The following is a 288,358-nucleotide window of genomic DNA, read 5'->3' on the forward strand; positions in this document are numbered from 1 at the left end:
TTTTTTTCATCAAGTGAAACAACTAAACAACTAAATTTACATTTCAGTTTACCATTTCAGCGATGCTAGAAGCCTGGTGTCAGAAAAAAACCTGCTTAACCTGATGAATACAAATAATTCAGATTATTTACCATCCATCCATCGTTTTTTTCTGCTTATCCCATTCAGATTTGCAGGCAACGTTGGAACCAGCTGTCACAGGGTAAAGGGATACATCAGGACGTCATGCTATTGCAGGCTGAGCGTCCGAGTTGGTGTAAATGTTCAGACAGAAAAATGTCCAGCAGCACTTACACGCTACCTTTAAGATTTACTTTTAATATGGAAACCTTCAAACACCTGTACTGCTGGGTTCACTCTTCTTGCCATTCATTTCATCATATTTCTCGCTGGGACAGCCTGGTAATGAGGTACTTTTTTTCTTCACAGCAAGAAGGTTCTGGGTTCCCTACTTCCTACTTGGCGGGACCTTTTTCTGGTTTGACGGGAAATGTCTTGCGTGGGTTTTCTCGAGGTGTCCAGGTTTCCCTCGTGGGTTGGCTGTGTTACTCCTGTAATTTGCAGACTGCCTCACCACTGGCCACCTACCCGTAAACCTGTGAACTACATAAAATGTTAACAAATTATGTTTCCAGCCTTCACGGTTTCCTGGAGTACATGACTGTGGTAAAAAGTTAAAACAACATAAGTCTACAAAAGTACGAGGTGTTCCCAATATTTGAAAAGTTTATCTCAAGTCAAAATTGGTCCTTTATACATATGCCTGAAGCTGCTTATTCACAGTATATTTATGGTCAGGATGTTAGTTGCCAAAAAGTTAGACAGAAATATTATAGCTCCAATATTATAATTTCAACCCATAATTACTGCTGATCATGCAAAGCATGACTGTTGCCAAGATGCCATTTAGACACCGGTTCTGAGTGTTCTGTCTGTTTCTACTCTGTTATCTGTGGCGGTTTCTGATTGCACAAGACCACACACACTTACACAGCAATCAGGTCATCGAAGAGACAATAAAACTGACCTGAGATTCTGCAATCACTGCTAAATAACCACGTGAACCATGCTTCCAAGTAAGGGTGACAGCAGTAATTAGTAATCACTCCTCACATTACACAGCTAGCCTGACTGTACTAAGCCTCTTTAGTTTGGGTTATAGATGTTTGTATTTAAAGGTTTTCCCTGTTTTTAGGAAAAATTGGGAATTGAGGAAAAATAGAAACATACAATTTCCTCTTTAGATTTTTACCTGAACAGTCATTGTATTGTTAATTGTCAGTTAGAATATTAGCCCTGAAATTCCCTGCCAGTGCATCCCCACCTAAACACATATGTTTGCATTTTCCTGTGTGTGTAATTACTGCCCTCTCCAACAAACCAGCAACTGTGAATTGTTGTCATGTGTTTACGTTCACAACAAAAGCAGAAGTGCCATGACAGTGGTCTACCACCACAAAACTCATGGGAAGGATGGTCAGGTTTGATGCTTTTGTCAACAGTGCATGTGAATATGATTAGACTGTGCTTCCCATCTCATTTCCTCCAAAACAGTCAACAATTGGTATTTCTAAGCATGCAGATATTTCCCTAACTTTAACCTCAAGGCTTTATGAATCACCAAAATATTTGTCCAAACATCATCTAAACAAAGTCATCAAGTTAGCAAATCCACAACCACTGTTTCCAGTGAGCCAAGTTTGAAATATATGTCTACTCTGGGTCTTTATTTTTTTTGGATACCAATTATCAGCCTACTTTAAATTTAAAAGACAAAAAATTGAAAACATTCAGTCGCACAGCCACCGGAGCAGGAAAGAAAAGCAGATCTAATCCCTGGCTTAAAAAAAAAAAGACTTAACTCCACGACAGGCCCAATGTGACTGTTTTCCTATTACGGCCACATTATATGCCATTAACCACACAACACTCTGCTCTCACAGCAGACAGTAACCATAACAATTGCTTGGGGCCATCTCCAATCAGAGATGATGGTTTCATCAGAGAGACTTTAGCATGCTACTCCCCTCCCTTTCTTCTTCGGCCTGATCTTCACACCACACAAATTCTCCGGCCACACTTGGCACAGTTGAGAGAGATGATTATTAAAATGTGTGAGATGTCTTTGGTTTATTCTACCTGCCTTTGTCCTTGAGGTTTTTTCACAGACTTTAACACCAGCCCACACAGAGAGACACTCCGGAGCCCGAATCCATAAGAATTTACATGGCAGGCTCAGGCAGTGGTAGAGACACTGATGAAAAAGGACTGAAGGTCGAATGAGAATTGTGCTGCAGAGAATCTGATTTAAGGGCTGAGTTCCCAGATAGTTCCAAGCACACAGGGCAGTGATAAGACTTACACTTTGCAACAGTGCATGTTACTACAGTTAGTTGAGTAAGACTGTTCTAATATAATAAACAAATAATATTGATGATCATAATATATAATTGAAGAGAAAGGACTTCGGTGTCACTGAGACTATCATAACACCAGGTCCACTCACTTAAAATTAGCATGTGATTGAAGCAGTTAACCTTGTTGTTTATCAAAGCCTTCTTGAGAGTTTACCACCATCTTCTGCACGAGCGTGATTCCCTACAACATTCTTTCTTTTCAAAACAAAAGCTTAGGAAATTGGCAGAGAGATCAAAGAATGAAGTCTGTGATTTGGAGAGTGGTGTGTATGCTTGAGAGATTTCCGCACAAGTCTCTTCATTTCCCTGGAAGCAACATTAAATCCTATTCAGCTAGGCCAGCCATATTTTTTGGATTTTCGTCCAAACAAGAACTTGGAAAGAGACCAGTTGTTACCCTCATCGGGATTTATTGGCTCACTACTAGACAGTTTTAAGGTGCAAGATGATAATGTTCTCATCAAAATTAGATTCAGCTTTCCAACCACCACAGATGGCACCAAATACATACAGTGCTAGTTTTTTACACTATAATCGCAAAGTATTTTTCCTACTGCCTGGGTTGCCTTTTGGGTTTGTTTTCTTTTGGGCTCTGTTAGGGTAAGGATTAGTTCATGAGATATTCGTGCTTAATTGGCACTCTGCTCATATCAACTTTATTGTTAAGTTTCTGCAACTACAGAGCAGGAATGCTGTGTGATAGCAACCGCTCTAATTAATTAACTTGTGGAGTTTAAAATGATGTTTGCAGAGAAAAGGGATCCTGTGGGTACGTTGAGTGATAGAAGAATTTTGTATTCTTAAGAATGTGTTCAGCATGCCTGCTTTACAGCTTCTAGCGACTTGAACATCTTCTGAAAGCGGCATGTATTCATCAGAGTTTTATGGGCCTCAGGTAGAAATCTACAGGCCTGACACAGCACAATTTGTTTCAGAAAATATTTGACACATGGATAAATTTTGTATCTCTCAGACCTCAGTTGGCTTAGCTATAAATTGCTTTTTGTGAGACAAGCCCCAAGCTCCATTACCCTCGGTGGAAAACCATCTCATGGAAGGAGTTGTCACCTTGGGGGCGTTTTTTTTTTTTCCCTTTCTCGTGACTGACTGACAGCACTCCCTCTCTCTATCTCCCTGCCTTTCTCTGTTTGTCTCTGTTCCTCTATCTCTTTCTGTACCTCCAACCCCTCATTCTGCAGTCTGCTTAGATCAAACCGCTCCTGCAAGCATCTCTGATTTTCAATCAATTTCAGCAACGGCACTTCTGTTGTCTGCTTGTCTGTCAGTCTTCTGAGCATCCACTGGTGGAGGGAGTAGAAGCTGAATCCCTCAGGGTGACAACGTGATAGCGTTCACCATTTACTTATAAGTTTGAATAACACTTTGTGACCACTGCGATGCTTCTCTACCCTTCAGTTCTATTTTGAGCGTGCTAAATATCAATCTTGGTTAAAAGCTGGAAAATCCAACTCAAGGCTAATGCAAGTAATTACTTGTGATGCCAAGTGAATAGCAGCGTGACAGACCTATTCATTATGACCAATTACACAAGAACCTGAAGTATTCACAAAACCTTCTAAAAATATATACATATAATCGTTTATGAGGCGTAACATCAATTGAAAAATTGAAATAAGAAGTAATGAGCAGGTTAATAAATTTTGTGTCAGTGAAATAAACCGGTAGCCTTATTAAACAAAAGCCATGAAGGGAGTAGTACGCACATTACTGTAAGTAATCTTATTTATTTATTGGCTTCACATGACAGTTTTTATTTCTTACAACATTAAAAAATAATATCATGCCCCACGCACTCTAAACATACTGCTTCTTTAATCAACAGAGCAGTTAGCATTGCTAGCATAATGAAACCGAATTGAATCAAGATAAATTTACATTAGGTAACAATACCACTGGGACACTGTGATATTTGCAGAAAACACACATCCTCGTGGCTTCAAAGATGTTTGGAAAAAATTCTAATGGATACTTTTTGATTAATGATTACATTATTTGTTGTCTTTTGAAGCATTTCTTATCAATTTCATGCTACATTAGACCAAAGCAGATGTGCTTTCTTTCAATAACAAAGACATTTCTACATGCTACAATCACACAATGGAAAAGAGTGCTTGGAGACCGCAGTACGAACAAAATGACTGCAAATGTGTGCAATGAAATTGTGATTTTGCTGGCTTTGACATGGTTGCTTCAAAGACAGTCGGTTGCTGTCTTCAAAGCAACTTTGGTGGGAAAAGACAAAGGTAAGCTGGAAACATGATGCTATCACTTTGCCTTTAAATGAGATCAAGTTGGCAATTACGTGCAATTTGTTCGTGATAATATGGTTATTAACTGTAATAAATCAGTCAAACATCGCAAATTCACATGCATGACAGCCATTTGTGTGCAGAATGATATAAATGCCCGGCAACTTTACTTTTAAATGTTAATATAATCAACCAGTTGAGTTGTGTCCCTATTGCAAAGAGACATTTTGCAGATGAGTTGCATTTATCAGTGCAGACTGACATAGATTGATTGCAACATGTTGGCAGGAATCTTGCATTTATATATCAGACAGTGATGATTTGCAAACATTTACTAGTCTGTGCAATAGGGATTGCAGTCTGACCAAGTTAGACTGTGATTGTTTGGATATAAGTTGGCTCCCACCAGGAGAAAGTAGTACGCCAAATTTGGAAAAAAAAAAAAAAATCAACACAACCATAAGTTTTTCCTAGTTGCAAGAACGTTCTTGTCCGATTTTATGCTACAGTGTGACTGTGCCTCAAACTTTTGAGATGTGGTGTGTTTTAAGCTTCTATACATAAAAATCTTTACCTCATAATAAATATGAATGCTATAACAACACAGACAGGCAGTTATATATCAGGTATTATATGTTTATGTTAACGTGCTCCTGTTAGCATGCTAACACTTTTAAGTAGTAGTAAATACAAAGCGCCTGAGGGAGATTCAGTTCACCATGTGATTGATCCTAAACCAGACTACAGGGGGAAAGCAGCATAGCAACATAAGTCATTAAATTCAACACTGTATCAAACATTTACTAAATATCACTGTGTTTATGTAAAGGGGCCAGTTTTATGTGTTTTTGGGGTAATGTCAGAATGGTTAGCTACTTAGTCAGCCAGATTTTGTGTCACATTAATAAAGCCCCAGAGAAGTAAACAAATGCGTTTTCCAGTCTCATTAGTAATGTTTCTGCACTGGTAGACCGCAAGGAAGCTGCTGGGTAATGACGTGTAGATCACAAGATAATAAATTAGACACAACCTAGATTTAACAAACCCTGACAGTTCATGGACAGAATATTATAGCTACATGAGCAAAACCTCCTTATATGGTGTCAGGAATGAATAAGAATATTGGTAATAGGGGCTGAAGGTAATACCTGAGTGATCACTAGTAAAAGCTTTCCGAGGTTAGGGAAAACAAAGTAGAAAACGGGGCAAATAAAAGATGTTTTGTGGTCCGTAAGCATCTGATAAAAGCAGAGGGAAGCACTGTAAAATCACTGGGAAAATGATTGTATATCATGTCCCATCCATTTTTCAAGTTGGTGCACAGCAGCTAAAGTTCCAGTTTTCCTGGAGGATTATAACTTGAGGAAAGGGATTATGAACTGAATCCCATATAATTAGGTCCACTGGGTGAATGTCTTAGAAACAATACATTTCAGAGGAAGCAAAAGTCAAGGTGATTGGGTGCAGAAGTAAGGCAAAGGAAGAAAACATGTTTACATGATTAGGACATGAGTCTGCATTTCACGTGTGGCATTATCTATATTTCTGTCCTTATTAAAAATCCCCCAGGGTATTGCAAGCATATTTATATTATCGTCTGATGGGAGGAAAATTAGCCTTTCACATCTGCTTTTGCTCACACAATCATCTCCTTTTACCTGCCATGAATGAAACGTCTTCTTCACTGTGTGCCATCTCTGTCTACCTAAACCTTTGTGCTTCCTCTAAGGTTCTGCTTCTGGTACCTGCCTTTGGCTTGAATATCTTTATTTTGGTCTCCATTGTGTCCTGTCTGCTCAGCCGGCGAGGCAAGATAAGGAGCAACGTGGTGATGTTCATCCTCGGAAGTCTAGAAAGTAAAAGGACAGATCCCCCCCCCAACAGAGCCCTGCAAAGGCATGTCAGGCTGAAAATTTATAACACTGGAATATTCTTTAAACTTCAATAACTTTTCAAATGTACTTTGCACCAATTCTGTTCAGTCTTCCCTCATTGTGGAAGCTGTAAAATAAATAACATATATAAATAATATGTAAATAACACACATATTCTTTATATTTACTTAGTGTTTCCTTAATGTACTTAATTTATTTAATGTACATGTGGTTTCTGCTGTCTCTCTGTTGCAAAACAATTACAAAAGAAAAGCGTAATTATTCATTTCATTTAAGTCGGACCAGTAGGAAGTGTTTTTGAGTATGAGCTCAGTTCCAAAGTATAACAGATACACTCTCACAGCTACATGTATAGACTCTAAACTTAAAAAAGATGACCCTATTTCATTTATGAAAGCTGTATAAATGGATAAAATAAAAATGGCGCCCGTCGCACTTGTTTTCTCTTTAATATTCATAAACACAGTTTCAAACAGAATAATCATCAGGACAGCATATATTAATTAATTTAAATAAATAAATTAAACATTTTGCCTAATTTTACCAGCTGGAAAAATCTTTTTGTGTTTGTTTTTTCTTTCTTACCATCTGTTATAGGATTAAAAATGAAAGCAATTTTAAAGGTTGTATTTGCCATTGTCTGCGTATTTCTTTTGTGCTATAGGTGCTGTGTTTGCACTAATGGATCACCCCTCTGTGTGTCATGAGATGGTTAGAGACTTGTTGCTCGACCTGCCTCTTCTCCTCAGCCCCATAATACTGCTCTGCATGAACAAAGAGCTGAGGAACCAGAGCCTGTTACTGCTGCAGCGCAACCCCACCGACCTCTACATGAAAGAGAGCTCCATCAGTAAGACAGATGAGCATCACAAGAGCTTTAACACTGAAGAAGCAGACACAATTCATCTCTAATTTCTAAGAGTCTGATTTATAGATCGATAAAAGTTAAACATTTCGTGTTGTGCTTAGACTGCATGTGTCAACTTGAAGAACATATAGTGCAGCAGATTAAAAATATTTGGGAGAATTTGTTGTTTTTCAGTGAATCTAAGTAGAAAATACAAACAGGAATTAAACATATTAATGAACAAGAAAGCACAAACGCTTTGTTTTTACTTATTTTAATTATATTAACTGCTTGTGTGTTTGTGGCATGTGAGCCGCAAACACACAAGGTCTGACTGTAAATTAACGTGCTTCAAAGTTTCAGTGACAATAACATTACTTCCCACAGCTTGTATGAGATCGGTATCTGAGAATTACTGTATTATGCAACCTTTTTTTTTATTTGCATTCACTGCACTAGTCAGCTTTTGCTTCACTACTGGTCATGCAGTGCCATCTAGTGATAATTTACTAGACTGCATCTGCATCAGTGCAACAAATCTTTGATTATGAAGTTAAATATTAGTTAAATATTTGACTAAATCCACATTTTTACCTATCCTTTGGCTCATTTGCATCGAATGTGATTGCATTTGTGCATACCTTTACTGGCATCAACTTTGCAAAACTCCTTTCAGTCTGAGATGAGACTTTATAGTTTTTTTATTGACTTATTTCATTTATTTATTTGTTTTCTACATTTTACTGCATCATTGTTTTACATTTTACTTCTTTTAGTGGCATTTTACATTGTTAAGCACTTTTTCCGGCATGAACTGTTTGGAAATGTGCTATATAAATAAACTTGACCTTGACCCTTGAACTTATAGCATTTGTAGTATTAATAAAAAATTAAAACAGCAGCTAAAGTAAATGTAAAGCAACAATACAGGTGGTTAAAAAAATTAAGAAAACATCCCTAAAGCTAATTGTGAGACTGTTACAATGAAGCAGTGTCTCACTTAAAGTCAGTTGGTGGTGCTGTCTGCCCACATTTGAAACGCTAACTTACAGTAAATCATGAATGACTGAATAATATCCATTAATCTTCATGATAGATTCTGTGAGAAGGATGCAGCACTGGATGATGAATATGCATATTTATGAGCTTCTTCACTCATGACTTAGATAATCCAGGCACATATAACGCTTCATATTTCCCTGCAGCCAGTTTGCCTTCATTTACTGGAAGCTTCTTTGGGTCACCCACAGCATGGAGCTCTCACCGCTGGACCTTTAACCCTGGTAATTTCCCATGGGTCTCTGTAGCACCGAGAAGCATATAGAAAATGGTAATTACCGGTGTCTGAGACTACCCACATATTATATCAACTCGATGGACCACAATTAACATATTACTGAAACAGTCTAGTGTTTTGCAGCTAGTGGATAGCTGGTGCAGTGCAGTATTAGAGCATTTGTTAACACTGGCAAACAAATATGACCAGAAGTGATGGTGCGTGCACCAAATAAATGTAGCAGGATGTAAATGAATGGAAATAAAGGGCTAATTAAAAATACCACAATTAATTGCAGCACTTGGGTCATGCGCTCTAATTGCTTAGATTTATAAATTACCCTATACAAAAACACAATTAACACATATGAACTGAACACAATGTATATATTTTTTGTTTTTTGTATTAACATGTCAATCAGTGATGATCCATACATTAATGGCTATACTAGCCAGCTAGCACAGCATTCAGTCAGCTATTATCATGAAGTGAATGTGTGTATTTTACTCTCCACATTCATGAGAGCAAAGCTACTTTATGCAAAGTAAGTAGCTTAAAGGGAAATATATTTCAGTGATTTCGCCGTTTCATGTTGAGTGAGCTTGCGCTCTTATTCGCCGTGTTGTGTCAACTGACATAACATTACACTCTTTCTAATTACAAAGACAATTTTTATGCAATTATATAAAATTTCTCCCCTGTAAGGCATTATATAAGATCTTTCCTTGAATCAAAGAATCATTTCAGTCTGCAGCAAGTGTCTTCAGTTGCCTAGCAACTCCAGCCCTAGTGCGGACTAATGCTGTCTGGTGTGTGGAGGTAAATCGGGGGGCAATCTGATTTCAAAATAGGTTGAATGTAGGCGGGGGTCAAACTTTGCTGTTGCTCTAGGATAGTTCTCCCAATCAGTGCTGTGCATTGAATTGTGCTGTCTGTCTTTAAAAAATAAATAAGTGGAGAATGGAAAACTGTGCTGCAATTAGAATAAGATTAAGAGACTATCGTCCAAGGACAACAAATAAGATCTATCTATTGTCTAGTGATGGGAAAGTGGCGTTTTGCTGCTGACCATGTAGGCTAAAGCTTACAACTTCTCATACAGTGAAATTAACCATGCTTGCCACCTGAGCTGCCAAGTCCCCAGGCAAGCTGTGGCTCTGTTCAGAGCATGGAAATTTGCTTTGTGGATTGCAGCCATGTCCTTACTTAGTGGTATGTATAATTGCAGTATTATGCTCACATGTGAAATACAAATGCCTATAGCAGTTGTTCTTTTCCCAGGTTTCCTCCTTCGTGTCCGTTACGCTTCACTAAAACAGTTCCACATTGCCTTAAGCAAATCAGCTTCTCTTTTGCACTGCTCCCTCTATTTCTACGTTCATTAAAGTTTCATGGCAGATTTTTTTCTTTGATAACATATGCATATTGTATGTCATGCTGCTGGATGCAGGTTGGGATCACAGGGGCTGAAAGAAGTCTGCGTCCTTTTTAGGGAGGCTCTCCAGCTAACCGTGTGCCTGTGCTTTTTTACTTCTCTTTACATCTTTGCAGCTGTGTCACTACGACTTAAGACCACTTTGACGGCAAGATGAGCCATTTTATTGTGTTTAAAATCATCCGTCCATTTCACCATTATGAAAGAGGCTGTATTATTGGATATGCTATTTGAATTTCCATAGGTTGTCATGCTTCCTATCCTATGCGCTGGTGACAGGCTGCATTTCCAACGCACATGCAATCTGTGATGTGCCATCTCAGTTTTGATGAAGAGAATAAAGTATGAGGAATTCTTCATTCAGACAGATGCGAAATGAAATTTCCACACTCGGCAACCATATGGTCAGCATTTTCCGTATTGATTTCTAATCAAAGACTGAATTTCACAAGTAAAAGGCTATATCTTGTAGATGCGGTTGCACTTATATATATAAAGAGTAACAATTTTCAGGGTTGTATTTGATGTTGTGGCCACCTATCACAACAATTCACATTTATCTCTTGGAAAACCAAAGTTATAGGAGATTTATATAAATGACACAAAACAGATCAAGGGAAAAATAGGAAAAGTGTGGACATGTGCACAATCTGAGGGCTCTATCGAGGTGTTCGAATGAATTTCAGCTCTAGTTTAGTAGAGCAGTATTTAAATAATTTATATCACCCCAAACTTTTGACAGTTACATCAGATGTGTTGGTGTTTCTGTTTAACCCTGACAAACAATTTGATGCTGTCTGACTCGGAGGATGCCCCACCCCTCTATCATTCCTTTTTCCTTCCCTCAATCTCGCTTTTCTTTTTCTTTTAAAGCTTTCTGATGCATTTGCGCTACTCTCTTCTTGGCCCGAAAAATCACTTTGTCACATAGCGATGCATCATTTCACATGCTAAATTTTTAAAAAGTGGAACTGGAAATCCTTTCTCAGCATGCAATATCCATTAGGGAGAAAATTATTCATATGATTCCCCTGCATTATTTATCTCCTAATGAAGAGAAATATATATATATATATATATATATATATATATATATATATATATATATATATATATATATATACTTCTCAGGAGTTCAGGTTTGTCTTTACAGGATCGCACTGTGGCTGGAGGATCTATAGTGGAAAATGACTTTTGATCACATAGTAACAGGATTTAAAGTGGCCTCATTCCTCTATCACTGTTGGAAGATTCACTTCATGGAGGTCCCATAAATCTCCACTCCAGAGGCTGTTCATATCTACTATATGTTGCTACGTTTTTACTTCACTTTTTGGGGGGTAGTTGGGCATTTTTTTTTTTTTGCTCTTTAGAGCAGATACACATGAATAACTAATGCTGGACCAAAAACCTACACTCACTATCTTTCCTCTTTAGGTCTGTGGGCCGCACCATCTCTTATACCAGCTTAAAGAGTTGAGATATAATGTGAAAACACGTTCTGAATGTAATTCGGAAAGACAGAAAATGCATTTATTCTGGAGACAACTGTAGCCGCTGCAAAGCATCATGAGGATACGCCTGTGTCAAATACAAACTGTCAGCGAGTATTACAATCAAGGTTGGTTTGATTGTGTGTTGGGTTATGGAGCTTTTGTGTCTTTTGTGCTGTGCAGGGAGAGCAGATGGAGACTTTGCAGGTGGGAGAATCAGGCTTCTGTTCTCCATAGAAGCAGGGAGAGGAGGAGCGGTATGTCTGCCTCTTATATCCCAGCCTCTCTGGGGTTTCTAATATCACAGCATTGAGGGTGATAAATGGACCTGCAAAAGCGACACTAACCAAGTTCATGGTTCAATGATTTGGTCACTCAGCTCCTCTTGTACACATTTAAACAGAATAGATAGTAATTCTTCAAGGGATCCTTATCACACTGGGGCTTACAAATTTCAGTGCATGTGTTCATATATATATATATATATATATATATATATATATATATATATATATATATATATATATATATATACATACACACATGACCTTAGTGCCTGTGGCAGCATGCGGCATATCTAGATTAAATTTTACGGATGCAAACACAGAGCTGCATAATGTTTTGAATATTTCTGCATTTACATACAGTACAGTAAATGCAATCAAGTTTGACTGCTTGTGTGCACATGCTTACATGTTTGCAAATTGAGGTAAATACCAAAGACACTGGAAATGTGCGCACACTGACCTTTACCACAAATAAACACTGGCGACGGAGGCTTCTGGTTCTCTGTGCCCTGCAGCTCTTATGGGTCACAAAGAACACTTAAATCTGTACGCATGTAGAGACACTAATGCTTTTGGCAGCAGTGTGTAAACGAAAGGCCAATGATTAATTTTAACTTGGATACAAAAATGCTCAAAGTTTGATTTCATGTCAGAATCTTTATGATATTCGAGGTATTTCGGAGCATTTTGTGGCATTTGTCCATCTCCTTCTCTGTCCAGCACCATCCTGATGACCCCTTACCTTTATTCACACATCTGCCCTTGTGGTTTTTCCTCACTTTGATAAATAATTGACATGCTCTTCTCCTTTGATATGTACTTTAATGCTTTTTTCACCAACCTTGTAAAAATCTGCTCTCATAGCACTCTATTCCTGCTGTGTTCAGAGTGCACCTCAACACAGCCACTGATTTCATGGTGACAGTCTCTTTAATTTAATATTTATATACAGTTTGATTCTTCTTTATATTACCAGAAAGAAAAGCAGGCATGAAAACACAAATTTTGCACCTCGCGCGACGTGACTGTCGCTAATTTCCAAAAACAACAGCCGATGAGTGTCTTTGTCTTCAATTCCTTTTGTACCAGGTACGATCCATTAGGCTTTTAATGCGGTTGTTCTGTAGGATGTAGTTAAACTCCATGCTGCACATCTATAGTTCACAACATTTAGTGCATTGTTGACAAAAGTTACTGCCTGCTCACCGGAGCCTCATTTATTGTATGCTCCAGGCAAGAAGCCTTTCAAAGTGAGAAACTGTCTCTGAGAAACTTTTTTTTTTCTGGCAAGTGCTGTATTTTTAACAGAACTGCTTGACGTACAGCCTGCATATGCTCAAAACTATTTCAAAATGACATTAGTGCAGCCTTAGAAATGTTTAAATATTTCTCATTTTAAAATCAGGCTAAGGTCTCAAAGAATATCTTGCTGCAAAATTATTCACTATGGATCCATCTGTTATCGATGGAGACATTAGTATGTTTGTACTACTGTACTGGGCATTTTAGAGAGCAGGTCATTATATTTTCCGTTATAAAAAATAGATTTTCTTTTGCCTTCTTCTCCCTGTTGCTTAAGCTCATAGCAGCCCTGACAGGAGAAAACCTGCTACTTAGTTCCTTCTGTGACAGGGCAGTGCGCCAGCAGTCCCCAGCTGTCATTACTACCAATAATAAAGGCAGGAAATGTTGTGTGGCGCTCAGGAGACGGGGCTGAGATATGCAGTAATTTTTTTTGTGTGTCATCATGCATGTTTCAATCCGGGCATCAGTGGATGCCACTTATTAGTCGTTGTTATCTTGTGTTTAATCAGGAATATTAATGCTTTTTTATTTAAAAAAAAAAAAAAAAAGCCAACTTCACACACTTGAGGAAATCCCCACAAGAAAGATGAACGCCGATTCTCAGCAAAATTCTAGGAAGGAAGGAAGAAAAAAAGAAAAGAAAACTGTTCTCCACTGGCATCTTTTTCTGCTTATTACAACTCAATGAAGACAATTTGACACAAAAGTGATTATGCATCCAGGCTAGGAAATGGGAAATAGAAGCGCCGACGGGACGCAGATTCATAAACAGCCAGTGAAAAGTGATATTCTGTTGAAATGCAAATTCTTTGAGGGCTTTTTTCCAGAGGCATGCAGGGTGAAATTGGCCTTTAAACACATTGGCATACTAATGTCTTGAGGTGCCTCCACCCTCGGTCCTTTCAGAATAACCGCGGCATTATAATTGACTTGTAGTTTATAATGACACTGCATACATTTGCATTAGATAGACACTTCTGTACCCTAAGGTGTGTCTGAGAGTATGTTGCCGAGCGAGAATGCATATGTCTGTGCCTGCAGGTATGGAGACAAAAGAGTGACTTGATTCATCCTATGAGGTGCTCTGGGTGGAACTAAGTTTGCTTTGAGATCTGAGTGTGATGGCACTGCTAACCTTGGAAGGCTCAGCAGGTCTGTTGGTTGGCTTTGTAGTGCAGCTGTTTGATTTGCTAAGCATGCAGGTCTATTCTTCTTTTTGGTCTGTTCCTTTGAATTTCGAGATAAAGAGCTGCACAGTAAATGAAATCAAATACAGAAAAAGAAGCAGGTCATATGTATGTATACACCCACACACACAGACACACACATGCACAATTGACACAGAACAAAACCATTAAAAAGCAGCAACAGTGAGAGGGAATAAAAAGAGGCTTCAGCTTCACTTGGTGAAGGGCATTGAGTATAATGTTTTAAACTGACCATCCTGGTTTTACTTAAAACATTTATTTATATCTATTTTAATGAAATCTATTAATTGTATAAAGCATATTGCTTTTAATCTGCTGCCCTCTTTTAATCTTTTTAGCACTGTTTTTCAAAAGTGCTCTGCAAATTGTAATTTTTATAATATATTCATTACTCTTGTTGTATTGTTGTTAGAATACTGAAAACAACAACAATCCATCAGCCGTTTAACAGTTTCCCTTGTTATACAGTGAGCTGCTTAAGCTACAATATTTAGCTTGAAGAGGTAGATTTACATCAATCAGGTGTCATACAGTATAGGGTGTGTTGAATGGCGCAGGCTGCAGATGCATGTTTGTCTCAGTGAGTCAGCATCCAATAAATATGGAAATCTGTGCATGAGAGCCAAGCTCTTGTCTAGCTGCTTTTTGCCTATTGCACAGTTTAGTCAAGTATCACTTCAGCATAAACAGACTAATAGCAAACAGTGAGATTGGCGTTTTCACAACTGGCAACTATTTACTTCAACATGATCGCCCTTTTAAAACATTTTAGACAGCGAAACTGAAACATGTCTGCTTACCCCACTTTGTCCGTAATTATACATGGCAGGTATGATAATTGTTATAGTGAAATCATGTGTGCACATTAGATTTTGCATGTTACATTTAGCTTTCTAAAGACTTGGGTAAGAAAAAGCTCAGCTGAGCCCTGGGCACTTGGCACAAAAATATCCCTAAATCCCCTCTCCAACCCTGGCCAGTGACACATGCTGTGACTAACCCTTTTGCGTGATAATGCTGTTAAGATTATTGTACAGAAAATAAAAGCTTGCCCTAATAAAAATAGTATGGCGGTACCTATTAAACCCAACAAAAAAGTACGTCTGCTAAAAACATCAGTATTAAGAGCATGCTTCAACGGCTTGATTAAAACTCTTTATTCCCTCGACTATTGGAATCCCAGGGAGATCTTCTGATTTTTGAGACTACCTGGGAAAGTGCTTGATGTGGAAGCCATAATCAGCCACTGCCTGAGACCCCATCAGCACAAGAGGAAAGTGTCTTGAAATACTATAAATGTGTCCTGAAACCACAAAAAGCAGTTCAGCCAAGCTGAAAATGGATGTTTATAATGAGAAACGGTGAAAGGGTCTGTACAATTTACAGAGGGATTAACGTGAGTTGACTGTAGGCATAAACTGTGAGTAAACCGTGAAAGTCTTACAACGCTATCAAGATTCCCTGAAAGTCTGAACACTGAAAAGCAGAATTATCTGGCTTCAAAAAAAATTGGAAAAGGTAAAAAGCATCTCTGCATGAGTTTATTCAATCAGCCAATGTTCGTTCCGTTCTCCTTATTTGACTTTGCTGTTTTTAAGATAACCTGTGATTTCGTCATCTTGTGAGCACAGTATTTTGAATAACGGACTCGTCCTGATGGATCCTGACAAAATGTGGGGTTCTGTGTGTCTGAGTGCCTGCACTTTGGGCTGGTTGGTGTCTGTTGAGATAAATAAACGGGCAAACAACACACTAAATAGAGGCGCGGTAAAGCGCTGGGTTATCATCCCTTTCATGTTTTCAGGCTTAAGCATATAATAGTGGAAGTCTTACATTTTTATCGTTATGTTTATATGCAGCGAGCATCATTTCACTGCGAGATCAAGATGCCGTATGACCTCAGTTTTTCTGGGTTCAAATTTGTGCCACGGCTGCATTCTGTTTTTTTGTTTCATTCTTCCATCTGCAACCCAAAGGTAAAGAGTGTGAAAGGTCCTGAAGACGGTCCTGCTTTTGCAGAATTTGCCAAAGTCTCTGGGGTGATGCTACAATAAGAGAAATAAGCAGACTTTAAATTACTCAAAATACAGCAGGAATTATTTTATGGTGTCCATATGAGAAGCATGTAGTGCTCTGCCGTGGACATCTGTTACAGATAGAACTGACAGAAGCACTCAATTTATCCATCCGTAAACAACAGAGGAGAACAGAAGATCCTGATTAATCTGTAAAAGGTTCAACTGAAATACATGATGTCAGCTTTAAACTGTCAACATGATTCAGATCTCTCTGGAGAGAGAATTTGTGCAATGTTTTCCATCCTTTAACCCTTTTGGCATTGTCCTGCAGCAGTTAAATAACTGTAGACACTCTGGTATCACTGCATGCAGGTGCTAACGAATGAAAATAAGCCTGCATTGTATTTACACTGCAGTTATTGTTCAGTATTTTAGTATTTATTTATTTATTGTCATTGTCAAGAACAATGAAATTGCGTTTGGGGCTTCCATACAACCCAAAAAAGAAGAAGAAAATAATAAATACCCCTTAAAACCCAAGTGTACATATTTAACCCAGTGTGACTCCAATGCAATAAGACAATCCTTAGCAATAATGTTCGTAGAAATTCAGACAAAGACCTGAGAAACATGACAAAATACAACAATGCAACCCATTCAATATTATTGTACTGTGAGATATGATATCAGATATGATAGTTATCTATTTAAGAAAGGGGGGGGGGGGGGGGGCAGGAGGGGGAAGAGAATAAAGATATGATGCACCAATGCAGACCAGTTCATTGCTATTAAGAAGTTGGATATGGTTATTGTCCGTGAGAGGGGGGCAGAGAGTTCAGGAGCCTCACAGCCTGTGGATACAGGCTGTTGGCCAGTCTGGATGTTCTGGCCTGTATAGACCTGTACCTTCTCCCTGAGGGCAGCAGATGGAAAAGGTGGCGCGCAGGGTGATGTTGGTCCCGCAGGATACTGTGCACCCTCCTCAGACAGCGAGTGGGGAAGATATTACTGATCTCTGGCAGACTTGTTCCAATAATTCTGCCAGCTTCTTTCACCACCCGCTGGAGTGCTTGCTGATCGGCCTTGGTGCAGCTGGGGAACCACACTAGAAATCCATACGTCAGAACGCTGCTGATGGCACAGTTGTAGAAGTTCAACATCAGAGATCTGGGAATGTGTGCGCTCCGCAGTCTCCTCAGGTAGTAGAGGCGCTGTTGGGCCTTCCGTACAACTGAGGTGATATGGTTGCCCCAGGACAGGTCCTCGGTCACAGTTACCCCCAAGAATTTAAAACTGCTCACCCTCTCCACCGCCTCACTGCCAATGAAGAGAGGCAGATGGTTGTTATGGCCCCTCTTCCGGAAATCTACAATGATCTCCTTGGTCTTTTTGGTGTTTAAGACCAAGTTATTGTCATGGCACCATGACTCTAGTTGTTGCACCTCTGTCCTATAGTTTGTCTCATCATTGTTGGATATAAGTCCGAGCACTGTAGTGTCATCTGCAAACTTAACAATGAGATTGGACGCGCAGGAGGAAATACAGTCATGGGTGAAGAGAGTGTATAGCAGAGGGCTCAGAACACACCCCTGAGGGGCACCGGTGTTGACCACAAGGGTGGAAGAGGTGTTCTTACCCACTCTGACACTCTGTCTACGGTTAGTGAGGAAGTCCACAATCCAGTAAAAAGACATCTGACTGTGTGGCTGGCAAAGAGCAGGATATAGAGATGATATACTAATTGGCCTAGATGCCAGGAGCACATGCTTGGAAGATATTTACATAGTCAGAAAAATGGGTACGTTGAAGGTATAAATACAGGTGACATATTATAGGAAAAATCTACATAAAGTGTGCTGTGTTACAGTCACTCTGGGGAAAACAGTGACCAAAATTATTGTATCTCTGTGCAGTGAACTTTGTTCCCTGTGAAATGGTTGCTTCAAACATGGGAACTAGATCTGCGAGCACTTCAAAGCGGCTTTGAAGTGCATCAGTACAACAATAAAATGGCATTAAGAGGGGATGTGACCCCATTTGTTGTCAAGTTGGCATTACCATAATATTTATTTGTGATAGATGCCATGGACAGTTCACTGTGATCAATCTGCTGTTGTCTGTTGCAAATCTGTAGCCAGCTACGTAACCAGGAATTAAAATTAACACCTGATATTCAGAGTCCGGACAAAACTTCATACATCTAAAAAAATAAATTCCGTGATTCCTTCACAAATAGTGAATGTAGGATGAGACGCATCAAGAGACTCATCATAGATGAGTTGCACTCATCAGACATTGATGAGTGAATAATTGCTACATGTTGACAATCTGTCTGTGTTTATAAATTAGACAGTGATGATTTTCAAACCTTTACCTTTACCAGAGTTGGACCACTATTGTCTGGAGACTGCAACCTGTGAAACTGCCTGGTGATGAAAAGTGACAGAGACACAAGTGCTTGGAAATGTCAAAGAATGTAAAAAGATTCAATGTCATCATGAGGGAAAATAATAAATCTATGGTATTTTTTTAATAATATATGCAAAGACTATCAACAGATTTCCATCCAGTTAAAAGACCTGACTATGGATCACTGTGTATGATTGCACTTTCCACCGTTATCATCAAAACTACAGGCAGACTGGCTTATCAGCAGGCCGATATTATCTGCTGACATTAGCTATTTGTGAGTCAATCAGTATTAGCATTTATAATGGACACAAAACCAATGATCTTTTTCTTAGTCGCAAGAAGGTTATCCTATTTATCCTTTTGTGTGACTAAGCCTTTACCAAGCTGTTGGCCACTCATGTCTTGGAAATCTCCTGGACAGACACAATACCATTCAAAATCATTTAAAATAATCACTCATTTAGCATTTTGATTAGTGTCTGACCAGTACAGAATTATTAAGGCATATATCTGGTGATATAACAATGTGATATTCCAATATATTACCCATTTTTTTTAAACAAATTGATTTACTTGCTCTCCCCAACTGTGCTCAGATGAGCTTCTTCTTGTTGTTGTAGCATTCTAAACACATGTGATGCAAAAAGGAGCATAGCAAAGTGCCATCCTAGTGGACAAACTATGCAATGTCAACATTCATAACATTCCTGAAGGGTGTTTTTCTTTTCTTTTTTATGTTACACTGCAGAAAATGATGGGCCAACTCATCTCCCATGCAACATGTTTAGTTTTACACAAACTGCAAAAACAGAGAAAGGGTGTATGCTGCCTCATCATGTACTGATTACACTTCTTCTAGCCAGGTGTCAGCGACTGATGCGTAAGACACCAAGCGCCCTCTGCTGGCGAAACTTATATTAACTTATATTATAGCACAATAGACAACTAATTTTTCTTTCATCAGCCATTATAAATGCAGATACTGATAGATTGGTACTGACAAATATTTTTGTCATGGCTGTGTGCAGGCAGGCAAGGAGAAAGGAGCCAAAATGCAGGACTCACGGAGGCAAAGGTGAACTCTAAATAAATCACTTTCTTGCAGGTTGCAGACTGAACAGAAGACTAACTATACTGGGGGACCATAAACTAACACGCATGTAACCAGAACACACAGAGTAGTAGTAGGGTACGACATGACAGAGAACAAAGGAAAACACAGGGCTTATATGCACAGGGGAGTAATCAGGGAATGGGAAATAGGAGGGAGAGACAGCTGGGAGAAATTAGGCTAAGGAGACAGGGGAAGTAAAACTGAATACACTGACATAAGACATGAACCTTCAAAGTAAAACAGGGCACAAGAAACAAAACACAAAGACGTAAACTTGACACTGAACTAAACCCAGAATAATAAATATCCAAACAGCACAACTAAAGAATCAGAACATAAATCCTAATACAGAAAAATAACCCACCAAAATATAAGAAACAGAAAATGCTGGGTCGAAATGACCCAGAACTGTGACAATTTTAAGGTAAACAGATTGCCATGGTCCTGGGTCATGCAAGCCAGTGTTTCTGAGTTTCATGATATTTTGTTATTCATCTGTATTCTAGTTTCTTTTCAGCTTGTCTGGTTACATTCTGTCAGACCTAGCTTGCAGTTATATGTCATAGTTTATCGGGTTCCCCTTGTGTCTCATCCCTGTGTTAATTCGCCCTTAGAGGTTAGTGAGTCTTATCTGTTATGTCTCCTGTCTCCATAGTTTACATTGGCTAGCTCATGTCACGTATGGGTCCTATTTAGGGTTCCTGTTTTACTTTGAAGGGATCTTGTGTTCAATGTTCTTTGCTTTACTTTCACTTCCCCTGTGGTGTCATTATAATTCATTTGTATCAGGTGTTCCCCGGGTGTCTCCACTTCCCCTGATAACCTCATGTGTGTATTTAAGTCCTCTGTCTCCCTTTGTTCATTGTTGCATTGTCTGTGTTCCACCCCTCATGTCAGGATTTAGGACTCTGTGGACGTCATAGTCATATGGCTTGTTCATGTATGAGTTCATAGTTCCTTTATGTTCCTGCACAAAGCCCTGTTCATAGTCGTCACAGTCCCCTTGTCACTGTCTTCCTAATCTTTATATTTAAGTCTCAGTTTTCTTAGTTTTCATTTTTCCCCAGTTTAGGTTTCAGTTTAGTTTTGCCTCTGTGCTTACTGCCTTGTTTTGTTGAACTGATTATCAGCTGTAATAAAACTCACTTTTTGTTCAAGTTAATTGTGGTCTCCTCGCTTGTGTAGCGAGGAGCAGACACAGGTGTATTTGCACATATTCCACATCATTTATAGAAATATATTATTCCCATGGTAATAAAATACCAAAAGCCACTGGATCCCAGGAAAAATGGTTCAAAGTTTTTCTTTAATTTCTCACCTATATATACAGGGTGGGCCATTTATATGGATACACCGTAATAAAATGGGAATGGTTGGTGATATTAAAGTCCTGTTTGTGGCACATTAGTATATGTGAGGGGGCAAACTCCTCAAGATGGGTGGTGACCATGGTGGCCATTTAGAAGTCGGCCATCTTGGATACAACTTTTGTTTTTTCAATAGGAAGAGGGCCATGTGACACATCAAACTTATTGGTAATGTCACAAGAAAAACAATGGTGTGCTTGGTTTCAATGTAACTTTATTCTTTCATGAGTTATTTACAAGTTTCTCACCACTTATAAAATGTGTTCAATGTGCTGCCCATTGTGTTGGATTGTCAATGCAACCCTCTTCTCCCACTCTTCACACACTGATAGCAACACCGCAGGAGAAATGCCAGCACAGGCATCCAGTATCCGTAGTTTCAGGTGCTGCACATCTCGTATCTTCACACCATAGACAATTGGCTTCAGATGACCCCAAAGATAAAAGTCTAAGGGGGTCAGATTGGGAGACCTCGGGGGCCATTCAACTGGCCCACGACGACTAATCCACTTTCCAGGAAACTGTTCATCTAGGAATGCTTGGACCTGGCACCCATCTTGAGGAGTTTGCCCCCTCACATATACTAATGTGCCACAAACAGGACTTTAATATCACCAACCATTCCCATTTTATTACGGTGTATCCATATAAATGGCCCACCCTGTATTCTGCAGGTTTCTGTCACGTACAAAAGTCCCAGTCACAAGACATATTTTCTCAAGTGCTCCTTTTCTTTGGCACAAGATTAAATTGTTCTTGTATGTGAAAGCACGGGCCTAAGAGTTCTGTCTCTGACAATGTGCCCCACAGAGTCCAAACAGACTGTCTGAACCAGACTTGACTTTCTTCAGGTTTTAACAGTGATCAGACTATTTGTGGTTCTGCCATCAAGGAGCTGATATTTGTGGATAAGATGATTCAGTGTGACCTTCTAAAGAAGTACTGGAGTGGGACCAATTTTACCTGCAGACTGCACACTACAAATGACAATCTGTCAACATAACACAGTCACAAAGCACTGTCATTAGGTTGTAATCACTTATTTTATCATTTGAACTGTGTATGAAGCTCTAAATGTGTTTTCATCTCAATGCTTTGATTCACACATAAACCCTCCCTATTTCTAGAGATCCCAAATATAAAACTGTAATTGAGAGAAGTCATTAGTCCCAATCCTTGGAAAAAGCACCTGACCACACAATTGCCTGAGCCACTGCCTTTATCTGTGATCACTTGCAAGTGTAAGCTGCATTATCTTACTCATTATGTAGCCACTTATCAAACATACTAATCATTTCACACAAGACTCTGATTTTAATGATTTTTATTACTAGCTTAAGTACATTACAAGCTTCTGGGGAAAATGAATTGAATCCCCAGAAACGCTGAGCCCTACCCTCAATTTTAAACTGATTTATCAAATAGCTTTTTTTCTACTATGTTATTATGCATGAAAATTTTGCCATTTACTAGTCAAACCCAGTATGTCATTATTAACAATTCAGATAAAAGTCAGCAATGTGGAGTGAGGATGGCAATGTACAGGCCACAGGCATCACAAGACCCAGCCACGAGGCAGTTTCAAACAATAAACTCTATTGCTAGGTTAGTAGGTTAAACATAGACTCAATTCTCTTAAGGTCAACACAGTGTGGTTGTTAAGCGATGATATAACAACCCTGCTTCTAGGTCCAAGTGTTGGATGAGGGTACAGTTTTATAGTGCTGTGTCACTAGTTTTTTGTATAGACACAGCCTGAAAAACTACTCAGTTATCATCCAAGGCCTGTTCTCATTGTTCCTGTGTAGCATGTCTGCGCTGGCCACACCCCTAAATTTGCTGGCCCCTATATAAACGTGTGCACGAGAGAGGAAAACACCCTACATTTGAAACAGCACAATAAAACTGGAAATTCTGTTTTTGGTGTGCCATGCCAATATTTTTAGTGGGCCCCTTAAAGCCACCCCTATGAAAAAATTCTGGAGGTGCCCCTGTATCACACGCAGCAAGACGCAAAAAAGGGATCCAGAACTGCATTGTTGGTGCAGATGTCCACAAGGTGTGGTCAGCGTCTTTCTAGCTGCTACAGAAGAGCTGCAAGGTGTCTGCTATCCAAAGGTGCAGCTGCAGTATTTTCCAGGCAGAGAAAAAAAGAATGTGAGATAACTTCACTCAGAGATGGAGAAAGATCTGAAAAAATAAAATAATAAATGAATTAAAAGGTTAGGGGAGGAAGAAGAGATATTATTTTTTAAAGGTAAGGACTGCTCAGTGACATTTGATAAACTGGAAATCTAAAGCTTTTATGTATACTGAAGCATACTCACTTTGTGTTATTCAAAGGTTGCATGATCGCTACAGGGGCTACAGAGCTAGTTTGGGGTTTTTTGTTTTCTTATTCTCTTTGCTTCTCTGTTCGTGTTCTACATAACAGATGTTCAAGCTGCATACACTGATTAGAATTAGAATTTAACTTGAAATAAATGTTTTATTCCCATGCATTAACATTATTTTATTATTATAAATAATATGACACAGGGTTCAATTTCCCTTGCATAAAAATAGCTGGTAGGAATATTCTCCAACAAGCTGCAGTTCTGTTTACATTTGACACTTTGGTACTTTTTAGGGCCTTGACTTTTTCACTTTTAATTGAGTAAAAAAGTTTAAGCAGTATTTCCTATTCAACAGTAATTTTTTTTTAAACCCAGGAATCTAACTTTTGCCTAAGTGAGCAATGTATCTCTGAAGACTACGCTCTTATTGCGGATGCGATGGTATCAAATGTCCTGTTGGCTGAGGTTTTATCCATTCCCATCTCTTGTTCCTTCTTTGTCCTCATTATTTTCTTTTATTGGAAACAATTTGACCCTTATTGTGCATCTTCACCACATTTATGTGTTTATATTAGCCTATCCACAGCTCTGTAGTTAGCTACAGAGTAGCAGCAACCAAACCGATCGTTAACTGGAGTTGAAAGAATTCGGAACATGTTTTAACTCTCAGTTGTGCTTTGGAATTGAAGGAATGCTTAGATCTGGAAATGGCTAATTGCATCAGACTTAATAAGTAACAAGTTCAGCCTTACCCTAATACTGTCTTTGTTGCACAATTAACAATAAAAGGAAGAAAGTTTTAAAAACAGGTAGAGAACTAGAGAAAATCTTTGTATTTTATCATACCAGCAACACCAGCATCAGACATCATATGAGGAATTACAAAACACTGCAAAAAAAAAAAAAAAAGGGATGTAGACAGAAACCTAAAGTAGAGAGCTGGCAGTCCTTTGGCTCCCAGTCTAGAGTGTTCAGTATTCATAAGTCAGCAGACCACAATCATTTTCATGCCTGACCTTGTGTAATGCCAGCTAACCTATACACACCTGTCAAAATACTCAAAACTGCCTTGATGGTAGCTCTAACTAGCATTTTAACACAACACATACGACACACACACAAACATAAGGGATCTTGAAGGAAAGTTCTCAGTGGTAGCCTGTGTTGTCTTCCTAATGTCACAGATCATCAAAACAGCACTGCCTGCAACCGTTCAGTCAAAACGATAGAAATTCTGCAGGAAGTGCATTCCAGTATAAAATCAGCACTGAGATCGCTTTGCTTTCGATGATAATCCATCAGGGATGTCATAAATGTCAGCTGAACAGCCCTGCTCTTTCTGTAAACATGCTTATAGCAGATCACTGACCAAAGCCGGATGAAGTTATTCTTTAATTTCCTTACTATTGATTGTTTCTCTGTTTCTATTGTCCCCATTTTCCATTACTGTGCAATATGAAGTTTTTTGTTGTTTGTTTTCATGTGATGGTGATTTTGTAATGCCCACTGGTTTGAATTTTGAACGAAGAGCGGCAATAATAATCTGCTGACAGAAAATTGAAAACACTGTGGTTTTGTCATGTGGATGAACAAAATAAGTGGCTTAGAAGTATAAAAAATATGTTGAACATGTTTTCATGTTTTGCACATCTGTTTTTTCCCCTCCCTTAGTAGATGTCTTCTGCAAAGTTTTTCTATTTCTAGTTCATATCAGTCAGGTTTTCTTGAACTTATCTTGCTTCATTAAGCCCAGCAGTGTAATTCTGAAGCTGTTTAATAGCTATGTATGCTAATCACTTTCAGCAACTCAGGATGGAATGAAATAAGAGAAACTATTAATCTTCTTGAGAAAATGATGTTCCCGCAGACAAAGAACTGAGATGCTAAACTTGGGTTTATAGATGAAAACATTGTCGTACAGTATTCAAACTGCAAAGTTGCTGCAGAAGCAAATAATAAAAGTCTGTAAATAAAAAGGCTTGAAATCATAGCGTTCTTTGCCATGACTTGTATTACATTTAGATATTTCTGTGCAAATAGAGGATAACTTCCACTAATCTGACACAAGCATTTAAGACCGCTGCAGTGATTAAAACGGTCTTTAAAATATATAACAAAAGAACTAGGTCAGTGTAGGAAAACTTGTTGAGTATTGTTGGATATTGGATCCTCTGCATTTCTGTCTTTACCTTTTCTGTTTTATCTTGATTTGCGAGAAAGTGACGGAGGTGGGCCCCTTTTATGCACATTATCTGTGTGACAAAAAAAAGAAAAGAAATGAAACCGTCAGTTGTGTGAAAAAAAGAATGCAATAATTTACAAATAGTTACAGTCATCACTAGAATAAAGGGTAACATATTAGAAAATACATCAAATACTGAGAAATCTAGTGGGTTAAACGATATTGTAAATCTCTTCTCTTTAAAAGCTTTTGGCAAATGTTTGGGAATATATGAAACTAGTCCCTGTAATTGGAAAAAGAACTGTTTTTGGCTGCTCAGCACATTGTGGTATTTTTCTATTTATTATGTATCAAATGTTTACCACCGCAGAGCCACACGGTTGTAATTTTCTTGCTGCAATTGACTGGATGATTTACTAATTTACGAATAAATTCTTTACAAATCCTACCATGTGAATTCATGGATTTTTTTTTCACATTCTGTCTCTCACAGTTGAAGTGTACCTCTGGTGCAAATTACTGACCTCTGTCATCATTTTAAGTGGGGGAACTTGCACAATCGGTGGCTGACTAAATACTTTTTTGCCCCACTGTAATTGTGTTTGTGCTGCCTCTACGCCGTATTTAACTTTTGTTTTTTGGCCTTTTACACTGAGTACAGAGATTTCTCTGGACTTTTTCAAATCTTAGGGTGTGCTTCTTAAATTTTTTGAACCAATAATCCTTCCACAGGTAGCTCTCTGTGATGATTTTTTGATACCCAGTTGTGTTACTCTATTACTTCCAGTTAATCTAATTAGCTGTAAAATATTCTGTGAGGGGATATTCTACATTTATTCCAGACTTGGTTTATTAGAACAAAGTATCAGTTTCTACATTGACCATATTGCCTTTGCACATTTTAAACAAAATATTGTTTTTAAATAATAATAATAATGGATTGCATTTATGTAGCGCTTTTCGGGGCCCTCAAAGCACTTTACAATGCCACTATTCATTCACTCTTACATTCACACACTGGTGAAGGCAAGCTACAGTTGTAGCCACAGCTGCCCTGGGGCAGACTGACAGAGGCGAGGCTGCCATATCGTGCCATCGGCCCCTCTGACCATCACCAGTAGGCGGTAGGTGAAGTGTCTTGCCCAAGGACACAAGAGACTGTCCGAGCCGGGGCTCGAACTGGCAACCTTCCGGTTACAAAATGAACTGCCAACTCCTTGAGCCACGATCGCCCCCGATAGTAATCAATAATTTGCAAATCATTTTGTTTAGGTTTTTGTTTTTTACATTTGGGTTTCAATTCTTTGTTAATATACAGCAGTGGTCATCAGAATTTTGTTCTGCTGACTCTCGTCCTGCTCGCCTGTCTCATTTACTTGTCTTTTCCTTCTTGTATTTCCTGCTAGACATATAAGATAACCTTTATTAGTCCCACACGTGGGAAATTTGTTTTGTCACAGCAGGAAGTGGACAGTGCAAAAGTTATGAGGCAAAAATTAGAATACAATAAGAATAAATACAGTACACAACTGTACAGAATAGAATAAAATAAAATACTATATACAGTAGAATAAAATAAAATAAATATACAATAAGATAAAAATAGAATACAAATACAAATACTATATACAACTGAGTAAAAATACAACGATGACAGAAAGGATTATTGCACTTAGTATTATTGCATATGTATGGATGTGTGTGCTTGATCAGTTAAAGTCTTTATTATGGAGTCTGACAGCAGTGGGGAGGAAAGACCTGCGAAATCTCTCCGTCCCACACCGTGGGTGCCGCAGTCTCCCACTGAAGGAGCTGCTCAGTGCTGTCATATTTTTCTAAAGAAGGGCCCAATCACATTTGACAGACATGAACTCTATTTTTATCTATTTTTATATGTATGTGGGTTTTTCTTTATTTGCTCTACTCCGTGAACTATTTCCCTTTATGTTTTTTGACTAATGTCATCATTTTCAAAACATGTGGTCAAGACAACTGAGAAAAAAAAGAAAAGCTCTGATTTACTTTTTAGACAACCCCAGCTGTTTGCATTCCTGTTTTGTCCACAAAGAGCTGTTTTACTTCATTCAGCCGAAGACTAAATGATATTTGAACATAGTCAGTATTGCACTCCCATAAGAAGCTTTTATGTGTACATCTAAAATCCCATCCCACTCACACTCAATTCCACCTGTTTCCCTCTCATGTGGGTGCTGCGTGTATTGTTATTGATGTAGACAGTGCTCTAAAACTTAATATTTTTGAAAACAGTGTTGCAAAAAATGTCAGAAAACAGTCTCGGGACAGTGAATTGTTGATATTCCTGCATTTCTGTAATGTTCACATGACTCACTTCTAAGGCATAAATAGTTTTTCTGAGTGTGCGTTTGATGTAACCCATCCGGTTGCCTCAGGCAACATTCATCTGTTTGCATGGAGCTGACTTTCTCCTTTGGAAAGAAAAAAATGTCCTTGTGAATGAATGACTTTACTCTGCCCACCTTTAAAACTTGGAACTGAGCACACGCAAAGTTATCCCTCAACATTAGACGGTAAAGGGTTACAACGCTTTAGAGTACCCTTTGAATTTTTGCTCTTCTTTTTTTCAGCTGACTGGTTCATAAAAGTAACAGTGCGTCATGATTGAGCGTCTTGCTCAAAAACAATATGTCTTGTGGATGCATTGCACTCCGGTTTGTTTGTGTCAGTACCCCCCCTTTCCTTTTCTTTCCCTTTTTTTGTATTTTACACTGTGAGTGTTGAACATCAGTGGGGGGAAAAGCAGCAGCAGCAGCATCAACCCCTTGCTGTTCTATAATTAAAAGGTCTATGCTCACAAGAGTCATGTGTATGCTGGTTTCTGTTCCAAACACCAAATTAGATTTCAGTGATTTCCAGCTTTCTCTTAAAATGTACAAGTGACTATTATACCTCTAATTAGACCTGCACTTAGTATTACCTGTTTTATGTGGTACACTTATGTGGAATAGTGTTTCTTTTATTTGCATTTAAACTGTCCTAAAACGCAGTCAACGCTATTTTTTTTAGTGTTTCATAGATAGGTTAATTCTGCCAGATCGTTATAGAGGACTCTTTGTAATGCTGCGGCGAATTTGGAAGGACTGCTTTTTATGGTTCATCTCAGAACTAATGTTTGTATTACTTTTTTGACAACTGAAATAATTACTATTGGCCATATTACAACTTCAGTAAGCTGAGAAGAGGAAACGGGTAACAAAATAAAATGTAAACAGCAGAACACAAGGAAAAAAGAGGAACAACAGATGATACAGTATCGATCTCAGTGAGGTGGCCAATGAGAAGCGATGGGAGATTTTAAAATATCAATAGAGAGAGCAGATGTGTTGAGATAAACTGTTCCATATTATTATATAGCGACTACAGACCCAAAATGACTTAGACTTAAATCATAGAATTGTTTTTCACTGCAGTCTCGCATTAATATTTCAACGGTGCACTATGGTTTCAGGAAAATACAGTAAATGTTTGCAAATACTCGAGAGCTCGTTTCATTAAAATTATATGAAAGTTACTTAAATGTTTTACTCAAAAGCATTCATTTGACAGTTACTGCATGCCTGTCTGTTCCAGAGAAGGAACTCTTTCTTTTGCTCTTTGTCAGAGTTTTCTATCTTTCTCCTAATCAATGTAATCTTATTTTGCATATCTGAAACGCGGACCCAAATTCTCTGCTTTTCCCACACCAACACTGGCCAATTCATCTCCAGTTATATGTACTTCAATGCAGCTAACATAAAGCATATTCTACATAAACTACTCAGGCACTGTTACGGTGATATATAGAGGTGGTAATGTAATGACTTGTAATGAAAACAAAATGTTTGAAACCACAAATTATCCATTTGTCTGCTCTGTAATCCTTTTATCACAAACACTTTTTAAAATCAGCGTTGGAAAGAAAAAAAAAAGATGATTTCCTTTTAATGAGTATTTGTTTGAAAACAATTATATAATGAGTTCTGTAGCTCTGGAGGAGGTATGTCAAGCCTGAGAGAATTAACCTGATGATGTCATAATGGCGTAAAGTATGATTTATAATAGAAAGCTTGCACTGGAAACTGACAGCAGGAATAAATGGGGGCTTTTATGATGCTTAGAGACCAATCAAAAGCTGCCTTAGCTCAATACGGCATCCAGTGTTGGTGGATCTGAAGGATTCCAGGCCTAATCTTTACTCACCTGTGCTGCATTGTGTTATATTATTATCTCACTGACTCGTGTAAAGATGGGAGCTAAATAAATGTCACATAAATCTTAAGAAAAGCTATAATAGCTAGTTCATTTATAAAGTGAGAAATGCTGGAGCCATCTGAAAATATGCTGTGATAATTTAATTATTTCTAACCAGCCAGTTCAGCATTTATAGATCTCACCTCTACTTCATTTATTTTTTCTTTGACTTCATCCAAGTGCTTGGATGCCTTTAACGTTTTATCCTCTTTATAAATTGCTAATCTGCCATAGAAATACAATCTTCATTTAAAACGAAGCTCTCAGAGGCCTCAGTAACTCTACAGTCATTATTAAATAGGCTACGTGTCTGACTTGCCTTATAGATTTTGTTCTGGTGAGAAACGTTAGTCCGGGGAAAAAGGGTTGTGTTTGATGAGCTGTCAGAGAAGGTAGAGAATAGTTGGAAGGCATAAACCGTCTGCTCCTTTTCATGTATGATGCGTGTGCCCTTGGTTACCTAGTAACTCTCTTCTCCATCTCAAATCGGCGCTCCCGAATATTCATACGGGATAGCGCCGCGCGTCCCCGCGAAGCTCGTGTTGAGCTCAAGAGTCAAGGCAAAAGCAGCAAAACGCACCAGGACTAGGAGGAGACTTCCCGCAGGAAAAAAAGGAAAGAAAGAAAGAAAGAAAGAAAGAAAGAAAGAAAGAAAGAAAGAAAGAAAGAAAGAAAGAAAATTAATCACTAAAATAAAACGTGGGAGAAATCCATTAAAATGACAGCGGAGTGAGGATAATGAGAGTCGTTATCGCTTCACAGGAAGGTCATTCCCGAAAAACATATAAGCGGTGCGCAGACTATACGGATATTTGGAGTACAGAGACTCGACTGCGAGTGAAGACCCCGAAACAGTGAAACATTATCCCGGCTTTTTATTTCCAGAAAGGCATGGGGGGATTTAGATCTCGACAAGGCAGGTGAGTCATTTCATGAGACTTGATGAGCAACTAGAGAAGGGGCAGAAAATCTAAGGCTGTCTGCGTTCTGAGTGACTTGGGGAGATGTGCAGGGGGGAAAGAGGGTATATCAGGATACTTGGATTTATTTTATACGACTTAAGCTTCTATTTTATTTGTGTGCGTGTGTGGAAAAGATTAAGAGTGGGAGCTATTTTGTAACGCAACATCGACGCAGCGCTGTACCCCGGCACGGAGGCACGTATACTTCCAAAACGCATTCGGATTTTGTGAGTTGGACGGACTACCCGGAGTCTTATTAGACGCAGGGGTTTTGGATGCTGCTAACTGTCTGTATCTTTTCCTCGCACTGTCATATGTAGCGTGTTGCGATACCAGCGCACGGCAAACGTCAATGCAGAAAATAAATGCTTGCGATAGACGTCCAGAGCACTTGTTACTTGGGCATAAAGACATCTTGTGCGCGTGATGGGCGCAAGCTCTGTGTCATTGTTCATCCTGTAGCAAGGAAAAACCCCGAAAACGCCAAATGAGTTGCGTTTATTGCAAAAACAAGAAATAAAAGGGCGGAAACTGCGAGCTCTGAACTTTAAGGTACATTTAACAAAGAATTGATGGCTTAAATAGATCAGGTTAGAAGCAGATCTAAGGTCCCTTTTTTTTTCTTTTTCTTTTTTTTTTTTATAAAATATGATTGGGACCAGTTTGCACCAGGCTACCGACCTCCATCAGGATGAGCAGGATAATCTGCCACGGGGATACATGGGTATCCCCCGATTCCTATTCCCTTTTTTAATAACATTTTCTCCTAATTGGTTTGTGGATGATTAGATGAGTGGCTCAGTATAGAAGCTTCAGTGTGAGCTTAACTGGTTATTAAAGGGCATTTTTCATCTTAGAGTGACAGAGTGTGTGTGTATATATATATATATATATATATATATATATATATATATATATATAGGTTATTCTACTTGCTGCTTGACACTTATTCATTCTTTTTAACCTTTTGGCTTAATCACATTAAAAGAGATTTTTAAAGAAGCAGGAAAAAGTTATGTTTTTTCCATCTTTAATACCTATAAAAGCTGCAGAACTGAACATATTGCTTGCAAAGCAAAGAGTTTATTGTGCATAAAACAGTGTAATGATCTTGTAGGCCACACACGTCTACTTTCCCATACAGTCTGAAATTCCTGGACACATGGCTTCAGAAATATACTATAAATAAATAGTCTGGTTGTTATCAGTGGCAGTAAGAATAATTAAGAGAGAGAGAGTTGAATTCCAAAGAGAGAGGAGGAAGTGGAAATGTCAAGCAGGAGTTGTCATGGTGATTAGTTGAATAACCAATGTGTCCCTGAAACCTAAACATTTAGGAAGTGATTCAGCCTGTTATTTGGCATGCAAACCACACTGCTGATAAAAGAAGACCCTAATAGATGATAATCACACAGACACGTAGAATTTCTAGTTTCTGTTGCGTACATATTTTTTCAAACAAAAAAGGGGGAAAAAAGGCCTTGTGAAATTCTGAGAAGGGCTCCTCGAATTCAGTTTTGATTTGCAGGAGAATGGTGTGTGTCTGTATTGTAAGTGGCGCTTCAATATCATGTGAAGAATTATGCATGCTGGTGCTGGTGCTGCTGTTTGTGAATTCTCTTTCTGACCCTTCAGTGTTTGCATTCCAGTCGAGCAAAGTGCTATTTTTTCAAGCTCCCTGCTGTTTTAATATCCATTCTTCACCCCTTTCTCAGATTTTTTTCTTTTCTTTCTGGGATGTACTTGAGCTGTGTAACAATCGTGGCAGCTTAATTTACGACAAAAACTGAGCTTTCGGGTTTCAGCCGTTGGAGAGTAATTACAGAGAACGGCGCTCTCCCAGTGTGTTCATTTGCTAGACAGATTACACTGGAAGGGGTTGGGCCATCGAGAAGCGGTCAACATGTGATCACTGATAGGCACACATGCTGACACACTCCCGTAGACACACACGTGCACACATATGCGCGTGCACACACACAAACACACAAGTGCAGCATTGAGTCCGTTGTTTACCCTGTGAGTCTCAGGGCTGCTCAAGAAAAGCTCCATGAGACTCTCTGTCTACTGCAAAGGTCAGCGAGGCTTCGTGCTGACCTAACGTGAATACACCTGAGTGTGTCTTGGCCTGACTTAACATGGATGAGCCGCTCATTGGTCTCTGGCCCGAGAGTCCTCTTGTTCCTTAGCCTTCAGTTTCTCTTTAAGCATCGCGCTCCTTATTGCTTTCTCGTCCAGACACATGGGCAGAGGTGTGCAAGCACATGTGCTCCTCTGTGTATACACGGCGGTGTGTCGTCGCACATATAAGGAAGGCTGTGGAAGGTTATTTGTGTTTTCTAATATTCTTCATTGCGTTTGACGTGTTGTCTCGAAGCAGGCAGGAGCTGAATAATTTCCCAAATGGATACCTCTGACCTGCTGAAAATATGTCCTATCACTATTTATCCCGCAGCCAAGGAAAGGCCTGTCATTGTTCTAGCGCTGTTCTCACAACGTTGCAACATCGCTCAAACAAAAGGAAGAGGGGAGGTGTGATGTTTGTGAATCTAAAACAGATTAGCTTATTACCACGTTACCAAGCAAGCGGGATAATTGCCTTGGCTTGACTGCTGCTCTTGAAAATCCACAGGTAACAAATGCCTGCCCAAACAGACATAAAGTTTACAGACTTATTTTACTTCTTGAGACTCATCTAGAGAGCAGATTTAGCTTTTAGGTTATTGCTGCTTAAAATGTAAATGATTCTGAGTCGTGTGAGGTCTTAATGGTCTCTCACAATGGCTGTTTCGCAGAGACCTCTGAGAAAGAGCCCAAATCTTCAAAAACCAAGTAAAAATGTGCCTCATGATGTGTCACCCGAGCCCTTTCCCCCTGCCTTTCGCAGACATGGATGTACAGTGACTAATGCAGGAGGATCAACTTGTCTCTTCGTGTTTGCTCAGGAGGATGCGCCTTCATCATCATTAAATCACACTCGATATGACTGAATCGCTGCAAAACACCCTGATAGTTTCTCTATTAAACATTAGTCGAAACAAGCGGCGGTGCTCCGTACACTTGTGTCACACTCGTTTCAATAATGAATAAGACGTATTTGTTAAATCAGTAAAAAGATGAAAGAGTGTTTGTTAGACTAACAAAGCGGTTTTGGCCCGAGGCACAAAGATATGCCTCAAGTCTTTTGCACATAACATATTTAACTGAGATATTACATTGTTCATGACCCAAAAAACATCTCCCCTGACTAACAGGTTTCCCTGCCAAAGACCAATGTCTGCTTAGTAAACAAGATTCTTTTGGACATCGCCATTCTAACTACAAAGCAGATGTCACACAGTATGTCTCCACTTACTGTCTGCCAGAAGTTATCTACTTATTAATTATTTATTAATTAGTCAATTTACTCTCAATAACACACAGACCAAGGACGAAGCCGACTGAGCTATAATCAGGGACAGCCGAACGTGCAGTAGAAGCAGCAGCAGCGGCAGCAGCAGCAGCAAGGAGCTGTTTTTGATTGTATCCCCCTTTTAACTGAGACTTTTTAAAAATGCATCACATGGAGGGAGAGACAGCAGGAGCGGGGTGCGGGAGACCATCATGATATGGAAAAGCAAAGTTGTACTTTAAGCTTACGTAAGCTTATGTAAAGTTCACTTCTTTTCATTCATGTGTAACATGCAAACATAAATGACCTTTTTTTTTTTTTTTTTTTGCTATGGCATACAAGAATCAATCCACTGAAGCAGTGCGTATTTCACATTCCACTGACTTTATTTTGCAAATCCGTTGCATTTATTTGTTGACTCTGACTGCGATTTGCATGCTTGCCGCATGTGCGGTACATATAGATTTCTGGACCTTTGACTACCGAGTCATGCACGGCTTTTAAAGACTTGCCAGCTCACTTGAAATGTAAAAAATCCGTCAGCCATCGTAATATGTAAGGCCGGCCGGAAACAAACAAAGAAGTTAATCGTTCTTTCTGTGTGTCGTGAGCGACAGGGGTGAAACCCTGCCTGTTTGTTTTCGAAAAGTCACCTTAATCCTTATGATTTAAATCGCATTTTATTTTACCTAATCCGCCCTGCAAATACAGAGACAAGTGACAGGGAGTCAACACGTTTTAATCCCAGGGGATGAACGTTACTGTCCAGGTAAAGTTTAAGTGGCAGAGTGTGCCTTTCCTCTGTCAATTCCTCAGCTTCTTATCCAACTAAGCAATCACTAAGCCCCTTTCTCTCCTCATTTTCTTAACATGGAGTGAGTATTGTGTGGGTCTGGCAGTACACAGAAAGACGGGGCTGTCTAATTCATGGGGTAAATTAGTGGAGATAAGGCCTGAGTCAGTACCTCCAGCCTACCATAGATCCCCCGGGGCAGGCTCTTAAGGAGCTTAGTAAAAGCCTGTCGTATGAAGACATGACATGGAGCTGGCTAAATGGGCTACGTTGGAGTGTCTTCCATCAACCTAATATTCATATATGGGTCACTGTCGTTCAGGCTTAATCCCATTCAATTTATTCACTCTTGGTTATTAATTCAGAGTTTTTAGGAAAATATAGCAATGTGCGCAAGCTAGGTGGGGAATAAGGTGTATTAGCATTTCTTTAATGTAGTTGTGCACCAGAGTGACAGAACACTTAAGTCCACTCATAAGACCGCGTTGTGTGAGACTATGAGTTTGTGCCACCAAATCAATAATGAATGCTGGGTTGCCCGTAGTAAAAGAACAAGAAAGAGCTCCTCCAGAGTCACTGGGTCACATACACTGGGGAAACAATTAGAGGCTTCTTTGCACTTCACAGTGCTGCAGCTTGTTTTTCTCTCTCTCTCTGTCTCTCTTTTTTTTTCATCTGCACACGTTTCCCGTAATTTTTCTCTAGGGTCCGACAGCATGTCTGTTCCGCTGTTGAGAAATTACAGACATCGGGTGCAAAGTCTTTTCCAGCCAGAACTACAAAAGGCCATGTCAGGTCCTTGTGATATATGTGGGGGCCATGTGAGGTGGAAAGCATAGTGACGGATAGGACACCAGTCTCGCGGGCATGCGTTAACCTCATAATGCTGACAGATTACAGATTTAAATATTTTAAATCTCAAAGAGCACATGCTCTGGTGATGAAGAGAGTGGAAATGACTGCAGTAATGCAAGAGATTAATAGAGATCCGTCCTCCCTCTCCTCCCACGCACACACTCCAACACGCACAAACTTTCCGTCGCAACTGTTCAGCCGTCATAAAATTGCAGATCTCTGCTCTACAAGTTGGTTTTCAATTACAGTTGCTGTATGTTCTTTAGGATAATCTTTCCTTTATTATCTCCCTTCCTTTTGCCTTTCACCTGGACAAAAACACATACATCTGCTACTCTGGAGAACAAATATTGAAGTTTTACTTTTTTGAAATTATATTTGAGATTTAGTGAAATGTTGACATTGAGTTCAGCACCAGTGTCATGCTAATTCATCTCCTGTTAGTCCTTCCTCTCTGAAGACAATGTGGAAATCATGTAAACACATTTATTTGTGTGTGTTTTTATCTAGACACCAGACCTTTCACCTGTATTAGGATTTATTTGTATTTGTTTTGTTTTTTTGGATATTTGTTTTTTTGTTGGTTTTTAGTATTTTGGATGGCATGTACATTAGGTTAGCCACAGCTCCGAGTTGTTTGAAGCTGCTGCTGACTGAGGCGCTATCTATTTCACTTTTATTATCCATTTCACTATGCTAGCCACTGAGGAGTCTTGAGGCCAGTAGAATATTATGTGTGGGCTTTTGTTTTGTCCCTGTGCAGTTTGTAGAAATACAGCAACTGATTTTTATCAAGGAAAACCCCTAAAAGTAAATACTGAACTACATTGTCTTCATTAATATGTTTCAGTAAACATTGAAATTCAAATTTAGCGCTTCTTTAACTTTAGTGTTTTCGCCCTAATCGTTTATTTTACAGACCAGAAGATCAGAGCAGGCTATAAAATTTCACGTGTAAAGTGTGTGTAATTGCAGAATGTAAACTCTTCCTCAGGTTATTAAAACCCCTCAAATCCCCCCAAAACAGTACTGAGCGCGGGTCCTTTGTGTCTTCGGTGGTAGCGGTGTCTCTGCCTGTGCTTGTGCTCGCATTTCCTCCCCATCAAGCTGACTGGAGACTGAATTGCCTGTAGGTGTGAATGTGAGTAAGTGAGTGGTTGTTTCTGTACTATCTTTTTGATGGAGGGAGTCCACTGTGTTTTGGCCTAGTTGTAGTGCAATGCAGTGTAACAGTTCAGCGAATAAATGAATAAATAACATTTATATGTAAATGAAATATCATATAAATGTAATATATAAGCATAGCTTTGAGTAAAGCCATAAAAATGCACTATAAATGCTATTGTAGTGGTACAAGCACAAGCCATTATATAAAACAGTAAGTAGTAATAAGCAAATCTAATCAGATTCTCTTAATAATGCAGTGTTATGCAGCTTTGGATAATGTTTTGTAAATTTACCTTAACGACATTGTAAACCCTCTGCCTTAATAGGATGCTACCTACTTTGGGACTGGTTTATTTTGGTGCTTACATGTAGACCTGCTCCTCGCTGTCGTCTATTTATATCTCTTGCCAGCTTGGCAATGCTTTCCGATAGCCTTTCCCTTTCAGAGAAATTCCTCTATCAAGCTCAGGGCCCATCTGTGCCCATATTTCTCCCAAAAGGAGCCATCCTCCACAATTATAGCTTTCTTCCAATGATACCATCAACATGCCATCACTCTGTGTAAGAACAGGCTCCAGGAAATTGACTTGATATTAATCTGACAAAATTACCAAGAAAGGAAATTAGACTGGGGAATTTTCTCTGGCATCGATTGTGTTTTCAATACAGGATGCACACTTTTCATGAGTCTTAAAGTTTAAATAACACAACGTTTAGCCATAAAGTAAATGAGCATAAATAAGAAAATCGTTTCTTTGACCTAATATGCTCTCCTTTGATTTGCCGCTGCTCATTACAATAATATGGATCCAGATTTACCTGAGAATCTGGGTCATTACAGAAATAGCCTCGCGACTTACTCCCCTAAGATGGCAGCTGTGATGAATTGGTGGCTGTAGGTCACTATGACAATAGTTTGAGTGAAAAAGTGAGGCTGAGGGGAGGAGCCTCATTTTGATGAGCTTCTTGGTTTGAGGTTTTTAATCTAGAAAAAAAAAGACAAGTTTTGTTTCTGGGGAGTATGGTGATGTGGGCGAGCACATAAGACCAGGGAGGAATCCTCGAGGCGCTCTTCTGAGCCTTTAAGTAGCACAGATTTGAGGGCTTTGCTAAAACGCCCCAAATTATATGCTCCAAAAGCCCATAATCGCATATTATTTGCAGAAAGCTGTAAATATGTGGGTTGCTGTTTGAACCTTGACTATTAACATACTGTACTTTTCATAAGCTAAAAGTAAATAGAGCCTCATGGGCTTGTTGTCCAGTGCGAACCTGAAGAGTCGCACTTGCATTTTGTCTTTACGAGTCATTACAGCAGAGGAAGGTAGATTTGGGACAAGAGACTCCAGAGCTGTAGTTTCTCTCGTAGTTCCATTGCCCTGGGCTCACCGTGAATTTCAACCCGGTTTAAGTACAGGTGTTGAATGACATAATAGTGGTGGGCAGTTCAGTCCTGAAGCTGAAGAGTGAAATGATACCGTTGGATAGAAATGGTTCTCTGAGAGTAGCAGGAATGGAGAGGGGATCAGAGAGGATAAGAACGAGGACAGAAGGAAGAGGTGAGATTGAAAAGAAACAAGAGGAAAATAGCTAGGGTGGAGAAAGATAAGCCTGGATAAGCCTTTTGACAAGTGAGCTCTGGGCTGGAGAAAGCCAGTCAAACAAAAATCCACGTTTGTTTTATTCATGCTGCGGACAACTACAGCTTTACTATCTTTTTTTTTTAAAAAACAAAACGAAAACCCCACACTAGTACACAAACAAGCAGAATACAAATCCTAGTCAACTGTATCCTGAAGTTTTTCTTCATTACGTCTTTTTATTTGAAGATTTTTTTTTTGATTGAGGCAGATCTCCATACCATATTATTAAATCATTCAGTGTTTTCTGACACCCCAGAATTTACTGGCATTCTCATCTCATATGCTCTTTAATCACATCCTCTTTGAATCCAAACCTGCTTCACTCAAATTTTTTGCACATTTAAAATTCTACAGAAGCCTTAACTCCAAAGCAAATGATGACAATACGGATTTATTGTTGAAGTTTTTTGTTTTTTTGGGAGGGGGGGGGGGAGCCTGGCACCCACTAATACGTTAAATATTGCGATGTCCAATAGAGTTAGGGTTAAGGTTAGCTTATGCTAAAGGATAACAATCGGGCAGGGTAACGAGTTTGCATTCTCTGAGCCTCCTCTTGATTTGTATGACCGAGCTGTCTCCTAAGTCTGCTTCTGAAATAAATTATTTAAATGAAGAAGTGTGTGTGTTTTACAGTGCAAAAAGGCATCAGAGCTCTGCAAGAGTACAGATGCATTTCAGTAGGACTGCTACACATCGCTTTACTTGATTGGATGTTGAAAAAACACCAGAAAGTCATGAGCCATCCTAAACACACACGAACACGCTGCAGCTGGAGACTCCTCGGGGTTGATTCTAATGATACCCATGTGATTTATCCAGCAGATCCAAGATCAGTTTGTATATATATTTACAAAAAAATAATAATAAACTGACCTAATAAGCCATATCTTTGCCTTTGTTTCCCCACTGTGCTTTTTGAAAGAAGAATGAATAAAGGAACCTTATCACAAAGGACGTTGGAAAAGTGACATATTTCCTCAGGGATAATTGTGCTTTGTGTCTCCGTGGCCCACTTTTCTTTTATATTGATGCTTAGCTGCACACAAATGACAAACAGCTGCATCACATGTAAAGGTCTTTCAAAATGTTCGACGCAGTGTGAGAGGAATCGTCAAATTGGGTTAAATGAGGATCCTCTGCTTCCTCTGCTTTTTAATCTGAAACTTGCACCCCGTACTCGTGCAAAAACAACAAAATGCTGCCGGAGATAAAAAAAGCAACCAAAACAGTAGCGCGCGGATATAGTAGTGAATGGCTTATAGAGGATATTTATGTAATCTGGGGGCACCAGGGCTGACTCAAACCCGACTCAGAGCTGCTGTTGCAGAGAGAGGCCCAAGGACAGTAGCACATTTTCTAAATCCCTGGTAGACACAGAAAGTTAAGACAAGCAGCGCTGCAATAAAACAAAGCCCAACCCATTTATCTGAGCATCCCACACAACCCCTGGCCCAGATTTACAGCCCTGGGCATCGAGTGCTACCAAATCTTCTGGCAGCCACCGCCTCAGATATTGATAGGAAGCGCGAGAATCCCACCAAGGAATTCTGAACTTCCCAAAACATGAGCAGTCCCTTAATGGTCTGGGATCACAGAGCAAAAGAGTATGATATAAAACCTTTTGCACTATAATGACATTGTAAATTGGTATAACTTGTCATTGATTTTTTTTCTCCCTTGCTCTGAACCTGTCTAGCAACTATCTATTGCCGTGTGGCATTAAGAGTTTATGGATTGTTTGACAAAGCCAGGTCTTTGATGAGCATTCGTATCCTCCGGAGACGGAAAGCAGACGCTATTCCATTAAGAGCAAAATGCCTTTTGAAAACAAATAAAAACAGGGCCTCTCTCATCATTACATCTAAAGCGCTTAATCCTACACAGAGGAGACTCTCCCCTCTTCTGAAAACCTTTTCTTTGTATCCATCACACGTCGATTTCTTTCTTGGAGCTTGTCTGCATACCAAGTTGGCGATGCTAACCTCTGGATGTAAAAGGCAATCATGCAGCTCTTAGGTTCTGCAAGAGGTGCATCGTTTCTCTCTTTTTTTTTTAGTTCTAGAAAAGTATAGTATTGAGTTTGAAAGGTGCATTAATTGCAACAACGGGCGCTTTTGTTCCTGCAAAATTAAAGCGTTCCCTTTTTGTGCTGACAATACAAAGAAACTCTGAATAAAAGCTAGAGTAAAAGTTTCCTTATTATTTTTCACACAATTTTTGCAAAACATATATTTAAAAAAAACAACAACCCCAAAAACAAATCACCTGGCACACAAACCCACACTGAGATTTACCTACATAGAGTTTCCATTCACCAAAAGGGTAGCAGTTGTATTGGTAACAGTTGACATGCCATTTTTGGTCCTAAGGGCTCTGCTTTTAGTGTCTGTGAAAATTGCGGGAAGGCCTTGTAGTCACATGAAATTTTACAGCAGGCATGGAGGCACTCTCATTGTTGTGTTTGCTCCTCGCAGAAGCTCCAAGGCTCTTAAGCTAGAAAACAACAATGGCCCCGTTGTTCTGTCTCCTCTACATTCATCCCTGGTAAAAGGAACATAAAACTCCCTTCCCTCTGCGAGCCCCCGCTAGTTGCACTCGTATCAGCGCAGTTCAGGCACAGAGGAATAGTTTTCAAAGTGTCACCGTTTAGGGCATGGTTTGGATGTCAGCAGTGAAATGAATAAATAATGTACCCTCCAGTTTCATTTGATGTAGCGGGATCTGATCTGATATGACTTTTCATTCGAGCTAGCTAACATCCAGATGTTAGTGGATGTTAGTTTTTACCCCCCCTTAGGTTGCTAATGAAACACGGAACAGGAAAGGATGTTTAGAAAAACAGGCGAAAAATAATAATAAGAAAAAGGGTAAAAGAGAGGCAGATCAAGGCGAGTTTATTTTAGAAGAATTTGGAAATCAGTGTAGATGTGTGATCAAAGTTATGCATGGGTTCCCATACAGTATCTACAGTATGTGCTGTCATTGCTCTGGGCTTCGTTGGTGCAGAGTAGGCACAGAATAGGAAGGGAGATTCAGCATCCAGTGTGTGTTTGGTGCAGTTTTTGAGGAAGTGCAGACAACCCGAGGCCAAATTTGCCTGCAGTGTTTGGACATGGCCTACTTCTAAGCGTGCAGTCATTAATGTGGTCTTCTACTCTGCTTAAAGTGCACAAATGGGATTTTAATTCATGCCATATGCATAGTGTCTATGCTGTAGCTTCCCGTTCTGTTGAATTCAAAGATTTTATCTTAGAGTACATATGGTGAGGTCAAAATATCACTGGTTTCACTTCCTATCTTATAATACAACCTTGAGTACCCTCAGCGAGCTGCCGCATCTGAGGACGTATGTGTTCAGCCTACTCTTGTCTTATGGACTTTGTAGCGCCTGTGTGTGTGTTTGAATAATGTCCTGCAGGAGACACTCTAAGTACAATGTCTAGGACTTAGGCGTCAGCAGTAACATCAGGGCAACCTCTCCTCTCCTCTGTGTGCAATGGCATGGGGATATTACAGCATTAGAAAGCATGAATTATAGCCGTGTTGTTTAGCTCAGTGTCAGGGGACAGAGACGTGTTTCCGCTATCACCATGGCATCAGTCAAAAGTTAGAAAAAAAGGAATGGAAAGATTATGAAATGCTTTTTAGGTATATCCCTCAGCATGCTGGTTTTGGAAACTCCTGATAAATTTAGGCCAATTTCACTGAATAATGGTATATTGAATTAGGATGCCACATTTGTCAGAAACTATTTTGAGCTTAAGGCAGTTCTCCTGTTTGATCTGAAGGCTGCTGTACAACCATAGAGCCAGGTACGACTGGGTATTCTGCATCACAGTGAATGGATCTGAGCATTTCCCAAAGACGGGCAGGCGGTGAGACCAACAAGTAAAATAACAAAGGATGCATTACCTAATAGAGTTGGCAGAAATGCAGAGTTCAGGGTAGTCTGATAAAGCTGGGTTACAGTACTTTTAATCAATCACTAAGAACACGAGCCAATTTAGGAAGGAGCCTGACATTCAAGCTAGGCTTTCAGACAGGATTAGAAATAGTGAATAGAGAGTAAACATATCTGCCAGGGCTAGCTGAAAGGACTGCTGTCAGGGGACAGTGTTCCCTCCTCCACGTGTGATATTGAGGCATGTCTCCTTCATCCGCACCCACCCCCAACTCCTCCAGCCAACCCTAACCTCCCTGTTTCTAAATAATAGTAACAGTAGCAGTCTCATTTACCAGCTTTGCTCCAGAGATATTTTTTTCCAGTGAATTCAGATCAGTGTTAGCAACAAGACAAAGATGGTTGCCTCCGTTGTTTATGCTATCCCTTCAAGAAAAGGCACTGTCATTTAAAATGTCCCTCTGAGCTCATCATCACGTGGAGTCTCCAGACAGACTAATAATATCAAGAATATCAGGGTGAGCATGCAATGAACAGAGAAATACAGCTGCTTTTCTAAAAGACAACTGGGAGAGACACTGGTGGGAAAACAATAATAATCCAGAGCGCCTTTTAAATGTTTACCATACATTTTTGGATGCTGGAGGTTTCTGTTGACTTTTAAGTTTTATGAATTAAAATTTGATATAAAATGATTTTGATGTTGAGTTTTATGGAAGAGAAATTAGAACACTTACTGTACCTTAAAGTCCAGCATTGGCCTGTGGGCGTCAATGGGAGAAGCAGCCAGCGGCTGTGACGGTGCTGGATAAAGGGGATGCTTTAGCTATGGCAGCTGTCTGTCCACATCTCCTCTAAACTCACCCGGCTTTAGCTATAATTAAACCTATAATGCGAGGAATGACGATGTAAATGCCCAAACCATATTTACATGTAAAAAAGCAGATTATTACTGGATTTAAGATAATGCCATCAGGAATTTTTGTTTCTGATGTTTTGTGGGTTTTCGTCTTCATTCATCTGTATTCAGGCTGTCTCGACGCTAAGTACATCACACCTTCTTTTGATCTTTTTTAGATTGGAAAGCATTGAAGGGAATACCAGCTTCTGAAATGTCAAAGATTTTATGTTAAATAGTTCTTCTTAATATTAAAGTACTATTAATTTCTTAAACGCCTCCTATTAATGGCTGATAGAGGCCATGTAGAGCAGTATTAGTCAGTTTGGTCTTTGTTTATGCTGAAGATGAAGGTCACCCCCTCATTAGAGCAGCAGCATCTTTTTTGATGTTGTGATATACATAGTAATCAAGTGTGGCTCACCTTGCTGTTTACTGTTGACCTTTAGTTAAAAGCACATCACTGTCGGGTTGTTTCAAAACTTAATTATGCTCCCATAAAACTCCTGGCATCATGTGCAGACCTCATTTAATCTTCTGTCATTAGGCTAAAGTAACCCTGCGGTCCCTCTGTAAATAGGACCCCCCCTCCACCACCATGTTCTCAGATCCATTATTTTTTTAGTAGTGTGGGTATATGTGCTTTGGGTTTTGCCATATCAAACACACTCGTGTACATCTCTGCTTCCAGCTTTGTATTCAGAAATTCTGCTTGTCACACAACAATACACTCTGGCGCCTCTCACTTCTCTGCAACTACCAGACATTTGCATGTCAATAACATCATTCTACCACTGTGCTTTTGGCATCTGTGAAATACTCTGCAAGGAAGCCAAGTAATCGCAGTGTTTGAAAGGAAACATCACAATAATGTGTCGTGTGTTGCCGCTTTCATTAACATGTTATTTTCTCAAAATTCACCTTGGTTTAATTGTTCATCAATCACAATTAAGGACTCTCAGGCGTATGATTTAGGGCCGCTTAAGAAGAACAGCTAACATTTAAGTACATGTCTCCAGGGAGAAGGTGAAGCTATTTCTAAGCTGCTCTATATGCTGCAGTGGAGTCCCGTTCCAGCAACAGCACGCTTGTAGAGACTCTGATGCTTTCAGATCAAAACATTTAAATTGCCGTAATTTATGTTCTCGAAGTAAGTCTTGAGTCGGACATCATATTTTACCTGAATGTGGAATATTGCTGTTTCCAAATTACCGCTGCAAATGTTAAGGTACTTAAGGCATTATTAGCTCATTAATTTAACAAGTAGCATCTGGGTCATGTCTCTGCTTCCTATATGTATAATTCTGTAAGTCGTTCGTACCGAATGATAAAGCTGATCTTTGGATTCTCAGTCAGAGCCGCGGCCTACTTACCTTAAATTACTGCTCTTATTTAGCTCATTAGGCCACGGAGAGATTCATTTTCCCAGCATACTTACAGTATATGTTCATGCAGATGCACAAAGCCACAGTGGTGCCCCAGAGGCCTTCTTCATCTTCGTCTTTTTTTGCAAAAAAAATTAATGAATTTCACATTCTTTTGGACAAGATGATCTGAATTTTTAATCTCCGTCTTGAGAAAACATAATTCAAAATGCAGTGGATGAAAGTGGTGAATTACATGCACTCAGCACAGGACTCCACTGCTTTTCTGAAAATTGTTTTTATTTTTTTTGGGGGGGGGATCAGCTCTTCAAAGCACTGTGGCATTATATGGTTTGCAATGTTCCTGTGTTCTTTTGTTTTTTGCTTGTTATTATTTTTTATTGGAAGATGGTGGGTGTTTGGGGCATTTGGAAGAATTTCTTTTGTCTGCTCCTACTGGGAGATATCTACTAATGATTCCTATGTCAAATGTGTATTTTATGCAGTTTGTTACTTTGTTATTAAAACTGTTCTTCTTCTTTAGCCAGTCTTTTGGGTTTTTTTTTAAAGCACTCCTCAGTCTGAGTTCATTTTAATGCGTATTAGTATTTGATACTGGCACTGCAAATGGTTTTTTGTAGGGCAACGAATGAATGGTTGCTTTAACCCAGAGTAGAAGAGTCAATACTGGCCATAGGAGCTGATCCATCTAAGATTTTATAATGTGGTGCCAATGAACTAGGAACCTTGATTGCGAGAGATCAACTCTCTGTTGTAATTACCAGCCAGACCTCAATTAACTCAAAGCAAACCCTCAGTTCAAGTCTATATGTTTGTTAAGTGTTAATAGCTGCTTTAAGAAAAATGTTTCCCCACTCCCATCCACTTAGGCCAGTCTGATAAATGTGCAGAGTACTGCATATTGTTAGATGCATTACTTAAAATGACATACTTTAAGTATTCAATACAGAGTTTAAATTGGAAATAAGCCATTTATCCCCACCAATATCCCCATTAATCTCTATAACTATAATCAATCAGTGCAAATTTAAGCGTTTTCTTCTCAGGCACTAACTGCCAGGGAACTCCAGGACAAGCAGCATTTAGCCAAAAGAGTGCAGCAAAAGTAATACACAGCAGTTCACATTTGAAGCAATGGTCATAAATTTACACTTGCTTTATATACGTAGTGCCATGCCGGTACTGTTCAGGTTCCTTGCTCTTGCCTGAATTTTATTAGGAAAGAATCCCAGAAGGCTAAAAATCCATCCTCTTTTCCACTGTAAGTCAGAAATTGATGTTTGTGCTGCCATGTTATACGTGCTGTCCTCACAGTGGAGGAGATGAAGGAAGCTGTTTGAAATATCTGCTGAATTCTCCTTGGTATGCTCGAGTGGTTCCTCATGCGTTAAAGCAAGCCCAATCAAATGAGTTTTCCACTTCACAGATGTAAGATGATTTGACCAACTACAGAAAACAAAACATTCAGAAAAATGTTCGTTGTAGTAAATTGGACATCCCATGGTTGCATTTCTAATGCACTGATTTACTTAGTCAAGTAGCTAAATGACTACCCACCAACCACCTAAATGAGTGATTACATTGTTTTCTACACCAAAATTATAAACACTCAACAGGCATTTTGCGATGTTCCCCTTTTCAGGTGCTCAGTGAAACAAAATCAGCCAATCAGAGGCAACTCAGTGCATTTAGGCGTATAGATATGATCAAGACAAAATCCTAAAGTTCAAACTGAGCATCAGAGTCAGGAAGAAAGGTGATTAAAGTTACTTTGAATGTGACTGTTCGTGCCAGCAGTAGATCAGCAGCTGCTAATGAGAATATGTTATGTTGTGTGATCAGCAGATCTACTGGGATTTTCCCACACAACTATCTCTAGGATTTACAGAGATTAGTAAAAAAAAGAAAGAAAAGAATATCCTGTTTTCAGAGCGAAAATGTCTTCTTGATGCCAGAGGTCAGAGGAGAATGGCCAGAGTGCATCAAGCTAGGAAGCTTGGTCTCAAAGCAGTTGGACTACAGCAGCAGAAGAGCACATTAGGTACTACACCAGTAAGCTAAGAACAGGAAACCGAGGCTACCATTGCCACAGGCCTCATAAAAGTTGGGCAAAAGAAAACTGGAAAGCATCCCCCAATAAGTCACGATTTCTGCTGCAACATTTGGATGGTAGTGTGAGAATTTGGCATCCATCCTTGTATCAACAGCTTAGGCTGTGATATGATGGTATGGTGGTGGTGGTATAACGGTATTGGGATATTTTCTTGGTAACACTTTTGACCAATTAATACCAAGTGAATATCATTTAAACACCACAGCATACCTGAGTATTTTTGCTAATGATGTCCATCCCTTCATGTCCCCTGTGATCACATCTTCTAATGACTGCTTTTGGAAGCATAAAGCTCCATGTCACAAACCCCCAAACAACCGCAGACTGGCTTCCTGAAGATGACAATGAATTAGTTGTACTCAGCTGTTATCAGATCTTAAAACCTTTGCGAGGTGGTGGAATGGGAGACTGGTATCATGAATGTGCACCCAGCAAATCTGCAGCAAGTCTGTGACTCGTTCATATCAATAGGGTCTAAAAATTCTGAGAAATGTTTCCAGAACTTAGGTTAAATCTATGTTATAATGAATTAAGGTTGTTCTGAAGGCAAAAGGAGATCTGAATGAGTGAGATGTGCCTTGCTAGTAAAAGGGATAGTGACGAGTATAATATGTGTTTTTAGAATAATGATAAGCATTTAAGTGTATGTTGCATATTGCTAATGAGAATATGTTATGGTGTGTGACTTTGCCTGCAACAAAGGCATCTTCAACTTATAAGATCAACCTTAATACGTAATTACACAGTTATGCAGTGAAGAGTGAAAAGCATTATATAAACAAAATCACAGGATTTTAATTATTATTGTTACAGTCATTACTTAACTGAGGCCACCTTCATCTTCTGCTCTTTGGTAAACAATGCTATGAAACTGTGTTGGCAGGGTGATGGAAACTGCACACAAAAGACTTTGTCAAGAGAACAGATCTCTCCCTGCAATCGGCATCTGTGGGAGCTTGGATAATGAGTATGCCATGTGTAAAGTCTTAATGTGTTTACATACAGCTAGATTAGAGACGGACCCAATACTTGCCCCTGTGGTTTCTCAACGAATCCCTGTGGGCTTCTTGAGTGATTAGCTACTTTAAGATTTTTCAGTAGGAGTGTCTTGTGGGACTCTGTAGGGGATCAATAGGAGTTGGGATGATGAACTGTTTGGGAAAGTTACGTATATATCATTTTTTTTAAATGTAAACTCCTCCGTCCTTTCCCATCTAATTGAGATGGTTAGCTCTGATTAATATTCCTGTATCCCCACATATTGTTTCCCACATCATATTACTTACTAAACTGTATCTGACACTCAGAGGCATACACACACACACACACACACACACACACACACATTCAAGTGAAAGAGAGAGAGGGAATATAGATGTAAGAATGGGCTCTCTGCCTCGACTCGCAGCTTTAAAACTTCTAGATCAAATCTGTCCCTATCATTTAAGTCTCGAAGAGCAAACAGTTGTTTCAAGCACCGTCAGCAGTTAACAGAATGGCCATTATTTATTTGCTGTGCAGCCGCAGAATTCATCTCAACACATGCTCACCTGGAATCTGTCTTTATTTGGCTTGCCAAGCCGATCTTCCTGCGTTACTTTGGCTGCTCGGCTGGTAATGATAGTCATGGACACCTTTATCCAGCACTTAGGAGAAGGGGTGGAGACGCACAGCTTAGCAGGTGGCCACAGCCGCACCATTGTCGTCTCCCATTTGCTTCTTTAAAAATATGTCAGCATCACCGCGGTGATTAGCAGTCAGTATGTGCCGCATTTTTTGTCCTTGATTTAGTGCCAAATCTCCTAAGTAATAATGACTGCACAACTCTGTGTCTGACGAAAAAAGGAAGAGAAGGGAAGAGTGGCCCCTTATTGCTCACTACACTGGTTCCCAGCAGGAGCCTTATGATGCCGCAGTTTGGTTTTGACATTTTGTGAATGTTGTTTCTGAAACATGCCAATCTCATTGATTTAATATGGCATGCTATTTTTGTCGAGCCCAGGAGCTTATGTAAAGAGTGTGTCTGTGAGCTAACACATGCACAGTGCATACATTCATCACTGATTTTGGTGTGTAAAGATCCCTTGCATATTTGAAACAAACATGTGTAAGCAGACCATTTAGAGAGATATGTATTTTCCACAGTATTGAAAACAAAGAGACCAGAGAGTAATCCTGTCATAAAAAGAGCTTGTCTGAAAAAGTGGCCTTAGCATCTTTTAGTAGCACAAATCAAAGGTGAAGACAATTTTAACAAGTTCAAGCTAAAGTTACCACCTGGATACTTTGGTCTGCTTTCCATTATATTGACTGTTCCTTAAAAGAACAAGAGTTTTGTCTATAAAATAGGATTAGCTCATTCAGTATAATGATTTAAATGTCCGCTCATTATTTATTTACTTATTTTGCCCATCCTTTCGTGACAATGCCAAGGTATTACAATGATTTGTATAATTATCCAGGTAGCACACAACATTGTTGTTCGTTGATAGACAAGCTCTGCCTGAGTTTTTGAAAGTTTTCCAAATGGCATAGGCTCCAGCCCCCGTGCAACCCTGAATTTGATAAGTGGCAGAGGATGGATGGATGGATGGATGGATGAATGGATGGATGGATGGAAAATAGTAGCACTCTGTCTTAGATTTTTGCTCCACCCACTGGTTGACCATGAGCATGTGATGTCACACGGGTAATCAAATGTGCAACTCAGAGAATCTGAGTTGAATTGGCTATCTTCGATTGATGCTTTAAAACACTGACCTTCAGTGGGCTGCCCTAATCATTTTTTTGCATCGCATTACATTGTCCCTCGGTTTCCATGTAACAGCGCTGCATTTGTAATCACTGATTACACCCTCTGAGGTCGGGATGGCTCACTTCATTTGAAGTTAGATGTTCCAGAAGACTAATGCAGCTTTTGTGAATGCTTTTGTTGCAGACTAGTTACTATAATAACAGAGTGTGGCGAGTCAGATGCCCCATCTACTCAGAACTCTTATTGGTTCCTTTTTTATCAGAGTCCATTCAGCCTCTCTCTAAGGGATGTCGGAGCGTAGGAGTACATTTGGCTCAGACTTTTATTGCGATGCAGAAATCTCTCTGCTGTAGGAGAACAAAGGGTCTTCTACAGTAAGTGTGCGCGGCTCTGGACTCAGACCAATATAAAGAGAAATAAAATGGGTTTTTTTTCTCTTCTATACATGAGATCTGTACTCACATGATGCACCAGTGTGGCCATTTTGAATAATGCTAAATATGATTTGGACTGCCAGAAATTTCGCATGTCCCATTAATCAGTCACTGGAGAATTGGGGAGGAGGGTGTTTAATGGCATGTACTTGGTGGAGTGCCGTCTTGCATTAAGGGCTAATAACCTGACTTAGAGTCAGCACAGCACCCACCTACCCATCCTCCCCCCCTCCTTCCGCCTCCATCACTCCAGCTGTATTTATTACGGGCTGCAAGGCCACAGTGATGAGACGATCAATATTTCTGGGATGATGAGGGAGAACTCATGCAATCGCTCTCTCTCTCTGTTTCTCCCTTGGCAGTGCTTCAGCAGGTAGAGAGATCAAAGCGGAGGACCTCTGAGATGCTGTTGGAGAAGAGACTGATGAAGTCCTCTGTGCTGTGTGTCCTCTAAACACACACACTCCATCACAGTGTCCTATGTCCTTGCTATGTCCTGATTAAAAAGTTTGACCTGATGTATTTTATCTTGACTAGAATTAGTCCCATCACTCCTATTCTCAGACGGTGTGAGAAAATCCAAACAGAAAATACTTCATTTAAAATTGCGATGGAAAATTGACTATCTGTGTCTGCAAATGTGTGAATGGATGGCCTTTATGAAGCCTCCTTTGTCAAGCATTTCTGTTTTTTCAGGGAATCAATATGTGGAGCTTTTTTGTGGCATAACTTGAAATCAAACACAAATCATGTGCAATTGAAGCAGAAACTGTTTTTGAAAAACAACCTGACATATAGGCCTGGTCATTAGCTTTCTGTCATTAGAATTTAATAGTACTTAAATACTTAGCTTTAATGCAATGTATCCTGCCGTTATGAAGATTAGAATACTAGGAAAAATCTGTTTTAGAAGTAGTTTCATTGGTATTTATTTGACCTTGTGGTAATTTAAGAGTATAGTTTGTGGTGCTTTTGTTTTTTTTAAAGGATGTCGACATTTTATTGGTATTAATAGGCTGAATATGAATAAGGTGGAGTGATTGTTAGACATACAGCAAATTTATTTTAGTGTATCTCTAAAATATATATCTATATAGTAGGATTTTGCACAAGGCTGTTGTGTTAAATAGACAACAAATCACTTTTAAAAACAGGAAAAAATATCATCAGCAAGCTGCTGTGCATATTTACGGTATAATGCACTATTTTTTCTTCGGCGAACACAAGAGCAAACGTTAAGCTTAAATAATTTATTTAAGTGCTGTTATTTTGAGTTTAGTTGTGTTTAAGCTTTAATTACTGGAGATGCAGAGCATGGTTTCTTGGTCAAGAAAATAAGCCACAATGACCAAAACACTTAGCAGTTGGTTAGTTCTCGTCTTGAATATGGCAGCATTCCCATAACGGTGCGGTGTAAAGAGCGGAGGGAGTGTAGCGAAGGTGATTTCTTGTCTTAGTTCAAGTACATGTTATTAGATTTTACAGTAATAAACTTTTCTGTATGGTTGCAAGCAAGCTATCAAAACTATAATGTTAGACTTGTATTGTACTGTGATTTTTCTATTCTTTTACAGTTATAAGCTGTTGATATAGAAAACAATAACTGCAAAATAGCAGTTCAAATTTGATCGCTGTAGCTGCTGGTGCTTTGCTGTTAGTTAATGGGGAAATTTCTTACAGTGTAGTTTTTATTTATCATGCTTTTGCAGGTTAGTTCTTATAGTGCTGTGTTTTAACAGTATCTGATTATGTTCAAGTGTTTCACATTAGCTCGGCCTTTGAATGCTGTGGAATTGGTTTATTGCAGGTCCATGTCTTGTGTAAAATTTACATAATAAACAAAATGTTTTATATAAAACACAAACACACACACACATATACATATATATACATGAGTGAAGTGAGATAGGTTTTCTGCTTCTGGTACAGGGATCCTACTGAGCAGTGACCCGACTTTGCCAGATTGGCTTTTTTTTAATTTTGAAGCCTTTTCCACCATCCCCCCCCAGCAATGAATACCTTTTAGTCCCCACACTGGATATGGATGGGTTTTTTTCGTGTATTATCATTTAACAGGGACTCTGTGTGCCACAATCTCTGAGCAGAATTGTCCAGCACACATGTTCCATTTATCCAAGTGTTATTGAAAGTGGCCTGATTTTGAGTATTTACTAAATATGTGCATGCACGTATGCATTATGTTTTTGATCTGAAGTGAGGTTTTGCATATACAACTAAGCATATAGATTTCACCGGCAGACTGTCTGCTGATCCACAGCTGCGGCGGATGGTAATAGCTGCCTAGCGATAACAGCACCTCCAGAAACGTCAGGATTGGTTTCTCTCAGCGGTTAGGTGCCCTCCAACGGCTGCTGATACATTATAAATCATTTACACAGTCATTTTGGAATGCAATATCCTCCTCTAAATGCTGGCTTTTCTTCTCCATTGTTATTAGAGCAAACTCTGCAGTAGGCACACAAGGTTGAGAGGGACCCTAAGCCACAGAAATTGAAAATTGATCAAGCAGCGTGGGAAGGTGTTGTTACTGGTTCACCCTGGGACTGTTGATTAGCATTTGCAGCGCTGTCACTGGAGGGACCTGCTGCCTGTAGCGAACATCCTCCCCTCCCCCCTTTTGTGTTCATCCCAAAAAGTGATCTCTTGAATAAGCAAACAATGAGAATGACATTTAATTTATACCTTGTGCATAACTACTTCAAAGGGCTACGCAGTGAAAAGGCTGCCAACATTAAAAATGACATGAAATTTTTAGCGTGTTATTATGCGTGTGTGACTCCCACTGCTAGTTTTACCACTGCCTTTTGTCTAAATATTAACTGTTAATATAAACGTCAGACTGTAAAGTAGAGAATAATTACCTAATGACAGCTGATGGCTTTCACACTTCAATTGTCCTGTTAGCATTATTTGGTACATCTTGACAAGTTACCCAACACTTAATTGCAATATCCAAGTCAAAGACAGGTTCTTGATTATATGGATTGATGATTGCACTAAGAGCTCTGTCATGTTTATGTGAGCTTTTTTTATGTCATGACTAAAAAATAAAAAAGGACTCAAAAAGTGGATAAAAATGACTGATTGAAAATGGGAGCAAACAGGTGGATTTTCAAGTAACTGTCATTAATTTTTCTGTCCTTTTTTTGTAGCACTGGTTAGAAGATCCGACGAGCAGAGGAAGGACAGTGAATAAGGACCTCGCCACAGACAGGAACTGCGCAACTTTTGACTGTCTCATCTGTAAGCTGGTGGGCTCCAGTATCCCAGCTGATGACTGTCCCTCAGGTGCCTGCACTACTGGGCTGAGTGGGAAGCCTGTGCATTTGCTGAGGGCGGTGCCCTGGCTTGTATGTTGGTCACTTGCACTTGTACTCGCTCACAAGGACCATGTGGTTTTCTCCCGGGAGAAATCGTTTCCCCTCGCAGAACTGGCACGGTGCCTATAATTGCACCAATTTCAGCGTGTCCTTGTGGGTGTTAAGTTTTTGTTGGTGCTTTGCGGCTGTGAGTGGTCAGAACTACCACCCCACTGTGAACACACAGTATGGGAAACTCAGAGGGGTGAGGGTCCCCCTGCCTAGCGAGATTCTCGGGCCGGTCGACCAGTATCTGGGGGTTCCTTACGCTGCCTCCCCCGTGGGAGAAAAACGCTTCATGCCCCCGGAGCCTCCATCTTCCTGGTCAGGAATCAAGAACGCCACCCATTTTGCTCCTGTCTGCCCTCAAAATATACACAATGCCGTGCCAGAGATAATGATGCCGATATGGTTCACTTTCAACCTGGATATAGTTACCACATACATACAAGATCAACATGAGGATTGTCTTTACCTAAACATCTATGTTCCAACAGAGGATGGTGAGTGTGTCGAGTACACAGGAAGAAACCAAACCTCTCCTTCTCTTCTTTCCTGTCTCTGCTTCCCACTTCCTTCTGTCTTCTTCTCTAAGATTTTGTGCCACCTTTGTTTTTTGCGCGAAGCATGAACCGTTGTTTAGCGCATGCTGTGTCCGTGTCCATCATACGACATCCCATCTTGACTAGATCTCTCATTTAGTCTTTTCATCAACTCTCCCCTTCCATGCCACTGTTAGAGGTTCCTCTTTTGATGACTAAATGACTTCTTAAATATGACTTATTGAGAAAAATAAATAAAGAAAAACGAAATCTAATCAGACATGAAACAGATTGGAAATACTCGGTGCACCTTCCTACCCTCACCGTCTTGATTGTTCTGGGGATATTAGCAATTAGTAGCCTGCCTCATAAGTGAATGATCTTCTGTAGGGTTGGTGAAATATTCTGTCTGGTACATGAGAGGCCTGTGGCATCAGCCTGACCTATGTAAGACCCTTTACTCTCCTTTCTACTTCCAGTTTGTCTTTCCACAAAGAGAAATGCAAAAGGAGACTTTGTGCAAAAAGGCAAACACAGATTGGGAATTTGTGAAGACTGACATTGCTAAAAGTGTTTGATTTCTATATATCTCTTTTAAACAGACCCTATTCTTTATCACTTGAAGGAGAGCCACACAGGAAAATGGGCTTGAAATGTTAAGTGCTCTGAGCGTCGCACATACAACGTCAAATATCACTTAACAGATTCGGATGTGAGCTCCAATATCTTCCAAAACCTAGCCTCTCTGCCTTCCGTGTGGTCGTAATGGGTCTTAAATAGAAGTGCATGTGAATATGGGCTTCTTGTGTCCCAGGGTGCAGCAAATTCATTCCACCATTTTGGAATATTTCTGCAGCAACACCCCAGTTACTTTTTCAAAAGGTCCTCTGTTGTTCTTGTTGTTGATGAAGACCGGGAGGGTGGGAGGAGGAGGGAAAGAGGGAGAAGACGGGTTCTAACTCAGTCTGAGTTGTTGCATGTCACATGCGATCTTTTCCAGAGCTCTCTGTTATTTTGTAGTTTTTCCATTCATTTTACAGTCAAAAGAATATCCAAGGAATGTGCCAGGAAACCCAACAAGAAAATGTGTAGAAAAGGAGGTATGTAAAAAAAAAAAAAAAAGAAAAGAAAAAGAAAGAAAAAAGAAAAACATGGAACGAAAGGGAGGAATTGAAAGAGTGAAAGAGAGAGGAGAGTGATGGGTGCATCCTTCCAAAGCCGCCAATATCACCACCTATCAACTCCCAAATCAAAGTGCTAATTGGGATGAACATGGGACTTGTGACTCAGATCAACCTTGACATGAGTGTGAAAGATGAGTGAGTGGCTGTGCTGTGCTGCATGCCTGTGTGAGTAAGTGTGTGTGTGTTTAGGTTGTTGTGTTGTTTAAATGTGCGAGCTAAAGTCAAGGAGTAAAACTGCAGGTCTTCAAATAAGCGGCAGAATTTTTGTTCAGCGATAGATTGTGATGTCTACTGATAACCTGTGTTTTTTTTTTCACAACACTGTGTGGATTGTTCATGTCTAAAGTGCATTTGTTTAAAGGTAAATACAACTGTTGATTAAATCAGAAGCATAAATGCCTTTTTAAATGAATATTATTATTATTTTAAACTATCCCTGAAATGTTAATTTGCTACTACAAGGAACTTGAGTCCCGTTTCAGACAGCACTTAAGCGGCTTATTGAAAGTATTCGTCAAGCACGACACCTGAAAGCACCCCAGCATCAGCGGTTGATTTAATTTTCTACAAAAAAAGTGTAACGCCACCTCTATCTCAAATTGATTATTCCCATTGTTCAAATAAGGGGCGGTGGGGTGTTTTACTGGCACGACAGCTTTGATCTATCCGTGTAGCAAATGGCCTCACGCGCAGCCACGGAAAAGCACATCACAATTTTATTAGCAGCGGCTAAAGCACAACCACTCTTGACAAAAGAGTGTTAATTTTCCCAGCTTTCCCTTAAGGCACCGGGGGCCCTTCCAGGTAGCCTTAAAGTTGTGATCCTGAGCATATCTCGCTGCACAGTAAAGATTCCGTTTCAGCTGGGAGACCTCTGCTGCTGATTTCCACGGAGACAGGAGACAGCTCTTGGCCTCACTCTGTGCCTCGTACATTCAGCTTTGGTAAACCAATTTTGTTCGAGACAGACTAGCCCTTCAGGCAGTTCTGCTTCTGAATTAGTCCCAGTTGTGGAATATACACAGAAATATCTATTTAATATTCCCCTTCCAGTTGGAATTTTTCAATTATCTTCCCCGTGTTTGGTAATGAGAAAATGGTTTATCATAAGTTTTATATGTTGGTTGTTCTGACATATTATTGTGCAGAGAGCTGACTGTTGTATAGTTCCTCTGTTGTTATAAACACAAAGTTCATCATTTTCAGTCTCCATGGAAACACTTTATATGAGATTCACCTTTTTTTAAACTGCTTCCACTAATCATAGCTTTTGCTGACTCACCCAAGAAAATGGAGCATAATTCATTCTTACCAGGCACACTTTGGTTTCGGTCATAATAAAATAAATAAATAAATAAATACTTCCAACAAGGACGTTTTTTTTTTAATTGGAATTCGAAGAGGAAACAGTTCATGAGTCATGTGAATGATAATATATATTTTTAATTGTTGTTTTTTAGTTCCTACTTTTGGTTAAATCCTCTCTGTAAAATTATAAGTAAATACACTATAACCAAGTGTATCTCTGTGCATGTACACAGATATACACACACAGGGTTTTATGTTTTTGCAGTACAGACCGGTATAATGCAGTAGAGTCATACACACTGTTCATATTCAGTACCAATAACGTCTCCACTACCAATTTTCCAATCTGTAACCGTAACTGATTTTCAGAAAGAAAAATGGTGATTCTGGATGAAATGGTTGTGTGATTGTTGCCAAGCAACAGTATGCAGTTGTGACAGGAGCTGAGTAAAAGGCATGAAGCACCTTTGCTGTAGTGGTGATGCTGATCAAGTGAGAAAAGTACAAATCCCTAATCGGATGTGATCATAATAAGATTCCTACGTGCATGAGGTAAAGTCTTCCCATACGATGACTCAGAGAGTGTTTTGCATAGTAAAACCACAGTGAAAAAAAATAATGGTTAAATAAGAGGTTATACAATTCAGTTATAAGGGATTCATTTCCAGCAAACAATAGAGAAAGCCTATCATATGGATTCTGCGCCGTTAGCGTCCTGCAGAGCATTGTGCAAGTAAAACATCTGATGCACTGATATCAAAGCTGCGGCTCATTTTCCTCCATTAGTGCCCTGAACAAAGATCAAAGAAAGACTCCTTAAATAAAAAAATAACATAAAGCTCAATACAGATTGCACTAGCTGTTTATTTTTTCAATACCAGCATGGTTGATTGCTAGAGAGAGCGCAGGTTTTGCAGCTAATTTTGACAGGGCTAATTCACCAGAGCGTTTCTCTTTGTTCATAAACACTCTTATGTTTGCACTGACCACAGTGTTGCTCTAGAAGAGCAAGCGAGAAAGACAGAGATGGTCTCTGCCCTCTACCACAGCACCGCACATCCAAGATGTCCGAGCAGGTAGCGTTTGAGGTCATGTGTAGGTGATCTAATGTGCAACATCAGCACCGTAGCCCACTGCTCACTCGCTCTCTCTGATGTGGCCTTACAGCACGTACCGAGAGCATGGAGCAGCGACGCTGCTGGAGACACTGGAGCCTTGGTTATATCACTCAGTCATTTTCCTGCTCTGAGTCAGAGTGAATGGAGTGAAGAGGAGGGTAATGATGTGCGGGGACACAGCTAAGCAGTATTCAGCCCCAGAGTGCTAGATTGGCTGCAGATGGGTAAATTTTGTGAGGACAAACCCGACGAGGTCAATGTTTATCTGTAAAAGAGCTTTGCATTGAGAAATTGATCGACAAACATGAAAAAAAAAAGACCTGTAAATTCACATGCTTTCAACGAGGTGGAGTTCTGGTTATAATACGCTCCTGCTGCGCCGTGCGCTTCTTGTTTGTATAATGCTCACATTATTTCGTACCAGGTTTTACAGCGTGTCGCTTTCATTGCTTGCAGCCTGCCTGTAAAACTCGTCCTCAGAGTCCTTCATGCTCACGTCTCTGTATAACGCTGATTCTGAGAGACACTCTGAGATCAACCTTTCCGACTCCTAAATTCATCCCTCATCATGAGTCCATTTGAGATAAGTGCAGCAAAATCTGTTGTACTTTTTGGCTTGATTTGGACCACTCAACTATCATTCCTATGTAGCCCTCACAGGCAGCAGGCTGCCATGTGTTACTCAGCTCAGCGCCAGTACTGAACAGTCCGATCGGTTGCCAAACCTGTAGATTAACTACCCCAGAAGAAACATGGTACAGTTTTTTTTCCATCTTACCAGATGACCTCCAGATGCTAGAAAGATGTGAAAACTGTATAAGAGCCCCAGTCCTGGTTAGACTGCAGCAGGGCCGCAGCAAACAGTAACACACCATGGTAATCCTGTTGGTTGGCCGACTGTGCTTGCCTCGAGGAAGGAGGGGCTGCTCCCTGAGTGCTGCCGAGAAGATCTGCACGCCAAGCAGACAGGGCGAAAACTTTCCAAGAAAACAAGAACAAATATTGGCTTGTGTGATTCGAAAACAGAGCAGATGCCCCATGTTTTTGTTTTAGAGAAAATTGCTCCTATGATCTTTTACAATTATCTATCTGGGATGTTTGATGACCCCAGTGAGGGAAGGCTGTTGCCGGCCAGCAGATGCAATCGCGCTGACTTGAGATGCAAAGCATGACCTAAGCAGGAAGTTCCTATTCAGTGGCCTCCTGCTGCTGTGCTGTCCAGCTTCCCCAGTCAATCCAAGGCTCAATATCTCTGTTCTGTTCTTTGTTTATCCCAAATTAAAAAGAAATGGTGGACACAGCCTGTGGAGTCTTAAAGCCCATTTAAAGAGGAAAAAACAATTTGTTGCATCTCCTATCTCTTGTTAAGATAGACCGAGCTTCCACAGCCCCTCGGATTTCCTCTTAAGTGTGATAAATTATTCACACGCATGTCCCTGGCCACACTGTGACATATAATGTTACACGTAAAGAATTCAGTCTTCCAAATTTGGTATCTTAAAAAATTGAGCAATACTTTCACACATATCATGCATTTGTAATTGCGCACCTGTCTGTGTGTTTGGGAGGGATAAAGAGATTAATGGTGCCTTGCGGACTTTACTTGTAAGCAAGCACCACAATGCGTTGCTATTTGTCTCCTTGAGGTGTAAGATAAATATTAAGGGGAATTTATGATTTTTAAACATTTAAAATGATCCATTGTTCACATTTACACTTGCTTGTTAGCTTGCGGTCTTCATCTTTACTGCCTTCGCAGGGCTGGAATTGCAGTGCACACGTACTCGTGTGTAGGGACGTATAGTGATATGAATATATCCAGCGATACCAGTGCCGTTATTGATTTTGCTTACGGGTGTGTTTATTAATTTCCATATTGATTCCCCATTGTGTTAGGTTGCATTTATACTCAGAAACCCGCGGCCTCTGTGAAACTTGTCCCTTTCTATTATGTAGCTGTCGTCGGGCAGAAAGACAGCTTGCTGGCCTTTATTTGTTTTGGGAGTTTTTTATTTATTTATTTATTTATTTTTGTCAAATTTTTTGGAGCAGCTGAATCACAGTGTGAGTTTTGGCTGTCCTTTACAGCAGGATTACAGCCTCCTTAACCTTTTAGCTGCATTCTCCATCATTCTCTCTTATGTGTCCCTCCCAAGCTGTGCCTTCACCTCTATGTAGGAAGACAGATTGAGGGAGATGAAGACAGACAGACAGAGAGGGAAAGAAAAAAACAACAGAAAGAGAAAAAGAGAGAAGAACAAGGGAAAACGGCCACCTGAGGATTACAGACTGAATATAACTGCTCTAAATTGTCAAGGCTGCAACATTTCACATTTCACTAAGTCCCTTTCCACATTCTGACCTTTCTGATATTTAACTCCAAGGCCCATCTATTGTCAGCGAACCTTTTTCCAGCAAAGGAAAGGCAGTTAACATTCAGCCCTTCCACGATGTATTGAGTGAATTGTGGATTCAGTCAAGAAGCCTCCAGAGTGTGAGAGCACTCTGTATCTTAATGTCTGCGTGCAAGTGCGTGGGTGTATGTGTGCATACGTACGCATGCTTGGGTTTATTCATGTAAAACTATATAGCAAACTAGGCTGTCTTTATGAAATGTTTCATTTTGATTTCCTCCGTGTAACGAGTAAGCCCAATCGAGTGCGATTTCGTTTGAACCCGATTTGATAAATGCGACAGGTTTCTATTTTACCTGTCAAGGAACATGAATAATAGCTGTTATTCTACATGCCTGCCTGTTTTGAAGCAATGCAGGTTTAGACACCTGAAGGCCAGCTATTCAAAAAGGAAACTCGGCACTTCATTGTAGTTTTATTTTAATGGCGCACACTTTTCACTGTGGCATTGCTTCAAACATTCAAGGTCAAGTATAGGATCGCCGGCTGAGTCACTGCAGATGTCACGTATTTGCAGTCCCTGGTAAAGATCCAGCGATTGACACACACACGGGCTCACAGACAACAATTCAAAATGACGGAGCTCACTTGTCGACACCTGTGCCCGTCTTGAGGATTATTACTCAGTAACCTAATTGTTTCAGCATGTTGATAGCAAAGGCGTTCTATAATCACTGTGTTTCTATCATTTATAATTCATAGCAAGGCCTGAAGCTTTTTATTTATTATTTATTTTGTAATTAAATCTGTATTTGTTTAAAGACAAGTAGCCCAAACCAAGTGTCCCTAGAGAGGCCTTTAGGTTACATAAACCCCACAGCAAATACAGAACCCACTGCACAGACTCAACAATAAATAAGTATATATATATATGCACGTTAAAAAAAACGCAAAGCCTGAGCAGATTGAAGGGACAATACAAAACACAAAGCATGATGCAATATGAAATGAGAATTTCCATCTTTAGAAGCTACAACAAAACCTATTTGTACAAAAGAGGATTTACGGGGCACCTTACAATTACAGCCAGATGCTCCACACACTACTTAGCCCAGAACTCATTATTTATGGGGCTGATATTAGCAAATGTAATAAAATGATGGAAGCGAAACTTATTTCATTTCTTGAGAAGTCGGCGGCGATGATCTTCAGACTAATTTCAAAGAGAAAAAGCAAGCAGCCTCTGATGAGTCTAAATGTTTTTGTTCGTTTGCAAGTATTCTTGCTATTTTTGGATGCGTCTAAAATCTAACGTTTGAATAATGCAAGGTTGAGATATTTTATGTCTCAAATCTGTTCAATACAGTGCCTATTAATCTTTAGTTTAAACCCATTTATTTTTATTGAGGCCCAAGCCCCGGAAGAATTGTTTTTCATGCTGAGTATAAAACACCAGTTTCCGAACCATGCTGCTGTTAAATGACCGGATTTATGAGCGGATCACCGCCATACATTTAAAAACTTGTTTCAAGACAAGTTTTTGGTAAGTGGGTCATACTGTATATATAAAGGTGACATAATCATCGTCTACTGTTCTAAAGATAAGATTTAAAGATACCAAAAATAAGTTTATATCAGATAAATAAAAACTGGGAGGGTTATGATTAACAATACCACGATTTAATGTGTGAAACGCCTTTTTAAGATCCAGAGAAAACTGCACAGAGTTCTTCACTTTTATCAAATGATGACTTAAGTTGTTCTATAAAAAAAGCAATTAGCAGTCTCTGTGGAATAATTCAGGTGGAATCTAATGGCTGTAGATAATGGTTTGACTCTACTTTCTTCGTGGTGAGCTACAACTTTTACTGAAGATTAGAAAATACAGGTACGATACTAATTGACTATAATTGTATGTCTGATGAGCTGCTCCTGATTTATAAATTAGCATCACTCTGCCTTATTTAAAAAAAAGGTCCTGATGATAATGGAATGGTTGACAAAATCCATAATAGTTTGTTTGTTTTTTTTACTTTTGTAAAGGTAGTGCACTGGTTTTAAAATAAATGAATTGATTAGAAAAGCACTTATAGTTACCAACCAACTGACCCCCAGTTTTATGTTTACTCATTGTTGGCTGTAGCTGTGTAGTATTTATTTCCTTTTATTGCTGGGTTAGGGCTATGATACTGACAATGAGTTACAGTATAAGCAGCATGTGCCTTAAATCTTGTATAACACGGGTCTCTTACACTGTAGACTTTATTAATAGAGCTATGTTCATGAATTCATTGAACTTCGCTGGACCAGGTTAAACATTTTTTATTTGATTGATTGCTATTCATTTTTAGTAATCAGTTTATTTATATAGAACTTAAAGAAAATCTGCCAAAAAATCTGATTAAAAAAATACAATAAGAACATCACCCTTAACAAGTTCCTGCCTAAAATTGTCCCATTTTACAACAATTAATATATTGTGTATAGCTTTAGGTTAACAGTTAACTTCAGTTAATTTGATGTTGTAGACAACACTTCATAAGAATTAATTTGTGCCCTGACAGATTTTGTGATTTGCATGTCATCTTTAATAATTTGATAGGGGTCAAATGTTGTAATTGACATTTGAAGTGTTGACCGATCGTTGTTATAATCACCAAAAAGAGAAAGATTTCAGATTTAAGGTTGATTGATTTGTGTAATCATTAACAACACTGTCAAAAGCAGGAGGATTTTATAAAATCATAATCCAAAAGACCACTTAAGACAAAAAAGTAATAGCTATTAAAAATTAATAGCAAGAATCAGACACTATTACAATTGTTGAATATTTATTGAGTTTCCAGTGGAGATTATTGCTCCCTCTCCTTTCCTAGTTTCCCTGTGCTTCCAGTTTGTACCCAGGGACATACATTAATAACAGCTTTGAATCAATTAGCAATGTCTTATTTAATCATGTTTAGGAAATAAACTGCAAACTCTAAAATGTCTACCAAATATTCCCTTTGGTTTATTATATATAGGTCTCATATGACTTTTACATAATTGATGAAGTTTTTGTTCACTCAGTAATCTTCTCCTGCAAATACTCATTTGAGACTTTGTCCAGATCTCCTATCATGCAGGTCCCTCTTTGCGCCTTATTCTTTAGCATTTTGAGACAGCGAGTGTTCTCCATGTGGCTTCCTTTTCCCTGTTCGACAAAGCCGTTGTCACTCTCACTGTTATGTCCCCCTCATGTGACTGCATCTCCACAGTTGCACCAGCCACTGCCACCTGCCTTCAACCAGAACCAAGCCAGACCAAATTCTGTCATTGTTTTCCAAGGTCTTCAACCGTGTATATGGCTGCTGCCAACCGGGTTGACAGTTGAAAAATCCTGTGCAGCTATTACAGTCACCAGTTCTACAACAGTGAGCCATGCCAGTAATAGCACCCACTGCCTAAAGGCCCCAGCAATGCCAGCCTGCTTACTGGCATCATTACTGTAGCTTGTGTTGTCTGAATTCTTGCAAAACTACTATTTAAATAAACAGTAGCCAGAACAGTATATGAAAAAAGAACTGGAAACAGTTAGCGTTAGCTAGTATTGTCTATGTGTCCCAAGAATCCATAAAACATAGTTGGAGTTGGCTTGTTGTTCCTTCTTTGTCAAGATGGTGTCATTATGTATCTTATTTCTTTGTACGAGTAGCCAGCTAATGTCACTACAGGTTGTGAAAATGCATTTAAAAAGGCAAAAAGAGAATAAAACAACATGATGCATGCCCAACAGGTCATGCTGATTTGTAGCTGCCTGACCTGCCGGTCTCCACCAAAGCTCTATATTCTGTTCAGGCTGTTAATCTTCTTGTAGGTTTCTAGAAAGCCAACATGATAAATGTGACATTTGATAACTTAATGGTAGCTGATTTCTACAAAGGGAAGTTGACATTAGCGCTACTTGAAGCAACACATTTGCTTCAGTAAGATCACTGTGCTGGCATAACTGGGCTGCTGACACAGAGGGCTCCAAAAATATATCCTGGCGCAGAAGTTACAACATATTCAGCAACATATTCACCAAGTAGCTGACTGGAACACCAGATTAATTATTTTGTTATACGAGTCCCACATTTCTGTTATTATTTGGCTGTAGATACAGGGTAGATGGGATTTGAGAACCAATGCATTGGAATACCGTGCCTCCAAGTTTAGAAATTCCCTTTATTAATACTGATATGTTTTTTTTCTGACTGTTGTGCATTGCAAAACAATGACTTCAAACGCATGGCAGCGGCCCCCATGCTGCTCTGTTTCTACTAAGCAAGTTGATGCTCAGTAAGGAAAATGATAAAGAACATACTAGTAGATTGGATATTGGCATTATTATTAATCAAAATCTCATCAATAACAAATCGGTGTTGTTCACCAACAGTCCACTTACCTTCTGCTGTCAACGAGATGACACAAATGTTGGCATTTAAGCTTAAAGTTGGTATATTCATATCATTATCTTTGTTTATCTAAAAGTAATATAGCATGATATACAGTCTGCATTATTCATTCACCCTATAATTGAAAAATGATGGGCAGATTAAACAAAGTCGCTGTACCAACCATGGCTCCAGTTCAGAGCATAAATTTGCTCAGTAAATACCATCACGCTCAGCCTTTTACATTATGCATAACACTGTATTGCATCTATCAATTAACAATGCATGAGGTATTCAAAGAGGACAACGCATTTATTCAAATAGAGCCTGTTTAACCAGTATCGATGAGGTCCACATTGCTTCTGACTTCTGTGAGTTATAGCGTTCAAGTCCGAGTCCACCAGACTGACTGCGTTTTCGGCATGAACGTTAGAAAAAGTTTCCTAATACTGTAAACTCTCCGTTACAGCAAATAGAGGATTGAGAGGTTCACGCTTTAACATTCGCTGAGTCTCGTGGTCTGAGTGCATCCACTTTTGTCTGCTGTGCCATTACTGTTTGCAACCTCTGTGCTTACTGGGATCTTCCCTACTGATCGGGAATCTACAGCACATTTCATGGTCCCCACCTCAATTTCCTCCAAGGTCATGAGAATAAAAAAAAGGATTACATGGGCAGAGACCAAAAATTCCCCGTGAAATCATGTTCATTGCCTGCAAATTGATGTTAGAAGATGTGGCATTTGTTTCACGCAAGGCTCAAGCTTATCACTCCTGCAAAAGCATTATTCAAATAAGTCATCTTCTTCGAATAATGAATGGTTCTGTTAATTCAATGTCAATCAGCCTATTATATTTTGTTATCAATTTGTATTCATTCTGGTCTTTCACTGGAGGAAATGCCCAAGGTCAATAAAAGCATTAGGAGTTGCTGTAGTGAGTACAGAAGAGGAGCGGACCTGAACAGGCATCAAGATAACGGATCAGGGCATCACCAAAGATCTGCAAGGTTTATAAAAGAAATAGAAAAGATTAGAAAACATTTTTCTATTTTATTTATATTCCCAATATGTTTAAAAGCTTGTGAGAGGATGATTGACTACTAAATGGATGGTTTTGATGGATTGCCCTGTTGACTAATCACTGCTGATATCCTTAGACTGTGCTGCTGGTGAGCCACAAAAATGACAAGGATGTCAAATGCTTATGGGAAATGGTAGGTGAAGATATAGCTTGCAGACCCAGGGGAGTACATTTATGTACTACTGCAAAACACTGCACAAGGACAAGATATTAGCGACTCTTTTGGGCAAAGAGACAGACAGACCAATTGCATGCATTGTTAGGATTTATTCAGATCTCAGCAGCTCTGGAGAAATTGCATTTGTAGTTTAAAACGTTTCCTTTCAAAAAGCTTCCTGATTTTCCTGTGCTCAAGTATCATTTTTCTGTTATCAAGTTACAAATTAATACCAAGGAGACTTCCTAGAGTCTCCTACAGTGTTTAAATGCACAAAATCCTCCAAAAATCAACATAAAAAGAAAACAAAAACTGAATGAGTTGGTGTATCTGTTCGCTTCTCCAACAGACTAGAAAAAAGTAACTCACATAAATAGGCTTGGGTTGTTTTTCCTGATAAATTTTAAATGGATTTTCTGAAAATGTCAGTGGTGTATGACTCTGCTACAGATACACGTTATAGTAGCAGTGAAGTTGTGTTCATATATAATTCTGTAAGATAGAAATGTTTGTTTTTTTCCTCATTGTAAGGTTGTTTTTTTTTATGTTTGTAGTCCTGCAATTGTATATGCTCTCTGTGCAAAATGAAAATTGTGTGGGAATGTATTTAAATCAGCACTGTTGTAATTCGTGTGTACTTTTTGAAATGCCTCTCTTCCCATCTCTATTTTTCCAAACATGCTATTTTGAATTTCCCTGTGCCTCTCTATGTCTCTCCCTGCTTCAATAACAGGGACCCATGCAAAAAAACAGGGCGAGGATTTATCGGATAACGACGGTGATGAAGATGAAGGTATTTTCCATGGTGATCAAAGATGGTGCATGATTTTCTTACAAAAATGACACTGTTTTCTGATCATTTATGGATTTTTTGTTTTGTTTTCTTTTTTTTGTTCCAATTCCAAATGCAATCATCAAGCACCCCTGTCACATTTCAATCTGTAGAGCAATGTAGTGAAAAAGAGTGCATGTGTGTGAATGTGAGTGTACGCGAAGGCTCTTGTTCCTAAGCATCTGAATTCAGTCAGTGAAAGGAGTGTTTAGCTTTAGAGGCAGATGGGATCTAGTAACTGTCTAGATAACCAGGCTCGGGTTGAATAATTTTAATATCTCACACAGGGACTGGAGCAACTGTTATTACAAGGGGAGAGTCGGTAGTTAGAGCCCCCTTTTAAGGTGTGGCCAGTAGCTGAATTGGTGGCGATAATGACAGAGGGAAAGTGAAGCAGCAGTGTAATATCAGACTGTTCACCCGGAGTGCCGGCAGATTTAGATGAGGAGCGGCAGTTCAGGAGTGCTGCTGGAGAGGATTAGAGGCGAGAGGTGTAAAAAATGGGAAGTTGCTGCTCAGCAATCGCATTGTTCGCTTTCCATATTTATCTTGGGATATTCCTGGCTCAGGGTGGATCTCTGCTGAGATTAGAATGAGAGACGATTCTTGTGCTGCAACAGAAACGGCTTAAGTGTCTGAATCTAAATCAAACCCTTGATATCGCCCCGCCCTTGTTCTCCTTTGCCATAGTAGGGCAGGTGATGCGAGCATGATGTCGGGTATCAAGGTAAACCCCTTGTTTTATGCTCCATTTGTTTGTTCTGGACAGATTGGATCTTTGCGCATGATGTGTATATTTGGTGAAAACGATTCAACTGAATCTGGAGGGAAGCTTTTTGGGACTTTAGCACATGTTAAGGACTGAACGTCACACCAAAGCGCCATGTCTTATCACTCATTTCTCTTAGATACTGAAAAAATGAGCACTGGATTGATCCTGCTTTGGGTTCTTTCCAGATATAGGGTCTCTTCTCACTCCTTGCTCAGTGGGCTGTTCTCTCAAAAAGGAGCCTCATGCTGGCCTTGATCACAGAACAGGAAGAGTTGCCATAGCACCACTCTGACACACAGGTGTTTCCTCATTCAAGCCCAGGGCGAGCTGTTGCAACCGAAGCCAAATTGCCTTCAGTCTTCAGCTCGACTGAGTGCGTATGTGCGTGCGTGTGGAAGGTTCTTCTTCCTTCAAGCAAACCCACATGTATGCAGCCCTGAGTCCGTTTAAAATTGCTGACAAGTGCCGATCCCTTTGTCTGGCAAGTCTATGCATGCGTACACAGTGGCTTGGTCTCCAAGCTGTTGTGCTAGACTAGCCTCACTGAAAATGTGACAAGTCTATTCTTTACTGAGCGCAACTAATGCTATTTACAGAGCATCACCGTAGAAGTACAAAACAGTCCCAGCAGAGCCTCTGAAACACTACTGTAACTAATGCCTGTGTGACAGAGTTGGCCATCAATCCCTAAACATGATCCAGAAGATTTTTATTGTTCCGCTGAATGTGTGGAACTGTCATGGCCCAACATATGAACACCGCTGTTCAGGGACTCCTCTTTGTTCCTCTGTAATTCCTCCCGCAGAGAGCTGATGCCTCAGGAGGAAAAGACTTTACTCCCTGAAGGAGTAAAGTGCACAAACCACAAAGTCCTTGTAAGTCCAACGCACATTTGCTCTCACAGGTAGCACTGCTATTATTACCAAAAACTGTGCCTACAGTCAAGGGATCACCAGTGAAATTTAAACATTTGCACTCAAGTTAAAGGGCAAGTAGAATCACAACACGAGCATGACTCGCACTCTCACCCGAGCTGAGCTGGTGCACATCTTATCCACACATTCTCATTCAGTTGCGAGAGCTACTGTCTTGCCTGCTTTCCCTGTCTAACCCCCTCCATCTCTCAGTCTGTTCCTCCCAGCATTACCATGTGGTCTCAGTTGGCTGTCTGTCTATCCTGGCCTAATTTGCTTCCTCCCTACAATATATCTGAACTGCCCTCCTCCCTGTTATAGCCCCTCCAGACATGTTCTCAAAGTCAAATCAAAATAAATATTGGAACAATAAAGAATTTATTTTATTGCCAAAGAAATATAACGTATGGAATCGTAATATATAAATTTACAATAAAGAGGGTGGCTAACAGCCAGTAAAAGTATTCAAATGAGACGAAGAGATAAGAGCAATGAAATATGTAGTCTGGAATATATTATACTGCACTACTATTATATTGATGTATTTCTTTCTAAGGCTCCATGTTTTTAACATATCTGCCTGTTTATCCCTTCCTGTGTCTTGCTGTCTGTCCCTTTGTGTGTCCATCTGTCTGTCTGAGTAACATTCAACCCACTGGCACCCCCAAAGTGCATTCAAATTCTGCACAACACTCCCGCCTGCAAAACAAGCATGGAGGCCAAGTTGCTGTGATTTACACCAGCCCACAATCAAGACTCAATTTTACAGACGGTGTTATTGCACTGTAAAGGGGAGTGCAAGCTTTCAATCACGTACCTGCTGTTGTTAGATAAAGGTGGGCATGTAAATAGAGTAAGCGAGTCCATGTAGGGGCTAAATCTTCCAGGTGGAACATAGCAATGGTGCTGAGGTAGAGCGCCTAGTGATAGCCTGTGAGAAGCAGCAGTCTGCTCTCCACCTATGGACTGTCTTGCGCCACTGCTGCCTCAGCCCTATCCCAATGATGAAAAATAGAACTGTGTGTTTCTGTCTTTTGGCGCTTTGAGACTTAGCTCTAATCAGAAGGAATACCTCCACCGAGAGTGTGCTCGCACACACTCAGACATGTACGCTCGCATCCATTAAATCAGTGCACACACAAACTTGCTTGCTGCCCAGCTCTAGAAGCAAACACTTATGAAGACAGCGAGCACATGCAGATACACGCAGACTTACCCCCACCCTTAGAGATGCTCGGGCTGTGCCAGAGAGCAGAGCTGAGCTCCACCTGCCTGGGTATTACCATTAATTCCATCGCACAGGCCTGACTGGATCCCTATCCAGCAAAGCCCTCAGCTCAGCTCAGGCAGCCTGGAGAGTGGCAAATCGACAGTGGGGGCAATTCACACACCATTTTCTCTATTCTGCCACTATCCTATTCTCTCTGATGTGGCAGAGAAGAGGAATCATGCCCCTTGAAGCCCATTTATGCAGAGATCTTTGGAATGCTACTGCTCAGCTTCTTTCCAAGATAAGCATTGCTGCTAATGGCTGATCCACACGGGCATCATTTGAGCCATTTCAAAGGGTAGGAGAGCCAGACTGGTACTGTCATCTTTATTTTTTTCTTTGTCCTTTCCTCTTGAGTGGCACAAAATAATTGGGAAGGCAAAACATGTAAAAACAGACTTCTTTTGAAAAAATTGTCAGGAATGGAGTGGAGAAAGGCTTTGAATTAGTTCACAGAGGCACTTTGACTCTTTCCTCATACAATGCCAGAGCAGGTCTGAAGGGTTTGTGCGCTGCAGTGTGTTTGTTCGTGGGCTGTCATCAAGCTTGCAGTGTGTTTGTACAGTTACCAGCTCTTAAAGTCATGCTAAGGACAGCAGGCTTTATTGAAAGACTAAAGGGTTACGTCTCTTTCATTCTGGCAGCAAACAGCTGTCTGTGAGTCTTAGGGATGACAGCACCTCTACTGCTTTCCTCCTCTAAACTAGATCCTGGCCAGCTGTAGGGGGATTTGGCTAATAGCCTTTGTAGGTTTTTCACACTGTCTTTCTTTTCATTTAACTCAACCACTGGCTATCCCTGTGTTTCATTTCTCTATCCTCATGTATTTACACACTCTATCTACCCTGTTTCCAACATCATATTTAACACACATGCACAGCAGCCAGGAAGCAAGATGTCATCTTCACACAAAGGTCATTCCTCCCATTAAGTTTACTGTAGTCAATGTTCCTAATAGAGGCGCACACACTCACAAGCTTCTCCCTTTTACTCTATCCTATTTTCAGTTTTTTAATTTTATTTTATTTTAGTTACTTAGACATATCAGGTATGGAGAGCAATCACGTAGTCTAGCGCAGAGGTGTTTTAATACATATATGACAATATCATAAATATTTTAATAATTGGAATAATTTGGTTACAGACTGTCTCACTACTGTTCACTCACTGTTAGGTCCATAAATATTTGGACAATGATTCAAAGTTGGCAATTGTTCAATCCACAATGCGATTGAAGGGCAGACTTTCATCTTTAATTCAAGGGGTTTAACAAAAATATTCAATTAATTGTTCGCATTAACTGTGATCTTTCAGGCAAAAAGGTCAAGTGGGATTGTAAGATTGTAGAAATATTTCTACGTTAAGAAATTACACCACATCTAGCCAAGTCAGGAATCCTCTCTAGGAGGTAGGTGTATCATTGTATACAACCAAGAGATGCCTTCCAGAATAAAATACAGAATAAGAGGACCAGATTAGACTTTGCCAGAAAATATCTAAAAAAAAAAAAAAAAGATAAGGTTAACTTGAGAAAGTGCAGAGAAGAAGAGAAACAGCTCATGATCTAAAGCAAAGCACATCATCTTCAAAGACAATATTATGGCAATGACATGTTTGGCTGCCACTGGAACCGGGTCACTAGTGTTTATGATGATGTGACTGCTGATGGAAGTAGCAGGATGAAGTATACAGTTCTGCCCTCTCTGCTCAGATTCAGCCTGAGAAATGCTGCAGAAATGATCAGACAGCCCTTCACAGTGCAAATACATAATGACCCAAAGCACACTGCAAAACCCAAGAGTTTCTCAAGACAACGAAATGTGAAATTCTTCAGTGGCTAAGTCAGTAACTGGATCTCGACCCAGTACAGAGCAGCTTTTAAGTCATTGAATACAAAACTGAATGCAGAGGAACCGACAAACAAGCAGCAGCCGAAGGAGGCTGCAGTAAAGGCCTGGCAGAGCATCTTAAAAGAGGGAACGCAGCACTTGGGAGTCACTGACTACAAAGGCTCTTGATCCAAATATTAAAAACAATCCTCATATTTAAAATTATATTAGTTCATCCAATTAATTTTGAGCCTTTGAAAACAGGCGACTCTGTATAAAAACTGCTGTAATTCCTAAACAGTTAATGCAATACATTTGTTAAATCCCTTAAATTAAAGCTGATAGTCTGCACTTCAGTCACAATCTTGACTGTTTGCTTTAAAACCACAGCGGTGGTGCACAGGGTCAAAAAAGGGAAAAAAGTATCAGTAAAGGACCTGACTGTATATTGTCAGTTTCATTATTCTGCAAAAAAAGACAACAGACAATAAACAAAGTTATTGATGAAGTTGACTGATGACATTATTGATGTGGTGCTGTGATGATATTTAGGTTGCCATGTGTTGTCTTTTTCTTTTTTTTCTCAACCACAATAGTCATGAAGGGAAAAATATGACACCGTGACAGCTCGACTTCAGCCCTTCCCATCCTTGTCTTATAGCAGATTATAAAAGCCCTACTGGCTCAACATTTATTAAATTTTTCAAATTTTATAAATGTTCCTCATTTAGCTGGCTTTTCTTAGCACAAAATAGAAAATTTGTAATTTGTCTCTGTGTGTTCACTCTTTTGAGCCTCTTATCTTTCCCATTGCCTAGCCACCCGCACTAGTTCATTAGCTTCGGTGTAAAGTGAATATTAGGAAACATTCAGTGACTTTCAGAATACCACCAGTGACACTGGCAATGAAACAATCCACTGTATAGTTTCTTGTAGTTGCTTTCCCTGTTTTAAAGATCCTCCCGAAATGTATCCGCGATATCCTGTTCTTAAATGCAAACATGCCAATAATGGGCCTATCACGGGTGGACCGTGAAGCTTGACCTGACAAGAGCACTACAGTAGGCTGCGTGTCATGTCCTGCCACATCAGGACATTGTCACCTGTTTCCCCAAACCTCAGCCCTCACTTATAGCCGCTGACAGCCACCATGTTTCACCAAGTGTTGACACAGTGAATGCCACCGACACTTATCTCCACTTGCCTTTGTCCTGTCCTAGTCCGGAGTGTCAAGGCCAGTTCCGGGGCGCTTAACGTCAGATATATGACTGACTGCTTTCATTGGAGTGAGAAGCAAAAGGACAAAAAGGTGGAGGTACAGGTAGTGAGAGAAAATAAGATTGCAGAAAAAAGGAAGGAGTGCTCCAAACCCTCCTGGTGGGTTTCGCTTGCAGCAGCAATACTAAGGGGCTCAGCTCAGGCCTGAGTTATGCCTCCCACTGACACTCCAATCAGACCAGAGCCACTGTGAGGCAACCTATGAAAGGTTGTGCCCCTCAGTTGCTTTTTAAAGCTCATGCTATATATTTTTAACTCCGGCTGCACCTACCATCCAAACGGAAAACATTTGATTTATTCATTCATTAGGCAATTTTTTTCCCCACAGTGAGACATTTATTTGCTGTTTGTGTAATACGTGCTGGGAGTGTATGAGTGTCACTGTGTAGTAGCTGCTGCATGACACCACATCGTATTAAAATAAATGTGACAAAAATGTACATACATTAGTTTTTTTCTCCCCCCGCTGAGTTCATTCTTCATTGCACATCAGCTTTCATCTACATTGCCATCAATCACGTTTTTTTGCCCATCTCCAAAACACAAGTTTGTTTTTGTCTTTCTGTAATATTCTGAGCTTGTTGTGCATGGAGTTCATATTGCAAATATACCAGCCTGTGCATTAATGAATAAATCTCTGTTTCTTTTCCGCCACAGCGCTGTGCTAAATTTTGATTCTAAGAATATGTGTGTTGATGTAATGATGTGTTTGCCCCCGGAGAAGCAGTGAATCAGGAAGCAGCTTTTTATTTTGAGGTAGCCACTTAGTCACCTGCTTCACTAGATTAGGCAATTAACCGTGACCAAGTAAACTCCGATCTGATTGGTTAAGAAGACTTAGTCATCGGCCCAGATGTATCCGTAAAGGATTATCATTTCTCACTATAAACCAGAATCCGATTGGGATCTGTTGCGTACATATCTTCCTCTGACAACAGATGAGTGAGAGCTGTATATCACATCTATGTGACACCTCCCACATCAGATCAACTCAATGAATAGATTAGAACAAATGGAGCTCGAATGTTTTGTATCGCTCTCCCAAAGGGATTTAACTGTTGTCATGGAGACACGATGTGAATCAACAAAAGAGGTGACTGATAACATTGACATGACTAATCTCTTTTTTTTCTTATTTCTGCCCCCTGTTCCTTCTTCCTTTCTGCCATTCTCTTTGTATCTGTGGCCCATTTGTTTTGAATAGCTTGTGTAGGATATCGTTTTGCCTCTCTGAACCCCTCCTCCTCCTCCTCCTCCCTTCTCTGACTGTACTTTTCATGCCTTCTCACCCCATGCATCCCCTCCTCCTCTTGTCTAAGATAAGTGTGTGTACAGAGAAGTGTCAGCTATAAATCATATTTCACTGTGCAGCCTTCTCAGATACCAGCAAGATAAAGGAATCCATAAATAAGGCCACATCATATATAGTACAACTTATTGCTTTGCTTTAAAATGTAACAGGGCCATGAATAACCAAGGGAATAATGTAAAAAAAAAAAAAAAGAAACAGGCTAAGTTCTCTTATAGAGGTTTACAAAAAAAGGGTGTCTGGACAAAATGCATCTAAGTAGTTGTCTTCTGTGTTGAGCATGCTAATGTGTTGGGGTGCATAACGATGAGGAGCGCCTGCAGATCGATGCAGATTAGCCTGTTCAGGATGTGGTCTGCGATTAGCTGTTCTTGAGGATTTTGAATTTTGGCTCTCAGTCACCATAGCAACCAGAATACAATACCATCCTTTTAAATCCGAGCCCATTGCTTTCTTTCCTTTTTTTATTTCTCCTGCTCTCTTCTTAATATCCTTTCCATTTCTATCTGTATTCCTTTCCTTTCTTTTTTCCTTCCTTCCTTATAGTCTCTGTGTTTTTCTTTCTCCCTCTCTGTTCCGATGTCATCCACACTTTTTGCACTCCTGCTCCTTCTCATTCTCACCATTCTCAGGGCTTGTGGGGGGGACAAAAAGAAAGGCAGGGAGTTGGACAGAGACGGGGAGAAGGCGGGAGAAAAAACAGGGAGAGAGACAGGGGAGAGTCTGTGAGTGAAAGTGATACAAAGCAAGGGAGGGGGAAGGCAAGAAGCTGCACCGAATGCAGGGGGGAGCACGAGTGAAAATGAGAGTTTCTTGTCTTGTCTCCCAGCTCTAGCTAGCCAGTCAGTAATTCAGTCTATTCCTCAGACAGAGGCTTTTTTCATCCCTCTACCTCTGGATGTGCTTTATCTGGCTGGAGTGTCGCTCCAGCTGGGTATCAAAAACTGCTCCAGGAATAAAATAAACAGCATTTTGCCAAAAGTGAAGCAGAAATTTTAATTGCCTGCAATCCCAAGCAGGACTGTGCAAATAAATTGCGGCGGCATGATAGGCCTGTGTAAAAAGGAGGCGTGAGGTAGCATTGTGTAATTAGCCAGTGTGTTTTCCCTATCACTGTCAGGCCAGATTAGGCTTCTCTCTGCTTAGGAGATGTGTCAGAGTACCTCTCTCTTTATTCTCCCTAATGGCTTCCTGCATGTCTATATTAGGAAGTGGGTCTGCCTCCTGGGAGGCAATGCAAAACCAAATACAAGCCTAATAGTTTGGTTTATAGGAAGTAAATGACTCACCACGTTTTTAGATGAGATAGCTGATTGCTATAATAGAGCTGGACAGCAAAAAAAAAGCGTGGACAGTCATTTGTTTCTCGTACAGCTGATATGAAAAGAATAATGCTTCCAGTTCCATTATTAGGCCAGAAGACTGAATGAATACAGCTGGTATCTGGGAGGTGATCGTCAGCTTGTCTGTTTGTGACCACTATGTGCTATAACTTCTTTATCTGAATCTGCGCTGACCCTTGATCAGAGAGGATGGACGGCTTTGTGAATATGTTAATGATGGCCGCTCTTGCAGACATACGAGACACTGGGGCCAAGCCCGTGATGGTCTACATCCATGGAGGGTCCTACATGGAGGGGACAGGCAACATGATCGATGGGAGCGTGCTGGCCAGCTACGGAAATGTCATCGTTATCACTCTCAACTACCGCGTTGGAGTCCTCGGTAAGCATCCTTTCCTCTCTCTGTTTTTTTTTTATTTCCTTCACCTTATTCTTCAAGGACATTTTCTGGGGCAGCTTTGCAGGCCACCTAGCTTAGAAGTAATGAGCTCTGCTGATTGCCACATACACTCTAAATAAGGCTGAAAGAGAGAGAGAGAGAGAGAGAGAGAGAAAAGCAGGACTGTAAATACATGGACTGGCTTGTTGATGTAGTGCTCATGTATCAAAATCACAGTAATTGAGTGTGCTGCATAATGTGGGTTTGTTGTTGTGACTGGGGTTTAGAATAAATTAAGAAATTATTGAAATGAAGTAGAAAAAATGATAAGATGGGCGTGATGCTGGAAGGATAGAGGAGTGCGGAAGAGTGTGCTGGAGAGAAAGAGAGGTTCTCTCTGAGTTGCGGTTGGTTGCATTGACTCATGCAGCTGAATCCCCTTTCAGACACTTGTGCATGTGTGTGTATGTGTAAGCCTGTGTGTGTGTGAGAGAGAGAGAGAGAGAGAGAGTGAGAGAGGGAAGGGAGAAGCTGAGAAAGAAAGTGAGAGAGCAAAAAGGAGAGACAGAGAGCTCCATGGAAACAGCTGCAGCAACACAAAATGGAGTTTGTTAGTGCACTACCCGAGCTTTGTACCTTTTCCATCCATCTCTCTGACACAGTTGATTTCCCTCCTCACTTATTTTTATTTTTTTTACATTTAGAGTGGATGTGGCCTGACTACAAACAATTTGAATATAAAATGAAATTTCCATGTTGCTGAATTTCTTTAGAATATTGCTTCCGATTTTATCGAACTTGTTGGCAGCTGTTAGCATAAAGGATATAGCTGCTTTATTCTGTGTTTCCTATTGTCAGTAAATCCCATGAAAAGACAAAAACCCATACTTCCTCAGTGCTTTCAGACTTCACTGCCCTATCAGCCCAAACCCAGTTGCTTCCAACGTACTCTGAATATTTAAAAACATTTTATTTTCAGGCACAATTTAAAACAAGCCCGAGAAACTTAGTCACCACCAGTAAAAGGGGCAAAAATGGGGTGCTGGAATGAAGTGATTGAGCAATGCAGATAAACACCAAAAGCACAGTAAAACAGCAAAATCTAAAGATCACTAACATTATACAACATTAGCAACCGTTGCCATTACACACTGAGCTGGCCTGTAGCAGAGCACGTGATTGCATTTAGCTGAGCATTTTGTGTATTAGCTTTCGGAGCTGCTGTAGCGTGTGCAGGATTAACTCACAAAAAAACAAAAACTGTCCAATGAATTATCATAATAAATGCATGCAACTCAGGAGGAAATGGCTTGGTGAATGTATTTATAGTTAGAGAATAACAATGTGCAATTATGGATTTATTTATATAAGATGTGGATATAGGCATTATTCTGCTTTATTAGCTTTTTGGCTCCAGAAGAGACTGTTTTCAGATGGTTGGGATGCTAGCCAATGCTAGCAGGCTTGGTTAGTGTTGGGTGTAACACATTCCAAATATTTTTCAGTAAGGCAATAATGTAACATTACTGTACTAAAATAAGTAATTACATTACAGTTACAATTAGGTATTACTTTCAGAAATACTCTATATTTATCTGTACACTGTGAATAGAAGGAAAAAACAAACAAATAAATATCTTTTTCTTTGTCTGCATGTTTGCGCTACAGTCAGCTGATTTCATCTCGTATACTGGGAGGAAGAAAACGGTTTAGCGATCTACAGCCTTTGAAAAATGGAAATATAGACATTACTTTTATTTTTATTACACAAAAGGACAAAAGTGCTGTTGTGAAATGCAAACTGTGTCCGGGACGGAGCCAACTGCTACACTGCTAACACAACTGTGGCTCTCGGCAAGCATCTGCACAGACAGCATGCTAACACAAAGCTAGCAAAGAGCCCAGAGTAAATGGTGAATAGACTGGGTTTTGTACAGCACTTTTCTACTCTGCTCAACCACTCTAAGGACTTTGTACAACCTCTCATTCACTCAGTCACACAAACATTCATACATTGAATATGTGTGTGACTTTTTTCTTCATCTAAGTGCTTTCTATCTAAAATTCACATTTAAACTGAGTGTAGCTTTAGCAACACCTGAGCTCATCGGCCAGACCCTGAATTTGAACCAATACCAAAGCCAGTGATGAGCAGTGAGGCTTGCAGCTTTTTCACCTCCATTTCCACCTGTATGTGTTTCTACAGTAGCATCACAGTGCCTTAAAAGCCTTTTTTTTTTTTACTTTGTAAGTGTTGTGTTCATATGTAAAAACTAAAAGTGAGATCATCTGTGTCCTCATTAGGATAGACATTTGCAGGATAGACTTTTAATTATGTGACAATGCCTTTCAGGTTAGTTTATGGAGTAACACCAAAGTACAGTAACAATAACATAAAGTAACAAAGTTGAGTGCAGTATTACTTTTATGAAAAGTAATAAGTAATGTGTAATAAATTACTTTTTTGAGTAACAACCCCAATTGCACAATGTAAAAAGTCATCCTTCATACATATTTGATATATAAATTGCTGGGTGGTCCAGATAGAGGCTAATCATGTAGATTAATGTATTTCTACTTTGGTAAACAATTTGCATCACACTGGTCTCTCCAATCCACTGTGATTCTCTCCTAAAGTGATGGACAACTGGAAATGAAGGGAGATACTACTGAGTCTGTTTGAGGGCAGCTGGAGCTGTACAATTCAACTAGTGTTGACTTTTTTCTCTTGTTTAAACAACTAGCAAATAAATCACCAGAAACGTCCCTAGTTCATGGTAAGTTGTGAGAATATGTTACTGTAACTTGTTTATTGGTTGCACTAGTCCTTATACCCATGACTGCTAGGGCTGAATATTCACAGGTTGACACTGAATTAATGTGGTAAGGCGAGGTGAAATGAAACTTTGCTTCACTTTTGGTGTGAACGTACATTAAACTGTACGAGTGCATATGTACATATATGGTTACAGCCATAGATACCTTTGATTAGTGCTAAGAAACATTGTCTTTCATTCTCCAAACTGAAGCACGGATCTCTTGAACACACTGTTAACATTTAAAAAGTCACATCAAGACATGCTATCAGTCAGTATATTAAAATTTTAAAAATTCCATAGCCACCTGTGTAATGGTCAGAGAATCTGATCAAGTCTCTAATAGTGATACTTTCATTCAGACTGCATAATTTAAACTGTGGAAAGAAAAAACATCTCCATCAGCAGCTCATGAGGTTGTAGCTTGGGAATGCCTATAACAGTTAACAGTCGTTGAAAAATAAACTCCTCCCAGCTCTACAACCTGTGATGAGCTGTCACATGTGATTTATTTTTCAAAAGGGCAACAGACATGTGGGATGAAAACGACTGAGCTACAGTACATCATGATTTGGGTTGTCAGGCAAATAAATTGTTAGCAGGATCAATTCATGATTGCTCGTAGTAGCCTTCATGACACTTGTTTTCAACAGTAAAAATATAGGATGTCACCGGTTTTATATATTAAAAAAACTGTCTGCCTCACCTTGGTGCTCAAAGAATCCAACACATTAAGAGCAGGAGGGTGACTGCTTTATCCTCCAGGACATTCAGATGCTGAATCACAGAAACTGCATTCATCTTAGACTCTCTTTTTGATGGAGATCACAGAGCCACGGCCTATCGATTTTATCATCAGGATTGCTCACCTTGAATACTGTGTGTTTTCCTCTGTCATTTTTTCCCCCAAGTATCATTTTGAGCATTGTAATCAGCCTTCGGGGTGGTAAGATAGTCAGAGGACTGGCTTAGCATGCTGCCTCATGCTCCTGCCCCTGGTTAAACCTGAGCACGTAAGCCCAATACAGATTCTTGTTCATATTTCTTTCATGGCACTTCAATTATGAGTCAGATGTTTCTTCTCTCACTGCCACATTTCAGTAAATGTCATTCTACATGCGTGCACACACACCCTTATACACCACATACAAATACTCGTGAGAACCCATGAGCACATTCACACGCATACTACCGGCCACATTAAAACACACATGCATGCACACACTATGAGTGCAGGCATTGGGACAAAGCAACAGCAACCCCCACACACATATACTGATGTTGTTTGGCAGCTTGCACAAACGCACACACTCCAAAATGCAGTTCACAAAGCAGCTCTCTTGGTGAGCTCCCCAACAGCCATTCTGAGCAATGAGCGGAGAAGAAGCGATGCATGTAGTTGAGCGATAATGTCCATCACTGTAGCATGGCCTGATAATCTCCCTACGGTACGGCTTTAAACTGTTATTACCGACACACTCATATAAACCAAATAAAACCAGGGCCAGAGAGAAATCGCACCATGACAGACCAATTAACACTATGCTGTCTGCATATATTCGGCCATAAAGTACAAATTGTAATACTCAGAGTGTGAGAATTCATAATTACATGATTTTATTTCTATTTGTTTGCATTTTTATATAGAAAATGAGTGTCGTTAACAGTGTCAGCCCTAATCTACCCTAAACTGTATTAAATGGAGGGGATTAACTGCTTGTTTTGAATACAGTGAACTGCAAGCTTTAACAGCTAGATAATATATGGTCATATATGGTCATCTGACATGGGTGGGTGGGGGGAGTCTGTTCGAGCTGTGATAGGGCGAAAAGGCAGGGTACAGGTGGCCAGTGCATTGCAAGGCCAATACGTAGAGACAGGAGACCATCCTACGCCTACAGCCGTGGATTGGAGGTCTCTGAGCTGTGGGAGGAAGCCAGAGTACTCTGATAGAAAACGTGCAAACTCCACACAGAAAGGCTCCAGCCGGGCCTGTGTCTCCTCGTTGTGAGACGACTAAACCACCGCAACACCTATAAATGAAGAATAAATAAATCATTAAAACGGTAAATATTTGCTTTGTTAAAATTAAATAAAAAAAGAAAGCTGTTTTAATTAGGCTGCTTAAAGGGATGAGCGAATTAGACGAGATGATTTTTAAAGTGAAAACAGACAAGGCAACTCAAAGTACAATTTCTGACACTAATACAGCTCTCCCTCCGTCCCTAGGCAGCCTGAATAGTACATTAATAATGCAGTAAACACCTTTGAAATACACACAACAATCTGAATATTTAAATCGTTTTAGAGAGGAAAAAAAATACACTTAAACTATTAGGCAACAACAGACACCACTAATGCGTCTGCTCAGAGGATTTCATTTAGACGCGGAAAAACATTTTAATAGCAAGATTTCAATAAACTGAACAGCACCAAGCAATGTTAAATGTCAGTGATGAATGTTTTATTTATCCGTTCATCGATCCATCCATTTTCTGCTGCTTATCCGGGTCCGGGTGACAGGGGCAGGCGTCTAAGCAGAGATGTCCAGATACCACATCCTGTTCCTCCGCTTGTATACGTGAGGCATTACCAAGCCAGCCAACAGACATAATCTTTCTGGCATGTCATGTGTCTCCCTCCCTCAGGGGTCTCCACCCAGGAGGGCATGCCCGAAACACCTCAACCGGGAGCTCAGAGGAGCATTGGCTCTATTCTGCTTTGAATCACTGAGCGTCTAAGACTGAGCATAGACACCTGGCTGTAAATGTGATCTTGTTGTTTTAATCATTACCGACTGTATAGCTTGTGACCATAGGAGTGACTCGGATTGCCTGGTGTCATTTTCATCTCCACAGTGGGTTCTGTCTTCCACTCAACCTGTCTGACAGTTTCCCCCTCTGCTCTGCCCCCACTTGTGAACAAGACCCGAGATAATTAATACTTTTGTTATGTTTTTTTTTCTTTAATTTCATTTTCTTTAGACCGTTTTTACTCAAATGGAGAAAAATTATTGAGAGATGCTCAGTGTGTATGAAATTTAGATTAATGCATTTGGTGTTTTCCACAAGAGCGACCACAGTGGATTAAATGTGGTTTTATGATATGCAAATAGCTGCTGAAGTGAAACAGAAAAAAAAGAGAGAGAGAAAAAGAAACTGAGACTCAGGTGAAGTACTGGAAGAAGGAAGAGATGAACATGATGGAGGAGAGATGTACAGATTCATTTCAGATACCATGATGTGCTGAATTGCCACCAAGCCCGGTCCAATTAAAGAGGAATCTTCTGAGCTTCCAGTGCTGTTCTCTCATCCCCCTGTAGCTATTAGCCCTACGCTGCTGTAATGGTAATTATTGCTTCAAAGGGTGGACCACAATACTTCTGAGGCCCCATTTTTAAACTTTTACGATTCAACCTTTTGCTGTTAAGATGAACGAGAAATAATTTCAGATTTAATCTTTAATTACACATTGACCCACGCGGTGCGATTATCGCCGGATGAGATAACGAGCGTGGAGTTTTACACCGTCTGTGCTGTCCTGTTAGGGTTCGCTTGGGTCAGAGGCTCAAGGAGCTGTGTTTGTTTACTAAAGAGGACCAGTGTTTGGATTTCTTCTCATTGATCTGTATTTGTGTGTGACAAAGAGAGAGACGTGCGCGCGTGTGCCTCAAAATGCCCACATGTATGTGTAGGTTGGTTTTCGGAGAGGGGGTGGCGCACGTGCACGTGCCTAGTTGCTGCTCCTCTCTAATGATGTGTAATGAGTCCCAGTCAGAGGGGAGTATCTTGTATCACTGCTCTTTACAAATATAATTACTCACTGGCTCTCCAGAGCATGTCAATTTCCCAGTCTGTTCGAGGTGGTGGTGGTGGGTTTGGTGTGGGGGGGCTTAATTACTAGTTTCCAAATGCATTAAAAATTAACAAAGGCCGCCTCTCTTGCCAAAACCCAAGGTGAGATTCATCCTCTCGGCCGTATGCTCTGAAAAGGAGAATGGTCAAGTACGGCGCGTACTTGCAGACGCCTTTCACCTCTGATGGGGTTTATATGCGACCTTTGATTTCTATCTTCCATATCTCTGCCATCACAGTCATTTTACTTCACAATCATCTCTGCTTTGGACTGTCACCTCTAGTGAAGTTATTTAGGCCTTCAAAAGTATAGTTTTAGATCCAATCACAATAACCTCAGCCTACAGCATGAGAGTATGTGAAAGCGCTCTCAGCACTGAGGCGGCAGTGTGGTGATTTAGCATTGATTTGCTGAATTGCCAGGGTTATTCTGTGTTTGGTAAGTGACTCTGTCTTTCTCTGTTATGTCCCTCTCCTAAACTAAAGATAGTGACTGTTGGTATTTCAGCCAGGGATTTGGGGAGCAGAGGATATTTGTGTCTGTGTGTGAACGATATTGCAGAGCAAAATATAGTCCATTGCACGAGTTTGTGTAGTCGTTTTTCATTACAGAATAACTGCTGAGCTCCACTGAGAGTTGTGAAGCACCCAGTGTGCTCATGGCCTTCTGACCCAAACACTGTACTCCGCTGGATGTTGATTCAGTAGTAATACTACACGATGTCATCTGAGCACTTCTTGTCTGTGCTATAAAAGCAGTTGCCCTTTTTTATACTCGCTGAAAGTACTTTGCAGCCACAAATGCTTCTCTAAGTGTTACATCATTTATACATTTATTATTATACTGTATAATATCCATTTGCATATAAGATACATTGCAGCAACAGGCTTTGCTGTGGTTATCACTGTGTGCTCAGAAAAAAGAGGTCCTTGGTTGGCTGGAGCCTTTCTGCATGGAGTTTTCATGCACCAGGCTTAATCTCAAAGTCCAAAAACAGGCTTGTTAGGTTAAATGGTGATTCTAAATTGGCTGTAGATGTGGATGGCTCTCGCCGTTTGACATCCACACCTGCGCCACCAACTCAACACAGCTAAGAAAATTAATAATTGCAGGATAAGATGCATTTTATAGTTTTATTGTATTGGAAAAGAGCTCTGTTTAAAACGTTTATACAATGCCGAGCTGCTGACATTGTCGTGGGGTTTTAACAAGCGCAACGTATAATTAGTAACTGCAACTCCCTAATAAAATGTTGTGAAGTGAAAGTAAAACATACAGACAGATAGACAGCTATATTAAAGACATAAGCATAAAGACTACATTTGCATCTTGCAGAGGCTAAGATTGCATATTAGACCAATGCTGCTTCTGTGCTTCTTGGATGACTTTCCACTCAGTGTGCGGACGTGTAAAGTGATTAAGTGTAAGCAAAATAATCTGTATTTGCTTCAACAATTTTATTTTAGCTCTTTATGATTAAACAGAACCCTTATCATTATTTTTTAAACCTACTAGTTCACGTCGATTATATAATCCGTGTAGCTGCGTCTCATTTGTTACATCCCTCGTCTGGGACCCCGCCCCCTGGAAAAAAAAATCTTTCTGAGTTACTACGGAGTAAAACTCAACATGACAACCTCCTGTGTGGTTTATTGACTTAAAACAAACCCTTCCCATAACACGGGGCTCCCTCAGTACATGTTCCTAGTCTCAGTCATTTTGGTTAGCATCTGATATATGAGCTCAGCACAGAGGAGAGGAATTCTCCAACAGTAGGTGGAAGAAAAAGAGAAGGCAGAGTGAGTCCTCTTTGTCTTTTGTTATCGGGAGGAGAGCTGAGATGGATATTTACTTGTTTTCATAGCCATTTGGATGAATCCATCCAAATTAAGCAGAGAACAAAAACATTTATTCATCCTATTAATGTCAGGGAGTGAGGGATTGAAGTAATGGTTTTCATGCTCCAGTATGCAGCAGCTTGTTGATGCTGCTCTCCTACAAATCACTGCCAGGAAATTAACTCTTAAGCCGCTCTTACTAGACACACTGCTACAAACGTCTGGCTTTTGCAAGAAAGGGCCACGACGGGAGCCTATTGTTTCTCAATGTTTTTCCAGAAGTTGTTTCCTCTGTAGCTTCAAACTTGAAAAATATTGATTAAAACTAAAAGGGGATCATGCTGAGCAGGACTGAAATAATAATAAGCCCATAGAAATAATGGTGCATTTATGTAAAACGGCATTTTCACAGCAGGACCGAGATTCTTCTTTGTGTGTGATGAGTTTGGAAGATACCGCAGCTCTTTTAAATGTGTGATGTTATTAACTTTTTTTTTTAAATAAATTGCTTTTTGGTTGTGAGAAGGAAAAAAACGTAATTGATTTCATTTGAAATATACATCCTAGGTTGAAGCACAGAATTGGGCTTTAATTGGTACATATTGCATGCAGGGTGTGTCATTTCCAAATGCTGCAGGCTTCCCTGATAAAAAAGATTTAGTCCATTGTTGAGGGAGGCAAACCAATCAAGGCTAATTTTGTTTTCACACACTGATGGCAGAGACGAAAAGCCAAAACCTGCAAATGAATTTCCTCACACTTTTGCCTTTGTGAGGTATTTTTTGCAGGAATGTAAAACCAGACAAACATGAAACAGCTTCAACCAGTCAAAATGTCTTTTTTTAATACACAGCAGACCGTTTTGCTCTTCAGCAGGAAAAGTGCGTGTGCAGTAGGTAGAACACAAATGAATTTATTTCATTTGGGATTTTTTTACAGGGCTGCTTTGAAAATGTTTGCATTGGAAGTCTGGCTTCCTATCGTGGCTTCCTGGGAACTATTTACAATACAGCCTTTATTTTGTAGTAGCCATTGAAATGGAAATTAAATCTATTTTCTCTCTGTCTACATTATTGATATCAGCTTCACTGTTAGCTCACCACCTTCCTGTTGTCCTGTTAAGGTGTAATAAGTTTGTAAAAATACAAATCTAAACATATTTGATTTCCTTAAAATCAACTTATTAGCAAAAGCAAAAGATGGCTTTTTTGTCTAGAAGATGTTAAGGTTGACAACAGTCATTTATCAAAAGCATTTTGGGGGAATGGCGACCTCCTGGTGAAGTTGTCAGATTACATTTAGTCATTTTTTTTGCCAAATACAAAAACTACAAAAAAAACGTTGCAAGAAGAACAGAATAATTGTTCAGCGTTACTTTGTATTGTTTTATTTTATTGTTGCTATCGACTGCACCCAGTTGGACAACCCCCATTCCTTTATTTTGTAATGATCCCAAAGGCTGTAAGCACATTCATCAAGCAGCCACTAGCACCCACTGGTGCAGGGCTTGTGGAGATGATTGGCCTTTACTCTCTGTCACCTAACCTTTTAAAAACAAAAGCGTTAATTATGGCTGCTTATTAACAAATATTCACATTGTTACATGCTAGTATAGAAAGTTACCTGGCTAATGTGGTATTTTTCAGGTTCTGAAAAGCAGGTCGAGTGCTGCATAATGAATAAAAAACCAAACCTGACATTCCTACCCTTTCCGATTGATAGTATTAGAATTATTTTGTCGTGTTATTTCTGCATTGAAGTGTGAATAAGGTGGCACTTTGTTTTTTATTTTTTAGCAAAAAACTCTTTGAGTGCTAGTTTTGCAAACATGCGACTTACTCTTTTTTGTCGTACACGTGCACTCAAAAAATTAAAGGAACACTTTTTAATCAGAGTATATCATCAAGTCAATTCAACTTCTGTGATATTGATCTGGTGAGTTAAGTAGCAGAAGGGGTTGTTAATCAGTTTTAGCTGCTTTGGTGTTAATGGAATTAACAAAAACTATGACACAATCCCGAGAACAGCAATGCTTTTACAGGTGGAGTCCACTGACTTTCTCCCCTCCTCATTTTTTTCTGACTGTTTTGCATTTGGCAGGGGTCAGTGCCACTACTGGTAGCATGAGGCAAATCCTGAAGCCTACACAGGTTGTATAGGTAGTCGAACTCCTCTAGGACGGCACATCAATACGTGTCTTTGCTAGAAGGTTTGCTGTGTCTCCCAGTACAGTCTCAAAAGCATGGAGGAGATTCCAGGAGATAGCCATTTATTTTAAAAGAGCTGGACATGGCCTTGACTCATCAGCAGGACAAGTGTAAAATGATGTGGCATCGTTTTGTTTCTAACACATCATCCATCCTTTCTCAGTATCGATATCCAGCAGGATTTCTTTTTCTCCATTGATATCCAATATGTTTCAAGTTGTTCAAGGTGTTCCAATATGCATTATCATTTTCACCTCTTGCATTTTTCTTGTTATGTACTTTATTTAAGTACCAATAGTTAACTACTCATTAACTAGATTTCTAACTTTGGTAGGTCATCCTATTCAGAGATGAAAGAGGTGGTAGTATCAACAACACACATCAAAGGTTCTTCTACACAGTACGGCGTTCGTGTCTAGCATTTCTGACAAGACATCAGTTTTACATGGAGGCACAAAACATGACAGTTTCCATGTTTCACATTGTAAGACTTCTTTTCTTTCACATACAGCTGCTATCCGATAAATCTGACCACAGAAATAGTTTCTTTCTCCTTCTTCTTTTCACCTTTGGTCAGCAAGTGTTTGCCAGAGTTTTATGGGATATGACTCACTTTGAACTTTGCTTCAGAACCTTCGATTTTTGTCATTTTCAAATCAGCACTCTCGTGTTAAAGGGCATTTATTATTATTAGTCTTTTATTTATCCAGGTAAAAAATCTCATTGAGATTAAAAATCTCATTTTCAAGAGAGACCTGGCATCATGGCAGGTCTCTCTGCCATGATGCCAGAGAGACCTTCATCCCAGCACAAATCGAAACAGGAACAACGCTCATTAAAGAGCTTGTGCATGATTAGCCTGCTTTCCAGAGCCTTTTATTTAAGTTGAACCAACAGGTCTGAGTCATTATAGTAGATTTGTATAAAGATGTACTACACTAGATTAACAAATACTGTGCAAACAAATGTTCTCTTTCTAACTTGAAATCAGATTCCTGATGTATTGTTAATGAGAGTTTGTCCTTTTTCTTCATCCCAGCACAAATCGAAGCAGGAACAAAGCTCATTATGTTTCATAAGCATGACATTTCGGAAAACTGTGACATTAAGAAATCAATTTCTATGGTACAGTAATGCGTTTCACTATGCAAAACAACCTTTGCTGTAGCACTTTCCAGAGATGAAAACATGTTTAGATGATTGCAGCACTCTCGCCAAAACAGTAAATATGCATTACAAAGACATCAAAGAGCTAACCCGACAATTGCTTTCATCTGGTCAAGGGGTCCTCTGTAGCATCTCATGTAAAAATGGAGCACTTCACCCAAAGATGGCAATATGAAGTGCACAGATGGAACAACAGTTCACTGGGAGAAAATGTCAACCTTGTGTCAGTCTTTGTGGTTGAGATGCTTTATTGCTGGAGGTTTGACCTTTTCTATTAGTGATGGAGCATGTTCTTCTTGAAGCTTTTATTTGCATCCTGAACACGGGTAAACATTATCCCCATTCTGTCTAGCAGCATTCAAAAATTAGAGTTTCTGCAGGCAGAGATTTGAGTGGTTTCTCAAAGACAGAAGACTAATATTTACCGAGCTGCTATCTCACCCATTCTGATGTGACATGGTAGAGCAACAAGAGATGACATTTCCATTTCCACTTCAGCACAATCTGGCCCAACACAGAATCAGGGCCAGGGCTCCAATTTCCAGGTATCTGGATCTATCACTGCCAATTTTTTTGTTTTAAAATGATCTTTACATTTAGTGCATGTGAGTGTGAGACTCAAATAAAGAGGCAATTTATAATACATTGCACACACAATAGCAGGGGCTGTCCCTGCTTTTTCTTTCATTCTTTTTTGTTTTGTTTTTGTTTTATTTTTGTGGCAAAAGGTCATTAAATCACAAAAAATATGCATGTCAGAATTCCGTGTGAATCCCTAACCTTTCAGCTTTTCTTTCAGAACCACATGACCTTTTAATCGCCATACCTGTGAATCCCAAAATATATCCACACCATCCTGTAGTGCTTGGGGTGGCTGTCAACAAATCAGAAGATTGGTGATTCCATCCCTGGCTGCTCTAGTCTACATGTCAAATACCCTTGGGCAAGATACTAACCAAGTTGCTCTCCAGTGCGTCTACTGGAGTGTGAATGTTACACAGAAAGCACTTAAACATAGAAAAAACATGCTTGTATGAATTGGTGTGAATGACAGAAGTGTATAAAGTGCTTTGTCCTCAGGTACAGTAGAAAGGTCCTTTATAAGAACCAGTCCATTTACAAGCCTTTGACTTTGTGGGAACTGCTGGCATGTAGACTGATATATTGCTCAACAGCTGCAAAATGACCTTGGTTTCTCAAGGATATAAATTAAAGTTTGTCTCACTGAATACCATATCACCTTATATCATCATATCATGAACCATATAGTTTTAACTGATGTGTTACCGTGCTCATTCTGTCAAACTAAACCCCATAAACTCAAAAAAACAGAAGTTTCAAAGCATGTGTGAAAAAAAATGTCTAGAAGCTAATAACCAGTATGTGGATTAGCGTGTACTTCTAAATAATGCAAACCACTTTGCATTTCCACAGCTGGGGTGAATTCAGTGGCAGAAAATAGCACAGTAAAAACAATGCATTCTGTATGGGATCTGCAAATTACTGCTGTGTTTCTCCGCTGAGATATTGACACAGGGTCTAAAAATCAATTAAATGAAAACAGCATATATCGTGGTATGAATTCTTTGAACAAATCTCATTCCATCACAAGATGACACCGCCACCATATATTCAATACCTGAAGGTGAATATTTGTATTTCTCAGACTTTTATAACTTTAGTCTATTCCCAACTTGTATTGGGCTCCTTGTTTATGCTGCCTGAAAGATCTATCTGTGGTGATTCATTGCTTGAATGCTTTGTTTTCCTTTATGCTCTACTCTAGGAGGGAGTATGGGGGCTCCTAATGGCAGCACAGCTTTTCTTCTTAGTGCATTTGTCCTTGAGGGATTTTTAACATCACAACCTAAAACACACAGGCACTTCTTCTTCCTCAGGGCAAAATACGCACAGGTAACTGCCTTATCGAACACAAGCCGGCATGTACACCTTCCAGATGAGCCCAGTGCAGCATGTTTGATCATTCAGAGAAGAAATAAAGTATGTGTGAAGCTAAACCTCCCTTCTCTTTCATTTGTTTCCTCCCTCTTTAGCAGTATTGTGCAATGAGGATTACAGGAATCGAAACGGGTTAACATCTGTCCATCATCTGGTTTGCCCATTGACAGAAATGATGTGTGTAAAAAGATATATATTGGTCGGGCAGGTAGAAGTACTTGCTTCTTGTCTTGTAGACACATTAATCATAGCAGCGGCCAAGTCTAACCACCAAGGTCAGCAGTCCTAGCTCATGTGGGAAATACTCCCCACAGCTTTCATCACAAAGGGCTGCTGCAGAGGGCCTAACAGAGGCAGGAGTTTGAAAAGAGTGAGGAGCAGGATGTTGAACTGACAAGGTTAAAGTAGGTGGTGAAGAACAGGGAGAATACGGCTGAATTAGTGATGACCTTGTGGGTGTGTTAAGCAAAGTGTGGCATTTGATGCTGTAGTGAAAGAGATTGCTAAGCAAAGGTAGGTGGACATTTTGGAATAATGGATTAAAGTGGGCAGTATAGCTGTTGGGAGGGTAGCAAATTAACACTGTGCCACTGGTACAGTGGGTGGAACCACCAATCAGGGGGAGGAAGGTTGAGAGGGACAGCATGTGAGCAAGGTCTAGCAACAATGCTTTTAATCACACCCCTCAAGTTGGAGTTTTCTATGATTAGAATCTGACGGAGGTGAGAATTACATTTCTTTGGGAAAAATCATGGCTGCTTGGACCTTTGAGAGAGATTACAACTGATAAAGCTGCTGTTAATTTAGAGCCAGGTATCCAGTGTAACCCACACACTTAAAAAATCCAGGGAAGGATTATAATAAGTAAATAGGTGACAATATATCCATGACAGGGTTTATTACATCAGTTAAGTTCATTCCTCCTATGAGGCCTGATTTTATAGGGTCTTATCAGGTTTTGAATGTGTGGTAACCCAGAGAGGGTTTATCAAATGTGTGGGAGGGTATTTCTGCAAACTGAAGAGAATACAGTCGTTTTCTCCTGCCATGTGAAACAGAGGTGCAGTATATTCTTAAATTCTGTAGTCAAAGCAGTGCTGGCAACAGTCCACTTCAGTCCAGTTTCTACTCCCTCACTATTTAGGAAACCTGGTTGTTATAAATTTGATCCATGAGGGATTTTCCTATATAACCTTTGCTCATCCATTCTTTTCAAACCCCGTAAAGGTGGAGATACTCTGGAAGTGCTTTCTTATTGTAATCCAGCCTACAATGATTTCTCTATGCCTTACCTGTATGAAGGCCCATTGCTTATGTAATTTGTGCCATGTTTTTATGTAGGGAGTGAGGATATACACTATACACTATTTCTGTGTCTGTAACAATTACATATTACACATAATAAATATCTTTTGCTTTCTGTCTTCTCTATTTTGTTTTCTCTTTCTCTCTTGTTTTTTTTTAATAGGTAGAAAAACAGCATTGTGCTTCTATGTATGGCCTGAATGACCAATGTATGTTTAGGATGTTTTGAAATATGAGCTAATTGTGAATGTGAAAGGGATGATATCTAGTGGAGAAGACTTACTTACAGTATGCAGATCAATACAGTAGCATTAGAAGTCCTCATGTAGGCTATGCAACTAAAATCATTCAAAACACAGACCTCCATGTGCACTCCTACACTCAGTACCTGCAAAATATTACTTAGAATAAAAAGACTAGTGCAGACTTCAATTACGTATTTGCTTTAAATTCATTACATAATTATCATCAATGAAAACATGTACAAGAAGTACGCCGTTTGACTTGTTCTTTATATATTTTTTTAATGACATCAGTACTCAAAAATGGAAAAGGCTTCATAAGTTTGCAACAACCCAGGTAACACCTGATATCCCAGCGTGACTTCACAGTGTTTCAAAGAGATGCCAGAAATGCTGGGCTTTGAAAGTCTTCAAGGGCCACCATAAATGTCCTGTGTGACTGTACAGGAACGTCCACGATAGTCAGCTCTCTGAGGTCGTCTTTGGTCTTAGCTTTGCAAAGCTTTGATGTGTAGTTGGGCTCAATGAACTTCAGCGGCAGAATTCTTTCCCAGTATGCAAAAAAGAAGTTAAATCAAGTCTCTGAAAAATGAAAAGGCACTTTTGCTTTTTCAGGTTAGATTATAGAATTTAGTAGTGATTATGGAGCCACATCCTCTCATATATTCAGCCATATACACAATTATTATAGACAATTTATTAATTACACTTTACTTTTTTTGGTTGGATCCCATTTTGCTTTGAGAACTGTCTAAATTCTTTACGGCATTGATTCAACAAGGTGCTGGAAATATTCCTTAGAGATTTTGATCTGTGTTGACTTGATAGCATCACACAGTTACTGCAGATTTGTTGACTGCACATCCATCATGTCAATGTCCTGTTCCACCACATCCCAAAGGTGCTCTACTGGATTGAGGTCTGGTGACTGCAGAGGCCATTTAAGTACAGAGAGAGTTCAAGAAACCAGTTTGACATGAACTGAACTTTGTGACATGGTGTTATCATGCTGAAAGCAGCCATCAGAGGATGGGTACGCTGTGTTCATAAATGGATGGACTGCAATATTACTTAGGCAGGCTGTGGTGTTTCAAAGATCCTCAAATAAGAATTGCTACACACTGGATATTTTCTCTTTTTCAGACCATTCTCTGTAAAACCTACAGATGGTTGTACGTAACTCTCTACTTGTAATTCAAGTAGAGAAGTCGTTTCTGAAATGCTCATACCAGCCTGCCTGGTCAACAACAAAAGCACAGTAAAAGTCACTTAAATTGCCCCCATTTTGATGTTCAATTTGAACCCCTGCAGTTTGTCTTGAGCAATGTCTACATACTTACATTTATTGAGTTGCTGCAACGCGACTGGTTGAGTAAATATTTGCTCTAACGAACAGTTGAACAGCTGTACCTAACAAAGTGGCCTGTGATTCTTTTTGAGCCTAGTTATTCCCATTATCTACAGAATAAAGCTATATTTCATATTTCTGCTATACCCCCACACTACACTACATTCTGAAGACTAACAGTGGAGAAAAAAGGAGAGGACTAACTAAAGGTTCACATAACACTGAAATAACATATGTAGTGCCAGACATGGAGGAGGAGAGAGTTGATCAGTGCATGAGCTGGTTTCCAGAGCTGGTTGTTCATGTGTCAACCGTTGGCTAAAATGTAGTCTTACATCCCCTTCCCTTTTCCATTTCCTTTTTTTGTTAATGCACAGCTCCTAAAATGATATTTTGCTCATGCAAACGTGGCCACAGTCTTTCTCATGTAAAAAATGTATGTTAGCTAAGCATGTCAGATAGGAATGACTCTTCGGATAGCCAAGGTCATTATAATTTTTTGTCTAGCAGTCAGGTTGCTAATGACTCAAGTTATGAGCTGTATTTCAGTTAAGAAACTAAATATCGACAATAGTTATTTATTCTGTATGCAGCAAGCAAAACAAGTAGAGTAGGCTGGAAACAGGTTCATGTTTGGGGTTTAAGGTTAGGTGCAGCAGATTTACCAGCTCTTACACTTTGGCATATTGCACTATTACACTTTCACACTGACCATATAATCTCATGCCAAATACGAGAAGCCTTGCTGACCCTGTGAAAAAAATGTAGGTCAAATAGTCTTTTCTGTCTTCACAGAACAAAAGGCATTTCCAGGCATTCCACATTTCAGCACCAACACTAGTCAATAAGAGAAGACATACTTTAAATTCCTCGAAGGAGGTTCTTATGCATATGTTTTGAGTTTTGCACCATTTACATGGCTTTACAACTCTATTACTATGTTATCTGTTACATTGAAATGGGTGTAAAATATTGTAACAGGCATAGACTCAACCATAAAATAAATGTAATGTGATTCTGACAAAACTTTAACAAGACCTGCTGCAATTGCGGCCCTTCCCCAACACTCTCTGTGAATGGTATTTATGGCCAATGATCAGTGATCAATAGTCATTGATCAGTGGTTGCTGATCAATGGTCATGACAATTTGCATATTAATGATCAAGAAAACTGACCTCACAGCCCATTGTTCGGCAGTGGTGCTAGTTTGAGTTATTATTACTGTTTAAAAGGCTGGGGTAACCTGCAGTCAGCCGAGATTGAAAAAGTCACTTGGATGAGTGACAAAACATTTCTTCCACTGAAAACGCTACGTCCACATGAACACAATCAACTTTGTGGGTTCTGAAGTTTAGTTTGTTGTTTCCTAAGTTCATTAATTACCTGCAGCGCTGTATCCAAAGGCAAAGACCTGTGTGCATGTACACATGTGGCACAGCAGCGATATCTTGAGTAAATATGTATAGGTCCCATTATAAATCGTCAAATAGGATTGATTCTGATCTCAAGGAAAGTGACATTTTGTACTTTTACACCCTTCAGCTGTGGACACACACAGGGTCTTTCTCATTTACACTTAAGCTCATTTGTTACAGTAGCCATCCTCAGGTGGAGTCTTGAACTCCGTCATAGCTGTCGGGACATTATTTTACTGTAAAGGGCAAAACACAAAGATGTCACGTCAAATCAGCACTCTTCATTCATTTCCATGTAAAGCCTGTCAGTCAGGGCTTGTGATTGCATCATCACATAGCACTTCATGCCACTGTCCTATTGACAGCCTCAGTACCCCTGTTTTTTTTATGATTCAGACTTTGCTTGTACATCCAAACCCCTTTTGCAACTCTTCTCTGATCCTGTGACAGCTCCCTTCTCCTCACTTGCTGTCACTGTCTTTCATGTATGCAGAATAATGGATGAGTAGGGCCTAGCTGCTGAAGTCAAGAAATATCCTAACCAAAGCTATAGTGCTAAAAAAAATATTGTCATTATCATAACAGTAGCAAAAATGATTACCTAAAGGGGAAACTCTGCATATTTGATCTTTAGGTGAGAAATCAATTTTAAGTAGGGTGTGACCATACACACAATAACAATAACAGTGTTGAGCAATAATTCTTGAGGCTTTCTGGAGGTCTTTTTCTTTGGACATTAGCTGCTTTATCATCCATCTTCAGTCAAATTTTTGTTCCTGAAAAAATATTTTTTTTGCTAACACACTCTGACAAGCATAAAATATCTATTTTGGACCAACAAGGTGGTTCCCAAAGAGCAACTAAACAAAAAATTGGCATATCGCAGCATACTACAGTGTGTGTGTGAAAGAAATTGAAGAAACTGGACAAGTGGTGGACAAAAAAAGAAGTGGCAGCCCAGAAAAAAATATATCTACAGCAGATGAACAGTATCTGAAAGTTGTGTTCTTAAGAAATAGTAAAAAACCTAAATATACCTAATATATCTAACACACGACCTGAGAGGTGCATTTGGCCCCATCAGAATGATGTCAGTAGAAGGATGGCTGTCAAGATGCTATGGGAAACGTAGAGAAAAGGCTGAGGTATGCCAAATTACACAAGAGCTAGACTAAAAATTAGTTTGGGTACAACAGTGAGTCTCCACAGCCATCTGTAAAACATGGTGGAAGCTCTGTCATGGTTTGGAGCAGCATTTCAGCCAGCCGGGTTTTGGAGTTCTGTCAACATTGATAGAATTAGTATCATCAGATTTAGTTCCACAATGCAGAACCATCTCAAAAGCATTTGATAGGCAGTGGTGTAAAGGCATATCTGGACAGAAGAACACACAATAGAACATATTAGTCCTGGATTGGCCTCCGCAGACCTCAACATTATTGAAGCAGTGTGGGATCATCTTGACAGATAACAGAACAAAAGGCAGCCAAGAGAAGAAAAGCTCTAAATGTCCCTCAAGAAGCCTGGAGAACTATTCCTAAAGACTACTTAAAGAAATTACAAGAAAGCTGCCTAAGAGTTTTCGAGCTGTATTGAAAATAGTAGTCATACCAATTCTTGACGTTCAAGCTCATTAAATTTGTCCGAATTCAGTTTTTCCATATATTTGCACAATATAACAACATACAACTTACATATAAGTTATAATAAATTTTCCTAGCAAAATATAAAGGAATAAGGGGTTGGTTTTAAACCAGCCATTTTTTTATTGTAGATATTTTTTATTGTGTCTTATTGATTGCTGACATGCTGAAGAATGGTGCTAGGGACTAAACTTGACTTCTCTCACATCTACCAGAATTCAATTGGCTTTATGTACCTTCATATTGAATGTCAAATAGCACCAGGTAACTTTGTAACAGTGAAAACACATTTTATGGTACAATCATTTGGTATTATCAGATATCAGATTATCATTGCAATAGAGTTTTTAACAGTTCGGAAAGGACCTGAGTTACACAGTTTACAGTTTCGGAGTGATTAATTAGATGAAATTATGGGACTTTATGTATATCCCCCCCACCCCCCATCCGCGCGCACACTCCCCTCCTCCCTGTTTTCCTGTTCATATACACTACAGCAGTGATCCTCAAAGTAGGCTGCCACAGAGTGCTGGCCTGCCAACTATGTCATTAATTTACTGGATAAAGTTGATTGAAGAGGTTCCAGCTATGCTTAATGTTGTATAAACGCTTTCAAATATAACTGAAGCATTTTCAAATGAAGCAGGTATTGAGTGCAGTAAGATGTATGATATCTCTGTCATATAGCCTTGGCATCAATCCTCATACCAGGATAGTGTGGTTAAGTCAGGTAATTTGAAAATAAATTGTTTCAAAGGAGGATGAATTATGAGCATTTTAATGTGAATCAATTTTATCTTTACTTATTATTGTTTATTAAATGGCCCATGGCCTTATTCATTTTTAAATAGTGGCCCCTGGACAAAGCAGGTTGAGTATGCACAGTAGCCTCTGCTGGTCTGTTTGAAAGGAGTTTTTACCCAAATTACTGTGAAATTAAATTCCTTTTAAAGCCTAAACTTTGTTGTCAAAACAGCATAATTTTATATCTTGGCAATTAATTGGCTTTATTATCAGGTTTTGCTAATGTCAATGGAAAATTGTATTTAGTAGTCAGTATAATCTTTTAGTGATATAAGTTTGCATATGGTAGAATACTGCATGTAGTTATTTGTATTAGGAAATGTTTAACCATGTATGCTTAGAGGCATATAATCAATTGTGTAGTGACAGGATGTGTGATTTTCAGCAGGCTTGGTTCACCCCCACATCCTGGGAGCATGGGAAAGAGCTCGTACCTTGTTTTATTGTTTTACGGTAGGATTAACGTAGCTATGTCTGTTTTAGTTTAAGTGCTTCTTTACATTTAGATGAACTGCAGGACTTCCTCACTGTGTTATCCAGGGTGAGGGGGGGGTCACCCTTCTCCTGACCAAGGATGTACCTTTTGTGCTTTATGACCCTTTGATCAGCAACACACACACACACACACACACACACACACACACACACATTGGAACTATAAAATAAAGACCGGGGCAGTCTCTGAGCGCGAGTCCCTGAGCCCTCACTCTCGTGCGAGAGCTCAGAGCTGCCCTTGCTAAGCAACAAGTAAAACTGTCTGTGTTTCTCTTCTCTGAAGTCTTTACTGAAGAAGTGTTTTATAATATTTTCCCTAACAGCTAATAATACAACAATTGTTGACAATTTAGCAGTACTTCCAATAAAGAGATGGACTAAGAACATATCGTTATACAGAATATATAGAACATATATAGAATAAGAATATATCTATAGGTCACAGTTTGTAAAGAAAAAACAAACAGTTTATACATCACTGTGGTGACAAGAATTCTTCATTATTATAATTATAATAATTATTATTAATATTATTTGTTTTATTATTATTATTATGTCAGTAAACAGCAAGTAAAGAAAGTTGCGTATCAAGAGCGTTTTAAATGGGGGAAATGAAATTCCAGCATGACAAAGCAGCTTACAGAGGAAGGGAAGCAGCACAGATGGTTGATATCCAACAGTTCAGTTGAATTTTAGAATAAATCTGACATGGTTTGCGTGTAACTAACCAGAAAATAAAGGGAAACAAATGAAAATCACAACATGCAAAGACTCAGGTTAAACTACCAGGAACCTTTTCAGCATGCAGTATTTGTGTGTTTCATTACAGTAGAGTTTACCTGAGTAACCAGTATACAACCCCTTCATTCCCCCCATGCAAAATATTTCCATTGTAATACAGTGCAGATGCTGAACAGTTCTACCTTTTCAGTCTTTATTGTTTAATTTGATTTGTTATGTTTATCAGAGGATTAAATATGTTTTTTCAAGAGTTTGGGTTTCCAGCAAAAGCCCTTACAGGGTAATCACAGCAAACACAGCCAGTGTGATGTAATGATAAAAACTCAGATATTCAACTTTTTTTAAAAAGAAAAGAAAAGGGAAAAGAGAGTAAATCTATTAAAACTGGTGACTTGCAGGAGGATAATTCAATTGAACATTGTACAGAACTAAAAATAAATACATTAGTGCTATTAGACTTGCCTTTTCTTTTTATAGTGTCCAACCTTTACTGACTTTCAAAGACTGCGCAATCAACAGCAGGGCCTAATTGAGATTATTTTGTGGAACAGAAGGCAGCTTTGTTCCTCACAGGCGAAAGAAGTTCAAGGGATTCTTGTAAATATCATGCAGGACTGATGTGAGTGTCAGGTGCTGCCGAATGCCAGTTTTCTCATGAATAATAGCGGTGAAATGTGTTGATAAATCCTGAATGTCTTGTTGAAGTTGCATGGCTTCAGGTGTTGGCTGACATTCTCTCTGTGGAGCTGCCTGTCAAATCAATGCAGGGCTTCTGGAGAGCTGTCTCTGTCTCTTTCCATGAGGTTTTTTCAATAGCACAGCCACTGCACTTCTATATCTTGCTTTCCTTCCACAATGTGAGCGCAATACTGAAAATCCACAACCTCACCATACTGTAGAGACCCCGCCCTCCATATTCTAAGATCTCATCTGTTTCTGTTTTGTTTACACAGAAATGGGCCTTGCTGTGTTTTCCCATATGAAACTGTATTAGTTTCTGTCATCGCTAACCTAACGTAGCAGGCTAATAAAAGCATCAGTGAAGTGTGCAGCACATGGCAGCCGCTCTGGGAACGGTTGCTGCAGAGAAGCAGCTCTCATGTGGATGTGGAGAATTGTGGGTCCTACCATATATTGGCCAGGAGCCCGTGTGAGTTGTGACCCCATGCCACTTGTCCTTTACACTCGCTGGCTGCATGCTGGCAAGTTGACCTTTATCATTAACCCTGCAGCGTGCCTGTCATTTGAAGTCTTTATTATTCTTGCTTCCCTTTTGGTATATTGTATATCAAGGAGCATAAAGGAGGGATGCAGAGCTAGTTAGCACATTTGCACTTGGCAGTTAGAACACTTAGTTTCTGCTGAGTACAAAAAGCACAAACAGTAAACAAGTTACGTTTCTGCTCCGTTAAAGCCATCTTCCAAGCATACTCTTGTTAATTTATGTTACTAATACACATAAGCCTGTTTATCACTGCACACACACAAACACAAATGTATTTGCTTCAGCTGAGATTGTACCAATGTACTTTCAATGCTTTGAAAAGAACAGAAAAATGCAAATCACTTACACATTTTTTATATATTATTGAATCGTCTAACCTCTTTATACTGTTTCTTTTCAGCATCTTTTTCATTTTCCCCCCCCACTTTGAACTTTAGAGCTCAGCCAGACGAGCACATGCTGTGGCTGAGGCACTGTTGATATTCTTTGGAGGCTCATCTTCATCCACAGCAGTTTTAATCAGCTGCAATTCTAATTAAACTCAGTTTGCACTTGTAATGCTTTAAAACATGTTCAAACACTTCTGAACGGCAACTTTTTGATTGGACACATTTCTGGCACCGTCCTGTTCGCAGGTGATAAGAGCACAGTCTGCAAAGGGAGTCGGTGGGGATGTATTTTTAAAGTGCAGATTGTCTGTGTGTAATCACACCGAGTCAATCCACATCATACACCTTTCTTGTGATGCTATTCAGGAATGTTTTTACCCAGATCCCACATCCATTACATCTTTATCAACTATTTTCATTATCATCCAGCTCTGCCACTTGCCTTCACTCAACCTCATTCTGCCGCGTGCCAAGTCAGCAGTCTCCCACAAAAAGTAATCCACTGCCTTCACTGATGGCCTGTGATATCGCTCTCATCGTTTTCAGCGCTGCCGCGTCGGCTGCAGAATGTGGCAAACAGGCAGTTGACACCTCATTTCTCCTATTCCATTTGAACCGAACACTTTCACAATGAATCCTATCAAATTACCTGATTACATTATACACTCAATTACAGCATTTCGGTGCAGCTATCACCAAGGCATTTCCATTTGTGAGGCAGGTGAAATATCAACCCATGTACTTGAAGTCAAACGGTACAGCTCAGTTCTGCATACTCTTTGCATGTGTACTGGTTTGCAGTCCGGTCAAAGCCTGAACAGACCCTGCATACTGCATTACATAAAAGTTAGCCAGAGGACAAATTGCAAAATGCTTTCGCCTCAGAAAATTTTCCATCATTAAAAACAGAGCAGAGGAATGCCATTTGGATTACAAATGAAAAAATTGCAAATGCCTATTTTTTCCTCCCTCCTTTAGCCTGTCTGAATCAATTGAACAAACTGGCATGATATTTGATGGCCTGTGAGCTCCAATTATTAGAACAATATTATGGCTAGGGTAAGTCAGGGGCACTCCAGTGGAATTCCAATAGTGTTTGGGAGCTGTTTGTATTGGTGCTAGTCCTTCAGGGGCTGAAGAAGGGCATACAGCTCAATAACTCAATTCTGAACAATTAGCTCCTGACATGTCTTCCAGAAAACAGATAGAGAGGACTTTAGTGGATAATATTTTCCAAACTATGGGGATTATTATTTCAAAGTCCCAAATAGCATCACAACAAAGTTGCAGCTATGATTTCAAAACATGCTTGCCTGCTGATAAGATTGGGCTTGATAAGTACGTAATTCTCCATCTCTCGACTGTTTAGGTGGCTTTTATTTTGCCGGCATCAGCAAGGATCTCATCACAAGCCCCACCGGCTTCTCGCTGTGCTGTGAAGAAAAGAAGACTGCCTGTTCTCCTGGGTCACTGATTATCAACAGCACACTTGCAACATTTTAAATGGCACCGCTCCTTATCGCTCTCAATTATAAAGTATTATAGTGTAATCGAAAGGGGCTCGTGGATCTGGAATCAGATCTCATCTAACTGGCCGCATGTGCGCCACTCCCCTCCCCTCCTCTGAGCACACCTCCTCAGCTGTGGACCCAGCAGAGTGACCTTGGACCAGGGCAAATCTTGCTGCATCGCTGCGATCTGATGTTATTAGATTGTTCGGGAGGGAGAAAGGTTGAAAAAGCATACGCAGTCCATTTTGTCTTAGTTTGGTCTATAGTGCACTTTCAAGGGGATTGGAAGAACAAATAGAGCTGTCTGTGGGTGTTTGACTTTAGTGTGCGAGAGTGCAAATGTGTATTTGATGTTTGCACGTGTGCAAGCACTTGTGTCTGTTCAGGCACATAAAACATGACTTGCCGACAGACATCGAGGTGGCATTTTGAGTTGTCTGCTCAGGGGAGAGCTCCCATGCCTGAGGGGATCATACTCACTCAGGCTCTCCTTTGGGTCTTGATGGGCCATGCGCTGTGGTCTGATTGTGAAGAGGTTATAGCTTTGTAAAAGAAGCCCTAGAGGCCAGCTAGAACAATTAGAAATATGTGTTTCTGGGTCACTGGAACACAGTTACAAGTCTAGTAATACTATTTTATTTCAACAGCAGCAGAGGGAGAGTAAGTGGCTTTACTCGGGCTTTTGTCTGATTTCTGATGCGAAATCTCTGTGCTCAAAACACCACGCACGCTGCCACGTTTCAACGGGTTTGCACTTGCAACAATGCCATAGATTTTCAGGCTTTTACTTTATACTGTATACTCTAATCTTGCTCTCCCAAACTCAGTAGTCCTTAAATCAACAGCAAGCTGTGCTGCAAACACGGCACTGACAATACAAATGCATGAGCAGTAACCTAGCTACAAGTAATCTAAGCCTGAGGCACACATGGCCATCATCTCACATATGCTCAGTATTCAATGCACTGAACCAATGCAGGTAATATATCCTGGAAAATAGGGCTCATTATTTGATAAATATTTGATGAAATCAAAATATAGGCTCTACGAACTTCACTATACAAGAGCACGTATGTAATTTAATTCAGGGCTCCGGTAACACTACTGTGAGCTTAATACTTTCATTGGAGGTAAATTGCCACAGGCTATACCTCTCTCTCTCTCTCAGACAGCAAATCCGGTGCTTAATACAGCAGTAAACAAGTTAACAATGCTTGACAGGCATTAAAATTCATATGGATTTCTGAGAGTCAGAAATCCAATGACACAGATCATATTAGTTTTACTGTAAAAAGTGTCAGACCATGTAAGTTGCATTCAGATTTTGGGTTGCATGTCACGGATGTTCCTGACTCACGCGGGATCTGTGTAATTCTTTGACTTGAAATGTCAAGATAAACAGAAATGGGTTTACGAGACTCAGCTGACAGCAACAAACAGGAGCATGTTTACCTGTACATTTTTTCATTATTAAATATGAAAAGGAAGAGGCATTGAGTTGCTCCTGCGATCAGTCATTCAAGGCGTTATGTATGAATGAGAAAATTGGACGGTATGAATTATCTTAAGGGCTGCATCAAACAGTTTCTCTCCTGGCTCAATAAATTTGATGGGTTGCATCATACCAGTCTAACATGATCATCCACCCCCATCATTTTAGACTTGAATTATGTATCAATTATCCCCGGTATCTAGCAGGCCGGGTTATGAGTTCAGCCCTGTTTAGATTTGGTGTATCCTGGTTCAGGCATAGGAGGCAATATACGCACCTCCTGAGGTTGCTCCCGTTTTCATGCAGGATTATAAAACGCTGACTGCATGCTTTTGCAGCCTGCATTTGCAGCTTCGCATAAATTCCCATTTACATTTACTAACAATACCACTGTTTCCTAAATTATAATGGTAATACTAGCAATTGGTTGAGAATAAATAGTTTTGAGGGAAGGGTGGGGGAGCCCTTAAGGCTTTAAAGGAAAAAGGAAGGCCCTGTGTTTTTAAGATATAAAGCTAACACATTTTTCTGTGCAAACAAGTCAAGGTCCAATGCCATTTGCTGGTGGCACTAGTGCTCTAATGCCCATTTCCCCCCATGTTTTAGAAGGCTAAATTAGCCTCCTCTGGAGCCAATTTACTTGAATTAAGGCACTTAGAAAGGTCATACTTACATTTCATTTGAAGTTAATAGACATTGCAATAAGAGTGCTTTTCTGTATTTGCCTACATCACCAGCAGACATTTTCAGATTTAATAAGACCGGATATTCTGTCATTATTCTTGATCCCTCATCATGCAGGAGTTTTACAGGTGACTAGTGCCAAAACCTCAGGTATCCGATATCTTAATGGCATTTTCCCCAATTAAACCAGCAATCCACAGTATGTTTGGCCACTGAACTACCTTGTTAAGTTAAATAATGATTGAATTGCATGGGTAATTATGAAAACTGCTCACAAGCGGGACTAATGCTTCTGCTGGTTTAATTAGAACAGGAGCCTGCCACTCAAGGATGTTCCCCGTGCCAGTCCCAAGGACAGTGGCTCAGGCTGGGGGAGATAAGGCTCAGTATGCTACAGACTTACCGCTACAGCACATGCTGCTACAGGTAGCAAGGCTGCAGAATTTCCATCCACAGGTAGGGATGTTACCAGCAGTGAGCAACAACACAAAGCGTGTTCCAGTTTTCCAAGGAAAGAGATAGGAGAAGCCGTTAATCACCTGTTTCCCAACGTGGGAGTAGCTCTCCTGTCAGAGACAAGAGGAGAGTGTTGCCATCAGCATATGTCTTCATAGTACAACACAGAGCATTACCAAATATTACAGTGCATTATCAATGGAATAGCCAGTTTGTCGACCAAAGTAAATGTGGGCTTGTAGAAACAGGATGATTAGATCAACAGAATTGGCTTCATTTCTGTGCAGCTGCTAGCTGTCAAAGAGCCAGAGGGCTACAGGGGCATTGACTGAAACAAGATGTCTTGCTAATAAGATTCAGAATCCTTTCTTCCAGGTGTCTGTTTTCCCTTGCATTAATGGCATTGTTTTTGAGCCTATAATCCACCCTTGTAACCTCTTGGCAAACTGCCCCTCGAGAACGCAAAGTTAACAAGTAAATTAAAGTAAAATTTTATTTATATAGCACCTTTCAAGATAAAATCACAAAGTGCTTTACAAAGGCAGAAAACAGACATTAAAAACTAAAACAAAACAAAAGCAACCAAAAGCAAGTTTAAACAGATACGTTTTTAACTGCTTTTTACAAAACAACAAAGTGTATTAACTCAAAGATAGAGAGTGGGAGCTCCACGACATGCAGCAATGCCCACTCAGGCTAAGGCCAGACTGAGGAGAGGTGTCATTGGTCTTGATGACCCAGAAACACCACAATGCAATCTGTATAATGAGTGGTTTCCCTCCTGAGATGGCTTGTCATTCCATTCATACGTTGTAGCTCGATACATCCTCGCCAGCTCCACTAAGCGCTCTCAAGCGTGAGGAGACAGTGGGGATGACATAAACACAGAAAGGCATAACTAAAGTGTTCACCAGGGAGAAGGGATATATGCAGTGTATATTGAATTAAATGCACAGTGGCATTTATTCCATTTACTTAATAATAATATTACAAATACGTGGTAAAATACAAGATTGTGGCATTTAGTTATATAAAGTGTTTTTTTATGTTAATACAATTTCATCAGCACGTTGTCAGAAAGTGGTTAGACTCATTTATGCCCCTGGTGCACAGCAAATGTCTGAGCTGTTGTTTACATATGTCTGTTTTGAGAAGTATGAGCATGTGCCCTAGATAAGCCCATAGGCTTAGGCAGCATGCAGCCACCACTCAAACATATGAACTCATAAACGTCTGCTATCAAATAACAAAAGAAACTCAATTAAGAGAAGCGATCTGGCAGGGATTTCATCAAATTAGGTGACTGATGAGCTTGGTCATCTGGAGTATATAGCATTTTTCATCTAATATCACTTGCAGACGTCTTGGAATACGGAGTAAGTTTAGCTGATAGAGGGGATGAGAAGAGCAGAGCCGCCACGGAGGAGGTCGTGTTCGAGCACAGTGACAATTTCTTCCGACAACGTCCCATCTGATTTTTGCTTCGTCAGCATCCTCTTTAGAGCAGGGATGTCGTATTTAATCAAATTACCTGCAGGAGCTGCTCCTCCTTTTATTAATTTATTGGCAGGGTGGGTAAAGGAGCTCCTTCTGGATGAGTGTGTTTTTGCTCTTTGAAACGTGAACCAGAGGAGGCTGAGCTAACAGGACCTGACAGTGGCAACCGCCCTAGCACTCGGCTGTGAGAGGACCAGTCGGCTCTTTCACTCAAGCCTCATTAGGGATACAGTGAGAATAGTCATCTGAGGCTCAGAGACAGGAGCTGGGTCTGGTGCTGCTGCCCTTCAGAGAAAAAAAAATGGATCAGGCTCAACTGTAGATGTCAAGAGTTTGAGGCTCAGGAGCTGTTATGTTAAACGATGGTGAGGATAGTGGGCTCTTATCCAATCACATCTCCTTGGAACACAAGATGCTGATTTAGCGCCGTCGATGAACGATCTGTGATATATTTGTAGTTTAATCACATAACTGTAAGGTTAAAAACCCTAATCTAATTCTCCATCAAAGCCGATTCTGCCAATTAAGATAAAAAGCAGACGGTTAACAAAACGCAGCGAAGGCACAGACAGCGAAATTAACAAGACTGGAAGCTGCTCTAGTCTCCATCCTTCCCCCTCTTCCACACCGCTTTTGCTCTGCGCTTTGGCCTTCGGGCTCTCAGGTGTACAGTGCATCTGGCCAGCCTATAGGGTGTATGGAACAAAGCCACAGTGACATTTTATCTGACGGTAGCTCCTGTGGGGCCTGAGCCATGCTGCCAAACTGTCAGGCAGATTTCAGCACGATGAGGAGGGGGAAGAAAGCCAAACAAACAGAGCACTGGCACAATCTCCCATCGCCAAGCAGCGCAGACGAGCACAGAGAGACGTCCCTGGGGATCGCAGGAGGCCGAGATGAAAGCGAAAGCGAGATCTAACCTTTTTGTTGTTGATGGAACCTAGTTCTTTAGTGCTGCTAGATTAAAAGCAAGAACTGCGAAGTGAAATAAAAAAGGAATCACTTCAGCTGTTCGAACACAGAGACCCTTAGTGGAGACAGGACTTCCATATCAATTGAAACGAAGAAAATAGAGTAAATATTGTCGTCCTTTGTGGGACATGGATACAAGTGTGTTTTGTACAGTGCGTGCCCTCTGTGGTACATACAACAGGCACGTAACGACCACACTCCCTCCTGTAGTAGAATTATGGTAATCACACACAGTATTTCAAAAGCTTTTCATCTATTTTTCATTTCTCGCTGTTCTCGGGGTGAAAGAACAGGCATATTTCATCAACAAAGCAGTACATGAAGCCAAGCAAGACTAGCACCCTCACAAGGTGGAAAGTTATAAATTCTGCATATGCACAAAACCAGTGGTTTCAGATTCTATGATACAGAACTGCTAATATGGATATATCTCATTTGCTCAGTGCTGGTGAACATTTTGTTATCAAAACCACATTATCACACATTCAGTAGGTGACAGTCTAGTGCTGGATATTCTTCTTCTGCTGGTCTAATAAAAAAAACGGTGCCCTTGGTTACAGTTCAGAAAAAAGCTGCAGCACTGACCCATATTTGTTTATTAAAGGTGCTTTGCTATCGCTCTACAGCATCCATTTTTGGGGAACCTTGAGGGGGGGATTGGCTTTAATACACTAAATGCTCATGTTGACAGTGCCTAATTAAAAATGTGGCACAATGAAGCCACCGCCCTCACTCTTAGATATAGGGTTGGTATTAACCTCCTGCTGCTTCGTGAGCAGATAAAGAGATATTGATGTTAAGCTGGAACTTGAGCTGAAGCCCCAGGAGTCTGTGATCAAATCCCCAACTTAACGCTCCACTGTGCACTGCGTAGCCTACTTCACCTTCACATGGCCCATCATGCCCCAGCTTATACCAAAGTGATCCTTTCTCACCATTCTCCCGGCATGAAAAGGAGGCTCACAGTAGAAAGAGATGGAGATCAGATGAAGAAGAAGAAAGTAAGAAGGAGAATGATGATTGAGAGGTACTTGGCACTTCCAGGAATGTCCGCGGCATTGTGAATTCCTCCAGTGTCAAAGTTCACGCAAGATGGGCAGGAGCTAATTACAAGGCTTGCTGCTTCTGGGGCTAGCAGCATCAGACCTTTGAAAACAGGGCCCAAAACTTCCCTTTAAAGTGACAGACACTTTAAAATCAGCCTTAGTCCATTACTTAGTGGTGTCAAGCTTTTAAGAACAAGCCAATAAGCAGCTAGTGGGAAGGTTAGACCTTTATACCTGAACTCAGTTTGTCAGCAGTGCTGCTCACTGCACTGGCTGGTACAGATCTTGTACCTTTTTCTACATCAGAGAGTAAGTGCATGCTATTACCATTGGCCAGAGCCGCTGCTCACATTGCCATCATTTCGGCACTTCATCAAATTGATATTGTGGGAAAACACACGGGCAGTGCCCAGTCTTTAGTTCATAAACACACCCAGACTCTCTGCCAGTTTCCACTGGCTAGTGTGCTGGCCATAGACCTAGTCAGTGCTTTTGGCTGATAATATGAATGGTAATGAGTGACTGGCTGTTGGGATTGAAAGCAAAAGCGCTGTCATAATTGAGTTAGATTAATTAAAGGAGCTCCACTGTATTCTTACAGATCAGTGCATCTTGTTAGAGGGCTGTGGGTTGAGGCGCTCGAGGGGGTGTGTTTTTGGCTAAAGTGTATGTGTTTGTGCATGTGTAACCTGCAGATTGTGGGTTAGGAAGGTTGTTGTGTGAGGAACTAATTGAAATGAGAGGCGATGTGCAAGTCTCCGCCAACATGGCCAGTCCATTTGTCAGGGTGACATCACTGCACTCACACCCCATCCATCTCGGTGCAGCACCACAGAACCATGCTTCTCACCGTGATTAATATCCATACCTCCCTCACTGCGCTGCATAACCCCACCACCGTACTCACACAACACCCCACCACAGCTCCACACATGCACATCCACAAGCAAACAAATACTGACACACACACACACACTGTTGGAAGCCCTTCTCTGCACTCACCTGCACTCACTGCCATGGCGCTCCCATTTACTCTGTAATACACACATGGCTGGAGCCCAGAGACAACCCAGATATGCACACATAACCTTCCCAGTTGTCTCAAACAAAAAAATGTCCTTGTAGTTTTCAGTGGGTTTGAGTTGGTTGGTTTGGATGTATATATGTATATATATTAGTTTGGTTTTTTTGTTTTTTTTGTTTTTTTGTGTGTGTGATAAGACCGTTTTCTCCAGTTTGAGATGATTTGAGCTTTGTGACATGGCACATTACCCTGCTAGAAGCACCCACCAGAAGATGGGTGCACTGTTGTCGTAAAGGGATAGGGATTGCAACGCGGCAATGCACAGGTAGGTTGTGGTATGTAAATGATGGTCACTTAGTAAGAGGCCAAGAAAATATCCACCACTGCCAGAACCATAAAATGCAGGATGGATCCATGTTTTCATGCTCCATGTCATCCCAAAACCTGATCCTACAATCATAATGTGGCACCTGACATTAAAATTCAGCCGTCCAGGCAATGTTTTTCCAGTCTTCTGTTGTCCAGTTTTGGTGAGCCTGTGTTAATTGTAGCCACAGTTCCCAGTTCTTAGCTGGCAGGTATCTGGCTTGTTCTTCGGCTGTTGGCAAACAATCAGAGGCATTTTCTGCATACATTTTTTCAGTTACTGTTGCCTTCCTATCAGCTCAAAGTTTTCTGTACATTCTCATCTGATCTCCAGCATCAACAAAGCATTTGTCCCCAAAGAACTATCACTCAGGCGTCTTTTTTCTTTCTAGACAATTGTAGAGATGGTTGCTTACATCAGCAGCTTCTGAAATATTCACAACAGCCTGTCTTTCACCAATCAAATTCAAAGTCACTTAAATCATCTTTCTTCCCAATTTTGATGCTCAGTTTCAGCAGACCATCTCTAAATGCATAAATATATTGATTAGATATTTGCGTTAATGAGTAGTTAAACTAGTAACTAGTGACTGATTGTCTTTAATCAACTCAGTTATTAAGCCACCTATTTATGTGCTTTGTAGTTTTCTTGGATTTCCCACATATGAGCTGTGTGTCTGTTTTTGGATGTCGCCCTTTTGCCTGCTCCTACTGGATTGTTTGTCATGCTGCTTGCCTTCCTGATCGTGTGGTGGTTAGAAGCATCACCTCACAGCAAGAAGATCCTGCATTCAATACCAGTCTGGGGCTTTTCTGTGTGGAGTGTGCATGTTCTCCCCGACTTCTTTCTCGGTACTCCGGCATCCTTCCACAGAAGAAACATGCATGGGGTTAGATTAATTGGTGATTCCAAATTGGCCATGGCTGTGAGCGTGAATGATTGTCTGTCTCTCTGTGTTAGCCCTGCAATAGATTGGCGACCTGTCCAGGGTGTACTCCGTCTCTCACACTATGACAGATGGGGTAGGCTTCACCCCCCCCCCCCCCCCCCCCCCCCCCCCCCCCCCCCAATGACCCTGAATTGTAAGATGGATGAATGGATTTTTGGACCTTATTCTGCCTATGTGCGTCCTGCACTTGGGTCATTCTCCTGTGGTGACTGTGAAAGCATTATTTAAAAAAAAAAGCTGTCATATGTAATACAGTAGGAAATGATTTGTCATCTCAGATTGGCTTTATACTATATGCCATGATTCCATTTCACTTTATCACTGCTGTCTTTGACAAGCTTAAAGGATAAAGCCAGTGATATTCTATATTTCTGCTATTGCCAATAATACCTTACTACATCCCTCAATACTTTTTGACCATCTGTGATTCTTTTCCCAAGCCTGATTTTTACTACTAAAGGTAGTTTTATACCAGAATTTATTGATACAATATATAGAAGAGAAGCGCCTTAAGACAACTGTTGTTGTTTTTTGGCTCTATATAAATAAAGTTGAATTTACTTGAACATGGAAAATCTGTTACCATTTATTTTAATAATAGAACATATTTAGAATCATTTAACCACAGTAAAAAGTTATATGGCACACATGATCTCTGATTCTGCACATTTCTAGATCACCAATTATACTTAATCACTTTTGTGACACTGACCATGTTACGTCCTTGGTGAAAGAGAAAAACACACAAACACATTTCAGTGTGATTTAATCTGCTCATTAGAGGCTTGTCTCAGTAAATGATTTTGTAGCCATTGTAGCATGGAACATGGCATCAGAACCAAGTGGAAGTGTCAGAAGTCAGAGTCATACCTTGTCCAAAGGTTATGAAGGGCGAAAGAAACAGCACAGAAGCTGGATCAGGTGTATCCAAGGTACAAAAGAGAGACTAAAAGTGACCATACATGAAGCTAGAACATCAACGTAAGCAGAGTTAAAGGAAATAAAAGCACATCAATCTCCAATTAGTTGTGTAAAGAAGTCTATGTAGTTTTCTCTGAGGATGAGTACCAGTCTGTCAACCAGCCTTGGAAAGGCAAACTAAGCCAAACACTTGGATGGGCTAAGACCTACCAGCACAGTGGTAACTGTAAAATGGCTTTTTGCTGGAATCAAAAAGTCAGACATGTAGTGACATCATAAAAAAAAAGCACTTTGGAAGATTTTCAAATCATGCTGGGGCAATGTGGGTTGTCAGGTTTTACACGAATTTGTTGAGGCTCTGCCAGCTCGAGTGCATGCTGTCGCTAAAGCACAAGGAAGGCAGGGCAAATATTCAAAGATAGTCTGTAATTAAATTTATGGAGAACATATGTAGATTTATGTAGATTGCATGTTATATGATTTATGTAGATTATATTATATTAATTTAGGGAAATTATGAACCATTTTCATCTGTAAGGGAAAAAATTGTATTCAATTCATAACAAACACAAAAAAAACAAATATATTCTAGAGCGACGTAAGAATTTTGGTCTCCAGTCTGCTTTTTCTTTTCTTTTTTTTTTAAATCCAAATTTTGTTCATAAAATAGCTAGACTCGGAAGATTTAAGCAAATACTAGAGTGTATTTGTTGAGGACAATTTTCATTCTTGGTTTTGTTAGGCTATAGAGTATTCATGGTAGCACAATGAATTCCATCAGTCTCTGAATAAACTACAAGTTTATTGTAATGGAGGAACATATCATCCAATCATGTGGTTCTGACCAACAATAGAGGTTCTAGTAAGTAGGGACGAGCTTTATTAGGCTTTGGCTCCACAGGTAGTGCTTGAGAAGGATAATACATTGTTATATATACTTTTTCTCTTTTCAGGACATTTTTTGAGAACAAGAAAACATATATTATCAGCATTCTTCTGCTTTACAATTCTGATTTGTACAGTCAAACAGGTGTAACATGCAAATTTTCTTACTGCACACAATGAGCACAAACAGCACATTTCTGTAAAATTATTGCTTCTTGTGAGCTTTGAGGCAGTTTCAAATTAGAACACAGCCCCACTGGCAAGAGCGCTGCATTGTGTTGCCAACCATATTGTACCCATCTGAAGACAAACACAAAAAAATCACTCATTCAGCACACACACCACAGTACTAAACCTCTGGAAAACAGATGTTCGTTCAAATTTGCTGCAAATACTTGAAGGCAGGATTTACAGTGTCGCAAATGGAAGCTGTAAAATTGGCCGCTGGGGCTTGTTTCTCAACTTTTTCAGGGGTAGGGTCAACCAAAACTAAGCTCGTTATGGCCAGCTATCAGAGCTACTCCAACCTGAGGAGAAGTGGAGTTAGGCTTTGAAGATGCTCTAAATGATGACCTTTTTCTCCTACCCTGCTCCACTGATGTGCTTTGATAAGCTGGGCTCTGATCTCTTCTGTGGTATCACTGCATCACTGCACACTGCGCCGTCCTCCCCGAGCTGGCTTGCGCTAAACTTTCTCACCACGCCCTCAAATTACATCACCCAGGCTTGATGTCATTTTTCACACCATGCCTTTGAACTTGTTCAGCCACAGGCCAAAAAAGTGAGGCAGAGCACCCTGACGATGTCTTGTTTTGAACAAAGGATTATGATTATACTAAGAGTGCATTTAAAAAAAAACATTAGACATTAGTAAAAGAAAATGATTGTGCAAATGTGAAATATATCCAGACGACGCGTGCTCCTCCAAGTAGAACCAGAGTGCTGCTTAACCTCACAGTTGTGGCTCTCAAACACTACTCTCTCCCTCTCCCCTTGTGGAAGCATACAAGCACGCCTCCGCACCAGCTGTGAGATGCAAAGCTCCCCTTTGTGTAAAAGCCTTTTGCTGTCTTTGAGAAGCCTCTGTCCGTGCTATTATGTGAAAAGAACGACAATAAGAGACACGGCAAAGAGAAAAGGTGATGGGTTGGGGGAGGCAGAATGGAGAAAGACACTGAGAGGAGGGGTGGACAGGAAACTGAGCCAGCGAAAGGGAAGGATGGCGAAGGGGAGATCGGGAGAGAAGCAACGAAACTGACAGCCCCAATAGTCGATGTATGATTGATGGAGTGGTGCTCGGATGCCAGGGGTCATACATATGCAAACTGCTCATTTGTAGTTGCTGCCAGAGCTGCTGTTCACTAGAGCCCTTGAACAGTGTCGTCTGACCACTGGGACACATCGCACAATCAGATTAAGCAGCCCCCGAAATCACATGCAGGACGACCAGCAGCTGCCACGTGCACCACCGACTTTGACTTACAGTATCTGTTTTTCATCCCCCGCCTGCCATAACAGGCCCTCGTCTGTCTGTAAGAGATCTGGGTTTTAGGGGCTCAGATATGTGTCAGATGAGCTCTGGTGTCTGTGCGGCATGGATTTTCCCTCTTGACATTTTGTTGTAGGTTTTTGTTTTGTTTTGTTTTTTTCTTATTGCTTTGTTGCACACAGACCACATTTTCCATGTGAGTGGCTCAGTCTGTATGTAGTAGCACAGTATGCATAATAATCTACCCGGCATCTACTGCGTCCGGGAATCTTTGTGCAGCTGAGACTAATGCTAAGCCAAAGCAATTAGGTTTCTTATAATCATCTGCGTGTTGACGTTTTGGGAAAAGACCTGCAGTATACTGACTGTGTTATGATTTGGTTTGAGCTTGCAAAGTGTCAAGGGCTAGGGCCTCGAACATCAGACGGCTTTGTTGCCATGTGAAGCGTTGTGATTTTTAAAATTAATTATTAATTTGCGATGAGGCCAGGACAGAATCGGGGTGGCATGCAGGGGATGGGGGCTTATGCATAAATTCTTTTAACCATTTTCTGGTTTAATTCTGTGCTCATGTTATATTCATTAATATGGAATAAGTAATTTATTGGAGTGACAATCAGAAAATATGTGATTTTCCCACAAGTTTTTATTTCTGTCCACCGCAGAAGCTGTGATGTGGCGTGGATCACAGAGTCTTCTGTGTTCAGCCATAAAGAGGCTTTCTTGTGCTTTTCCGCATTTCACTCTTTCGCTCGCCCTGTTTCTATAGCTCTCTCGCTCTCCTTTTCTCAGATCAGACTGTGCTCCAGCCACGCTATTGGGCACCGAGCTGTAAACAGGAGCGGCACACTGATCCGAGTCACCTTCATTCAGGCCCATGCCCCAGTCGCCTCACACACCATTTCTTTTTTTTCCTCCCTCTTTTTGAAACTCGTCAGTGTTTTGAATCCACACTCCCAAAAAACTGGTAAAAATGTCATGGGTACAGCTCCCTGTGCGGAGGATGGACCGCTGGGTATGCCCCTTGCTCATCGTGAGCCTGACACATAGGCCCTTTATGTGGCTGTGAGGAGGGTGGCCCCTTCCATCCTCTGCTTCTCATCCACACCCCAGAGGCTCTCATTCAACCCAGGCCTGGCTGGGGGGAAGTTGAAGCTCTTTTGTATTGGGGGGGAGGGGGATTCTTAGTGGGGGCTGTCAAGGCTGTGACTGTGTGCGCCTTTATTTCCCCAGAAAAGAGATGGGGTGGAGGGGGTAGAGATAGAGGGAGAGGGCAAGAGGGAGGCCGGAGAGGGAGGAGTGGTTCCAAAGGAGAGTTTGGACACAGAAGGCCTTGTTAACCGGCTCCCTCAAAGAGAGAGAGGATGAGACATAGAAAAGAAAGACGGAAAAGGCAAAGTAACACCAAGCATGAATTATTTATTTTTTTAAAGCCAAAAAACCGTTTCCCTCTGTTACGTCACTGTGTTATTCCCATTTTACTCTACCCTTCCCTATCTGTTCCCTCCATCTGTCCCCATGTAAGCTCAATCTTCAGCTCAACAAGCTTTTGCCCTCCCCCTCACCTCTTCTCAACCTCGTCCATTAGTTTACGCACATTCTATTATCTGGGAGAGCGGGCTAAAAGAGATGTCTGGGGTCAGAGCGATCATTATCATCACCCCTTGCTGCTACACTTGTGAGTTATAGCCCACCATACTGGAAACAGACATTTAAATCATAATCAATAAAGCAATATCAATGCTGAGAAGCATGGCAAAAGGAAATCAGGCTCCAGGCTCTGGAGGAAACACATACTCTGAGACTGAGACGGTGGCACGCACATATTGATGAAACATGATCAAGCCAAATGAAAAAAAACACACACACAATATGTGACGTCACGCTTTGCACTTTTTTTCTAATGCTCAACTAATGCACATTGTGGCTGGTGTGCAAAAATGTGTGAAAGTGGAGCGAGCGCGTCATCATGAGGGGACGATGACGTGCCGTAGCCGCTATCCGACTCTCTGGTCACGTTAAGGTAACTAGGGAAGCAATGGTACTTGCAGGGGTAGCCGTACAAGACGCACACAGTGTTTCGTCCAGCAGGGACAATGCGAGGAGACAGGTGTGACCTGACCCAGCTGTGACCGGACCACGTTCTCCGTTGCCGTTGCAGCTGAGATCACGACTGAGTCTCTGTCTCTTTGCTGCCACGAGGAGAAAATGCCAGTTGCCCGCGTACAGAAAAAGTGAACCACATCACTGTCAGGGAAGAATAGGTTTGGGACATGATACAAAAACTCATCATGTAATCAGTCAGTATAAATTACAGTTCTAACACACAGAGAAAGGCTACACAATCACTGTTATTAACTTGCACAGTTTGTGGTGAATAAGATACTCTCGTGCAAATATAATGCATAATCCAGCTGAACTGCGCAGACTTGTTGGATTCCATATTTAGAAATCTTTGTTTCACCCACAAAGACCATTTGAAGTTACTATTATTATTATTATTAGATGTGGTTCTTTTATAACTTCTTTTCTCACCAGATGTTATTGAAAACATTATGGATTTGCTTTATATGATTTAAGAATAGCAACTTAAATAACGCTTATTTTGATGATTTCTTTTCTCCGCTCAAGCCAACACGTCCCGCTGAGGCTCTCGAGCTTGACGTAGGAGATGAGTATTGTTTTTGAGGTGGCTTTTTTAATGTTTTAAGAGAAAAACAAAGCATTAAGTAAATCACACATTATCATAGGGATTGGGTTTTGAGCATTGCCTCACTTACTGAGTGAAGTGAAAATACCCCACAGCAAATCTATAGTTTGTTACAGAGCTCGCAGCAGGCAAGAATAAAAATGTAGCAGGGAAAATGTAATGAGTACAAATGATGTGTTTAATAATTAATAATTTATTTGTTTACACAGATCAACTAGAACTATTTAGTATTTAATGATGATTTCACGTTTGCTAAATTAACTGGACTGGGACACTGTAATTGCGTATACAGTTTGGTTGAAAGTTAATCGTTGACATCATTTAAAAGATCATTTGCATATTGATTTGAATTTGGGTAACTAACAAAGATGGATATTGTTTGATACTGTATTACAGTTTAGAATTAAATGCTCTTTGCAAAGCACCTAATGTTTAAATGTTTTTTTTTTTGTTAAAAATCAAATGGAAGTCAGGTTGAGTAGTGCAGTCGAGCACATTGCCAGCTTGATCAAACACTTCAGGAGCATTGAGCTTCAGTCCAGAATCCCAAGGTCCTGTGTAGGTGTGAGCTGTGAAACGAGAGTGCAATGCACATCATGGTTTATGTGCAGCCAAAGCCCACGCAGTGCTGATCAGACAGGGATCATCTGCTATATCTGGAATCTATAACCCTGTCGCTGGTGCTTAAGGGGAAATTTGGAGAGCTCAAACCAGAACCAAAGTGAAGCTATACAGTGTGTTATGTGTCATTGAAGGAAGCTTACTTTTTAGTAATTTTTTTGTAATCATAGAGGAGACTGAGGTGTTTTATAGGTCATCAACTCCAAATATGTACAAAATGGCACATCCATAGTAAAAAGTCTGCAATGTAAAAATAGCAATAGGCATGCATAAAAACAATTACTTTGCTATCTTAATTGCTTTCCAAAGAAAATACTTTCTGTCACCTTTCCAATTAAAACATAACCAGGAGCTATATTAGATGTATTTTTAAATGGTGCCTGCAGCATGTCTTGCTGTCTAAGATATTGGATTCCACCTCTACATTTTAATGACCAGTTTTATTTATGCAGAGGAATCAACACGGCTAAACAAGAAGCCACAAAAGACCATAGCATGAAACTGTGTTTTGTTTTTCTTTTTTAAACTGTGCCAGCTGAGGATTCAGCTCTAATGATTTACATCTTGTTATTTAGCAATGCCGCATATTACAATGCCACATGGATAGTGTTTACAGTATCTTTTCAATTAGCCTAACAGTTGTACAGAGTCCGTTTTCACATGCCAGTCTCCTGACATTTCTTAACCCAACTGACATACACTTGGTGAAGTGTGAACCATTTTGCAAATGAGGGTTATTCTGGGAGAGTCACGTCTCTCCTCCCTCTCTCTCCCTCTCGCTCTCCTCCATGCACCCTCGAGAAGGTTGTAAAAGCTGTTGTCCTTTAGTGATGACGGAAAGCGAGGAGGAGCCGCGAGAGAAAAAGAAAAGGAAAAGCTCTTCAATTGGAGCCCCGATTTCTCCTCTCTCCGTCTGCGTCTGTCTCTTTCACTCTCACTCTGCATGTGGCCTGCTGCTCTGTCATCCTCAGGGATGCATCTGAAGGAGACCATCTGTTGATCCATTTGTCTCCTGCTTTGCTTCCTGTGCCACTGCCTCTCTCCAATCGATGATCAGGCCTGGCCTTTCCCCTGCCCACCCTCTTTGTGTCTGCCAACAGGCCCTCAGGGCGAGGCGGGTTTGCTGTTCGGGTTGAGATAGGAGATTGTGCCCGGATTCAGACAAAGAGAAATGATAAGCAGTGGAGAACATGCTGGGTTTTTGTACACAGACTGCTCACAATGAACAAGCTAATGACCACAGAGAAAGCTACTTTCTAATCAGTGCTCATCTAAAGTGAGCATTGTTATGCTGACCTGAGTCAAAAAAATGTAATTCTTTTTTATGCGTTGCTAATATCAAAACCGTAATCTTCTTTCGCTTTGACAGTTTATCCTTACACGGATAGACGACAGACCACGAAATAGATGTTAGGAACAATGCCGAGATGCCGAAGGACCACCGGAGGCTTCCAAACATTCACCACCAACACATTCATTGCTTGTGAAGTGTTTGGCAGCGTTGCTGCTAAAGAGAGTGGGGTGCTGGTTTCCACACATCACCCATCTGTCACCTCACATGCATGCTCATGGGTTTGACGGACACCGACTCCACCGTGGGGACTTTGGGGATTGCTTGCCTTTGATCTTCTCCCGTGACTCTCCATTAACCATCAGTCGGCAGAGCTCAGGCCCTGGAGAGCAACTGGGAAAGGGTGGCGTGTGAACACAAGCGCTGATGTAGCCAAGAGAAATTCATTGTCCAAATCTAGCAGATTACTGACATGGAGGAAAATGTACATAAATAGTGCTGGATGTAAATGTTTTGACTGTAAGTTCGTTGGACTATGGAGCAGGAGAGAGAATGGTAATGACAGGATAAAACTCAGAACACGTGTGCAGTGTGTGCGTTCCATACTGCTTATTTTTGCAGCATTTGAAGCTTTTTTTTTTCCTCTTTCTCTGTCCGCAGAGTTTTCATAGATTTGCAAGGTTTTCATCACGGCTGCTCAATATTGTTGATGATGGGTGTTTACCCAGGGAGACATGGCATTGATTTCCAATAAAGTGCAGATGGCATGCGGTCACACACACTCCTATTTTACCAAGAGCCATCCAATAAGTCATGATTTCACAACCGCAGTAACCTGGTGTTGTGGTTCTTCTGACAAAACCGGGGTGGGGTGTCCGTCATTGTGGAAAACCTTTAGTGGCTAACAACTTTATGCCTGGGATTCATTTGACTTGCTTTCACTGCATGGCTTTTTAATTTCTTCTTTTTGTGTTGCAGGCTTCCTCAGCACAGGTGACCAGGCAGCTAAAGGGAACTATGGGCTCTTGGACCAAATCCAGGCTTTGAGATGGATCAGTGAGAACATCGGCTTCTTCGGAGGAGATTCCAATCGCATCACAGTGTTTGGTTCTGGGATCGGAGCTTCTTGTGTCAGCCTGCTCACGCTCTCCCATCACTCTGAAGGTACAGTGGGGCAGAGGCGCCGGTGTGGTGGGGCTGTGTGTGATATAGCTGTTCAGCTTGTGCCTGCTGGTGTGCAGGCTTCTTGATATTATCTAGGCATGCAGGTAGTGAGTTACAGCGAGTAATCTAATCGAGTTCACTGTGCAGCATAAGAAATGTTTTAAGATGAAACAAGTTTGCATTCAAATGAATGTGATTTTCAGTCCAGAAATGGAAACTTCACGGTGGATTTCAAACCACATGTGGGCTTTGACATATTCTGCCGGTTTGTTAATATTCTTCCCTGTACCAAAAAATGGGTGTAGTGTGACACTGGAAGCAAGACACTGTATGTTAAGGAGAGCTTTTCAAGGTAGCCACGTCGTGCTAAATGGTGCACACTTGCAAGTTTTCTTTTTTAAAAAAACAAAATCACAATGTTTAGCTGCTACTTTAATGTCACCTCATGATGATTTACTGCTCATGTTGGACTTGTCTTTAATGCAACATGCAAGCTTGACTTGGACATGAAATAAACATCCCTCATACTAATCCTCCTCTAATGCATCACTAAATTCAAATAGAGCATTACAGGTAAGTAATTGCTGGAGGCCCAAATGCATAATACTGAAAGTGAAATTATTACATGTTTTTGTGCAAACATTTAAAAGTCATTACTGTAAGGGACCGCATCCTCAATTAGATTTGACATCATGGATGGATGCATGGATCTGAGGTTGCAGTTTGGGGAAGGCCTTCATAAGGACTGGCTGCAGCTCCCAAGCTGGGCTGGGGGAGGTAGGGTGAGGTACAAAAATGAGAATGAATTGCCGGTGGTGTAGGAAGGGTCATTTAAGGCATTATGGGTAGTTGTGGCTCAGCAAGTAGAGCAGATCGTCTACTAATTGGAAGGTCATTGCACAGTTTTGTGGCTACTCCAGTATGCATGTTGAAGTATCCTTGGGAATGATACTGAACTTTGAGTTTCCCCAGATCCATCCATTGCAATGTGAGTATTAGACAAACTATATATATAAGTACCAGTTCATTTACCATATAGTCAAAGCACTCGAAGGGGAGTGTATGAGGTGCTGTCCAGCTCCTAAAATTCAGATAAATTAACTCTTAATTGACCACAGTTGTGTGAATGCGACAGGCTGCAGTCCGCAAAGCGATGTTATATTTTTTTATATGTTATTTTCCAACTGAGAGATTTTTACATTTAGCCAGGCTCATGTAGCCTCATTGCAAACATGTTAACAAGCCACAAACATGTTGCTTTGGACACAGATGGCTGGAGGTGTAACACTGGGCTGTTACTGTACATTACATGGAAATAAACCACATCAAAGAAACCACTCTTGCAGTAGATAGAGGCCTGGTCCCAGACAGTGTTGTGGCCACAAAGCTATTAAGCGATACACCCCCATCACTACACACACCAGCTCAAACACACACACAGAAGCACACACTATTCAAGAACAGAGTGAAATCTCTCTTCTTGGATTTTTGATTAGTGGACCAACCAGGGTGAGTTTGAAAGAGGTCATTTGATCGTCTCTTCCTTGGAACCCCATTACAGTGCCAAGGATTTGTGATATGTTTTGCATTCTCCAATTTGCATTAAAGTGTTACTAATTGCCTTGATTTCCTCCGATGACTGATGACTGCTTTTGAATTGAATTTTTACCATAAATGCCTTTTTTTTATTCATACTTCATAATGCTACGCTCCATGTAGCATGTTATTATACTGCCAGAGAAACCATCTCCTCCCAGTAAATTGGATATTACCGGCTCTGTTTTTTCCCCTGAATGGAAATGTATGCCCCACTGATGGGATAAGAAAAAAGAAAAAGCCAGTAAAACTTGAGCGATCCTAGCAAATTGAAACAGGAAGCCTTCTATCACGCCAGGACTCTTGCTGTGAATGTTACCAATGGCAATCAGATTTCACACAGACTCTCTGGGAGCACAGATTGTTGTAATTATATAAAGTTTAGGACTGGAGTGGGCTGCTGGATGTGACAGGAAATACAAGTGAAGAAATGTCTTTTTGCACCTGCTTTCACAGCCTCCACTGTACACCACCCCGCCCCTCCTTCGGTCTTAAGCGTCGAAGCGAAAACTGGTAAGATGCTGTTGTTGCCAAGGCAACGTCACAAACAAGAAAGGAATCAAAGTGTCCGGGTCTACAAAGTGTTGAAAATTAAGGATAAAAATATATAATCAACTGAATTACAAACTGTGACACAAGAACACCTGGTTTCAGGTGGCCTCTGGTAATGGACTTGTGTAATGATTTTCTATCCGTGTCAGCAGACTGTTGCATCTCTGATAGAGCCTCTTATATTGAGCTTCCTACTTTGCAGTCTGAATGAAAATTAAGTCAGAAACACCACTCACGGTGCATCACAGCCCCTGAATTTATACTCCAACTTGCTTGCATGTAAACCCTTTTCCACTAGAGAAGTAGTATTTTCATAGTAGTGGTACATGTGGTATTATGGAATAAGATTTGCATCCCTACATACACAAACATTTCCCTTCCTGTTCTGCTCAGATGCACGATAATGAAGCCCAGGTGAAAAACTAAAAAAAGAGGAAATCAATGATGGCACACTGTACTGAAGCTCCCTGGTGTGTTGGTGTATTTAATGACAGTATTCCCACTCTTACGGTACAAAGTCTGTCATCACCGCCTGCAGTGCATAGACTTTCCATCTAACCGAGACTCTTTTCATGCCTGTTGGTGGCAGAGTGACAACTTATTTTAGATGCTCCATGCTCCTCCTGAAGCTTATTTAATAAGCTGAATTCTCCTATATCATCCTGGCCCTCTGGCCTCTCTCTTTGATTGCCTGCTCCGCTGGCCTGGCCTTGGTGGCGTTTTCGTGTGGGCGTGCCGAGGGCTCCAGTCACAGGGTACATCCATCACGGAGTTTTCCCCTCCTGGCCCGTGTGGAGGCTGGTCTGGATGCCTTCTCGCGAGGGCTAGCTTTTTTAGACCATGGTGCCTGCCCTGCCTCATCCTACATCCAATCTCATCCTTACTTCACCCATCTGTCTCCTTGCCTACACAGTCAGTAAAAGCATGCACGGGACATGCTCTTTTTCACCATGTGCCAGTGCGTCTCTCTCCCTTGTCTCCCTCTCTAGGTTTCTGCTCCCTAGTCTGCAGCATGTGTGGTGTGTTGCTATTAATAAGATGGCTGCCTTGTCTGGTATGTGGCAAGCAATCTTGCTGCACATCTGAGACTTTGGAAGCAGAATGGTCATTAAAAGCGCAGTCTCTCTCGGCAGGAGAGTGTTTTTGACCAGCTTATTAAATGTAGCTCCACAGTTGTGTTCCCACTGAGGAAAATCTCTGTCCCCATCTTCTTTTTTTCTCCATCTTCAAAAAGAAAATGGCTAAAGAAGTTCAAAAGAAAGGACATTAGCAAGTCCCATGTATTATCTATCTGGCATCGCACAGGCGCTAATTAAACATGCAGATTTGGCTTTTTCCCCTATCTCCTAATAATCGTTATGATTTCAAAATTGAGATGGCTTTTCTGTGCATGAGCAGAATACCAAGTGCCCAGTGACTCAGACATGTGCATTTGTACATATATCTCTAGAGATTCAAAGAAGTGTTGCTCAATTCAAAACCCAAAGGAAATATACTATGCCATTCACACTCAGTGTCAGTGTGCATCTCATCCCCGCACATATGTCAGCACAGGCGTGTCCATTCACAGCTCACACATGAGGGAAGGGCTAGGTGTAGAGGCGCTGAAGGTCGTTTGGTTTCTTTTTTCTTTTTTTTCCTTCCTCCCTCTCTTCCAGTAAGCAATCAGGATAAAAGCTCCACTTCTAAGGAAGTGCTCCCGTTTTAATGGAATGTTCTGGACATTAAAGACAGCTAGTGAGGAGGATCCTTCATGCCAATGTCAGCTTTCATTTTTATTAAGACTTCTGGGTTATTGAGAACCATAAATACACATGTTAAATGCCTGGGTTTTATTACAGAAGTGCAAGGAGTACAAATGCATTTTAATGCAAGACGCCTCCTCGCAAATACTTAAACCCCATGAACCATGAGGGCAAGGGAGCAGGTACTTTGTTTTCAGGAGAGGGCATAGGTTTGAATCTATTTAGTGGGAAGAACAGGAGAGGATTTGATTAAGTGATAGAATGTGTGATTGGATCTGGAGAAACTGAAGATCAGAGCGACAGATTGTTTTTGCTTTTTTTAAAAAAAAATCTTAAATATGAACTTTATTACAGGCCACTGATGTTGTTTTAAATTTGCGAGTGTCTAGTGTTTCTAGTGTCATTCTTTCAAAATGTGTTTTGGAAGACACTTACAGAGCATGTTTAGCCAGGTAGGTAAGATACAGCCACAAAGCTTCAAGAGTATAACTGAGATTCAAGCAAAGGTTGATTTTGAACATGGATTTAGCCCTTCTCGTTTCATGGGATTTGATAGATCCACAAGGTATTTTATGGCATTTACTACCATCGGGGACTGTGGCCCTGAAATCATCGCACAAACAAAACCTTTATCAATTATTTATTAATGCTGTTAAGGGGGATTCTTTAACCCAAATCCTAACAAACTAAATATGAAAGGAAAGATTAAAAGAGAGTCCAAAGGATTAAAATCAACAAGTGAAAACCAAGTAAAACAAATAGCAGGCTTGTTAGAGCCATGAGTCATACAGTGATGGATATTACAACATAAGTATGCACTTACACAGAAGGCTAACTAAAGCATTCAGTCTTTGTTTATAGTAAGATGTTGTACAAAAATAGCTGATTGTAGTGTTAACCTGCTGGCGTTAGCTTGCCAATGATTGTAATTTAAAGAAATATTAGGCTTAGCGTTCTTACACCACGACAGTGGCCCCTGCTCATTCTAAAATGGGCGAGCATTGCTCAATCTGCAGCTTAAAGAAAATATCAGCACACCAGAACGAAGACAAGATGGAAGGAAGCTCATTAGCATGCACGAAATACCAGACCTAGTGTCGAAGAATGGCAGTTTCTACATGCACGGTACAGAAATAAACACTCAAAAAGTACAAGCAGGAACCTGCAATAGGTCAAAAATACACAGCCTGACATGTACTTGTTCTTTAAAGCAGCCACACTCCAACTTCTGCGCCACTTTACTCCCCTTTGCCTATGAGAGTATTAATTTAGCCTTCCAGTGGGCGGCTCATTGGTGTCACAACATAATAATGCGGAGGTGATAATCAGGTAACACTTATTATTCTTCAGCAAGAAGAAATCATAAAAAAACAGTAAAAACTCAGAGATGATTAACAAAAGATGATTTTTTTTTTCATGTTCAGCTCTGGCTAACATATAAGATAAGATAAGAAAGATAACTCTTTATTGTCATTGCACAGTCATCCATAGTACAATAGTACAATGAAATTGGAAAGCTGTACGTCAGCACTTCATATAACACAACACGACATGATACGACACATCACAACGCAACACAAACAACACAACACAGTATATTAACTTAGTAATAAAAAAGAAGAAGTGTATTTGAATTCCACACTGTTATTATTGCACATTAATTGTTATTGCATCTTGTTATAAATATAAATATTATTATTGTTACTGTTTTTACCGTTGTTACCTCCCCCCCAAAAAAGTCCAGGTAGGTAGCCAGTCAGGTCAGCTATTTGCATTGATTAGGACTATTGCCCTGTTGTAAAAGCTGTCCTTGAGTCTATTTGTTCGGGACCTCAGCAGCCTGAACCTCCTGCCAGATGGCAGCAGCTTAAACACCCGCTGTCCTGGGTGTGTACCGTCCCGTAGGATGCTGCGTGCCCTCTTGAGACAGCAAGTGCTGTACAGGTCCTTCAGGGAGGGAAGAGGATGTCCAAGGATTTTTTGGGCCATAATGATGACTCCCTGGAGTGCCTTTCTGTGTGCTGTGGTGCAGCTGGAGAACCACACACCGATGCAATGTGTCAGCACACTTTCAATGGAGCAGCGGTAGAAGACGGTCAGCAGCTAGTGGTGTGGAGCTTTGGGGAGCGGGGCGATTGTGGCCTATGAGTTGGGTGTTCGTCTTGTAATTGGAAGGTTGCCGGTTCGAGCCCCGGCTCGGACAGTGTCGGTCATTATGTCCATGGGCAAGACACTTCAACTACCGCCTACTGGTGATGCCCAGAGGGGCCGATGGCGCGATATGGCAGCCTCGCCTCTGTCAGTCTGCCCCAGGGCAGCTGTGGCTACAACTGTAGCTTGCCTTCACCAGTGTATGAATGTGAGAGTGAATGAATAGTGGTATTGTAAAGCGCTTTGAGGGGTCCCGAAAAGCGCTATATAAATGCAATCCATTATTATTATTATTATTATTGTAGCAATGGCATCTTCAGTTGATCTGTTAGCTCTGTATGCAAACTGGAGCGGGTCGAGTGTGGGTGGCAGGCAGGACACGATGTGACGTCGGACCAGTTTCTCGAAGCACTTCATTATAACAGGTGTTAGAGCAACTGGTCGGTAGTCGTTGAGGCTGCTAATGTTAGTACGCTTTGGCAGTGGGACAATTGTGGCTGACTTTAGGCACGGCAGGATGCAGGACTGGGACAGTGAAGTGTTGAAGATCTTAGTGAAGACCCCAGCCAGCTGGTCTGCACACTCTTTTAGGACCTTTGCGGTTACCCCATCTGGTCCGGCGGCCTTCCTGGGGTTCACTGCCCTCAGTGTGCGCCTCACCTCATATTCCTGCACCATGAGGCTTGGGCTGCTGCTGCTGTCCGATGTTTTTGCTGCTGCCGCCTCTGGTCCCTTCACCTCAAAGCATGCGAAGAAGTGGTTCAGCTCCTCCTCAAGCGCCGCGTTACCCTCAGTCAACGTGGTATTGCAAGGTTTGTAGTTGGTTAAGTGCTGAACTCCCTGCCATACCTGTCATGAGTTGTTGTTGCTGAAGTGGTCTTCGATCCTTCTCTTGTACGCTGCCTTGGCTTCTCTGATGCCTCTTTTCAACTCAGATTCTGGTTGGAATACACCAGGAGACGTTTGTCCACAGTGACACTGTTGACACAGAAGTTAATATATGAGAGCACTGATGTTGTGTGCTCTTCAAGGTCCTGATGTTCGAACACGCTCCAGTCCGTGTTTTCAGGGGTTGCTCTGTAGCCTTTTTGGATGTTGCTGTAGGCTTTATCCAGTGTGTGTTTTCCCCCTCATTGCACATTTAATATGCTGTTCAAATACTGACCTTAAATCAGCATGGTTGAAGTCCCCAGCTATAATGTGCACTGCACATTAACATATGTGATGTGTTACAGTTTCAAGCCTAGTGGGTGTGTACGGGCAAGGCTGTGTGTGTGTGATCCAAGAGCTCACTGGTGTCATGGCTTGTGCGATCCTGTTAATTTATGTATTCCATACATTATAACTTTGTAGATTTTCATTCTGTTTTACACTGGACTTTGAATCTCTCTCAGCTTGAGAAGATTCAAATTTTGAAGGTCAATGTAGGGACTGATTCTGACTGATTCCAAAGCAAAAACAGGGGAGAAAATAAAGATGCCATCTATTTGAACTCAAATAAATTTGCCTGTTTTAACTCAGTGCTTGTGTTGGCATGTGCACCCAACCTCTGCTCTGATAAGCATTTATGATGCACACGCAGGCTTGTAGTTGTCCTTAGAGTAAAGAACACAAACACTGTTGTTCTATGCATGCTTGGAATTGCAAGGGTGTGTTGAGCCTTGAAAACTTGTGCTCTTATTCACTGGTGCATCTTGAGATACAACACGTAATTTAAGGCTAATATATATGCTGCTTTAAATTACCCTGTCTTAGAGAGTGAAGAAGGAGGCCAACAGGCTGCATGAAGTGTTGCAGTGAATCACTTCTTTAACTGTAATGTTGGTCTACGTCTGGCTATGACCTTTGAAAAATAACACGTGTGGGTTTTCTTTCTGAAACAAGACTCATGGGACGTTCTCCTTGCGGAATGGCCTACAGGCCTGCTAATGTCCCTGCACTGAGCTCTTGCTGTACAGATCTAGAGGTGCAATCCATCTACGTTCTTGGCCCACTTCATTTGTGTGGGTTCACCCATCCTTTCCCTGTCTGGTTTAAGCGACAAATAAAGGTACCTCGCAAGAGCTGGAATTTTCCTCAGAGTCGCCAGGAAAGATAGCAGCATAACCGCATCCCTGGGATGTTATTCATACACCATGCAGCTGCCATTGTTGTGCAAATGCATCCAGCTTGAGAAAATTCAGGGACAATTGTCAAACTTGAATAGACCCCATTTCTAAGGTGTCAAAAGCATTCAGCGACTCGGCACTGTAAAGTTACCTGGGTGTTTGGGGCAACAGAATGCCTCTATCTCGAGGTTTGATTTGGCTGTTTGCTGAAGGGTGTCTGTGCATTTCAGGGTGTGAAAAAGACCTATGCGAGATGAGAGAATGGGGACGCGCCTTGTCAGGTGCTGTATTCTTCCACCTCGATTGACAAGAGCGATAATTAAACCAGGGGGATGCCATCTCTGCGGAGCAAGAATGCTTGTATTTATTTACGCTGACTACTCAGCTTTGTTGTCTGCCACATACCGTCGCCTTCATTGTGTGGAAAAAGCAAACTGCTTTTAACAAGTGGTCTTTGTGACATTTTTCAGTCACTCTTTGAAGGACGGTGTCTTCGACTTTGTATAGTGAAGCAAAATTGCCTAATTTTTTCCTAAACAAAGACTGAGGATTACCCACCAAATAAAAGGTATTACACTCTTTTTGAAACTGAAAGAAATTGTAAATAGCCTAATTCAAGCAGCAAATTGGCTTTTTTTTTCTTCCAAAGCTCCGCAGAAGGAAATTGAAATCAAAGTTGTGCTTAGCAGAAGGGGAAAAAAAGGAAAAGCGCCCCACTAGAGTAATGTGAGGTGGGAGGGGTGTTATGAGGGGAAAGAAGCCTTTGAGGTCAGATAGCCAGTTTGAGGTGAACACTCTAGAAAATAATATCCAGTCGGACTGTCCATCAGAGTGTGGCAGCTTTACCTATCCCTCACCAGGAGAGAGCCGAGGAATGAAGAATTGACAAATGGTCCTAAAATGGAGAAAGCAGTTTATTCAAGTGCTCCAGACATTAGTCTGTCTCAGCTTGCAGCAGTTCTTTGAGCCTATAAAGCATGGAGTTATAGGTGTTAAAGAGACAAGCAGCAGGTCAGAGTAAGAAGCAGTGGATAATTGAGTACTTTAGTAAATCCATGCCTCCATCAACCAAGGTAATACCTCAGAGCATTGCATATACCTGCAGCCCAGGACCCACAACTGGTACGATAGACCTCAGCAGCTTGAGAGACTCGTGGCACACACGGGCTGTCTGAGCAGCATTCTTCAAGATAATACAAGGAGACCCATCTGGTGATGTATTGCCGAGATTACTTTTGGGATCTAATCGCAGCTGATGAACGAGGTCACTACAGAATATGTCATCTGTTTATGACCTGCAGTCCCCGGTGAAGACGCTGCCGAGTCATTAGTTCAGGTAGATGTAATCTATGAATCATTCTTGATAAATCATTGTCAAGGGCGCATTCAAACAGCTCCTAATAGACAGTGACAGCAGTGGTGAGGGGAATGGTGGCACAGCTCCTCGCTGTGCCCTTACTGTTCTTTGATCCTCTTAGGCTTTGGATCAATCATACCAATAGCTGCATCATATTGCTCCCAGACTGTCTGGTCTGCTTCCTCTCTTTATTGGTCTAATGACTTGATGGAGGTTTCTTTCCGTCTGTCTGTCTGTCTATTTCCTCGCTGCACTCATCCCCACTCTAGCACCTTCATCTCCGAGGCATTTTCTCGAGCTCCTTTTCCTTGTTCTCAAAGCAGTTTCTTTCTTTCTCTGTTGCGCGCCCTCCCCCGTGTCTCTTCTCGTCTTCTCACCATGTCTCCCTCTCTCTGCCTCAGTCTTTCTCTGGCACCAGTGTAAAGCATCCATTATAGAGCGATGCATGGGTGTCTGTGTGAGTGGGAGAGAGGGACTTGGCACTCCTCCTGCCCCACCTGCAGAGGAAGCACTGACAGCTGAGCACTGGGGGCTCATCGTTCCCCCTCCTCCTCCGCCCATCTCCACATCTCCACTGACCTCCCTCCTCCTCTCACACCTTCTCCCTCGCTTTCTCTCTCTATCTCTCTTTGGTCGCTGTTGTTCAACACAAACCGGCCCAATTTCTGACGCTCACTATCTTCCCTTTACGCCATTTTCACATTTCATTATGTCCATCTAGTTTATTTCTTTCCTCTCCTTATGTCTTCCTATTTTGTTGCCCTCTTTCCTGCTTGTTAAAATTAGTTTTTTGCTCTTTCTTTCTTTTCTTTTTTTTTGTTATACCCATGATTGTTTGTACTCATTCATTAGGCATTCTGCACCAGGCAAAAAAGGCCGGTGAAACGTGTTAATAAATACATGGTTGTTTCTGTGTTTGTCTGCCAGATGAACAACTACAGTGTAATTAGCTGAACTTTCCCCTTTAGCGATGACCCCGAGCACTCCGTGTTTGCTTGTTGTAGCTGACAGCTCACCTCCACGGCTAGCTGGGTCAGTCCTTCGGTGGCTGTGCATCTGTTTTCTCGGCTGAGGGAAAGAAAAAGCGCTCAGTGTCTCTGCATGAATAACAGATGGATACTGTGGAGCTGCTTTTAAAGCACGCCATGCTTGAAAGCGCCATCGTGTTTCTCGTCAATTTCACAGGTTTTCATACCATGTGATTTATGTGTGTACATCCTCCGCTGACGGAAAAAGGGAGCCTTACCAGGTGTTTCCGAGTGCTTTTCGGTGATGTTTTTCAAACTCCTACATTATTTTCAAGTAGGAAATGTATGATTTTACTCTCACTCCATTCTCCTCTAACTACTCCATCCATACAAAGAGAAAAATACTTGCCTGCTTCATGATTATAGGCATCCAGAAACATATGCATCGTTCTGTTTACATTTACCCTACTTGGTACAGTTTGTGCTTACAGACAAGATGGTTTGAAGGGAAATTTGTTTTTTCAGTGTGCGATAAGAAATGTCGCATAGGAAAAAACATCAGTCCAATTACTTTGCAGTTGGGCCGAGCTCGTGGGATTTTCTCGCTGAGAGCCCATCACAGTGTGATGCAGACAATGATATTCGTGTATACCATCTGGATTCCTACCAGTGACATAATGTGCTGTAATTTACACCTCAGCTCTTCACTGTGCGTGTGTGAGGCTGTGACGTGCAGTCGCAAGCTGTAGCTCCGCGTTTGAGTCGTTCAGTTCCGGGCAGTGCAAATGTATTAGCTGTAAAAATTTGCATAGTCTGAGCACAATAAAATCCCCAATGAGACGAACTTCAGCAATCATGCTGACAAGCAGAAACCCCTACTGTAAAGGGCCAACATTGTGCAAACTGACAAAAAGACTAAATCTTTAGCTCTCAGGCCCACAAGGCTGTAATAGATTTTTTGCTTAGAGAGGTAACATAAGCTATAGATCCTTTTCAGTGGTAAAAGAGAGTGACTCACCAAATCGAATGCAACTGTTACAGAACAACATTGCCAATTTGCTATTTCACAACTTGAAGACAGTTTCTCTCTCCTGAACAGGAACTTCTATCTCAGTTTACAGTGATCACCTTTGGTTTGTATTTGAACCGAGAGATTACCTGTTACAGGTTTTAGAGACAAATGCTTTGAGAAGAAAAGTTCACTTTTTACCTTTATACCATCCACATGCTACAAATAAAGTATTATCTTAACAACAGGTAATGGCTTCTGCATGCTTTTAACAAAGATGTGGAGCCCACCCACCAGCTGACCTCCTATACCATAATGATTGAGCAATCATAAGAGTATAATTCGATGCACTCTACAAATTGCTCCCTTCGTGCCACAGATATAGGACTTCAAAACGGAGGAGAACCCGATTTATTTTTTTGCCCTTTGCCACAACTGCCTCAAATAAAATAGTATGCTGAAGTTCACTGCAGTATCTTTGCGCTCATGTAATTCACTGGTGTGTGATGTAAAGTTATCGATGTGCATGTTGCCCTGTATCTATATGTGTCTACACTGCTCCTGGCTCCTCTAGCTCATCTTTCTGGGAGACAGAACATGCACAGGTTGTCAATACAAATGTCTCATCCTGGGACAATGGGTCTATCTTTTTACTAAATCTCTGGCTGTGTGAAAAGGAAGAAAAATAAGAATCAGCTCTGGGTTTACCCCTGGAAATTTGTGTACTGATACATAGAAATCTCACAATCTTTGCACATGATTTATCAATACACAACATTTGCAGCATTGACAGTATAACCAGGTTAGAACGCTGCAGCTACAATTCAATGGTTAGAAGGAAAAGGCTCTCCTGAGCCACGTTAAACTGCTCATGTGTAGAATTTGAAAACTTCTGACTTTAGCAACCATCAAACGCGTAACTGTTTTTATATTTGGGGGGATATATTGGGGTTTTAGGACCTGTGTGAAAAGTTTCACAGTATTTAAGTAGTCTTTAGCTCTGCAAGCTTCATGAAGGATATTCCAAAGCTCTTCTTTGGATGATGCCGTTTGTTACATTCTCTGTAAAGATGATCCCACACACCGCTTCAATATTTTTTTTCTTATTTTCTTAAGGCCTTGACTTTCAGAAGTTGTACATGGTTTTTCAGACCTACAACTTCTCCTGTTACCCTCTATTTGTCTGGTTTCCTCACATTTTTAAGGACATGCTGCACACCATGCTGAGATATGCCAGGTTTTTGGATACTAGCTCTTTGGAAATCACCTTGTTGGTTCAAAAGTACAATTTTATACCTGTCAAACTGTGTTATCTTTGACATTTTTTAGAGATTCGGCTAAAGAAATGGGAACAAATTATGTGTCTTAGCAACAAGGTGGTAAGAAATTGCCTTAGGGTTCTTGTTGTGTGTAGACAAAACACTGGTTCATGCCTTGAGTTAAAAGGGGTCTTTTTATGCTTGACTGATTCATAGGTCAGTGTTAAGTGTGTTGTAAGGGAATTCCCAGTGAAAAAACACTCCTCACCTGAGTATTGCTTTTGAACGCAGCATTAACCCTGACTCATCTTCTAGCTCTCTGATCAGAGCTTGATTACAAGTGGCATCTTAACCACTGTTAAGTCTCTCTTTGCTTTTTGGTCTCATTCTGCTTGTAGGTATTTAGAAAATGCATTCAATGTGTTAAACTAACTGTCAAAACATGTGTAGTAACTCTCTTTCTGTTATAGTCTTCCTGATCCTAATGTTTGTGGACTAGCTTTGTTATCTCCTTTGGTGGCTTTTTGGCTGCCCAGAGCCTGACAGTGGTGAAAAGGATCACAGCATTAAATCTCTAGTTTGGACTACAGTAAGGCAGATAACAGCCAATTTTCTCCTTTGTAGTGATCTCCCCTGCTACTCTGTTGTCTTTTGTATGTTAGCTTGATTGCATATTTCAATATATTAACCACAGAAGTGTTTTGTATTTGAACTGAGTTGCCTCATTTGGTATTGGGTTTCTGTAGAGTTCATCTGTTTTTGTTTAGTTTTAACTTTCAGTCAGCCTTCACAGTTAGCCTTTGGTGAGGTCCCCTCCCAAGACTTGTGCCTGTGAGTAAAAGCACTGCGGCACAAATACAAAGAATACGATTTCAGTTTGCAGTGAAGCACATCTGTTCAGTAGTAAGTTGCACCCCTGGGCACTCCTTAGTGTAAATTGTCTCCCCAAGGTAGCTGTATTAATTTGCTTGTTTTGCTGGGCTGATATTTTAACTATTTTAGTATTGTGATTGTAGCTCTTGTGTTTTTGAAATGGTTAAGATAATACTTTATTATCCATCTATTTTCTTCCACTTGTCCAATTTAGGCTGCGCTTGCACAAATCCCAGCTACTATCAGGTGAAAGGCAGGTACACCCTGGACAGGTTGTCAGTGTATTGCAGGGCTAGTAAAGAGAGACAAAACCAATTGCACCTATGGGCAATATGGAATCTCCAGTTAACCTAACCCCACTACTTGCATGTCTTTAGACACAAATAGAACACACAAACACAGAAAACACATAGAAATCGATTGGCTAGATGAAGGATTGCAACCCAGAATCTTTGTGCTGTAAGGCAAAGGTGCTAACCACCGCACCATCGTACTACCCACTTATACTTCTAATTCTATGGGTTTTATTAAACTTTTGTTTGCTGCAGATCCAGTCTTATTTTTGATTACTTGACTTAATTATCAAATAAACGATTGAAATGAACCTGTTACATCGAGGCCTTGCCACTACCAAGTGATATGATCAGATTAAGATTTCCAAGGTGGCTGGTCTACTTCCTCTTGTAACTACCTCCTGCCATAAGTGGCTTCACAAGCAAACAAAAAAAACAAACAAACACAAAAACATTCACCTAAAAATAGTCGGATACAAGGGCTGGACTGAAAATCAGTAACAAGTGAAAAAGCATTCAGTGTCCAAAAGAAAAATCTGAAAGACATCCAGAAAGCCTGGAGCACTATAGCTCAAGACCACTTTGAAAGCACAAAAATTAAATGAGCCATGACTCAAGACTTTTGCACAGTAATGTGTACTGATGTCAAAATTTTCCACACATAAAGTTTTTATATTTCATATCATTGCACCGGTTCATGGATTTGTTTTGATCCAATAGTTTTGGGTTTAAAAAAAAAGAACTGTTTATACAATAACAAGAAAACAGGTGTTGCCTCAACTTGATTATGCCTCCTCGAGTGTTTTTCAAAGCTCGAGGTTGTGGTGGATCAGGAACCAGTGAGCCTCCAGTTCATTAAATTAAAAACAAGAACAGCGATGTACGAGTCAAAGAAAACTCGCGCGAAATCCAGCTAAGGTAACAAAGTCAGATTAAATAAAACACTAAAAGGAACCCTTACGCCTCAGAGCTGTTCGTGATGTGGTGTTTAATATTCAACAGAGTGGCAGAAGTAACCGTGTGAACAACGACCAGAAAAGAAATTGCACTGAACTCCTATTTTCTCACCCACAGTAAGCGCACCTGGCTAATTGCTTCAAAATCTAAGCAGACTTTTAGAATCCTGACACTTCCTGCCCAAGCTTTGATGCAGTTGCACATTCAAAACAGCACTTCATTTAAGCATGCCAGCAGGCTTTGACAGCTAAAGTGACTGCTCAACAAAGCAAACAAGAATACCTGCAAAGTAAATCTTAACTGTGTATCATTTTGAAGGTGACCCAGGCTTTCAGTACATAATCAAGCCTTTGACAGACTGAACATTTAAGTAAAACAAATAGTGTTTCTTTTGTTAGCCAGACATAATGCTGCATCATATTTTATAATATGAAAAATAGTCAGCACCCCTGAATCATTTCTCCTTGTTTAAGTGAAGGCTGTTTGGAGAGCGCGCATCCTCTGCAGTGGTTCGGATGTTGACAAACCCATATGGCGTGCCACTAATCTTGATCGATGCCCACCACTGTGAACACTGCTCACACTGTAGAGGATAATGAAATGTAACAGTGCAACATTTCACAAAAATCATCCCTGTGATTGGTTTATTATCTGATATGAAATGCTTCATAGCTTCGGACATTTTCCAGCCAGAAAAACACAAAGTCGGTGTTTGGTTACCAAATACAGAGCAGGACGGAGTGCTCATAAAATTGTCTGAGCTTGCTCGCCCAATGTGCTATTCTTAGGGTTCCCCTTAGAGCCACTATCTAATTGGAGCCCGAGTTGTCCTATCGGTGAAGCTATCCTCGACATAGACTTTATAGGAGGATTGTGAGTGACTGAGAGTCCCTGACTGAATGTCTGTGGCTGTTCTCCTGCATGTCACGGGACTCCTGTTCATCGGTGAGGGCTTCATTAGCCGAAGATGGGAGATGGCAGCAGAGATAGAACAGCTGTTTAGCTAACCGCTTGCATTGTTAGCCAGCCTTCTCCGTATGCCTAACTGCCTAAATCCGTCCCCTAGCTGCTAATAGAATGCTCATTAGGAGGAGGAGAGGGAGACTCTATATGAAACAGAGTCACTTTACTACAGTCCTACCAGCTTTTGCTACTCCTCCTCTCCCTCTGGTCTCTATTAAAGAGATGTACAAAATAATCCTTCCCGGCATAGATCAACTATTATTCCAACTTGCTTTGCCCCCCTCTCTCTCTCCGACCCAAGCCCACAGGGAAAATGTTTGGAGCACGGGCACCTGCGCTTTCTCTGGAGACAGCCACCAGCATCTACGATGCCAGGAAAATGCTCCTCACTTGTAGATAAAGAAAGATACAAGATTTCAAAATCTCAGAGGACGTGCAGATGATACCTTCTGCAGAGAAAAGTGGGCAGTTTGGTGTGTCTGTGTTTTTTGTTTTTTCCAATTCCCCCCCCCCCCCCTCAAAAAAAAGTAGTACGGTGTTAAATTATTCAAGGACTGTAGATTGTATTGCTGTAATTTGTCAGAGACCCAAACGCACAAGTCTATTTCTCTGTGTCAAAACTGATGAAGCTGGCAAGGAGGATGGAAAGCTGTGACATCAGAGATGGCACTGTGAATATCTGATGGCATTCACTGGAACAGCTACAGATCAGAGCCAAAAACACTGCACCCACTCTTACAGCCAAAACACATCCCTGGCTAAAAAAGACTGGCTCATGTTTGATTAAAATTCAAACAGGAAAACATGTTACCATGGAAGTACTTCATTGAATTAACACAAGCCAGTCAGTAACAGTTTCCATGCAGAAATGCAGACAAACAAAGTGCACAGCTTCATGGTGAGAAGCTGACAGGAATCAGTGTGTGGTAGAACAGATATGCTCCCAGCTATTTACAGTAAATGACAGCAAGTGCAGACTCTGTTGTCACTTTGAAATCTCAGGAAGTGTACACAGAATAAGTAATTCTTTCCCTGGCAAGTAATAAAACCATGTTGGACAAACATAAGACAATTGCTGACATGAGACAATTAAAGTGCAAAAAGTTGAGAATAAAACAATGTATGTGCACTTATGAATCTTAAGTATTTTAAAGTTTGAGAACACAGCATTTTTCATTAATTCACTTAAGTACATTCATCTGTCAGATTTGCTAAATGCAAATATATCTGTGTAGCCCTTTAGTCTTAAACCGAGCACATCTATCAAAGTGATAAACATTCAGTATGTGCGATATTCTACAAATACACACTGTGATCAGGAGTTTTATTCATACTGCCTTTATGGCACTTAAAAATGAAGTAATTTAAATCTAATTTAGTAAACATGAAACACTACTGCTTGCTGTTTCGACCAAAAAACAAAACAAAAAAACTCTAGCTCCAATTAATACATTTTAACAGTCAGCAGATGGTGTTTGCTCAGTGGCCGTTGTCACTTTATCCAAGGATCCATGGATAGACCATGTAATTTGCTGAGGAGTGTCAAACAAATAGTTGGTGGGCCTTAAATAAATTATTGTGAAAATCAAACATATTTTGATAAATATAGTAATACAATATAGAGACTTATATACATATACATTTCTGGTCAAAAGAACACACCTTCATATATGTATTGTATTCATACAGATATATATACACATGTTCATTTGGACACTGACCAACCTCTGCATTAGCTATACCTGTTTAATTGCTCATTAACATGAATACGTCTAATCAGCCAATCACGAGGCAGCAACTCAATGCTTTTAGGCATGTCGATATGGTCGAGATGACCTGCTGAAGTTCAAACCGGGCATGAGAATGATGAAGAAAAGTGTTTCCTGTTCCTGTTGGAATAACATGTTATTACTATATAATCCATATTCTTATTATCTAGCAAGGGAATCCTCAGGGAATCCATGTTTGTAAGCCTTTAGCTAGTTAAACCTCATCGATTCTGACCAATCAGCACAAGTGTTAGGTAGTGTGAGAGTTGTTGTTCAAAACCAACAATGGTGGCTCCTCAAGCGATAGCATAGATGCTACTGTGGCATCTGTTATATCAAACAGTTTTTAGTGAAAAAATAAAATTAAGGCTTTTTTTGCCCAATAAAAAAGTTGTTTTCCTTGTTGTATATCTAGCTGGATAATATTGATTATTTGGGGAAGGTATGAAGAAATAACCATGCTGACACTCGTGCATAAAGCTGCATGATGGATGTGCAAGGATTCACACTGCTAGAGAACCACGTAACCTGTTGATGAGCGACATCACTCGATGCACATTCATTTGCACTGACCATATATAGTTGAATGTGGGTGTTTAGATGATGGGATATGAAGCTCATCCACCCTATTTCCAGGTGGACTGCGATTTATAACGGGTACACTGACTGCAGGTGTGCGTACATATTCCTTTGTGTGCATGCACAATTTTAGCATCAAGCCTACGCACTGATTTATAAACGAGGCCCCCAGACCCGCTTGTCATTTCTTTAGGTGGTGTAGAAAGCTGACAATGACACATTCTATAGTAATGGCAATAGGCTTACCGATGCCACTCTGAATGTGCGCTGGAAAAGAATGTCTGTGGGTGCGATATGTGTCAAGTGTTGTGACGTTAGTTGCTGTTGAATATGTGTTTGCTTGACATTGAGAAAGTGAAGCATGCCAGTATGCGGCCTAACTGATAGACTAGCACACTCTGTCTCATTCACACACACCCGTGCGCACTCATAACTCATCTCTGCAGACTCGCATCAGTACTGCACAAACATGCACAAAAAGTGGGGTGGACATTTTTAGCACACAGCTCATACACACAATCTGGTTTTGGCAGGTCCAAACCCGTGGGACTGACTGTCATTAAAGGTTGTCCTGTGTAAATACTGCACCCCCCTCCCCCGATCTCTGTGCTCACCTCACCACAGCTACACACACAGACACACACACATACACACACTCCATGTGTTCATGTAAGACCACATACTTTCCCTCTCCGGGCGGATTCATGTGGCTACAGCTGTGTGCCTGATGGCACTGGCAGCACGAGGCACAACAGAGAGAAGAGAATACAGGCGAGGATATGAAAACTGAAAAGCATTTTAGCACCAAGAAAGAGGACAGAAACACGACAAAGATAACCACGCATGCTCTCACATGACCATTATATTTTCTTTTTCTTTTTTGTTTGTTATCTTCTCTCGTCTCCTCTTGCCTCTTGACTGTGAAAGACTGATAATCTGAAGCTGATCGCTGAGGTGGAACCGCAACTATTGAATGGGCACACAGCACACAGCGGCATGACAAAAGTTAACCAGAATGCAGATGTATGTATATGCTATATATGCATACAACATAAGTGAAGAGAGTGATGCCTCTGTGTACGGGCTTTCTCACACACGCACACACACATACAAAAGAGGAGTGAATGAAGTGACCAGGGAAGAGACTCACAGCTTTTTGCCCTTGTGCCGAGACCTCGGCCTGTCACTCTGTGTTTTACTCCCTGCAGCCCGACTCCACTGTAAACAGCCACCACAATATTTGGTATTGAGGTGGTGAAGAAACTGCCCACCACTTCCCATTTGGCCTTTTCAGAGTTTGACAGAGAAGACTGGAGGTAAAAATACTCTACTTTCTCCCCTGCCAAAATTGAAAATGGTTGGAGTGCTGCTCTGAAAGGGGAATGTATATAGTCCTTGTTATTAGACCGTCCCGGATTGAAATGAGGTTGACTCCATGCCAGACATTGAGATGTTTTCTGTCATTCGTTCCCCCCCCCCCCCATCTGAAATTCAATATGATACATTAGTGTTCCAAATGGAGGCAGCGCAATAGATATTAATTACTTGTCCATTACAGTTTGTGACACTATCAATCTGTTATCAGCTGGCTCCACCAATGACTGAAATTAACTGTCACATTTCAATATCAGGAAAGTCATCTCCATGCTTTATTGCCTCCATTACAATCTTCAGTTCTTAAATGGTATCCTTAAGAGATCAGAAAGTAACCAGGATTTTTTGGCAAGCACCGACACAGAAGGTGTGTGTGTGAGTGTGTCGCTGTGTTTGTCTTTTGCAAACTTTGTAAATATCAAAGTAAATGTCGGCAGCAGTATCGAACAAGGAATACAATGAGCACGAATGTGCTGCGGTCGTGGGGAAATAATGGGAGCGCTGCCATATCATGATCTCCACAAGTTCATGTATATTTGATAGGGTCTACCAGATGTGGCCTTGGATATGTATCAGCAAGCAATCTCTCTCACTCAGCTCGCAGAAATTAGATTTCATCTCAGGCTCCAAAATCTAATACACAGGCTTATATTTACTCACAGTTGCAGAGCATCATAACCGAATATGACCTCACAAAGAGGTGGCAGAGCTGCACAAAATACGGTTAAATGGAAATACTTACAGTAAATTATTTCAAGTGCCAGCGATGCTGCTTAGCTGTCAACTAGCTGAGAAAATAAAACTGCCCAAATGAAGAAACAAACTTATTTAAGGTTTTTTATGGCTTCAGTAAAATAAAAAATCAAATAGTTCAAGCACTGGTTTGACAAATCTGCATTAGTAGCAAAGCCGTTTCAGTTGGAAATCTCAGGTATGTTGCGATCTCAAACTGCTGAGAAATTACATTTTCCAAATCACAAATCACACTGCAATCATTTCAAAGCCTTCTTATCCGAGCTTTTGGAGCAAGCGCGTATTCGAGATGAAATGGTTGCATGAGTCACCCGATACATTAAGATGCTTGTGTCTTCCTCACAATGAATGCAAAGTCACAGTTAGCATGCTGAGTGCTATTTCCTATGCAGAGAGTCTCTGCCTTGCCTTGAATACTCTCCGGGGACAGTAGCACACACTGAGGAACTTTAAGAGTCTTATCACCCCCCACACACACTCACACACACCCCTATCCTCCTGTTATCCTCCCATGACCTCCCTCTTCTTCCCCGTCCTCTGTTCTTTGTCTGTGACACAATGAGAATAGATGTCGGCGGCTCGGTTCATCCATACGTCGGCCTGTTTGTCTTGCTGCGATATGTTTTTCAGTTTGGACGGCAGAGAGAAGGGGTGAAAAAAAACAAGGCATTTCAGATTGATGAACACTTTGGTCAACACATTTTTAATCTCTATTACTAAAGTCAACATCTCAGCAACTCTGTGTATTTTTCTAATCAAAATAAAAACATTTGAATGGATTGATCGAGATTAGTTTTGAGGAGGATCGATGCTCACTCGCTGGTTGCTGAGTTCAGATAGGCTGCACAAATAGCTCTTAATTGTTCGGATTTCCAGTTGACTTGATTTGTTTGAGTAGATTTTTCTGGGAGCCTCTGCTGCCGATGGAACTTTTCCAAACCATTTTTACAGCAGAACATGTCATAACCCAATTGTCTCAACGTCCACTTACAGTAAGTGGCCGTGGTGGCTAAAGAGTCTGCCACGGTAATTGACTCAATGGGAATTTACAGTATGAAGCATGAGGCAGGGAAGGCAGGCATAGTGCTCTCCAGGGATAGGCTGTTGTCACACTGTTGCTATCTCTTCACTGCACACAGTAGGCAGGCTACTGATGGGCACACATGGTAGTGTGTGTTTATGTGTGTGTGTGAACAAACCCAGCTGCCCTCTTCAGAGCAGGTAATTCCACATTCAGGTGCTGAGATCAGGTCCCATCCCAGACTCAGCGTCGCTCTCTATCTTTAATGTGTGCACAAGAATGAGGTTGAGGAGAAGGAGACGCATATCCCTCCCATATTTGGCCGCTGTTTGCATGGAGTGCCGCCTTGAATTAAACAAAGCTTTTGTGGCTTCTGGCTGCAGGGCTGCTGGCACGACGGGCAGAGCAGGGAACAGTGGTGTCAGACGTTGCGAGAGAGGAACACAGAGTGACACAGGCACAGCTAGAAGAATATGTTTACCCTGTTGGAACCCGTGCCCGCCCTGGCACGTTCATGCATGGTACAATAGTTAATCAGCTCAGATTCTGCTGCTGGTGTGAGCACTGACCCTTAAAGGCATCTGTAATGGAGGGAGTCTTTCTAATAGGAAGAGCACTGTAATTTCGAGAGTGGAGCAGGAATTACAACACGTCCAGGGGAGGTTTTTTTTTCCAGTGTGTCCTCTGGTTCTGGTTCATTTATGCTGTTTTAGATTAAAAGAGTTGTTGATGTTCTTGGTCAGAGAAAAAAGGTTGCTGCCTACGAGGTGGTCCGCGTGCAGTTTTTAATGAGTTTCCTGAATTGTTGAATGTGCCCGTGTATGTGTGTGTGTGTGTGTGTGTGTGTGTGCATTAGTATTTATGTGGGTGTTTTGCATAGTGTATATATAATAAACATCGCCTTTAGGTATTTTCTACGTAAGCCGGAGTAGGATTGGACTTCCCTGGAGAGACAAATGATGCTTTGAGGACGCACATGTGCATGCTTGGCCATCAGCTCTGTGCGCATGAACATTGTTTGCCTTTGTTTGTAAGCTACAATCAGATCAGGGACGTCGTCTATTCGAAACAAGACTCAAAGGCTTGCAAGCAAGCAATCTGCTGTTTTGGAAGTCTGTGAAAAGGCACAGTAAGCTTCCACCCACCAACTGCTTTTAGCTGGGTTGTGCGTATCCATCTCAGTTTCACCTCCCATACCCCTACAGCTCACAGCTAATTTTTTTTTTTTTTCCATAAGACTTTGACCGGGGCTCTCTTTCTCTCTCCCTGTCACTCTTCCTTTACTTCTCTGCCTCCCCCAGGGGGGTTGTACGCCCCTTGTGATAATTTGTCTGTCACAAATGCAACTGCGCCCTCTCCGTGGCTTTCCTTGGCCCAAAAATGAGTTTCAGCCGTCCCATCTGGCTGTCATTGGCAAGATGTCGCCAAGAATAGAAGCTTCCCATCCTTTCACATTTCATGGCTGAATTGTCGTATTTGTGTGTGACTTATATCTTTGACCCACCCATGCTAGACATATTTTACATCTGATTTGTACTAGCTTCCTTGAAGTCAGTGCTCTCTTTGTTTCCAGCTGTCACTGCTGGCTGCATATATAAAAATGAACCAAGCTTTGGGGCTGCTATACAATGCAGATGGGGTGTAAAATATGGTGCATATATTTAGAAACAACAGGAGTCAGATGTTTTTTACTGGCGCTACGCAGCAGCCACTTGCACAATTCTCTCGTGAAAAACCGGTTTCCGTGGGAGCTAAAAGCACTAATCATTTCCTCTCAGCACACTGATCTGAAATCTATTTGTGGAAGCAGTAAGAGAGAAGAGAGAGGAAATCAGAAAACATCTTTAACAACTTGTCTCATCTAATGAGATTAGCAGAGCCGCTTACACAGTCATGACATGGAGATACACACAGATAACCCTGTAATAACTCATTATTCTTCACATTTCCACATCGACGCCTTGTCAAGGCTCGCTGACAGTGCACGTTGTTGTGTGTACACAGCTATCAGGCCAATCTTAGCACTGCAGCAGTGAGGAGTGAGCGTGGCGAAAAATCGCCTAAAAAAAGCAACTGCACAAAGCGAGCTAGCATTAGAAGGACAGAGAGATAGCTTTCTCTGCTTTTCAGAGGCTGCAGCATTAGTGACACATGCATGAGTGCAAATGGAGAAAAAAAATCACAGCGCCGGCTCTCTGTCTCTCTTGGTGTAGCAGAGTGTCTGAGAGGGGAAAGAAGTAATGAAATCAGTTCGATGTGTGTGCATGCATACTGTAGGTGAGCAGTGCTGGGAATGCACTGGTAGCATCCAAACAGGAAGCAGCTGAACGAGCAAGTGCATGAAAAGGGCAGATTGTTTAAGTATGCATAAAGTCAATAATAAAAACTGTGGAATGATTGCCTCCTTTCTAAACTGAAACTCTCTGTGTCGCATAGAAAGATCTCCATTCATGTTTTATACATATTCTATTTCTTGCATAGTGAATCCCAAAACGAAAAAAAAACAAGCCTGCATGCACCCTTTGATTTTTTTTTTTCATCCATCAAACACGTTTCCACGTGCTTTTCTGGCTTCTAGCCACCACGGTAGAGAGCTTTAAAGCTCTTCTAACCTTCGTTTAAGTGTTACAAATGCTATTATCATCCAGTAGTAAGTGTAGTAAGTGTTGCGGGTACCTTTATATTTGTATTTCTCTCTCTGTGAGTGGACGTCATAACTGGATCACGTATGATGCTCGAATAAATGGCAGCGTCATCCTGCTGAAAATGTCAGATCCAATTTGTCACATCGGGCACTGCAGCGCAGAAGCAACAAAAAGTTCAGACAATCACAAAGATGTATGCAGAGTAATCTGCTTTATTCTGAATGACAACGCACACTAATCTGGAATGTCCTGGTGTAGTAAACTCCGCCCACACCGATCCTCGGCTAAATTAAATTCTGAGAATTAGTCCACAAATACTGTTTGACTCAGGTGTGGCGTGCACGCCATGTGATTAGCAGCCAGATTGATGAGTTCAAGGAGGAGTCGTGGCCCTGTTGTGCTGTCCGTGCAGACAGGGGGGAGGTCAGCGTGTGTGATGATGAGGCCTGGAGTGTGAGGTATTGACCAGTGGATGTCGTGTCGTGATTAGTAGGAGATATCACACTCACTGGGCTCAGATACACATCGATCCTTAAACCTAGGTACAGCCTGTCAGCGGGGTCATTTTTACCCTCCTTTCCTCTCCTCCTTTCGCCTCCTCCCCCTTTGCCTCACGCTGTTTCACATTTTCTCGCCTCTCCTTCACTAATACCTTCATCTTTGCCCAGCCTTCCTCTTCTCTCTGCCCCCCCCCTCCCCCTCCTCTGTTCTGCTTCCCCATTCCCTCCCTCTTCCATCCATCCACCCTCATGGATCAAACTCTTTATCTGGCCTAAGCCACAGCCTGCAGGCAAGCAGGCAGTCTCTACAGAGGCTGGAGGAGAAGACCAACAGCTTCAAACAACATTATATAGGGCTGGCATGAAGCATGTCTCACACTGATAGATGAAAACGCTGGCCCCTCAGCCACTGTCTCTTTATGGGCATGATGAAACATGGACATAGGGCAGTCCTCCTGTGTTAAAGCCTGCTCTTCACTTAAGTGTTGCTACAAGGCCACCTGGGATTTAAGCCAGGCTAAAGTTTGCTACAAATTAGGAAACAGTGTACGTCTGTATTATGATCGGTAACAAAAAAGAAAAAAACTGTCAGTTTCTGGGAGGACGATACATTTTCTTTGGCAGCTATCCTGTTGGATCATCTGTTATGAAACAGGTCCAGAGTAAATCTAGTTTAGAGGGAAAAAGAATTGAAGCTACTGTAGGTACTAGTAACAGTTGTAGCTCTGACGCTAAATAAATTGTGCATGCAATCAATCATAAGTGGGCTATTTTATGTCTTTTTTCATTTTTAATGTTTAAGCAAGCAGGTACTACAAATAACAAATCACCTAGATAAAAAATAATAATAATAATAATAAAAAAAATGCATGTTTCTTTCTGATCTGTAATACTATTTACATATCTAGATTGTCTTTGGTGTTAGTTGCCCAGTTTTGGGTCTATAGATTTCTCTTAAAAATAAAGTAGCTAGATAGAACTTGCCTTGTTGTCCATCCATTCTCTTCTGCTTACCCTTACCCAGGTCACAAGGGGGCTGTAGCCAGCTACCATAGTGTGAGAGGTGGAGTACTCCCTAAACAGATCTCCAGTCTGTCGCAGGGCTAACACAGAGAGACAGAAAACCATTCGCTCTCACATCCACACCTATAAGCAAATTAGAATCACCAATTCACCTAACGCTACTAACTGCATGTCTTTGGATTGTGGGAGGAAGCCAGAATACACGGAGAGGACCCACGCAAACACCGGGAGAGCATGCAAACTCCTTATCGCCTTATTATGTTAGTGGAAAAACACAGCGCCAAACACATGTTTTTTTGAAGATTCCTTTACATAAATGATGACACAATTATTTGTTTTAAATTCCAAAAATCTTGGTGCATTTTTTGTTTATGCAAGAGGTATGTTCTTTACACCGGTCTCCATCCAAGAGTCAAAGGATGTGTGCACCTACTGCAGCTCAGCCTGGACTTGTGCTCACTGTCATGAGCACAAGTCTCTCATTGATGGTAGTTCCTTGCCTCCCTTTCCACAGTAAATGGGTGAGGAGCTGTGTCTTGGTAGGAAATAGGAAAGGAATGATTCATGGATACATGCTCACATAAGGCTTGTGGAATTTTTTGACTGACCTCATCATGACATCTGGAAAGAGAAGCTTTCAAATGAATTTGTTGGTGGTCTAAGACTAAGGCCACCTCACCCCAAACAATCTAGATGGATAAATCCACCTTGTCCGTAACAGCTTTTAAAGTCATGTAAATGTTTCGTATATGCCACTTTTCTACTCTAGCACTCAACGTGCCTCATTCACAAACACGTTTTTCCAAGTCTGAGTGCTTTAAATTCACTCCTGTTGCACTTAGAGCAACAGTTCAATATCTTCAGAGATACTTTGGCATGCAGACTGGAGCAGCTAGGGATTGAACCACCAACCTCCCAAAGCCCTACCGTACCTCCTGAGACTCAGCCACCCAAAGTAGAGCACTGGAAGAAAAAATGAATCACTGACCTATACTGTAAAATGCAAGTTAGCCAGTCCAAACTTTCAAAGTTGTTCCCTGCTTTTTTTGTCACGCCAAACAATCTAAAGCAGCACTACATGCCAGAGAAAAAATATGGACATTCATTTTGGGCTGAACTGTCCCTTTAAAAAATGTCCTTGCAGCCTAAGGGAATGCAGAAAGTATTTTCAAAGACGCTGCTGTCCTAAAAGTCATTTTGCTCGGATGTTGATTCTGTCAGTGTCATTTTGAAGTTGACAAGTTTAGTGTTGGGTGGAAATTTTAATGGAACAGAAAAAACAATGTAGGTGTTGTTTCGGGGCTGCCATACCGATGTGAAATTACCCATGGACTAATGCATGATCAGACCAGAGGCACTTGTGTTTAAGTGGATGCTGCCTGTAAGCTGTAGCCATGGAGACAACAGCTTTAACTGCAACCGGCCAAGGATAGATAATTTGACAGATTTTATGGTCTCCCACCTGGCTTTAAATATTTCACATGCGATTATTTGCATTAAGTTCACTTCATTTATTCCCGTAGTTAATTTAAAAAAAAAAAAAAAAGGAAAAAAAAAGACACTAACACTGTGGATTCCTGGAAGAAGATAACAACACTACCGACTGAGTGAAATGCAGCAAGAGAGGCAGAACAACACTTACTGTGTCCAACTACTGTGCTAGCCTAGTTTGGCTGTAGACGGAGAGAAATGCTTTCAACAGAGGGGGGGCTCTGCAAAGTCCACGGGTCTGTGGAGATTTGCTTACAGTGATGAGATGGTGGAGGTAAGATGGCTCAGAGGATTCAAGCTCCGCTGAACGCAAGCTTATGTCTAATAATCAGCAGGGAAGGACTCAGCGTGGTCCCTCAGAAAAGGAGACTGCGTGAATGCAACAGAGAGGGAGGAAAATCAGAGCAGGGGATGGATTGAAGCAAGCAAAAAAAAAAACAAGTTGTTAGCGAGGAGAAAAAGGAGCGAGAAATACATGTCCCCATGGCTACGTTATTTCTCCCCTGCGATGGCTTTTATGTGTTGGAGAAGAGTTTTGATAACATTTTGCTACCTTGCATATTTTTGTCCATAATAGCTTTGAAAGTCGTGTAGGAATATTGGAAGGAAAAATGAATCGCTGACCTATGAAATGAGACCTAGCTGGTCCAAACTTACGAAGGTGTTCTTTGTTTTTTTCTTTTCCTTGTTGTTTGTGCGGATGGCATTTGGAGCGGTTCTGTGGGATGGATTTTGCCGTTAAAAACATCACGGCACCGCAGACTGATGAAACTCACCACTGACGCTTGAGTGCATTTTGCCAGCTGTTCCAGATTACAGAGTACAGTCATTTATCGCACTAACTGGCACCAGCATAGCATCCTTGTCCATTAACACAGACTGAACTCTCACACATGCCCGTAGCTGCCGCATAATACATCACAGTGATCCAAAGTACAACCACGTCATGCTACTCTCTCCACTGATGCAGGATTTGCTCATTAGTATCAGCACGTTATCCATATTGTTATTGTCAAAACAATGTTTAAACTTGTCTGAGCCTGTGGGTGTGTTTTAGTGTGTGTGGCTCTCCAACCGATGCGATGGTCATCATTGGCCCCAAGGTCAAGCTCTTTCTTTCTTATCATCAGTGAATTATCTCCACAAGGCACTCCACCAATACGGGGCCTGAACTACACGCCTGTTTAACGGGAGTCTAGCGAGGATGAAGTGTAGGGGGGGGGGGGGGGGCAACGCGGTCGAGGTCAGAAAACCACAGCACAGAGGCGGCTGCGGGGTGACACAACAGCATTTTAGCAGGGGCCCAATGAGTGATTACCTTGCAGCTCCAGTCATAATTCAGCGTGACCTCAATCTGCCAGCAATGCTATAGTTTGATGGATCTGCTCACAGTTTGGGTGTCGGGTCCTCGCATGTCAAACACAGGCAGATAATAATCAGGCTATCTGTTGCTTTTACAAAATAAAACTTGGTGGATATTAATGCTGCGCGTGCGTTCGTGCACTTTCTGTTTAATTCACCCGGATGGCGCGTAAGGAATCACTGCCTCCGCAGGTGTCAGAGTAGATACTAGAGACAAAACGGTGTCACAAATGGTTAATTCCCATCATGATGATGCCTGTCAACGGTTGCTCTATCCATCGACAGGCCCATCTCTTTGCTTTATCAATCAAAGTCAGCAAAAACATGCGTGGATGCACGTACACACACATGCAAACGCACAAGTGTGCTCTCACATATGCAGACATCCTCGTCCCAGTGTGGATAATTAGTGGATTCCCTCAGTGGGTGATAAAGCCTGTGCACTTCTCTCCTCTCTCTTTGACCTTCCCCAGTGAGCTTCCGACCACAGTGGGGCTCATCACACACAGCTCTAATACATATTTATCGGCCCAGTGACAGCTCTTGAGTGCTGGATTTATATGTTTCCTGACAAAACAATAGTAAAACCTTATTCATTCGTCCTTCTTTTCATCAACCAAAGCAGGAGATAAATCCAGGAGTGTCAACCTGGCTGTAGCTTCCTCAGCAGCTGGCCATCTGTTGGTTGGTTGGGGTGTATCTGGACATGGGACCCAGCCAAGGTACACTCAAGCAGCTCTCTCCAATTACTGCAAACGGATTTGATATACGTATGTCTGTCAAATCGCCTTGGCAATCACAGGAACCTGTGCACTGGCAAACGTTTTCCTACAGCAACTTCTGATCAAAGACATTCAAAAAGTGGCTGTGGTATGGCTGGCGGCATTGGGATTCAGGACAGACTTCCTGCACCATGACTGGCTCTATTTGAACAGCGCAATCAGAGTTGAGATGTGAAGAGAGGCAATACCACTAAAGAGTGAGGGGAGGGGAAGGCGAGTGGAGAGGAGAGGAGGAGGAAGAAGAGGAGGGAGGGATGGCAGGATTAAGCCCCAGCCCACCCCCTACCCTCTCTCAGCCTCCAAGCGGCCATCTTTCATCTTGCGACTGCCCCTCTAATGCTTTCAAGTGGGCGAAGCCCTCGACATCTGCTTCCGCTCCGTGGGACACAGCACAGGCCACCGTCCTGCGGAGATGCACAACCACAGCTCAGTTCAAGGGGCACTGTGAGGCCAGCGCCACTGAAGGCGGAAGGTCTTATCCACGTAGACAGAAAAACAAAGACATCAAAAATGACAGTGTGGCACGGGGGATTAAGTCAAAAACTTATATTCAGACAAGTAGAAAAATAGAATAGATCAGCTCTTGAAATAAACATTAAAATGCATCATATACTAGTGAACAGACGCACAACAGAAACGCTTTACAGTTCACTCACCCAGACACATTAATTCTACTTACTACTTGAGAACAAATAAATGTAAATAGCTCTGTAAATAAACACTCCGTCTTCGCCAAGAAGAAATAAACCCCCTGCCGCCTCTGATTAAGACTACCAAAGTGATATATCTGGCACTTAAGTCTGCTGTTTACCTCATAAACACAAAGATTTCAGCACAGCCACCCACACTGACGCTGAAAAATCACAAACTGAGTCTGCGTGCCTGTATGTTTCTCTGCTAGTCTTTTTGGCTTCAGTGTGGGATGTCTAATGACATTTTTTTTAATGCATGCCATTTCAGGAGTATTTCTTCCGCTGTGGCTTTCAATATCATGAGTTCACTGGAATTCCTTGACTCCGGCAATGATAGCGCCGTGAGCAATAAAGCGGCATGGTCAAGTGGTAGGAGCTTTGCCTCTGATTTTCTCTGAGATCAGTAAAATAGCACTTGTGATTTTCGAAAACCATATCTGGAGTGCAGATGAGTGGTGCTGTCGAGGACAGGGCGCTGCCGGTGATATGAGGGAGGCCTAACTGACACTAGGTGTGTGGAGGGGGGTGCATGTCGTTTTACCTTCACTCTTCTCAAATTTTCCAATTATTTCTAAGGAAATTATGTTTGTTGTTTGGGATTTGTTCCTTGATGAACAGTCATTTCAGATTTCCTTCATACATCAGTGCAGCTAAAATGTAATTTAATTTGCAAGAGCTCCCCGTGAGACTGTAAATGCGTTCGCCTTGATTTCTGAACCACCTCCACCCCCTTTTCAAAACCCACACACAAGAAACAAACTTCCATGTAGATTCGTATAATGCGTGATCTGTTGACTCTTGTTTCAACATGTGTCTATTTCTGCAGCGCACAAGCAGGTGAGACCTTTTCTGTGCAGTCTGGTCTTCTTTCATTGCTTGCCACCGCAGTGTGTTCTAGTGCCAGTTTAAAAATTTGCAGCTACTTCTGCAAATGCAGTGAGCGGGAGTCAGGGTTTTTTTTATTATTATTATTTATAGAAATCCACCCACCCACTATGTTGAATTTAGTGGTCTTCCACATGGAAAAAATGTGAAAGACTTCAATTTTGCTATGTGAAAAAAACTGACATATAACTGATGCAGGGGTGCTATGCATATATAATGAGCGCAAAAAGTCTGTGTGTAATTGCTTCACCCAGTTTAAGCTACCTTGAAAAGAACGTTATCACCAGGAGGGGATGGGAAACAGGGTTCATATATTCTTAAATCAAACTGTGGTGCATGTGCATGAGGGAAGGCGTTAATATATTTTACGGTATAGACTTGTTTGGCAGCTTTGATTCATTTTCCGAGAGGGCACGTAGAGATGGATAGGGGAAGAGAGGATGACAGACAGAGCGCTGATTCTTTCCCATGTCTGCGAGCTGTCGGCGAGACCAGGCCATCTGCACATTCATTATCACGGCAGTGATTCCATTATTGTTCTGCATGGCAACAAGGACTTTTTCTGTCCGGCCTTTGTTATTCTTATCAACTGTGTAGCAGACAGCCCCCTTTTGATCATGGCAGCAACGAAATTAACTGCTATCATGTAGTATAGTGCATAACTGAATTATCCTTCAGAATAACAACAGTAAACATCATCTTGTCTCTTCTTGTGTCCTTGTGCAGGTCTGTTCCACAGAGCCATCATTCAGAGCGGATCAGCCCTCTCCAGCTGGGCAGTGAACTATCAGCCGGTCAAGTATACGCGTCTCCTGGCAGAGAAGGTGGGCTGTAATGTGCTGGACACATCAGACATGGTGGACTGTCTGAGGAAGAAGAGCTCCAGGGAGCTGGTGGAGCAGGACATACAGCCTGCAAGGTACCACGTGGCCTTTGGACCTGTAATTGATGGTGATGTTATTCCCGACGACCCTGAGATCCTAATGGAGCAAGGAGAGTTTCTCAACTATGATATTATGCTGGGGGTCAACCAGGGTGAAGGGCTCCGGTTTGTGGAGAACGTGGTGGATTCAGAGGACGGCGTATCTGGAAATGACTTTGATTTTTCTGTGTCCGATTTTGTGGACAGTCTTTACGGGTACCCGGAAGGCAAGGACACACTTAGGGAAACCATTAAGTTCATGTATACAGACTGGGCAGACAGGGACAATCCTGAGACCAGACGAAAAACGCTGGTGGCTTTATTTACTGACCACCAGTGGGTCGAGCCGTCGGTGGTTACGGCTGATCTCCACGCTCGCTATGGCTCGCCCACCTACTTCTACGCCTTTTACCATCACTGCCAGAGCTTGATGAAGCCCGCCTGGTCTGATGCCGCCCATGGCGATGAGGTGCCCTATGTTTTTGGAATTCCTATGATTGGTCCCACTGACCTTTTTCCCTGCAACTTCTCCAAGAACGATGTCATGCTGAGTGCTGTGGTCATGACCTACTGGACCAACTTTGCCAAGACTGGGTGAGCACTTTTTAGTTTTCCATCAGAGGGAAGCTACCATTGCCATTTAAATTACAAACGTATTCATAATGGTAGCAGCTTGATATTGATGTATGCCTATGTGCTCAAGTAGTCAATTTCCTGTTTGCTCATTTTCTACTCAGCAAAAGCACACTGTAAAGATAAAAGGATCAGTCATTTAATCAATTAGCTGTTATTTAAGTTATTTTCAGTTATTTTAATTGTTAAGCCTTTTTTTGTAAGAAAACAATGCAAAACACTTGTTGGATCAAGACGTGAATATGTTTTCTTTTGTATTGCTGTGACTGTTTGCTGGATAAAGCAGGACATTTAAATCGTACAAATATATTAGTAATTGATCAAAAATATGTTGCAGTCCTAGTATACAGTAACTTACATTTTTACCTGAAGCTTTACTCTCTAAAATTGATGACTGAGGTTTTACCCCGAGGGTTACAGAGTGTTATCTTAACTTAAGGCCAGCTCAGTAAGATGTTCTGGGCGAATCGATGGAGCGATGGATGCATGTTGATAGTTTATGTGTGGGTTTTCTTGTGCTCGCTCTTCCTCCGGTAGCTTATTTCTACCACTCCATAGACCGTCTTAAGAGCATAAACTCACCAGCACAATCTGTAGTAGTTGTGCAGTGGTAAGAAACCATAAGGAACATGAACAGATAGCTACAAATGCAGAAGCTCATTTAACAGTGGGTAGACTGGATATATTAATCTCTGATCTCAGATCAGGCAGGTGTTTGTGTTGTGTTTCCTCCTGCAGAAACACAGTGCTTCTCCACATTCCCCCTGGTTTGTGTTTTCTAACAACTGTACTTTTACATTTGTTAAACTAGTGCGCATGCAATTATGAACTTGCTAAGTTATTAATAGAAGGTTACAGATTTTTAAAAAAAAATCCTATTTCAGTTCTATTAATAGCACTTCTGTGCCGCAAAAAATGAGCTGCAGGAGAAAGGAAGCTCTACAATAGATTGTATAGGGCAGAAAAGGCATTTTTCAAGAGAGACATTTTTTCTGAGGTATTTTTTGCCCCGACTTCCTGGGTCTCAGTCTGAAAACCTGAGACATATTGAATGTGAGGAAGATTAAATGTTCCTGCAGAATGTGTGCTGTGCTATTCGTGCTTGGCTGCCTGTTTGGGTGCATGGCTGCCTGCCCTTCTGTATACTTGCGTCCATATGTGTGTGTACTATGGCTGCGTGTGTGCGTGTTTGGCTGGAAATACTATCTATGCTCTATTATACCGGGGACCAAAAGACACAAAGACTTATCAGGGAGGCATATCAAACTCTTGCCCTCAGCGGTATTGATTCCCTAAGCCTGGGCCCAGTCAATCACTCGTGCCCTGGGTGTCTCTTGCTCCCCACTATGCTCAATTTCCCCACCACCCATCACAAAACCGGACCATTTTGTATGACTACTAGTAATCATTTCTAACAACTTAAATTTAATTTGACAATCCCTGTTCCTAGAGGGGTATTGATCCCATCCTGAATGGGATGCCATCAGAAATCTTGTTCTGTTTTTTTATCTGTCTCTACATCATCTGCCGTCCAATCAGGTGGCATTTACATCCAATCGTCTGGCTGATAGGACCTTGAGCTGCTAATGGCTGACTAGTGCAGATGGACTGATGTCGGAAAGCACTGAAGTCCATCAGTGATGCCCGGACAGCTGTCTCCTCTGCCTGGCAGCCATTTTGTGTCAACACACACAAAGCTGCATTTGTAGATGTGCGCAGATTGATTTTCGTTTTTCTTTTTCTTTTTTTTTTAACTTGTCATTTCAAGAAAGTGATCTGGTCTCATGAGAGGAGACAATGTGTTTAATCTAAATGACAAACAGAAGTTTGAGGTCTCGAGTTAACAATGCATGGTGCTTATGTCTCTGATCTTGGATCTTGTGATGTCACCAAAATTTATTCTGATGAAGGATGACAGCATGTCTGCCATGCCTATATCCAGTCAGACTCAACACAGCGCCGTGGGCAGTGAGCCTGCTGTAACCCTAACCTAGCCTTCACCCTGGCATGCGCCAAGAGTAGAAAAAGCAAACTGCACTTTACAACTGACCCCATGTCAGTTTTGTAGATTTCCATGTCACTGATTGATTGAGATTAGGGGCAGAGCAGCGAGAGGATAAACCGGTTCTAGATCTGTGTTCACCATGTTATGGGTATCTGTCCTGTGGTGTGTCGCCTTGGCCTGTCTCCAGATAGAAAGATTACAGGCAAACCACAATTAGGCACTCAGATGGTAAAGAGCCCAGGATTAGATGCCAGCAGAATAAAAACTCACCGTGCTGCTTTAAAGGGTAATTTTACCCAGGCCTATGTAAAGGAATCTACCATAAACTCTTAAAGGAGGGGGGGAATTGAGGATTTAAGATATTTCCCACAGACTCTGAAGTTCGTGCCTCTCATTTAGACCACGTGAGGGGATATCACTCTCTTCTAACACCACCCAACGCAATCTGGCTCAGGAGGACGTATTTTTAATTAAGACCCAACTGAATTGGCTTCGCCTTCATGGCTCGTCCAACAGCCATCTCGCCTGTATCTGCAGAGTAGCTCTCGCTCCCCTTCCAGATGTTCATAATGAACTGACCCAGATTGCACTTCCTGCCCCTGTCTCTATATCGGCTGTAAGAACATGTGTGACACGATGTCGAAACACTTGGGCTGCATGTCAACAGTGGGTATCATAGCAGCATTCCCCCCAAAGCTCTTCCTGTCCCTGGCTCTCTTGTGTCATCTTTACAGGGCAAATCCCTTCCCATGCCCTTTTTTTTTTCCTCCATCAGCATCAGTGAAGCATAAAAGCATACAGAGTGCACACTGTCAAATCTTCTTAGTGTGTGTGCGCACATGTGTGCGGGTGTGATTGTGAGAGCGAGAGTGTGCGTTTACACTATGGGGCCGTTCTTTCCCAAGAGTCAGAGATGTTTCCGAAGTGCAGGGATTTGCTCAGCTCTGAGGGTTTTTTTTCTGGCTGCAACATTTGTTTTACTATTGACTAGCAAAAATTGGCCTGGGCTTGCCACAACAACTTCATCTGAACTGTATTGTCAAAACTTTGGTTTTCTTTTTTTTTCGCGCACAAGTCTACTGCGACTGATGTGAGCACAGCAGCGACACAACTTTACACAAAAAAGAAAGAAAGAAAGAAAGAAAGAAAGAAAGAAAGAAAGAAAGAAAGAAAGAAAGAAAGAAAGAAAGAAAGAAAGAAACTTTGGCAGAAGTCTTCAGAAAAAGACAGGATGATGAAAGGCCTGGAAAAGATCAATCATTATATATCATTAGTGCTAGAAATTTGTTGGTCCATCTTTATACTTGTTTTTATCCTGCTGGCTTGTGCTCATTTCCCCAGTTCTGTGTCTGAGCTCTGCCACATGCAGTGCTGGGTATAGCTAGGTAGTTAGAGAGCAGAGCGCTGTCACGTGTTGTTGGTTTTTTTTTTAATTCTCCTCCACAGATCCCCCATTCCTCTCTCACTCTCTCTCTCATTATTCTATACAGTCATGTATTACGATCACAGTGTGAGCTAAAATATGCACCATTGATTGGTTTGGTGACAAAGGCTGCCAACTAAACAAATGTAGACAGAAGTAACTACACTGTGTGTCTGTGGTACAGTGTTACAGCCAGCACTCTGATTTACAACACTGCTGGTTGATTTTTCTTTTGTTTTCCTCCTACTTGTCAATCGAACACTCCTCTTCTGTAGGATTAACAACACACATACATCAGCTGTTTCTCCTGTCTGACCTCATTCACGCAAAGCTTCAGCCTTCTTTTCCTTTTTTTTACCCCAGCTGTCTAGTAGTTACATCATTCAACTCTGATCTCCCTCTTTGTCCTTCGTCTGGATTATCCCTGGTTCTCTTCAGTTTCCTTCGTTAGGCCCAACCGACTAAACCTGCACCGGGAGTACTGAATGCTTGGCATTGTCGAAAAGCTCAGCCCCCAACAGCAACCTACCTACTCCATTAAATAGGCACTCACTTGATAGGAGATTTGTAGCCAATATCCTGATTTGCATTAGAGAAGGTAAGGAAGTGGTGTGGCTTGTTAAGGGGCCGGGATGCCATTGATCGGTGTCCATGCTGTGCAGTGAATGTAATGAGAGGAGGGCCGCAGGGGAGGAGAAGAGGAAGTAGATCTGCATGTATGCGTCTGCGAATAAGTGGTTGTCAGGTTAAAACATGAATAATATTCTTAAACGTATTCATGTAACGTAGCTTAAAGCTCCCGATTGTTCAAAAAAAAAAAGGACAAAGTGAAAGTAGGGAAAGTTTCGTGAGAGCCAGGAGAAGCGTTTTTTTTTTTTCTTCGCTGCCACTCATCTAATCAAACAAATCAATGGCATCTATAACAGGGAGCGGCCCCAGAGCTGTGTCCTCCAACACTTCTGCACACCCCAAAGTCACAGCGCCTCGCCCCGCATCACTTAGCCTGCTGAACCGAAGGCTGCCATTAAATATGAACCTCGCATCACTCAGCCCCATGTCCCACCGTGCAACCACATGAAGGGCAAAAGAGCACAGGCTGATAATTTGCCTGTTCAGCGCTGAGGATGCCCCCCTCCAGCCCATCCCATACACTGAACCAAGACGAAGTCTACAAACAGAATGAGACTGAGTGTATTTCTTCAAAATTTCAAGCACAGTGTCGGGGGAAAAGATCTGGTAACCTTCTCATGGAGTGAAAATTACAATTAGTTCCTTACTTTGCTTCACCTGGTAAGGAGATAAACAACTGCAGGGGATGAATTTGTTACGCAACAATGACAACAATACCAAAGAAAGCTTTTTTTTCTGCAGCCTAGCAAAATGAGCATCAGTGCCGTTAAATTAATGCATGCTTCTTGGTATATATATATATATATATATATATATATATATATATGTATATATATATAAAAATTGAGAAGCTATACTCAGCTCAGGATTCAGAGACCTTGAGTGCAGTGAAAATAGATTCTTGTCTTCCGCCTTAGGGCACGTAAACGTGTCTTTTCAGATTTGGTGATGGCTAGGTCTATGATCATTCAAGCGCTTCAAATTACATCAGGATGAAAAGGGGAAGGAGGTACACCGGGAATGAAAAAAGAAAGAAAATGATATTCATTCTCCCCCCTTATCTACCTTTTACATCAGCGCTTGCAGATAGAGCTCGGAATAAGTAATGAGCTCCGGTCCCATTCTGCCACATGTGTAGGCAGAGCCGAGAGTCGTGTCTGTCATCCAGGTGGCACGGCTTCTTATAGCAGAACTGCTTTTTATATCAGCCGGGAGAGGCCCATTGTCCTCACCACAGAGCGTGAACAGCTTTGTGAAATGTGACATGTCTTGTGTTTAAGTGCTTCACTTGTTCAGTCCAAGAGGTTATTGTACCATAATGTGGCCCAAATCCAGTACAATCACACACACACAGATGTGCACATGCAGGCACGCAGGCTGACAGTCGCGAGATGAAATCCAAATTCTCCATCAATCATAAATAAGAGCACATGGGAACACTTAAATACGCTTGACAGGCCAAGGTTAGCAGGGGTCAGCAGGTCACTGAGATTGGTGGTGGCGGGAGGTTGTGACGAGGAGATGAAGGCGATAGTTTATACTACCACGGCCATATGAACACATCAGAGGAAATCTGAAAGGCCATTAAAACGCCTGCTTTTATGGGTGTAATAATCCCTCTCCTCTGCCTGGGAGTCCAGCCACAGCTTCAGTGGCCATCCCCAGATTAGGTGGGAGGTTTGACAGGAAGCAGGCTATCAGCTAATGCAGGGGAGCTCTGACAGCACCAACAGGACCACAAACATCACATTATGCCAGGGCTCTTCATGCAAGTCACACTAGGCATTCGCCACAGAGCTGAACGCATGCGGTGAGACGGGACAACAGTGCACTTTGCAGAGTTTTGTACCCAGACTGATGTTATGTTTAAAAGTGAAAAGAGCTGGTGATCACAAGATTTGGCTTTAATCTGAGTTTATCCAGACACTTCAAATGAATAGCTACACACCCTCCCATTTAATATCAGCTTGCCAGAAGTGTTTGAACAGGTTAAAATTGTTTTTTAATATATGTTTTAATTTTTTTAACGACAGTGAAAATTCACTGGCGTAACTTCTAATTAGCATCCGAATTAGACACTGGAACTCCTTTAAAGTGTCTTTTTTATTTATTTTTATTAATTGGCCTCTGGGCCTGAGGCCCGGTCCTCTCTGGCACAGCTGGCTGCCGGCAGAACCCGTTGGCACGTTACTGCAACCCCCTCTGGCCTCTGCTCCATGGCTGCTGGGTGACCTCTTGTTTGGGGCTCTCCTCAGCTCTTCCCAGGAGGGTGGCACGGTTGCCCCCCTGGTGGTCCTCCTTGGGTCCTCGTATTCTGGGGCCTCTGGATGTCTGGGGCCTGGATCTCCTCCATACCTGCTTCATGCCCTGGGGGATGGGGCTATGGCTCCCCACACTCCCTAGCAGATTGTTACATGGAGAAACCTTTTGAATACAAGCGTGCTGATGCACACAGGTGTACACACGGGTGTTCACAGACACAAACTACACCTTTCTTGGCTGCTACCTCAAAGCACATTGTGCGCTGTTGATCTTGCGTACTGCTCAATAACATGTAATATTTAGTATCTACTGTTATCTACTGTTAGCTAGTTTATTGTGATGGTGTTGTATTTATTATGTTGCTCTTTTTTGTTTGCTTTCTCTTCTGTTTTTTCTTATCTCCATACGTGATCAAGGTGTTTTGTTTTTTTTCCTTTTTTTTTCTCCCCCCCTTTCTTACCATCTCTTCTCCCCTCTATTTTTCTTTCTCTCCCTCTTTCTTTCATTCTTTCTCCCTGTCCTATCCCCCAATCATGTCTGTCCCATCTGTAACAACCGAAATAAAATAAAATAAATACATAATTATAATAAAGGTCAATCAAATGGACCAATATGGCAAGGCCATGATGATCCAATTGGTAAAGTAAATCCGCTTGGCATCTTTCTTGGCCTTGAGACAACAATTCTGATGGCTAAAGATCCAAACAGGACAGGCAAAAAAAAAAAACCAAAGTGTCTTTATTATCTTTACATGTTAAGCACAGTATCTGCTGAAGCATCATACTATTTTTTCCATGCATACATGCTAAACAAAGATTAAAAAAACACTTCCCAACAAAACCTGGCACCTTCATTCTTGCTGAATATATTAAAGCCTATTGTGTTGGATTTTACAGTAGACCTGTTATAAGATGAGCATGCAGTTCAGACAGGTTGGCACCTGTAGAGACTTTAACAAATGATTACAGCACTATTTTACCACAGATGGAGAGCACAGCAGCACAGCACTCAAGAAACAGTCAATCTGACAACGGCGCACAGCAGCACCCACTGATACAAATCGAACAGGGTAACCTAGTTGCCCTCGCTACACTGACTAGTAAAGCTTGAGTTCAGATCACTCCCTGTGACTCTGCAGCTCAGGGCAGCACTTCAAAGCCACACAGGAGCCCAAAGTTGAGCAGCAGTGGTAGAAATTGTTCAAAGGAATGTAGCCTGTTTACTATTGACTTTGCAACAATTACCCAAGCATATGTGTGTGTAATTAGATAAGGCAGCCAGTTGTTCTCTAATGCGGCAAATCAAATTAACTAAAGATGCCACATTGATTTCTTTGTGTTCCCTAAATTATTCATCTACACTTGCACTGAACCAGCCAGCCAGCCACCAAAGAGCTTTTCTAACTCCTCTGCACCACCACTCCCTTGCACTCCCCACATGCACATGCTGATTGTTTTGTGAGATCTGTCAGAGGACAGTTGCAATATTTGTGCCATCACCATTCAGCAAATTGACCTTCCAGAAAAGAGAGTATTTATGGTGTTATGGAAATAAAGAATTCCCATTAAATGCAGCAGTGTCGATATCCATCGTTCTTGTCGATGCGCATGCACGTGTGTAAGATAGAGGGCGAGAGCCTGTGCTTGCATGGGTGTGTGCACACTGGTGCACTCTTGCAAGAATTCATGCAGCACGCAGGCTGCAGACAGCTACGTCTGAGGCGGCTCCATTGACATCCTGTTCTCTGGCATGTTGCGCACGGGGAGATCAATATGACCTTACCTCCACCACCTACTCCTTTGAAACTTAATTACTGATATTCAGCTACAAAGTCATCATAGTCTGCCTGTCAATATTCATCGGGGATCATTACGGGCCTAATAAAAGAGGTTATTTACGGGCCGCTCTGCTGACACCAGCCGTGGTCGAAGGAATTCAGCTCCAGCCGTCTCAATTTGCTCTACCTCTCTCGGTCTTTTTTTCTCGTTCTCCTTCTCTATCTCTCTCTCTCACTTCTCCCAGAAGCACTGACCTGAAAAAGAAAAATTGACAGCAGAAAAACGAACAGGAGAGAGGATGGAGGTTGAATTCTTCTGGCATGGCTGTTAATTCTCTTAGCCATGTTTGGTGGTTTTTCAGCCAGTGCCAAAAAAAAAAGAAAGAACAGGAAAAAAACACAACACTGTAGCCACTATATCCCTAAATCCCCGGCTAAATTTTAACTTTGCTTGCCACTGACATTGCAGTCAGATCCACAAAGGGATATTTCATGATATTTAGAGAAATGTCACACTGCTCCTTGCCTCCTTGCAACAGCGCAGGTTTTAACATCACCGCTCCAACATCAATTATTGGGTTTTCGTGGCTACAGGACAATTCTTTCATCACTACCAGAAGCAATATTCTGGGTCGCAGAACTCCCACTTCTGACATTGTACGGCAACAAAGAGTTGTGTGATTGTCGGAGATTGCTATATGTTAATTTGTTCAATAAATCAATAGCTTCACTGTAATTGAAATGGCTGGTCATTTGAGGCAGCATGTTGAAAACCGAAAAGTGGAACAGTGAACTCTGTAGATCACAGGAGGTACTGCATCCAGAAGAAGCTCTTTCCTTTTTGTCTGTCATGCTCAGTCTCATAAACATCCATTCGCTCTCATGCATGCAAACATCCTGATATCCATGCATGCACACATATATATGGACACACAGGGCTAAGCAGTTCCTTTAGTATCTTGATTAATATGGTCCACTTTACATCAGCACATTGGATGCCAATGCACACTGTGCCGCCTTCCCTAAGCAATTAGCGAAACGGCTCCACCAGCGTTGGATTATCAACAACAAGATGCCTCCTGACGCGAGCCCTAAAGCCTGCTGACTTATTCATATGTGTTTACTTTAAAAGGCTTTGCCCTGTTTTTTGTAGGTGGGCTGCCTTAGAAATGAAATAAGAACAACATCTGGAGAGAGAAGAGAAGGGGAGGGGGGTTATGCTCAAAGAGGTGTCCAAAAGCAGAAAGACATTTGGGAAAATATAATATGAAATCGTTCTCAACTCATTCATTAAGAAGAAAGCATATATATATACACAACAGCATGCACACGCAAATCCTATATAACCAGGAGGATTTGGCTGGTCGATGCGAGTTTGTGCTTTTGCTGTTGTGGATTTCACTGAGCAAAATCAATGAATTCTCCACTAGCTGAACCCCTTTCACGCCAAAATATGAGCTGTGAATCACATGCTTGTATTTTTTGTTTTTTTGGACGTTTCCTATCCCACATGAATGTCAGAGCTTGAATAATTTAATGTACTCTTAGAATCACATTTAACAGTCTCTCTTTCTTGTCTCCAGGGATCCCAACAAACCAGTTCCCCAAGATACCAAGTTCATCCACACCAAGGCCAATCGCTTCGAAGAGGTGGCCTGGTCCAAATACAACCCCCAGGATCAGCTTTACCTGCATATTGGCCTGAAGCCACGTGTGCGCGATCACTACCGTGCCACCAAAGTGGCCTTCTGGAAACACCTAGTGCCCCATTTGTACAACCTCCACGATATGTTCCACTACACCTCCACCACCACCAAAGTGCCGCCCCCAGAGACCACGCAGAACACACTGTCCACCAAAAAGCCCAATGGGAAAAACTGGCCATTCAACACCAAGAGGCCACCTATGTCCCCGGCCTACAACAGTGAGGACAAAGACTCCTGGGGCGATGATGAGGAGACAGGGCCGCTGGTTGTAGAGAACCCTCGGGATTATTCTACAGAGCTCAGCGTCACTATCGCTGTTGGGGCCTCGCTGCTGTTCCTCAATGTCCTGGCCTTCGCAGCCCTCTACTACCGCAAGGACAAGCGGCGGCAGGACTCCAGCCACGGGCAGCCCAGCCCGCAGCGGCAGACCACATCCAACGACATTGGCCACCACGCGCCGGAGGAGGAGATCATGTCATTGCAGATGAACCAGACGCACCATGAGTGTGAGGCTGGGAACAGCAATGAGGGGGCACTGCGCCTGGCCTCGCTGCCCGACTACACGCTCACACTCCGGCGCTCTCCGGACGACATCCCCCTGATGACCCCCAACACCATCACCATGATCCCCAATTCCTTGGTAGGCATGCCCAACCTGCACCCCTACAACACCTTCACAACTGGCTTCAACTCCACCGGCCTGCCTCACTCTCACTCAACCACCCGCGTATAGCTTTAAGGAGGCATGGGGCAGCCGGCGAAAAACGGGGAGGGGAGGAAGAGGCGGCGGTGCAGGGGTGGAAGAGGAGGAGCAGTCCGGATGAACGAATGGAGGAGAGGATTGTGTTTTATAAATATCACAGGGAGGGGGAGGGCCATGAGGGGGGGTGGGAGAGGAGGGGAAGGGCATCAGTCAGATTAAAACGTGAGGAGATTTAACACGACTTTTACTACGAGGAGAGTTGCTGAGAGCTCTCCGTGGATGTCAAGTTGTGCAGAGCTGCCAAAATCAAACTGCTTCCCTTCTCCCGACCAGGAGAGAAGGGGGGTTGCGGGGTCTTTCTGCAGTGTTTTTTTCTAAAATAATCATTTTAAAAGCCTTTTTAAGCAGACTGAGGAGATATCAACAGTTTTTTTTTCTTGAATTCATAACAAAAAAAACAAAAAACAAAGAGTAGTGCTTTTTATTTCCCATCCCTTTTCCTCCTGCGGGAGACACGTCTAGAACAATGGCCTCTACGTCGATATTCACGAAATGTTTTTAATTGCTTCTTTGTTTTGTTTTACGTTTCAATGCCTTACAAAAAGCTTGTTGTTGTTGGGTTTTTTTGTCATTATTTCTATTCCCCGAGACTATTCCATGTGGGGTGTGTTGCAAACAGTTGAGACTCAAAGATGAGAGACTGAATCCAGGATGGGAATCTAGAGGATATGCAGATGTAGAGATTTTTAAAATCCATTTTGGGCAACTCATTCTTTTTTTTTTTTTCTGTTGCGTATCAACACAACAGCCACCCAAATGGTGTTTTTTCCTTTTCTTTTTTTTCAAGCTCATATAGAAATGATTTGTCTGGGACAGCTCTTGCCGAGAGATGAGAAGGCAGAGATAAACACTATGTTACTGTGATTGTTTCGTTAAGAGAAAAGTGCATCTTTTACAGCCAATTTATCTGTTCAAGCTATCCGATATTATCTCCACGAGGTGTGCACGTGCACATGCTGCTTAGAGCACCTGTGTGTTTGTGTGCATGTGAACATGATTTCTCATTCCTTTGCGTGCAAGCGCGGTCAGGAGCGTGAGATAAAGGAAGAGACACATTGTCGGAACTTGCAAGCTCAAGAGTTGCGAGAGAGCGAGAACGGGTGTGTGCGCGTGTGAGAACGAAAGTGTGCGAGCGAGTGAGTGTGTGTGTGTGTGGGTCCGTGCACCTTTTTTTTTTTTTGTAGGTTATATTGTGTGGTTATGGGTGGGGGGACGGGGTGTTGGGGGCTGAGTACCTTCCCATGTTGTTGATTTCGGTTCATCCACCAGTAGTGTTTCTGCTGCGTCTCTGGGTGTCTGTCTTTGCAAAATAGCACTTTTGTTATTTTTAAAGTTATATATGTCTAATTTTTTGCTTAAAGATTACAAAATAAATCTATTATTTTATGTGTAAGAGAAAAAAAATAGCTAAAGATTCAACTGAACTAACTGACATGATTCCATTGACTTTGTAAGAGTTCCTCTTCGAAAGCAGACAGTGGCCTGTTTGCACTGAATAAACCTACATCAGTGCACACTTGTATTTCTTTGAATATATATATATAAATATGGGCATACATACATGTATGTATAGGGCTTCTATGAAGATATATTTCCCACTTAAAAAAAACAACAACAAATATTTAAAACTCTCTTTAGACTGAAAAGCACCAACGCAATTAGTTTCTTTGTACTGTTGTGATTTGAAACATACCAAGCCAAGACCTCTCCAGGTGTCTTTGTAGGAGCTCTATATGTATATTTATGTATAAAATATTTAATATTTATTTATGTATTCCAGATGCATACATGCTGATTGTGCCATGTGCCAAATTAAAACTTTAAAAAATGAACAATATAAAGTTTCACTAAACTTTTTTTCCCTCTCTTGATCAAAGTTCTTTTCCTTCCTATTATGACTTTTTATTATTTCCATTTTGAATGAGTTAAAAAAGAAATAGTCTTGCAGCAAGTGCAAGGCTCCCCCCCCCCAGGACTTCCTCTCTACCTCCCCTCTTCCTCTTTCCCCTCCTCCCCCTCCTCCTGCCTCTCTCCTTTTCTCTCACTGAAACCTTTGAGAAAAACAGGCTAACAGCTTGGGGCCTATCTGCGTGCATAACCCCAGATTTTACTGTAATTCATGCAAAGTAGTGCTGCAGCAATGGGAGATTGTGAAAAGATTGCCTTGATGTACTCACAGTGCATCCTATTATGTGTTATTCTCGGGGTGAAAACTGGAGTTATTGATTCTATGAGTAAAACTGACAATTTTCATTAAGTATCTTGGCGTCACACAGATTGTCTCCCGAGTTACAGTGAAATGCAGTAATGCGACCCAACTAGTGATCCAAGATCAGCGCTGCAATTTTCAGAGACTTCATGCACACAGACTTCACCATTTTTATGAAGTATTCCATTACAGCGTCCTCTGGTATTTAATGATTGGAGGTGTAGCAGAGCGAGAAGCACAGTCTGGTCAGCTTATCACCGATCCTGCCAGTAGCAGAAAGAGAGAAATGGGTTATTTGAGGGAAATTGCTCTGAGACTGATCTATACGAGTCATCTTGTTTTTTGCTCATCTTGCTTTATTTGGGAATCACCTACTAATCAGCCGCTCGCTTCAACTGAACCACATCTTCTAAGAAAGGAACAAGCAGCTGGTTTCTACCTGGAGCGCTCTTGTGCACACAGAAAACACTTTATAAGGCATCCATAACTATAAACTGGACAATGCAGTCACCAAACATTGTGGCATTGATTTATAGGCTGCATATCAAAAGATGGAAGTGGCTTCCAGACCTAAAAAGTAACAATAATGCAGATCTATCTTAAACCTGTATTCTTTCTACTGACCAGGATTAGGGGGCGATTCCTCTGCTGGCAAAAAAGAAGTGAAATTATAGAAATAGAAATATATAAGAAAAATGACTCTTCTGCTTACTTGAACTTTGACCTAATTAAACAGTCCCTAGGTTCAAGTAATGCTGAATATTAGATGAGGTTGATCTTGTAACTGCCATTATTTAAGAATCAATTAGAAAGCAAGGCACGGTTTAGGTTTTGCCTACTTTGAGATTTCCATGGTGCTACATTATGAGCATGCTGCATTTCTCAATAATATTCGTCAATCCTTTGGAGCACCCAGTTTCAAGAAACTGCCAAAGTCCTCCTCTTAATATAACTTTACTAACAAACTGGTGTGTCCTTTTCAATATACAGTCTTTGCATTGATTACACTTTGTTGAGCGAAGCTGTTTTTCAAATATTTCTGATTGTGAAATATGTGCACTCCTTTATTACTGAAGTCCATAAAGGGTTGATTCATTCAGTCATTTAAAAACATCTTCAAACTTTTATGAGAACTTATATTTCTGCTGCGCACTCAATATAATATATAGTATACTTCAATATAATAAAAGTAAGTTACATTTTGTTTGTGGGGCTCTAGGCAGGAAAATAAGTGTGTTTTGAATATAATAAAAACAAAAATGTGAGATCTAGTTACTGAAACACTGCTTACGAAATCCACAAAAGACACTCTTTGGACTGGAATTTTTAGGGAGCATTTCTTTGACAGAATGTTCACAGTGAGCTCTGTTGAGTATTCCAGCATCACATTTTGTCAGTTTTCCATTGCTGTAGTCATTATCTTTAGATTGCATCAGCTCATGTGTGACCCACACTTACAACTTGGCTAACTATATCACTATATTGGTTATAAATACTATAGATTCTTAGAGGGCAGTAGCTGAACCACTGATTGGGCATAACAATATGAGCATAACAATATATCACTGACACTGAATAACAGTGATTTTCTCTTCATCACAGAACCTGTTTATTTGTGGGACATACTAGGGAGAAAGTGAACATTGCGTCCTCAAAGTTGATGTGTTAGAAGCAGGAAAAATGGGACAAATTATGAAGGCTAGGCAACTGGGTCAGAGCATCTCTAAAACTGCAGTTCTTGTTAGGTGTTCCCAGACTTCAGTGGACAGTGTCGGTCAAAAGTGGTCCAAGAAAGGAACAGTGGCGAACCAGCGACTGGGTCATGATTGGCCAAGGCTCACTGATTACTGCACTTATCTGGGGAACACCTGGCACAAGGACTTATTATGGGAAAAAGGCAACCCAGTAGAGGCGGTGTGATGCCCTGGACAATGTTCTGCTGGGAAACCTTGGGTCCTGCCATTCATCCAGGTGGTATGTTGACACGTACCACCTGCCTGAGCATTGTTGCAGACCATGTACACCCTTTCATGGAAATAGTATTCCCTGATGCCTGTGGCAGGATAATACTCCCTGCCACAAAGCAAAAATGGTGTAGAAATTGTTTTAGTAAAGCAATGTGTTTGAGGTGTTGACTTGGCTTCCAAATTCTCCAATCAAGTATCTGTGGGATGTGCTGCACAAACAAATCTGATCCATATGGAGGCCCCACCTCACTGCTTGCAGGACTTAAGGATCTGTTGCTAACATGTTGGTGCCAGATACCCCAGCACACCTTTAGGCGTCTAGTGGAGTCCATGCCTTGATGGCTCACGGCATTTTGGGAATCAAAAAGGGGGACCAACACAATATTAGGCAGATGGTCATAATCTTATTTCTGATCAGTGTATTTTTTTCTGTTGTATCACATCAATTTTGTCCTGGTTAAACATTCAAAGAGTCTGTGAGCACACAGTGGGGAATAAAAAATCATACAAATAAAAACAAAGGAAACAAAAAAGCCTAATTGTTATGCTAAACATCGGCATCTATTGGAAGATCGTCCCCAGTCATCACATAACTGTGCAGCTCTCCTCCGTGTTTCAGCATATTTCAAGTTTCACAATAATAAGCTATTTTGGATCACTTCCGCTGCACTGATCGCTAAATTTGAAAAGAGGATAACTACTGGACAGGTGGCCAGAAATATCCCTGTAAAGCTCTGCCTCTGCTGAATGCATGAATAAGCAGCTGTTTGCTAACAAGTTTACAACAAGCTCATGAAAATTTTACAGGAAACGTACTTTGAGCCTGGAAGTTATTTTGCCATTTGGGTGAACAGCACCGTTATGAATCAAAGCGGATTCTTCTCTTCTCTGATTCATGTGCAGTGGTGTGAGGTCGGTGTCCACTGGCCCCAACACACACACACACACACACACACACACACACACACACACACACACACACACACACACACACACACACACACACACACATAGAGTGACACAGAATTAAAATTGAGTGGTGGAGCTGAGAGTGAACTATCAAAGGGAAGAAATGTCATGGGAGGGCAACTTGTTTTTTGCCATGTAATTTTCCCATATGCTGTTAAAGCAGAGCAGATGTCACTGAGTATTGGCAGGGGCAGACCTAGTGGCCTCAGGGACACAGTTTGGGATACATGGCCCTGTGAAGAGCCACATAATTAAGTCACGGACCAAAGGGGGAAGACCATGGAAACTGCGGCAGGAGGAAAAACGGGGTCAAACTTCCTCTGCACTCAGTAACCTGAAGGCTTGATGAAATTACTCCAAACTTCCTATGACACGAATCGCACGAGGGGGAAAAAGGGAATGGATGGCTCAGTGGGGGGGGCGGTTATGAGTGAGACGCGTTTCCACGACCGAGATTTGTTTGCAGTTCAGCGAGTGTGCTTCGAAAGTGACATCATTCAAGGAATGGCTAGAATACCCCGATGGGGGTTGTGACTGCCTCGACAGCAGCGAAGACAAACCCAGCCTAGGAAATGGATGTGCCAAATTACACAGTCCCACCCGCTGGGAGAGAGCTGCAGGTGTGTGCAGTTGTGGGTGTCTTTGTGTTTGCGTGAAGATATTGAGAATTTTATTTCTACCACAGAGAGCACATTGTTACCTATATTTCCTCTCACCTTCTTCCTCACCTTCATCTCTCTGCTCTCAAGCCTCGTTCATCTTTTTCCCCATCTCTCTTTTTCTTTTGTGCTCAAATGTTGTTGGGGTTTTTTCTGCTCCCCTCATGTAAAATATATCTGGGCAGCTCTCCCTCTGTCTCGCACATATATGACGCGCCCATTTTCTCTTTCTCCAGCTTTGTAAGTGCCATAATCTGGGCTACTCATTTCCACTCATTTAGAATCTAATTTTCTTGAGTTACCGTGTTTCTCTGCTGACTACGAAGCTAATGAACATTACTTATTGAGAAGCAGACTCGAGTCAGTCAGTGAACCAAAACTCTTGCACTTTGAATTTAAATAGCCTGTTTTTCTCCAAAAGGGATATCATAATGTGTTTTGTCAAAACATCAATAATCTATTATTTCCATGTGAAAAATGCAATCTTGAAAAAAAAATGTTTTGTACCCATACTGCATAGACAAATCTGTGGCATTTTTTTTTCAGGTTCACCTAATGAGGAGTTTCATGCGAAGGCAGATATTATAACACAATGTATCACTGGAAACGAGGACTGTAATCAACAAAAGCGATGGGCTTTGAGCCCAGATACATCTCTGATAAATCTATGTTATCTCAGTGTTATTGTACAGATTACTAAAGATGCCCTGTTACTTCTATGTTTATGTCCATAGAATGTATTTATAATCATGGAAACTGGAGTAATCAAAAATAAAATATCTATTCTTTATGTATCTTATTGTGATTCTCGTGAATATAGAACATCACATTCATTTTCAGAAGACTTGAAGTCAAGAGGTTTGGGTGTTTTGTGTGTGTTTGTACATACCCGCCAGACACTTTGATTATGTACACTTTGCTAATACTAAATTGGACCCCCTTTTTTCTTCTTCAATATTTGTGGCACAGATTCAACAAGGTGCTGGAAACTTTCCTCAGAGATTTTGGTCCATATTGATGTGATAGAATCACAGAGTTGCTGCAGCTCTGTCATCTGCACAGCCGTGAAATGAGAATCTGACATTCCCCCACATCCCAAAGGTGCTCTATTGGATTGAGATCGGATGACCCTCGAGGCTATTTGAGTACAGATGATCTGAGCTTTGTGACACAGTGGGTTATCTTCCTGCAAGCAGGCATCAGAAGATGGGTACACTGTGGTCATAACCGAAACAGTACTCTGATCATCTCTGTAGGTGTTTAAATTACTAAGGGACCAAGAAAATATGCCCCACACCATTACACCACCAGCAGGGCCCTGAAATGTTAATAAAAGGCAGGATGGGCCCATGCTTTTCTGTGGTTTATACAGCAAATTCTGACTATTCCATCCCAAGTTGTAGCAGAAATCAAGATACATCAGACGACTGTTGCGCAATTGTTGTGAATTTACATGAATTGCAACCTCAGTTTTCTGGTCTTAATCAGAGTGGCACCCAGTGTGGTCTTCTGCTGGTTTAGTCCATCTGCTTCTAGGTCTGACATGTTGTGCATTTAGAGGTGATCCTCTACATGCCAAGTTTTGTGTCAGCTTGAAGCAGTCTGGCCATTCTCCCCTGATCTATGGCATCAGCAAGACATTTACATCCAGAGAAGAGTTGCTCACTGGATATTTTCTGCATTTCACACCATACTCTGTAAACCCTAAAGATGGTTGTGCGGAAAATCTCAGTAGATGAGCAGTTTCTGAATACTCAGACCACCCCATCTGGCACCAACAACCATGTAACTTCTATCCAAGTAATTTAAATCCCCTTTCTTTCCCATTCTTGACCATGCCTGCATGCCCAAACGCATCAATACTCGATTAGATACTTGTGTTCACGAGCAGTTGAACGGGTGTACCTAATATAGTGGCCACAAAGTATGAATCAAACAAAAATATTTATGGAGAAAGCACCACAGTCCTAGACAATATACCTGACTACTATGTTCCTTCAAAAATCACACACTTTTTGCATCCATTAACAAGGCTGGCATGTTTTATCTTTGGTATAATTAACAACAAATTCCACAAGCAGACCAAAACCAAACAAGGAATTTATCCCACTAACAAGCACTGTCTTTGCATTCACAGCCAAATGAAGCATACGTTTCTGTGCCATTGAACTCACTGTTGTCCAGAAACTGTGAAAAACATGGAGCCAAAAGCCAGAATGGTGTGTTCAGTGATGTATTCAGTAATTACAATGAGGACAAACAGTAAAGCTTTCTTTCTTTAGCTCATCCGAGTAGCAGAGGAGACACGTTCCCCTTGCATCCTCTGTGATGCCTTCTCGACACGGAGCTGCTGTCGAGGCAAAATACAGCGGCAGAGCTGTCAAAATAGGGAGAATATCACCCGGTAGTATGCATGCTTTATGTGATTTAAGTGGTTTTTATGCAGTGATGGAGTTGTGTGGCACAGACCATAAGCTACAAGCCGAGTCTGCACAGACAGCACTTGTTAGCCAGATAAATTCATTGATGTCTTTGGTTTTATGGGATTAGCTGGTAAAAAATAAAATAAAATAACACCAGCATTTTAAATGCAGCTTTGGGTGCAATAAACTGTGGCATCAGTGCAAGAATAGAACAAGCCCAAGTGTAATGTAGTATTCAAGAGTTAAAGGAGCCAGTGTGGTTTTATGGAGGTCCAGTGAACAACAGTAGTATCCTATAGTTCATCTAGCACAGGCATTCCCACCTGGCTCCAACCTAAAGCTACCTGTCGACTACATAATGATCTGCCCTCTGTAAGATAGATGGCCTGGAGATACCACTGACACCGCTGAGACTAAAGCCCGCACACTCCCAGTATGTGGGGAAAGTAACAACAGCAGGCAACAAGCACATTTTAAGCCTCAGCAGAGGATCCATCCTGCAAAAAACCTGTTACTGTGGAGTTCCCACTTGACATCTAATTTTTCCTACTAGTTGGTCTACTTGTGACTGGGAAAAGTTTCCTTCCTGCTCTAACTGCACTCATCACTCATAGCATTATCTTGCATATTCAGAGCTTTTTTTTTTTCTTTTTCTTTTTTCTTGCAAGGTCGTTCGTCACCAACTGGAGCCACACTAGCTGCTATCGCTCTGTTGCATCAGCTGGAGTTCACCATCAGATGGCAGTCCACTAATGCCTTTCTCAGATGTGGGTTACTGGTGGCAGTGGAAAGGTTGCGTCAGTGGACTTATGGTGTCAGAACTCGCCAGCCTGTGTTGCTTCGGTGCAGACTACAGAGGACTCCCACAGGACTTCCCGAAAGTATCTTATCACTTAGATCACATTACAATGACTTTCAGTAGCAACAATTTGATCTTTAGTTCTAATCCAGGCTACCAGGCATTTCACAGATCTTTCAGATCAAATGCACCGTGAGCTTGACTTTAGTGTGTGAGCTCAGTCCAAGAAAATCTGCACCATTTTTTTTTTCATGAAATACTGGAAACACCCTTTGAAGTTAAGCCTATTTTTGCCCCGAGAGGCAGAGAGCCTCATTTATCAGTGAAAGCCTAAATATTAGCCTTGTGTAGTGAAATAGACGTTTGCTTCTTTTTTCTTTTTTTTTATCAAAAAAGATAGATATATAGTTAATACTTAATCATGTAGCTTATAAGACATCTGACCTTAAAAAACATTTGCAAAATCCTTTTTGGTTCTTTTAGTTTAGGAGTTGGGAATCCATCATATTTCAAACTTGTCCATTCGTCTACTGTTTGTACATAATATAAATAAGATAAACACTGCCTACTTTATGGTCAGATGTCAGATGAATGATTAGAACGAAGCCACAAAAATGATCTATGCAATGGAAACACCACAGAATACAGCAACAAGGCAGTCTGGTCCCTAGAGGACCTCTGAAGTCTTCTCTTGGATACTAAAAAATTCCACACGTTCGTTTCTGTCCACTCCAGGAACGGTTAATACACACTGGAAGCATCTTCACAGCTGCAAAGATGCCCCGAGACCTCCTTGTATGACTGACAGCTTACCAGCTTGCTACTTTACGATACAGTTTTTTTGCCCACTAGGTAGCCCATGGCATTTGCTAAAGCTATGTTCGCTGTCATTCACACATCCACATCTTCTCACAGCTTGGTTTTGCTCCCTTTTCCCACCAGTGTTTTGATTTATGGATTGAGCTTAAATTGGACATTAGTTAAGACAGAAATGATTTCCATTACGCACGAATGAAACTCGAATGATGTTTTAGCTCATTGTTTGGTAATGCCTGCTTTTCTGTAATGAATTCAAGTAAACTGACTGCCTGAGTTGAAAGAGGAACAGTGAAGTGGCGTCAAGAAATCCCCAGTCAGTAGTGATGTAATGGCTCATTGGAGGCCAGGAACACTGTGTGAATCGCATTCCTCGGGAATGAACTCCTTTAAAAGGAATCACACTGGTTTCCTGTTCCATGGTCTACAATGAGACGGACGTCAGAGAGCAAAACAGGAAATGACATGGATGAAAGCAGAGATTTACTGTACGTGACGGAAACCACTCAAATCCAAACACACCATTAAACTGTTTCCACCTCTCCCAGCAATACGCCTGATAAGCACAGGGATTTTTAACCTAAATGAGTTGGGTATTGCATTGTTATTTCATAGTAAGTTTACAATTTTATTATTATTATTATTATTATTATTATTGTTATTATTATTATTATTATTATTATTATTATTATTATTATTATTATTAAGAAAAACTCCACAGAAATTTTTTAAACACTCTTCAGTTGACTGGAGGTTTACACGTTGTTCTGGCTCTGCTTGGGAACAGATGCTGATGTTTAGTGGGCGTGATGTATACGGCGCCCATCACTGTAGTAAGCCAGCATTAGTTTGTACTAAGCAAAATACATCTGATGCTCATGGGATTGTTAGCAAACAAAATGAATATTACATGTTTGTGGCAATAAATCCAAAGTTTGGGAATTTCAACCAGAAAAAAACACAAGCTTCAACCAGGTGATCTTTATGTCCTGAGAACTAGGAACATCATCTTTCCAACTCTTCACTCACCATCGTCACCCTCCAGTTAGCTAATTCATGGTCTTAGTTTTCACCTAAAATAATGTAACTGCGATTTTTTTAGTGAGCCCAACAATTTTTATATGTTCAGGTGTGGGGCTGGAAAACCCATGCAGAAGTACGAGGAACAGAAAATGAACTTTTAATGAATTCCTGTAACACCCTGTGGGATATTACAAGAATGCAAAGCTGGGGAACATCTTTTTAGGCTCCAGTGTTGAGCTATACAGAGCTGAGGAAAAGGAACATAGGAGGCTGTTATGTTACCTTTATGCAGTCAAAGTGGAAATTGCTATGCCAGTCACTGTCGTAGAGAAAAAAATAGTCCTGCTGCAGGTCAGTGTTTACTTTCATTGAGCCAAAAATGATTTTAAGGCATTTATGGCTTACACATAAATATCTCACACGACTTTAAAGTGATGCTATTTTAGAGATTGTTTATGCCTGTAGTCAAAGGTTTGGGCATCCTCAGGCAAACTGCTTGTTTTCTTGATTTTTGAAGTGAAAAGAAATAAATACAACCTGTGCAGCAAACATGCATTAAAAATGAGTCTTTCTTCAAATGTTTGCATACAGCCACTTATAATTTCTTCGAAATACAAAAGCTGAAAAAAAGGAATCGTGACTGTGGGAATTTTAAATTATATTTTAAGCCTACTGGTGTAGCTTTGCATGATTCACAGTTTAAAATAGTCCTTATTTATCTTATACTGGGATTTGTAGCCTATTAATTTATCTACAGTCTGATGTAAGCCTCTCCCTGAGAGCTTCTCTCCCATTAAGACTGCACCCACTTTAAGTCAACTTTGTTCTGATTGCCATTGCAATTAGATGCTTTGTGGTGCTCACAGAAAGAGATGTGAACCTGAGATGAGCAAATTAGGGATGTCTGCTCTTACTGACGTGATACAAATCCAAAGGTAGAAAAGGCTTTTGGAAACCAAGCAGTCTAAAGTCTGAGAGCTTTTTACTTACAGTGATTATTTCCACATAGACTGACCTCATTATTTTAAACTTTGGCTATGCTTACAGTTTTTTCTGATTGCTTAAGCACATTTTTTGTAACTATTGGCTAATTTTGCAAAACTCTTCACACAAATAAGAAAACCTGTCACCCAATAATCAAAACATTGTAGTTCTCTTGCAAAAGCAAACACAGCTAGATTAACTCTTCACACCTTCGTAAAAATGGTGTTTCCGTATCAAACAGTACACACAAGCCATCATCTACTAAGCACACAATGCGGCAACTGCACACTGATGGTATGAATACAAAACACATCTGGCTTTTGCTTTCTCTGTGCACAAGGTAGGCTATGTCAGTTTGAGCTCATACTGCTGTCATAGATCCATAAGCATAGAGGGATCCAAACTTCAAGTACTGGTGTTTATTCAAACACATCAAAACAAACACAAGTGGTTATTTCCAAGTATAGGATTATTTGCAATCGCCATAATGACTATATGGGTTACTTGGTCTGCAGTGAACATGCTTCCTCTGCCCCCAGCATCTGGTCATCTAGCAATCTGGTCATCTAGCAAAAAAATAATTTCCCCCAGGGATCAATAAAGTATTCTGATTCTGATTCTGATACTGTAAAGTAACAATTTCAGTATTTTTACATCAATGGTATTGGTGTGTTTCTCATTGGCATATGGCAGTGCTACAAATCTTTGTGCGAAGTGACTGTACTAACCGATTCTCATTTCAAGATGTCCTTATGATGCTTGCTACAGTGTAGCGGCTCGAGTTAGGCTGGACCCGTTGGCCAGCTACCCTCAGGGTCATTCCACGGTTGATTACATGGTCCACTATTGTAGCTCTGATGTCATCAGCAATTCTATTTCTTACTCTTCCTACCCTTCCTCTCCCCCCTCCTCATCTTCCTCTCCCCCCTCCTCGTCTTCCTCTTGCTCCTCCTTGTCCTTGTCGTCCTCTTCATCCTACTTCTTCACCTCCACGTCCTCTTCCTCGGCCTCCTCTACTTCTCACTCTTTCTGCTCCCTCCATTGTACTCCGCACACACAGCTTACCTGTATTATAGTGCTTAGGCTGATTGCAAAGTGAACTAATTATCTAAAAAAGTTTTCACATGTGAAAGTGTGCCAGACAGTTGGCAAATTAGTGTTAATGATAGCCATACATGTGTATACTTTTGCTAGGAGTGTGTTGGAAATTTGGTAATTGAGTGTTGTGTAGTTAATTGTGCCTACAGTTTTGCAAAGTGTGTGTTACAAAATTGCAAACTGAGTGCAAAGCAGTTTTTGTGCTTTTAGTTTTGCAAACTCAGTGAGTGGTTTTGCTATAAGTCTGAATAGTTTTAGAGATTGTGCTACAGGAATCACAGTTAGGGTTTAAGCATTCAGAAAAAACTGTAATATGGGCATCCACCACTATCCATGCATCAATCCATCCTTCGGCTTCTCCACAGTTATATCTATATTGTAAAGCATACCACCAAGTCCTGCTTTTGTGAGCTCTGCAGGAATAACAAAGTGCTCTGAGTCCTTGATCTGGGCTCAGAGAGCAGCCTCAGTTATGTAAGACCCAGTCAGACTTTTACAATTCATTTTGTGTGTGTGTGTGTGTGTGTGTGTGTGTGTGTGTGTGTGTGTGTGTGTGTGTGTGTGTGTGTGTGTTGGGTGGTTGAGCAAGCTAATTCCTTGGGAGAGCGTTGTTAGCCTGGACCATTTGGGGGACTCTCAGGGGAAAGGCGTTTTGCTCCGGTCTCTCATCAGGCAGATGACAGAAGACTGCGTGCTCTGCATGCTGCACTCATCTCAGCCACGATGGCCTCGCTGCACAGGCCATATCTCTGCTTCATTTACTCATTGTCTGATAATAACAAGTGTCTCCTTTCTGCTGCACTCAATTACGTCTTCATTAGCTTGCTAACTAGTTTAAAACAAGTATTGTGTGTAGCGGTTTTAAGTCTTTGTGACATTTATTACAAGGATACCTGAGTATATGGGTGAGGGTCGTAAAGGGGACAGCGTGATTTTTATTACGTCTTCATTTCTCAGGACTATTCATTGTCTCATCATAGCATCAATTCATTCTAATTTACCAGCTAATGAACTCAGTTCATTCATCATTTAGTCTGTCTGTTATCTAAACAACGACTGGCTGACATATTGACCTCTTACTTCGCTGTGCTGCCAATCAAGCGCCGAGCTCATAGTAATGAGCGCATAAACAATAACGAGGAGGCGTTCCCAAAAGCCAAACTGATATATTACATCAGATCCCACTGAAGAGCAATCTAATAAAAATCATGCCGCATAATTAGCTGCTGGTGACTTTTCATGTAGCCTGCGTGGATTAGTGTGGCAGCAGTGTCACAGCAGCAAGAATCAGAGCGGGATGGAGGACCTGAAACATCACATTAGAATGACAAAGTGGGAAGCGGTGCCGGTGAAATTCCTTTCACTCTTGCTTGCACTTCACCATTGTGTTTCCTGCATTCTTGCTGTTCCTCACCTTCATTTAAAATAAACAGGATGTGCCCATCGCTTGCGAGGGAACTTCCATCATGTGGAAGCCAGCTTTGTAACTATCCTGAGCAGCTGTGGCCTCAATCAGTCAGTCTGGCCTTTCTCTTAAGTGGAACAGACAACACAGTAGAAGCCGGATACTCCACGCTTACCCCTCTGTATTTCCTTACTCTTTGAGCAGTCTCAATTTTTCTTTTAGGTTCCCATTATTCCTCTTATCTTTACAGTAGCATCACATTTGAAGGTCATTTGCTCTCGCCACTACACTCTTGTCTCTTCCTCCTTCACCTTTTGAGGTGAAGCGGCTCTCGTCCCAGTCAGCACGGTTAAATAGTTGGCCACAGTTCAAAGCGGGAACTTGTCTTTGTCTTCTAATGAGACATAATCAGACCAAGAACAGTAACTTAAGTGTCCAGCCTTTCCTCTTTTGGACTCTGTCACTGACATGCTGTCAAACAAATAGGCCCACCCAAGGAGTCTATCTATAATATATCACCACCAGGGCCGGTGATTATATCAGCTATAGCTGCCTAGAGATTCCTAATGACAAAACAATGGCAGTCCGAATAACTTCTACCCTGACAACTATGTTTTTCAGCAAGCAGGTGTGTGATTGCAATAAGCAGACTCTAAATTTTTCAGGCTGCTTTTTCAATTCCTCATTCAGAATCATTTGAAACTCCGCTTTGACATGTTACCATAGGCTAAAAATACATTTGCATAGATCAGCTGGGTTACAGTGCCTCTGTCCCTCATTGTAAAATTACAAGTCGCAAAGAGTGACAACTTTACAAGCACAACAGTCACCTCACCCTCATGTGTTTCTGTGGCGCTCTGACAGACTGGAGGAGACACCTGCACATGCATGTCACTAGCAACACCTACACGCCCGTGAAATGACAGCAGAGTATAGAAAAAACCGCGATGGGAAAGTCTGCATTTCAGTCAAAACGCAGCGGTTTCCTGCCTTCAGTTCAAAGATTAGATTTGTGTTAGGAGTAAGTACACAGTCTAAATGAGCATTGCTTTTCTCAGCAGCACTGACACACTTCCTTTTTAAGCCTGTGTCTGAGCTAAATTTGTGGTTTTCCTGTGCTGGTTGCTGAAGTGAAACTCAAAGAATAATCAGAACAGACACAGAGGAAGCAACTGCAAAAATAAAGAAAAACATTTGAGGGTCTTATGAGACATGAAGTGTGACAATGGCAGAAGTCAGTTTAGAGAGAAAGAAGATGTGGGCACATTGAGTGTTAGTTGTGAACACTGTCAGGAGGTTTTGGGTGTTTTGCTGTTTTTTTTAAGAAAAGTGACAACCGCTCAGACTTGTGTGGCAAATCATATGTGGCTAGTAAGGCCAGAGTCTCTGCACAGAGTGAATATGTTTTTAAAAAATGGCAACATATTAGCCCTGCAACCAACCTGTGGAGGGTGTACCCCACTTATCGCCCTATGGTAGCTGGGATAGGCTCCAGCTCCCGTGCAACACTAATAAGGATAATTGGAAGGAAGGATGGATAGAAAACATCAAATTCATTACAAATCTCTTTTTATTTTTACATGCATTCATCTGTATATACATTATATATTATTAAAACAAAACAAATATCATAAAGACCTGTACACCAGAAATGCCCTTCTAATTAAAATTAGTTTGAAATTAGCCTAAAACTTTTGTGCCGTCTAAGATTTTGATCCAGACAAAGCTCAGCTTTCTTCAAAACTACACAGCCGTGAGGATTTAGAGCCCTTTCCAGGCATTGCACTTATGGGATTTTTTTTTAAAATGTGGGATAAACATGCTTTCTATACTCTAGGCAGTGTTTTTGTTGTGTTTCTTCTTTCTTTTTTGTCACATGCCCAAACAGATGGAAGCTTTGTCTCATTTTAAGAATATGTCACACATCCTGGATCTGATGCTGCAGGCGGACGTTGTCTTTGCTGGCTGGACGCAGCATCGCCGGGGGTCTGTGGGAGTTCTTGCATTTTCGGAATGGACTGCCCTTTTAATTTCGGATGTTAACCTTTTCCCCCGGAGCGGCGAGGGGACCATTTGCTCCATCAGATCTGCTCTGGTGTATATCTCTCTTTCTGCTCAGCAGTAGCCAGTCATGTCGCCCCCAGCCTATTCCCTATCCCCCCCCCCCATTATTGTACGTAGCTCACTTTTGCTCTCTGTTCACATCTCTGCAAAAAGAAAGAAGAAGAAAAAGCACAGGCATGTGAACAAACACATCAATATGCAGTGACTAAGTGAGCCTTGTAGAGATACACGGGGAGTTACGATTAATTTGTAACGTTAATTCGCTTTGTGTCGAGACCACTGATAGCAGTGGATTTATGCTTTGCTCCCTGTTGCTTGTGTGCATGCTCTGGGTGATGCGTGTGTGTTTAGGGGCCTCTGGAACACCACTGCTTTACCGCTGATAGCAGGATCATGACGCTCATGTAGTCAAGTATGCCATTATCACTAAAGCGCGTGTAGATAGTCCACCTGAGTCCTCAGACATGATATTTACACATAAAGGGTGCTCAGAGATAAACAGCAGGGGGTACAGTACACTGTAGAAACAAGCTGGATACTGCTACACAGTCCAAAACACCAAAACATACGCCACGCTCATGTCGGCGCGTCTCTGCCACTGTAACATACTCCAACCTGCTGGCTTGTCGACTCAGTACAAAAGAAGTCAAGAAAAGCCGAGCTCCGAGCTCCCTGACCTGCACTCAATCTACAGCAGGCGGTGCTGGACCAAGGCCAGGAAGATCGTGAAGGACCTCAGCCATCCCAACAACAGACTGTTCTCTCTGTTGAGGTCAGGAAAGCGATTCCGCTCCCTGAAGACCAACACAGAGAGACTGAGGAGGAGCTTCTTCCCGCAGGCGATACGGTCTCTCAATCACACCACCACACAGTACTGACCCACACATATGGTTCTTACACACACTGGACATTCTGGACTTTGGTTTTGCACAACACTGGTCACTGTATTCTTCATTTCCGGTTAATACTTGTACAGCTGCTGTTATTGTGTATATATTTATTTATATTTAGATTTCTTCATACATTCTTATATAGTTCTATATTGTGTATTGTGTATTTTGTTGTACAGTTATTTTATTTTCAACTTTAATTTATATATTTATCTTTATCTTATTCTTCCCAGTTAAATTTACCCTTCATTCTAATTTGTGTTGTACAGTTATTTCATTTTTAACCTTAATTTATATTTTATTCCTTCCTAGTTAAATTTACCCTTTTTAATTTTTCATATTTATTTCCTATCTTATTCATAGCCTTTTCCTTTTTTCTCTTTAGGTCACGAGCAGTTGTCCAAGCATTTCACTACATATCGTACTGTGTATGACTGTGTACGTGACAAATAAAATTTGAATTTGAATTTGAATTTGAATTTGAATTTGAAAAGATTGGATGATAGAGGGTGTAATTTTCTTAAATACGCACCAGCAAGTTCCCGGTCCAACATGTCGATAAAACTCTCAAGATCCCTTGTGTCTCCCAGCTTGGCTGCAGAAAGAGGACAGAAAGAAATGGAATTTGAGAAAGAAACTATAAGAAAAATAGAGCTGCAATGGAACATTTTTGTAGAGAAAGGCAGCTCAGTTCAGTGGTAGCCTATTTCCTTTGGACCAAACGCTGAAGTTATCTAAGTCTCGGCATTACATAAAGTTTGAACTGAACACGCAAACTGAGATAAAGCTGATTTTAAGAGCTCCAAAAAGAGCCTTGGCAGCCTCGTTCCCACCAGGATCTCTCTGTTGTAAGCTTTTTCTGTGTAAAGCCAAACAAAATTGATGAAAAAATATGACTGATTCTTTCTGGTCACCTGATGTTTAACTTTAACAGTAGTCTGTGGATGCAACTGCAACAGCACTCATTAATCCACATGCGCACGCAGCCAAGAGCCGGTCTCATCACTGCACATAACAGCACAAATGACTCCACCCAGGAGCTTTGAAAGAAGAGCGCTGAGACGTCACAGCCACAGTGGAAGTTGCTTTGTTGTGTAAACCAAGACAGATTCCAGGGCATTGCAGATGCTTTCTGTGTAGCTCTTATAAAGTGATAGTGATCGCTGTAAGAACTGAGGCTATCTAGATGGAGATGAGCTGATAGAAGGCTCCAGTACCTTTTGATGCCAGCGTTATTCCTGCTGTGTGGAGCTCCTCCTCACTGGTATTCAAACTGTTCCCCATAGATGGTTCACTGCCTGGGGGAAGAGAGGGAAGCAATGAGGGAGTAAAAGGAGATAACAAGCACTAAGGGCAGTCCTTGCAAATGATCAGTGACAATGACAAAAATCTAACATAATGCAGGAGTTGCACGTAATGATGATAACATGCGATAAAAAAAATTAAAAGGTAAGTGTTCGGCGCTAGTGACTCCCATGTGTCGGCCTTTGAAAGCAGTTTGCCTGTTGAATGGTTAGGGGGGCAAAATACTTTCAATAATGACGACACATGGGAGCAGAGGGGGGGGGGGGGGAACTGTTTCTTCTTTTATCTTATAACCGTCGACAAATGCAGAACAAAGGGGGGAAAGACAATTACACAAGATGGGATATCCGTAATTGCAGCTCATTCCAGTATACAGCTATTGTCACGAGCACAAACAGCCACTTTAATGGAAGTGTGTAGGGATGTGTCCTCTTGTACCACTAATTTCATGCAAATTAAATGTGTCAAGCTGCAGTTGTTTGGGCTGATAAAGGGGCTCAACTGGAGACCACGGGGATTCCAAACAATGTCACTCACCAGCATGATGCACTAAATAATTACTTTCCTTCCCCCACACTTTGTACATTAGGCAGATATTATCTTAATCACTTCTCTAACGTATTCTTTTTTTCTTTCTTTTTTTTTTGAATAACTTACTGTAATCTGAGTCCTCGACTCCACTGTCTTCACTCAGCCCTGTGAGAGTTTTGGCCTCGTGCAATGCTTTCTGGTAAGCATGCGGTCTGCTTTGAGAAGGGGCCTTCAGCTCCTCCACCACATCCTGGAACTCCTGGAGCAACTCACCAAGCTCCAAGTCCAAGTCTGTGGAAAATGTGACAGCAGTTGGAAAGAAATCTTCAAGATGGACTCAGCTTATTTCAGCAGTAAAAGAAAATAGTAGAAACACTGAAATAAATATTTTTAAAGACTTGATTAAATATGGGGACCTGAGAATGTTTTAAAGGGCGTTTCAAAGATACCAAATTCCTAAACCTAAGAAATATACATTTAAAAAAAAAGGAAAATCTAAAAACTACCAGCTGAAGTTTATGTCAGCGTGCTGCATCAGATAACTGGACATGTTCCCATATGGCATATAAAACAGTAGACGGACAGTAAAACACCTGGTCTGCAAAGTGTGATTAAAAATATATTTATATATATTACATCATAAATCAGAGTTGTACGCTCTCGGCTACTATAAAAACTTTTTTAGCGCCGGCACCATTATTTTAAAAATGGGTGTTGCATAAACGCAGTTTAGGTTTTCTAACATTTTATTAGGCTCACATAAATATCTCAAAGTTAAAATTCCTTATGGAACACTAAAATTAAAACAACTTTGGTGTGTTTGGTAGATACGTAAATACGTATGATTACAAAAAAGTACAACTACAAAAAGGATTAGGAATTTAAAATAAGTGTCACAGCGAGATGATTTTTAAATCTTCCTATAAAGCTTTTCTATCTTTTACATATATTTGTGTTTTTTTTTATCTGTTTAGTAAATTTAATAAAAGGCTGGGAAAGCGTGCTCTATGATCCATCACTGAAATAAATTCAAATTATTGTCTCAAGCAGGCGTTGGACTCACCCATGGTACTGTCTGAGGACATAGCGGGACGTGAAAGAAAAGCGCCACGAAGCTGCTGTGTGTCTGGGTTCAGAGCGGTTTGATGCTGACAGTACTACTGTACTTTTATTCTAAAGCCTTCCACACCCGCTCTGTGAGAGGGCCTGCCCAGCCAATCATGTCACAGATTAAAAACCTCAGAGGTCGAGGGGACTGTAAGTGGAAATGGGGAGGGGGCGGAAAGTAAAAAAAACGAGGTTGTTACGCAAGTGAAAGAGAGTGGGATTGGAATAACCCATTAAATGCTGTAAGCGGGGCTGTGGGAAAAAATATCCGTTGGGGTTTTAGATGAAGACAGAAAAGAGGGGTGTCAAATCCTCGCGTTATTCCGTTTTGGGTTGGCGGCGTAATGCGGGGGTTTGGGTTTTATGTACATTAATATTATATTATTATTTGCCCGATATAATTTCCTGGCTGTGACACAAGTAATCTTAAACACAGGACACTTTGATAGGAAAGAGAAGTGTCGCACACGCTCCAAAACAAAACTCGGAACAACAAATTTTATTCTTCTTTCACACGTGCACTACTCTGCTCTGTCTGTAGGGGGCCTTAGAGAGCAAGCCTATGGGTCATGCAGTACTTTGGAACTGTCAGGGAAACTTAAAAGCCCTGCTGTGAAGCAATACCACACAAATAAATGCTGCATAACCAGTCTTGTTCTTTGATATCTTGAGATCTCAAGTAAATGTATCTTGCTTTCATGACTACGGGTCAAATTTCACCAACCGTTTACTGTCACTTAACAGCGTGATGATTAACCCTAAAGAAAATAAGCATTTTCTTTTTTCTTGTTTTTTTTCTTTTCTTTGCGTTTTGGTTTGTTTGTTTGTTTTGTTTGTTTGTTTGTCTTGTTTTTTGGCACATGAAAAAAGCATACCAGAGGTTACATACTGCACTCTCAAATGTACTTTTATTGTAACTGAGGAGTCATTGTTTCTTATGACAGTTTACATCTACGTGCACTTTAAATCTATGCACGAGCATGTGGACATATATTTATATATATTCATAAATGTGTTTGTGTGCAGGCTTGCGTGCGTGCAGTTGTAAGTAATTTTAAGCAACAGTGCATTCGTAGTTCCAGCTTAATGCACATGAATTCAGCTCAGCCAGGTAAACCTGTTGTTCCTCCATCTTCCCATGTGGCAGCCTGACAGGAAGGTAAGTTTTGTAGGAGGAGCATAATTATGCCTTCAGCAGTTTTATTTTGCTGCCTCAGTCCTTAGCATTCACTTGCTGCTGGGAACTTGGCTAACATGTGTAAGGGCGATGGGCCATGGGACTCCTGATAATATGAATTGTGCCGGACTACTGCAGGTAAGAGCCAGCTGAGTTTATCTCTTTTGATGGTATCTGCACTGTATTAGCGTTTCTAATTGAGTCATATATTGCAGCAACACACGAATGTGCTCGGTGTATTGTACGGCATCATGTTCTAAAGAGGTGTTAAATTGTATGACCCTTTATTCATTTTTAATAAAGAATGTCTGCTTTGATATTTTCCTTTTATTTAAATTCTCTGTGTTATTTGTTTACAAGAGCACTTGGTTGGAGATAAGTGAGAGGGAGGCATCGAATTACCTTATTGTGCAGCTGCTTGCTTTTAAAAGAGCTCACTGAGGCATGAAGTTTAAATTTTATCACCACGTTGAAAACTTTTAAATAACTTATATCATAAGTTTTAAATAGAATAGTGTAACTCTACAAAGACTACTGCTCACTGGTTTTTTTGTTTTCTGTCTTTGTCAGAAGCTGCTGATTGTAGTTCACATCAGGCAGATCATATGTAGTTCTCTCCTGTTTTCCGTCCCAGAGGAACTGGAGCCTGACACTCTGGTTGGATCACTTAGTAAAAACTTTTCTCCTCCATATCAGCTCCTGCCCCACAAGTACCTGAGGATGGACATAAACACGGGGAATTTCTATACCACTGAGTTAAAGATGGATCGCGAGGCCATCTGCCCTGCAGAGAAAAAAGCTGAGGAATGTGTTACTTTATACAATGCCATCGTGGGGCCCTCAAAAGACCTTATACAGTTTTCTGTGATCATAGAGGACATCAATGACAATGCGCCGCATTTTGAAAATAACAAAATACACCTTGGGGTGCCCGAGGATACGACCGTGGGGACCAGTTTTCTGCTAGATACTCAGGCTCTGGACAGTGACACCGGTCCTAATGGAGAGGTGCAGTACCACCTAAAAGGCTCTGATGGAGCTTTCGGTTTAAAAATCGAAGAAGACAGCTCTTTAATTATGTTGGTTGTAGAAAGAGCCCTGGATAGGGAAACTCGGGACCTGTTTCAGATGCAGCTAGTGGCCACAGACTGTGGTGTAGACCCTTTAAGTGTGTCTGCAGATTTAATAGTCACAGTGACAGATGTCAACGACAACTGTCCAGCCTTTAGCTCTGATAGCCCACACAGTGTCACCATCCCAGGAGACTCTCGGAAGAACACAGTAGTCACTCAGGTTAGAGCCACAGATCCAGATTTAGGACCAAATGGTGATATCGTTTACTCCCTCAGTCCCAAAGTCTCTGAGCAGGTCAAGACGCTCTTTAGCCTCAACAGTCTCACCGGGTCCATCAGCCTTACACGGGACCTTGAGAGCGACAACTCAGAGGAGCTCGTGTTGAAAGTGTTAGCCAGCGGCCATCACTGCCCTCCAGCAGACACTCAGGTAACCATATCCGTGCTCCCCAAGGCGAACCAAGAGCTGACGATCAAGATCGGGTTCATAGCGGAGCATCAAAACCAGACTATGGTGTTACAAGAGAACCAGCACCCCACTGCCTTAGCCGTTTTAGAGCTCGAGGGTGACAGCATCTTTAAAGACTTATTTCTTGCCATTGAAGGTGAAGTGCCTTTCACTTTGAGCCCACAGAATGGCAAGTATCTGCTTTCCACATCAAAGCCCTTAGACTATGAGATGGATCGTGAACATCATATTTCCGTGGTAGCACGCGTGAGATCAGCTGAGGGATCTGTGATCGTTCCTTCTAGACGTGTAGTCACGGTGCTGGTGGCAGACATCAACGACAATGCGCCATATTTTGTACAGCCTCACTACGAACTCCAAGTGGAAGAAAACAATCAGCCAGGAATGTCACTGCTTCAGATCTCGGCTTCAGATTTAGACAGCGGAGAAAACGGCATGGTGACATACAGGCTTGAAAACTACAATCCAACCATGTTTAGCATTGATTCTGTAACAGGTCAACTCTCTCTGCTGGTTCCTCTAGACAGGGAGCAACAGAATGTACACAGACTCACTGTGTTTGCTCGGGACAGCGGCTCTCCTCCCTTGGAATCCATGGCCACTGTATCCATTCACGTTCGTGACCAGAATGACAATCCACCTGTTTTTCTTACCCCTCACTTCATCTTTTTCATTCCTGAGAATGTTCCAACATTATCCCAGGTGGGGAAGGTGGAGGTGAAAGACCCAGATAAAGGGGAGAATGGGACAACAGAATTGTATGTTGTAAACAGCAGTGCACCTTTTGTTGTGGATAACACCCAGGGGATGCTACGCACCACTAGGAACTTGGACCGCGAGACAGAAGACCGCTATGAACTCTACCTGCTGGCCAGTGATCACGGCCAGACAGTTGCTTTGACTTCCACTGCCAGAGTGACCATCTTTGTGGAAGACATCAATGACAACCAGCCAAAAGTGATCCTTCCCGGCAGCAACTCCTCATGCCTAACTGTCTCTCCAGGTACCCTGGCAGGTGCCACGGTAGGAAAGATCTATGCCATCGATGAGGACTCTGGACTGAATTCAGAGATTACTTACTCAGCTACAGCACCGGAGCTTTTGCAAAACAGAAGTCCCTTTCAGATCGATTCAAGGTCAGGGAACATCACCTTAAGCCAACAGCTCCTTCATACAGACCTGGGAATGCATCACCTGTTCATTGTGGTCAGAGATGGGGGTAAACCAGTTCCACTTTATACCACTGTCTGGATGAATTTGTTGGTCAATGACAGCACAGAGCCTTGCCACTTGGACCGGGTGCCCACCTGGACAGGGACACTAAACTTGGTTCAAACCCCTTCAAAGGAACCGATCTGTGACGTGGAGACAGCCAGATTTTCAAAAGTGATTCTGTTAATAGGCCTGGGTATGATGCTGGTGTCCACATGTTTGTTTGTGGCCACAGTTATTTGCTGCCTAAAACAGAGGAGTAGAAGTCTGAAAATGAACAAGAGAGCATACACTGAGGCGAATGAGATTCCACTCAGGCTCAAAGACAAATATTACTCTGATTAATAACAGCAAGCAATGTGTAAAGCTCACAGTCTCAAAGATAAAAATGTCCTGTGAATTAAATGTATTCTGTGTATTTGTCAAGGGCTTCTTGCATTGTAATAAGTCATTGATTCAGTGTGATGCACGGTGTATTCAAACATGTCGACTGCAAAACTGACAGGTTCTGTAGAAATAAAGTTGATCCATTTTCTGATAATGGAACGAGCATATACACGTTGACCTGATAAGTGAAATATGTCAAGCCATCCACAAAAACGTATTCCCTGACAATTCTCTGAAAAAAAACAACTAAATTCAACTGTATTTCACAGATTTATTCCATAGCAGGCCATCGGTAAGCTACCAGCATTACAGACATTATCTTTAAGGATTATTGCCCATGACCCCTGCGGGTAGAAAGATTGAAGTAATGGTCTGTTAGGTTGATTGGTCCTTTCTCAGATTTCTGACTGAGTGATGGAGAGTCTAAAGTATTTAGACACACAAAAGGGTTTAATGTTCCTCGGTTGGGGAAGTGATGAAAGTCTCTCAAGAAGTAACTCTGAGATGAGCTCAGGAGGCAGAGGGTGGCCACGGACAGGTGAGAGGCGGCAGAGGGAAGGCACAAAAACATCTCAAGTAACCGCCTCACACCTGTTACTTGATAGCACTGCTTTTCACCCACAGAGCTGGATCGCACCAACAAGGCAGAAAAAACCCCAAACCTACCGTACTGCACCCAGTAACCTGACAGGCTTGTTGTTTTGATAACAGATGTTTGGAGTGAAATCACACCGTGTTCAAAGACACAATTACAAAAGACACTTGCTCTTGTGTTTTACTGATGCATTTGCATGCTGGAGAACAATTGAAATATCAAACCAGGTTAAGTGATGCATAAAGTATGAATGAGTCAGGCTGAAACGTGTTTGCAAATCTGTCAACACACAGTCGAGCACAGAGGGCAGGGTAATTGTTTCAGCTTTCTCAAACGAAAAAGCTCCCCCACCTTTTAAAATCATCTTTACAGTATCATAAACCATTAAGAAATCATTTGAAGCTACACCTGCGTTAGAGGGAAGAAGGGAAGCAGAGCCTGTAAAACACAATGTACAACAACCTGGTTAGTGGGGAACAAGGCTTGTATAACATGAGTGGTGCCTCTCTGAGGATTTCAGAGCTGGCGGCTCAAAAAATAAATAATCTATTAACACTTCGGTGTGAGATTTACTATATCAAATGAGAAGAAACAAAGACTGCTACATAAAAATTACAGACTAACAGCAGATCTTTACATAAAAAAACATGTAGAAATGTATATTAAAGTATATTTATTTTTATTTTATGGGGGGGGGGGTTGTTTGGTTTTTTGTTTTGTTTTGGGTTTTTTTACATAATTTATTGATTGTTATTGGCCAATTTTTAGCCCCAACTACAGTCCACTGGAGGACGAAACTAAACCCAAACCCTTACAATGCTGTTGCAGGGCAACGCCTGCCATCTACTGGGCGCAAATGAAGCAAAATAGGGTTAATTTTGTTTTTACATTTCTGGTATTAGGCCAGAGGGAGGAGATGAATCAGAGCACAGTCTCTCACTGCGACACAGTCAGGTGCCCTGGGATCAGGAATGTTTCCTTGATGTGCACAAAAAGGACATTTTTATCTTAATCATGTTCCCTTTGTCTGCTTCTTATGCTGAACATTTGATGGATGGCTATATAGCACAAAAGAGAGCTGTCGTGACAGATAAGTGATTGCATATTACAAAACGAAAGGGACTCATTGAAACTCTATCTTGTTAGGTAAGATCGCTAAAAAATAAACACTTCTCATAAGTGTGCACATGTTTATAGTTTTCCTTTCGCTGGAACATTCCAAAAGAGGTTAAAAAAAACCGTGACACCGTTTATTTGGGTTGCTGGGATGCCACTTCAGTCACGGTAAAGTGTATCTCACTGCAAACAGATGATATCTGTCAATTTCCTGTAAGAATATCACCTGAACGCTCAAAGGGCAACACCATGATAGCCAGTGTTATCTCAATCAGAGGTCGTAGACCAGGGGTGCCCAATCCCGGTCCTCGAGAGCTACCGTCCTGCAGCTTTTAGATGCATCCTTGTTCCCACACACCTGAATCAAATGAATGGCTTGTTATCAGGCCTTTGCCAAACATGATGGCATGCTGAAGAGATCAAACCATTTGATTCAGCTGTGTTGGAGTAGGGATGCATCTAAAAGCTGCAGGACGGTAGCTCTCGAGGACCGGGATTGGGCACCCCTGTCGTAGACCGTCTGAAACAACAAGCTCGACTCAACATGATGTACGACTCATTCCTCATTTGCCTGGACATGTTGGCATTTTGACTTTTAAGACAAAAAGGTCTTAGCTAACCACTGTTTGTCCCCACACACACGAGAAGAAGAAAAATCTATTCTTCTCTGTGAGCACGTCTGTATGCAAATGAGCGTCAACAATGAACTTAGTAAATGTCCGCAAGTTTAAGGACCCCCGGCCTCCTCATCATTTCTGCTCCTTGAAGTTCATTGAAAAGCGACATTGTTTCTTTAAGGTTGCACTCGCAGTCATCGGCGGGTCTGTCCATTGTTGGGGGGAACAAAACAGCGAGTTGAGATTGATATACGGGGGCCGGAGACAAGTTGCGCATATCATCAGCGGACCAGCTGCAGTTCGGGCAGCGAGACAGTAGCCGACAAGTCCTTGAACGCATCTTTCCAGACATGGGTAAGAAACTTCACACAGACTAGAGTCTACCTTTATTAGCTTGTAGTATGTTCTTATTATCACTTCTTTTCTTGATTGTATGCGATTGTTCTGGGAGGGAGGGGAGCAGTGAGAGGGCATCAGAAGTTATTAAAGTGGGGGCTCTCTTTTTTTTGTCAGTGTAGAGGTCGGCTTCTTACCGGCTGATATTATGAGATTTATTTCATGCTTGAGATGGCAGGGCTACTTTTCAGACGAGCCTTATCGCATTTGCTTTCGCTCGCAATCCTTCTCAAGTTTTATAGAGGCGATTTGGCCCCAGCTTTTGCATTTTCAAGACTATTCCTGCAGGGCTTGTCTTTTCATTTGGGTCACAATCAAAGAGCCAGAGAGGGCCGCAGTGATTCGTAATTGGCTAATTGGCACAAGGTGCATCTGAAGGCCGGCCTGATTGACTGACTGAGGTTAGTGCTAAAACTTATGGATTATGCTGATACAATGTGTGTGTATATTCTCTTAAAAAAATCTATCTATATGTACTGTATATAATTTATTGTGTAGCTATGTTATTCACAATTTCTTGTCAAACTCTGTGTTCTGTGCACAAACCCTCGCTATGTGAATCGCATGCAATCAGTTTGCATGTCTGGTCATGCACAGACACCCAACAAAGCTATGCGTTTGCTTAAAGAGCCATCTATTTGCCCCTCCGGCCATCTGTGTTTACTGCAATGGTACCAGCTACAGTCTGCCTGCTTCTATTGTGCATGTCTGTGTGGATGCATGTACACATTTACACAGTTCCATTGTTTGTTTCTAGGTTTGCTTTTTCCATCCTCTTCCAGCACTGGCAGCTCCCCACTATCATTTTCTTGTTCCTGTGTCTTCTTAGTAGGAAGTCTGGTGAATATGCTTGTGTGTGTGCCCGCAAAGCACAGAGGTGCCTCTGGCCTTTGTTTGCTTGACATTGGTGGCCCTTGTACCCCCATGATGGTGTGGCACAAAGACTGTTGTCTCTCCAGTCACAAAAGCAGCCACTCTTTCTGTTTCGCTTTGCCTTCTCCTCAGCGTCCTCCCTCTTTTCTCACACTCTCCATCCTGGCTGGTGAATGGAGTCAGGGTGTGAGATGGGGTCAGAGTCGACACGTCCCCATGCCCGTGGCCCTTGGCATCCATTCAAACAGCACATGACTAGTGGGGGGAATGCACAGACTTAATAAGCGAACTTGTGTGTTTACAGCTGCAGCTTGATCAATGCTGACATTTTATCTTTAAAAGGTTGCTTTGGCTGGCTTTGTTTTTCCTTATTGTATTTTTTACCCCTAGTATTATGTAGGTAGGTTTTTGGGTTGTCAAATTTCATGATTCTTACCTCTGGGGTTTTCTGTCGCCACCAAGTTCAGCTGTATTTTATGCCAAATGCTGTGTTCGTGCTATGAAATCAGATGATAACCTTTTTGTCTACTCCCAATCATGAAAATTGACAGAAGCCCTATATTTTTAATTATCAAGGGTAACATGAAATAGTTTGTGTAGAAAGGATCTGCTGTTGGATATTTGGGGCACGAATCACACAAAGTTAACTCTGAGTTGCACGTGTTTAGATTGAAAGAACGATCAATAAACTGTTCTGCAGTTTTAAGCAGCACAAACAAACACAAACTATTTAGCTTGTCTGTGCTGGGGTGGAAGCAACAATCTCATAAAGGGATGTCTTAAAACCAGAACAAATGCAATCAAAACTATCTGCATGGCACAAATCGGAGTTCAGTGAGAGTAATTTTAGTTGAACAGATCATTTTAAAAGTTGCGGCACAATTTAATTTTCATTAGCTTGAAAGAGTGAAAACATATTTCCTGTCCTTGGGAGAAAAAAACCATGCAGTATATTCTTTAATATTTCGTACGTTTTAATGGTGTACTATGTCTTTCCGCTGTTCATAATATGCTTTGTTTTCCATGGCGCTGCATGTCGACTAATAGGTTGCTATGAGTGCTGTATGCGGTGTTTGGGTGGGGTGCCGTACTGTTCCCTTGTTGCCACACTTCTCTGCTTCTCTGGCATTGCCCTCTTCTGTGGTTGTGGGCACCAGGCACTCACAGAGACAGAGAGGCTCATCGAGACATACTTTGCACGTAACCTTCAGGACTACATAACCCTAGCCTACATGTAAGTCGTTCTATATTTCCATCATCGAAGCGTGATCAAACCTGATCTTCAGACTTCTCATGATTTCGTCTGTATTTTGAAGGTTTAACCCTTTTAACCTCTTAACATTTTCTTTTTCCTTTGCCACTCTCAGCATTCAATATTTCCAGTATGTCATCTATGGTTTGGCCTCCTTTTTCTTCCTCTACTGCATTGTGCTTTTGGCCGAGGGCTTCTACACTACGAGCGCTGCAAGGCAAACCTTTGGAGAGTTCAGGAGCACCATGTGCGGCCGCTGCCTCAGCTCCTCGGTGAGAGGGCCCTGAGTGGGAAAAGTAAAAAGGATTGGATAGGATTTAATACATATATCACTCCCTGGTGGGTGGTGAGCTGAAAAATCTTAAAGCTCCTAAAGAAGAAAAAATCTTAAGGGACATGCAAAGATAAGCATACAGTGAGTGTTTGAGTGGTCTAAGACTTGAGTAGTTGGAAGAGGAGGCAAAAAGGGAGATAAGTAGAACTAACCTGAAAAACAAGCGTGGCTATTAAGTGAGTCACGCCTCATAAAAACACTCTGAGATTGTGTGCATCCATTTAATATGATAATGCACCCTAATCTGTGGCCTGCTCTCTCCTTGTGCAGTTTATAGTGATGACGTATGTGCTCGCTGTGCTGTGGCTGCTGGTGTTTGCCTTCTCGGCATTGCCAGTCTACTTCTTCTACAACATGGATGCTACCTGCCACACTATTGATATTCTGACTGAGACCCCAGCAAGTATCAACCAGCTTTGTGTTGATGCGAGACAGTACGGTAAGAGGAACTCCCATCGCAGTCAGTGTTGGGCCTCCTCATGCAAAATCCATTCACATAAGGCAAACCTGTTAACACACGGCATATTTATCTTACTGTAAACAAATCTCTTGAAACGGCCATTTCCAGTGATGATTTCTTGCCAAAGAATTGGGAAAATTAAATCCTGATTATGGTTTCTGCTATAACCTCCACTGTTCAAAAACTCTTTAGCACGCTCGAGGTCAACAGCCATTCCCACAGCTGTCTGAGGCTTAACCTAAGGACATAATGCAAACAATATAACAATTAATACAGAGACAAAGCAGCTGGAGGGGAAACGGTTATGAGGCTATTACTGTGGCAAAACTATTTGTGCGTGTAGTTTTGCTACAGTAATGGCCTCATAAACAGTAGGCCACACACCTTGTGTTGACACTATTAGCATGCTAATGTAGTTAGCTGAGGTGCTTGCAAATATATTGTTGCTCGTGGTCAGTGGTGGGAAAACTCAACTGCCAAAAGAGGCATTTTTGAGAAGTTTTTGACCCCCAAAAGTTTATATGGTGTGACAAAACTTATTTGATCTTTTAACACATGTGAAATGATTAGTTGGCATTTTGCATTTTTGAAACTGGAACAAAGAAAAAGTCTACACCTGTACTAGTTGGAGAATGCGTGCATTTCATTCATCAGTCAGTGTTTTTGTAAATGAATCAAATTAAAATCGGTCTACTTTGATGATAAAACATTTTGCATCATAGTAAAAAAAAAAAAAAGGGGGGGGGCGCAGTTTGAGTTTAATTCCGGTTAAAGTCCTTGCTGAGATCAGGCTTACCAGTAAGCCAGCAGCATTAGTGGTGAAAGCTCTAAATTCTCTTTTTCCTCTGTGGATTTACTTTATTTGGATTTGAATGCATAAAACTATAGGGACTCAGAACTACTTATTTATGTATACAGCCATACAAGCCACTGCAGTCCGACTTCAGCAAATTTGAGAGGATAAGGTGCCATGTGATAGTCAAACACTGTGATGTACATTTTAGGTACCAAATTATTAAAACTTGACCTTAAATTCTGTGTTTATAATTGGAGATATTTTTTTTTTTTTTATAATCAAGAATTGCCTAAAGCTGTGATTTGAAAAAAAAATTACTATTGCTCATTTCCATTTTTCACTGGAGCCACTTAAAATAGCCCGACGAGCCCAATGCAGCTCTAGAAGGGTTCATGAACCCTGCTCATGCCTTTCTGAATTATCCACACTCAACTTTAGTACAAGTTGCATGGTGTCAAAATACATTGCCTAACTTGTAGATACATTCATTTGGATGTGTGACTCAGTGGCGACAGCTTTTACTGCACACTGGCATTTCGTGTTAGATTCGTAGTTTTTCCTGTTCTTCTTCCTGACGCCTCACATCTTGTACTTGAGTCTCCCTGAAGGCCTAGCTCTTATAAAGTTTATGTACTAGGAGGCATTTTCATGCCATCCAGAGCTGGTTGAGACTTGTCTGCTGCCTTGATTGCGCTCTCTATGGCACCTTTTATTTAGTTTGGTAACATTTGTGAATGATTAGCAGTAAATGCAAAAAGTGCTCCTGAGGTCATTGGGATCTCATTAGTTTTGCAGCAGTTCTGTCATATATCATAGTGCTGATCAAATTAAAATCTCAGCAAGGCAAAGACACTGGAGGGAAAAGTCAGACGAAATCCAGAGGGGAACATCAATCTCTGTAGGCTACAGAGTTTCGTGGCAGCTCGCATGCCACTTAAAGACATTTTTCCTAAAATCCCCCAGAACGTCAGCTTTTCATTCATGCTCCGTGGGCTATGTTTTGTACAGAATTTCATAGCAATCCACCTAATGGCTGTCAAGATATCAGTCCAGACTAAAAGTGTCAGCAGACCCACAGCACAACGCTGCCATCCCTGGAGCCCCAGAGTGTGGCTAAAACACATTTGCCACACAATGAGGCACACTGTTGCACTGAGTGATTTGTTCTTTCATTACACTGTCCTGAGGGTTAAACACTCGCTAACACATCAAATGTGCGTATTAATCTGCAGCTGAAAATAGTCCCCAACATACACACACACACAAACTCTTCTGTTTGGTGGAAGTTTAATAAATTTTAACATGCCTGGCTCTGTGGTTTGATTTGAGCGCCGCAGACCGTGAAAGTCAAAGATTTAGAATGAACAAATTAATTGATTTGTTGTGGACCTTTAATGTAATTTTACAGGCAGCAAGAACAAAATATAATAATTCTATCTTTTTATGTGCAATTGAGTGTTATATTTGAGTACATAAGTTTATTTTTTTCAACAGGACTCTTGCCATGGAATGCAGTACCAGGGAAAGCTTGTGGTATGACCCTGTCCAGTGTCTGCAAGACAAGAGAAGTGAGTACGATAATATGAAACAACTCGAGGTCTGCTGTCATGTTGTACAATTTGACTGACATAACACAAATACAACATGTTGTATTCACTAACAATAATCTCCCCCTACTAGTACCGCATGACCTACGACCTCTACATCGCTGCCTTTGCCGGCGCTGGCATCACGCTCCTGGCTCTGGTGAGTGATTATGCTGAGGTTGAGGCCAGTCTGGCTGCAGTGTGGTAATATAACACTGGTGTTATGGCTCATGTGACTTAGTGACGCTCAGAGTGTAGGCGACAAGGCATCTCAGGCATCCATGACTGATGACCTCTGTACTGTTGCTCTCTGTTCCTCTTTGTCAGCTGATGCAAACATCATAATAATGCTGTAATGTCTGGTGTTCCAGCCATGCAAGCAAATTGTGCAGCCATTATACTCACATGCTTCATTACAGAAGCTGTTATGTTCGTTTTATTTTCTGATTCCTCTTGTTTCTCTTTGTCTTTTCATAGCTGACCTATACTATGTCAACCACCTATAACTTTGCCGTTCTGCGGTATCTGGGGAGAAAGGGCATAGGTGCACGGTGTTAGGACCCAGCTTCCTGTCTTTTCTGGCTTCACCACGAACATGGGAGTTTAAATTGATGGCAACTCTTCTTTTTTATGTGATGTGCACACTACTACGTCTGCTCCTGGATAAAATTTTTTCTAAACTTGTTATATTTTTACTTTTCTTATTATAAGGAAGTTTTTTTTTTTTTTTAATGGTTTTATGTTGTTTTTTTTTGTGGGTGTAATTTCTGCTTTGAAATCGTACTTTCATTTTTTCTGATGTTTTTCAATCTGTGCCAAAATATTTGTGAATTATTGCTCTTGTTACTTGCCAAGTTCAATGTTTGAAATGAATTTCTGCCTCCCGCTGTACTCACAAATAACACAACTTTAACAAATTACCATATGTATTAAATGACCACTAAATTAGAAGATGTGCAGGTAGTTTGCAGCTGTTAATAAGAATTGGGGATTAGAGGTTACTATGGCTACCAACCATCACATCTGGCTGCCATGGTAGCAGACAAGCATGCACTTGCGGTCTTATGCTGACCTCCCGGACTTTTCTCACGGGCCGGAGAAAAGCTCCAACAATGGAGTCATGTCTTTCTTAAAAGCTAACCAATAAGAAGCCAGTTCTGGGGCCACCTGCACCATTACTCTCTGCCAGGGGTTATATTGCATGTCAAGGGACAGGGTCCTCTGGACAAAGAGAGGGTCAGACCTCTCCAGAGCCACAATGTAGCTCTTCTGGGACAGCAACAACACACACATACAACTCATCCACATGCTGCTGCATGGACCCCACCCCCAACACCAACACCATGTAAAATGGATTCATGGTAAAGGGACAAAGGGGAATTTTATTTTGAATAGTTTCTTATTGACAAAGGGACAATTTGTTTTTGTTTAGATCTAGTGAGGTCTGAAATTGTTTCTCATAATGTTGAGATGGCAGAAGCACTAGGTGCTAATACTTGAAGTAACCTCATAATATAAGCCCAAAACCACTTTGTTGAGGTGTGATACCCCCTGCTGGTAATGAATGGCTGAGGTACTTAAATAGAAAAAGGACAGGTTTGTTTTGTGTCTAATTCTTTAGGGATTTTGTTGTAGTTATTGTATAACACTTGTTTTTCACTTAATGTAGCTTTTTTTTTTTTAAACATCTGGATATTCCTAACAAAACCTTTTGAATCCTAAAAAGTAGACTTAGTGGAAGCTTAGCATAGCTTCTAATATTGGATGTGTCATGTTGCAGCAGTTTCATTTTCATATGTCAGTAATATTTAATTTAAAAAGAAGAAGAATGCTTTGAACTGTTTGTACACATGGCCTCTGAAAACATTTGTTTGTAGACTTTATGAAACCTCAGTGTCTGGTGTATTATCAGAATGTGAAGCTGATGGTTCATCCTTGGCTTTTTGCCACATTAGGAGGCCAAGGTATTTTGTAAGGTGTTTTGTATTCTCTCCTCGTGTATCCACAGGTGCACTGTTCCCTTCACTTGGCTGTGTACCAAGTCTACCTGAAGATGCTACGACACAGGGCAAAAAATGAGGAGAGAGGTTACGACCTGTATAGGAGACTGCAGAGGGACAGAGGAGGGATACTGCGCTCTCCGTACTCTGAGAACAACCTGTCTGACACCTTGTGAAAGGACATTTTGTAGTAGTTTTGGTAACAAGCTTTCTGCAATAACTGTAACACCAGAGCGTGTCAACAAATGACACTGTTTTGTAGATTGTTCCACTTTAATAATATTGTAGAGGCATATTTCAACAGTTGGGGCATGATACAAAAGCAGGGTTTTTTTTCTTAACCAAGCATTACAACTTCGTATTTATCCTTATTTCAACACAATGTGCTGCATGTGAATAATTTCTATAGATTATGTACTTTTTCCTTAAAATGTACTTTTGAAGGCAAATGTGAAGATTTCCTTTCCTGCCTCAATCTAATTTGACAGTATGCAGCGGATCCTTCTAATGAAGGGAAAATAAAAATGTAGCACATGGTTTGATTTTTGTTTATAATGGAGAGGAACACCATTCACCATCAGGTTCCCACACATAGTCATTCAGTGACACTCAAGGATTTGATGCAATTTAAATACGGCACAGTTTGGGGTTAAATCTGAAGCTGTTTTTCATTTGGGATGTTGCTCCAAAATCCAGATGCTTCATTTTAACCTTTAAACGTTACAGATATCTGCTTTAAAAAGTGAAGTAGCTACTGCTAAAAGGGAACCAGTAGTACAGAGATGCATTTTAGTGACCTGTTAAGAGATTAAAAACAGGTTTAGGTATTGTTTTTAAAACTTTAATAACACACAAGGATTTTCAAGCAACATGTACCAAAAAAAAAAAGAAAAATAGGGTCTTTATTTGGTAGTTTGCATGATTTATTTGTAGCCAAGCACTGGAGCACATTCGTGACAGGCTTCTACTCAGCAGTGCAATAAGAAGGGAAGTTTTTCATTACAGTAACACAGAATCAAGATGAACACACTTAAGTTTCACACAGCTTAACTCGTACTCCTTGGCTGAGCACTGAAGGGGGAACGGATGTTAGGTGTTGTTTTGTACATCATTATAAAATGAATACAATTTACACAAGGACAAGCCCACAAAAAATTAAAAATCAGCTTTTACATTCAATATTACAGCAACATTAAAAAAAAAAATACTGACATTAGGCAGGACTGCAGTGACACAGGAGATGGTATCGTGATACTGAAGGTTATAAATATTGGATTCTCAGGCATGTCAGACTTCAGGTAAACGCTGAGATGAGCTACATTGTTGAAACAGGATTAAACTGGAATCGTATTATAAGACATCAGCCTTTTGTCTCATTACAGAAACATTAACACTGATAATAAGCAGAAAGCCCTCATTTTTGCTTTGAATTAATGTAGACTACCAGCCTGATATTAAAAGCCCTACTCACTTCACAGTTAAAAAAAAAAAAAAAAAATACCAGTACTCAAACACACAATCAAATGCATGAGCTGTTGTAAGCCTACATTTCCAAAAAAGCACATAATAGGAGAATATGACAGTACCTGATTAGATTTGGTGCACTTTGAAAGTGAACCTCTTGTAATGTTCGCCATTAGTCTGCACGCTCACAGAAATATGATTCAATTTTGACTCGGAAGGCAAACACTGTGAGCCCACGCTGACGGACGACACAAGACCGCCAACGTTACAGAAACCGTTACGAGAACACAGGGGCCATAATGAGAACTTTATGCATCCCATAAAAAGAGAAATATTTTATCCGATTCGTGCAACTGAATTTGTTGCTTGAGAAGATGCAGTTTCAAGATCAAAATAATAACAATACATTTAAATGTTAAATTACATTCTTCAAAATGAATTTAAGCTATATTATTGTTTTAAAACAAGTTTTTTTTAAAAGCAAATCCCTCAGGCAGACAACAGTAAAACAATGGGGAAGAAAAGTCAACAGTATCTGTAGAAAGTACCAAAACAACCCAGCTGAAAACAAGTAAATATCACTAAGTATCAGAATATGAGGTTGTACATTTCACTAAATACTGTTTAATGGATATGGAAGGACTCAATCCATGTGGTCAAACTACCACATTCAGCTGAGACGTATAATAATTGAACTGACAGCAAAAAGTGTATGTTGTATATTGGTGAAGTACAGGAGCCCATCAGAATAGGCAAAGCTACAATACGGGAATCTTAAGGCCTACTGAACAATTCACAAGGCAGGCACAGGATTACAAAGGTGCCATTAATATTTATAAACCTCTCTACTCATCAGAACTTTAATCTGTACCTGATCAAACATTGAAGCCCAATTTTGTTAGATAAAAATGTAAAACTACAAAAAGAAATATAACACTTTGAAGGATGGGAATGTGCTTCACACAAAAAATAAACACTATCACCAGTAGTACTACTTCTGATTCTGGACCAACCCCCCCCTGGCCTTAGTAAACATGTACATAAATTACAAGAAGTAAAAACAATAATGTCTGATTCCCTGACACATCCAGCTACAATGCAGTGGAAGAAAAATATAATTAACAGAATAAGGGTACCACAATTGTTCGCACCGTTGCTCAAATTTGAAACAACAAAATTAAAGCTTACAATTCCCTTGCTACTGAAGACAAACAAGGTCATCTTCCTTTTGAGTGCAGCAATCATTTAAATAACCCATACTTTCAATGCTGTTATCTCACTGATGTGGGGACTTCTGAAGCTCAATATTTGCCTGTACTGGGAACACTGTCATTCACAGACACAGTCAGTGTCAGGAAAATACATTAGCTCTCCAACAACTGCCGACACATCTCATAAAATGAGACTTTTTCATGAACAGAAAATGGAGCAGTGACTAGAGCTACTGTGTGTTAAGCTGCATTTCCACCTGAGCCTCTCTTATAACAAAAAGCTTCCTATAGACTATCATTAGTCTCCATTTCCTCTGCAGTGAAAGATCCATAGAGAAGCTGGACATATTAAAAAGTGCTGGCTGTTTTTTTGTTGTTTGTTTTTTTAACATGTCAGACTATTGAAATATATAGTAACCATGTTACACTGGCTGCCTCTGTCCATCTCCCAAAAACGGAGCGGTCACAGTCAACGAGATGAAGCCTGGACAAAGTCTGGCATAGGCCTCTTCCCTCGGGGTGGTTTAGGGGTGAGAGCATTTCTAATCAGAAAAACTTCACCAACAATGCTTCTTCTGTTTATTTACTCTAGTTACTTTATTTACCCCAAACACAGAACTTATTTGGGCAGGATGTCAGCTATATTAACAGCTGTCAGGGCAGATTTTGCAAGTCATTTTAGATTTTTTTCCCCATCTATTTTTTACTTAAGCCATTCTTGACCAATTTACTAGTTGACAGTCCCCTTGCTCTTATTTTGAAATATTAGTTGGCGTTAACCAGCTAGCCCCAGCCCTTCCAGTCCTATTTTCTGCCTTTCAGCAGGCTGACCAGAATTTCTCATCTCATGGACTCAGAATCCACAGTCTTGGACTCCATTTTTGTAGGTTTGTTTTTTCTGCTCTGTAGATGTGACCACTAACCACAAGACCACTAACAAACATCTGCAGCAGGTAGAGAGCAGCTCACATGTCACTACAGCTGAGAAGAGCAAAGACAATCATCTCCAAATGCAATTCAAGGAGGTGGATGTTTGTATCTGGACAATTCTGAAGCATGAACGACTCAGAAATCAACAATCGCTACAGCACGGTGTCGTGACATTATGTGTGGCGATATTGTATAAATACAGGCACATACAAGGGGACTTGAGTCAACTGGCTGCCAGCTGGATGTATTCTGGTTACATTCCTATAGAACGGGAAGGTTGCTGAGCACAAATGTGAATTTCTTTCTATCTATACAGCAACAGAGATTTGAGATTTTAAACAATTCACCACGGTTCATTTCTTGTATTATCAGAAATAGATTGCATGTAATTGTCAAGTTGACCCCATTCAATCGCAGACTGATAATAGACTGACCCTGTCTTGTGGCAACATTTACCGCAGGTTTTAGTGACAGTGTTGGTGTGCTTGACGGTCTCATTTTGTATCAAAAAAATAAATGGAGTTAGATAATGTTATCTTATTGGATAGAACTGTTACAAACATTTACTCTGAGGATGAAATTTGCAGTTTAAAAAAGGAAATAAATGGTTCAAATGTTTAAAAAATGATAAACGCTAAAAATAAAATAAAATAAAAAAATCACAGTAATATCTTATCGGAAGTAAAATACTGTAATAATAATATATTGTGGGGTGTCTGGTAGTACCCATCTAGTGGACAGATAGCTGAATATATCCGTTATTTATTTCTCCCAAAATATTTGAAAATTAAAAGAGTCAGAGGGGCACATTATATGAGACGCTATTTAATTTCATTTAAAAATGTGTGGGTGTGCATAATTTCTGGGCACATTTACAAAGGCACCCCTGGTACCACCACAATTACAATCCAATTCTGAGCAAAACACTGCACTCTCTAGCTTACTCAACCACAACTGCTCTCTTCATATATATTTTTTTAGATAAACCAGGCAGACAAACCAAGTCTGAGTATTGTGCTTAACAACAGTAATCTCTGATATAAGCCTTAAAGTAAGCAAAATAAGCAACTGCAACAACTTGAAGTAAGATGACTAAGATGGACTGGCTGAATGCTACAAGTTTAGTGCTGCAAACATTATTACCACTGTTCCTAAACCAAGGGAAAACACTGTTGCACAAACAAGAGCTTTTTGGAGGTAAACATTTCCCAGAGAATTTAATCTTTAGACCTTTGTCCCTTTGATGGAAACATACAGAGTCCTTTCAAAGGCTCCTAGTCCCTTAGGAAAGTTCCTATGGTGGAAACACAGCTTTACAGAGCAAAAAAAGGAGTGCTCTTCAAAGGTGGATTGGTATATTCTTTGTTCAAATGCATTAATTCCAAATTATATTATTTTGATTAAAGTTAATCCCTTAAATGCACTAGATGCTATAGTCCCTGCACAAGCTGGAAACAATGGTTTGTACCATACTACTGGCAGCACAGCTTGTAAGTGTGCCGGTACCTTTGTAGGAGCAATAATTCAACATTCTAGAAACCAGCTAAATCCTTGATACGCCTCCTCAGAGCAGGTGTATCCTATTCATATCATCTTCAGGGAATACTGCACTCAGTACCTTGTACCAACAGTACACGTACCATAAACAATATATGACTGGCTCTTAAAACTATCACAGGCAAGTTTCAGCCAGAGGGATTAAAACAGGGTGGATTCACACCTATCCAATCAGCAACAAGATCTTCGGGAGGTTTTGCGGTTTCCATGGAGATCAATAGTACTACTCAAGAGCGCATGATCAATCTGGTCCTCAGCAGCCAGAACCTCCCTGACAGCTGCCTCAAACGCAGCGGTGACATTAGTGTCATCTTTAGCACTGGTCTCAAAGTAAGGGCAGCAGCCGTTCTCTTCACACCAGGCCCGCGCTTCATCCTCCCCAACCTCCCTCTGCTCCATGTCTATCTTGTTGCCCAGTACCACAAAAGGGAACCGCTCGGGGTCTTTGACGTCAGAGTAGTACATGAACTCCTTCTTCCAGCTGCCCAGGTTCTGAAAGCTCTGCAGGTTGTTCACGGCAAATGTGAGCAGGCAGCAGTCGGCGCCTCGGTAGAAAGGTGTACGTAGTGACTTGAAGCGCTCCTGACCGGCTGTGTCCCATATTTGAAGAGTGACAAGGCGTCCATCCACTTCCAAGTCCCGATTAAGGAACTCCACGCCGATGGTGTGGAAAGACTGGGAGTCAAACCGGTCTGTGACATAGCGGTTCATCAAGGAGGACTTGCCCACTCCACCATCTCCCAGTAGGATTACCTTGAGCAGCAGGTTCTTCCCACTCATCATGCCACCCACCCAACTAGGCCTCCTCACAGGGCTAAAGTCCTCCCCACTTGGTGGTAAACTGGGGTGAACCTAACCTAGAAACAGGAAGGGTGAAAACGAGATGTGGAAATTACTGCTGGTCATTGGGATATGAAACATAATGACTTCTCAGAAAACATTTAAAAGCCAAAGCAGTCTGTGGGTTTGTGTCCGCTGATGATTCAGAGTAGGTAATTAGAGGAACAGTCAGCAGCCACAGGATAACTGTTATAACTTGGAAGTAAACCTTTCTGCGTAATTAAAACCACATGACAGAAGTGTAATGGTTGACTAGCTTCAGGGACAAAATGACGGGGTGAAGGACCGAGATGTCTTCCAAAGGTCTCTGGCGTAGAAAAATACAGGGTAGCAGACAGCCCTGCTGTTTACGACATGAAACTATAATACTGGCTAGTCCACACATTATGCACTACAGTGAACAGATGCCAACTACAGATTAGGAAGTAAAAATTAAACATTAAAGAAAACGGGGTTTTTTTTGTAGTACATCATGAGGAAAACCCCGACACCACAACCGGCTGACCATAAATCCACTCTACAGCACCACCACTGCACCTGCGCAAACCACAAATATGTACCAGCTTGCCAAACTGTGGCTATTGGAAAACAAAAACTCTCGCTGAACTCTCTTGTCGATGCTGTTTGTGAAACTGTCCGCAGAAGTGCTTCAGAGAAGGAGTTAAATGGGAACCGAAACAGGTAAGACTTCTAAATCACGCCATGCGAGACAGTAAAGCGGTTGTAATGTATACCGGTTTAGCAACCCTCCCATCAAACTAGCAAGCTAGCCGACTAGTCTGATGCCTTGTTGACATTCCATCCCGGTCAGGCTAACCGTTAGCTCTAATTTATATGCGGCTCAGAAGAGTTTTAAAAAGCGACGCAGTTACCAGTAGCGACTATTGCAGTGGGCTGATGTTTTCAAAACTGAATGCATATCGTAGAAACATTTATTTCTACTTACCCTGCTTCTGGTAGGTAATATTGCGTGGCTGTCCCGCTACCCTACATCTGACTGAGATTCAGTGTCGTGACGTGCGCGCCCCATCGCGGACCTGCACGTGCACACCGCCCAAGCAAAGCGGGGTCCTAAAGCCCGTAAAATGAGCGGATACCCCAAATGATAAACAAACGGAAGTAAAAACTTAATCAAGCATTGCATTAATACACTAAATGCTAGTAATCTTAGTAGGCATCTTAGTAAAAAACATCATTTATATGCTTTGCTTTTTGTAAAACTGTGGGTTTGAAAATGAATGGATAACAACAATAATGATATTTTAGCGTTAGCCAAATAATTTTGGAAATTATCAGTACTGTTAATTTAGGGCATCTGTGACATAAATCGTACATTGGGTCGTGGGTAATCGTTTTGCTAAGAACTGTAAGTTTGTAACATTTTGCATTTGAGTTCAGTCTGAATAAAAGCTGGATTTATGAAAAATGTGCAAGAATTTTAGTAAATCTTACTATTTGCTTTGTCTCTTTCTACTTTGTTGTCCAAGCATAATTTACTTATTACCGATTTACTGATTATTTTCCAACCCATTTAAACCCAGAGCTGGACTTAATTTCCCTTCTCTAACAGTGGTTTAGTGACAACTATTCATTCTCTGAGATAACTAACCATCCTTCTTTTGACACATCTACTTGATGTGATGAAGTGGCCTTTCTGTCTCTCAGTAAACAAAACCAGATGCTCTGACCTGACAGTTGAGCTGATGTGGTTTTCACTTCAGGTCTGCTAAATGTTACTCTGGATGCATTTCATGGCACTGACCTCACAGGGGTGGCCCCCTCTGCTAATCTCTGTGTAACCATGATGTGAAACTGACTTCTGGCACTTTTTACTTACACAAAAATCTGAGAACTGAGTTCTATTGTGAGACTGATATTATTTTTGAAGATCAAATTATACAAACTCTTCAACTGCTCATTCCACTGTTGAAGTCTAAATATCTACCGTAGACTTTAAAGTTCCACGTTTGACCTGTGAAAACTGAAAACTGGATCATGATTGGTTCCCCGCCTCATTCCAAAGTCACAAAGTCATCTTTTAAGTATGAGTTTTAAACTCTGGCCTAATTTAATTTAACTTACATTAAACATTAATTTGATTTACATTACATTTAACCGATATTAATTTAACTTACATTAAATCAAGTCAACCGAAAAACCATCCAATACTGGACACACAAAGCTGCCTCCTCATTTGGAGCAAGCTAATGGCTCAGTCACACGAGCCATTAGCTCATGAATTTCTCAGTGAAATTTCTCCCTTTAGCAGAAACTACGAACACATCCTGCAGTAACAAGCTTTATGCAAACGTTCTTCTGCACAGTCAAGCTCAAACCTCAAAAATGTAAAAGTAATAAAAATGCTTTTTTAAATGGGAAACATCAGATTTACACTAACATCCAAATCAAGATCTGCCAGTGTTGCACTGTAGTTAACAGCAGTAAAGGCGAACTCTTTTCTACTCAGCAAGACTGATGGCAATAAGCTGGCAATCTGTCTGCATTTATAAATTAGACAACAGTTATTAGCAAACCTTTGACAACCTCTCTCGGAGTTGGTCCAGGTCAGACTGTGACTGTTGCAGAAAGGTTGTCTCCTACCAGGTGACCTATGCAATCGTCTTGTGATCAAAAGTGGTCGTGAGAGTGCAACACCCTCAAGCTCTATGTAGCCATTTAGTTACCACAATCTCCAATTGGTTGCAGAATGTGGCAAAAATTCAATACAATCACCAGGCAGTCACCATAGATGCAAGGAGATTACTGTCCCTTCCTTGTGACTGAGCCTTTACCTTACTCTGAATTAGGAGATAGCTTTGCAAGAAGTGTACCCACTGTGGCATGATTTTTCGGCTGAGCCGATTTAATGCAAGTTTCCTCAGATAATCTTATTTTAAGACATAAAGGACGTGTTATTAATTCTGCTAATGTTGTTTGCTTTTAGAATGACTTTTGTATTTGCTTAAAGTTCATAGAAATCTCTAGGGTTTTTTTTATCTTAAAACATATACTCTATGTTTTTATGTATGATTTGTTGTGTTTGTTGTGGCAAAATCCGTTAAGTATCAAAAGATTCTGAACTGAACCTGTCTGACCCAATCTTACTCCCGGGCTGTAGGTGGCGCTAGCGTGAGATATTTTTGAGACCTAGAGAAGAAGAAAATCAGGACTCTACAAAAAAAAAAAAAAAAGAAGTCAGCTGTTAACTGATGTTTGGGGCATCTCGTTAGCACTGCTCATCAAAGCGAGCTTACGTGAAAAGTAGCGCTAGATGTTTTATTTTGTAAGCTAAGAAAAAAGCCCCTTTCACGTGTTTCCCGCGGAGATGATGGTAGGAAACAGTGTGAATATTCCGATGTTTCTCCATGCTCTGAAAACACTGGCTCTGTAGAGTAAGTCGCTGGATTGTTTGCGTAGCGGATCGCATTTATAAAGAAAAACAATCATACTGCTGTCCCTACACAGTAATGTGGTGTTTATTTTGAATTTGTGTGTCTTTGTTCAATTCACCCCTGCAGATGGCGGGTAGGAGCAGACTACTGCCCTTTGCTTGTCTGGGGTTTTTCGGGGTCCTGTGCTGGGTCTGGGTCTCCTTTGCCTCCTTTCCAGATGACCAGGTGCTTCCCCTGGAGGCCTTGGATGCACTAGACCGAGGAGCCTTTCAGCCTCAGAGTGCTCTCTCAGAGATGGAGTTTTCCTCCGTGGTTTCATACAGAGGACCAGGGAACCGCGACCGTCGCAGTAACAAGGAGCTGCCCATTCTCCTCTGGTGGAGCGGTGGGCTGTTCCCACATTTTCCAGGCGACACTGAGCGCATTGACTGTGCCACGTCCTCCTGTCTGGTCACGAGCAATCGTAAGGTACCCGAGATACTTACCCTCCTAAAACACCTTTCATGAATCTCCTGCCTTGGACAGGAGGAAGATGCATGTACACATTAATAATAATTAGCTTCTCGGGTTGCTCTGCAACTAATCTTGGGTTTGATCTTGAAAGGTGCAGCTGTACAAACGGACAACATCTATCATCTTTTATGGGACAGACTTCCGGGCATATGAGGCGCCTCTCCCTCGTCTCCGCCACCAAACCTGGGCACTGTTCCACGAAGAGTCACCTATGAATAACTATGTCCTCTCTCATGGGCCGGGAATCCGGCTGTTCAATTACACCGCTACGTTTCGCAGGGAGTCAGACTACCCCTTGACCCTTCAGTGGCTTCCTTCTCTGGAGTACTTGCTGGAGCCTGTCGCTGTGTCCTTGGAAGAGAAGAACCGCCTGAGGAGGGAGGGTCTGGCTCCAGTGCTCTACATGCAGTCTCACTGTGTTGTACCATCAGACAGAGACAGATATGTAAAGGAGCTCATGAAGTACATAAAGGTAAAGTGCAGAATAATTCAGCTGTGTAATAACCACAGTCAAAGAGATTATGGTCCTGTGTTTTTTGTTTTGTTTTTTTTAATGAAAGATATAGCGGTCCGTTACCCTTAATGTTTTTTTTCTGCTTTACACAAATGCCGAGATTCTTTCTCAGTGGTAAATATATCTTCTTATTTTATTACGCACTGCACAGCAGATAAAAATCACTAATCTTTGTGCTTCCAATTGCAATAGCAAATGTGTAAATGTTTTGTATAGAAAATACTCAGTGGAACAGCCAAATCTGTCATTGTGTAATAATTAATCTGTTCCCAGATATTCCCTAACTGTGTCTCCCATCTTTCCAAACATTATCTCTGTGTAGATCGATTCTTATGGGAAATGCTTGAACAACAAACCCCTACCAGAATATCTGGAGGACACAGCCACTGCTACCGGTGAAGAACCAAAATTCATGAATTTTGTGGCGCGCTACAAGTTCCACCTGGCTCTGGAGAATGGCCTGTGTCCAGATTACATGACTGAAAAGCTGTGGCGGCCTCTACACCAGGGGTGCGTTCCCATTTATCGAGGTGCCTCCGCGGTGGCGGACTGGATGCCCAACGACCGCTCGGTGATCATCATAGATGACTTCCCCTCACCCCAAGCTCTTGCCGACTTCCTCATACATCTGGACGAGAATGACGATGAATATGCTAAATATTTAAAGTTCAAGAACCCCAGCCGCATCACTAATACTCGTTTGCTAGAGTCACTGAAGACCCGCGAGTGGGGGGTGAATGACATGAGTAAACCCAACTACCTGAATGGATTTGAATGTTATGTATGTGACCAGGAGAATGCTCGATTAGCTGCAGAGCATGCACATAAAAAGGCCCCTAAGACAAATCAACCACCTCGGCCTAAAATGGCTAATAACTCTCACATGGGTTGCCCGCTCCCCAGTCCGGGATATGGAGACGTCAAAGACTTACCTTCAGATGATGGGTGAGTTTGTCTTTAAATGAACAACAGCACCAGGTGTGAACACAATTTTTTTTTTTTTTTTTTTTTTTTTTTTTTCCCTGCACTGAAATGTGAACAATAATGTCCTGCGGGGAGTGAAATCGGTCTGTTTTAATAGTCTAATTAAAATATCCTCTGTGATGAGCCTAATCTGTTTGTTTATCTGTCTGCAGATGGTTGCAAATATGGCCTCAGGATTACTGGCAGAGCCTCGACCAAGCAGAGGGGCTGGAGTCTCTGATAAGACACAACGAGTCAGACCCTTCTCTGCTGTGGAAGCACATCCAAAGCATTGCTGTGAGCAGAGCCAAAGGAAAACACTGACACAGGCCTTGAAACAAACAGAGGATGGAGTCCGTCCAGGATTATAGGAGTGCCCCAGATTATGTATTCCCCCCTCTTGTTTAAATGAGGGAACGAAGTACACATTGCTCATAGTTTTGCACCCAAGCCAACCCCACCCCCTTTTTACCCATGTGAGTAGTTTAGTTATCCTGAAACAAATTTTGCTATTTTGTTGAGCTGACATTAAACTTTGCCTTCATCCCACGCTCAGTAATGGGAAAATAACATTCTAGACTTTTATAAGCGAATATTTTCCAACCGGTTTTTATCACCGTAGCTGAGTTTCCATTATATTGCCCATAGTTAGTATTAACTACTTGGAGGACCATTGTCCCAAATGGGCACACTCTCATGGGATGCGCCTTTTCATTAGACTGGGGCAGAGCCAAAGACTTGTCCTCTGTACCGTGGGAGCTCTGCCTAACTGTGTGTGAAGACCATCAAGACGGTAGCCAAATGACTGCATCGGCTTCTTTACAGTTACTCAGCAGGTAGCTGATGGCTATTAGCTAAAATCCCATTTAGATGCAAAGCTATTGTGACTATGCAAGGAAAATATTATTTTGCCAAGCAGAGGAGAGGTGCAAATGTAAATTTAGTACAACCTCGCATTGGGATGTTACCAGAGTTCTCAGGATCAGCTCAGCTTGGAAAAACTCTGATTTTTATGTTAGAATATCACCTTGTCTGACAATTTTCTGTTACATCATTTAGGATCATGTGCAATAACTACCAATCATTCTTTTCTGAAACACTCTTGACTCATGTATCTGGTAGCAAACTACTTTTATATGACATGGATACACCAGGATTATAGAAATTGTTTTATTTTGCTAACAAAGCATCATACATGCAAACACTATTTTGTATCAAGAAGAGCAAAAATTAAGTAAACATTTTGTAACCAAGTTCTTTTTTTTTTTTTTTTTCCTATTGTTGCTAAATTCTTGTATCCCTCTCACCAGTATTAATCTGTTCACATCCGTGTGTGATGTTGGACAGACGTATCCTTCATAGTAAACCGAAGCAGATAAAGCTTTCACCACCATCAAAACACAACGCAAGGTTTTAAAATATGTCATTATCAAGTTTAAGAAATCATACTCGCCGGTCACTTTAAGCTACATTAATCAGGAGTTCAAACAAATGCAGTGCAAACTTTGAAAAAAAGAGCAGTTCTCGCTTTGTGCGCGAATTAACATGACAGAAAGGAGAGAGAGAGGAGGTCTGCGAAGCTCTTGATGATCAGATGGCCCTGTAGCAGGTCTCGCAGTGGACTTTCCCACCGTGCAGGAACATACTGTGGAGAAGGTCTCCCATGGGTTTCTTACACATATCACACTGAAAGATAAGAAAACCTCGTGATAACGCCTTGATGAGAAATGTTTGCAGGAAAACGATTTGAGCCACAAAAACGTAATTATCTGGTTAAACTTGCCTGGACTGGCAATAACAACAAATATGATTATTATTATTTAGGAAAAAAATTATTCATTGTATCTGACTAAATTACCTTGAAGCAGGAAGGATGGCAGTTGATGTTGAGGTGCTCAATGGTAATCTTGGCATCATTTCCCACCTGCTCTCCGCAGTATGTACAGGTAGATGACGGTGGGATCCTGGAGTAGCTGATTGAGAAAAGATAAGTTGATCACTGAATCAGGAACAGGTACAGTGCACTGAAGCTCAGTCTGGTTGAATAACAAGATATTTGGAGTCCTATGTGAGGGAAATTAATAAGTGTAAATAATCCTTGCTCAGCCTCTTAATGAGCAGGCTTGGTGGAATTTCTGCCCTTCTGCTTGCATGTATCTAGTTTTGTCAGTAGCGGAAATAACAAAGTGGGGGAGAAAGAGCTGCGGCTTATAGCTGTGGTTGCGGCTTTAAAACGCGTTTAGGGAATAGTCTTGTTTATGGAGGTGCCGTAGGGATAACCAAGAGGCTACACATGCTCAGCACTCGAAATATGTAACTGAAATATGTCAAATAGTGTAAACGGTAAAACAAATGCTAGTAGTTGCGATAGAGATACTAAAAGAAGAAGGTGAAATGTAAGCACCATGGCAACCCCCACAGACTCACATGTTAAAATAATAAAAAGGAAAAAAACAAAACGTGTTTACAACCTGGTACAAAAAATGTTTGTCTTTTTTATCTCCTTGAAAACTGCAGGTGCTCAGTCATAACTGCTATCTGTCTTCGAAGCTGAATCTCAGCTGATTCATGTCACTGAATTTCTCAACTGTGTCTACAGAATCTCTGTTTTTTGGAGCATTTTTTAGTCTGCCAAAATTGGATAAAATATGGCTTGCTTTGTGATTAACTGTACCAAACAGCAAGCCAACCAAGAAGCCTGTGCTCAAGTTGTTTTTCATTTGTTGTGTTTTTTAATTAGGTGAATTTCTAATACTCTTTTATTTTTGTCAGAGCTTATTAGCAGGTATCCAGAATTGTAAAATAGAGTTTATGGCTCCAACCTGCCAAACAGGCTATCAAAATACTGTCAATTTTGAATACAGGAAATAAAATGTAGCCAAAATGCCAAACAAGCATTTTAGCCCTTGCATGCTGTTTGAAGCCAACTTGACTTAATGTGACAGCAGTAAAAATACCTAAATATCATTCTCCATCTATTCTCCTCTGCTTATCCTTGTCATAGTTGCAGGGGGGCAGGAGCCTAGCCCAGTGTATGTATGTATGTGTACATATATATATATATATATATATACACATATATACACACACATACATACATATATACACACACATACATTTGTGTATATATAGTTCAAACTTTGATAGAGAGACGTCTAGGTCTGGTTCAAAAGTGAATGTGCAGTATTTTCCTACCATAGGTTAAAATGTTGCTCTGTAAGATTTATTCCTGAAACATGTTCAGATTTATAAACAGTGATTCCAGCTGAAGTACTTGAACTGTGAGAACTGAAAATGGACACAGTAGCAGCAGGTTAAACTTACACAGCTAAAAGGGTTTGAAGTGTAATTAAGAAGGAGTTTTGAGAAACCCATGAATACAGTTTAAATGACGTTAGTGGGGGGAAAAGCTGAACTGCCATTTAAAGAGCAAGAAGTGAAAGCAGTTAAAGTATTGAGAGAGAGGCAGAGCTCAGATTGTGTTATTACCTGGAGTAAAGAGATGGGCTGCTGTAAGAATAGCTGGTGGAGCTTGAAGTCAGGTAATCTGACCTACTATTGGAAACAAGATCAATGAGTAAATCATCATGAGGGCAGTGCTTGCAGTTAGCAGTATTTTATATCAATATGGCAGTTGACTGTAAATAATTTATTGGCCCCACCTATTGAGCGTGTCTCTGGGGTTCTGCGTTGCATTGACATACTCCTTCACAAACACAAACGGCCTTAAAGGAGAGGCAAAAGGTGGGTTAATACACATAGCTAAAATATATACACAATTGTGGTCAGAGGTTTGCATATACTCATCATGGGTATGAATTTCATGATGATTTTTTTTTTCAAGGGTGGAATGATTGCATGACATACATCTTTAATGTCTTGAAAAAAATTGGATACACAACATAAAGATTTTAATAAGTAGTCCTAAAGCTTCAATGCCTTTTAACTTGACAAGCCAAAGCTCGCTAACTTCTCATTAGTGAACATGACTGACTGGTAGTTTCTCTTTGCCAGCATAAAAAGGATTTGTTTTAATAATACTCATTGGACTGACAAATACTCAGATGTTCACTGAGTTCCTTGGACTTTTCCATTGTTCCAAGAAGGAGAATTGTAGATTCACATAAGTTGAGAGCGTCTTTGGAAGCCATTTCTAAACAACCGCAGATTCCAGGTTTATCAGTTCAATCACCACTTTGCCAAAATCCAGAAGAAGACTCAAACTATCACAAATTGCTCCTGCTCCAAAATCGACATTTTCAAACTTGAGTGAAATTTGCGGTTGTCCTCATGGACAGATCAAATGCTTTTAGGAGAAAAAGATTTATGGCCAGACAAGACAAAGATTGAGTTATTTGGCCATAATGATGAGAGGTATATTTGGAGGAGTCAAAGGTGAGGCTTTCAAACCTAAGAACACTGTCAAGCATGATGGTGGTAGCATCATGCTCTGGGCTGGTTTGCTGCTAGTGGTACTGGTACACTGCACAAAGTGATTGGAATAATAAAGGAGGACTACCTCCAAATTCTTCACCTTTACATCCAACCAACAGCTAGATGGATTTAATGTGGACACAACTGGCTGTTACAACAGGACAATGATCCCAAACACACATCAAAACTGGTTTTGAATGGATAAGGCAGGCTAATATTATGGAATAAGCTTCCCAAAGCCTTGACCTCAGTCCTATTGAAAATTTGTGGAATAGGATTAAAAGCTGGGTCCTTGGTAGCAAACAATTTAAAATAACTCCAATTCTTTCAAGAAGAGCAGTCACATATCCAGCCAGAATTATTCCAGAAGATTGTTCATGCCTACCAAAAGCATCTGAGTGTAACTGGCTAAGGAACATTTAACCAAATATTAGTGGACGTGTATGTACATATGTCTGAGCCTGTGTATGTATACTTTTCAACAGTTCAAAGAAATAATTTAAAGCCCCAAATTATCTTGACGTTTACACCTGCCATGAGTGTATTCAGGATTTTGACCACAATTACATATGCTGTCAATCCAAATTAAATTTATAGTTTGTACAGTCACTCACTTTTTGGTTTCAGGTTCTGGGGTTTTGACTCTCTGCTCCTCTTCTCTTATGGTCCTGGAATAGGTATCAAAACTGGAGACATGCAACGTGCAGCAACATTAGTCTCATCTTTTACTCAATGATGGCATTACAGTGATGGGTTATAGAGAAAGACCCCACATCTGTCAAATGCAGCCCAGGAGATAATCACTTCTGCCACTGCTTGTTAATGACAGGCTGGTTAACGGGCTGTGATTTGACAAAAGGACATCTCTAATACACATCATTATTCTGACATCTGGAGGCTGATAATTAGAGGGAAGGAAATGAGGGCAAATTGAAAGACAATGGAAGAGCAGATCTTGTCATTCAACTTCAGTAATAGAGTTGAAATGGAAATCTGTCTAACCGGGTGTCATGATGGAGTTACGGGTAACTTTCACGGATAACTTTCAGTTGCTAACCATTTTCAGTTACGCCTACTAAAAATGGCTGCGTTACAAAGAGACAAAAGCAGATCCAGAAGGTGAAAGCGTAACACAAACCCACACGTGCTAAATATTCGATGGCGTGCATTTGTTTTTAGATACATTTCATAAAATAACCATTTATTCCACTCGTTGAAGAACAGGTAAATGTAAGTTTCATGCAACACCGCACCATTGCTCAAATTTCTAGAGGCATGAAAGGATTTAAAAAGAAAAAAAAGGGCAAGCCAGTGTTGTTACGAAAGTGAGAAAATCAACAGACGAGAGAGAAAATAACCCTCTGCATTACGCTGTCTGACTTTACAAGATCATAAACTTACCGATCCATGGAGGGCTCAGGCTCACTGCGTATCTCCCTGGAAAGTAAAGAAAACAGTGTTAGACTTTTATAGTAGGCTGAAGCAGTCAATAAGCTGGACGCAATCCAGTAAGCGAGACCGCTGCATTTTTAAAAAAATGTGTATGAAACTGATCTTTCTGGCTCACAGCTCCACTAGGGTCACAGTTTATTGACCAGCTGTGGTCTGCTTTATATAGTACTGCACCACTGCCTGATCTGAGGCCCTCCTCCCAAGCAGTGTGATTGTAACCTCCACTTATACATCTTCTCATGCTCTTAACCTGAGCCCTTCTAATCTCTACAGTTTTCAATCTCAATACGCAAAAAAACTCTTTTCCCTACCTGATGGTAGTGATGGTTGTGACCGTTTGTGTATCCTCCGTGCTACAAAAGAGACAAAATTCCTGCATTATAATGAGTTTGTACAGGTAAAGATAAGACAATATTAAAGTTTTAAAAGAAAAAAAAAAGAACAAGCTGAAAAAGTTAATTATTCTCCGACTGAGCCGGGAGGATGTTTCATCTTGTGTTCAGCTTTCTTTCAATTAAATGCTTGACAGCCACTGAATTTTAAGGTGCTATAATCACATCCTACTAAAATAGTTTCCAAAAGGTGCTTTAATGTGCATTTAATGAGCTCAACCATACCGAAGATACCTTCCCTGCTCCTCTTCTTGCTTCTCTTCTTCTTCTTCGTCGTCGTCCTCCTCCTCCTCTTCTGTGGGGATGGTATAGACAGTCGGTGATGTCCATCGGTCCCACGGAGAGTCATTCTCAAGGGACCTTGAAAACAAACAAACAAAGACATAGCAGCATTGGAAGATGGCCGGTTCACATGATGTTTATTCTTCCAAAGACAAAAAAGGTAGAGGGGGGAGTGGGGGGGGGGGGGGGGGGGGGTGTTTACCTCAGTTGTGAGGGAAAGTTGTAACAAATATATGTCTGACCTATTTTCATCAGCGCCAGTGCACAATGTCTTCCGACTCGGTGAGCAAGGCGCTGCAAGAGTCTCGCTACTTCACCGCGGTGAAAAGGGAGGAGGTTACAGAAATAAAAAGGAGCCAATATCCAAGATCACTTACTTCCTCTCAAACATGATGACTGTCTGTTGATCTTCAGCTTGGCCTTCTGCTTCTGGTTGCGCTTCTTGGCTGAGAGGGGAGAGACATTGAAAGGCTTTTAACACGCAATGGACACGGATGGGTGAAAGTAGATGAATGAAGCACAGAGTGTATAGTGTGGGGGTGCAAAAGTACATCAAAGCATGTCATCACCTCTCCTCTGTGTTCGACTCCTGGACTGTGTTGGTTTCCCATGACCGCTGAGTGCTGATGTTAAAACAGCCAAAGTGGGGAGAGATAGCAAGCGGGAGAGGGGGAAAGGATTTGGGAATTGTGACAGATGAAGCACATCAGACAACGCTCAAGCAGGAAGGTTTGAGAAAAAGATTTCTGTGGGTCTGCACTTTCCCTTCCACTCCCATTTCTCAATCATAGATTCGTCACAGAAGTATGCAGCTGAGTTGGTTCAATACCTTGTTTTGTCAGTGTTGAAAGGGATGATGTCATCTGCAAGGGACCGCAAGGCATTACTGCCCATACTGTCAGACACACAAGAGAGAAAGCCATCAGCATGGCTCACTCACGAGTATTTCTTTCTTTCGTTCTTTTTCTTACATTTGCAGTTTAGTTTCCTATAATGAATCATTTCAGGGGCAACTTTGTTTCAGGTGCCAGAGAACGTTTCTACAGATTTCCCAATGGCAGGCAATCTCCCTTTCCTCACAGTTCCAGTGTAATTGGTGTGTAACTGTATGAATGGGTGCATAAAAAACTCATTGTGGAGGACTTTGTAGAACCCCCTAATGCTAAAAATGTCCCCAATACTCACAATATAAATTTTTCTTAAGCTGAAACATGTAAGCAATAACAAACTTATTTTGTTTCTGAGCTCTTTTCCATTAAAGCAGGTAATGCACTAAAATTAAAATTAAAACAGAAAACAAATAAGTAAATCAGCTTGAGCATGTCAATAGATCCAGACTCCTGGTGCTTCTTGCATCACATCTACTGATTATGAATAACAATTCTCGCATTAGCTTACAAACTAAAGCAGTTGTAGTAATGAGGAAACCGTGTGCTAACATCGGCGCCACAAACAGAGGTTACAGTATCGAAAAAGGGAATTTGCATTATCATTCCCGTACCTGTTGATGGAACTATCAGAGAGGGGCTGGCGCAGGTCAGAGGAGCTGGAATAGAGAAAAGTGTCTCATAATCAGAAACTGCTGAATTATGCATGCTGAGATGCTATCTGTCTTGCAGGAAAACAGTCATAGCTCCAAACCAATATGATTACCTGTTAGGGGATGTGGTCCCTATCGGATATGGATCAAATGGATCAGCCGAGCTGAAAAACAATTTCACACTGATTTCACTCTCAATTGTCAGCGTTGCCCATCTTGTGTCGAAGGAATTCTGATCACATTGACTCATAATGGAAAGATTTAATGCAGTTTGAATGGTAAATAGAAACATGGAGGGACGTGGGGCAAAACTCAATAAAAATCAGAATCAGGATGTTGCTGACAAATGGAAACACTATTCCACTGCTGAACAGCAAAATCTGCGGACTTCAGGATTTCTTCACCTAAGATTAACCCTTGAACAATTACACCAACCCGGTCATTTATATTACCGAGCTGGAGTGAAACCGTGTGTTATTATTTACTATTTTTAAGCACACTGGTTTGCATGTGACATGTGACAGTAAATAAACTACCTTGATTTAGTGACTACGGTTGTCACTGTTGTCACACGTGAGCTCCAGGGATCCGCATTGTCCTCTTCACTGCACAGCGGTGAGATAGAAGTAAGGAGGGCGGTACGGATGAATGGCATGATGGGAAGAGAAGAGAGGGCAAGTAAAGGTAAAAGGTAAAGTAAAGGTTAGTGTGGTTGTTCTCATACACTATTTAAAATGTCTGTCCTTTAGTAAAGCTCAAGATGCACTGAATTATTTAGCAATCACAAAAACCATCTGAATAAAGCACAGACTATAGCTTTGTATGCTGTCATGCTTTTTTAGGTAATGATCACAGTTTGGTCATTATAGTGACTCTGTGTCTCTGTGGGGTTTGCTGGCAGCATAGCTGCAGGCAGACTTGTTATAAATCATTACAAGCCGTGTGTATGGAATGCATTTCTTGGAAGGAACAGTTCTGCATAGATAGATAATTGTTTAAGAGCAGCCTGTCATCTCCCGCTACCTTTGTGTTTCTTTGGCTGTCTTGTCTGTCTGCTTCTCCTCCTCTTGCTGCATGCTGAGGCTGGTGGAGACAAAACAAAGCAGCAATACTAATCAGTACAGAGCATTCCCTTCTATTTCCAGTCGTGCTGCAGATGAAAGCTGGCTTTCCCTTTCAAAGTCAGTCGTTTCAGGAATTTGAGACTTTGGTTCTATTTAACGTGGAGCAGGAGGTTAAAATAGAAAATGCCAAACGGGAGCCAAAGTCTTTCAACTCAGCAAGCCGGGATCTTATTAATAATAAGGATGCATAAGCAAGGAGGGTGAGATGGGAGGAGAAGCTGGTCTGTCTCTTTCTCACCTGTGTGCCTCTGTGCCTCTTACAATGACATCATTTGCCAGAAGATCCAGAGTGCCGCTGGTCTTCACTGGGTTTGGCTTACTAAAGACATGAAACAGAAAATTGAAATATGGGGGAGAGTTCTCTTGAAACTCTACATCCAACTCTGGAAAGGTAAGCTGAGGTGGTATTTTGGTTTGCTACTGACAAGGAAGTTATTTTTACTCTTTTTTTTCTTAGGAGAAAGAATTCTTCCTCTACCTGTCCATTCCACCAAGCAGATCCTGACTCCAGCGTCCTGGGCTGGGGGGAACAGGTTCTGCTGGCTCCTCTGGACTGCAGATGTAGAAAGAGGAGAGGAAGAGGAAGCAGAGAAGTTGATGAACAAAGGGGGATTTACGATTCAGTGGAGATTTCAGAGCTAGAACAGGCCAGTTGAGGTAAAGGACGGGCAGATTATAAGAAGCCCAACAGTGCCACCTTGTGAGAGCTATTCAAATATTTGCCACCGTGACAACTTTTTAATTGCGCAATTGTAACAATGTATTTTTAACAAACCCATCACTGAAACCCAGGAGATCGTCTGTTATTGGTTCACAGTTGTTGAGCTCTGAATCTGGCTTCTGTTCAGCACTGCAGTACAGGAGAGGAAAAGATATATTAGTGCACCTGCTTTGGCAAGAAAGCATATATCTCTATATCAAATGTTTAAGTGCCACACTTAATCAGGCATAATTAGAGACACCCCTTGGTATCAGGCTTTTTGAGCGCCTGAAAATGAGATGTGCATTATTTTGTAATTACTTTGAAGTGAGCTCAGTGGCAGTTAGCCCGCATCAGTTTTCTTGCCAACACTGCTATGACAATAATGAGGAAGTTGTTGGTTTTATACCTGTTCTCTGCGGGGTGATCGTCCGCTGAGTCTCCTTTTTGGTTTGCCAGGGCTTCCTCATCATTCTTAAAGCTACTGAGGAAAAAGAAAAAAAAACAAAAGCTCTTATTATCAGATGGCATATTGTTGAGGCTGTGGGAACTAATGTGTCACTGCATTTCTGGTTTCTCCGGCTTTCATCTTTCTCTTCTGGAAGTACCTGGATGAACTGGTGTCGAAAGAAATCAGAGTGTTGGACAGAGCAGGGAGCGTGTCAGCAGCGGAGCTGTGAAACAAGATGGACAACAAACACATCACATTCCAGAGCAGCTTTGAATTACACATGTGAAAGAATGAGAGCAAACACACCTAAACAAAGAAAACCACTTAAACCACTGAAAGCATATTTTCATAACAACCATAGCTTTGCTTACAAATCATGCTCGAGGCTCATTATATACGTAGGTAGTTTTATGTTATATTGCTGGAGTGGTAGAAGCAGTATTAAGAGCTTTTACTTAAGAAAATAAAAGTAAAATTACATCCGGAGAAATATTTCCAGCTAAAACAGCTTTAAATACTCCAAAGTAAAACTACTCCAGGCAGATGAATGGTCCCTGTGAGGTTTTTATTGCTGTACTCTACATTACTGGAGCACTAGAAAGGACACATTAATGTGCAAGGAGAATTTTACTCTTGGAGCTGGTCTAAGTGGAAGTAATTTAGCTTCCGTTTCTAATGTTTCTTAGTGTGATCTTTAACAATCCACTGAATAAAATTATACTATGTTGATCTTTGTCTGTAAAATACCAAACCAAATGCCATATAAAGCAAATAGTAAGTTAATAGGTTATATAAGCTTAAATAAATTGTTATGCGCAATTATAGATCAACACAGTTACATTAAAGTGCAAATTCATTCAAGAGCTAGTAACATAACACCTGAGTTTATTCCATTCCACCTGTTGATGCTACAAAATGTGCCAGGACTGAATGGAAATCTGACCTTGGTTTTGGAGGCAATTTAGTCTGTGGCTCTGGTTCCATTTTGGGTTCAGGTTTTGTGTTCAGTCCAGATTCTGTTACAGCAGGCACTGGGACAGGTGACTTGGTGACAGTGGAGGTTGGGACAGAGGACACTTTAACATCTGATTTTTCAGGGGTTGAAGCCACATCAGGGGACACAGGAGCAGGCAACTTGGTGACAGTAGAGGTCGGGACAGGAGACACTTTGACATCCAATTTTTCAGGAGTTGAAGTCACATCAGGGGACACGGGTGCAGGTGATTTGGTGACAGTGGAGGTTGGGACAGTGGAGGTCGGGACAGGAGACACTTTGACATCTGATTTTTCAGGAGTTGAAGTCACATCCGGGGACACAGGTGCAGGTGACTTGGTGACAGTGGAGGTTGGGACAGTGGAGGTCGGGACAGGAGACACGTTGACATCCGATTTTTCAGGAGTTGAAGTCACATCAGGGGACACAGGTGCAGGTGATTTGGTGACAGTGGAGGTTGGGACAGTGGAGGTCGGGACAGGAGACACGTTGACATCCGATTTTTCAGGAGTTGAAGTCACATCAGGGGACACAGGTGCAGGTGATTTGGTGACAGTGGAGGTTGGGACAGTGGAGGTCGGGACAGGAGACACGTTGACATCTGATTTTTCAGGAGTTGAAGTCACATCAGGGGACACAGGTGCAGGTGATTTGGTGACAGTGGAGGTTGGGACAGTGGAGGTCGGGACAGGAGACACTTTGACATCTGATTTTTCAGGAGTTGAAGTCACATCCGGGGACACAGGTGCAGGTGATTTGGTGACAGTGGAGGTTGGGACAGTGGAGGTCGGGACAGTGGAGGTTGTGACAGTGGAGGTCGGGACAGGAGACACTTTGACATCTGATTTTTCAGGAGTTGAAGTCACATCCGGGGACACAGGTGCAGGTGATTTGGTGACAGTGGAGGTTGGGACAGTGGAGGTCGGGACAGTGGAGGTTGGGACAGTGGAGGTCGGGACAGGAGACACGTTGACATCCGATTTTTCAGGAGTTGAAGTCACATCAGGGGACACAGGTGCAGGTGATTTGGTGACAGTGGAGGTTGGGACAGTGGAGGTCGGGACAGGAGACACTTTGACATCTGATTTTTCAGGAGTTGAAGTCACATCCGGGGACACAGGTGCAGGTGACTTGGTGACAGTGGAGGTCGGGACATTGGAGGTCGGAACAGTGGAGGTCGGGACAGGAGACACTTTGACATCCAATTTTTCAGGAGTCGAAGTCACATCCGGGGACACAGGTGCAGGTGACTTGGTGACAGTGGAGGTCGGGACAGTGGAGGTCGGAACAGTGGAGGTCGGGACAGTGGAGGTCGGGACAGGAGACACTTTGACATCTGATTTTTCAGGAGTTGAAGTCACATCAGGGGACACAGGTGCAGGTGATTTGGTGACAGTGGAGGTCGGGACAGGAGACACTTTGACATCTGATTTTTCAGGAGTTGAAGTCACATCCGGGGACACAGGTGCAGGTGACTTGGTGACAGTGGAGGTCGGGACAGGAGACACTTTGACATCTGATTTGTCAGGAGTTGAAGACACATCAGGGGACACAGGTGCAGGTGACTTGGTGACAGTGGAGGTCGGGACAGTGGAGGTCGGGACAGAAGACACTTTGACATCTGATTTTTCAGGAGTTGAAGTCACATCCGTGGACACAGGTGCAGGTGACTTGGTGACAGTTGAGGTTGGGACGGTGGAGGTCGGAACAGTGGAGGTCGGAACAGTGGAGTTCGGGACAGGAGACACGTTGACATCTGATTTTTCAGGAGTTGAAGTCACATCCGGGGACACAGGTGCAGGTGACTTGGTGACAGTGGAGGTCGGGACAGTGGAGGTCGGGACAGGAGACACTTTGACATCTGATTTTTCAGGAGTTGAAGTCACATCCGGGGACACAGGTGCAGGTGATTTGGTGACAGTGGAGGTCGGGACAGTGGAGGTTGTGACAGTGGAGGTCGGGACAGGAGACACTTTGACATCTGATTTTTCAGGAGTTGAAGTCACATCGGGGGACACAGGTGCAGGTGACTTGGTGACAGTGGAGGTCGGGACAGGAGACGTTGCAGTGGTCGACTCAGGGGACTTTTGATTAGATGATATTGGGGGTTTTGATGGTGGCGAAAGATCAACCAGAGGCGTTTTAGTCTGCCCAGACTCTTTGGGTTGTGGCTCTTTAGAGGCTACTTGAAGACAATCTTTGATTAGTTCAGGGAGGGGAGCAGCCACCTTGGTGTCAAAAGTTGGCTGTTCTTGTGTAACAGACACTTGAGGGGTCTCTTCTTTTGCAGGCTCTGGGGTGGCCTTCTTCTCCAACTTTGGAGCAACCGGCTCATTAACACTCATAGCAGCAGCTGTCTTAGTGCTGGTGTCAGCACTGTAAACCACAGAGATAATGAATCAAACTCAAATCACTTGTTGCACTGGAAATAGAAACATGGTGCGGGATTTACATTTTCTGAGGTTCGGGCGCAGGCTTGGATGCAACAGATGTGACAGGAACAACAGGGGATGGCAGCACAGCGCTGGCAGGTGCAGGAGTCTCAGAAGGCTCATCATCATCAGTAATCTCCACCCTGCACAATTTTAGTCAACCACATGATGGCACAAGTAGAAATGCATGCAAGTGTAGAGCACATATTTCACATATCTTTTCTTTTTGCCTCTAGGAAAAAGGGCTTACCTTGTAGCCACAAATGCTGGACTGCTATTGCTGAGCGATGTGTCAGGCGTTTCTTGAGACCTTAGAGTTTTGAACACAAAGCCTGTGTGAATGCCTCCGTAAGTGCTCAGCAAGGCACGTCAATAAAAAGAATTTCCCACTGCATGGGAAGTTTTAAACATATGCACTGTTCTTTTATGAAAGCATTACAGAAACATGCTGTATCTCAAGATAAGCATTAGAATAGTGGCATGAGAAAATACGTACTCGTATTTCTTTGCAGCTGAAAGCACGTAAGACCGTTGCCTGGCTGCAGATTTCGTCAGAACATTACTGGCTTTCTCCGTCCTGCAGAATGAATCAGAATAATGTTAATGTAATCTCTTTCCCGGGTGTCTAACTTCAGGACGCAAGGAGAGTCTTACCGCTTCTCCAGCTCCTCGAGGCTAAGCTGGCCCTCCTGTTTCTCTGCAGCAGACCGCACAGTGTGGGGGGCTCTGAGGAACAGAAGCACAAACATGCACCTTGTGAAAAGACTCTCATCCAGCTGCCAGCAGTTAAACTGGGAATCTGAATTTACGTTTGCTCACATTTTCTTGTAGGTCTCTGAAGGCTTTTTGTTGAATTGCGGTGTTTTGCTGCAATAAAACCAGATAATAAGTAATGGAGGAAAGGTCAAACTGCTTGTCGAAGCTGTGTGGTTCAGCTGCTCTTACCTAAAGCCGTTAGATGGTGAGGATGGAGGAGGCTTGTCCACTTTAGTGAAAACACCCCTGAAGAAAAAGAAAGAAAGTCCTGAACAAGCCCTTATTTCTTTATACAGTTTGTGTGTGTGTGTGTGTGTGTGTGTGTGTGTGTGTGTGTGTGTGTGTGTGTGTGTGTGTGTGTGTGTGTGTGTGTGTGTTTCTTTTTAAGTGTTCACTGTGATGGTGACTGAGACTCCACTTTGGCTGACTAAAATCTCTGTTTTATAAATATATATGTTTTTATATGCTTTGTGGTAAACGTATTTTATAACCCAGATGGTGGTGCTCAGAATATCAGAAGCCTTTCTCTTACCTGATAAGGTATCCGGATGTTGGCTGCCTAAACTCAAAACAGAGACTTGTTATCAGCACAGTCATGTTTCAAAGAACTGCAGATAAGCCTATGACATTAAAAACCTGGGTTTACCTCTCCGTGTCAGACTTGGTTGGTGGCGGAGTAGAATTTGTTGGCGAAGACACTGGACTGGTGTCAGCAGGGGCTCCGCTCAGACGGCTGGCTTTAACTTCTGCTATCCTGCAATGGAATTTGGTTTTATCTTATTTTCATTTATTTCCTATGTGACAGAGTAGATGATAACGGGATGATGGGTATCGTGCTTAAACAGGGGTGTTTACCATGGTTTCTCCTCTTGCGTTTCATCCTTAGAGTCATTGCTGCGTTGCAACCAGCTGGCGTCTCCCCTCAGCCTTGTCCGGACTTTGGTGGTACGCAGCACGGACGCTCTGTCTCCCTCTGAGATACAAACATGTGCATATCACACACCCGCACACAAGCTCACATTTGAGATATGATACACACTATATGCTGCATCATAATGACAGCTTAGTAATTGTCTGCTTGATAGCTTCTAAGATATACAGTCCCCCTTTGAGCCAGAAGACACTATATCATCAACCACTTGTAGTTTGCCTTAAATCAGGGTAATAAGTGAATTTATAGCCAAGAGCCCGGCACAGATGCATAATACTCCCAGCTTTTATTGGAGGAAACACATCATCTCACATTAAAATCAAAATCTGCTCACCTTTTGACATGCTTGTTTCACGGGGTTCTCGCTCTCTTCTTTTTTCTCTTTTCTTTGCAGGCCACTAAATTATAGATAATTCAGAGAGATGATTGGCATCTTGTAAAAATTAGGCGTATGATGTGAGCAGCGAGTTGCAACTTTGTTCCCACACTATGTCCCCTCCCATTGAGAAACATGTGCTGTGTCAAACATTCCTCAGTTTCATCCTTAAAACATGCAGACGATCCTGTCTGTCCACTTTCCAAAATATGCAGCGATTGACCAAATATGAATGGACGCAGATAGGCATTCTGTGTATCTGACACTCTGTAACAATATAAACTGGCCCACATAAGATTAACCTGATTACACAAATATCGCTTTCTATTCGCTCATTTCCAAATGAACTGAGCCCCAGCTATTTAGGATCAGAAAACAGAAACGAGTTGCTCAGAGGCAAGCCTACGTCCTCAGGGGAACTTCAGTAGAAAGGGGAAAATACTAATGAAACAATCACAAGTGTACCCTTATCTGAAAGTAGACACAGAGTAGAGCTTATGCAAAACTGTGGAGTATTGTTAAAGTCAGAATGCAAATATCACTTTTTTAAAAAAGTCCTTCCTTAGGCTGTGAATTCATTCCCTTTGGAGTAAGTCGGCGCAATATCTCTTGAGGATTTTCCTGAATATTGGTGACAAAACAAACTGAGGGCTCAGAGACCATATTTATCTTCGGTTTAGCACATCAGTCTATAAGAGATAAATGATTAATGAAAGCCAATAGCATTTTAAAGCAAGCCCCGAGCACGATAGGAAGCAATCATGGCAAAGAAACATCCAGAAAATGAGAGGGCAGACACTCATAATGAACACTTTCAACAAACAGTTTATATAACCCAACCAATCCGATCACTCTGACACTTTTAAAATACACAAAATATCATGTCATGAATAAGTAAACACCAGAGTTCCTACCTGCTGTCACTTTATATCCAGCACAGGAAGATTTGTTGAGGATCTGTGTCCTAGTGAGTGTGGTTGGTGTGAACAGAGGAAAAGTCTTTCTCTGTCTAACAGGTGTCTCAGCCCGACGTATTAGCCAACAGGTACAGGCGTGAGCACTAACAAGCCCAGCCAGTCAAGGGAGGTAAATATGGGGTGGAGCAGCGTGTGTTTGTCTATCTACTTGTGTGTGTGTGTGTGCGTAAGAGAGGTTGCTAAGAATTAATTTCTGTTTACTACATCTGGGCTTTGTTCATGGATGACAGCAAGCACATACCTGTCGCACAGGTGGCTGGCAATCAATGCTTAGAACCAGCAAGGCATAGGGGCAACGACAAGGTGCACTGCATGGCAAACATAAACGAAGTGACACACAGCAACATCTCCTTTGGGAAACACTCGTCTCATGCTCACTGGGTAGGACAGCCCAGGAAGCACAAGCATTAAAACAAGAACAAGAACACAGCACAGAGCCGAGATGATGAAGAGAAACAGCGGTCGTCAGAAAAAATAGAACACAAGCTTGGAACATTCTTAATTTTATTCTTAAAGCAAAGGTGTTTTATACTTTCACGTGTATTTCTGTGAAGGAAAAATCATGAATGCTGGCGTGAACATTGAATTTCTTATATAAGCTCTGGTAAAGGTCATTTATGGATTATCCTGTGCTTTGCAATACGCAGGATATCCTAGGAAGAAAAACAAATGAAAGCCCATTGTAAACAAACTGTTTGCTCAATCCGAGCGACTATATCCATGTTTGTGTAAGAGAAAGTCAAGGATGTGCCTGCAATTGTCGAGCAATTTTTTTCTCCTACAAATGGCAAAAGAACACTTTCTGAGCATTTGGCCACAGTTTCAACTTTCTGAAACCACACTGTGCCTTAGAAAAAGCACAAAAACCCCATAAACAGTCTGTGTACATATTTACGAGGCCGTTTCAAAATCACAGAAAGGGTGTAGATAGGTTTCACAACACGTCACAGAAAGTAGGTGGAAGAGGAAATTGGCAACTCTGAATGCCAAAGTGTCGCTCTGGCAAGCACACTTGCAAGTGTAAATGCTAACGTGTATTATTCACCTGGATCTCTCTCCCTTGTTCCCTTGTAGAAGAAACCAGTCAGACGGCCTTGCCCAGTGGCTCTGACTCTAGCAAGTGAATCATTAGGGTGCTGCTGCTCAGAATTAAAATGAGAATGCAAAGTATCTGAACATAACCCCCACCTTATTCTCACCACACCAAGACAAGGAATGACAGAAATGCTGAACAGGGAAAAGACAAACTTAAGTAATGTAACCAATGCATTTAACGCAGTGAAGCACGTCAGTGTCAACGACTTCATTAGTATCTCAACTTTCTCATTTCCATGTAGGAGATGGATGTGTAAATATTAAGATTATAGCTGTGTTTTAGTATTACCCAGCCCATCATTGTTTTTAATGACAGTGCTTGAATAACACAGAGTCTCCCTGACTCATCAAAGCACACGCCATGCTTATGACACCCAGCACCTAACAGCTGAGTGACTGGAACCTGTGGATGTTAATCTAGTTCACATGATGTCATATCAGAATTTTATTAGACTGATGTGCATGCATTTACCTGTGCACTGAAACCACTACTGGTGGCTGCGTTTATTTCTCCTCTTATATCAGAAATGGTGCACTCACATTCTGCTAATTTTCTCCTCAGGATGTCGTCCCCGTGGACAACAACACAAGATACCGACCCAAGGAAGTATTTTGGTACAGAGGTTAGCAGAGGTTTGTTCTCTCATTGTGCAGGAACAAGATCCTGGGTTTGAATCCACTGCCTGGCCATGACCTTTCTGTGTGGAGTTGGCGGATTCTCTGTGGGTACTACGGCTTCCTCCCATGTAGGTCCAAAGACCTACACATTAAGCACTATGGTGATTTAAAATTGGTTGTAGGTGTAAGTGTGAATCACTCTATTAGACATTTAACAAACAGGTACGTCCAGTGCATTCCCCATCCCTCACCCTATGACAGCTGAGATGTTCCAGCCCAAACCGGATGAAGACATATGAATGGTTGGATATTCATAGGGAATATGAACAGTCCCAAAAAAGTAAAAAAAAAAAATATATATCATAATGATGTGAGAGTGTTGTTTAAACAGTAGTTCCCCTTGGGGAGGTCTGGAGTTATAGCAGACTGCAGAGACTAAATAAAAATAACAGATGGCTCTGCCCTGCAGGCAAGGTGTGGGCAACTTTGTAAAAGTGCTGCCAGGTAAGCAAAGAGCAGATAATAAACCTGCACTAACTACCACAACTACAAAAAAAAAAAAACAACAACAACAAAGAAATCCCCTTGGCTTCAACACATTGTGTAATAAAGAGAGACCCAAATGTATTGGCTGTCAAAATCCTGATTTCTGTCGTGACGCCAAACAAGTTAGGACTTGTTTTTTCTGTAATGTCCCACACTGCAGATGCATTTCTAACCAATTAGTGTTTCAATGAAATTCTGTATCGGTTTATGGCTGAAGGATGCGTCTGAGAGCCTTGTTTGCGTGGGCATGTTTGCAGTGACGGTGCAGTCAATTCTCTTAGAAAAGTTTTCCACATACTTCTGGAACCTGACTGCAGGGATTTGTCCCCTTTCAGCTACGAGATGATCAGCGAGGTCAACCACTGATGTTAGGCAATAAGACCTGGTTTACAATCAGCCAGTTAAGCTATCCCAGAGGTATGTGACAGGGTTGAAGTCAGGGCTCTGTGAAGGCCATTCAAGTTCTTTTCACTCCAAACTCTGAAAAACATTTCCTAAGAAAACCTCACGTTGTGCATGAGGGCATTGTCAAGTTTAATCAGCAAAGGACTTTCTGCCCAGACAGTTGGAACAAATATGTAAGCACAAGACTGTCTACAGTATCGCTGAAGATTTCACTTAACAGCATGTCAGAAACTTGTGCAACGTCTGTTCCAGGCCAAACATTCACATAATCATATATTACACACATGTAAATATATATATGTTCTATCAAGAGCATGTGGAGGAATGTATAAAGGCATTTTGAAAACTCAAGAGCAGCATCTCAGTGTTTACAAGTACAAAGAACAGAAGACAACAAAAAATCAGCTGTGATCACTGTACTGGCATTAAGAGTGGATGTACTCTGCAGTTTGTGTATGATCAGACTGCAATAAGGGCACCAATACCAGCACCATCTGCTGCCATCTACTGGTGGAATGCTACATGAAAAATAAAAAAGGCATACAAATGCTTCACATGGTGAAGTTTATCTATCACTAGTGACTTCCATCATTTTCCATTTAGTATTACCGCATCACATTATTCTCATTATGAGTTTAATTGTATAAATGCCCAGAGCTCTACATGTCTCAGCAGTCTCTAATTCCAGCCACCTGTCAAGCCTCGCATCTGAGATGAGGATAGCTCTCTACGGTGCGTGCAATCGCATCCTTCAGGCTGACCACCGGTGTGTAGCCCAGGTCTTCTTTGGCACGTTTACAGTTGTAGTAGTGGTGGGTTCCAGCCAGAGCCACTCTCATCGGTGTAAAAGTTGGCTTGAAAGATATTAAAGGACTCAATAGTACGGACAGCAGCCAGAGGAGAAGCGCCAGTCCGTACACCAAACTGTAAGGCAGGTGGTAGCGGGGAGGAGGATATCCAAGACCCACCAATACTTGAGACATGAAGTCCCAAAAGCGAATTGGCTCATCGTTGGTTATGTGATATGGCTGGAAGACAAATGGAGAAAAATTAAAGTAAATTAACTGATCGAAAAGCATGTTAACCACTTGGTGCCACCACTGCTGTGGATTTTATTTTAACTCACCTTCCCACATATGGGGGAGTCTGCTCTCAGCCGTTCAGCAGCCAGAATGTGTCCATGAACTACATTCTCCACAAAGGTGAAATCTACCAGATTGGTTCCATCACTGAAGGAGACAAAAACTAATTATTTAACTGAAAACCATCAAGACATCCTTTTTGAAAATAAGTACTAGGATCTAATAATTAGTGGTAGTAGCACGCTTTCATGCTGCTTTCACAGGAATTACAATGTTAAGTAGCTGTTGTCAGATGCTGCTAATCACATGAACAGTTGATCATCAGCAAGTGCGAGCACTGCTATGAAAGCAAACGTTTGAGCGCTTTATTGGCATTGAGCAGTCAGGTGTGTGGTAACACAATGCCACAATTCTCCCAGGAGTGAACAACTCAGCAAATTCACCCCAAGATCAGATTGAGTAATATTCAGAAAACTGCCCAAAAGCTACATCTCAGACTGTACATGTGTAAGTTGGCGTGTTAAAAGTTAAAGTTCATGACAGTACAATTCGTAAAAAACTGAAAAAGTACAGCCCATTTGTAAGGACTGCCAGGAGAAAGCCTCTTCTGTCATAAAAGAACACGGCAGCACAGCATAGGTTGGCATAATTACATCTGAACAAACCACAAGAGTTCTCGAACAATTTCCTTTGGATGGACCAAACCAAAGTTGAGATGTTTGACCAGAATACACAGTGCCACATTTGACAAAACCCAAACACATCATATCAGCATAAACATGGTAATGGAGGGAATCATGATTTTGGCTCGTTTTGCAGTCACGGGACCCGGACACCTTGCAGTCAACGAGTCGACCATGAAAAGTATTCTAAAGTCAAATGTAAGAACATTCATCCGACAGCTAAAATTCTGGCAAAACTGGGTTACGCAACAGGACAATGATCCCAAACACAGCTGAATGGCTGAAAAAGAACAGAATCAGTATGTTGCAATGAACCAGTCAAAGTCCACACCCCTTCCTGGCTGAAATACCATAGAAGGCCTTAAACAGAGTTGTGGGTAAACATCAATGAACTGAAGCAATGTTGTAAAAAGGAGTGGGCCAAAATTCCTCCACTTTTATGTGAGAGATTGATAACGTCATACAGAAAGCAATTCAAGTTTGTTTTGTTTTTCACATGGCTGTGTGGGCTGAGCCACTATCTCAAGGCTGCTTTCAGCTTCGTATTTCAGAAACACCAATACTTCACTGATAACTTAACTTGTTTATTAGAAGAGAATGCTAAAATCCTTGATTCAACTCGGTATTGTTTCACCATCAAAACCCACTCAAGACCAAAGAAAGCCTCGCTTTCAAATCCTACAACTCCATGTTGTCACTTTCTGTCAAATGCTGTGAGTCCAGCCTTCCACACCACAAACAACACATCACAGTGTTTTATGCTGAAGGCAGTACATGCAGATGCAGCAGCTGCTGGCTCCCTCAAAAATATATTGGGGGGTGTTTTTCTTGTCTTTTTGCTGACGCAGGCTTTACTCTGAGCTCTTATGACACACGTGCACTGATGTCGTCAAAGAAGCATAGGAATTGGACTAAAATCAGCAGACCTTCAGATCATCAGCAGTGATTGTTGCTGAACTGATTATCATTTAGTCTTATCAGTTTGTTAGTTGTGTTTTATCATATTCAAGCTGTTTCTATTAAGTGAGTGATTATTAAATTTTTAAAATGCTATGACTCACCCAATGATGAATTTCATTTTGCCCCTGCGAGCCGTGTCCACCAGGATGGGAACCAGCTGTGGATCTCGAGGACCAAAGATGCCGTGAGGCCGAATTGCAACTGTGAGGAAGCCCTTTTGCTTGTCACAAGCCTTGAGGACCAGCTAAACACAAAAAACAGAATAGGATACAGCTGCAAAAGAGTGTCTGCAACTTCCAGACTTCAGCTCTAAGCCCCTACAGGCCTCACTTTTCTCAGACAACCCACAGAATAGCAAATGGACAAGAAACAAGAATTAAGGAATAAAAATTTGGAGGGAAATAAATGTAACATTTGGACTCTCTCTGCACTAATACGCATTTAAAAAAAACAAACAAATTTAGCCTATGTGCTTTTGAACCTCATCATTTAGATGTCAGGTATCATAGGCTGTGCACCCAAGCCAAAAACCTGTTTTTCCATAAGGCAGCTGTTCTAGCGGTGACTAGATTTGAATTCTTTGAATTGGCTCTGATGGTTCAAGAACAGTTTTTAACCTAACTTACGTTAATATAGAAACCATTAACTCAAACGTTAAAATGTTACCAGATTAAATATTGGATCTTAACAAAATAATGCAACAAGATCATGTGGAGAATGCATGTATATATGCATTTAAAAGCAAAAGAAGTAGGCTAGTAGGAATTTTTATTTGTTCGCATGTTAATAATAATAATAATAATAATAATAATAATAATAATAATAATAATAAATAATAGATTGCATTTATATAGCACTTTTCGAGACCCTCAAAGCGCTTAACAATTCCACTATTCATTCACATTCACACACTGGTGGAGGCAAGCTACAGTTCCCTGTGGGCTTGCATGGGCTTCCTCTGGGTAGTCTGGCTTCCCCCCCACAGTCCAAAGACATGCAGGTTAGGTTCAACACGCTCCAAAGCCCTATTGGTGACTCTAAACTGGCTGTAGGTGTGAATGGTTGTCTGTCTTCAGGTGTTAATCCTGTGATAGACTGGCAGCCGGTCCAGGGTGTACCCCACCTTTCACCCTATGACAGCTAGAATAGGCTCCAGCCCCCTGTGACCGTGAATTGGATAAGTGGAAGAAGATGGATGGAAAAAGAGGTATACTATTAGATGGCTCAAATGTGGCCCTCCATTGTATAACAACTGAGTAATGAAGATAGGAAGATATGTCAGATGGAACAAATAATATGTTGAGAATTCAAAAAAAAGATCTATTCATCATAATATTGCTGAGATGAGTCAGTTTACAGATTGGAAACAATACACAAATCTGTGTATTTATGCATTCATGCACAATCCACTGTGAGGTCTTTGTTTCTCGTTTTTCTCTCTTCCTTATGCCGTTATATTTGTCTTAAATTATCCATTTTATTTTAATATATTTAATAACATTTGCATCTCCATAATCTGCATAATTACTCCAGCTGTTCTGTTCAGCCATTATCAAGATGAGGGGGTTTTTTTTTTCTATGTATCCAACTGTACAGATACAAACAGTCTAGATGAGGCTTAAAAATGTGACAATAGAAAACAAGAGGCTAAATTATACTTGTAAATGCATTCAAATGAAATGCAAATGAAGAGTTTATTATTTCTCCTGTTCTCTCTAAAATGTATGACTGACTGCATCAAAAAGTGGAAATTAGAGCCTTCATTTCACTCCTATTTTGGTTTAAAATAACAAATAAAAATTTCTCTCTTGCCTTTGGGCTACAGTGCCAACTACAGGGCCTTGCCAGTCACACCAACAAACTCGAATACACCCTCCTACGTTCCTGCCTACCTTCTCCTGCTCAATTTTGGTCTTTGTGTAGTAGTCAATGGGCTTCTTGGCATACGGCAGATCCTCTCTCCCGTTCTTAACGTCAGTCCCCTCAAACACCACGCTGGCACTGCTGGTCAGGACCAACCTCTGGCAAAGAAAAAAACAAAACAAAACTACACATTAAAGACACTTTGTCTTCTCTTATTCTCTAAAGAGTGAACTTTAGGCACCTAAATGCTCTCCCTCACCTGTACTCCAGACTCTATACAGGTCTGGATAACAGTCTGTGTGCCCTGGATGTTGACCCTCTCAAACAGAGCACGGTCGTCACTGGCAGGCGATGGAGAGGCACAGTGAAAGACCAAGGACACATCCTTCAGAGCTGCCAGCAGAGCCTGGAGCAGAACAAAGCAGACACCTGGTGAAATTTGGTTTGCATTTGTTTGTCCTGGGGAAGGAGTTTTGTTATCTGGTGCAAGAATGAATTAGAAAATTGCACTTAAAGAAATCTTTACTCTTTAAACTGACCCGATAAGCAATAATTTAAGGCCTTTTAACCCGATTATCACCCAATATTTTGTGGTCTAGCCATTTTTTTTTTCTTTTTTGACCTTTGAGCCCTCAGAGATCTGAAAGAGCAGCCTCACTTGTTTGTCGCACAGGTCTCCCTGGTAGAAGGTGACGCCGGGCAGCTCGTAGCTCTGACGGATGTCAAACACAGAAACAGAGTAGCCTCGGTCCAGCAGCTTCTCCACCAGGTGTCTGCCCAAGAAACCGGACCCCCCGATGACCGCACACCGTTTACTACTCTGTATCAAAACAAGCGGGGGGCGATTACTGACAAGCACAAGTGAATATAAAATATCAAAGCACAACTGGGCTGATAATGATGTTTTAACTCACCGGTCGCACACGTGTAGCCATGGGAAACCAATGAGAAGTGACCAACACGTAAGTAAACCGTGGTGGGTCTCAGGCAGCGTGGGAAAAAGTTTTGCGTGGAGAAAATCGATGCTCAGCGCAGACAAGATAAATGTGACGACTTTTCGTACAAGAAGCATGCGACACTGTTTCCTGTGTCATATACCCGAGCCCAAGGAAACCGCGCACGACCCACCTGAAATGTTCAATCAGCTGAGAGAGAACCGCTCTCTCATTGGTCAAGTCACGAAGCTGACCCTTGCGAAAAGCCAGTAGTATTTGGGATACGTCAAAGAACGCCACCACATTGACCAATCAGGGGGCAGAAGCTTATTTCAGCCGTCCGCCAGCTCAAAAGCCACGCCCCTTGAAAATCTAACTTCAAGGAGCCAGCTTGAAAATCGTGATGTTTGATACTTAGTAGCCCAACAATCAACATCTTTTCTGCAGTATATCCGCTATCTCTCCTCTGCACATGTCCAAACCATCTCAGCCTTACTTCAAACATTTTGTTCTACAAGCCACTCAAACAGAGCTTACACAACTGCCAAAAATGAAAGTACTGCAAGCAGAGTGAAGGCTTTATAATGTGAGGCGTGTTGGCATATACAACCAGTAGCGGTTTTTGATAGGGGCGACACGGGCAGTCCTCGGTGCGCCTGCTCGCTGCTGAAGTCAAAGTAAACTTTATTGTCATCTCTGCTACATACAGTCCAGTATATAGAGAGACAATACGACGAGGCTCCAGTTACAGCAGTGCAAGTAAACAAACAATAAATATAAGAAGAGTAAGAAAATAAATATACACTTTAGGACCAGGAGTAAAGGGATCAATAACAATTTAAAATGTATAATTTACAGTTTGATGATTTAAAGTCTCACACACAACCCATCGAAAAGGGAGGGGGGGCGGCTGCTTCCAAATAGAGCACATTTCATTCATAATGATGTAAATCCAAGCCCATTATGTATTCCTTATTTGAATCCTGGGTTGTGCGAAATCCCAGAAATTCACCCTAGACAAAGCCAGTCTGTGAACTAAGGTGTAGGTCTATTAGGTTATGTTGTGGTGATCCTCGGGTTGGGGGATTTGTGTTCATACTGGAGTGCAAAATTAAAACCAATGGAAGATGGACAAGAAAAGTTCAAAGTCATCAGGTGCTCAGCTTAGAAAAAAGAGAAAAGAAGAGGAAGAGAAACGAGCAAAAGATAATGGCAGGTCATCCTGAAACAATCAGAATCAGAATCAGAATACTTTATTAATCCCTAAGGAAATAATGTGGATTACGGTTGCTCCAAAAATAAATCGTAAAACTCCAGAGGGAGTGTTCGCCCAGGGCGCCAAACAGGCTAGGACCGCCACTGTATACAACAGTGATAAAAATGAAGAATAGAAAAAATGACGCTAAAGAAAAAAATATATAAAACTGAGATCGTGCAAAAGAGCATGAATAAATAATATGCACACAGTGAGTCTGAGAAACAACAGCAAGAAGGTATAATACAGACTCGTGTTTGTGTGAGTTTTGCAGAGAGCAGCGGAATTGATTTCTTGAAGCGTTCTTTATGGCAGCAGGGTTCAGAAAGTCTGAGGGAGAATGAGGTCTGCTGGGTCTGCTGGGTGGAATGAAGCAGGGATGATGGATTGTGCGTGACTGAGAGCAGCTATATCAGTGAACCTCTGCTCCTCACTGCATCCAGATTCAGGCCAATGATGCTTCCAGCCTCGTGGATTAATTTGTTGATCCTGCAGGCATCTCTGGCACAGATCTCCACCATCTCGGTGCATATATTACAAGATCTGTGCTTAAGCATAAATAACTTGCTCACATATGATGCAAATATCACAGAGTGTAGAAAAGTGTGTAGAAAAAATTAAATAAATAGATATATAAATAAAATAAGAAGAGCCTTCTAATTGCAGTATTAAACTCCATATAACTTGGACTAATAACTTCTCGTTTCATGTTCTTCTTTATTGATTCTGGAGAAGATTATGCTTTTTCCACGTCGTGCTAACCCTTATTATTATTATTATCATTGTGCATTATTGTGAGCAATGATGAGTTTATATAAGACTGTATTATATTGTGTTGTATATAAGCGTTTTATTTTACTTTTATATTTTTAATTTATGTTCTTTAGTGTGCACTGGGGGCCGTGGATGCATTGCAATTTCAAATTCCTGTCTATGATCTGTACTTATGGTTTTTGACAATAAAGCTGACTTTGACTTGATTTATTGTCTCATCAGACTGTGTTAGACTCTCAGTGTGTTTCTGAATCCCTAGCACGGAGGAAATTAAACTGATTACGAGGAATCACGCCATTTACATAATGAAATGACATCATATCTATTTAGGTATGACTTCTCAGATCTCCACATTATCTCCAAGCAGCTTCTATCCGTAGCACACCTTCTGCGCCGCTGTGAATGTTGTTACCGTAAAGCACCCCGTGATTTTCACCAACCAATCAGCTTTTTTCCCGACTGTTGCGTTTGATTTCTACTTCTCGTTGTGCCTCCGTGCATCCTTTCTCTAACTCCTCCACGTCCAGGAACCACTGGTTGTCCGCTGGCACAAAAGGTAAACAAATCAAACATCCGCTTCGTGACACAAGCTGGTTCGCCTGCGCTTTTCTTTTTTCATCCACATTTTAGCAGGTAGGCTGTTACAGCGAAATAAGAACGATGCTTTACTGTATAACATATTTCTCCCAGACTAGGTGTCATTAAAGCAGTGATGTAAACTGGAAACCGCTTTATTGTCTTCCCCTTCCCAAAATGACAGCGTCACACCCCAGACGAAAACAGTGATTGGCCTAAAAGATCTGCAGCCAGATTTGCCAGGTACACATAGAGCAACTGATGGTGAGTGAACATATTTCATTATTTAGAAATTACGTAATTCCGTGTTCGTTTGTGGCATCTGACTGGTATAACCTGTAAACCGGCAGTGGTTAGGTATGGGGGAAAACACGTTTTGAATACAATACTTTATATTTTTTCCTCCTGTGTCCCCACCACCAGGCAACCGTTGCCAAGAGACCATCCCTGCAGGGTCCGGTGCCCCCTCCTCGCAAGAAGACAGCCCCCAAGCCAGAGCTGACGGAGGTACAGAAGCAGGAGATCCGGGAGGCCTTTGAGCTGTTTGACACTGATGGCTCTGGATACATCGATGTGAAGGAGCTTAAGGTAAAATATCTCATGCCCTGATGTCTACATGTACAGTTAGCTGCATATATAGTTAATTGGCACACTCATCATTTAGTGCTTCATTTAGCCAAATTTATTTAAGTTAAACTGAAATGATGACTATCGACCCAAAGTAAAGACTTTGTTCACTATTTTGAAAGGGCTTAAATATATAAGGGGATAAAATAAGTTCATTTTTTAAAATGTTTTTCTGCTGGTAAATACTCATTCTCATTGCACAGTGATGGACTCTGTTTGGAAGCAACCTTACAATCTTCTATTTGAAGTTTTTTTTTTACCTTTTTTTAAGACCGGCTAAAGACCAGATTAATTGTTATTATGTCCCACTGATACGATACATAATTTATCCTGCCGCTGCTAAGGAAGGATAATTACCTATGTATGCTTTGAATATCTGCGTTTCTTACTCTGTGTCAGGTTGCCATGAGAGCTCTGGGATTTGAACCAAAGAAAGAGGAGATCAAGAAGATGATAGGTGAAGTTGATAAGGATGGCACAGGAAAGATCTCCTTTGCAGACTTCCTCATTGTCATGACGCAGAAAATGGTAGACATGTGTTGCATTGCTTTTAATTCTATGTTACTAAAGAGTTGTATTGTCCGGAGTAAAGTACTCTCCCTCTTCTCTAATTTTAGGCTGAAAAGGACTCTAAGGAGGAGATCTTAAAAGCTTTCCGGCTGTTTGATGACGACGAGACGGGCAAGATATCATTCAAGAATCTGAAGAGGGTAGCCAAAGAGCTTGGGGAGAACCTGACAGATGAAGAGCTGCAGGTGAGGCTCTACATCATGGCATAAAAGAGCTAATAATAAAATATCAAAAGCATATTACTGTATCTAGCTGGTGGGTTGTGTTGACAAAGCCAAAGGCTGTGAAGGCAGTTTAGAATAATGTCAACACAGCATTTGCTCATGAATGCTATCAAGCCAGCTTGTTTTGCTTTCTCCATCTCTCAGTTCTTCTTTTCATTTCCTCGTGTTTTGTGTGTTTCTGCAGGAAATGATAGATGAAGCGGACAGGGATGGAGATGGGGAAGTGAACCAGCAGGAGTTCCTGCGCATTATGAAAAAAACCTGCCTGTACTGAAGCAAATGAAAGGCATTAAGGTTGGGTGGACCAGGCTGGATCAGTGAGGGTGTTTTGCTGCTCATCCATTTATCCAGAAAACAAAACCTTATTATCGTTGTATAGTGCCATAATTTTTTTTTAAATCAGTCAAGACATTTAAGCTTCAAAAACTACAATCATTACAAAACCTTTAAAGACTTGGACAAAAAGTCTAGCAAAATGCCAAACCACCCTTCTTTCAGTTACATGACAACATACTGCCAAAACTGTAAGAGTACACCCTCTTACCTGTTAGAATGCTGCATTCATTTATGAAGGATATATATTGATAATATTATAGAGGTTATTCATCGTGCCTGCACCAATACAGTGACACGTAGTACATTCCAGCGCTTTGTGTGATACTTTGTGCATTATGTTAGCAGTGTCTGTTCACTCTCGTATACTGGTGACTCCCATTACCGTCTCATGTTTCGGCTCTTTTATACTGGTTTTCCTGGGAAAATTTGCAATGCAGTGAAGGTGTTTGTTAACCACTGACGACTGGAGAGCGCTCTGTCTCATCTCCGTGCTGCCTGTGGATTTGTGCCTGTGCCTCTTAAAGGGGTAATTCTCACAATCAGGGAAGCTGCCTCTTAGCACACCATCATCTTGGATCCCACACCTACAGGCCATTACACACCAAGTGCATTTTAAAAAAAGTGACATAAAATTTAGAATTTTTTTCTGTTCCAAACTTTTGCGGAAAATTCGTCCTCAAAACCAACATCAAGCGATGATGAGTCGGTCCTGGGAAGTTCTGGGTTCATCCAAGCTGTATCACGACTGCTTCCGGACATATTTCATGATGTCAGTGGGGCAGTTTGAGCTCTTGTTGGCAGAGTTGGGAACACATTCGTGTTCAGAGAGCCGACTGACCCAGAGCAGTGTCTGAGGTAAAATACTGTTATCTAACTATTTGTATATTCAGTACTGTGCATGATTCAAGGTACAGCACACTTCTTGCCAAGTGAAAAAATCGAGCTTGTTTCAAACATATAAATGACTGCATTAAGAATAGGTGACTCTCATAAAATATTTTTAACCAACAAAATATTCGCACAGATTTTATGCGTCCAGTGTGTAAAGCCTTAAGGCTGTGTAAAATAAAACATGGATGTAGCCTTGTGAAACCTTGTTTAGAAGCTTTCACTTGAACAATTTGCCCATTTCATTTTTTTTTTAAATAACTCTTTCACCCATAAAGATGACCTTTGAATGCCTCCCCGTACCTTTAATGACCACTTTGACACCTCTGTATTTATCAATAAAGGTGTGGTTTGACCACCTTTAGTGCTCAAATAGTTTCCAAGGGTAGTTGCATTTGCAGACACCCCCCTCACTAAATTCTGACCAACACACAGTCATTTTGTTGTACAAAAAAAACAGTCAGTTTAGAAAACAGCTTCAAGGGTTACTCTTAGTAGGCTTTTAACAGGTAACAGGCAACGCTGAGTTTAACTCTTAAAGAGTTAAACTCAGCATTACCTGGGTGTGACTGTGAAAGAAACAACACTGCTTGACCATATAGTAGTGAGTTGTCAACCAATAGGTATACCTGCACTAATACAGTTTTAAAAAAGAAGAATCAAAATAGCATCATGCTGATGTGAAACATGTGTCTGAGACCCTTATTTAGTGAAGAAGCTGTGTACTTAGCTTATAGGTCAAATAAGTACTACAGCAGTTTGTTTAAAGACCTTTGGAACTACAAGAGCTGCCCCTAGTGGCCTGTGAAGGAAATGCAGGCTTAAGTCAGTTTGCATTGGCTTCACTTTCCAGGTCCAGAAGCTGCGTCCTTGTTTTTTTTATGTACAGTTTTTGGTCACATTGTCTTAAAGGGATTGTTAATATATTTTCTGTCATGCTTTTGTGCGTATTTTATCATCAATATTCCTGAATGTTTTACATAATGTCTTGTGAATTGAATTATATAAACAGCACAACAGTATTTCAGTTAAAATTAAACCCATTGAAGCAATTTGTCCTCGTGTCCTGTTTATTTTTACTTTTATTTTTAAATGAGCATTGCTCATTTGAGTGGCTCGACTTTGGATTTATCTCCAATTTTTTTAAGTTGCATCATAAAACCTTGAATGTATTTTTTTCTGATGCTATTAAACACAGATACTATGCGGTCTTCTGCTGCTGTAGCCATTCTGCTTCAAGGTTTGACAGGTTCTGTGCTCTTCTGCATATCTTGGTTGTAATGAGTGATTATTTGAGTCACTGTTGCCTGAAGTTCTGACAGCTTGAAGCAGTCTGGCCAGTCTGACCTTCAGGAGGCCACCTTGACTATGCTTCAGTGTATTGGGTTGCTGCAATTTGTCTGAGTACTTAGATGCGATCTTTAATAAGCAGCTGAACAGATAACCAATCAAGTGGCCAGTGAGCATATATGCAGACTGGTTGTGCGTTAAGCCCAAGTAACACCTATCCCTATCCAAAACAGTATGTTGTCATGTGGCCTCCAAACAAAATACATAAAATAAACAGGTGATGTTCTCCAGAGTAAATGACAGTAGAAAATGGTGTATATTGTGAGTCACTAACAAACAGTGAACTGTACAAATATAATATAGAATTTACAAACCAATGACAAGGCCTGATTAGTAGCGCCCAAGATCAAAAACTGGGTCACAGAAAAATCTTCCCCACATCCTAAAATAACTGCTTTGATTGTCCTGATGAGTTGCTGAAAAAGCATTGATTATGATGATTTAGCTCAAATGTTTGTGAGAATAATATCTAAGAAGGGTTTGGTTAATTAAAAAAAATCCAAAATCAAAATGTGCAGACCTACCTGGAGATTATTGCAGAGGAGAAGGTGTATGAGGAGCAAGAACCGAGTGTGTCTGAGGAGTGATGGGGAGTGCGGGATGACAATGAGCAGAGGAACACTGAGCATTGTGTTCAGGCTGTAGCTAGCGCACGTGCTGACCATCTTAAAGAATTAAACTTTATTTGAAGACTTGAAGGTGCAAAACCAACAAACAAACGAAAAAAAACCGCACCAGCACAGCATTAAAAGGCTCATATCAGACATTTACCATGGTACTGTCACTTATTAAGTATGACATTGTTTGATGCTATCATCTACACAAGCACACAATCAGAAACATTTACTTTCTATTCAATCAGTTTTTCCAGTTACAGCAACTCTAATGATCAACAGACAAACAGAAAAAAAAAAAAACATTGAGAATCATAGCTGCTCAATAATGTAAGACTATCTGACTGAGATATTTCATAGGCTTCCTGTGTAAAGGACACATACTGGCTCAGCTTTGACTCAGTTTAGTCTTCGAGGCAAAGTCTGCACTAAGTTTCCGCATCACCTCTGCATGACTCTGTCCTGCTAGCTCCTGTCGTACACTCGAGTAATTTTCCTTGACAAAGTTGGCAAAAGGCGTGGGAGCACGTGGCTTAGAAGGCGTCAACAAGACAAGCTGACCAGTGCAGAGGGCGCACACAAATCTCTGCGTGTCCAGTGACTTGGAATGACGGCCGATCCTATATGGAATCACAGAAAAAAAAAAAAAAAAAAAAAAAAGAGACATTAATCAGGCTGAAATGAGCTCAAACGCTCTGGAAACACACAGTGACTCATAAAATGGAGTAAGTGGTTTTGGTTTACATACGTGTTCTTGCAGCGAGTGCACTGGTACTGGAATTTGTACTTGATGTCATAGCTGTGGCAGCGCGTGACCATCGGCAGCTCCGGATGTGCCAGTGTTGCTTTGCGAGCATAGAGCTTCCAGAAGTTTCCATGCCCGTCCCTTACACCGTTAATCAGCCATGTTGCAGCATGACACATTTCATGTATCAGTGTGTCCCTGAGACGATCTAGCAGGGAAGCACAAAGACAATGTTGTCATACAAGACGAGGTACCTCGTATATATGCGCACGCACATATTCAGGAACAACAGCACAGTAAGAGATTCTAAAGCTCCCTGACAAGCAAATAATTCTAGGGGACCTTAGTAAGCCATTACCTGCAGAGTCACAGACTTTCTCTGACAGTTCTATGCGGGCGTAGCGGTTTCCTCCACCCTTTTCCTGCCCTGTAACGCAGTAGCCAGCTGTTTTACGCATCTTCTTATTCCAGGTCACTGACATATTCGCAGGGAGCTAAAAAGAAAGAAAGTTAGAAATAAATGAAAACAAAAACTCACCCTGTTAGCAAAGACATTAAACAATGCAATGTATAAATATTTCGTTCTTTACGCAGAGCGTTTCATCATATTTAATTTACAATAATAATAATATAAAAAGAATACTGGAGTTTTAAATTGTACATCAATATTGAAAGAACTGCATGGGAGATTCCGGCCTTTGCTCACAGTTCATATCTTCATTCTTGAAACTCATTAGTGAGCATTTTATCATTTAGCACAACAGCTATCCTACACAAAACAACCAGAGAGCTTTGCAGCTTCAATATGTGACCCATCCTTGACTTGTTTATGTCTAACAACATAACACACAATATATTACAGATGGTGGTTCTACTATGGCTGCCAATAGACTTTAGGCAACCAGTGAAAGCAAGGGGTATTTCACAAAGTCTGGAGATTTTCTTTTACGTCACGTGCATCAAATTAAATATTCCTCAACTTCAAATGGAAAACAGTCTAGTAAACAATGACTCTTCATTACCTTACTCTCAAACACTGTGGTGTTGTACAGGTGGTAGAGTTTACTTGTGAGTGCCTCTTTGTTCTGCTTAAAGCTGCCCACATAGCTGGAGCTGGGATTTGTGAGCGACTGCAGGAAGCAGCCCGGGGTCTTACACAGCACATTCCTAGAGGGAAGCAAACAGAGCAAAATGAAGACAAACGTTCGTGTATAAAAGGAAAAGGCTCACTATCTGGTGCCCAATTAGTGCATCCACTAGACGCACTTGCTGGTTGGACCGTGTCTCGGCTCGCTCTGACTGACGGCTGGCTTCAAGATCGATGATTTTCCAGGTGTCTTCACACCTAATGATTTAGAGCCTGGTGTTTGGGATACAGAAGGAACTGAGACTGTCCCAGCAGGCTCCTTATTGCTCTCTAAATTTAATTGGAAAAAGGAGAGCAAGAGATATGAGCATGACAAAAAAAACCAAAAGACTGTCAGATTCAAACATTCAGAATTAAGCAGTTACCGTACCTTTGCTGTTGTTCGGCAGGAATGAATTCCCTATGAAATTGTTTTTCTTTTTCAGTCTCTCCAGCAGGGATGTGAACTCCTCCTCAGAACTGCTTGAATCATCCAGCTTGGAAGGCATTGAAAAAGTGCGCTTGGGAGAGATCACTAATGTTTTAGCTCCGTTTGAAGGACGACACAAAGGAGACAGAGCAGGAGGAGAGGGGAGTGACGGCGAAGTTTCATCGTCATTGCACAGAGGAGGAGTATTCTCACTGGTCTTTGGAAGTGACTTGGGCCTCGTGTGACGGGTTCTCCAAGTGCTCTTCAGCACAATATTATCATCATCCTCATCATCGCTGACAAAGACAGGTGAATTATACAGAGACAGGGGTCGCCTTGTTTGAGGCTGGGATGTTGGAGTATTGGTCTTCTTAGGAACTACAAAAAAATTTGAGACAAAAATAAATAAATTAACAGACTTTTACATATGCATCTGACACATATTTAAAAAAGCAGCAACAGGGAAATTAGAAAAAACAAGACGCCTGATACATCAACAAAAGCTTTGTATACAACCAGAAAATAATTTGCAAAGTGAAGAACAATCCTCTCCCGGTTTGTAAACCACACAGCAAGTGAACACTGTCACGTAGGCATAAACAACTAGGTGTGACTGATTGATAATCTAGGCCGTAGATCAGTCAGGTGCAACTTCCCAAGATGAGATTTTAGCTCATTTCCCCATTAATGAATTAAATCAATATCACTGTTATATTAGAAGCAACACAACAGGCTGCCTTGCTGATGCAACTCCAAAGGGATTTGTTTCTCCTCCCGGGATCAAATGGTAGGTAAATGTGAAGGCTGTGTCATTTATTGTTGCATGTGACATCTCCCGACATTATTTGGGATCATGCTGGAAGTGAGGAACAACAGCAAAATTACCTTTGAAAGATGATTTTGGCTCAACAAAGTCATCATCTGATGAGTAGTCGTCAACTATAAAATTATGGAGGCTGTGAAATTAACCCAGGGGGAAAATGTTTAGCAGTAAATAACATTTACTTCTGACGGGAAATAAAAGTGGTGGATAAAAATTCATCGGACTCACCTGTCCTCACTGCCACTTTTAGATGTCTTCTTGGGTTTGGTATTGGGAGTTTTTGCCCGCTGAAGAACTTCAATGAGCAAAGATAAAATATCCAAAAATTGTATTGGTGGGATATATAGACAAAATCTAACCAGAAGAATGACATTAGCACTTACATGTTTCAAAAGCAGTATTGTCATCATCTGAGCTCACCACCACAATGTTTGAACTGAAAATAATAAAAGTGCTTTTTAAATACTTTAGTTATATCATAATATAGTCATTAGTGTGAAATGATAAATCAGATAGAAAATCTAGATCAGAAAAAGACAAAATGCTTCATGAAAACATTTTCATACCTGCCTGTCTTTGCAGGACTGCGTGGCTTGTGTGAAGTGGCTTTAGCTTGGGGTGTGGCTTTTTCCATAAGAACTAAGGCATTAAAGGGTAATAGGAAAAAAATTAAATCCATACATGAAACCAAAGTCACACCTTTAAGCATTGTACATTAATAAAAAAATTTTTTTTAAAAAGCCCAAACACTTACATCTGTCAAATTCATCGTCACTCGATTCGCTCAACGCAGAGTTTCTCCACTTACTTGCTGATCCATGACCACTTGTGCCAGCATGACGACTCTTACCAATTTTACTCATCAACTGCAAACAGAAGCAACAACAATAATAATGTTTATTTATTTATTCATTTTCAATCATTTACTTCATGGTGATACCATCACTTTTAAATGCAAATCAACAAAATCAACCCCTGCCATAGTGGGTCTCCAAAAAAATAAATAAATAAAATCTGTATATTTAACAAAATTATTTTCTTAGACATTAATAAAGTGCTACCTGAGTACCAACATTTTGACATTAGACTATCAATTGATATTTTTCTTTTTGTTTTGGTTACCATATTTGCTCAATCCAGCATACAAGTTGAATGAAAATAGCATTTTTGTAACTAAGAATGTTTCTAGAGGCTTCAATTGACATTGTGAAATACAACTGTACTCCATTCAAAAATCATTTTTTATACAAATATTTATTTAAACAACCAGCCATCACACAGTTTTGATGCACCTGCCCCAAATTACAGATCGTGATGCCATGACATTTATTATTTGACCAAATTCATTGAAGTTTGCGTTTGTCTTTAATAGTTTTGAGATATTCATGCTGAAACAATTCCTCAGATGTAAAAGTGCGGAACAAATATTGTCGACCTAGGTTGACGGACTATTTAAAAAAAATGTATCTCTTAAAAGGTATCTGATATATGAAGCTAAAAGGGAGACGATCGATCATCTCTCCTCTGTCTCAAACGCTGTACTTGAGAGCTATTCTCTGTTCCAGCAACCCAGGCTAATAGTGCCAGTGTGTTTACCAGTTTTTAATGAAGTCCGCGATAATTTAGGGGTTTAAAAAAAGTATGCAGCAAACCTTCTTTTCCGTTTCCTCCAGTCCTCCCTCATCCATCCACCCCATTCTTTTAGCCACTTTGTGAAAAGACTTGGACGTAGCATCGTTCATAGTTTCCTTCAAGTCTGCAATAGCACACAATAGCACGAGCCATTTAAAGTTTGCTCCAGCGCTAACATCAAGCTGGTTTTTTATAACATCATAAAACCACAGAGTGCTGCTAATTGATAGTTTTTACCAAACATTTTTCATTTAACCAATTAATTTTTCTGGTTGGAACAAAATATATCTATATGGTTGAGGGGTTACAGCCTTTAGCTGAGCAGCGTTAGCGTTACCGTTAGCAACGGGGTCTCTAGCGTTAATCAACTAACATTAACAAGAGCTAGCTGGTTCATTTTCCCCCATTAGCACACACTGAATTACCGACTTATAAAACAAACAAACGAACCCGACAATATTTGTTATTTCATTACCAATTGCGCTTCTGTTATAAGAGAATAAGAGTGGCTGAGAGAATAGGGAAGCAACTACGAAGTTAAATTCAAATCTTGTGCTCCATTGCACCGGAAGTTGTCACCGTGATATTGGACCAATCGTAGCGCGTTCGGAGTGGCACTGAACCATCTTGTCCACACCTACGTTTGCAGGAAAATAATCACGTAGACAAATTTCACAGGAAGATAAAGTTCAATTCAGTTTTTAATGCAATTCTACTTTTAATAGAAAAAATAATCTGTCAAATTGATGTTTAAATTACTGTGGTAGAAATTAATTACAGCAAGTCGTTATACGTCACCCAAACCAACTAGTCACACTGTCTAACTAGACTTGTCATCGCTAACAAAACTTAAATTAATCTATGTGCACATTTGTTATATCTCATCTTACCAGATAATATGAAAGTCTTCTATTACCTGTATCACTTGACTTGGTTGGCTGTCATGCATCAGTCTGACAAGGAATCGCCATGGCTTTTAGTAGCTCCAGACGTACCAACTATGCATTTATATATTGAATATTTTTATTATCTATGATTTATGAGTCTTATTGGACAGCCACATGTCCTACAGTCAGTCTGTGAATTCATCATCTATGTATTCTAGATTAGAATGTTGGTCAACTATGAATTTTGACATTCACTCCACAGATCATGCACAAGTATGCAGATTATATTACTGACACAAGTTAGCAAAGCAAATGGCATTTAAAGGAGATCCATACTTGAACTCCAATGACAATGAGAAAAAGCATTGGTAACTTGTATTAAGTGCATGTAACATAAATATCCAGAGGAAATTGTTCAATTGTTACCACTAATGTTAAATAAAAACATGGGGGGGGGAAATAAAATAAAAAAAATAAAAGTCAGCCATTTGGTTTTTCACTGAATTTCTTCTTCCACCTGGTTGTGGGACTGGTATACTTGTGAATGCAGGACTTGTTATTTATTTATTTATTTTAAACACTTCCATAAACGCCAATATTGTTTGAAGATTTCGGCACAGGAAATGTGTTTTCATTTTGTCAGCAGACTCCAATGGACCCAGAAAGGCACAGCTGAATACAAGTACATAAATCTGCCAAGTTTAACAAGGTGCTGTGAGCTGCTGACCGCACACTGATGAGGATTTAAGAAACAAAGGGGGTAGGGTTTCAGTTTTTCACCGGCTTTACCATCGAGTACAAAACACCATACAAAGTGATTGCCATCTCAATATTTATTATATATAGTGCCTCATGGCATCGTTGACAGCATAAAGGTAAACAGACAATTAAAAAAAAGAAAAGAAAAAAAAAAAGAAAATTTGCTTAGAAATACTTACCCGCCTGCTTCAGGTTTGTGTGATTTTAAAAAACAAACCAAAAAAAAAAAAAAAAAAAAATATGTATAAGGTATGTAATCTAAAATTACATTTAGGTCTTCCCCGCTGACTTAACAGGAGTTGCTTTTTCTAGATTTGTCCAGTCTTATGAACATGTTGAGAACTGATAATAGTCCTGATAATAAATAGTCCTTGTAATAAACAGTCCTTGCTTAATGAAGTTGGCATTCAGAAGTTCTCATTTTGTCATGTTTTCAGAAACTTAGAACACCTACTTCTGCAGGTATGTGAGAGGAGCTTTTAAAAAAAAAAAACAAAAAAAAAAAAAAAAACTAAAGAGTTGCAGCAATTTATATTTTATAATTGCATGTTAAAGCTGATGAAACATGTCAGGTACAATTTCCATGGTGCAACAATGTCATTTTTAAAACACACAACACTCTTAATCCATTTATAAATAGATCAACAAGTAATGACGGCTGGAAATTCTCTCCACAAGCTGCACTTAGTCCCATATGCACAATGACAGAAGAAAGTAAATCCATCGATCCAAGTACCAAAAAAGGGAAAGAGGGAGAAAAAAAAAAAAAAAAAAAAAAAAAAAAAAGAAGCCAGGCATTCACAATCCTTTCATGCTCACCAAATACCTATACTGTGTTTTAGGACAAGAGTCTCAGAAGAGTTGCCTGAATGTCTCAGGATCAATCTGGCTCAGTAGATGCAGATGTGAGGCAATGATCAGTGTAAATGGGATATAAATGTGAACATGTGTAGGCTCCTTGAAAACAAGAGTCCCATTAATAGCAAAGGAGAGTGATACAGACAAAAGTTCGACAAGGGGCTGGAGTGGAAACGGACCATTCAAACTATGGTGCTGATGGGGGTTTAAAATGGCTGGGGGAAAGGGGAAAATAATTCTGCATGCTTCCAGTTCAAGCATTTTCACTAGCCTCTACTGCCTGGTGTTTGACCAAGTGATCTGGCTTGTTGCCATTACTGTGGTGCTCCCACATCTGCAGATAGAGCCTCTCCAGGTCCATTGTGTACTGCTTGGTGTTGAAAAGAGGGCTGCAAATTCTCTGCTTCCAAACACGCGCTCGGACCATCTTCAGGCTATAGGAGGAGGGCGAGTAATCAGAGTTCGCAGGTGACAAAGGATGTTTTAAAAATAAATAAAATTAAGTGTTTAGGATAAACATCTACTTACTATTCCATGTCGGAGCCCAGTTTGACTGCTATGTCCTCATAGTCCTGGCGGCTTTGAGCTATTAGATCAGGGCAGCCCAGACAGTTGAGTTGTGAGGCAGCCACACGGGATGCAAGAGTCTCACCTACAGTGGTGTCAATATTTTAAAAGAAAACAGGTTTCAATTAACATTCTCCTCATGGTCATGTTTTTATATTTTTTAAAATCTGTTAATTATTCAACTTGTGTTATGGCAACAATTGGTAGTAGGGCTGCCACAATTAGTCGACTAGTCACAATTATGTCGACTATCAAAATAGTCGACGACTGATGTGATAGTCGACATGTCGTTTGAAGCTTTGTAAGATCCCAAAAGATGCAGGAATAAGTAGTAGGATTTAAGAGTGTAATAACAGAATGAAACTAAAGATGGCAGCACTGCATGTACAAGGAAAACCCCGAAGAAGTAGCTTTGTCCCAGAATTAGAGCAGCCCGGCTCAATTTCCAACAGTGGCGGCAGCTAGTTAGTTTTAATATTACTCTTATTCTTTCTAGGTCACAAAATAAACGTTTAACATTTTCAGGCGAGAATGTAGCTGTGCAAACCTCAAATATCTGCTCAGTTTATCAAGACACCACATATTTTGAAAAGCGCTCTGATGTCCGTTACCCACTAGCTCGATAGCTAGCCGGGGGCAAAGCTCACTAGAGCCGGTGAGAACCCCTGACTCCGGGCAAATAGTTTTCAAACCCACCGCCGTCTTTCGCTACTCAGGTTAAACATATATAAGTCACTTAGATAACTTAAAAATGTTACTGTTTGGCTTTTTTTAGTATTTTATTTGTTCCTGAGTAAATCGGTTTGGCTGAGATTAAAGTTATAGTTTTTACACAGCTGAATAAACGTCAAGCAGACAGCTGATTATCAGAAGTGTAACATGCTCGAGAATATACTCCGGTGTCCCGTTATATTTTAGATAGCAAGGAGTTTATTAAACTTCACCGAAACAATCTGCAAATTTCATTACAATTTAATAAACTATCATCTTGTCTTCATTTTTAGTTAGCACATACCTTAAACACTTAAAGCTGTAAGCTAATGATAGTTATAAGAGCAGATGCATGCTGGTGCACCAAGCTGTACGTTTACGTCCAATGGATGCATGATCTGATTAGTCGACTAATCGCAAAAATAATACGTGACTAATCGACTATCAAAATAATCGTTTGTGGCAGCCCTAATTGGTAGCCAAGCCTATTCCTGAAAACTCTGCTCACCAGGCATAGTAACCATGGGTGTTCCAGCCCAGAGAACATCCATGCCTGTGGTATGACCGTTGCACAGAGGAGTGTCTAGGCACACATCAGCAAGCTGGCCCCTTCTCACATGCTCCTCCTTGGGGGCCACAGGAGAAAAAATGATCCGAGAGCCTGGCAGACCCATGTTCTGAGCATACTGCTGGATGTTGGGCTCACCAACTGCAGGGAAGCGAAGAAGCCACAATACGCTGTTGGGCACGCGCTTTAGGATCTGCAACAAGACAAATGTTAAGAGATTGATTATTTATTTTTATACACACACACACACACACACACACGTACACACACACACACACACACACACACACGTGTGTACACACACACACACACACACACACACACACACACACACACACACACACTCTTTGAAACGCCCTTAAACAGAATTTCTTAGTTAAAGGAACTCCAGTTCATTAATAATAAGGACAGTCCAAACTTACATTGACCCACATCTGGAGAGTAGGTGGATCAATCTTGTAGAGCTGGTTGAAGTTGCAGTAGACAATGGAGTCCTCTGGGAGACCATACTGAGAACGAGTTGTTACAACAATCGTGCGTGGCACCTCCTCCCCAGTTGCAGCTTTGTTACTGATCTAAACATGAGGAATGAAAATATTGCGGCCTTAACGCTTACATTTGTTTTAAAGTGTTTTGTTTTAAAGTCCCTCCTAAATGAGGGAACATTGACTAAAATACTTCTGTAAAAAGAAGCAGCATGTGACAATATATGGGAACGTGACCAGGGTGTCCAGACAGTGTGTTTACATGAAGCAAAAGTGGCCAAAGTGTGTACGTCTAATAGTGACTCTTACCTGTGTGGTGGCTAGGCCATTGCTGACAGTGAAGCCATTGATTGTGACCTGGATTTGGCCTTGATTGATCATGTTGATGATTGCTTCAGCTGCTGTGTTCATGGGAATTACAGGCATGGACAGGGCTCCATTTGTGTCACAAGTAGATTCCTGGTTGTTGTCACACTTCATCTGGTCGATTAAAAAATAAATAAAACATGTTCATCAATAATCAGAATTATTGTTTCAGATTAAACATCTGTTTTAATAAAGTTTCTGGATATTTTTCCTTACTCACCTTTATCACTTTGACATCGGGCAGACTGTCCAAGAAGGCCTTCAGATCAATACCATTAAGAACGATGCGGTTGTCAAAGATGTGCCCGTTAGACTTGAAATCAATCACTGCCTTTTTCTGTTGGTCAAAAATAAATAAAGTTACAACAACAGTGAAAGTAAAATTTTAGGAAAACAAGACAGCTCATAGAATCAATCTGCAGCATTGTAAGGCTGGACAAACCTTGAGGTGAGGGAACATGTTGGCATGGTCTCCAATGAAGAAGGTATTGGGCATGTAGGCAAGTTTCTCTGAGTACTGCTCAGCCACTTCTGTAGGCGATGTCTCCTTGTCTGTGATGATGTAGTCCATGAAGGGAGCTCCGCTGGTTCCAGGGTAACCTAGCCACATAGCCTATTGAATAGGTAGAAATTGTTAGCTGTGCGTTTTCACGGTCAGTATATTGCACAAGCAGAAATATAGCTATCCCCTAGACAGGCTAACAATTTACATGTAAGGCTTACCTGAACAGGGGCAGGGCGGAGGGCGAAGAGCTCATTTCTTGCTCCCTTGGTGTATCCATTCATATTCACTAGAATGTTGATTCCATCCTGGTGAATACGATCAGCTGCCTTGCCATTGCAAGGTATCTGGAGACAAAAATTACAGTTTATGTAAATGGCTAGAGTTCCTGACATTGCATCTGACAGCACAATGGTTGAAATGACTTCCAAGTTAAAAATAGAAATGCTCAAGGTTGATGTGTTATAAATAGAAAGATACTGTTGAGGAAACAACATGTTACGAGTTACCTGTGAGAGGTCTGTGAAATGATGAGCTTCAGCGACCACTTTCACACGGAAATTGGTACTATCATCAGGGCTGAGTGCATAGCAAAACACCTTTAGGGTAAGGAAAACAAAATTAAGACTTTAGTCAACACTGTGTCAATACATTGCAGAGTGTAATAAGCACCGTTTTTTTTTAAACCATAAAAACCAATTCAGAGTTGAAATTACCTCAAATTTTTCAGGATTGTGCATTCCAGGAATGGACTGCATCAGGTGGGAGGTTGGATGGTTGCCAAAGTCAGAGCTTACATATCCAATGCGCAGACGTCCACCGCTAGCTTTCAGATCCTTGGGATGCTCGTAAGCCGGTTTGTGCAGTGCATTAATCTGTGGAGTAAGTAATGTTATAAGAATACGTGTACAGTAGGACAGTAAAGTCTACATGGCAGATGTTTGACTGACAACATAAAAATTTGTTTGCCCAAAAATCATTTCTTACCCCCTATACCTTCATCACTCCAAGCGACCCACTCACCACCAGCTTCTCTACTTCTTTATACCCAGTACCTTGCCCACCCCCCTTACCTTCCCCATACCCTGCAGGCACTTCCATCACCAGCCACCTTCCACCCTCCCAAAATATATATTAAAGCTTTACTTGCTTTGATCATTTTGTCTACCTTGTCCAGGCAAAGGTTTCCGTGGCGCTCAGCAATGGCCTTGCGGAAGCTGTGAGAGAGCGGATACAGCATGCTGTGGTGTGGGTGCACTGAGGGCAAGCGGTTCTTCTCCAGTTGGTCTGCCACAATGCTCACAAGCTTTTTCATCCGCTCATCATAATCTGTCCAGTCACACACAATCTGAAAAAGTGGGGGGGCAAAAACAACAACAAAAAGTAGTCAGAAAATTTGTTTTGATAACAGCAGAAGTAAAAAAAAATAAAAAATAGAAAGATGCAGTATAACAGCAGATGAACACCTGTAGGCAGTGTGCCAAGTTGCAGTAAGCATCAGGGAAGTCAGGCTTCAGTTTCAAGGCTGTGCGATAAGATGCAATAGCCTCTGGGATGTTTCCAGAATCCTAAAAATAAAATAAATACAAACATAAAAATTAAAACTCCAAAAGGCATACTCAACTAACAAACGGGTGCTAACTCAGGTATCCATTGCTCAATTTTTAATTAGGTTTGTGTGAAAATACATCTTTAAATTTACTAATTTAATGTGAAAAGCAACATCAGAAGCAACCTGGAGGTGGATAATCTAATAGTGAAGTGCTATATCTATCTATCATCTAGAGAGAGCATATGAAGAGTAAAATTAAGAAATATTCCTACCTTATGGATTGAGGCTAAATTGCTGTGAGCATCAGCAAAGGCGGGGTTGATCTGGATGGCACGAGTATAACACTGCAGAGCTCCCTGAACATCTTGCATTTCTTTTAGTGTATTCCCCATGTTTGAGTAGGCATCAGCAAATGTGGGGCTGATTCTGAAATTCAAACAGACCACATAACAAAATTACTCAGCTGTCAGGTCTTTTTACACAAAAGTAAATAATCATAGGAGTGTCACAGGAGAGAAATTAATGGATTTAATTTTTCACTCATATCTGGCAACACTCAGGTGGCTTCACAGTATACTTACTGCTCTATTTTCATGTACAAACTTTAAGTTATTTAGCAGCAGTTATTAAGATAGCAGCTTTTTCGGTAAATGTTGCCAACGGGACTTTTAGGAATGCTACAAATCAAACATCCATTTAAAGTTAGTAGATCAGTAACATGTCTGAACTAAGACAGCTATTCTCACTTTAGAAAAGTGACAGGAGTGATTAAACATGAGCCCAACAAAGAAAAAGAAAGCTAATTTCAGGCATAAACTCAAAGTCCACAGTTGTCTCCAGCATTCATTTACAAACCTGATTGCCTCTTTGTAGTGCATGAGGGCTTCCTGCAGTTTTCCCTGCTGCTGCAACACACTGGCCAAGTTAGAGTGAGCTGCTGCAAACTCTGGGAACACCTGATGAATAAAGTTTGAATAAGTATCACCACATGATCATTTTTACTGTAAAAGTGAATATTTCAAATCTGTTAATCTTGACAATGTTAAACCCACCTCTAAGGCTTTTCTGTAGAGCTGAACAGCTTCCTCGATGTAGCCCTGCTCACGCTTGATATTGGCCAAGTTGTTAAGGGAGTCGGCATGAGTTGGACACAAACGCAAAGCTGTGTTGTAGCACTCTTCGGCTTCAGACACCTGTTAGGGAAAATAGAACTCAGTCAGTAAAAACTCAGCAAGTGTTTAATGACCTCAGAGGTACTCAAGATTCGAGACAAAAAACACATTACATTTCCTTTCTCCTTTAGAGCGTTTGCCAAATTGCAGTAGGCATCAGGAAAGTGGGGCTGCAATTCAATAGCACGGCGGTAGGTGTCAATAGCAAGGTCAATGAGGCCCTGCTCATAGTAGACACAGGCCAGATTTCCATGGACAACAGCATGATTGGGGCTCAGACTCAGGGCTCTCAAGTATCCAGCCACAGCTCTGGAAGATGTGAATAAAAGTTATGAATATTCTGCAAACATTTAAAATGAAATGATGTATGCTACAACCTAAAAACAAAAAACCCACAAGCAGATGCAAAAATCTGTCATGATTTAGACTCACCTGTCAAAGATGCGGGCTTCCTTCAAAACATTGCCTAAATTGATGTATGCATCAAGGAAATTTGGATCCAGTGTCACTGCCTAAAAACCAAGGAAAAAGACTTTATATTTGATACTGTTAAGGTGTCTCATAATATAGTTTGATTAATGTTACAAAAAACTATGCAACTGACCTTTTCAAAATGGTGTATGGCCAGCCATATCTCTCCCTGGGCATTGAACACACAGCCCAAGTTGCTCCAAGCCACGGCAAAGTTGGGCTGAGTCTCAATGGCTTTCAGGTAACAAGCCTTCAATGGGTTTAAAATAACCACAGGAAAGGAGAAGAGGTAGAATGGGAGAGGTATAGTGCATAGAAGGTGGGGGGGAGGGTTTGATAAAAAAATAAATTAAAAAAAAAAAAAAAAAAAAGAGAGATTGAGAATAAAAGCAAAAGAGAAAACAAAAAGCAAGAGAAAGCAAAATTAGTGACCATTCTCCATGATGGCAAAAAGTGAGTCTACAGCATGGGCTCGCCTGCGCACAAGTCTGCCGCGCAAAGCTGCAATGCTTTTTCCTACGCTGCGCGGATCCAACCGACACCCACACATAGGCCCTCATCCTCCAGTTATGACCACATCCTTACCAAATGTAGTGGTTACTAGAGCCAGTAAAATCTGCTGTCTGCCCACCCTAATAACAATTTTTATTAAAATTTAAAGTACCAACAAACAAACTGCATGAAATCTCTATTTGATGTTAGCAAGGCATCTCACAACCTGGGATGCTGGGCATTTTGTGCAGGTGAAAGTCCCTGTAATGCATGCGCAAGAAACACGAGCGCGCTGCGTGGGTCACCACGCCTGTGCACCATATTATGCTCTTTGCATGACCTTGCTCCTGGCAAAGGTTCTTATTGCGCCGCTACGCTTGCTGAATGGCCACGTGAAACAGCTGCAGACCAACAACCCCTGACAGAACACTTGCAACACCAGACTGGCACACACTCGGCACCCACAAAATGGCTCTGAATACAGAGAAAGGCAGCGGTTAAATGCTAAGATAATTACACTGCCATTTGTCACAAAACGTTGTCTTTGGTTTTGTCATAAGCCAATTACACTTGAAATTTAGGGGCACTTGGCAACCAGGCTGGTTGCAAGAGGGGGGAGGTCCACAACTAACAGGCCAAAGGGAATGAAGGGTATGGGGGAGCCGCACGCTTGCGCTTTCCGCCTTTTTGGTTGCTTGGAAGATATCGCTGCGCAGCCCCTGCGTTACTGCAGACTCACAGCGCACTATCTGCATGATCATCAGAACGCTGCAACTCCAAATAAAGAAGGGAAATCAAAACAAAACAGGAAAAAAATAACCAAAATGTAAGAGTTAGAGGGTTCTTACTTGTTTTTCATGATTAATGCTTCCAAAACCAAGTTTCTTTTTTTACATAATATAAAGTTGGGTAATTAGTATAGCATATTTTAAGAAATGCTTACTGTAATGCTCTACTATTATTATTACTACTACTATTATTATTTTTTACTTTTTTCTTTTGCTCTTCAAAAGGAAGCCACAAGACAGAGGAGCTCAAGCATGAAGTAAGGTGGTTTTTCTTTTGTTGGCAGTTACAAACCCGTTACCATATTTTTGGACTTTGTCAGAGTGGTGGTCGCAGCTGGCTGGAAGAAGAGGAGAGGACTGAGGCTGCCCTAGTGTTCCTTTCCGCCAGGCACCTACGCAGGAATAGTGTCACCCACCTGAAACCTTCTAAATAACAATATCAGTTGTGGAAAAACCAAAAGAGACAAAAATCAGAAAACAAGATCGTTAGTAAAAGTTCTCAAACAATACATTTTTTTTTAAATATGGAAATAAAAATAAAAAAGCACTTTTGTCCAAATAACAAACAAAAACTATAATACTAGCCTTAGTTTTCATTCATGCAAATGAATGTTTCATTTCAAAGAAAACAAAAGGAATGCTTTAGGGGTAACTGGGAGGGAAGAAAGGCTTTGATCTGTGCAGTACCAGGGAAAGTCAAGCTTCCAGTAAATTCTCAATTCAGTTTTTACAATCACAGAACAGGAGGGCAGTTACTGGCTTGATCTTGCCCAAATGAACTGATCCCATTTCTTTGGGAATAATATTACATATTTGAAGAAAAAAGGGAAGAAGTATTAATCATGGCTTTTCTTTTTTTGCATTTTCATGAAATATTTATAGAACTTTGATTTCTTTATCCTGGCCTGCTTTCTTGAGTCCTGGCCAATGGAGAAAAGTCTGTGGTTTAATTATTTGTATCTAGAAGCCTCCACAGCTCTGAAATAAAGAGGTCATCGCTGTTGCGCGTGCTTCTGTCTTTCTAACCCAGCATCTGACGCAGGCGGTGGAGTACCGATGGTAAGCTGTCTGCCTGACAGCATTTGTGCCACTTTAAGGCATGTGAGAATGACTGCTCTTAAATCCATATGTTCAGTTAACAATTTAAAAGCAGTGGATATCTGAAGAGATAACCAGCTGGATAAAATCCATCAAGTGGATCCAAAAATTGATGTATATGTGCGGAAAGGCACTGTTGGGAATGTGCTCAAGCACTGATTAAATCAAACTGAAGGGTCAGGAAGACAGCTTTGAGCGCGCCCACTCCACCAATCCTCAGCAAGCGCGCGGGGGGGCGGAGCGACAGAGCTGGGGAGCTTGTGACTCCCTGATGCTCCTCCCCACTCCTTTACCCCCCTCTAGCACGAAATAAGATGGCCTGTAACCAGCAAGACAACTCCATAATCACAAATTTAACCCAATTCAGGTAACCCCCCCCCCCAAGAATATAGATACATTTAAAAGTGATAAATTGAAGTGTAGCACCCCCAAACTGACAGCAAACTGAGAAGAACCTGTCATAAGGGCACTTGAAAGAAAAACAATACAGGAGTATAGTAGTTAGGTTAGAAACCATCTTATCTTTTGCACTGCAAAGATAAACTAACTTTTCATCAGTTCATAATTTCTTCAAAGACCGAGCCAGCGTTTTTCCTCCAAAGTCAACTTTATGGAAATGCATGGGGCTGAGGTTAGTTCAGCTGTGTGAATTTTGAAACTCCAGCCTTTCTTCCTGAAAGGGAAAGGGACTGATCTCTGATAAGAGGTCTGTGTAAAGCAAAGGACATTGGGACTAAAAGTGATATAGGGTAGAGACGAATGTAATGTGTACACTAAAAATTTTTTATTATAATTTTTTTTTTTTTAAATGTAAGCTGTCTAAAAAACAAAAAAACAAAACAGTATGTGTATTGCTTTGTTTTTTTTTTAAAGAAATTCAGAAAACCTGATTTCCACATATGGGTGTTAACCCATTACAGTCCAGTACTTCAAAAAGGTTTAAAATAAGGGGATAAGAAGCTAACTGCAACTCTGAAAAATGAGGAGATGCTTCCATTTTCTGTCCTTCACATAAGTGGGTTGAATAGTAAGACTGCTTTAAAAATGTCAAAGCGGAGAAAAAAAAAAAAAAAAACATCTATGGTCTTAGTGAGTGACACTAAAAACAAAATTGATGGACAAGGAGGAAAAAAGAAAGAAAGAAAAAAAGATCTACAACAAAAATACAAACGCCACATCTAAGTATACGCCAACGCGCTGTAACATACCTTGGCCTCTTCCAAACGCCCGAGGGCTTTAAGCAAATTCCCCAAGTCACTGCGCACACAATATAGATCCTGTGAAGATGGAAAAAAAAAATAATAATAATTCTATAAACAGCCTATTTGTGGCTATTCCAACTAAATAAATGTATAGGGCATTGACACATACAATTTAGAAAAAAATATAAATTAACTCACTGGGTTGTATTGTAATGCGGAGACATAAGCCTGCACGGCTCCCTCCATATCTCCTGCGGCCACCAGAGCTGCAGCCAAGTTGATGTACCCGTCAATAAAATCTGGCTTGAGTCTCAGAGCATGGCGATAATGCTCTATTGCCTCCTGCAGCTGCCCACGCTCCTTGTACACATTCCCCAGGTTGGAGTAGGCCTCAGCCAACATTGGGTTCTGCTTGATGGCCAAGGTACTGAAATGAGCAGACCTGCAAGGAAAGATTATGCACAAACTATTACACTCCAGAGCTGACACAGTTGGTTCAAACTGCTGTGTAGAAACAACAGCAAGGCCCAAGATGTTAAAGAACAGAAAATTAGTTTAAGATGCATTGTCAAATATGATGAAAATCCCAAATATCAAGACACATTAACATGAGCCTCAGCACCTGAGCAAAACTTTTTATTCAAATGTCTACTATGCAAACATGCAGGCAGTACAGCCCAAAATAAGTTATGATGAAAATACCACGAAGATGATCACCATATTCAATTTGATCCTGTGAGCTGTCATGGAACATTTTTACTAACCAACAGTTTTTGGGGTAAACAACAAAAGCATACAAGTTTAGCATTTGTATTATGGTTAAATACCAAATTCAACAGCATTACAAGGCTGTAATGATACTGGCATTGTCCACATTTAAGGATTTGAAATGAGTGAAAAAGCCTTTAGATCATATTACTTGAAAGACCCAAGCACCTGAAAAGAAAGGTTACACTCCAACCACCAGAAATGCACAAAACCCAAGTTAAACCACATAACAGGATTTGCACAAGACAGCCCAGCTGCTCCACAGGACTCCCCAGTGTGTGCACTCAAAGCCAAGACGACCCATTTTCCTCTGCTACTGCTCACATGCCCAGTGTGCTTTTCCACCCCCCCAACACCTCACCTGTCGAGTCTTCGGCACTGGAAGTGGATGGAGGACAGGAGCAACAGCACGCCTGTGTTATCAGGCTCCTGCCTCCACAGCTGCATGCAGTGGCGCTCAGCTGCCTCAAAATCCCCTGACTGATACTCCCGGTGCGCCAGCTCAGCCAACCCTTGGAAGGAAAGCATACGTTTTGTTGGTTCTGGAGCACCAACATAAGCCAAGGAGGGGGAAAACGACACGTTAGAGGTGATGGAAAAAATTAAAATCAGACAAATGATAACAGAATTTTTTTAAAGAGGAAAATAAGACAAATGCTTTAATTTAAGAAGAGTGACTAACACAATTTGAACTCAAAATAAAAGGGGGGGGACTCATGATACACATTTGGGGATTTTACATCTTATTGTGTGGGTAGGAGTCACAATAAAGTCTAACAAATAAAAAAAAATGGAGGAAAATAATGTGTGTGATGGGAAAACAGGCAAGCAGATGGATGAAACAGGTGTGAGAGGTTCTGGCAAAAACTCTCCATAACACATTTTGGATGTTTAGTAATTTATCATATCAAATATGTACTTTTATGAAACACCAGATTACTTTATTGTAACTTATTCTAATACAATTTTTATATGTGTGTGTGTGTGTGTGTGTGTGTGTGTGTGTGTGTGTGTGTATATATATATATGTATATATCTGAAGCGGTAGTGAACACATCAGAACGCTCTGCTCCAACAAAACAAACTAGTTATTCAAAGGTGGGGCTGAGAAAACAAAGCCGCATCATATAGCTAAACTTTTACTGCAGGGCTAATAATGCAGTAGATCCGGTTTGCTCAAGCGGTCATGACACTTACGTAACATTACTTGTGGAAAGAGTATAGCTTAAAATGCTTAAACCACCAGTCAATGCGCGAAAATACCGGGTTTCAGAACCGTTCTGGTATCAGTATCGCCGATAACCTTTGGGATAATGCTACCATTTGCCTAAAGGCTATCTGTGCTAAGCGGTAGACACAGGCCAGACTTCAGTAGCAAGGCCCCCCGGTAACAAATTTCAAAGACATCTTCAAGCCCCTTTGTGCTGACTTAGCTTTCACAGCGACCCTTAAACATGAAATCAATGAAACACAAATGGTATACCCCGAGCAAACCGCTAAAGCACCTTCGTGGAATGCTTATTCGTCTGCGTTAAAGTGTGACTAGTAGACAATTTGCGGCTACTTCGACGCAAACCTGTGCTAAAAGCTAAATTACGCTAATGTTAGCTTTAGGGCTTTTATTGTCGCGATACGAGGTAGAAATTTGAGCCCGCGTTGCTATTACTAACATGTTCTTCCACGTTGGACAAAAGACAAATTTAATAAATAAAAACAGGGTTAAAATAGTTTACCTATTTTCTTTTTTTTAAGGTCTATTTGTTAGATACTAGCTCGATCGCATCTAGGGGGGAAAAACCTACACAAGGACACAGTCTTTGAAGCTTGCCTTGTTGCCTTCTGTGTAGAATTACTTGCATAAAAACAGCAAACCTGTGCTGTCGGCCACGTTTCCCACTGAGCTCGCCATCTCCTCGGTCTTCGAGTCTTGCACGGTGGTCGTCAATGTGTCCTCTAGCAGATAACAATCTCAGAGAAAAAAAAATTGCGACAAGCAGAAAACACGTTGCCCCAATAGCTATGCAGAGTTAGCTAAACTAATGTCCTAACGTATGTTTCTTTTTCCCCTAAAGCGACAAATGTAGATCTCGCAGTGGTTAGTATCAGCTGGCTAATACCCAATCAATTGTCTTGCTGTTAAGAGCTCGTTTTTAAGCTAACATGTTACGTGCTGTTGGTTTAATGGCTCTTGCTAGCTTCCCCTTCCCAACAAAGCAGCAGTGGATCATAAAATGGCGAGATGGGTGGAACTCGTTTTTGAGATAAACTAGATCCGTTCACCGCCGTTACCGAGACACGTGTGTAAAACTGTAATAAATATCGCACGTAGCGATGTAAAAATATTTCAGAAGATTTGTGATTACATTTTTCTCCTTTTATCGCGTGTTATTTCTTTATTTACTAAAGTTTAAAAAAAACATATTAGGAACGATGCTGCGCGGAAGAACACATTGGTGCAGTGAGACGGAGTGCAAACGGAAAAAGCCAGCAGAGAACCGGTTTTAAGATTCACGAGGCAGATCGTCTGTGGATTGTAACGTGTTACCACAGCCACACGAGAATAATGTGAGACACCGACATTAAATAACAGTGGGTGGATTCTGTTTAAGTTATGCAATGCACAGCTGGAGATCTACGCGGCTCTGCTATGCAGATAAAACAGGCGCAAAAACTGAAGTGGTAGTGATGTTAACTAATATACAATTCAAGAACTAGTTGTCACAGATCATTCAGATCACCAAGCAAAGTTTAATATTAAACACAGATTAATGAGATAAATTATGATTTATAAATCCCAATTTGTGAAAAAGTAATTGCCCTCGAACCTGTTTTTAATGCAGACTTTGACTAAGCCACTAAAATATCTTTATTTTGCTTCTGTTTTTGTTTTTCCTGTTTTTTAAGTCATTTAGAAGTGGACTTGGTGTGTTTTGTATCATTGTACCACTCATAATCCAAACAGGCTTGGGCTTCAGGGCATGAAGTGCTAGCCAGACATTTTCCTTCAGGATTTTCTGGTAGAGAGCAGAATTCAAAGTTCCATCAATTACGGTAAGTCGTCCGGGTCCTGCAGCAGCAAAGTTGATTACCTCACTTTGCCCCACCTGGGGCACACAACAACAGCCTATCCTTAAATGACTGTGTTAGCCCATGTCTATCCTAGGTGGAAAACCCAAGTGGGCCCTACGTGTGTTTCCCATTTTGGACCAAGTTAAGTGTTTCCCATGTTTGGACCTACTAAAAGTGCCCACTTGGGATTGCCCATATGGGTTTAATGTGAAAAACCCAAGTAGGCCCCATACAAAAAGCCCAGTTTGAGCCCATGCCCACATGATACCCATCCAGCCCACGCAAAAACCAGGTGGGGCCCATATATACATGTTGGCTGGGGCAGCCTCAGACCATCACACTACCACCACGGTGTTTGACTGCTGGTGTGATGCTCTATTTGACCAAATACTGTGTTAGTTTTATGCCAGATATAACGGGACTCAAACGTTCCCAAATGTTCATTGTTTGTCTTCTCAGTCCGAAGACTATTTTCCTTAAATTCCTAAATATATCATCAAGATGTTTTGTGAGACGAGCCTTTGTGTTCTTTTTGGTCAGCGGTGGTTTTCTCCTTGAACTCTCCCAACTCTCTTTCTTATTGTTGACTCATAAACTCTGACCTTAACTGAGACGTGTGAAGCCTGCGGTTCTTTAATGTTGATTTGGGGTTTTTTGTGACTTCCTGGCTGAGTCATCGTTGCTGTCTTGGAGTAATTTTGGTAGGCCGGCAACTCCTGCAAAGGTTTACCTCTGTTCCATTTTTTCTCTATTTGTGGATAATGGCTCTCACTGTGAGTCACTGGAGTCGCATTGCCTGAGAAATCGCTTTCCAGACCTTTCCAGACTGATAAATGTCAGTGACTGTTCCTTATCTGTTTTCGAGTTTCTTTAAATCGTTCCATGATGCGTTACTTTTCAAGATCTTTTAGCGAACTTCACTTCTGAGATAGGTTCTATTTAAGTGATTTCTTGATTCAACAGGCCAGTAATGAGACCTGGGTGTGGCAGGAGAAACTGACCTTACTATTTTTGATAAATGTGGTTAATCACACTTAGTTCATCATGGGGAGGAAGGTAGATAACTTTTTCCACTAATGAATTTCTTTATTCTATTTACCAGGTTAACTTTGCCTTATGTTAAAATTTGTTTGATGATCTGAAACGTGATTGTGAGAAATATGTAAAAACCTAAGAAATCAGGAAGGGGGGAAATACTTTACACTGTACAACTGTGCATACTTTAATGAGCAGATCAGCTGAAAATGTAGAAAAATTTAAGGAATGGAAAATAATTTCCACATATTCCAGATATTTGTTAGGGACAATGGTGAGCCATATAATTTCTTTAATGTTTGGGATTGTTTCATTGTGGGACAAAGAGGGGTGGGGGTGTACAGGGTTTTTTGGGGGTTTTTTCGTTCCATCTATTTCTAAATTCAATACAATAAATTAATAAATTCAAGACTCCCCAACACAATAGGTGCAGTTTTAGCATAAATTTTGAATTAATTAAGATAGAAATTGGTTTTCAAAAACCTTTCTCAGCATAGGCAGTCAGCTTGGCTGTATGCTATGCAGCTTTTAGGTGCAACTATTCTGCAGGATTCATAATCACCAACAGAGGGCAACCTTTGTAAACCCATATCTCAGATTCAGCTCTTGAGCCTTGCAGACTGGTCTAAGACACTGTGCTTTAGATCTTTTATTTCCTCAAGTCCAGAACATGTGTCTGTAGTTGGAAATGTGACTTAATCCACTACTAAGACGTTCTACCTCTTTTCACAAAACTGCAAGAATCCTTTCTATGGTTTTAAAGCTTTACATCAACCAGCATCAGAATTTAGTGACTATTTTATATTCAAACTAAGTGGTTATGTACAACAACTCTTTGAGTGACATATTTAATGCTACCTTTTCCAATTAAATGTGAGGGATTAATATGCCATTTATGCTAGAAGATGTTAAAAAGGGGGGCTGCACCCCAGTTTTTTCCCATAGCCTCTCTATGGGAAAGCAGCTGACATCACTGCCCATGTTGGTTTTGCTCTGTGTGCTCAAAGCATGCACAGGACGCCTGGTTTGTGTGCTCTTCTTCACTTTCCTCTGCTTTGCTCTCACTCTTCACACCGCTTCGCCGGCTTCTTGTGCACAGGATGATGTCATGGGTACCGTGTGTCTACGGCGATTGAATGTGACATGCTTTATCTTTGTGCAGGCTACGGTCACAAGGAAGGCAGTCAGTGTGAACGCATCTTCCCCTGCCGAAAGGGTCAGTGACAGCTCCGCACAACAGACCCTGCTTTCACACAAGCTATTTTAGGAAGCATCCGAGAGCAAGGGGTCCGATCACACGTCAATTTGGATATGGCGATATCAAAATCACAGAAAAGCCGGGAGATATTTAGAGTCTGTTGTGCTGCTAAAATACCAGCCCAGAAAATTCTGCCACCAATTGAGTGGCCTAAATTATTTCAGCCCATTTATTTTTGGATAAGATCCAGTACAAGCTGATGACCCACATTATTAGCAGTGTTTTGGAATGCTTTCCTCTGGTGTTATTTGTTTATTTGTTGAATATTTTTGTTGCATTCAGTTATTCGTAGCTAAACGGGTACCTATTATGCTCATATCGACTCTATATTTTTCTATATAGCCGTATACTTGCTTGTAGCAAGTATACGGCTAATGTCAGTCCCAATCCTGGATAAATCAGGAGGAAGGGTGTTTGCCATAAAATGAAAAATGAAGGCAGGTGTGTAGAGGTGAGACTAGGGACTTTAAATACAGGGGAAATGGCTGGTAAGTGGAAAGAGAGCTGGCTGATATGATGGAGATGGCAAAGATAGAGTAGAGAGATGAAGTTGAGACAGTTGGGATTTGCAGAGGTGAGATTGTGGTTAAAGGGAACAAAGGATGGCAAAAGGCAGGAGGAAAAGACGAAGAATATAGAGAGGATTCATGGATGTAGTGAAGGAGCGTGTGCAGAGGGCTGGTATGTCAAAGGAGAATGCTGGGGATAGGATGAGATTGATGGAGATGATTATTTGTGGGGAACCCTAAAGGGAGCAGCTCAAAGAAGAAGAGCGTTGTTGAGGCATTATAATTCAAAACTCATATATTCTATTTACACTGACGATAAGTGTTAGTTCACAAAGAAGTTGAATTTCACTTTAAAATGATTACATTTTATGAGGAACATTCTGACTATAATGAGCAAGCTGCAAAAAACCCCAAAAACAAATCTGCATCAAGGCAAATAAATGTCCCATCTGCATCTGCTAAACTTGCCTTTGATTACAAACTACAACGAGCAAGAAAGGAAACAGAGCCAGACAGAAGTCCTGAATTCACACAGAACACAAATATCAGGGAAAAACCAAATGGCTGCACAAGATTGCTAATAAAAAAACATTCATCCATCCATCCATCCATTGACCAGCAGAAAGATGTAATCTCTCCAATGTGTCCTGCCCTGGGGCCTCCTTCTAGTGGGACATAGCTGAAACACCTCACCCAGGAAGCGACCAGGAGTCACACTTGCCAGATGTTCGAAACAACTTAACTCCTTTTGATTTGGAGGAGTAGCGGCTCTACTGAACTCCTCACCCCATCTCTACACGTAGAAATTCTGTCCGCAGAAACCATCAAAGGAATCTGTGACAAATGTGACCAACACGCACTGTGAATGAGCCAAACTTATTGCCACCAATGAAAAGCAGGCTCCTGCAGCAGTTGCACAGAGACAGATGGCTTGTAGCAATGGCGAGCACCACATAATCCTAAAGGACATCCCAAAGGTATCTCAGAGGGATGCGATTGAATGCCTTCTACAAGTCCACAAACCACACGAAGAGTGGTTGGACAAACTCCCACACATCCTCAAATATCCTTGAAGGGATCAAAAGCTGGTCCAGTGTTCCTCAACCAGGACAAAAACCACACTGTTTCTGATGTAACCAGGTTCGAATAACGGACAAACTTTCCTCTCCAGTGCCTAACATAGGCCTTCCCAAGGAGGCCGAAGAGTGTAATAGTAAAACAGAATACAATTTTTTTCAATGGCAAAGAGGAAGCCAAGCACAAATTATCTTTTATTGGTTAGATGGCCTGAGGCACTAGACATATTTGTCACTATCATCTTTCTATCTGTAAGACAGACAGAAGAAAGACACAGAACAAAATGCTGGCACAGTAAAATAAAGTTCAATCGCTTTCACATATGTAAAGGTTTATTTTGAAATGATTCATTCTTATTCCCTGTTTTGTCCGAGTCGAATTTCCAAAGAAGTGAAATGGGCTTAGAAAAACAGCAAACTTTAGCAGATAGGCAGGCAGATATAGGACTTCAAGCTGTTCGTATGGTTAATCATCAGGTAATGGTAGTTTGATTCATGTTCACAGCCTTTAGTTAAGGCACCTTTTGGTGCAGACTGATGTTTTACAGGCATACATCTTGCGGTTTGAAGCTGTGTCTCAACAAAACAAGAATGCACAAAAATCCACTGCTGTGGCCTGTTTGTTTCTGTTTCAAGTTAGGTTTAATACTCATCGCTTTCTCATTTTTAGATCAAAAGTTAGTTAGCACGTGTGGAAAACTGCAAACAGGCATCTCTCAGATGTGTCTCTTTGTGGTTAGAGGGGGAAAAAAGAGCACAAACGGCAGATCATACTCATTTAAGTCACACGCCAACACTTATAAGTACTTTTATATAGTGATTTTAGAAGTTAACCCTGTCTGTGTCTGCATCCAGAGAACAGAAATAGGACAGGTTAGAGCCGGTGCTTGCTGTGAAGGTGTCGGGACCTGCCTGATGCCTCCTGTAAATCTCTGCAGTCATCACCTGTTGTCCCTCTGACTCTCTGACCGCTCTCGTTTCACACTGCCAGCTCATCTTTCCCCGTGTCCCTCCTTCCTCTTTTCTCTGTGAGGAGCAGAGTGACAGCGTGGAGAACACAGCGGCTCTTTTCATGACAGCAGCTGTCAGTCTATTCTATCGATAACACTGGCTGACAGACAACCTTCTTCAGCCCTGTTTTTATTCCCCCTCTGGGAATCTCTAACACTGACAACAGCAGCCGTGCTAATGCAGATTCTCATTTCTCTACACAACTTGCACATCTCCTGCATTTTGTAGGACTAATAATAACAATATTTTAAAATGGCTAATGAGTGAATATGTGACTTTTCCAGGGTTTAGCTACCATGAAAAGTCTCTTTTGATGGAATACTCGACTGATCCAGGCGTTGCCAGATCTAATTTAGGTCCACCTGAGGGTGCACTGAGTGGCATGCAATCCCAGAGACGAGATGTCTGGGGTGGGGAAGGATTAGAGGAGACTCCCCCTGGCTAGCTGCAGTCCTGGACTATCTGAAAGGCTCTCCTGTACACATGGGGTTGATTGTACAGCTGGTTTTCTGATATTTTTTATTCTCTCTATCATTTAGTAACCAGTGTAGCAACTTTAGATCAAACAGTTGGAGATGGTGCTCTGCACTGTTTTACGCACTCGACTTTTATGAGCTTGTTAAGACTTTGTGAGTCAATTACATCTACTTCTTATGTTTTATTGTTTTGTTTTATGCTCTTTAATTAGTTTTTGTTTGTTTATTTCTCGCAATTAATGACCGAGAAGGAATCTCTGCTGCACAAAACTCCAAACACACCCTTTACTCTTTCTCGAACTCTTTCCTCATTTCCACTGAAAACACTTGTCACGGCCTATCCCTTTGTTTGTTTAAAAGCAAATGGGAACTTAGATCCAACAAAAAAAATAAAAAACACACAAATAAGCTGTCAGAGTCTAATCGTATAATTACTGAGTGTACAGTCCCTAAAGTTGGCAGATTAAGATACTCATAAATCTTCAGTTTTTCCACCAAATAAAGCAATAATCTGGCTACGTGGTGGGTCGACCTGGCAGTTGGTTTCTCTCCAGACTTATGATAGTTTTGTATTTTGTTGATTCAGTTTGGTTTTTATTCTTTGAAAGTGTTTGGTTTTAGTTCAACTTTTATTCCTTTCTATGTTAGTTTTAGTCTTTTTAATCGTTATTGTGTGCAGAGCATGTGTCAGAGGCAAGGTTTAGGAATATCAGTACAATAAAAACACAAAACTTTTTGAAAGCAGTCGACTTAAAGACATCCAGAGTCTCAATAAAGATGTTCATTCATTTTTTCCTTTTCAGACGTCTACTTTTTATTTAAATTTTTAATTAAATTAAATTAAAATCAGCTTGTAGTTTCTAACTTAGTTTTAGCGAACTATAATAACCTTGTTTCTCTCTCTCAGTTCTTCTGGACCTTTCCAATGGGTTTTCCTCTTCACTGGCAGTTACAGCATAATTGACTTGTAGCCAGCCTCGAGCAAATAGGACATGTGCTGAGCTCCGTTCTCACGCAAAAGTCATCCACTTTGTTAAAATCTTTTATCTCGAAAAATGGATCATCCATCAGTAATTCACCTCCCCTGTTCTAACCCCGTTCAACCCGTTGGTTGTGTAATAGGCTCTACCTTGTGAGTCAGTGATGGTGAGGGGAAACACTTTGTCTGGAAAGAGGGTCACCGCCTGCGAGTAGAAATCAGCCTCTCGACATGCTTTGGGACAATACGCTACTGTTCGCCCTAAAAATCAAAAGATCGAAACTTTCTGACTTCATTTAAGCAGCTTAAGAGGAAGCCCACTGTTTTCCAGCTGGACTTGTTGCACCTGTTTGCACTGCATTGTGCGTTTGTACTCTGCTGTGCCCATCATATGATGGTCTTCCAGTGTGTGTGAGAACTCCTCCATCTTACTGATGCTGTTCCAAGTTATGTAACTGCACACTGTGCCACAATAACGGATTAGACCAGGTTTGAGAAGATAAGCTGCATAATAATAAGAAGAAGTTGTGGCACAAGGCTGGTTTTCAGTGATTATGTTCTTATCTCAACATCACAGTTTGCAGCTCCCAGCAGTATTTCATTGGGAAAGTAGTTTAGTCTGCAGTTATCTTCTCATTTGGAGTCGTATGATTGTTTTTCTTCAGTGTGGTGATTCAGTAGTTCCTCTCAATTGTACAATTATTTGTTCATGCATTTGTTTCAGTGCTTCTAATCCTAGCCCACCTCTGTCTTTTCCCACCCTGAGCTTTTCCTCTCTAGATATCCTGTTTATGTGAAACACACAGTCGTAGAATTATTGCGGAAACCATGCACAGACTTATTTCGAGCCACATTGCCAGCTTGATTGGAGTGCCACTTTTTGAATAGTTTGCAAATATTGTCATTCTAACCTAACATCTTTCAGTGTTAGGTCTTTACAAATGCCAGGGTTTTATAAGGCAATTGCTTTTTCTTTTTAATGCAGTGGGATTTACTTTCTTTATGCATTTGCAAACGCAACAAGCACCAAGTATTTCTTTGTGTGTATGCGGCATAGGTCGGAAAAGGGTTGGACCGCTGCAACAGCTGTGGAAGGAACAGGGAAAGAGTCTGGAGGAAAAGGCGTAACTGCAGCCTGTCGACTGCTGCTTCCACTGCCCCTGCCATGGAACACAATAAAACATGTGCTGAAGACAATTTCACACTTGCTCACCCTGTAAACACATGCGCACACACATAAACACAGAGACCGTAATGATAAAGAGCATTTTCATTATGCTGACCGCTTTCTGTAAAATGCCACGCCACAGCAGAAAACAACACTTCAAATCTTGGACTGGGAGTGACCCGTGCGTTTACCTTGAAAACTAAGTGAAGGTGATGATTAAAGACTGAGCAGGTGTGGTTCATAAAATATAGAGCTTTTTGGCATTGAAGATTTGCACTGATCACACCCTGCTGTGACTTTGAATTGACACACTCAGTACCTGCTGACAGCGATTATTTCATTATCTACTCAAAGTTACACACCCTCAAGTGCTGCGTTAAAAAAATCATACATGATTGGACAAGCCAAAATCTTCTATGAGTCATCCAGTAAAATCAATTTTATACTTTCATTATTCACATGCAACGTGAAACATTTTAGGAAAAGCATCTGTACCAGTCATTCTACTGAGCAGAGAAACTTTAGAGAAACACAGCTGTTGTGACAAAGGCCACCAACAGAGCAGAGAGTGGTGAAATCTACTGTTTGTGTGCAAGGCCAGCACAATGAATTTGCACACTTTGGTTACCCTAACATCCACAGAAAAGGGGTAATTTACTTGCAAGACAAATATATTTACTTTTGATTTATTAGCAAGCTGTTCAGATTCAGAGGATTACATCCTGTGTTATCTCTCGCCAAACAATTACAGGAATCGTGTTTGTTACTTGCTGACTGTGTGAATGAAAAGTGAAAATACTGAGGATTTAAAACTGGTTCTGAGTTTGGGCGCTTTGTAATTTGCACAGTCAAACTGACCTAAAGTTATATACATTGTATTAAAATAGCACTTAAATAGTGCTAAAATACCACTTTTACTATTACTAGCTTGAGTGATCTTTAACCTTTCAGCACAGCTTTCAAACCTTCCCTGGAGACCGCTCCTAGAAGGTGGGTCCAGCCAGGAGGAAACTGGGGTGAAATGTCAGGGCTTGCTGATGCAGAAGCAAAGGTCACTGAGGAAATGGATAGCGTGATGACCTCTGACACCGTAGCCACTAAGTTGCAGACTCCAAGTCTTTAACTGCCAATCCAGTTAACATTACTCACCACATCTAGTTTATTGCATCTTCATCTACAATTTAAACGTACTCAATAAACTTCTGGAGAAATGCTTTGTCTTTCATTTTGTAATGTTCTGTCCGCTGTGTTGTGTTGTAGCATATAGAAATTACATTTCTTTTATTCTTTCCTTCTTTAATAACATCAATTTTTCATTTAAGAGTTGCCCCACCAGTAAGTAAACCAACCATAATGACAATGACATTTTCCACTGTGCTTACACTGGTTTAAAAGGCACGAATCTCTATTATAAGAGAGGCCTGCACAATAGTAGTGCTTAATGGGCTCACCTTAATGCAAACCTTATTAATATTATGCTTTACATCTGTGTTTTTCCACATCAAAATAAAGTATAGCATGTATATCTGCCATTGCTTTCTTGGACCTGTCCCCTGCTTATCCCACTCCCCTGGCCAAGACCCTCATGCCCCATGTATCAAGCCTTAAATCCAATCCACGTCATTTTTTGGTGTTAGTTAATAAACCTTTGTTAAACCCTTTACTCTGCCTCCGCCTTGGGTTTGAATTTTGGTGTTCGGCCTCCGGCCGTTTTGTGACACCTGGGTACCTTGTGGTCATTGAAAAAACTGTTTCAAACGTGAGGCTATCTGCCTGACAGCTAAAGTTTGGAAGAAATTGTCACGCAACAGGACAATGATTCCTAGCACAGCAAAGTTACTGAAAAAGGAAACAAAAGATCAAGGTGCTGAAATGGCTTAATCAAAGCCAGACTTCAGCCTGACTGAAATGCTATAGTTGGCACTTAAGAGAATACCCACAAACCTCCATCAACTGAAGCAATGTTGTCATGAAGAGTGATAAAGTCATACATAAAAATTAAAGCTATTGCTGTAGTTGGTTCTACCTGTTACTGAATAATGGGTTGTACTGATTAGACCAGGGGTAGGGAACTCCAGGCCTCGAGTGCTGGTGTCCTGCAGGTTTTAGATGTGTCCTTGATCCAACACAGCTGATTCAAATGGCTAAATTACCTCCGCAACATGTCTTGAAGTTCCCCAGAGGCCTGGGAATGAACTAATCATTTGATTCAGGTGTGTTGATGCAGGGTGATATCTAAAACCTACAGGACACTGGCCCTCAAGGCCAGGAGTTGCCTACCCCTGGATTAGACTGATTGAAAAGACAGATGTAGGTACTGTGCTGTAAATGATTGGTTTCTGAAAACTTGTTTCAGCTCACTTTCAACATATTTGCCATGACAAGACATAGTGACAGCTTTCAGCAGATTGTGTGTCAGATGTGGGATTTCCTGTTTGAATCCAAAACATTCAGTGCAGAAAGTAATGCAGATGCTTGTTTTTATTGTCTCTGTTCTCATATTGTTGTTGAGGCTGTGAAAGTTCAACACTGGAAGAGAGCCCAGCACCCACAAGGGGGGGAGTCAACAAGAAATGGGTTTTGGCTCGGAATCAGCTAATAAGTGAGCATGTTTATTCCAGATAAAGGCCATTATTTTTCTGCTCAAAGTAAGAGAAACACAACCAAATAAAGTCTGAAGGATGTCGGCTGTTCCAGCAACTCAAAATGAGAATTTAATATGTCAACAACAGCTTGGAAAATCTGATAACAAATTTTGACCCAAATGCTTACTTGCTTTGAAGTGTGGCAATTTTCAGTCCAAAACAAAATAGAGAGAGACACTTAGCTTTAGGGACAATGGAGAGCGTAGCTGTTGTTATGTTTGCAGTCTGGTTGGGTGACTTTCATGTCTGGCTGTACAAGAACAGTGTGAATAAAGACTTTTAGGGTTGGGTGTCTATAACCACAGAAACAAACCATTTGCTAATCCATACAGAGTGAGAAGGGCACCAAAGGTGTGTGAATCCAGATAAAACATTCTTGTGCAGAGAAAACAGTATTTCTTAACCCTTGAAATAAATGCTAGTTATTAATAATTTTGCATGTGCCTTATATTTAATGATAGTTTTCACTATTATTGCTTGGCCTGTGGTTACTGTTGTTACACCACTATTTTTGATATGATTAATATGGAGAGAGAGAGGAAAAGAAGAAAAAAAGAAATGACGTAGTGACATAACCAGCAATTCAGACGCCCAGGCTTATGTACAATGTGCGCAGGCCTGTTTTTTTTTTTTTTTTAGCATGACCTTAGTTTGGAGCAAATCCCCTTTGTGTGATGTACAATGCAGAAACCAACTAGCTCATAATTATCATTGCTTGGTTAAGACCTGCCCGGTGCACCTGGGAAATTGGAGTGGAGCGTGGACAACAGGATGAATGAGTGTGCGTACGTCATTTAAATGTATGTGACAGTGCAATTTTTCAGCTCGATTTCCCAAATCACACAACAACAATTACAAAAAACATTACGTCACCAGTGCATTTCTTTTAAACAACAACACTGCACAACAGGCTACAGTGCCGTTAGCTTTAATGAATACCCTTAGCTTATCTGTTATTTTTATGGCATCACTGTGTTATTATATCGCCTGCAGTACTGGCAATACTCCCCCCCCCCCCTCCCCAAGTGCACCTGGTGGGAAAATTGGCCAAGAATTAAAGCTGAGACTCAAACACGTCATTTCGATTCCTCGTTTAAGCCTTTCCTCTATACAGCTCACTTTGATCAGAGAAAATTAAAGTCCTCCGTGTTTCTCCGTGTGAGAGCCAGTCTGACCCTGAAAAACAACACGGTGGTCGATTTCTTTTGAAGAGCACTGAAAAGGCCACTGTTTACACAGACAGCCTCTTGTGCTAAATAGGAGAATGCATGTAAAATATTTCTGAAAGGCATGAGGGCAGGACTCATCGCCATGTTGGCAAGACAAGAAGTTAATGTGGGTAACCCTTTGACCCTTTAGCGCCTAAAAAAAGCAATTAAATATTGATTTTGCATATGAGTTTTTATTTGTGTCATATTTGCTACATCTGGCTTTTTTTTTTAGTTTATTCAGGTTTTTCAGGGGGGGGAAATTACATTGATGATGCAGAAATTTCAAAAATCAAAAAATTTCAAGTATGATCTTGTTTGTTATTTATTCCTATTGTCCTACTATTTATACTTTATTCTTGCACAGTTGGTGTGGAGCACCCACAGTTTCATTGTACATGTATACTGACAGTAAAGGGCTATTCTGTTCTATTCTATACACTAAGCATTAAGGGGCTAACACTGCAAACCAAAAATCTACCTGAAAACAAAAGTAATTAAATAGTGAGCTAGGCCTAAAAGCAGTCTTCCCTCAAACTACCTCTGAATGTATATCTACCTGATTTAGGCTTCTATGCCGTAACATCTGACATAACCACAAACCCCTCTGAACCCTCTGCTGTCCACGTAACCTGACATGCACCTCCTGAGAAATGGAACTATAAGTTGGGTTGACGCAGCCCACAACAACTGAATGACGTGGAGGGTTATGCCACAGGGTTAAAAGGGGTTTCCAGTGGATTTCCTGCAGAGGTCTAAATCAGGCATTAGAAGTTCTTACACTGTGTATGTTGTTTCTGCAGACACATAGAGTAGGTCAGTGATGATCAACCAGTTAGGTAGTTTAAGTATGAGGGCGTGTTTGTGAGATCTGTGAGGGCTCACCAAACTGCACTTCAAAGCAATTTCCATGTCAGTCACTGTTCAGAGAGCACACACATTAAAAGAGCCACTTCATGCCCAGATCTGTGCCCAGGCTACAGCCCTGACATGCCATATAAGTGGCACCCTCCTCTACTTTGATGCTTATATTGTCACTGTGCTCTACTGTATGGAAGTAATCAGGCGTGCTTTGTTCATGCTTGATTACAAGAAGTGGACATTATCGCTGCCATGTCTGAGATGGGACTCCTCACCGAGTTACTGGAGCTGAATGAGATCAGGCTGTGATACACAGAATTAACTGTGGGGCTCTCAATGAGGACAAAAACAGTGATGATGCCAAGACCAAGCTAAGAGGGATGTTTTACATGGACAGATTTGCTATGAGTGGAGTGTAACGTGTAGAGGCCCTGAAAAAGGCTATCTGACAACAAGCTTGAGCTCCATTCAAGTGCAATGTGAACATGGTCCAGACTTTTCTAACACAAAGAAAAAAAAAAGTTGTGACTGGAGCTAAGCCAAAGAGAAGAATCAAGCTGTCTCTAAATTTATTGCCTCACTCTCCTCCTCTATACCTTTTGCTCAGGCCACAGTTGGAAGACCATTAGGAAAGCACTCTAGTGAATCCCCCGGCCGAATGAGGGAGGCGTTAAATAACAGCCTTGCCATCATTGTTCACGTAAGTGTGTGTCTGTCTAGATTGCAGTGTCTCTTGTAGCTCTATGGACTCTTCAAAGCCCCCAGGCTGTTCAAAGATGAGTTGTTTCCATGTCATACTTTGGTTAAACTATATCATTAAAAAAGGTTCCTCTTTGCTACGTTTCACTGCTCTCACCATAAACAGACACAACATCTCCTGTTGATTCTTTACAATCTTTACTACCAACAGACAGGTGTGACCAGAAACAACAGGATGACAGGGTTCAACACCTCCACTCCCCACTGATTTCCTCTCACATGCCAGCTCTGGATTCAGCCACACCCAGAGAGTCCAGGGACACTATCCCCAGCGAGCCTGCTGGTGTGTAGCATACACTCTGTTTATGTCTGCTGGGTCGATATGGGCCTGCACTCAAGTTTTAACCCCTGAATACCTTCGGTGGGTTAATCGCTTTAACCACAGAGTGCTCTTCTACACAGACAGCTATAGTTAACCCCAAACAGCTTCTGATAACCTCTGAACCTAACCTGCGACCTCTAACCTTAACCTGAGGGCTCTTCAAACAAGACATTGGCCTCTAGGGATTCAACACACATATTTTAATGTATTCCTTGTTTTACCCCCCTCTGCTTTGCTTCATCCTTTTTCTATATCTTGTTTAGGCCGAGCCCGGGATAATCCTTTGAGTCTTTCTTACTTCGGAGGCCCCGCTCTGAGTTTTCACAACACAGAGGGAGGCCTCAGCGGTGTACACGTGAGCGATACATGGATCTGTTTTTCTAACCTTTTTTCTGGGGTGGGCAATACTTCTCTTGTGTACATAGCAGTGATTTACAGCTGATAACTTCAACTGATTTTCAATCATTTCTGGCATTCTCTCACTTTTTTTCAGAGGCACATACTCACTGCAGTATTTTCCCGTAAGGATGAGGACGGTGCTTCAGCCAGACACCGAAATCAAACAACAGCTAATATTCTTTGCTATTTTTAGTAGCAAATTTAATGTATCAAGGAAGTATCAAAGGCTGCTATATTGTATATGTGGAAAAACAAGTGTTCATCATTATGGAAAATGCTTTTGGATCATTTTGAATCTCCATGACACACTGCATCAACCTTTACATGCACAAGACTTGCCACCAAGGATATTCACTTTGTCATTTGTTAGAGGTGGTTCACTATTTTCTGAACAAGTAGCAGTTTTGGTTCTTTGTCATATTGAAAAATGAACGTTCATATTTCACAGCCGTGCAAAAGCCAAAGCTGTCCACTCTTAAAATGAATGTGGCCCTCATGGCTTGGTATTTCCCTGTGGATCCTCAGGTTTTGACAATTTATCCACTGCAGTGAGAAGTGTGCGAGCAGTATATAGGAATGAGTTTTATGTGGTTTGGTGTGTAAGCCGTTGTTTGTTAAAGACAGAGAGGCCTTTCTGTTGACATGTTGTTCAAGCCTTTGACTGGAGAATACGTTAAAGCGAACCACTTTCACATTTTCTAAAGCAGTGAAGTCAAGTATAGAGTGCACACAAACACAACAATACAAACTGAGCTGTTTGAATTGGGATAATATTGGAGGCAGTTCGAAAAGGGTGTGGAGGGTGTTATGTTTGAGTGAGTAACAATGGATGTTATGTAACTGCAAAAACAGTGAGTTTTCAGCAAAGAGGCCGTGCATTTCCAGATACTTACCCAATAGTAAATTTCAATGTAAAATGTTACTGTTCCACTCTTCACTCATGCTGTTTAGATTCCCCTGTACCTTCTTCAAAGCCATTAGATCTCTTTCCGCAAGTTGAGTGGCTAATGAAGGCTCAAAGATGGTGATAAGAGGTAATAGTGGGCAATAATACTAATTGGTGGTAATCGCAGTGCTTCTAAAGTGGTATATCTGTGTGAGTAAACAGAGGGCTGGTTCTTTTCAATGAGCTCAGCCAGAGTGCTCTCTCTTCCTCACAACACAGCCTAGCAACAGTCTGTCCTTCCATTTTACTGGGTTTTGACCAAATAACTCAGTTGGCCATCGCCACTGCATTGGTCACTCATCCCTTTGTTTGCTCTCTTTTCTACTGCTGCCAAACATGCCAGATCTCCATGTGTTGGAGAGGGAGAGAGGAAGGAAGGGAGAGAGAGTTTGCACGTGATTTCCAAAGAGCAGAATAACCCCATGCTGCCTGCCCATTAATCTGAATCACATTAAGTTTATTGTGTTCCTCCCCACTAATGCGTTTGAGACCGTCTTGTTTTTTTCAAGAGCACAATTAACTAAGACTGAACATGATAATGGTAGATTTTGCCAGGGTTAAAATGACCAGATGAGCCAGGCCTTCATGTCAGAGAGAACTTAATCCTATCAACAATTCTTGAAGGAATAGTTGGAAATTTTGGCAACTTGCAAGTTTTGTCCATGGGTTGCATCACGCCGATGAGTTATTAACCCTTGTATGGTGTTCGGGTCTGTGAGACCCGTGTTCAGTTTTTTTCAAAAGAAAAATTAAACAATTAATTATTTTTTCACGTGTAAATGTGTTGTGTCTTTCCACTCACTCCACTTGATTATAACTGATTTATTTATAACATTTTATATAAAAGAAAAACGAGAAGCACATTAATTCATAAATGTGATCTAACAAAGGTAAAGGGAAAAAATTAACCATGTTTGCTGTTCATATGTCTTGTAATTGGGATGAAGTAAACATCTGTTGAGTAATTTAACATAAAATTGTTTGATAGTGTTAATTTGGAAAGCCAAAACTCTAGCGGGTCCACCAGACCCATGAACACTGGCTGAGTAACAAAAATACGAACACCACACAAGGGTTAAGATATAACAGAAATTGCTAGAATTATTCTTTGTACATAGATTTCTCAGATGGGAGGTTAGTGTAATCAGCCACAAAGACAGCCCTAGCATTTATTTAATGTAATTTAAAAGAAAAAAAATGCATAAAAATGGTTGAGCCAGTCCAGTGGTCAACTTAGCAGCATGAGGCATAGTTGCTTCAGTCAGTCTGAGTGGGCAAATTTCAATGGAAAAATTCTAATTATGCCCTAGAACTGCCACAAAGGGGAGAAATTAGCAATGAAGAAAAACAATGTACTTTTTCTGGTATAACGTTTTTCTTTTTAGGATGAGGATATGGGGATAGACAGCCCATCATCTTTAATGGCCACCAGGGGGCGACATCTGCGATAGCAAAAAAGACTTTAGTCCTTTCGAAGTCCACAGGAAAACTGCCCTCTGCCCTAAGCCCTGTAGACACTTATTGGATGAGTTAATGGGCTCAGTCGCACATTTCGGGTTATGCTGAATAAAACATTAAATACATTTTGTAAAATTTAGTCAATGTCAGGTTCAAAAACGCGAATTACTCGGTGTATGATCACTGGCTAACAACGTGTGATTAGCAAAAATGCTCAAACCAATGGGCGGCATCATTGTCACTGTCCAACTTTTATATTATACTTTGAAAGCAGGCTTGAGTGACAGTTTAAGGAGATGCCGTTTTTTGCACTTCCATGTCTCCTTCATCTTTTTTTTATGTCTCTACCTTATCCCAACAGCAGCATAAGGCTAGAAACAGAAAAACGGGGGCAATAGCTAATCTACCTCTGTCTGAAAATAGGAAAATCTGCCCCCAATCTCCTCTAAATCACCTCTTAAGCCGACTTATTAAACTTTGTTTGTTTAATCTGTACAATAAATACACACACTGCTGTTTTATTATTCAAGCTCATTTCTGATTTGTTTCCTGGTGGAAGGGACCCAGAATTGCACTAATCAGGTGCACAAAGCACCTCAATTCAAGCTCACTTCAGATATCTGAGCTCTTGAACCAGTGTGTGCTCCAGACCTTGCACAGAAAGAGAATGATATCAGGGTGGGATAGAACTTATAATCTATCCGGAAAGCAACTCAGTGAGTTCCCTGAAATGATGAGCAATTTCTTTAAGCGAGAGCACAATTAGCATTCCACTCATTAAACCTCCCCCTTTTATGACGTGTGCCCCAAATGTCCAGTCACTCACACAACAGCTCCAGGCTCCAAAGGTTCCCCCCACAACACAAGAAACTGGGCCTTGGCTCAGCAGTTCTGGGGCCCAAGGGTCCCTTATTTTACTAACAACTCCGGCACTGCAGGAAAAGGCAGGACGCATTGTTATGCAACAATTTAGACAGGATGAATAGGCTTCAGTACAGGCCCAGTGAATGCCATTTGAAATGATGGGAACAGAGTAGCAGCTAGGTTAATCCCAGAGGGAGTCCCCCTGGGACCTGGCCCTCATAGCTCCTCCATGTTTTCTTTTCAGCTTTTAAATGCGTTGGTTAAATGTCTTTTAGAGACAGTGAAGAAGCAGAAAGTAGGAGGCTGGGTTGTGCGGGTTCAGCAGCAAAGCAGACTGGTTAATCCCTGCAACCCCAATACAAGATCCAGCCAAACTCTTGGGGTTCATCCTCTCCTCTCCTCCTGCATGGCCGCCCTCAGGGACCAAGCCAACAGCCCCAGTTTCTCTTAATGGGTGACATCACTGGTTGGCACAGAGAGACGGGGTGGGGGGAATAATTAGGTTTAGATAGTTGAAGTGACTGTCTGTGTGTATGTCTGTGTACATGCATGGTTTGTGCATGTGTGGTGATGTAGAAGAGAATTTGCCAGGCTTTACTCCACATCAAGCACGTACACACTACAACTGATACTCCAATGGAAACCAAAGGAAAGAATGTAGAATTTGTCTGAATGTTGGGTGGTTTTTGCAAACAAAGGCAAAGTAAAAGCTCATGCATGAACAAACAAAACACAGTGATTTAGTCTTCTAAAAATACAACAACAACTACTACTACTACTACTACTACTTCTAATAATAATAATGATAATTAGAGTCAGAGCACTGTGTTTGTTGAGTTTGGAGTTAACTGTGATGGTGGTGGATGAAGAGCAGGGGGCCCTGCTTTGAAACTCACTATAGACTCCATACATGACCACCCCGGCAAAACTCATCCGTTCATTGCCCTTCATGCTATATACACAGCCTACTTAAGGCGAAGTCTTTGTTTGTCCGACGCGCTTTGTCAACCTCTATTTAGTGGCTTCTTTACGACAGACTCAGCCCTTTGAATATTAACTGTGTGATCACTCTTGCCACACAAGCAGCTGCTCGGGACCCCCTATCACTGCACCCCAACTCCCCTGCACTCTGCTGCGGGGCTTTGACCACAGCTTAGTGTATCCAGACTCTTGCGGGTATCTCATGAAACCAGTTAGGGAGAAATTTATTTTCCATTCCTTCAATGACATTTATGAAGCGCTTGACTTGTTTTATACATGAGAAGACTGTAAAGCAGCGATCAAATATAAAGGTCTTACTACATCTCGTAAAAAACAGAAAGAGGGATAAGAAGAAAAGAAGGGGAAGAAAAGGACTGATTTGTCTATGTCGCTGTATGTCACCGTGCCATTGTGAACTGTTAGTGGAGTGCGACTGTATTTCTGACTAGCGCAATGACCATAGCAGCTGAGGCAGGAAGGCAACGGAGGGTGGGAGAGTCTGTCCGAGTGTTTTTTCAGGCCAATAATCCCCTTTATTGAGTCTCAGGAAATCCTAATTGGAGTCGGAAGTGGCTCTAGTGGCCAGATGTGCAAAGACTAACAAAGTTGACCCTCCCACCCCCATATACACCCCAAGGACATCTGACCACAAGCACCTTAGTCTCCCCTTCCATTCCACTCTGCTGAGTTTAATTTAAATACACACACAGGCACATCTAAAAGCCTCGTTCTACCTAATGCTAAAAATGCAGCAAAAGTACATAGCCAGTGTGCACAATCTAACAAAGGGAATTACGGGGTTCAGTCACACCTCTTGTCTGTTAGTCAGTTCATAGCAGTTTCTGCAAAATCAGTCTACAGAGTAAAACACAGATGTGTTTGCTTTGGCAAAAAGAGGAAAACTTTAAAAAAAAGAAAGAAAGTGAAAGCTTCCACAGATCTCTCGTCATTGCATGCTTTTCTTTCCCCACAAGCTTGACTCACACAGCCTCTTTTCTTTCTGTCTCCATGATGTTTGTATCATTGTCTAACGGCCTGTCTGTGAACCTTTAAAGTTACACTGTGCAGCAGTGTGTGTGTATGTGTGTGTGTAAGCCTCTCTTTGTGTCTTCTGTTATTATCTATGAGTGGGGATGAATACAGTCTAAGGTCTCATGTATGAAGCAGCAATGTAGTGTAAGAGGTCATGCCTGCACACATGTGTTTATGTGAAAAATAATTAAGGAAAAGGGAGGTAGACAGTCACAATGTATGTGTGCTGTCTGTCTTTTCCTGTCTCTCCTTATCAAGAGGCCTGACCAAAGCCAGAGACTGCGGTCACTGCACGTGATCTGAGTGCAGCTGGATAACCAAGAAGGATCTAAGGAAAGCTGGGTTTGATTAGAAGTACCTCCCCAAACCAAATGGGCTCTGACCCAGGTGTGTGTATCCACGTGCAGTTTTCTCATGCACACATAGGCACGCCATGTCTGTGCACGTGTTTAGTACTCCCGCAGAGCCATAGTCACACTGACCTATTTACTTCGCCATGGAAATTGCCAGGACCCCAGGAGGGAGACCAGACTCACCAGAGGCAGAATAACACTAAGACCCCATACGGCGATATCAATAGTTTCACATGGAACAGTTTTACTGCCACTTTTGCACACTTAATAACTAGGGCATCTGGTGCATGCGTGCGTGCGTATTGATTTCTTGACATCCGGATTAATTTCTGAAGTGTGAAAAACTGCAACAGAGGTCTATAGATAGAAAGAAATCACCATTCCTAAAGTATTGTTAAGCATTTTTTGTGCTTTTATCTCTGTGTGTGCACCTCTCATTATTTCGGTTTAGTGTCAACACTTCATCTATAATGCATACGTGTATACAGTAGGGGAGTGGGCAGCTAAAAGCCTTCACCTTTACATAACCCCCTGAGACTTCAAAGAGAGATTAAGAGGGAGAGATGGCGAAGGACTAACACTTGCTGCATGGCTGCAACGACCCCACTAAACTAAAGGCTGAGCGACGGGGTAGTTGGCACTGGCTTCTCATGTGTTGGGCCTCATTTTTTCCACTCAGGGTAAAGCATCAGAAAGACATCAGAGAAGTATTGATGAAGAAAAACACTTCTGTTACACGCTCTTCTATGTTGCAAAGGGCTGGTTAACTTGAATGCACTGATTACTTACACAGGCTCACACACAAATCTTGCACATGAACATACGCATTGACTCACTGAAGAATAGACCAAGAGAAGCACAGGCTTCGAAGCTCACTGTTATGCAAAGAGGACCGGCTGGAAGTGGGCCTGTACACATCACACGCTGTTTTGTCTCCTTGCAATGGTGGAGAATGCAAGGGAAGCCAAGTTAACTCCTTACTATTCATTAATTGCTGTCACACTGGCTGTGTTGCATGAATCCTGTCAGAATATGTGGAATTGTGCCGGATTGTTCAGACTCTTTATGGACTATAAAGCTTCTGCCTCTCAACAGTGGCATTTCCTTGTATTCTGGGAAATACACTGTACTCTGACAAGTAGTTACTGAATAGAAAGTGAAGTTCCTGAGAGAGGTTTATTCTGGCACGGTAAACTACAACATGCTCTACTGCGCAGGCACAACAATGGACAGATCTTTGGGGTCGTAACCTCCTAATTACCACAGCCCCAGAAGCGATGAAGAGTGCCTGTCAGCGTGGCCTCTGAGAGGGGCTATCTGAGCCGGACTCAGGATAACCAGGTGACATGGGCCAGGGTGCTCCGGCACCTCAGATGAAAGGTCGGTGTTATGAGTCCACATTCAAACACCTGGGCCATTTCAGCACACCACAGGGACATCTAGCCTCTTCGCTTTCACCTATAACCTCCGTCTGTGCTTTGGGGAAGAGATACACACATAATTCCCAGGTCTGATGGACCTTTGGTCCAACTCTCAGGCTCTGATCCCCCCCCCCAAAAAAACCCCCACAAGCTTTCCCAAAGCACGATCAAGCCTTTCTGCACAATTCCCACATCAGAGGTCTTGCCCACATTAATGATTTTTCTGAAATAGACACTTATCAAGTTTTCGGCAGGGCTCCTGACATAATACAAGGTGCCGTGTGCAATCTTATGCGGACTTTGTAGACAAAGCCATTGAGGTATTAAGTCCAATAAAAGAAAGATTAAAGTGATATGTGAAGTTAAGGCTTTGAGTTATTGATTTTGTTTAAGATATTAACACCTTATTGAATCCTTTCCAAAACTGTAAGCATTTCATAAATTTATCGCCATTGCAGGATCTGTAAAATCTGAAAGTGGATTAAAGATGATCTAATAAAAACTTCAAAAAACCCTAAATCCGCCCATGGGAAAACTGGGAGGATACAATAAAGGCATATCAGTGTGGGGGGCGTGCGCCTGCGCGTTCGCGTCGTGCAGTGTAGAAGTTTCCCTGCAAGTTTGGAAAGACAAGAGGAGTGCAGCGAGTGGAGTGGCACAAGTTACCGGGACAAAAACGACATAGGAAAAAATGTATATATGTTAAAAAAAAAAAAAATTAAGACCTCGATGTTTCTAGCTGTGGCTCTTGTTGGAGTTTTTTTTAAACAACTTCACTGGAAACTGTGGCCGGAAACTGCAGGTAAGTAAACCTGATTAGGACCAGAATCAGACGTGTTAAATAATTGGAACACTGTCGAGCAACATGAAGTGAATGTTTATCCGAAGTTAGATCTACGCAAAAATAACAGCGATAAACTACCAGGTTATAAAAAAAATGCACTAAATGTCAACAGTAGAAATCTTTTGAAACTTAAAAAATGTTTTTCTTTTTTAAGAGCGTTCTTATGAAAAAGTAACGGATGCTATTGCGTTGATGTAGAAAAACAAAGCTCACTTTCCATGTAACATTTCATCCTCCCACGAGTTCTTGGGCAACACGATTTGTCAGATAATATTTTCGCTTGTCAAGATGAATATCTCATTAAATGATGGAGACTGAGATTACCGGTTTGTGCAGCGCGCCCGCGCGGCATGCAGTGGAACAGACTGGAAATCAAGCGCGTCCGTGAAAAAAGTTTGCCAAACCTTATGATTCATTTGGAGAACGCGAGAAATGACGAGAGGGTGGGTGTGTGTGTGTGTGTGTGTGTGTGTGTGTGTGTGTGTGTGTGTGTGTGTGTGTGTGTGTGTTTTTCCCCCAAATCCAAAGCCGTGTAAAGATTAAAGCGTTTCCCTTGAACCCAGACTTTTGAAACTTCTGAGTCATTCTCAGTTGCATTACTAATCCTGCTTAAAAACCTGCTGGTGCAAGCGTGTTCAACCCACTTTCAGATGATGCCCTCCCCAAAGTGAAGAAGGAATACGTAAGAAGCTTGCAGAGCATTTATTTCTGGGCTTTGTGGTTAACTGTGCGTCTTACCTCACCGGTCTCCATATTTTCTAATTAGAAGAGGAAAAGGCGGTGTGGAGGTGTGTGCGCGCCCGCATTCAGTGAGGTGAAACTGAACAGGATGGGACAAGCTGTTCAAACAGGTCGCAGAGGGGGAAGAGCTCATCCTGCCCAGCTAATGCTTTCCCAAAAAAATGCCTTGAACTTTCATTGAAAGTTGAACTTGGGCTCAGATTTTTAGCTTGTACCAGTTGTAAGGCTGAAGTCATGGGAGCTCACTGGCCTAGTTGGAAGCTGACTGACTGGTTTTCAGTTGCAAAACTCTACACCGACTGTTTCTGCTTTCAATAATGTCTGAGATACGATTTTTTTTGTTGTTGTTGTTGCTGCTTTGTTTCCTAGACTGGGGTTATTGCCTGACCTTTGGACAAGAGATCACTGGAAGAAAGGCAGACTGACCCTCCCTCAAACAGCCCGGCTGCCTCTATGCACATCAACCTGAGTGTGGCCATCAAGGAATCTCGTGCCTTTCATGGAACACAGCCTGCCCTTCCTGCCGCTGCGGAAGTGACGACCATGGAGCCGCGCGCGGCGCTGGTCGCTCCTCGACCGCCTCCTCTAGCACCTCCACCACCACCGCCGCCGCCTCCTCCCCCGCCTCCCCCCACGGCTTCCACCTCTTCCTCCTCCTCACCTTTAAGCCGGGCGGATAGCGCTCGTCGGAGCCGGCTGAGGAAGCTGAACTGGGAGCGCATCCCCAAAGAGAAGGTGGAGGGGAGAAAGAGCGTGTGGAGTGGGGCGGCCCCAGATGAAGATGAGTTCCCCATAGACCTCCATTCCCTGGATGAGCTGTTTGGTCAGAAGGACAGTAAGCCTCGGGACCGAACCAGCACCCTGAGACGGCGCTCTTCACTGCTGCACTGCAGATCCCCTCAGGATAGCTCAGAGGAGGTAAGATCATGTAGATGGTGAGACTGTTTTAAAAAATATTGGGCTCGTTTGTTTTTCTTGCTCTCACAATGTGTCCTTTGCTTTTTGTCCTCTTTCTTTTTTCTTTTTTTTTTTCTAAACAGATCTCCTTATTGGACTCCAAACGCAGTATGAACATTGGAATATTTCTACGTCAGTTCAAGATGTAAGCCTAAGAAATTCTTACTGTTGAAATGTTTCAGTTGGTTCACAGAAAGAACAAAGAGGTCATAGGAAAAAAAAAACTCATTAAAGAAACACATATCATAAATAAAACAAAACGGGTCAGAAGGAAAGAAGATAAGGAGCATAGAAATCAGCTACAGAGCAAACATTCATAAAGGCCTTTTTAAGAAGAGGTTCAAGGGACTCTAATGATGTAGCCAGTCTAATCTCAATAGGCAGACCGTTTTACATAAGGGATTAATTTGGCCTTTTTCAAAGTAATAATTTTAAAAGCAAAGTAGAAGTTATCAGGCAGTCAGAGTGGTTTAACAAGTACAGCAGTAATCTGTTCATATCTCCTAATTGCCACTTATCAGTTTAAGCAGATGTGATGAGAGCTCTGCCTGATGCAGGAATCAACCTGTTTACAGCAGCTAAGGGCAAAAAGGATCTAAGTTTGGAGATTTTCTTGTGCATCATAAAAGAGATAAGGGCCTAAGAATAACTTCTGGCAGACTGCCTAATATTCTTGTCAATGAACCAACCAATTTTACATCACAGAGGCACCTAAGATTGTTGGCTGTCCCACCTTATATAAGTTGTGGGGGTACTGTAATTTATTTCCTGTTTCATATCACTTTATGTACTTGATATTCTTTGTGCTTTGGGCTGTCGGCTGGAGAAGTCCTTGCCCATTTTAGTTCAAAGCATATGGTGATTTTTCTTACGTGTGTTGACATCTCAGAGGTTAAACAGTAGCTGAGGAAGTAAATTGTATTGCATGGATAATGTTTTTAGTTGCAGTGCCAACAGCTAGGCCTTTTCTCTGCATTTCATCAAACCGCCACCAGTACTGGAGGCCGTTTGAAGTGGGATGCATACAGCAGTGCCCAAGGGAGCAGTATTTGACTTGAGTTAAACTGGAGAGAGTGGCCATATGTCAAAGGTGGACAGGTGTCCGTGTTAAAGTGCGAAGCTTCGTCAGGAGAGAGGATGTCTGGTGTCAGGGAGGAGGAGGTGGTGTACCCTGAACAACTGGCTTGGATCTTGAAGGAGGGTGGTAAACAAGCAGCTGGCTTTAGCCTGTCGGCACCTGCTGGTGCCCTTAAAGAGTGTCTAATCTTAAAGCTACCCCCCCCCCCCCCTGCAGAGAGAGACCCCACTGGTGGCTTGTCATATTCATCTAAAAGCCCGATTAGCATGTTTGCTTGGCTCAAACAAAGCTGCACTTCTTGCAGTGAACGAGAGGTTTCATAGTCATGTATATACATTTGCATACGGTTTAACATCTGAAATGGAATGAAACTAACAAACGATATCTACTTAGCAGAACTACGTGTACTTTAAACTTCAGGAGTACGACGTGCCAAGTTTAGGGATTGTCATGCCTCCAAGAGACTCAATTGAAAACCTTTTCTTTTCTAAACTAGATCTGTTGAGACATGTAGGGGAAGCCATTATGTGAAAAGAGCTTCTTCTGTACACAAACATCTGTCTAGTTGGAAGTTTATTTGCCCTCTGTCTGAAGACAGACAGAGCTACTGCTCAAATGTGGGTGGAGTGTAGACAAAATCAAGTGTATTATCAGTGTCTTAGTAGCCCCCCTTCAATATTATTTCCTCCTTTTATTTAGATTGTTTGGTTTTTCAATGGGTTTTGTTGGAGCAATTAACAAAAGCTCTTTCTGTTTAGAAATAGATGTCCCTTTTTTTTTTTTTCTTTTTTCCCCCTCATGCACTGCTTTTACATGTTTTCGTAGGTTGATCTTTATCCGTTGGTGTTAGACAATAAGATTCGGATGTGACAGCTGAGCCATGAATGAGATGAGTTTGTTTGAGGATAAAGGCTGCAAACTGTAGTTTTAGTGCCTGTGATGTGCTGTAGTGGGAATTGGGGAGAGGCTAATGGGAAAACTGCTGAAATGGAGGACAGATGTGTCACTTGCAGAAAGGAATACAGAGATCAAACACCCAGTCATCTCAGTGTCTGCTCTTTCACCCCGTTGTCCTTCAGCCGTCGTCTGTGCATGTCTGCATTTTATTTGCCCAGTGGATATGCTACTTTGCATCGCCAGTGTGGCGTCAACTGACCCTCCCTCCGTGACACTCGGACTGATAAGAACAGGATAAGCCTCTTTTATTGTGCGATCATTGCAAAACCGGAGCTGATTGTACTCATTTCTTTTGGGTAGCTGTACCTTGACTTGAAAAGAGTATTGCTTGGCAAATTACGTCATGCTGAATTGTGTCTGTTGTGTTTCCGCAGGCCGGCTAAGGAGATAGTTGAGGATATCAGGCAGGGCGCCGGAGGCCGTTACGGAGCGGAGAAGCTCACAGAGCTCTGTAAATTGCTGCCTGACAATGAGGAGGTAAAGCGCCTTTTCTGGCATACAAACGCAACAGTGACAAGCTTCTTCCTCTCCTCCCGCCCTCCTCTAACTCACCATCTGGCTCTGCTTAGAATGATCAAGAGTTAGCCATTACACCATGTTGCATGTGATGTGGTCTGTGTTTCTTAGAGAAGTACCACACTAGGAGATAGTGGAATTGACTGTTAATGGGATGTTGGCAGCTTTACCCAGCCTCTATTCTCCGTCAGGAGTCTCGCCTTAAGAAGTTCAGCGGGGACCGGAGCTGGCTTGGAGAGCCTGATCTTTTCATGCTGCTTTTGGTGGAAGTCCCCAGGTACGCTCTTTATCAACCCCCAGTTTTTGGGGTTTTGTTTTGTTTGTTTGTTTTTTACCCAAAAAAGTATTCCAAAAGAACCTAACTCCTATTTTCAAATTGATTTTCACTGATGCTCGACTGCTTATTTAACCAGTGCAGTGCCTGATGTCCCTGTCATCAATCACCACTCTCCACTGATCAATCTGTTCCCCCGTTTTTCCCTCCTTCACCAGTTTTCGCCTTCGTCTGGATGCCATGATCCTGCAGCAAGAGTTTGACCCTGCTGTGACCTCTCTGTGTGTGGCAGCCAGATGTCTGAGGGAAGCAGCCCGAGGTAAAGTAACAGCAGGGAGTTGTGTACTCCGCCACTATAAAGATCTGGGAACCCTGTTGCCCTTTTTTAAATGCTTGTATTTGCAGAAATCCTAGGAGTCAGGATGCAAATGAGATGACTTATTCTGGATGCTAAATACTTTAAAGATTTAGGAGTAATCTGCTGCTAGCAACTTTTTAAAATAAAGGTGTAGTGCAATAGTCAATTTAAGTGTCAGAACAAAGTTGCTGACTTATTTCATGCCCTTCATGTCCGCTTCATTCACACTCCTTCAACCATGAGGCACAGTATTAAATCTGTCTTTTATGCTCCTAGAACTGCTGAGCTGCCCAGAATTGCACTCCATCCTTCGTCTGGTCCTCAAAGCGGGGAACTATATGAATGCAGTGAGTGCTTCTTTATTTCCCTTTCGATTCTTTTAATCTGTTTACAGTTACCCAAACGCTAGTGGTCTGGGTTTGTGTTCAGAGGCGCCGTTCAGACTGCGCACCTGGGTTTTGAATCGTTGTTTGTTTAAAGCTGTCACGTGTTGTGCGTGTGTTTTGTTTTGACCTTGTGCGTGTCTTCTCAGGGTGGATATTCAGGAAATGCTGCTGGTTTTCGAATTTCATCGCTGCTGAAGCTGGCTGACACCAAAGCCAACAAGCCAGGCATGAATTTGCTGCATTTTGTTGCTATGGTAAGATCTGAAATGTAGATGCCGTGAAATATAGTACCTATTTTCAGTTGAAGAAATACAGTTGGTGTTGGTTCAAAAAAAAAAAAAAAAAAAGTAGTTCAAGGCCCTCAAACCAGATTGCTTTGCAGAGCGTCAGATTTTTCTCACCATTGGTAAATGATGTTTTGCTTCCTTTGAAACAATGGATGATTAATCATGTGTTTGTCTCCACAGGAAGCTGTGAAAAAAGACCAGAGTTTACTGTCATTTCCCAGCCAACTAGGTCATGTTGGCTCCGCCTCCAGGTCAGTCTTTTTTTTTTCCCCCAAATCTATATCCTACTGTTATTTAGTCTGCATGATCATTGTTAATGACAATAATACCTCAAACACTCTACTGAAACAACAAAACACCCAGCTGTCAGCAAAAGATGCATGATTGACAGTGGGGTATGATGGCCACTACTTAAGCTGCTGGACATTTTGACCATTTTCTCATTTCGATTGGTGACTACAGCTGGGTGCTAAGAGATGACTATCTCTCTGAGACTCTCAATTCCTGCATTCTTGCTGCATTCTTTGCAGATTTTAATTCCTGCTGGTTAGAGTAGTTTAACATGACTCTCAGCTTATAATATCCTTACTTATCTTATGCTAGGCTTTGATGGAGTTCACACGCCATCATGAAATGAGCCGTTTTAGCTCTCTTCCCCA

At 41.2% G+C, this 288,358-nt stretch overlaps 12 protein-coding genes across 47 annotated transcripts in view; 6 read left to right on the plus strand and 6 right to left on the minus strand.

Annotated features, from left to right (window-relative positions):
• Positions 1–30,641: 30,641 nt before the first annotated feature.
• On the plus strand, positions 30,642–161,342 carry nlgn3a (neuroligin 3a). Of its 5 annotated transcripts, XM_086310761.1 has the most exons (8): positions 30,642–31,051; positions 53,602–54,311; positions 55,391–55,450; positions 66,702–66,761; positions 75,748–75,897; positions 118,238–118,423; positions 149,857–150,646; positions 160,366–161,342. In XM_086310761.1, the coding sequence occupies exons 2-8, from the start codon at positions 53,840–53,842 to the stop codon at positions 161,219–161,221; spliced, it is 2,574 nt and encodes an 857-aa protein (XP_086166887.1). In that variant the 5' UTR covers positions 30,642–31,051; positions 53,602–53,839; the 3' UTR covers positions 161,222–161,342. The 5 variants fall into 5 exon arrangements, with proteins under 5 accessions (XP_086166887.1, XP_086166895.1, XP_086166904.1 ...); XM_086310769.1 differs by lacking the exon at positions 55,391–55,450; XM_086310778.1 differs by lacking the exons at positions 55,391–55,450; positions 66,702–66,761 and having other exon boundaries at positions 30,643–31,051.
• Positions 161,343–177,763: 16,421 nt separating this feature from the next.
• LOC147337791 (regulator of cell cycle RGCC) lies at positions 177,764–181,597 on the minus strand. 2 transcript variants are annotated; one of them, XM_086310808.1, is made up of 5 exons: positions 181,457–181,597; positions 180,520–180,684; positions 179,775–179,855; positions 179,090–179,152; positions 177,764–177,810 (listed from the first exon to the last, which is right to left on the minus strand). In XM_086310808.1, exons 1-5 carry the CDS (start codon positions 181,476–181,478, stop codon positions 177,803–177,805), a joined length of 339 nt encoding a protein of 112 aa, XP_086166934.1. In that variant the 5' UTR covers positions 181,479–181,597; the 3' UTR covers positions 177,764–177,802. The 2 variants fall into 2 exon arrangements, with proteins under 2 accessions (XP_086166934.1, XP_086166941.1); XM_086310815.1 differs by lacking the exon at positions 177,764–177,810 and adding an exon at positions 177,821–178,323 and having other exon boundaries at positions 179,052–179,152.
• Positions 181,598–182,745: 1,148 nt separating this feature from the next.
• pcdh20l (protocadherin 20-like) lies at positions 182,746–186,906 on the plus strand. Its single transcript, XM_086263202.1, has 2 exons — positions 182,746–182,815; positions 183,248–186,906. The coding sequence occupies exons 1-2, from the start codon at positions 182,768–182,770 to the stop codon at positions 185,774–185,776; spliced, it is 2,577 nt and encodes an 858-aa protein (XP_086119328.1). The 5' UTR covers positions 182,746–182,767; the 3' UTR covers positions 185,777–186,906.
• A 1,108-nt stretch (positions 186,907–188,014) lies between these two features.
• On the plus strand, positions 188,015–197,005 carry plp1a (proteolipid protein 1a). Of its 3 annotated transcripts, none has more exons than XM_086311005.1 (7): positions 188,015–188,500; positions 190,463–190,649; positions 190,783–190,939; positions 191,272–191,440; positions 193,752–193,825; positions 193,938–194,003; positions 195,852–197,005. In XM_086311005.1, the coding sequence occupies exons 1-7, from the start codon at positions 188,497–188,499 to the stop codon at positions 196,017–196,019; spliced, it is 825 nt and encodes a 274-aa protein (XP_086167131.1). In that variant the 5' UTR covers positions 188,015–188,496; the 3' UTR covers positions 196,020–197,005. The 3 variants fall into 3 exon arrangements, with proteins under 3 accessions (XP_086167131.1, XP_086167148.1, XP_086167140.1); XM_086311022.1 differs by having other exon boundaries at positions 194,321–195,993; XM_086311014.1 differs by lacking the exon at positions 188,015–188,500 and adding an exon at positions 188,536–188,943.
• On the minus strand, positions 196,671–202,911 carry rab9b (RAB9B, member RAS oncogene family). Its single transcript, XM_086311037.1, has 2 exons — positions 202,792–202,911; positions 196,671–201,862 (listed from the first exon to the last, which is right to left on the minus strand). Exon 2 carries the CDS (start codon positions 201,786–201,788, stop codon positions 201,177–201,179), a length of 612 nt encoding a protein of 203 aa, XP_086167163.1. The 5' UTR covers positions 201,789–201,862; positions 202,792–202,911; the 3' UTR covers positions 196,671–201,176.
• On the plus strand, positions 202,068–208,719 carry pofut4 (protein O-fucosyltransferase 4). 3 transcript variants are annotated; one of them, XM_086310994.1, is made up of 5 exons: positions 202,068–202,526; positions 205,364–205,705; positions 205,842–206,222; positions 206,587–207,209; positions 207,401–208,719. In XM_086310994.1, the coding sequence occupies exons 2-5, from the start codon at positions 205,364–205,366 to the stop codon at positions 207,549–207,551; spliced, it is 1,497 nt and encodes a 498-aa protein (XP_086167120.1). In that variant the 5' UTR covers positions 202,068–202,526; the 3' UTR covers positions 207,552–208,719. The 3 variants fall into 3 exon arrangements, with proteins under 3 accessions (XP_086167120.1, XP_086167110.1, XP_086167101.1); XM_086310984.1 differs by lacking the exon at positions 202,068–202,526 and adding an exon at positions 205,004–205,237; XM_086310975.1 differs by lacking the exon at positions 202,068–202,526 and adding an exon at positions 205,004–205,176.
• znf185 (zinc finger protein 185 with LIM domain) lies at positions 208,384–224,162 on the minus strand. Of its 17 annotated transcripts, XM_086310963.1 has the most exons (34): positions 224,006–224,162; positions 223,050–223,113; positions 222,640–222,757; positions 222,431–222,538; positions 222,317–222,343; positions 221,974–222,030; positions 221,848–221,895; positions 221,683–221,754; positions 221,525–221,605; positions 221,279–221,338; positions 221,049–221,171; positions 220,418–220,972; positions 219,908–219,997; positions 218,546–219,652; positions 217,760–217,825; positions 217,561–217,635; positions 217,227–217,301; positions 216,930–217,004; positions 216,690–216,770; positions 216,351–216,410; positions 215,864–215,932; positions 215,441–215,491; positions 215,289–215,333; positions 214,617–214,682; positions 214,357–214,410; positions 214,165–214,233; positions 213,731–213,865; positions 213,425–213,466; positions 213,063–213,098; positions 212,276–212,347; positions 210,890–210,952; positions 210,717–210,782; positions 209,086–209,200; positions 208,384–208,913 (listed from the first exon to the last, which is right to left on the minus strand). In XM_086310963.1, the coding sequence occupies exons 2-34, from the start codon at positions 223,057–223,059 to the stop codon at positions 208,818–208,820; spliced, it is 3,867 nt and encodes a 1,288-aa protein (XP_086167089.1). In that variant the 5' UTR covers positions 223,060–223,113; positions 224,006–224,162; the 3' UTR covers positions 208,384–208,817. The 17 variants fall into 17 exon arrangements, with proteins under 17 accessions (XP_086167089.1, XP_086167081.1, XP_086167072.1 ...); XM_086310955.1 differs by lacking the exon at positions 219,908–219,997 and having other exon boundaries at positions 218,546–219,907; XM_086310946.1 differs by having other exon boundaries at positions 218,546–219,997.
• Positions 224,163–224,681: 519 nt separating this feature from the next.
• Positions 224,682–232,454, minus strand: nsdhl (NAD(P) dependent 3-beta-hydroxysteroid dehydrogenase NSDHL). Its single transcript, XM_086311051.1, has 7 exons — positions 232,235–232,454; positions 231,979–232,140; positions 231,580–231,726; positions 231,350–231,478; positions 229,559–229,701; positions 227,859–227,961; positions 224,682–227,760 (listed from the first exon to the last, which is right to left on the minus strand). Exons 1-7 carry the CDS (start codon positions 232,253–232,255, stop codon positions 227,428–227,430), a joined length of 1,038 nt encoding a protein of 345 aa, XP_086167177.1. The 5' UTR covers positions 232,256–232,454; the 3' UTR covers positions 224,682–227,427.
• A 2,243-nt stretch (positions 232,455–234,697) lies between these two features.
• cetn2 (centrin, EF-hand protein, 2) lies at positions 234,698–238,557 on the plus strand. 4 transcript variants are annotated; one of them, XM_086311169.1, is made up of 6 exons: positions 234,698–234,840; positions 234,975–235,124; positions 235,284–235,448; positions 235,887–236,015; positions 236,105–236,242; positions 236,466–238,557. In XM_086311169.1, the coding sequence occupies exons 2-6, from the start codon at positions 235,122–235,124 to the stop codon at positions 236,553–236,555; spliced, it is 525 nt and encodes a 174-aa protein (XP_086167295.1). In that variant the 5' UTR covers positions 234,698–234,840; positions 234,975–235,121; the 3' UTR covers positions 236,556–238,557. The 4 variants fall into 4 exon arrangements, with proteins under 4 accessions (XP_086167295.1, XP_086167303.1, XP_086167286.1 ...); XM_086311177.1 differs by having other exon boundaries at positions 234,700–234,840; positions 235,045–235,124; XM_086311160.1 differs by having other exon boundaries at positions 234,707–234,917; positions 235,045–235,124.
• A 956-nt stretch (positions 238,558–239,513) lies between these two features.
• On the minus strand, positions 239,514–244,855 carry gcna (germ cell nuclear acidic peptidase). Of its 2 annotated transcripts, XM_086311128.1 has the most exons (13): positions 244,701–244,855; positions 244,246–244,349; positions 243,348–243,459; positions 243,160–243,232; positions 242,977–243,029; positions 242,822–242,888; positions 242,656–242,726; positions 241,732–242,148; positions 241,481–241,631; positions 241,237–241,381; positions 240,573–240,708; positions 240,218–240,422; positions 239,514–240,089 (listed from the first exon to the last, which is right to left on the minus strand). In XM_086311128.1, the coding sequence occupies exons 2-13, from the start codon at positions 244,333–244,335 to the stop codon at positions 239,858–239,860; spliced, it is 1,752 nt and encodes a 583-aa protein (XP_086167254.1). In that variant the 5' UTR covers positions 244,336–244,349; positions 244,701–244,855; the 3' UTR covers positions 239,514–239,857. The 2 variants fall into 2 exon arrangements, with proteins under 2 accessions (XP_086167254.1, XP_086167263.1); XM_086311137.1 differs by lacking the exon at positions 244,246–244,349 and having other exon boundaries at positions 244,701–244,815.
• Positions 244,856–245,930: 1,075 nt separating this feature from the next.
• On the minus strand, positions 245,931–259,697 carry LOC147337800 (UDP-N-acetylglucosamine--peptide N-acetylglucosaminyltransferase 110 kDa subunit). Of its 7 annotated transcripts, none has more exons than XM_086311091.1 (22): positions 259,344–259,697; positions 257,833–257,983; positions 256,902–257,145; positions 256,710–256,778; positions 253,257–253,373; positions 253,085–253,164; positions 252,766–252,961; positions 252,533–252,673; positions 252,336–252,436; positions 251,753–251,906; positions 251,395–251,496; positions 251,079–251,276; positions 250,645–250,803; positions 250,438–250,527; positions 250,150–250,275; positions 249,869–250,039; positions 249,647–249,763; positions 249,370–249,540; positions 248,998–249,150; positions 248,516–248,768; positions 247,258–247,381; positions 245,931–247,163 (listed from the first exon to the last, which is right to left on the minus strand). In XM_086311091.1, exons 1-22 carry the CDS (start codon positions 259,378–259,380, stop codon positions 246,983–246,985), a joined length of 3,135 nt encoding a protein of 1,044 aa, XP_086167217.1. In that variant the 5' UTR covers positions 259,381–259,697; the 3' UTR covers positions 245,931–246,982. The 7 variants fall into 7 exon arrangements, with proteins under 7 accessions (XP_086167217.1, XP_086167207.1, XP_086167190.1 ...); XM_086311081.1 differs by having other exon boundaries at positions 251,097–251,276; positions 257,833–258,013; XM_086311064.1 differs by having other exon boundaries at positions 257,833–258,013.
• Positions 259,698–281,897: 22,200 nt separating this feature from the next.
• Positions 281,898–288,358, plus strand: part of fhdc2 (FH2 domain containing 2) — a 10,035-nt gene continuing 3,574 nt past the window's right edge. Inside the window, exons 1-9 of the mRNA XM_086311189.1 lie at positions 281,898–282,103; positions 283,256–283,804; positions 283,927–283,988; positions 286,253–286,355; positions 286,586–286,671; positions 286,887–286,987; positions 287,303–287,373; positions 287,559–287,666; positions 287,880–287,950. Of these exons, the coding sequence (XP_086167315.1) occupies positions 283,340–283,804; positions 283,927–283,988; positions 286,253–286,355; positions 286,586–286,671; positions 286,887–286,987; positions 287,303–287,373; positions 287,559–287,666; positions 287,880–287,950 (1,067 nt within the window). The 5' untranslated portion in view covers positions 281,898–282,103; positions 283,256–283,339. The remainder of the gene's footprint in view (positions 282,104–283,255; positions 283,805–283,926; positions 283,989–286,252; positions 286,356–286,585; positions 286,672–286,886; positions 286,988–287,302; positions 287,374–287,558; positions 287,667–287,879; positions 287,951–288,358) is intronic.

This window comes from Aulonocara sp. 'chitande type north' Nkhata Bay, linkage group LG2 (assembly GCF_057382095.1).
Source record: "Aulonocara sp. 'chitande type north' Nkhata Bay isolate Kocher_YH1m ecotype deep benthic linkage group LG2, A_spYH_male_GT1.1, whole genome shotgun sequence".
NCBI lineage: Eukaryota > Metazoa > Chordata > Actinopteri > Cichliformes > Cichlidae > Aulonocara > Aulonocara sp. 'chitande type north' Nkhata Bay.

Excerpts from the sequence above, each read along its gene's own strand:
- pcdh20l (XM_086263202.1), top strand. The coding sequence starts at position 182,768 with ATGGGCCATGGGACTCCTGATAATATGAATTGTGCCGGACTACTGCAG. Across the intron at positions 182,816-183,247 it reads ATTGTGCCGGACTACTGCAG|AAGCTGCTGATTGTAGTTCA; the intron begins GTAAGAGCCAGC and ends TGTCTTTGTCAG.
- rab9b (XM_086311037.1), bottom strand. The coding sequence starts at position 201,788 with ATGATGAGTGGGAAGAACCTGCTGCTCAAGGTAATCCTACTGGGAGAT.
- gcna (XM_086311128.1), bottom strand. The coding sequence starts at position 244,335 with ATGAACGATGCTACGTCCAAGTCTTTTCACAAAGTGGCTAAAAGAATG. Across the intron at positions 242,889-242,976 it reads CAATACTGCTTTTGAAACAT|TTCTTCAGCGGGCAAAAACT; the intron begins GTAAGTGCTAAT and ends TGCTCATTGAAG. Across the intron at positions 240,709-241,236 it reads CCACAGTGTTTGAGAGTAAG|CTCCCTGCGAATATGTCAGT; the intron begins GTAATGAAGAGT and ends CTTTCTTTTTAG.
- plp1a (XM_086311005.1), top strand. Across the intron at positions 191,441-193,751 it reads TGTTGATGCGAGACAGTACG|GACTCTTGCCATGGAATGCA; the intron begins GTAAGAGGAACT and ends TTTTTTCAACAG. Across the intron at positions 194,004-195,851 it reads GCATCACGCTCCTGGCTCTG|GTGCACTGTTCCCTTCACTT; the intron begins GTGAGTGATTAT and ends GTGTATCCACAG.
- cetn2 (XM_086311169.1), top strand. Across the intron at positions 236,016-236,104 it reads TTGTCATGACGCAGAAAATG|GCTGAAAAGGACTCTAAGGA; the intron begins GTAGACATGTGT and ends CTCTAATTTTAG. Across the intron at positions 236,243-236,465 it reads TGACAGATGAAGAGCTGCAG|GAAATGATAGATGAAGCGGA; the intron begins GTGAGGCTCTAC and ends GTGTTTCTGCAG.
- nsdhl (XM_086311051.1), bottom strand. The coding sequence starts at position 232,255 with ATGGCTACACGTGTGCGACCG. Across the intron at positions 231,727-231,978 it reads GAGACCTGTGCGACAAACAA|GCTCTGCTGGCAGCTCTGAA; the intron begins GTGAGGCTGCTC and ends GTTCTGCTCCAG. Across the intron at positions 227,962-229,558 it reads AAAATGAAATTCATCATTGG|TGATGGAACCAATCTGGTAG; the intron begins GTGAGTCATAGC and ends TGTCTCCTTCAG.
- pofut4 (XM_086310975.1), top strand. Across the intron at positions 206,223-206,586 it reads AGCTCATGAAGTACATAAAG|ATCGATTCTTATGGGAAATG; the intron begins GTAAAGTGCAGA and ends ATCTCTGTGTAG. Across the intron at positions 207,210-207,400 it reads GACTTACCTTCAGATGATGG|ATGGTTGCAAATATGGCCTC; the intron begins GTGAGTTTGTCT and ends ATCTGTCTGCAG.
- znf185 (XM_086310820.1), bottom strand. Across the intron at positions 222,344-222,430 it reads ACCAAGTCTGACACGGAGAG|GCAGCCAACATCCGGATACC; the intron begins GTAAACCCAGGT and ends TTTTGAGTTTAG. Across the intron at positions 213,866-214,164 it reads GTCATCATGTTTGAGAGGAA|GTCCCTTGAGAATGACTCTC; the intron begins GTAAGTGATCTT and ends TTTGTTTTCAAG.
- LOC147337791 (XM_086310815.1), bottom strand. The coding sequence starts at position 181,478 with ATGTCCTCAGACAGTACCATGG. Across the intron at positions 180,685-181,456 it reads GTCCTCAGACAGTACCATGG|ACTTGGACTTGGAGCTTGGT; the intron begins GTGAGTCCAACG and ends CATTTTCCACAG. Across the intron at positions 179,153-179,774 it reads AATAACGCTGGCATCAAAAG|CCAAGCTGGGAGACACAAGG; the intron begins GTACTGGAGCCT and ends CTCTTTCTGCAG.
- nlgn3a (XM_086310761.1), top strand. The coding sequence starts at position 53,840 with ATGTGGTTTTCTCCCGGGAGAAATCGTTTCCCCTCGCAGAACTGGCAC. Across the intron at positions 66,762-75,747 it reads CGACGGTGATGAAGATGAAG|ACATACGAGACACTGGGGCC; the intron begins GTATTTTCCATG and ends CCGCTCTTGCAG. Across the intron at positions 118,424-149,856 it reads GCTCTCCCATCACTCTGAAG|GTCTGTTCCACAGAGCCATC; the intron begins GTACAGTGGGGC and ends GTCCTTGTGCAG.
- LOC147337800 (XM_086311064.1), bottom strand. The coding sequence starts at position 259,380 with ATGGCGAGCTCAGTGGGAAACGTGGCCGACAGCACAG. Across the intron at positions 258,014-259,343 it reads AAACGTGGCCGACAGCACAG|AACCAACAAAACGTATGCTT; the intron begins GTTTGCTGTTTT and ends TTGGTGCTCCAG. Across the intron at positions 252,674-252,765 it reads CTCTAAAGGAGAAAGGAAAT|GTGTCTGAAGCCGAAGAGTG; the intron begins GTAATGTGTTTT and ends TTTCCCTAACAG.